The sequence below is a fragment of the Protomyctophum parallelum genome (assembly GCF_964188405.1).
Source record: "Protomyctophum parallelum genome assembly, chromosome: 10".
NCBI classification, from domain to species: Eukaryota; Metazoa; Chordata; class Actinopteri; order Myctophiformes; family Myctophidae; genus Protomyctophum; species Protomyctophum parallelum.
The window spans coordinates 29671963-29960320 of NC_139704.1; the positions used below are offsets into that span (position 1 = coordinate 29671963).

The following is a 288358-nucleotide window of genomic DNA, read 5'->3' on the forward strand; positions in this document are numbered from 1 at the left end:
CAATGGCTTCTATTGTGTCCCATTAAACATTCAACACTCCCAAGATGGTGAAACAAAAATAACTACATAAAAATCTAGAAAATCTGTTTACGGTATTAGATTTGTTACTGCTGTAGAATCTATTTTTCTGACCCAGATATGGGCTCCATTGCCAAACCCCATCTTGAAGAAAGGATGCCTTAGCTGAGAATAGAAGGGAAGTGTACTCATGGTCTTATTCATGCTACAAGTGGTCATATAACGTCCTTTTACACAATCTAACTGCTACGCTATGTATTGTGCCATGTCTTTATAGCCTGCATTCAGCTAACACATTTGCAGTGGTGGAAAGATTACTCAAAGGTTTTACTTAATAAAAGTATCAATACTGAAATATAGAAATACTCTGTTAGTCCGGAATTCAAAATGTACTTAAGTAAAAGTACAAAAGTATTGGCGTTAAAATGTACTAAAAGTACTTATTATGCAGATTTTTGTTGTTGTTGGAAATGGCAGATCTACAATTACAATTTACAATTTAGGCATTTAGCAGACGCTCTTAATCCAGAGCGACTTACATTAAGCAAGAACAAAAGCATGGGAATACATCACATAAAAGCATTTATCATGAAACATGCGTAAGCTAAGAAAGTAACTGGAATATCTATATAATGAAACTATACATATATACTACTATTACACTACTACTACACTTGTTACAAGCATCTCAATGCATTGTGAGCTTGTAGATTGGCTATTCTCAAATGGCCAAAATCTATATAGGGCTGAAGTGGTTAATGTATGTTTTGTAATAATAATACAAGTAACACTAAAGTTTTCAAATAAATGTAGTGTAGTAAAAGTACAATATTTGCCTCTGAGATATAGTGGAGTGAAAGTATTGGAAATACTCAAAGTACAAATACCTCAGAATTGTACCTAAGTAAATATACTTAGTGACTTTCCACCACTGCACATTTGAGCCATTTCATTTAATAGTTGTTAAACATGGATAAATTCATGAAACTGTCCATGTGGAGATGATGGCTGGCTGTAGTTAATTTCTGTGGTTACCTTCACTGTGGATATTTATTCACAACGGCGTCAGAAAGCAGTGCCTCCGTTGTGACTTGGAAAATGTCCCCTTGTTGGTCCGGGTAACTGGTATCCCCAGTGGTACCTGAGGGGGTTCCAGGGGGTCCCGACCATTGATTGTTAGGAACCAAATGGACCCTTACCTAATGTGTCCGTTTGGTTCCATTTGTACACTCTCAAGAGTCATGGGGGTCCGTGGCTTAATGCATACCAAATTCTGCTAAACTAAAACATTTGAGAACCACTATATTATTTGACAAAATTAATGTGAAGAGAGAAACATGCAGGAATATTTACTCTGAATCCTGTGGATATTGGTATGGTCAACAACATAATTTACCTCACATTTGTAGTAATCGCGTCCATAAACTGTAGACATCTTTAATATTTGTATGTCTTTTGAGACGTTTGTATTTTATATTATTTTCAATGGTCAACATCTCATGAGGTCATTGAGAATTACCAGTAGTAAAGTGCCTTTGTTGATGATACATAAAACTCTACCGCTTTTCATTTACTGTACATTGTTTATTTGATACATTTCTGTATTACTGTTATCTCTATCCAACGCATTAAATTTCTGCAAATGTTTTACTTCAAAACTACTGTAGAGTTTGTTTTGAGGTGGAGATGTGTGCGTCTGTGTGTGCATTTTCCAGTCAGCTTTTCTTCAATGAAATCTTATCTACAGTATTAAAGAATAGTAGCACGTGTTTCAGTTCCATGATGAGTAATTGGACTGACAAACATTTAATACAGATTAGTAATCTGGAAGGGAAGGGCCTGCCTGCGTGGGTTGGTGTGTTCCATGACATTTGAATCTATCCCAGTAGTTCCTCTAGTGTGTTTGTGTGTTTATGCACACATGGATGTTTGTTTCCCTTTTACAGTTCCTTCCTCTTCTGTGTGACCTGAGAGTGGGATGGCTTTCGTTTATTATAAACAACCAATTGGCAAAAGATCATAAAACAAAACAAAAATAAATGACAGGGTCTGATAATGCGTGGCGCCTCTCTGACTCATTTGACCAGTCTGATGCCATATTTGGACAAGACCGATCCAGACGTCATTCACTTCCATTATCTATACTATAATTGGATCTCTGAGTCTCCCGTGTGTCAAACGCACAAGATTATTCTCTGACAGCGTCTGACCGTTGGGTCTCAAACTTGGGAGTGTGTGTATCATATTACCCAGAGGTGTCCGCAGAGCCAAACTATAAATGCACTCTGTCGAGGTGCCAACTTGCTCCTTGCACACAAGTAGAGCGTGCAAGTACTGCTACTAACTAATGTCTATTACAACTGCTGTTCTAAATCCTTTAGACCCGTTCTTGACCTTATACCAACCTTGAAACATACCTTAATTACGTCAACAGCCAGTAAGGGACCACCATTCTTACCCCGACATAAATCGGGGTAAGGGTTACAAACACACATACTTGCGCAGAGTGCGCAAGTACTGTAATCGGCTGCGTATGTTGTTGTTGTCCACCACCGGCCAATAAGGGACCACCATGCTTGATGACGTAACTAAGGTATGTTTGGTGATGTTCCAGATGTCTCATCTCTTACAGAGCCATGTCATAAATGTCAGTTAAAGTGTTAGGAAGTAAAATGTCAGGAATGGTTCTAGGTAATAGTTGTTTACAGGACTATAGCCATGATGCATTGCACAAACAGCTAATATCAAATCGTCATAAATCATTTTTTACTCTAGATTAGAATATTAGTACTTACTAATTTAGGTAATACGCTTTACCACACAAAACGCATTGTCTTGTCAAGATTCCAAGTCGTTTATTGAAAAGAATGAGTGAGTTGAGGGTTTGGTATGGATATGTAGAATAAGAAGGAAGCCTTGGGTCCATGGAACGTAGTGAATCAGGCTGGATCCCAGGCTGGTGGTGGAGGGCTGCAAGAGCACAGAGTTGGGTTAGTGAACGGTGAGGTGTGAATATTTATAGGCATTGTTCTAAAAACAATACACACTTGGTCACTGCTCACTGCTGAGAACACAAGACTATCCAGACTGCTACTAGACTGCTGTGGTTCACTTCACTGACATCCAGATGAGACGGATGTGGTGGTGGGAACATGGAAGTTAAAGAAATGAAGTACATTAAAGGTCAGGGTTTGTTTTACACCCCTTTCTATCGGAACCAGCCAGCCCCCTCTTCCGCTCACGCACACAGAGGCACACAAATTGCAAACAAATGCCCATAACTTATGTAGCTTCCAGTAAGCTGTTGCCATTCCCATGCAATCCCATGCAGTTTACTATAATTTGTTATGACCAGTGGAGGTCACTGCTCAGAATAATAAGGTAAAGCCAATAAAAATGAAACTCCAACTTTATGTACTGTACTGTATTGTACTGTACATTTAATTGTTGTGAAAGATTTTTTTTAATAAAAAATATATTGGAAAGCAATGGCTTTCTCTTTTTGAACAGAAAATAGCATGTGCATTTTATTTTCTAAATGTTTCATTTCCACTCAAAATCTAATATGATTTGATTAGCAATTCCTCCCATTTGTAAATTGCAAAGAGAGATATACAAAGGCATTCCACTTTAATAACTTTCTTGGTATCCAGAAAACCTTCCTAAGTGGAATGATATGTCAGCAAATATGTGTAATTCAATGTTGACAATATTATATGGGCATGCAAAATCAAAATGACATGGGTTGATAGTAATGCGATTTCAAGTGGTTGTGGTTAAACCAGGTTATGTCACAGCACTGACTTATTGATATCAAAAGTCTCATTGATGTTCCAGATACCGTATATGTCCATGCATCATACCAGCCATGAACATCATGGAAATGAGAAGAGGAACTGAGTGATGACACCACCTTTATGTACAGTACACTGTGTACATAAATACAAAGGTAAAGGTAAGTAACTCAGTACAGTGCACTGTCCCCGAGGTCTGACTGTCTGACGCACTCCAAAAACGGACAAAATCGCCAACATGCCTGATCTGCTGTTTCTGGTTGTACTGTTGGAGATCCTCTCTATCTGTCTCACAGCGCAAGGTAATATTTTATGTATTTGTTGTATGTATACTCCCATACGCTGGGGCAGTATCTGTCGGTGGAGAATGTTGGATGGGAAGAATATGAGGCGCTACGTCCTCCCAGTATAGACCACACTTCATTATCATGCAGATTGATCCCTGTCATGGCCTGTCTGAATCTCTATAGCCTGTGTGGATTTTTTTGTATTACATTATTTAATCCAAGCATTTTTAATTTAATATTTTTGAGAGGCGCCTATATTCCGCTATAGAGTAGATTTTCGTCTTACACAAACATTAAATTCCATTTAATTTAGTTTTAGTTATTTTGTTTTATTCAATTATAATAACGTTGGAATAGTGAGGTATTACAAACCTTTTGCAAATGGTCTAGTAAAGTTCTCCTGAGGAGAGCTGGCACAGCCCTAATAAATCAGGGATGAAAAACCTGTCTATATTAATCTGCTGTATTATTTCTTCAGTTCCAGTGTTTCTGACTCCGCCGACTGAGGTGAAGTTTGACTCTGTGGACTATAGGAATGTTCTTCACTGGAACTCACCCTCCGATGCCACCACACTGAACTACAATGTGCAGTGGAAGATGTGAGTGAAACACTTGCTACAACACATACTGTACACTTTGTACAGTCACCAGTACACATTCAACACAGTCACTCACCTGTACACACTCGTGAGTGAAATGTAGCCATGTTACCTTGCCCTGCAAAACAATACAGAATTACTTTAATTTGAGGCAGAAATCGTTACATAAACATTCAGGACGGGAACCCCTTTTGGGGAAATCAGCCTCAGTCCTAAATGGGTTAAGATTGTGGTTAATGTGGACAAAGAATAAGAATCTTATCAAGAACATTGACTTTGGACTCTGCATAGAAGAAAACATTTAAATTATTTAAATATCTAGATACTGGATTGATGTCTTTCAAAACGTGTGCAATATTTTCTAATTTCCTTTTTCATTCCCTGGATAAGTAACGCTATCGAACATAACAAGGTTGTCCACCCGACAGTGTCTGTATTGTAACGCAGTCTTTTCCTCCTGTCCTCTCCAGCTATGGTGAGCCATATTGTAACGCAGTCTTTTCCACCTGTCCTCTCCAGCTATGGTGAGCCACAGTGGCTTGACGTGGCAGACTGCCAGCGGATCAACACCACTCAGTGTGACCTGAGCACTGTGACCTCTGACCCTAGAGAGTGGTACTACGCCAGGGTCCATGCTTCCTCCTCACTGCCTGCGAGCCAATCAGCGTGGGCGCTCTCCCCCAGGTTCAGCCCTCGCTGGGAGAGTGAGTTTTATTTTAGTTTTTGAGGGTATTGCAAGTGGGCCCCCAAATATTTAGCAAACACTACGATATCACTATGATAGCATTTAGACCTGAGGACGATTCTACAAATGCCTTCTAAATCCTGACAGTTTTCTGAAAAAAAACATGTTTCTATGGTCAGTGGTTCTCAAACATAATATGTAAATTGGCTGCCAACCCCCATCTGAAAATATGTAGTTCCAGGGACCCCCCCTACAAGCTCGTAGTGCGGCACTTGGTGCCACGCTATGAGCTTGTAGATCTGCTATTTTTCAATAGCTAAAGTATAACATAATGATTAAAACACCAAAAGGGGTTCCCGTTCTGAATGGGTTAATACAAAAAACTAAAGAATGACATGGTATTGTTTCGTTAAGTCCTTGAAAATGGGTTTTCATTGTGATGTCGCAAAATAGCAACTTAACACACTCAATTGATTGGTCATTAAAATAAACAGCCTCTGAAAATGGACACGGTCCACCCATCTGAACCACTTTGGCTGCTGTGTTTAGATGGGTGTCCTGCGATCATTTCAATATTCTCAAGTAGACTAGGTAAGAGTACTGCATTTTAACATAAAGAAAGGGACTCATCACTGTTTGATTGTTTCCTTGGACAGGATAATGCATTGTATCTAGTCAGATACCAGTGAGCCCCAAAATAATGACATGTTAGAAACTGAACAATAACTCACTAGTCTGATCTGACACACTGCCATAGGGCACCACTGACTGTTGCCTTCCCCTTTGACATAATAGTTCATTCAAATTGGCCCTCCAAACTAATAGGAGGATTATATGGAAACATTATATGCTCACTGTATCAGAGATGTACTAGGTTTGTATCTACAGTTATCTCAATCTAGATCTAGTATTTCTTGAAGCTACTTATATCTAAATTATACAGTAGATCTATTCGTTTGTACTTTATTTTATTTCTGATTGTTTATCTGTGTATGTGGGTCTGTAGGCCTATGTGGGGAGGGATTTGGGTGGGTTTATGTGTACTACTGTGTCATGTGAAAAAAGGTGGGGGAAGAAAAAAGGAGGGTGTTTGGGAGCACAGACTGCACAGAGAATGCTGTGGAATGGTTTTGTGAAGTTCTATTTGTTTATATTTGACAGCCAAAATCAGCCCGCCCAAACTGAGGCTGAATGTGACAGCGCAAGGCATTGTGGTCCGTGTGAAGCCCCCCCGCGCTCTCGCTCACAACAAGATGCACAAGAGACTGTGCTATAAGATCTACGTCATACACGGCAATGGAGACGAGGTGCTGATGCTATGCATGCGCGCGCAAACACACACACACACACACACACACACACACACACACACACACACACACACACACACACACACACACACACAGTCCTGGGACCCCAAGTAATCATTGGTCCCCAGCTAAATAAGTTTAACCTTTTATTTTATACATTGACTATTTAAAAATAGACGATCTACAAGTTCACATCGCGTCTTGGAAATGCTGTGAGCTTGTAGATCTGCTCTTTTCAAAATATCTTGAAGATGATTTGATCATTTTGAACAAATCTTTGTACGGAGCTCCTGGCACAAACTATTTTCAGCTGGGGGTCTGCAGCCAAATAGCTTTCCATTTGGGGGTCCTTGGCTTGATATGTAAATGTTTTAGAACCACGTGTCGTTGTTCTTCTCTCCTCGTTCCCACGCTTGTTACTTATAACCCTGCCGTGTTTTCTATATCTCTCACCACAACCTCCCCCTCCTCTCCACTCCTTTTTTCCCCTGTCGTGTTTTCCAGGACGAGCACGAGATAGAGTGCTGTCGCAAACATCTGTCTCTCTACGACCTACTGCCCAACACAGAGTACTGCATCCAGGCCCAGATCTTCATCCCTCTGCAGGGCAGGACCAGCACCCGCAGCTCTCTGAGATGTGCCACTACACTCTGACCCAGGTACAGTACATTCATCATATCATCTAGATTCTAGACTGACTGGCACACGTGTGCAGACAAGGTAGTTTTGTATTTGTCATTCGTTTTTATTTTTGATTTAGTTTAGACTTGTTGCTCTCAATATAGTTTAGCCTTAATTATATTTTTAAGCAAGTTTTTGAAGAGGATTAACTGTAGTTTAGTTTTTATTAGGTGTAGGCCTATTACTTTTCAACAAAACCAAATCATAACCAAACAAATCATAGTTAAAAATGACTAAAGACTGTTAGTTTATTAGTTTATTGTATTAGTTTATTAAACCCATGTGCAGTTTCTGTTTTCTTTGTTTTCCCTTTTTTTGTAAAGAATAATTTTTCAGATAATTAAAATGTTTTATTTTATTTGAGTTAACTCTAATAACTTTGCTGCAGACTCATGCATGTCAGCAGCACACATGCGGCTCAGAAATGGTGTGTGTGTGTGTGTGTGTGTGTGTGTGTGTGTGTGTGTGTGTGTGTGTGTGTGTGTGTGTGCGCGTGTGTGCATGTGCGTGTGTGTGGTTGTATGTGCGTCTGGTTGTATGCGCGTGTGCATGTGAGTGCGCTCTATCACTAAGAGGGTGGAAGGTAAAACTCCATTTCTGGAACAAAGGTTTACAGTATGAGAAGTATCAGCTGTCACCTAAGAATCACCAGAGAGAGAGAGAGAGAGATGTGTAGTTTTTACCCATGAGTATAGTACTACATCTACACAATATAATCCCCCCCTCTTTCTACCACCTTTTATCTGTATTATTTATTTGTTTTTGTTTTTGATTGGTGACAAATAAAAAAGAAAGAAATGCAAATCCATTTCCGGATGCTGTTGCCTTTTGGCAATGTAATAACCTTCTGTTTCTTTCTTTCTCCCTGTCTTCCGTCCGTCTCCATTGTCCTTTATATCTATTTTCGCTCCTCTTTTATCCAGGAGAGAATGTATCGTGGCTCCAGGGGGTTGGGTCTTAACAAGAGAAATCTCAACATGATACTATGAATGACTGGAAGGGACTGGTTTTGGACTCCATCTGTCTATCTGCTCGTCCTCCATAGCCTCACGTTGCGGGGCATATGCATATGCATTAGGGGCGGACGAAGCCTGGCTGTGCCAGGCTACGTTCTCCTTAACTCTCTCCACTTGGAAAGCATCCATTGTTCACTGGTGTAAAGTAACTAAGCACATTTACTAAGTAGGCCTACAGTTTTTAGGTATTTTTTTTACTTTACTGGAGTATTTCAAATCTTCAGTGATTTCACTTCTACTCCACTACATCTCAGAGGCAAATTCTTACTCCACTACATTTATTTGAAAAATGTAGTTACTAGTTACTTTGTAGATTTGGATTATTATTGTATAACATACATGATTAACCACTTCAGCCCTTGAAATTAGCTGATCTACAAGCTTACAATGCATTACGATGCGACTTATTGTGAGCTTGTAGATCTGCTATTTTCAAATGATTATTTGATTTTTTTAAATGGGACATTCTGCACGAGTACTTTTACTTTTGGTGTTTTCTGAGCTCAATTGCACCCAAAAAAGCTGAACTTTTAACATCCAGTAGATGTTCTGTGGTCTGGGGTTTTCTGGCTCAAACAAGTGCTCTGATTTTCCTGTGGACTGTGTAAGAGTCCACAAATCCCATATATGACAATTTGCCAGCAGATGTCACTGTTGAGGGATGTTTTCATTGCAGCTCAAAAGTCTTCGGACCACAGAAAATCCACTGAATGTTCAAAGTTCAGGTTGTGTGGGTGTAATTGAGGTCATAAAACCTAAAAGAAAAACGAAAAATAAGTGGATGGTTATGAAACCTTGAAGTAAAAAAGAATCAGAGTACTTTATCCACCACTGCTGCTTGGAAAGCATTCATCGTTACTGCTGCTGACATCCAGGCCGACACAAACAACCATGCACTTTAGGACTCCAAAGAAATACACAAACACCACATTGTATGATCCATGTAGCATTCCGTTTAAGCACTCCTGACATAAACTTGAATGTCTTGTATAGTACTACTGTACTTGTTTTATCTTTGGCAGTGGCACCAGTAGTATAGCTTTTATCCTCAGCACACAGATTAATAAATGGTCATACAGGATGAATGTTGTGCTGCTACAGTACATGGACTGGCTTCCACTACAGAATTTTACAAAATGTACAAAATTGTGAACTTTTGGGCTTTTTTATGCTTTTGGGCAGTGGAAGTGGATATATTATTTAGTCAGTATAGTCTTGCATTTTCTTCTAAATTGCTAAAACACTAAACTCCATTCTCTGGATCAATAATTGCTCAGTGACCTAACCCGTTTGTTGAAACACTCTTTTGACAAAACCTTTAACCTTTAACAATTTGCAAACCCTATCCATTATTTTTTTTAAACATATTCTCACTGACTAAAACACATTTTGTTTTGATTGTACTGTAAATTAATAATTTATAAACTGTAAGATTTTCTTTTTATTAGTTTGGGCTTACTGAGCCTGTGGCCAATGCACACTGGACTGAACTGTGATGAATCTTAAATTGTTAAAGGTAATGCACTTTATTCTACTTCTATGCTCTAATATTTTAACTGCATTGACGAGCATGCACAATTACAATGATTTGTGCTGGATATGAAGACCTGTAATGAGATAAGATGTTTATTGTCACTGAATGGAACAACAACGCAGTTTAGTTTAGTCACTAAACTAAGATATTTTGTACATTTGTACATTTATTTATTTAAAGTGGATGGATGCACTAAAGTTTAGTGCATCCACTTTAAATAAATAAATGTAGCCTACAAAATATCTTTTCTACATAAATGAAGTCACTATTAAATTCCCTTAAACAAATTGGTCATGATTGGGATATTATTTGTAGGACGAGTCTCCTTACATTATAACTAGTGATGTGAAATGATCAATTTGGAGAAAAACTGAATCAATGTATTGTAAGACTAAAAAAACAAGCAAATAAAAGTCACCTCAAATAACTTTATTTGTGGGTCATTTCATTAAATGATGTATTTTTAAGCTTCCTTTATTTTTGGACATGCTAAATCACCAGGCCTTGTTTGTCATGCCATAAACAAATGGAATTGTTCTCATGGTCAGCATCATGTCAGTATCACACCAGTATCATGGTCATCATCATGTCAGTGTCATCGTCAGAATCATGTCAATATCACCCTCGGTATCAAATATATCACAATAAAGGTATGAATTTGTTTGTTTGTTTTGTTCATACAAGTGCAGTGTGTGTGTGTGTGTGTGTGTGAGAGAGAGAGAGAGAGAGAGAGAGCGAGAGAGAGAGAGAGAGAGAGAGAGAGAGAGAGAGAGAGTGTGAATGTGTAATGTACGTTAAGAAAATGTCAATAGAAATATTGGAAAAAGAAGGTATGAATTTTAATGTTAGTTAATGTTAATGTTTGTCATCAATGAAAGAGTAAATGTTGGTGCAGAAAGAAAATGTTCCAACAGATGGTTTTACTATAGTATGTTGTTCAAAAATGATGAAAATCATGGTATTCGACAACATACTATAGTATGTAGTTGTCTCCACCAGGCCAAAGGCATGGGGAGAGAGTATGTTTTGCACTCCGTCCGTCCGTCCGTGTGTGTGTCGTCCGTCCGTCCGTCCTTCCGTCTGTGAACAGCTAATCTCCACACCGTTAACCCGGTTGATGCCAAATTTGCACACACACTCCCTGGATGCCAACGATGAACCTCTGCCCCAAAATCTCCAGAACGCCCTGTTATAGCACCACCAGGAGGCCGCTTTGTGCAAAAATAGTTTTTGGACAGTAGAATAAAACAAACAAAAAAGCACTGTGAATTGTCTGGAGCCAGTGGCTCAGTGTGTTAGAACGCTGCCAAATGATCGGGAGATGGTGAGTTCAAACCACGCTAAAGTCTTTACTTTCAAGACCGATTCACAGAAGAACAAAACAAACAAAAAAGCACTGTGAATTGTCTGGAATAAGTGGATCACTGTGTTAGAACACTGCCACATCATCGGGAGATGGTGGGTTCAAACCCCACGCAAGTTCAAACAAAGAAATAAAGGGGGCAATCCCACCCCAGTCTTTACTGTGACACTTTGCATTCCACACTAACATCAAGTAGCACAGAAAAGCTGTATTGTAGTGACCAGCAGTTAGCTCAGTCTGATGAGTGGCTGTGCTTGTGATCCACAGGTCCATGGTTCAAATCCCACATTAGTCATGTGGCTCTGTGACACTTTGCTTTGCACACTGACTTTCAGAAGGACAACTTTAAATGGCATACTTAAACCTACCAACCCCATTCTAACCTACTTAGGTTCATCTTACGGTGCCTGAAAAGGAATCTTTGAAAGGTGTCATAGTTTTAGAAATATAGTGCTTTCAAATTTGAGACTTTTATAATGTGGCTCAATGGCAGATTTTGGCACGTCAAAAAATCACTTTCACCTAGAAACTCCATTCACACTTTGTATTATTCAGCTTACTGTGGAGACACATGCTGGAACGTTTTACTTTGAAATGTTTTGTAGTTTCTGAGTTATTTAACTTAAACGCCCAATGCATTCTCTATGGCAATAGCACAAACTTTGGCATGCTACTAGTCCTACATACTTAAACATACCAACCCCATTCTAGCCTACTTAGGTTCATCTTACGGTGGACTGCATGTGTGCCTGAAAAGGAATCTTTGAAATGTTTCATAGTTTTAGAAATATAGTGCTTTCTAATTTGAGACTTTTATAATGGGGCTCAATGACAGATTTTGGCACGTCAAAAAATCACTTTCACCTAGAAACTCCATTCACACTTTTTATTATTCAGCTTACTGTGGAGACACATGCTGGAACGTTTTACTTTGAAATGTTTTGTTGTTTCTGAGTTATTTAACTTAAACGCCCAATGCATTCTCTATGACAATAGAATTAACTTCTGCCATTCTCTATGGCAATAGCACAAACTTTGGCATGCTACTAGTCCTTCATACTTAAACCTACCAACCCCATTCTAGCCTACTTAGGTTCATTTTACGGTGGACATGTTTGCCTGAAAAGGAATCTTTGAAATGTTTCATAGTTTTAGAAATATAGTGCTTTGTACATTACATATGATATAACCATGAGTGTCAACAACAGAGTGTGGAGGGGTGTTGTCCAGGGGTTTTCTTTTTTTTGACTGCTAGGTGTGTTTTGTTTTTTGTTTGTTTTTTCTTGTCTTTTTCTTTTGTGTAACTCATGTGAATTTTGTATGCTTTATTCTAAAATCATTAAAAAAACTTTGATGACAAAAAAAAGAAAATAAATATAGTGCTTTCAAATTTACAATGGGGCTCAATGGCAAAAATGATGAAAAACAAGGTTAATTTTATTTATTTATTTTTTAAACGATGGGCTATAACCCATGTTTTTTTAATTTTTCCATTTTTTTCAAATCCTCAAAAATGATGAAAAACGGCGTGCTATAGTATGCCGTACGGTATGGGCTATAGCCCATGTTCAAAAATGATGAAAAACGAGGTTAAAAATAAATAAAAAAAATCAAAAAACGATGGGCTATAACCCATGTTTTTTCATTTTTTCAAATCTTTAAAAATGATGAAAAACGGCGTGCTATAGTATGCCGTACGGTATGGGCTATAGCCCATGTTCAAAAATGATGAAAAACGAGGTTAAAAAAAAAATCAAAAATTCAAAAAACGATGGGCTATAACCCATGTTTTTTTATTTATTTTATTTCTTCAAATCCTCAAAAAGTATGAAAAACGGCGTGCTATAGTATGCCGTACGGTATGGGCCATAGCCCATGTTAAAAAATGATGAAAAACGAGGTAAAAAAAAACAAAAAAAACGATGGGCTATAACCCATGTTTTTTTCATTTTTTCAAATCTTTAAAAATGATGAAAAACGGCGTGCTATAGTATGCCGTACGGTATGGGCTATAGCCCATGTTCAAAAATGATGAAAAACGAGGTTAAAAAAAAAATCTAAAATTCAAAAAACGATGGGCTATAACCCATGTTTTTTTATTTTTAAAATTTCTTCAAATCCTCAAAAAGTATGAAAAACTGCGTGCTATAGTATGCCGTACGGTATGGGCTATAGCCCATGTTCAAAAATGATGAAAAACGAGGTAATTTTTTTTCCAAAAATTCAAAAAACGATGGGCTATAACCCATGTTTTTTAATTTTTTCAAATCCTCAAAAATGATGAAAAACGGCATGCTATAGTATGCCGTACGGTATGGGCCATAGCCCATGGTCAAAAATGCTGAAAAACGAGGTTAAAATAATAATAAAAAAAAAAAAAAACGATGGGCTATAACCCATGTTTTTTTCATTTTTTCAAATCTTTAAAAATGATGAAAAACGGCGTGCTATAGTATGCCGTACGGTATGGGCTATAGCCCATGTTCAAAAATGATGAAAAACAAGGTTAAAAAAAAATTCAAAAATTCAAAAAACGATGGGCTATAACCCATGTTTTTTAATTTTTTCAAATCCTCAAAAATGATGAAAAACGGCATGCTATAGTATGCCGTACGGTATGGGCCATAGCCCATGGTCAAAAATGCTGAAAAACGAGGTTAAAAAAATAATAATAAAAAAAAAAAACGATGGGCTATAAACCATGTTTTTTCAAAATTCTTCCAGGGGCCACAAGGGGGCGCTCCGCGGGCCGCATGTGGCCCGCGGGCCGCCAATTGAATATCCCTGCCGTACGGTATGGGCTATAGCCCATGTTCAAAAATGATGAAAAACGAGGTTATTTTTTTTTCTTCAAAAATTCAAAAAACGATGGGCTAAAACCCATGTTTTTTGTTTTTTTTTCCAAATCCTCAAAAATGATGAAAAACGGCGTGCTATAGTATGCCGTACGGTATGGGCCATAGCCCATGGCCAAAAATGATGAAAAACTAGGTTAATGTTTTTTTCAAAAATTCAAAAAACGATGGGCTATAACCCATGTTTTTTTCAGTTTTTCAAATCCTCAAAAATGATGAAAAACGGCGTGCTATAGTATGCCCTACGGTGTGGGCTATAGCCCATGGTCAAAAATGATGAAAAACGAGGTTAAAAAAGAAAAAAAAAATCAAAAAACGATGGGCTATAACCCATGTTTTTTTTATTTTTTCAAATCTTTAAAAATGATGAAAAACGGCGTGCTATAGTATGCCGTAAGGTATGGGCTATAGCCCATGTTCAAAAATTATGAAAACGAGGTTAAATTTTTTTCTTCAAAAATTCAAAAAACGATGGGCTATAACCCATGTTTTTTTATTTTTTTAAATTTCTTCAAATCCTCAAAAAGTATGAAAAACGGCGTGCTATAGTATGCCGTACGGTATGGGCTATAGCCCATGTTCAAAAATGATGAAAAACGAGGTTATTTTTTTTTCTTCAAAAATTCTAAAAACGATTGGCTATAACCCATGTTGTTTGATTTTTTTAAATTTTTTTCAAATCCTCAAAAATGATGAAAAACGGCGTGCTATAGTATGCCGTACGGTAGGGGCTATAGCCCATGTTCAAAAATGATGAAAAATGAGGTTAAAAAAAAAATTTCAAAATATCAACAACGATGGGCTATAACCCATGTTTTTGAAATTTTGAATTTTTTTCAAATCCTCAAAAATGATGAAAAACGGCGTGCTATAGTATGCCGTACGGTAGGGGCTATAGCCCATGTTCAAAAATGATGAAAAACGAGGTAAATTTTTTTTTTCAAAATTTCAAAAAACGATGGGCTATAACCCATGTTTTTGGAAATTTAGATTTTTTTTCAAATGATGAAAAACGGCGTGCTATAGTATGCCGTACGGTAGGGGCTATAGCCCATGTTCAAAAATGATGAAAAACGAGGTTAAAAATATTTCAAATTTTCAAAAAACGATGGGCTATAATCCATGTTTTTTGAAATTTTGAAATTTTTTCAAATCCTCAAAAATGATGAAAAACGGCGTGCTATAGTATGCCGTACGGTAGGGGCTATAGCCCATGTTCAAAAATGATGAAAACTGAGGTTAATTTTTTTTTTCAAAATTTCAAAAAACGATGGGCTATATATAACCCATGTTTTTTTTTTTTTTGAATTTTTTTCAAATCCTCAAAAATGATGAAAAACGGCGTGCTATAGTATGCCGTACGGTAGGGGCTATAGCCCATGTTCAAAAATGATGAAAACTGAGGTTATTTTTTTTTTCAAAATTTCAAAAAACGATGGGCTATAACCCATGTTTTTTTAAATTTTGATTTTTTTTCAAATCCTCAAAAATGATGAAAAACGGCGTGTTATAGTATGCCATATGGTAGGGGCTATAGCCCATGTTCAAATATGATGAAAAACGAGGTTAAAAAAAACAATTCAAAATTTCAAAAACGATGGGCTATAACCCATGTTTTTGAAATTTTGATTTTTTTTCAAATCCTCAAAAATGATGAAAAACGGCGTGCTATAGTATGCCGTACGGTAGGGGCTATAGCCCATGTTCAAAAATGATGAAAACTGAGGTTATTTTTTTTTTCAAAATTTCAAAAAACGATGGGCTATAACCCATGTTTTTTTTAATTTTGATTTTTTTTCAAATCCTCAAAAATGATGAAAAACGGCGTGCTATAGTATGCCATATGGTAGGGGCTATAGCCCATGTTCAAATATGATGAAAAACGAGGTTAAAAAAAACAATTCAAAATTTAAAAAAACGATTGGCTATAACCCATGTTTTTTGAAATTTTGAAATTTTTTCAAATCCTCAAAAATGATGAAAAACGGCGTGCTATAGTATGCCGTACGGTAGGGGCTATAGCCCATGTTCAAAAATGATGAAAAACGAGGTTAAAAAAAAAATCACATTTTTTCAAATCCTCAAAAATTATGAAAAACGGCGTGCTATAGTATGCCGTACGGTAGGGGCTATAGCCCATGTTCAAAAATGATGAAAAACGAGGTTAAAAAGATTTCAAATTTTCAAAAAAAACGATGGGCTATAACACATGTTTTTTGAAATTTAGATTTTTTTTCAAATCCTCAAAAATGATGAAAAACGGCGTGCTATAGTATGCCGTACGGTAGGGGCTATAGCCCATGTTCAAAAATGATGAAAACTGAGGTTAATTTCTTTTTTCAAAATTTAAAAAAACGATGGGCTATAACCCATGTTTTTTTATTTTTTTAATTTTTTTCAAATCCTCAAAAATGATGAAAAACGGCGTGCTATAGTATGCCGTACGGTAGGGGCTATAGCCCATGTTCAAAAATGATGAAAAACGAGGTTAAAAAAAAAATCAAATTTTCAAAAAACGATGGGCTATAACCCATGTTTTTTGAAATTTTGATTTTTTTTCAAATCCTCAAAAATGATGAAAAACGGCGTGCTATAGTATGCCGTACGGTAGGGGCTATAGCCCATGTTCAAAAATGATGAAAACTGAGGTTAATTTCTTTTTTCAAAATTTCAAAAAACGATGGGCTATAACCCATGTTTTTTTTTTTTTTTAATTTTTTTCAAATCCTCAAAAATGATGAAAAACGGCGTGCTATAGTATGCCGTACGGTAGGGGCTATAGCCCATGTTCAAAAATGATGAAAAACGAGGTTAATTTTTTTTTCAAATTGTAAAAAAAACGATGGGCTATAACCCATGTTTTTTTAAATTTAGATTTTTTTTCAAATCCTCAAAAATGATGAAAAACTGCGTGCTATAGTATGCCATACGGTAGGGGCTATAGCCCATGTTCAAAAATTATGAAAAACTAGGTTAAATATTCTTTTCAAAATTTCAAAAAACGATGGGCTATAACCCATGTTTTTTAAAATGTTGAATTTTTTTCAAATCCTCAAAAATGATGAAAAACGGCGTGCTATAGTATGCCGTATGGTAGGGGCTATAGCCCATGTTCAAAAATTATGAAAAACGAGGTTAAAAAGATTTCAAATTTTCAAAAAACGATGGGCTATAAGCCATGTTTTTTGAAATTTTGAATTTTTTTCAAATCCTCAAAAATGATGAAAAACGGCGTGCTATAGTATGCCGTACGGTAGGGGCTATAGCCCATATTCAAAAATGATGAAAACTGAGGTTAATTTCTTTTTTCAAAATTTCAAAAAACGATGGGCTATAACCCATGTTTTTTTTAATTTTGAATTTTTTTCAAATCCTCAAAAATGATGAAAAACGGCGTGCTATAGTATGCCATATGGTAGGGGCTATAGCCCATGTTCAAAAATGTAGAAAAACGAGGTTAAAAAAACAATTCAAAATTAAAAAAAACGATGGGCTATAACCCATGTTTTTTTAAATTTTGAATTTTTTTCAAATCCTCAAAAATGATGAAAAACGGCGTGCTATAGTATGCCGTACGGTAGGGGCTATAGACCATGTTCAAAAATGATGAAAAACTAGGTTAAATTTTCTTTTCAAAATTTCAAAAAACGATGGGCTATAACCCATGTTTTTTAAAATTTTGAATTTTTTTCAAATCCTCAAAAATGATGAAAAACGGCGTGCTATAGTATGCCGTATGGTAGGGGCTATAGCCCATGTTCAAAAATGATGAAAAACGAGGTTAAAAAAACAATTCAAATTTTCAAAAAACGATGGGCTATAACCCATGTTTTTTGAAATTTTGAATTTTTTTCAAATCCTCAAAAATGATGAAAAACGGCGTGTTATAGTATGCCGTACGGTAGGGGCTATAGCCCATGTTCAAACATGATGAAAAACGAGGTTAAAAAAATAATTCAAAATTTAAAAAAACGATGGGCTACAACCCATGTTTTTTGAAATTTTGAATTTTTTTCAAATCCTCAAAAATGATGAAAAACGGCGTGCTATAGTATGCCGTACGGTAGGGGCTATAGCCCATGTTCAAAAATGATGAAAAACGAGGTTAAAAAGATTTCAAATTTTCAAAAAACGATGGGGTATAACCCATGTTTTTTGAAATTTTGAATTTTTTTCAAATCTTCAAAAATGATGAAAAACGGCGTGCTATAGTATGCCGTACGGTAGGGGCTATAGCCCATGTTCAAAAATGATGAAAACTGAGGTTAATTTCTTTTTTCAAATTTTCAAAAAACGATGGCTATAACCCATGTTTTTTGAAATTGTGAATTTTTTTCAAATCCTCAAAAATGATGAAAAACGGCGTGCTATAGTATGCCATATGGTAGGGGCTATAGCCCATGTTCAAAAATGATGAAAAACGAGGTTAAAAAAACAATTCAAAATTTCAAAAAACGATGGGCTATAACCCATGTTTTTTGAAATTTTGAATTTTTTTCAAATCCTCAAAAATGATGAAAAACGGCGTGCTATAGTATGCCGTACGGTAGGGGCTATAGACCATGTTCAAAAATGATGAAAAACTAGGTTAAAAAGAAAATAAAAATTTCAAAAAACGATGGGCTATAACCCATGTTTTTTGAAATTTTGAATTTTTTTCAAATCCTCAAAAATGATGAAAAACGGCGTGCTATAGTATGCCATATGGTAGGGGCTATAGCCCATGTTCAAAAATGATGAAAAACGAGGTTAAAAAAACAATTCAAATTTTCAAAAAACGATGGGCTATAACCCATGTTTTTTGAAATTTTGAATTTTTTTCAAATCCTCAAAAATGATGAAAAATGGCGTGCTATAGTATGCCGTACGGTAGGGGCTATAGACCATGTTCAAAAATGATGAAAAACTAGGTTAAAAAAACAATTCAAAATTTCAAAAAACGATGGGCTATAACCCATGTTTTTTTAAAATTTGAATTTTTTTCAAATCCTCAAAAATGATGAAAAACGGCGTGCTATAGTATGCCGTATGGTAGGGGCTATAGCCCATGTTCAAAAATGATGAAAAACGAGGTTAAAAAAACAATTCAAATTTTCAAAAAACGATGGGCTATAACCCATGTTTTTTGAAATTTTGAATTTTTTTCAAATCCTCAAAAATGATGAAAAACGGCGTGCTATAGTATGCCGTACGGTAGGGGCTATAGCCCATGTTCAAAAATGATGAAAAACGAGGTTAAAAAGATTTCAAATTTTCAAAAAACGATGGGGTATAACCCATGTTTTTTGAAATTTTGAATTTTTTTCAAATCTTCAAAAATGATGAAAAACGGCGTGCTATAGTATGCCGTACGGTAGGGGCTATAGCCCATGTTCAAAAATGATGAAAACTGAGGTTAATTTCTTTTTTCAAATTTTCAAAAAACGATGGCTATAACCCATGTTTTTTGAAATTGTGAATTTTTTTCAAATCCTCAAAAATGATGAAAAACGGCGTGCTATAGTATGCCATATGGTAGGGGCTATAGCCCATGTTCAAAAATGATGAAAAACGAGGTTAAAAAAACAATTCAAAATTTCAAAAAACGATGGGCTATAACCCATGTTTTTTGAAATTTTGAATTTTTTTCAAATCCTCAAAAATGATGAAAAACGGCGTGCTATAGTATGCCGTACGGTAGGGGCTATAGACCATGTTCAAAAATGATGAAAAACTAGGTTAAAAAGAAAATAAAAATTTCAAAAAACGATGGGCTATAACCCATGTTTTTTGAAATTTTGATTTTTTTTCAAATCCTCAAAAATGATGAAAAACGGCGTGCTATAGTATGCCATATGGTAGGGGCTATAGCCCATGTTCAAAAATGATGAAAAACGAGGTTAAAAAAACAATTCAAAATTTCAAAAAACGATGGGCTATAACCCATGTTTTTTGAAATTTTGAATTTTTTTCAAATCCTCAAAAATGATGAAAAATGGCGTGCTATAGTATGCCGTACGGTAGGGGCTATAGACCATGTTCAAAAATGATGAAAAACTAGGTTAAAAAAACAATTCAAAATTTCAAAAAACGATGGGCTATAACCCATGTTTTTTTTAAATTTGAATTTTTTTCAAATCCTCAAAAATGATGAAAAACGGCGTGCTATAGTATGCCGTATGGTAGGGGCTATAGCCCATGTTCAAAAATGATGAAAAACGAGGTTAAAAAAACAATTCAAAATTTCAAAAAACGATGGGCTATAACCCATGTTTTTTGAAATTTTGAATTTTTTTCAAATCCTCAAAAATGATGAAAAACGGCGTGCTATAGTATGCCGTACGGTAGGGGCTATAGACCATGTTCAAAAATGATGAAAAACTAGGTTAAAAAAAAAATCAAAATTTAAAAAAACGATGGGCTATAACCCATGTTTTTTGAAATTTTGAATTTTTTTCAAATCCTCAAAAATGATGAAAAACGGCGTGCTATAGTATGCCGTACGGTAGGGGCTATAGCCCATGTTCAAAAATGATGAAAAACGAGGTTAAGTTTTTTTCAAATTTTCAAAAAACGATGGGCTATAACCCATGTTTTTTTAAATTTTGATTTTTTTTCAAATCCTCAAAAATGATGAAAAACTGCGTGCTATAGTATGCCATACGGTAGGGGCTATAGCCCATGTTCAAAAATGATGAAAAACTAGGTTAAATTTTCTTTTCAAAATTTCAAAAAACGATGGGCTATAACCCATGTTTTTTGAAATTTTGAATTTTTTTGAAATCCTCAAAAATGATGAAAAACGGCGTGCTATAGTATGCCGTACGGTAGGGGCTATAGCCCATGTTCAAAAATGATGAAAAACTAGGTGAAAAAAAAAATCAAAAAAAAAAAAAACGATGGGCTATAACCCATGTTTTTTGAAATTTTGAATTTTTTTCAAATCCTCAAAAATGATGAAAAACGGCGTGCTATAGTATGCCGTACGGTAGGGGCTATAGCCCATGTTCAAAAATGATGAAAAACGAGGTTAATTTTTTTTTCAAATTTTCAAAAAACGATGGGCTATAACCCATGTTTTTTGAAATTTTGATTTTTTTTCAAATCCTCAAAAATGATGAAAAACTGCGTGCTATAGTATGCCATACGGTAGGGGCTATAGCCCATGTTCAAAAATGATGAAAAACTAGGTTAAACTTTCTTTTCAAAATTTCAAAAAACGATGGGCTATAACCCATGTTTTTTTAAATTTTGAATTTTTTTCAAATCCTCAAAAATGATGAAAAACGGCGTGCTATAGTATGCCGTATGGTAGGGGCTATAGCCCATGTTCAAAAATGATGAAAAACGAGGTTAAAAAAACAATTCAAAATTTCAAAAAACGATGGGCTATAACCCATGTTTTTTGAATTTTTGAATTTTTTTCAAATCCTCAAAAATGATGAAAAACAGCGTGTTATAGTATGCCGTACGGTAGGGGCTATAGCCCATGTTCAAAAATGATGAAAAACGAGGTTAATTTTTTTTTCAAAATTTCAAAAAACGATGGCTATAACCCATGTTTTTTTTAATTTAGAAATTTTTTCAAATCCTCAAAAATGATGAAAAACGGCGTGCTATAGTATGCCGTACGGTAGGGGCTATAGCCCATGTTCAAAAATGATGAAAAACGAGGTTAATTTTTTTTTCAAATTTTCAAAAAACGATGGGCTATAACCCATGTTTTTTGAAATTTTGATTTTTTTTCAAATCCTCAAAAATGATGAAAAACTGCGTGCTATAGTATGCCATACGGTAGGGGCTATAGCCCATGTTCAAAAATGATGAAAAACTAGGTTAAATTTTCTTTTCAAAATTTCAAAAAACGATGGGCTATAACCCATGTTTTTTAAAATTTTGAATTTTTTTCAAATCCTCAAAAATGATGAAAAACGGCGTGCTATAGTATGCCGTACGGTAGGGGCTATAGCCCATGTTCAAAAATGATGAAAAACGAGGTAATTTTTTTTTTCAAATTTTCAAAAAACGATGGGCTATAACCCATGTTTTTTTTAATTTTGTTTTTTTTTCAAATCCTCAAAAATGATGAAAAACGGCGTGTTATAGTATGCCGTACGGTAGGGGCTATAGCCCATGTTCAAACATGATGAAAAACGAGGTTAAAAAAATAATTCGAAATTAAAAAAAACGATGGGCTATAACCCATGTTTTTTGAAATTTTGAATTTTTTTCAAATCCTCAAAAATGATGAAAAACGGCGTGCTATAGTATGCCGTACGGTAGGGGCTATAGCCCATGTTCAAAAATGATGAAAAACGAGGTTAATTTTTTTTTCAAATTTTCAAAAAACGATGGGCTATAACCCATGTTTTTTGAAATTTTGATTTTTTTTCAAATCCTCAAAAATGATGAAAAACTGCGTGCTATAGTATGCCATACGGTAGGGGCTATAGCCCATGTTCAAAAATGATGAAAAACTAGGTTAAATTTTCTTTTCAAAATTTCAAAAAACGATGGGCTATAACCCATGTTTTTTAAAATTTTGATTTTTTTTCAAATCCTCAAAAATGATGAAAAACGGCGTGCTATAGTATGCCGTATGGTAGGGGCTATAGCCCATGTTCAAAAATGATGAAAAACGAGGTTAAAAAAACAATTCAAAATTTCAAAAAACGATGGGCTATAACCCATGTTTTTTGAAATTTTGAATTTTTTTCAAATCCTCAAAAATGATGAAAAACGGCGTGCTATAGTATGCCGTACGGTAGGGGCTATAGACCATGTTCAAAAATGATGATAAACTAGGTTAAAAAAAAAAATCAAAATAAAAAAAAACGATGGGCTATAACCCATGTTTTTTGAAATTTTGAATTTTTTTCAAATCCTCAAAAATGATGAAAAACGGCGTGCTATAGTATGCCGTACGGTAGGGGCTATAGCCCATGTTCAAAAATGATGAAAAACGAGGTTAATTTTTTTTTCAAAATTTCAAAAAACGATGGCTATAACCCATGTTTTTTGAAATTTTGAAATTTTTTCAAATCCTCAAAAATGATGAAAAACGGCGTGCTATAGTATGCCGTACGGTAGGGGCTATAGCCCATGTTCAAAAATGATGAAAAACAAGGTTAATTTTTTTTTCAAATTTTCAAAAAACGATGGGCTATAACCCATGTTTTTTGAAATTTTGATTTTTTTTCAAATCCTCAAAAATGATGAAAAACTGCGTGCTATAGTATGCCATACGGTAGGGGCTGTAGCCCATGTTCAAAAATGATGAAAAACTAGGTTAAATTTTCTTTTCAAAATTTCAAAAAACGATGGGCTATAACCCATGTTTTTTAAAATTTTGAATTTTTTTCAAATCCTCAAAAATGATGAAAAACGGCGTGCTATAGTATGCCGTATGGTAGGGGCTATAGCCCATGTTCAAAAATGATGAAAAACGAGGTTAAAAAAACAATTCAAAATTTCAAAAAACGATGGGCTATAACCCATGTTTTTTGAAATTTTGAATTTTTTTCAAATCCTCAAAAATGATGAAAAACGGCGTGCTATAGTATGCCGTACGGTAGGGGCTATAGACCATGTTCAAAAATGATGAAAAACTAGGTTAAAAAAAAAATTCTAAATTTAAAAAAACGATGGGCTATAACCCATGTTTTTTGAAATTTTGAATTTTTTTCAAATCCTCAAAAATGATGAAAAACGGCGTGCTATAGTATGCCGTACGGTAGGGGCTATAGCCCATGTTAAAAAATGATGAAAAACGAGGTAATTTTTTTTTTCAAATTTTCAAAAAACGATGGGCTATAACCCATGTTTTTTTTTATTTTGATTTTTTTTCAAATCCTCAAAAATGATGAAAAACTGCGTGCTATAGTATGCCATACGGTAGGGGCTATAGCCCATGTTCAAAAATGATGAAAAACGAGGTTAAAAAAACAATTCAAAATTTCAAAAAACGATGGGCTATAACCCATGTTTTTTGAAATTTTGATTTTTTTTCAAATCCTCAAAAATGATGAAAAACGGCGTGCTATAGTATGCCGTACGGTAGGGGCTATAGACCATGTTCAAAAATGATGAAAAACTAGGTTAAAAAAAAAAATCAAAATAAAAAAAAACGATTGGCTATAACCCATGTTTTTTGAAATTTTGAATTTTTTTCAAATCCTCAAAAATGATGAAAAACGGCGTGCTATAGTATGCCGTACGGTAGGGGCTATAGCCCATGTTCAAAAATGATGAAAAACGAGGTAATTTTTTTTTTCAAATTTTCAAAAAACGATGGGCTATAACCCATGTTTTTTTTAATTTTGTTTTTTTTTCAAATCCTCAAAAATGATGAAAAACGGCGTGTTATAGTATGCCGTACGGTAGGGGCTATAGCCCATGTTCAAACATGATGAAAAACGAGGTTAAAAAAATAATTCGAAATTAAAAAAAACGATGGGCTATAACCCATGTTTTTTGAAATTTTGAATTTTTTTCAAATCCTCAAAAATGATGAAAAACGGCGTGCTATAGTATGCCGTACGGTAGGGGCTATAGCCCATGTTCAAAAATGATGAAAAACGAGGTTAATTTTTTTTTCAAATTTTCAAAAAACGATGGGCTATAACCCATGTTTTTTGAAATTTTGATTTTTTTTCAAATCCTCAAAAATGATGAAAAACTGCGTGCTATAGTATGCCATACGGTAGGGGCTATAGCCCATGTTCAAAAATGATGAAAAACTAGGTTAAATTTTCTTTTCAAAATTTCAAAAAACGATGGGCTATAACCCATGTTTTTTAAAATTTTGATTTTTTTTCAAATCCTCAAAAATGATGAAAAACGGCGTGCTATAGTATGCCGTATGGTAGGGGCTATAGCCCATGTTCAAAAATGATGAAAAACGAGGTTAAAAAAACAATTCAAAATTTCAAAAAACGATGGGCTATAACCCATGTTTTTTGAAATTTTGAATTTTTTTCAAATCCTCAAAAATGATGAAAAACGGCGTGCTATAGTATGCCGTACGGTAGGGGCTATAGACCATGTTCAAAAATGATGATAAACTAGGTTAAAAAAAAAAATCAAAATAAAAAAAAACGATGGGCTATAACCCATGTTTTTTGAAATTTTGAATTTTTTTCAAATCCTCAAAAATGATGAAAAACGGCGTGCTATAGTATGCCGTACGGTAGGGGCTATAGCCCATGTTCAAAAATGATGAAAAACGAGGTTAATTTTTTTTTCAAAATTTCAAAAAACGATGGCTATAACCCATGTTTTTTGAAATTTTGAATTTTTTTCAAATCCTCAAAAATGATGAAAAACGGCGTGCTATAGTATGCCGTACGGTAGGGGCTATAGCCCATGTTCAAAAATGATGAAAAACAAGGTTAATTTTTTTTTCAAATTTTCAAAAAACGATGGGCTATAACCCATGTTTTTTGAAATTTTGATTTTTTTTCAAATCCTCAAAAATGATGAAAAACTGCGTGCTATAGTATGCCATACGGTAGGGGCTGTAGCCCATGTTCAAAAATGATGAAAAACTAGGTTAAATTTTCTTTTCAAAATTTCAAAAAACGATGGGCTATAACCCATGTTTTTTAAAATTTTGAATTTTTTTCAAATCCTCAAAAATGATGAAAAACGGCGTGCTATAGTATGCCGTATGGTAGGGGCTATAGCCCATGTTCAAAAATGATGAAAAACGAGGTTAAAAAAACAATTCAAAATTTCAAAAAACGATGGGCTATAACCCATGTTTTTTGAAATTTTGAATTTTTTTCAAATCCTCAAAAATGATGAAAAACGGCGTGCTATAGTATGCCGTACGGTAGGGGCTATAGACCATGTTCAAAAATGATGAAAAACTAGGTTAAAAAAAAAATTCTAAATTTAAAAAAACGATGGGCTATAACCCATGTTTTTTGAAATTTTGAATTTTTTTCAAATCCTCAAAAATGATGAAAAACGGCGTGCTATAGTATGCCGTACGGTAGGGGCTATAGCCCATGTTAAAAAATGATGAAAAACGAGGTAATTTTTTTTTTCAAATTTTCAAAAAACGATGGGCTATAACCCATGTTTTTTTTTATTTTGATTTTTTTTCAAATCCTCAAAAATGATGAAAAACTGCGTGCTATAGTATGCCATACGGTAGGGGCTATAGCCCATGTTCAAAAATGATGAAAAACGAGGTTAAAAAAACAATTCAAAATTTCAAAAAACGATGGGCTATAACCCATGTTTTTTGAAATTTTGATTTTTTTTCAAATCCTCAAAAATGATGAAAAACGGCGTGCTATAGTATGCCGTACGGTAGGGGCTATAGACCATGTTCAAAAATGATGAAAAACTAGGTTAAAAAAAAAAATCAAAATAAAAAAAAACGATGGGCTATAACCCATGTTTTTTGAAATTTTGAATTTTTTTCAAATCCTCAAAAATGATGAAAAACGGCGTGCTATAGTATGCCGTACGGTAGGGGCTATAGCCCATGTTCAAAAATGATGAAAAACGAGGTTAATTTTTTTTTCAAAATTTCAAAAAACGATGGGCTATAACCCATGTTTTTTGAAATTTTGAATTTTTTTCAAATCCTCAAAAATGATGAAAAACGGCGTGCTATAGTATGCCGTACGGTAGGGGCTATAGACCATGTTCAAAAATGATGAAAAACTAGGTTAATTTTTTTTTCAAATTTTCAAAAAACGATGGGCTATAACCCATGTTTTTTGAAATTTTGATTATTTTTCAAATCCTCAAAAATGATGAAAAACTGCGTGCTATAGTATGCCATACGGTAGGGGCTATAGCCCATGTTCAAAAATGATGAAAAACTAGGTTAAATTTTCTTTTCAAAATTTCAAAAAACCATGGGCTATAACCCATGTTTTTTTAAATTTAGAATTTTTTTCAAATCCTCAAAAATGATGAAAAACGGCGTGCTATAGTATGCCGTATGGTAGGGGCTATAGCCCATGTTCAAAAATGATGAAAAACGAGGTTAAAAAAACAATTCAAAATTTCAAAAAACGATGGGCTATAACCCATGTTTTTTGAAATTTTGAATTTTTTTCAAATCCTCAAAAATGATGAAAAACGGCGTGCTATAGTATGCCGTACGGTAGGGGCTATAGACCATGTTCAAAAATGATGAAAAACTAGGTTAAAAAAAAAAATCAAAATAAAAAAAAACGATGGGCTATAACCCATGTTTTTTGAAATTTTGAATTTTTTTCAAATCCTCAAAAATGATGAAAAACGGCGTGCTATAGTATGCCGTACGGTAGGGGCTATAGCCCATGTTCAAAAATGATGAAAAACGAGGTTAATTTTTTTTTCAAAATTTCAAAAAACGATGGGCTATAACCCATGTTTTTTGAAATTTTGAATTTTTTTCAAATCCTCAAAAATGATGAAAAACGGCGTGCTATAGTATGCCGTACGGTAGGGGCTATAGACCATGTTCAAAAATGATGAAAAACTAGGTTAATTTTTTTTTCAAATTTTCAAAAAACGATGGGCTATAACCCATGTTTTTTGAAATTTTGATTATTTTTCAAATCCTCAAAAATGATGAAAAACTGCGTGCTATAGTATGCCATACGGTAGGGGCTATAGCCCATGTTCAAAAATGATGAAAAACTAGGTTAAATTTTCTTTTCAAAATTTCAAAAAACCATGGGCTATAACCCATGTTTTTTTAAATTTAGAATTTTTTTCAAATCCTCAAAAATGATGAAAAACGGCGTGCTATAGTATGCCGTATGGTAGGGGCTATAGCCCATGTTCAAAAATGATGAAAAACGAGGTTAAAAAAACAATTCAAAATTTCAAAAAACGATGGGCTATAACCCATGTTTTTTGAAATTTTGAATTTTTTTCAAATCCTCAAAAATGATGAAAAACGGCGTGCTATAGTATGCCGTACGGTAGGGGCTATAGACCATGTTCAAAAATGATGAAAAACTAGGTTAAAAAAAAAAATCAAAATAAAAAAAAACGATGGGCTATAACCCATGTTTTTTGAAATTTAGAATTTTTTTCAAATCCTCAAAAATGATGAAAAACGGCGTGCTATAGTATGCCGTACGGTAGGGGCTATAGCCCATGTTCAAAAATGATGAAAAACGAGGTTAATTTTTTTTTCAAATTTTCAAAAAACGATGGGCTATAACCCATGTTTTTTGAAATTTTGATTTTTTTTCAAATCCTCAAAAATGATGAAAAACTGCGTGCTATAGTATGCCATACGGTAGGGGCTATAGCCCATGTTCAAAAATGATGAAAAACGAGGTTAAAAAAACAATTCAAAATTTCAAAAAACGATGGGCTATAACCCATGTTTTTAAACATTTAGAATTTTTTTCAAATCCTCAAAAATGATGAAAAACGGCGTGTTATAGTATGCCGTACGGTAGGGGCTATAGCCCATGTTCAAAAATGATGAAAACTGAGGTAATTTTTTTTTTCAAATTTTCAAAAAACGATGGGCTATAACCCATGTTTTTTGAAATTTTGAATTTTTTTCAAATCCTCAAAAATGATGAAAAACGGCGTGCTATAGTATGCCATATGGTAGGGGCTATAGCCCATGTTCAAAAATGATGAAAAACGAGGTTAAAAAAAACAATTCAAATTTTCAAAAAACGATGGGCTATAACCCATGTTTTTTGAAATTTTGAATTTTTTTCAAATCCTCAAAAATGATGAAAAACGGCGTGCTATAGTATGCCATATGGTAGGGGCTATAGCCCATGTTCAAAAATGATGAAAAACGAGGTTAAAAAGATTTCAAATTTATAAAAAACGATGGGCTATAACCCATGTTTTTTGAAATTTTGATTTTTTTTCAAATCCTCAAAAATGATGAAAAACGGCGTGCTATAGTATGCCGTACGGTAGGGGCTATAGCCCATGTTCAAAAATGATGAAAACTGAGGTTAATTTCTTTTTTCAAAAATTCAAAAAACGATGGGCTATAACCCATGTTTTTTTTTATTTTGAATTTTTTTCAAATCCTCAAAAATGATGAAAAACGGCGTGCTATAGTATGCCATATGGTAGGGGCTATAGCCCATGTTCAAAAATGATGAAAAACGAGGTTAAAAAAACAATTCAAAATTTCAAAAAACGATGGGCTATAACCCATGTTTTTTGAAATTTTGAATTTTTTTCAAATCCTCAAAAATGATGAAAAATGGCGTGCTATAGTATGCCGTACGGTAGGGGCTATAGACCATGTTCAAAAATGATGAAAAACGAGGTTAAAAAGATTTCAAATTTATAAAAAACGATGGGCTATAACCCATGTTTTTTGAAATTTTGATTTTTTTTCAAATCCTCAAAAATGATGAAAAACGGCGTGCTATAGTATGCCGTACGGTAGGGGCTATAGCCCATGTTCAAAAATGATGAAAACTGAGGTTAATTTCTTTTTTCAAAAATTCAAAAAACGATGGGCTATAACCCATGTTTTTTTTTATTTTGAATTTTTTTCAAATCCTCAAAAATGATGAAAAACGGCGTGCTATAGTATGCCGTACGGTAGGGGCTATAGACCATGTTCAAAAATGATGATAAACTAGGTTAAAAAAAAAAATCAAAATAAAAAAAAACGATGGGCTATAACCCATGTTTTTTGAAATTTTGAATTTTTTTCAAATCCTCAAAAATGATGAAAAACGGCGTGCTATAGTATGCCGTACGGTAGGGGCTATAGCCCATGTTAAAAAATGATGAAAAACGAGGTAATTTTTTTTTTCAAAATTTCAAAAAACGATGGGCTATAACCCATGTTTTTTGAAATTTTGAATTTTTTTCAAATCCTCAAAAATGATGAAAAACGGCGTGCTATAGTATGCCGTACGGTAGGGGCTATAGCCCATGTTCAAAAATGATGAAAAACGAGGTTAATTTTTTTTTCAAAATTTCAAAAAACGATGGCTATAACCCATGTTTTTTGAAATTTTGAAATTTTTTCAAATCCTCAAAAATGATGAAAAACGGCGTGCTATAGTATGCCGTACGGTAGGGGCTATAGCCCATGTTCAAAAATGATGAAAAACAAGGTTAATTTTTTTTTCAAATTTTCAAAAAACGATGGGCTATAACCCATGTTTTTTGAAATTTTGATTTTTTTTCAAATCCTCAAAAATGATGAAAAACTGCGTGCTATAGTATGCCATACGGTAGGGGCTGTAGCCCATGTTCAAAAATGATGAAAAACTAGGTTAAATTTTCTTTTCAAAATTTCAAAAAACGATGGGCTATAACCCATGTTTTTTAAAATTTTGAATTTTTTTCAAATCCTCAAAAATGATGAAAAACGGCGTGCTATAGTATGCCGTATGGTAGGGGCTATAGCCCATGTTCAAAAATGATGAAAAACGAGGTTAAAAAAACAATTCAAAATTTCAAAAAACGATGGGCTATAACCCATGTTTTTTGAAATTTTGAATTTTTTTCAAATCCTCAAAAATGATGAAAAACGGCGTGCTATAGTATGCCGTACGGTAGGGGCTATAGACCATGTTCAAAAATGATGAAAAACTAGGTTAAAATTTTTTTTCTAAATTTAAAAAAACGATGGGCTATAACCCATGTTTTTTGAAATTTTGAATTTTTTTCAAATCCTCAAAAATGATGAAAAACGGCGTGCTATAGTATGCCGTACGGTAGGGGCTATAGCCCATGTTAAAAAATGATGAAAAACGAGGTAATTTTTTTTTCCAAATTTTCAAAAAACGATGGGCTATAACCCATGTTTTTTTTTATTTTGATTTTTTTTCAAATCCTCAAAAATGATGAAAAACTGCGTGCTATAGTATGCCATACGGTAGGGGCTATAGCCCATGTTCAAAAATGATGAAAAACGAGGTTAAAAAAACAATTCAAAATTTCAAAAAACGATGGGCTATAACCCATGTTTTTTGAAATTTTGAATTTTTTTCAAATCCTCAAAAATGATGAAAAACGGCGTGCTATAGTATGCCGTACGGTAGGGGCTATAGACCATGTTCAAAAATGATGAAAAACTAGGTTAAAAAAAAAATCAAAAAAAAAAAAAACGATGGGCTATAACCCATGTTTTTTGAAATTTTGAATTTTTTTCAAATCCTCAAAAATGATGAAAAACGGCGTGCTATAGTATGCCGTACGGTAGGGGCTATAGCCCATGTTCAGAAATGATGAAAAACAAGGTTAATTTTTTTTTCAAAATTTCAAAAAACGATGGGCTATAACCCATGTTTTTTTAAATTTTAAATTTTTTTCAAATCCTCAAAAATGATGAAAAACGGCGTGCTATAGTATGCCGTACGGTAGGGGCTATAGACCATGTTCAAAAATGATGAAAAACTAGGTTAATTTTTTTTTCAAATTTTCAAAAAACGATGGGCTATAACCCATGTTTTTTGAAATTTTGATTATTTTTCAAATCCTCAAAAATGATGAAAAACTGCGTGCTATAGTATGCCATACGGTAGGGGCTATAGCCCATGTTCAAAAATGATGAAAAACTAGGTTAAATTTTCTTTTCAAAATTTCAAAAAACCATGGGCTATAACCCATGTTTTTTTAAATTTTGAATTTTTTTCAAATCCTCAAAAATGATGAAAAACGGCGTGCTATAGTATGCCGTATGGTAGGGGCTATAGCCCATGTTCAAAAATGATGAAAAACGAGGTTAAAAAAACAATTCAAAATTTCAAAAAACGATGGGCTATAACCCATGTTTTTTGAAATTTTGAATTTTTTTCAAATCCTCAAAAATGATGAAAAACGGCGTGCTATAGTATGCCGTACGGTAGGGGCTATAGACCATGTTCAAAAATGATGAAAAACTAGGTTAAAAAAAAAAATCAAAATTAAAAAAAACGATGGGCTATAACCCATGTTTTTTGAAATTTTGATTTTTTTTCAAATCCTCAAAAATGATGAAAAACTGCGTGCTATAGTATGCCATACGGTAGGGGCTATAGCCCATGTTCAAAAATGATGAAAAACTAGGTTAAATTTTCTTTTCAAAATTTCAAAAAACCATGGGCTATAACCCATGTTTTTTTAAATTTAGAATTTTTTTCAAATCCTCAAAAATGATGAAAAACGGCGTGCTATAGTATGCCGTATGGTAGGGGCTATAGCCCATGTTCAAAAATGATGAAAAACGAGGTTAAAAAAACAATTCAAAATTTCAAAAAACGATGGGCTATAACCCATGTTTTTTGAAATTTTGAATTTTTTTCAAATCCTCAAAAATGATGAAAAACGGCGTGCTATAGTATGCCGTACGGTAGGGGCTATAGACCATGTTCAAAAATGATGAAAAACTAGGTTAAAAAAAAAAATCAAAATTAAAAAAAACGATGGGCTATAACCCATGTTTTTTGAAATTTTGATTTTTTTTCAAATCCTCAAAAATGATGAAAAACTGCGTGCTATAGTATGCCATACGGTAGGGGCTATAGCCCATGTTCAAAAATGATGAAAAACGAGGTTAAAAAAACAATTCAAAATTTCAAAAAACGATGGGCTATAACCCATGTTTTTAAACATTTAGATTTTTTTTCAAATCCTCAAAAATGATGAAAAACGGCGTGTTATAGTATGCCGTACGGTAGGGGCTATAGCCCATGTTCAAAAATGATGAAAACTGAGGTAATTTTTTTTTTCAAATTTTCAAAAAACGATGGGCTATAACCCATGTTTTTTGAAATTTTGAATTTTTTTCAAATCCTCAAAAATGATGAAAAACGGCGTGCTATAGTATGCCATATGGTAGGGGCTATAGCCCATGTTCAAAAATGATGAAAAACGAGGTTAAAAAAAACAATTCAAAATTTCAAAAAACGATGGGCTATAACCCATGTTTTTTGAAATTTTGAATTTTTTTCAAATCCTCAAAAATGATGAAAAACGGCGTGCTATAGTATGCCGTACGGTAGGGGCTATAGCCCATGTTCAAAAATGATGAAAAACGAGGTTAATTTTTTTTTCAAAATTTCAAAAAACGATGGGCTATAACCCATGTTTTTTGAAATTTAGAATTTTTTTCAAATCCTCAAAAATGATGAAAAACGGCGTGCTATAGTATGCCGTACGGTAGGGGCTATAGCCCATGTTCAAAAATGATGAAAAACGAGGTTAAAAAGATTTCAAATTTATAAAAAACGATGGGCTATAACCTATGTTTTTTGAAATTTTGATTTTTTTTCAAATCCTCAAAAATGATGAAAAACGGCGTGCTATAGTATGCCGTACGGTAGGGGCTATAGCCCATGTTCAAAAATGATGAAAACTGAGGTTAATTTCTTTTTTCAAAAATTCAAAAAACGATGGGCTATAACCCATGTTTTTTTTTATTTTGAATTTTTTTCAAATCCTCAAAAATGATGAAAAACGGCGTGCTATAGTATGCCATATGGTAGGGGCTATAGCCCATGTTCAAAAATGATGAAAAACGAGGTTAAAAAAACAATTCAAAATTTCAAAAAACGATGGGCTATAACCCATGTTTTTTGAAATTTTGAATTTTTTTCAAATCCTCAAAAATGATGAAAAATGGCGTGCTATAGTATGCCGTACGGTAGGGGCTATAGACCATGTTCAAAAATGATGAAAAACGAGGTTAAAAAGATTTCAAATTTATAAAAAACGATGGGCTATAACCCATGTTTTTTGAAATTTTGATTTTTTTTCAAATCCTCAAAAATGATGAAAAACGGCGTGCTATAGTATGCCGTACGGTAGGGGCTATAGCCCATGTTCAAAAATGATGAAAACTGAGGTTAATTTCTTTTTTCAAAAATTCAAAAAACGATGGGCTATAACCCATGTTTTTTTTTATTTTGAATTTTTTTCAAATCCTCAAAAATGATGAAAAACGGCGTGCTATAGTATGCCATATGGTAGGGGCTATAGCCCATGTTCAAAAATTATGAAAAACGAGGTTAAAAAAACAATTCAAAATTTCAAAAAACGATGGGCTATAACCCATGTTTTTTGAAATTTTGAATTTTTTTCAAATCCTCAAAAATGATGAAAAATGGCGTGCTATAGTATGCCGTACGGTAGGGGCTATAGACCATGTTCAAAAATGATAAAAAACTAGGTTAAAAAAAAAAATCAAAATTTAAAAAAACGATGGGCTATAACCCATGTTTTTTGAAATTTTGAATTTTTTTCAAATCCTCAAAAATGATGAAAAGTGTCGTGCTATAGTATGCCGTACGGTAGGGGCTATAGCCCATGTTCAAAAATGATGAAAAACGAGGTTAATTTTTTTTTCAATTTTTCAAAAAACGATGGGCTATAACCCATGTTTTTTGAAATTTTGATTTTTTTTCAAATCCTCAAAAATGATGAAAAACTGCGTGCTATAGTATGCCGTATGGTAGGGGCTATAGCCCATGTTCAAAAATGATGAAAAACGAGGTTAAAAAAACAATTCAAAATTTCAAAAAACGATGGGCTATAACCCATGTTTTTTGAAATTTTGAATTTTTTTCAAATCCTCAAAAATGATGAAAAACGGCGTGCTATAGTATGCCGTACGGTAGGGGCTATAGCCCATGTTCAAAAATGATGAAAAACGAGGTTAATTTTTTTTTCAAATTTTCAAAAAACGATGGGCTATAACCCATGTTTTTGAAATTTAGATTTTTTTTCAAATCCTCAAAAATGATGAAAAACTGCGTGCTATAGTATGCCATACGGTAGGGGCTATAGCCCATGTTCAAAAATGATGAAAAACGAGGTTAAAAAAACAATTCAAAATTTCAAAAAACGATGGGCTATAACCCATGTTTTTAAACATTTAGAATTTTTTTCAAATCCTCAAAAATGATGAAAAACGGCGTGTTATAGTATGCCGTACGGTAGGGGCTATAGCCCATGTTCAAAAATGATGAAAACTGAGGTAATTTTTTTTTTCAAATTTTCAAAAAACGATGGGCTATAACCCATGTTTTTTGAAATTTTGAATTTTTTTCAAATCCTCAAAAATGATGAAAAACGGCGTGCTATAGTATGCCGTACGGTAGGGGCTATAGCCCATGTTCAAAAATGATGAAAAACGAGGTTAATTTTTTTTTCAAATTTTCAAAAAACGATGGGCTATAACCCATGTTTTTTTTTATTTTGATTTTTTTTCAAATCCTCAAAAATGATGAAAAACGGCGTGCTATAGTATGCCATATGGTAGGGGCTATATCCCATGTTCAAAAATGATGAAAAACGAGGTTAAAAAAAACAATTCAAAATTTAAAAAAACGATGGGCTATAACCCATGTTTTTTAAAATTTTGATTTTTTTTCAAATCCTCAAAAATGATGAAAAACGGCGTGCTATAGTATGCCGTATGGTAGGGGCTATAGCCCATGTTCAAAAATGATGAAAAACGAGGTTAAAAAAACAATTCAAAATTTCAAAAAACGATGGGCTATAACCCATGTTTTTTGAAATTTTGAATTTTTTTCAAATCCTCAAAAATGATGAAAAACGGCGTGCTATAGTATGCCGTACGGTAGGGGCTATAGACCATGTTCAAAAATGATGATAAACTAGGTTAAAAAAAAAAATCTAAATTAAAAAAACGATGGGCTATAACCCATGTTTTTTGAAATTTTGAATTTTTTTCAAATCCTCAAAAATGATGAAAAACGGCGTGCTATAGTATGCCGTACGGTAGGGGCTATAGCCCATGTTCAAAAATGATGAAAAACGAGGTTAATTTTTTTTTCAAATTTTCAAAAAACGATGGCTATAACCCATGTTTTTTGAAAATTTAAAATTTTTTCAAATCCTCAAAAATGATGAAAAACGGCGTGCTATAGTATGCCGTACGGTAGGGGCTATAGCCCATGTTCAAAAATGATGAAAAACGAGGTTAATTTTTTTTTCAAATTTTCAAAAAACGATGGGCTATAACCCATGTTTTTGAAATTTTGATTTTTTTTCAAATCCTCAAAAATGATGAAAAACTGCGTGCTATAGTATGCCATACGGTAGGGGCTATAGCCCATGTTCAAAAATGATGAAAAACGAGGTTAAAAAAACAATTCAAAATTTCAAAAAACGATGGGCTATAACCCATGTTTTTAAACATTTAGAATTTTTTTCAAATCCTCAAAAATGATGAAAAACGGCGTGTTATAGTATGCCGTACGGTAGGGGCTATAGCCCATGTTCAAAAATGATGAAAACTGAGGTAAATTTTTTTTTCAAATTTTCAAAAAACGATGGGCTATAACCCATGTTTTTTGAAATTTTGAATTTTTTTCAAATCCTCAAAAATGATGAAAAACGGCGTGCTATAGTATGCCGTACGGTAGGGGCTATAGCCCATGTTCAAAAATGATGAAAAACGAGGTTAATTTTTTTTTCAAATTTTCAAAAAACGATGGGCTATAACCCATGTTTTTTTTAATTTTGATTTTTTTTCAAATCCTCAAAAATGATGAAAAACGGCGTGCTATAGTATGCCATATGGTAGGGGCTATATCCCATGTTCAAAAATGATGAAAAACGAGGTTAAAAAAAACAATTCAAAATTTAAAAAAACGATGGGCTATAACCCATGTTTTTTGAAATTTTGAATTTTTTTCAAATCCTCAAAAATGATGAAAAACGGCGTGCTATAGTATGCCGTACGGTAGGGGCTATAGCCCATGTTCAAAAATGATGAAAAACTAGGTTAAATTTTCTTTTCAAAATTTCAAAAAACGATGGGCTATAACCCATGTTTTTTAAAATTTTGATTTTTTTTCAAATCCTCAAAAATGATGAAAAACGGCGTGCTATAGTATGCCGTATGGTAGGGGCTATAGCCCATGTTCAAAAATGATGAAAAACGAGGTTAAAAAAACAATTCAAAATTTCAAAAAACGATGGGCTATAACCCATGTTTTTTGAAATTTTGAATTTTTTTCAAATCCTCAAAAATGATGAAAAACGGCGTGCTATAGTATGCCGTACGGTAGGGGCTATAGACCATGTTCAAAAATGATGATAAACTAGGTTAAAAAAAAAAATCAAAATAAAAAGAAACGATGGGCTATAACCCATGTTTTTTGAAATTTTGAATTTTTTTCAAATCCTCAAAAATGATGAAAAACGGCGTGCTATAGTATGCCGTACGGTAGGGGCTATAGCCCATGTTAAAAAATGATGAAAAACGAGGTAATTTTTTTTTTCAAAATTTCAAAAAACGATGGGCTATAACCCATGTTTTTTGAAATTTTGAATTTTTTTCAAATCCTCAAAAATGATGAAAAACGGCGTGCTATAGTATGCCGTACGGTAGGGGCTATAGACCATGTTCAAAAATGATGAAAAACTAGGTTAAAAAAAAAAATCTAAATAAAAAAAACGATGGGCTATAACCCATGTTTTTTGAAATTTTGAATTTTTTTCAAATCCTCAAAAATGATGAAAAACGGCGTGCTATAGTATGCCGTACGGTAGGGGCTATAGCCCATGTTAAAAAATGATGAAAAACGAGGTTAATTTTTTTTTCAAATTTTCAAAAAACGATGGCTATAACCCATGTTTTTTGAAAATTTTAAATTTTTTCAAATCCTCAAAAATGATGAAAAACGGCGTGCTATAGTATGCCGTACGGTAGGGGCTATAGCCCATGTTCAAAAATGATGAAAAACAAGGTTAATTTTTTTTTCAAATTTTCAAAAAACGATGGGCTATAACCCATGTTTTTTGAAATTTTGATTTTTTTTCAAATCCTCAAAAATGATGAAAAACTGCGTGCTATAGTATGCCATACGGTAGGGGCTGTAGCCCATGTTCAAAAATGATGAAAAACTAGGTTAAATTTTCTTTTCAAAATTTCAAAAAACGATGGGCTATAACCCATGTTTTTTTAAATTTTGAATTTTTTTCAAATCCTCAAAAATGATGAAAAACGGCGTGCTATAGTATGCCGTATGGTAGGGGCTATAGCCCATGTTCAAAAATGATGAAAAACTAGGTTAAAAAAACAATTCAAAATTTCAAAAAACGATGGGCTATAACCCATGTTTTTTGAAATTTTGAATTTTTTTCAAATCCTCAAAAATGATGAAAAACGGCGTGCTATAGTATGCCGTACGGTAGGGGCTATAGACCATGTTCAAAAATGATGAAAAACTAGGTTAAAAAAAAAAATCTAAATTTAAAAAAACGATGGGCTATAACCCATGTTTTTTGAAATTTTGAATTTTTTTCAAATCCTCAAAAATGATGAAAAACGGCGTGCTATAGTATGCCGTACGGTAGGGGCTATAGCCCATGTTAAAAAATGATGAAAAACGAGGTAATTTTTTTTTTCAAATTTTCAAAAAACGATGGGCTATAACCCATGTTTTTTTTTATTTTGATTTTTTTTCAAATCCTCAAAAATGATGAAAAACTGCGTGCTATAGTATGCCATACGGTAGGGGCTATAGCCCATGTTCAAAAATGATGAAAAACGAGGTTAAAAAAACAATTCAAAATTTCAAAAAACGATGGGCTATAACCCATGTTTTTTGAAATTTTGAATTTTTTTCAAATCCTCAAAAATGATGAAAAACGGCGTGCTATAGTATGCCGTACGGTAGGGGCTATAGACCATGTTCAAAAATGATGAAAAACTAGGTTAATTTTTTTTTCAAATTTTCAAAAAACGATGGGCTATAACCCATGTTTTTTGAAATTTTGATTATTTTTCAAATCCTCAAAAATGATGAAAAACGGCGTGCTATAGTATGCCGTATGGTAGGGGCTATAGCCCATGTTCAAAAATGATGAAAAACGAGGTTAAAAAAACAATTCAAAATTTCAAAAAACGATGGGCTATAACCCATGTTTTTTGAAATTTTGAATTTTTTTCAAATCCTCAAAAATGATGAAAAACGGCGTGCTATAGTATGCCGTACGGTAGGGGCTATAGACCATGTTCAAAAATGATGAAAAACTAGGTTAAAAAAAAAATCAAAATAAAAAAAAACGATGGGCTATAACCCATGTTTTTTGAAATTTTGAATTTTTTTCAAATCTTCAAAAATGATGAAAAACGGCGTGCTATAGTATGCCGTACGGTAGGGGCTATAGCCCATGTTCAAAAATGATGAAAAACGAGGTTAATTTTTTTTTCAAATTTTCAAAAAACGATGGGCTATAACCCATGTTTTTTGAAATTTTGATTTTTTTTCAAATCCTCAAAAATGATGAAAAACTGCGTGCTATAGTATGCCATACGGTAGGGGCTATAGCCCATGTTCAAAAATGATGAAAAACGAGGTTAAAAAAACAATTCAAAATTTCAAAAAACGATGGGCTATAACCCATGTTTTTAAACATTTAGAAATTTTTTCAAATCCTCAAAAATGATGAAAAACGGCGTGTTATAGTATGCCGTACGGTAGGGGCTATAGCCCATGTTCAAAAATGATGAAAACTGAGGTAATTTTTTTTTTCAAATTTTCAAAAAACGATGGGCTATAACCCATGTTTTTTGAAATTTTGAATTTTTTTCAAATCCTCAAAAATGATGAAAAACGGCGTGCTATAGTATGCCATATGGTAGGGGCTATAGCCCATGTTCAAAAATGATGAAAAACGAGGTTAAAAAAAACAATTCAAAATTTCAAAAAACGATGGGCTATAACCCATGTTTTTTGAAATTTTGAATTTTTTTCAAATCCTCAAAAATGATGAAAAACGGCGTGCTATAGTATGCCGTACGGTAGGGGCTATAGCCCATGTTCAAAAATGATGAAAAACGAGGTTAATTTTTTTTTCAAAATTTCAAAAAACGATGGGCTATAACCCATGTTTTTTGAAATTTAGAATTTTTTTCAAATCCTCAAAAATGATGAAAAACGGCGTGCTATAGTATGCCATATGGTAGGGGCTATAGCCCATGTTCAAAAATGATGAAAAACGAGGTTAAAAAAACAATTCAAAATTTCAAAAAACGATGGGCTATAACCCATGTTTTTTGAAATTTTGAATTTTTTTCAAATCCTCAAAAATGATGAAAAATGGCGTGCTATAGTATGCCGTACGGTAGGGGCTATAGACCATGTTCAAAAATGATGAAAAACGAGGTTAAAAAGATTTCAAATTTATAAAAAACGATGGGCTATAACCCATGTTTTTTGAAATTTTGATTTTTTTTCAAATCCTCAAAAATGATGAAAAACGGCGTGCTATAGTATGCCGTACGGTAGGGGCTATAGCCCATGTTCAAAAATGATGAAAACTGAGGTTAATTTCTTTTTTCAAAAATTAAAAAAACGATGGGCTATAACCCATGTTTTTTTTTATTTTGAATTTTTTTCAAATCCTCAAAAATGATGAAAAACGGCGTGCTATAGTATGCCGTACGGTAGGGGCTATAGACCATGTTCAAAAATGATGAAAAACTAGGTTAAAAAAAAAAATCTAAATTAAAAAAAACGATGGGCTATAACCCATGTTTTTTGAAATTTTGAATTTTTTTCAAATCTTCAAAAATGATGAAAAACGGCGTGCTATAGTATGCCGTACGGTAGGGGCTATAGCCCATGTTCAAAAATGATGAAAAACGAGGTTAATTTTTTTTTCAAATTTTCAAAAAACGATGGGCTATAACCCATGTTTTTTGAAATTTTGATTTTTTTTCAAATCCTCAAAAATGATGAAAAACTGCGTGCTATAGTATGCCATACGGTAGGGGCTATAGCCCATGTTCAAAAATGATGAAAAACGAGGTTAAAAAAACAATTCAAAATTTCAAAAAACGATGGGCTATAACCCATGTTTTTAAACATTTAGAATTTTTTTCAAATCCTCAAAAATGATGAAAAACGGCGTGTTATAGTATGCCGTACGGTAGGGGCTATAGCCCATGTTCAAAAATGATGAAAACTGAGGTAATTTTTTTTTTCAAATTTTCAAAAAACGATGGGCTATAACCCATGTTTTTTGAAAATTTTAATTTTTTTCAAATCCTCAAAAATGATGAAAAACGGCGTGCTATAGTATGCCATATGGTAGGGGCTATAGCCCATGTTCAAAAATGATGAAAAACGAGGTTAAAAAAAACAATTCAAAATTTCAAAAAACGATGGGCTATAACCCATGTTTTTTGAAATTTTGAATTTTTTTCAAATCCTCAAAAATGATGAAAAACGGCGTGCTATAGTATGCCGTACGGTAGGGGCTATAGCCCATGTTCAAAAATGATGAAAAACGAGGTTAATTTTTTTTTCAAAATTTCAAAAAACGATGGGCTATAACCCATGTTTTTTGAAATTTAGAATTTTTTTCAAATCCTCAAAAATGATGAAAAACGGCGTGCTATAGTATGCCATATGGTAGGGGCTATAGCCCATGTTCAAAAATGATGAAAAACGAGGTTAAAAAAACAATTCAAAATTTCAAAAAACGATGGGCTATAACCCATGTTTTTTGAAATTTTGAATTTTTTTCAAATCCTCAAAAATGATGAAAAATGGCGTGCTATAGTATGCCGTACGGTAGGGGCTATAGACCATGTTCAAAAATGATGAAAAACGAGGTTAAAAAGATTTCAAATTTATAAAAAACGATGGGCTATAACCCATGTTTTTTGAAATTTTGATTTTTTTTCAAATCCTCAAAAATGATGAAAAACGGCGTGCTATAGTATGCCGTACGGTAGGGGCTATAGCCCATGTTCAAAAATGATGAAAACTGAGGTTAATTTCTTTTTTCAAAAATTCAAAAAACGATGGGCTATAACCCATGTTTTTTTTTATTTTGAATTTTTTTCAAATCCTCAAAAATGATGAAAAACGGCGTGCTATAGTATGCCGTACGGTAGGGGCTATAGACCATGTTCAAAAATGATGAAAAACTAGGTTAAAAAAAAAATCTAAATTTAAAAAAACGATGGGCTATAACCCATGTTTTTTTAAATTTTGATTTTTTTTCAAATCCTCAAAAATGATGAAAAACGGCGTGCTATAGTATGCCGTACGGTAGGGGCTATAGCCCATGTTCAAAAATGATGAAAAACGAGGTTAATTTTTTTTTCAAATTTTCAAAAAACGATGGGCTATAACCCATGTTTTTTGAAATTTTGATTTTTTTTCAAATCCTCAAAAATGATGAAAAACTGCGTGCTATAGTATGCCATACGGTAGGGGCTATAGCCCATGTTCAAAAATGATGAAAAACGAGGTTAAAAAAACAATTCAAAATTTCAAAAAACGATGGGCTATAACCCATGTTTTTAAACATTTAGAAATTTTTTCAAATCCTCAAAAATGATGAAAAACGGCGTGTTATAGTATGCCGTATGGTAGGGGCTATAGCCCATGTTCAAAAATGATGAAAACTGAGGTTAATTTTTTTTTCAAAATTTCAAAAAACGATGGGCTATAACCCATGTTTTTTTTAATTTTGAATTTTTTTCAAATCCTCAAAAATGATGAAAAACGGCGTGCTATAGTATGCCGTACGGTAGGGGCTATAGCCCATGTTCAAAAATGATGAAAAACGAGGTTATTTTTTTTTTCAAATTTTCAAAAAACGATGGGCTATAACCCATGTTTTTTTTAATTTTGATTTTTTTTTCAAATCCTCAAAAATTATGAAAAACGGCGTGCTATAGTATGCCATATGGTAGGGGCTATAGCCCATGTTCAAAAATGATGAAAAACGAGGTTAAAAAAAACAATTCAAAATTTCAAAAAACGATGGGCTATAACCCATGTTTTTTGAAATTTTGAATTTTTTTCAAATCCTCAAAAATGATGAAAAACGGCGTGCTATAGTATGCCGTACGGTAGGGGCTATAGCCCATGTTCAAAAATGATGAAAAACAAGGTTAATTTTTTTTTCAAAATTTCTAAAAACGATGGGCTATAACCCATGTTTTTTGAAATTTAGAAATTTTTTCAAATCCTCAAAAATGATGAAAAACGGCGTGCTATAGTATGCCGTACGGTAGGGGCTATAGCCCATGTTCAAAAATGATGAAAAACGAGGTTAAAAAGATTTCAAATTTATAAAAAACGATGGGCTATAACCCATGTTTTTTGAAATTTTGATTTTTTTTCAAATCCTCAAAAATGATGAAAAACGGCGTGCTATAGTATGCCGTACGGTAGGGGCTATAGCCCATGTTCAAAAATGATGAAAACTGAGGTTAATTTCTTTTTTCAAAAATTCAAAAAACGATGGGCTATAACCCATGTTTTTTTTTATTTTGAATTTTTTTCAAATCCTCAAAAATGATGAAAAACGGCGTGCTATAGTATGCCATATGGTAGGGGCTATAGCCCATGTTCAAAAATGATGAAAAACGAGGTTAAAAAAACAATTCAAAATTTCAAAAAACGATGGGCTATAACCCATGTTTTTTGAATTTTTGAATTTTTTTCAAATCCTCAAAAATGATGAAAAATGGCGTGCTATAGTATGCCGTACGGTAGGGGCTATAGACCATGTTCAAAAATGATGAAAAACTAGGTTAAAAAAAAAAATCTAAATTTAAAAAAACGATGGGCTATAACCCATGTTTTTTGAAATTTTGAATTTTTTTCAAATCCTCAAAAATGATGAAAAGTGTCGTGCTATAGTATGCCGTACGGTAGGGGCTATAGCCCATGTTCAAAAATGATGAAAAACGAGGTTAATTTTTTTTTCAAATTTTCAAAAAACGATGGGCTATAACCCATGTTTTTTGAAATTTTGATTTTTTTTCAAATCCTCAAAAATGATGAAAAACTGTGCTATAGTATGCCATACGGTAGGGGCTATAGCCCATGTTCAAAAATGATGAAAAACTAGGTTAAATTTTCTTTTCAAAATTTCAAAAAACGATGGGCTATAACCCATGTTTTTTAAAATTTTGAATTTTTTTCAAATCCTCAAAAATGATGAAAAACGGCGTGTTATAGTATGCCGTACGGTAGGGGCTATAGCCCATGTTCAAACATGATGAAAAACGAGGTTAAAAGAATAATTCAAAATTGAAAAAAATGATGGGCTATAACCCATGTTTTTTGAAATTTTGAAATTTTTTCAAATCCTCAAAAATGATGAAAAACGGCGTGCTATAGTATGCCGTACGGTAGGGGCTATAGCCCATGTTAAAAAATGATGAAAAACGAGGTTAAAAAGATTTCAATTTTTCAAAAAACGATGGGCTATAACCCATGTTTTTTGAAATTTTGAATTTTTTTCAAATCCTCAAAAATGATGAAAAACGGCGTGCTATAGTATGCCATACGGTAGGGGCTATAGCCCATGTTCAAAAATGATGAAAAACTAGGTTAAATTTTCTTTTCAAAATTTCAAAAAACGATGGGCTATAACCCATGTTTTTAAACATTTAGAATTTTTTTCAAATCCTCAAAAATGATGAAAAACTGCGTGCTATAGTATGCCATACGGTAGGGGCTATAGCCCATGTTCAAAAATGATGAAAAACGAGGTTAAAAAAACAATTCAAATTTTTAAAAAACGATGGGCTATAACCCATGTTTTTTGAAATTTTGAATTTTTTTCAAATCCTCAAAAATGATGAAAAACGGCGTGTTATAGTATGCCGTACGGTAGGGGCTATAGCCCATGTTCAAACATGATGAAAAACGAGGTTAAAAAAATAATTCAAAATTTAAAAAAACGATGGGCTATAACCCATGTTTTTTGAAATTTTGAATTTTTTTCAAATCCTCAAAAATGATGAAAAACGGCGTGCTATAGTATGCCGTACGGTAGGGGCTATAGCCCATGTTCAAAAATGATGAAAAACGAGGTAATTTTTTTTTTCAAAATTTCAAAAAACGATGGGCTATAACCCATGTTTTTTGAATTTTTTTAATTTTTTCAAATCCTCAAAAATGATGAAAAACTGCGTGCTATAGTATGCCGTACGGTAGGGGCTATAGCCCATGTTCAAAAATGATGAAAAACGAGGTTAAAAATATTTCAAATTTTCAAAAAACGATGGGCTATAACCCATGTTTTTTTAAATTTTGAATTTTTTTCAAATCCTCAAAAATGATGAAAAACGGCGTGCTATAGTATGCCGTACGGTAGGGGCTATAGCCCATGTTCAAAAATGATGAAAAACGAGGTAATTTTTTTTTTCAAAATTTCAAAAAACGATGGGCTATAACCCATGTTTTTTGAAATTTTTTAATTTTTTCAAATCCTCAAAAATGATGAAAAACTGCGTGCTATAGTATGCCGTACGGTAGGGGCTATAGCCCATGTTCAAAAATGATGAAAAACGAGGTTAAAAATATTTCAAATTTTCAAAAAACGATGGGCTATAACCCATGTTTTTTGAAAATTTGAATTTTTTTCAAATCCTCAAAAATGATGAAAAACGGCGTGCTATAGTATGCCATACGGTAGGGGCTATAGCCCATGTTCAAAAATGATGAAAAACTAGGTTAAATTTTCTTTTCAAAATTTCAAAAAACGATGGGCTATAACCCATGTTTTTTAAAATTTTGAATTTTTTTCAAATCCTCAAAAATGATGAAAAACGGCGTGTTATAGTATGCCGTACGGTAGGGGCTATAGCCCATGTTCAAACATGATGAAAAACGAGGTTAAAAGAATAATTCAAAATTGAAAAAAATGATGGGCTATAACCCATGTTTTTTGAAATTTTGAAATTTTTTCAAATCCTCAAAAATGATGAAAAACGGCGTGCTATAGTATGCCGTACGGTAGGGGCTATAGCCCATGTTCAAAAATGATGAAAAACGAAGTTATTTTTTTTTTCAAAATTAAAAAAAACGATGGGCTATAACCCATGTTTTTGAAATTTTGAAATTTTTTCAAATCCTCAAAAATGATGAAAAACGGCGTGTTATAGTATGCCGTACGGTAGGGGCTATAGCCCATGTTCAAAAATGATGAAAACTGAGGTTAATTTTTTTTTCAAAATTTCAAAAAAGCGATGGGCTATAACCCATGTTTTTTTAAATTTTGTTTTTTTTTCAAATCCTCAAAAATGATGAAAAACGGCGTGCTATAGTATGCCATATGGTAGGGGCTATAGCCCATGTTCAAAAATGATGAAAAACGAGGTTAAAAAAACCAATTCAAAATTCAAAAAAACGATGGGCTATAACCCATGTTTTTTTTAATTTTGAAATTTTTTCAAATCCTCAAAAATGATGAAAAACGGCGTGCTATAGTATGCCGTACGGTAGGGGCTATAGCCCATGTTCAAAAATGATGAAAAACGAGGTAATTTTTTTTTTCAAAATTTCAAAAAACGATGGGCTATAACCCATGTTTTTTGAAATTTTTTAATTTTTTCAAATCCTCAAAAATGATGAAAAACTGCGTGCTATAGTATGCCGTACGGTAGGGGCTATAGCCCATGTTCAAAAATGATGAAAAACGAGGTTAAAAATATTTCAAATTTTCAAAAAACGATGGGCTATAACCCATGTTTTTTGAAAATTTGAATTTTTTTCAAATCCTCAAAAATGATGAAAAACGGCGTGCTATAGTATGCCATACGGTAGGGGCTATAGCCCATGTTCAAAAATGATGAAAAACTAGGTTAAATTTTCTTTTCAAAATTTCAAAAAACGATGGGCTATAACCCATGTTTTTTAAAATTTTGAATTTTTTTCAAATCCTCAAAAATGATGAAAAACGGCGTGTTATAGTATGCCGTACGGTAGGGGCTATAGCCCATGTTCAAACATGATGAAAAACGAGGTTAAAAGAATAATTCAAAATTGAAAAAAATGATGGGCTATAACCCATGTTTTTTGAAATTTTGAAATTTTTTCAAATCCTCAAAAATGATGAAAAACGGCGTGCTATAGTATGCCGTACGGTAGGGGCTATAGCCCATGTTCAAAAATGATGAAAAACGAAGTTATTTTTTTTTTCAAAATTAAAAAAAACGATGGGCTATAACCCATGTTTTTGAAATTTTGAAATTTTTTCAAATCCTCAAAAATGATGAAAAACGGCGTGTTATAGTATGCCGTACGGTAGGGGCTATAGCCCATGTTCAAAAATGATGAAAACTGAGGTTAATTTTTTTTTCAAAATTTCAAAAAAGCGATGGGCTATAACCCATGTTTTTTTAAATTTTGTTTTTTTTTCAAATCCTCAAAAATGATGAAAAACGGCGTGCTATAGTATGCCATATGGTAGGGGCTATAGCCCATGTTCAAAAATGATGAAAAACGAGGTTAAAAAAACCAATTCAAAATTCAAAAAAACGATGGGCTATAACCCATGTTTTTTTTAATTTTGAAATTTTTTCAAATCCTCAAAAATGATGAAAAACGGCGTGCTATAGTATGCCGTACGGTAGGGGCTATAGCCCATGTTCAAAAATGATGAAAAACGAGGTTAATTTTTTTTTCAAAATTTCAAAAAACGATGGGCTATAACCCATGTTTTTTGAAATTTTGAATTTTTTTCAAATCCTCAAAAATGATGAAAAACGGCGTGCTATAGTATGCCGTACGGTAGGGGCTATAGCCCATGTTCAAAAATGATGAAAACTGAGGTTAATTTTTTTTTCAAAATTTCAAAAAAGCGATGGGCTATAACCCATGTTTTTTTAAATTTTGATTTTTTTTCAAATCCTCAAAAATGATGAAAAACTGTGTGCTATAGTATGCCATACGGTAGGGGCTATAGCCCATGTTCAAAAATGATGAAAAACTAGGTTAAATTTTCTTTTCAAAATTTCAAAAAACGATGGGCTATAACCCATGTTTTTTTTTAAATTTGAATTTTTTTCAAATCCTCAAAAATGATGAAAAACGGCGTGCTATAGTATGCCGTATGGTAGGGGCTATAGCCCATGTTCAAAAATGATGAAAAACGAGGTTAAAAAAACAATTCAAAATTTTAAAAAACGATGGGCTATAACCCATGTTTTTTGAAATTTTGAATTTTTTTCAAATCCTCAAAAATGATGAAAAACGGCGTGTTATAGTATGCCGTACGGTAGGGGCTATAGCCCATGTTCAAACATGATGAAAAACGAGGTTAAAAAAATAATTCAAAATTTAAAAAAACGATGGGCTATAACCCATGTTTTTTGAAATTTTGAATTTTTTTCAAATCCTCAAAAATGATGAAAAACGGCGTGCTATAGTATGCCGTACGGTAGGGGCTATAGCCCATGTTCAAAAATGATGAAAAACGAGGTAATTTTTTTTTTCAAAATTTCAAAAAACGATGGGCTATAACCCATGTTTTTTGAAATTTTTTAATTTTTTCAAATCCTCAAAAATGATGAAAAACTGCGTGCTATAGTATGCCGTACGGTAGGGGCTATAGCCCATGTTCAAAAATGATGAAAAACGAGGTTAAAAATATTTCAAATTTTCAAAAAACGATGGGCTATAACCCATGTTTTTTGAAATTTTGAATTTTTTTCAAATCCTCAAAAATGATGAAAAACGGCGTGCTATAGTATGCCGTACGGTAGGGGCTATAGCCCATGTTCAAAAATGATGAAAAACGAGGTAATTTTTTTTTTCAAAATTTCAAAAAACGATGGGCTATAACCCATGTTTTTTGAAATTTTTTAATTTTTTCAAATCCTCAAAAATGATGAAAAACTGCGTGCTATAGTATGCCGTACGGTAGGGGCTATAGCCCATGTTCAAAAATGATGAAAAACGAGGTTAAAAATATTTCAAATTTTCAAAAAACGATGGGCTATAACCCATGTTTTTTGAAATTTTGAATTTTTTTCAAATCCTCAAAAATGATGAAAAACGGCGTGCTATAGTATGCCATACGGTAGGGGCTATAGCCCATTTTCAAAAATGATGAAAAACTAGGTTAAATTTTCTTTTCAAAATTTCAAAAAACGATGGGCTATAACCCATGTTTTTTAAAATTTTGAATTTTTTTCAAATCCTCAAAAATGATGAAAAACGGCGTGTTATAGTATGCCGTACGGTAGGGGCTATAGCCCATGTTCAAACATGATGAAAAACGAGGTTAAAAGAATAATTCAAAATTGAAAAAAATGATGGGCTATAACCCATGTTTTTTGAAATTTTGAAATTTTTTCAAATCCTCAAAAATGATGAAAAACGGCGTGCTATAGTATGCCGTACGGTAGGGGCTATAGCCCATGTTCAAAAATGATGAAAAACGAGGTTAAAAAGATTTCAATTTTTCAAAAAACGATGGGCTATAACCCATGTTTTTTGAAATTTTGAATTTTTTTCAAATCCTCAAAAATGATGAAAAACGGCGTGCTATAGTATGCCATACGGTAGGGGCTATAGCCCATGTTCAAAAATGATGAAAAACTAGGTTAAATTTTCTTTTCAAAATTTCAAAAAACGATGGGCTATAACCCATGTTTTTAAACATTTAGAATTTTTTTCAAATCCTCAAAAATGATGAAAAACTGCGTGCTATAGTATGCCATACGGTAGGGGCTATAGCCCATGTTCAAAAATGATGAAAAACGAGGTTAAAAAAACAATTCAAAATTTCAAAAAACGATGGGCTATAACCCATGTTTTTAAACATTTAGAATTTTTTTCAAATCCTCAAAAATGATGAAAAACGGCGTGTTATAGTATGCCGTACGGTAGGGGCTATAGCCCATGTTCAAAAATGATGAAAACTGAGGTTAATTTTTTTTTCAAAATTTCAAAAAAGCGATGGGCTATAACCCATGTTTTTTTTAATTTTGTTTTTTTTTCAAATCCTCAAAAATGATGAAAAACGGCGTGCTATAGTATGCCATATGGTAGGGGCTATAGCCCATGTTCAAAAATGATGAAAAACGAGGTTAAAAAAAACAATTCAAATTTTTTAAAAACGATGGGCTATAACCCATGTTTTTTTTAATTTTGAAATTTTTTCAAATCCTCAAAAATGATGAAAAACGGCGTGCTATAGTATGCCGTACGGTAGGGGCTATAGCCCATGTTCAAAAATGATGAAAAACGAGGTTAATTCTTTTTTCAAAATTTCAAAAAACGATGGGCTATAACCCATGTTTTTTGAAATTTTGAATTTTTTTCAAATCCTCAAAAATGATGAAAAACTGCGTGCTATAGTATGCCGTACGGTAGGGGCTATAGCCCATGTTCAAAAATGATGAAAACTGAGGTTAATTTTTTTTTCAAAATTTCAAAAAAACGATGGGCTATAACCCATGTTTTTTTTAATTTTTAAATTTTTTCAAATCCTCAAAAATGATGAAAAACGGCGTGCTATAGTATGCCGTACGGTAGGGGCTATAGCCCATGTTCAAAAATGATGAAAAACGAAGTTAATTTTTTTTTCAAAATTAAAAAAAACGATGGGCTATAACCCATGTTTTTGAAATTTTGAAATTTTTTCAAATCCTCAAAAATGATGAAAAACGGCGTGCTATAGTATGCCGTACGGTAGGGGCTATAGCCCATGTTAAAAAATGATGAAAAACGAGGTTAATTTTTTTTTCAAATTTTCAAAAAACGATGGGCTATAACCCATGTTTTTTGAAATTTTGATTTTTTTTCAAATCCTCAAAAATGATGAAAAACTGTGTGCTATAGTATGCCATACGGTAGGGGCTATAGCCCATGTTCAAAAATGATGAAAAACTAGGTTAAATTTTCTTTTCAAAATTTCAAAAAACGATGGGCTATAACCCATGTTTTTTTTAAAATTTGAATTTTTTTCAAATCCTCAAAAATGATGAAAAACGGCGTGCTATAGTATGCCGTATGGTAGGGGCTATAGCCCATGTTCAAAAATGATGAAAAACGAGGTTAAAAAAACAATTCAAATTTTTAAAAAACGATGGGCTATAACCCATGTTTTTTGAAATTTTGAATTTTTTTCAAATCCTCAAAAATGATGAAAAACTGCGTGTTATAGTATGCCGTACGGTAGGGGCTATAGCCCATGTTCAAACATGATGAAAAACGAGGTTAAAAAAATAATTCAAAATTAAAAAAAACGATGGGCTATAACCCATGTTTTTTGAAATTTTGAATTTTTTTCAAATCCTCAAAAATGATGAAAAACGGCGTGCTATAGTATGCCGTACGGTAGGGGCTATAGCCCATGTTCAAAAATGATGAAAAACGAGGTAAATTTTTCTTTCAAAATTTCAAAAAACGATGGGCTATAACCCATGTTTTTTGAAATTTTTTAATTTTTTCAAATCCTCAAAAGTGATGAAAAACTGCGTGCTATAGTATGCCGTACGGTAGGGGCTATAGCCCATGTTCAAAAATGATGAAAAACGAGGTTAAAAATATTTCAAATTTTCAAAAAACGATGGGCTATAACCCATGTTTTTTGAAATTTTGAATTTTTTTCAAATCCTCAAAAATGATGAAAAACGGCGTGCCATAGTATGCCATACGGTAGGGGCTATAGCCCATGTTCAAAAATGATGAAAACTGAGGTTAATTTCTTTTTTCAAAATTTCAAAAAACGATGGGCTATAACCCATGTTTTTTTTTATTTTGATTTTTTTTCAAATCCTCAAAAATGATGAAAAACGGCGTGCTATAGTATGCCATATGGTAGGGGCTATAGCCCATGTTCAAAAATGATGAAAAACGAGGTTAAAAAAACAATTCAAAATTTAAAAAAACGATGGGCTATAACCCATGTTTTTTGAATTTTTTTCAAATCCTCAAAAATGATGAAAAACGGCGTGCTATAGTATGCCGTACGGTAGGGGCTATAGACCATGTTAAAAAATGATGAAAAACTAGGTTAAAAAAAAAATCTAAATTTAAAAAAACGATGGGCTATAACCCATGTTTTTTTTAATTTTGAATTTTTTTCAAATCCTCAAAAAGGATGAAAAACGGCGTGCTATAGTATGCCGTACGGTAGGGGCTATAGCCCATGTTCAAAAATGATGAAAAACGAGGTTAATTTTTTTTTCAAATTTTCAAAAAACGATGGGCTATAACCCATGTTTTTTGAATTTTTGATTTTTTTTCAAATCCTCAAAAATGATGAAAAACTGCGTGCTATAGTATGCCATACGGTAGGGGCTATAGCCCATGTTCAAAAATTATGAAAAACGAGGTTAAAAAAACAATTCAAAATTTCAAAAAACGATGGGCTATAACCCATGTTTTTAAACATTTAGAAATTTTTTCAAATCCTCAAAAATGATGAAAAACGGCGTGTTATAGTATGCCGTATGGTAGGGGCTATAGCCCATGTTCAAAAATGATGAAAACTGAGGTTAATTTTTTTTTCAAAATTTCAAAAAACGATGGGCTATAACCCATGTTTTTTTTAATTTTGAATTTTTTTCAAATCCTCAAAAATTATGAAAAACGGCGTGCTATAGTATGCCATATGGTAGGGGCTATAGCCCATGTTCAAAAATGATGAAAAACGAGGTTAAAAATAACAATTCAAAATTTCAAAAAACGATGGGCTATAACCCATGTTTTTTGAAATTTTGAATTTTTTTCAAATCCTCAAAAATGATGAAAAACGGCGTGCTATAGTATGCCGTACGGTAGGGGCTATAGCCCATGTTCAAAAATGATGAAAAACAAGGTTAATTTTTTTTTCAAAATTTCTAAAAACGATGGGCTATAACCCATGTTTTTTGAAATTTTGAAATTTTTTCAAATCCTCAAAAATGATGAAAAACGGCGTGCTATAGTATGCCGTACGGTAGGGGCTATAGCCCATGTTCAAAAATGATGAAAAACGAGGTTAAAAAGATTTCAAATTTATAAAAAACGATGGGCTATAACCCATGTTTTTTGAAATTTAGATTTTTTTTCAAATCCTCAAAAATGATGAAAAACGGCGTGCTATAGTATGCCGTACGGTAGGGGCTATAGCCCATGTTCAAAAATGATGAAAACTGAGGTTAATTTCTTTTTTCAAAAATTCAAAAAACGTTGGGCTATAACCCATGTTTTTTTTTTTTTTGAATTTTTTTCAAATCCTCAAAAATGATGAAAAACGGCGTGCTATAGTATGCCATATGGTAGGGGCTATAGCCCATGTTCAAAAATGATGAAAAACGAGGTTAAAAAAACAATTCAAAATTTCAAAAAACGATGGGCTATAACCCATGTTTTTTGAAATTTTGAATTTTTTTCAAATCCTCAAAAATGATGAAAAATGGCGTGCTATAGTATGCCGTACGGTAGGGGCTATAGACCATGTTCAAAAATGATGAAAAACTAGGTTAAAAAAAAAATCAAAATTTAAAAAAACGATGGGCTATAACCCATGTTTTTTGAAATTTTGAATTTTTTTCAAATCCTCAAAAATGATGAAAAGTGTTGTGCTATAGTATGCCGTACGGTAGGGGCTATAGCCCATGTTCAAAAATGATGAAAAACTAGGTTAAATTTTCTTTTCAAAATTTCAAAAAACGATGGGCTATAACCCATGTTTTTTAAAATTTTGAATTTTTTTCAAATCCTCAAAAATGATGAAAAACGGCGTGCTATAGTATGCCGTACGGTAGGGGCTATAGCCCATGTTCAAAAATGATGAAAAACGAGGTTAAAAATATTTCAATTTTTCAAAAAACGATGGGCTATAACCCATGTTTTTTGAAATTTTGAATTTTTTTCAAATCCTCAAAAATGATGAAAAACGGCGTGCTATAGTATGCCATACGGTAGGGGCTATAGCCCATGTTCAAAAATGATGAAAAACTAGGTTAAATTTTCTTTTAAAATTTTCAAAAAACGATGGGCTATAACCCATGTTTTTAAACATTTAGAAATTTTTTCAAATCCTCAAAAATGATGAAAAACTGCGTGCTATAGTATGCCATACGGTAGGGGCTATAGCCCATGTTCAAAAATGATGAAAAACGAGGTTAATTTTTTTTTCAAAATAAAAAAAAACGATGGGCTATAACCCATGTTTTTTGAAATTTTGAAATTTTTTCAAATCCTCAAAAATGATGAAAAACGGCGTGCTATAGTATGCCGTACGGTAGGGGCTATAGCCCATGTTAAAAAATGATGAAAAACGAGGTTAATTTTTTTTTCAAATTTTCAAAAAACGATGGGCTATAACCCATGTTTTTTGAAATTTTGATTTTTTTTCAAATCCTCAAAAATGATGAAAAACTGTGTGCTATAGTATGCCATACGGTAGGGGCTATAGCCCATGTTCAAAAATGATGAAAAACTAGGTTAAATTTTCTTTTCAAAATTTCAAAAAACGATGGGCTATAACCCATGTTTTTTTTAAAATTTGAATTTTTTTCAAATCCTCAAAAATGATGAAAAACGGCGTGCTATAGTATGCCGTATGGTAGGGGCTATAGCCCATGTTCAAAAATGATGAAAAACGAGGTTAAAAAAACAATTCAAAATTTAAAAAAACGATGGGCTATAACCCATGTTTTTTGAATTTTTTTCAAATCCTCAAAAATGATGAAAAACGGCGTGCTATAGTATGCCGTACGGTAGGGGCTATAGACCATGTTAAAAAATGATGAAAAACTAGGTTAAAAAAAAAATCTAAATTTAAAAAAACGATGGGCTATAACCCATGTTTTTTTTAATTTTGAATTTTTTTCAAATCCTCAAAAAGGATGAAAAACGGCGTGCTATAGTATGCCGTACGGTAGGGGCTATAGCCCATGTTCAAAAATGATGAAAAACGAGGTTAATTTTTTTTTCAAATTTTCAAAAAACGATGGGCTATAACCCATGTTTTTTGAATTTTTGATTTTTTTTCAAATCCTCAAAAATGATGAAAAACTGCGTGCTATAGTATGCCATACGGTAGGGGCTATAGCCCATGTTCAAAAATTATGAAAAACGAGGTTAAAAAAACAATTCAAAATTTCAAAAAACGATGGGCTATAACCCATGTTTTTAAACATTTAGAAATTTTTTCAAATCCTCAAAAATGATGAAAAACGGCGTGTTATAGTATGCCGTATGGTAGGGGCTATAGCCCATGTTCAAAAATGATGAAAACTGAGGTTAATTTTTTTTTCAAAATTTCAAAAAACGATGGGCTATAACCCATGTTTTTTTTAATTTTGAATTTTTTTCAAATCCTCAAAAATTATGAAAAACGGCGTGCTATAGTATGCCATATGGTAGGGGCTATAGCCCATGTTCAAAAATGATGAAAAACGAGGTTAAAAATAACAATTCAAAATTTCAAAAAACGATGGGCTATAACCCATGTTTTTTGAAATTTTGAATTTTTTTCAAATCCTCAAAAATGATGAAAAACGGCGTGCTATAGTATGCCGTACGGTAGGGGCTATAGCCCATGTTCAAAAATGATGAAAAACAAGGTTAATTTTTTTTTCAAAATTTCTAAAAACGATGGGCTATAACCCATGTTTTTTGAAATTTTGAAATTTTTTCAAATCCTCAAAAATGATGAAAAACGGCGTGCTATAGTATGCCGTACGGTAGGGGCTATAGCCCATGTTCAAAAATGATGAAAAACGAGGTTAAAAAGATTTCAAATTTATAAAAAACGATGGGCTATAACCCATGTTTTTTGAAATTTTGATTTTTTTTCAAATCCTCAAAAATGATGAAAAACGGCGTGCTATAGTATGCCGTACGGTAGGGGCTATAGCCCATGTTCAAAAATGATGAAAACTGAGGTTAATTTCTTTTTTCAAAAATTCAAAAAACGTTGGGCTATAACCCATGTTTTTTTTTTTTTTGAATTTTTTTCAAATCCTCAAAAATGATGAAAAACGGCGTGCTATAGTATGCCATATGGTAGGGGCTATAGCCCATGTTCAAAAATGATGAAAAACGAGGTTAAAAAAACAATTCAAAATTTCAAAAAACGATGGGCTATAACCCATGTTTTTTGAAATTTTGAATTTTTTTCAAATCCTCAAAAATGATGAAAAATGGCGTGCTATAGTATGCCGTACGGTAGGGGCTATAGACCATGTTCAAAAATGATGAAAAACTAGGTTAAAAAAAAAATCAAAATTTAAAAAAACGATGGGCTATAACCCATGTTTTTTGAAATTTTGAATTTTTTTCAAATCCTCAAAAATGATGAAAAGTGTTGTGCTATAGTATGCCGTACGGTAGGGGCTATAGCCCATGTTCAAAAATGATGAAAAACTAGGTTAAATTTTCTTTTCAAAATTTCAAAAAACGATGGGCTATAACCCATGTTTTTTAAAATTTTGAATTTTTTTCAAATCCTCAAAAATGATGAAAAACGGCGTGCTATAGTATGCCGTACGGTAGGGGCTATAGCCCATGTTCAAAAATGATGAAAAACGAGGTTAAAAATATTTCAATTTTTCAAAAAACGATGGGCTATAACCCATGTTTTTTGAAATTTTGAATTTTTTTCAAATCCTCAAAAATGATGAAAAACGGCGTGCTATAGTATGCCATACGGTAGGGGCTATAGCCCATGTTCAAAAATGATGAAAAACTAGGTTAAATTTTCTTTTAAAATTTTCAAAAAACGATGGGCTATAACCCATGTTTTTAAACATTTAGAAATTTTTTCAAATCCTCAAAAATGATGAAAAACTGCGTGCTATAGTATGCCATACGGTAGGGGCTATAGCCCATGTTCAAAAATGATGAAAAACGAGGTTAATTTTTTTTTCAAAATAAAAAAAAACGATGGGCTATAACCCATGTTTTTTGAAATTTTGAAATTTTTTCAAATCCTCAAAAATGATGAAAAACGGCGTGCTATAGTATGCCGTACGGTAGGGGCTATAGCCCATGTTAAAAAATGATGAAAAACGAGGTTAATTTTTTTTTCAAATTTTCAAAAAACGATGGGCTATAACCCATGTTTTTTGAAATTTTGATTTTTTTTCAAATCCTCAAAAATGATGAAAAACTGTGTGCTATAGTATGCCATACGGTAGGGGCTATAGCCCATGTTCAAAAATGATGAAAAACTAGGTTAAATTTTCTTTTCAAAATTTCAAAAAACGATGGGCTATAACCCATGTTTTTTTTAAAATTTGAATTTTTTTCAAATCCTCAAAAATGATGAAAAACGGCGTGCTATAGTATGCCGTATGGTAGGGGCTATAGCCCATGTTCAAAAATGATGAAAAACGAGGTTAAAAAAACAATTCAAAATTTAAAAAAACGATGGGCTATAACCCATGTTTTTTGAAATTTTGAATTTTTTTCAAATCCTCAAAAATGATGAAAAACGGCGTGTTATAGTATGCCGTACGGTAGGGGCTATAGCCCATGTTCAAACATGATGAAAAACGAGGTTAAAAAAATAATTCAAAATTTAAAAAAACGATGGGCTATAACCCATGTTTTTTGAAATTTTGAATTTTTTTCAAATCCTCAAAAATGATGAAAAACGGCGTGCTATAGTATGCCGTACGGTAGGGGCTATAGCCCATGTTCAAAAATGATGAAAAACGAGGTAATTTTTTTTTTCAAAATTTCAAAAAACGTTGGGCTATAACCCATGTTTTTTGAAATTTTTTAATTTTTTCAAATCCTCAAAAATGATGAAAAACGGCGTGCTATAGTATGCCATACGGTATGGGCCATAGCCCATGGTCAAAAATGATGAAAAACGAGGTTAAAAAAAAATCAAAAATTTAAAAAACGATGGGCTATAACCCATGTTTTTTGATTTTTTAATTTTTTCTCAAATCCTCAAAAATGATGAAAAACGGCGTGCTATAGTATGCCGTACGGTAGGGGCTATAGCCCATGTTCAAAAATGATGAAAAACGAGGTTAATTCTTTTTTCAAAATTTCAAAAAACGATGGGCTATAACCCATGTTTTTTTTAATTTTGAAATTTTTTCAAATCCTCAAAAATGATGAAAAACGGCGTGCTATAGTATGCCGTACGGTAGGGGCTATAGCCCATGTTCAAAAATGATGAAAAACGAGGTTAATTCTTTTTTCAAAATTTCAAAAAACGATGGGCTATAACCCATGTTTTTTGAAATTTTGAAATTTTTTCAAATCCTCAAAAATGATGAAAAACGGCGTGCTATAGTATGCCGTACGGTAGGGGCTATAGCCCATGTTCAAAAATGATGAAAACTGAGGTTAATTTTTTTTTCAAAATTTCAAAAAAACGATGGGCTATAACCCATGTTTTTTTAAATTTTTAAATTTTTTCAAATCCTCAAAAATGATGAAAAACGGCGTGCTATAGTATGCCGTACGGTAGGGGCTATAGCCCATGTTCAAAAATGATGAAAAACGAAGTTAATTTTTTTTTCAAAATTAAAAAAAACGATGGGCTATAACCCATGTTTTTGAAATTTTGAAAATTTTTCAAATCCTCAAAAATGATGAAAAACGGCGTGCTATAGTATGCCGTACGGTAGGGGCTATAGCCCATGTTAAAAAATGATGAAAAACGAGGTTAATTTTTTTTTCAAATTTTCAAAAAACGATGGGCTATAACCCATGTTTTTTGAAATTTTGATTTTTTTTCAAATCCTCAAAAATGATGAAAAACTGTGTGCTATAGTATGCCATACGGTAGGGGCTATAGCCCATGTTCAAAAATGATGAAAAACTAGGTTAAATTTTCTTTTCAAAATTTCAAAAAACGATGGGCTATAACCCATGTTTTTTTTTAAATTTGAATTTTTTTCAAATCCTCAAAAATGATGAAAAACGGCGTGCTATAGTATGCCGTATGGTAGGGGCTATAGCCCATGTTCAAAAATGATGAAAAACGAGGTTAAAAAAACAATTCAAAATTTTAAAAAACGATGGGCTATAACCCATGTTTTTTGAAATTTTGAATTTTTTTCAAATCCTCAAAAATGATGAAAAACTGCGTGTTATAGTATGCCGTACGGTAGGGGCTATAGCCCATGTTCAAACATGATGAAAAACGAGGTTAAAAAAATAATTCAAAATTTAAAAAAACGATGGGCTATAACCCATGTTTTTTGAAATTTTGAATTTTTTTCAAATCCTCAAAAATGATGAAAAACGGCGTGCTATAGTATGCCGTACGGTAGGGGCTATAGCCCATGTTCAAAAATGATGAAAAACGAGGTAAATTTTTCTTTCAAAATTTCAAAAAACGATGGGCTATAACCCATGTTTTTTGAAATTTTTTAATTTTTTCAAATCCTCAAAAATGATGAAAAACTGCGTGCTATAGTATGCCGTACGGTAGGGGCTATAGCCCATGTTCAAAAATGATGAAAAACGAGGTTAAAAATATTTCAAATTTTCAAAAAACGATGGGCTATAACCCATGTTTTTTGAAATTTTGAATTTTTTTCAAATCCTCAAAAATGATGAAAAACGGCGTGCTATAGTATGCCATACGGTAGGGGCTATAGCCCATGTTCAAAAATGATGAAAACTGAGGTTAATTTCTTTTTTCAAAATTTCAAAAAACGATGGGCTATAACCCATGTTTTTTGAAATTTTGAATTTTTTTCAAATCCTCAAAAATGATGAAAAACGGCGTGCTATAGTATGCCGTACGGTAGGGGCTATAGCCCATGTTCAAAAATGATGAAAAACGAGGTAAATTTTTCTTTCAAAATTTCAAAAAACGATGGGCTATAACCCATGTTTTTTGAAATTTTTTAATTTTTTCAAATCCTCAAAAATGATGAAAAACTGCGTGCTATAGTATGCCGTACGGTAGGGGCTATAGCCCATGTTCAAAAATGATGAAAAACGAGGTTAAAAATATTTCAAATTTTCAAAAAACGATGGGCTATAACCCATGTTTTTTGAAATTTTGAATTTTTTTCAAATCCTCAAAAATGATGAAAAACTAGGTTAAATTTTCTTTTAAAATTTTCAAAAAACGATGGGCTATAACCCATGTTTTTAAACATTTAGAATTTTTTTCAAATCCTCAAAAATGATGAAAAACTGCGTGCTATAGTATGCCATACGGTAGGGGCTATAGCCCATGTTCAAAAATGATGAAAAACGAGGTTAATTTTTTTTTCAAAATAAAAAAAAACGATGGGCTATAACCCATGTTTTTTGAAATTTTGAAATTTTTTCAAATCCTCAAAAATGATGAAAAACGGCGTGCTATAGTATGCCGTACGGTAGGGGCTATAGCCCATGTTAAAAAATGATGAAAAACGAGGTTAATTTTTTTTTCAAATTTTCAAAAAACGATGGGCTATAACCCATGTTTTTTGAAATTTTGATTTTTTTTCAAATCCTCAAAAATGATGAAAAACTGTGTGCTATAGTATGCCATACGGTAGGGGCTATAGCCCATGTTCAAAAATGATGAAAAACTAGGTTAAATTTTCTTTTCAAAATTTCAAAAAACGATGGGCTATAACCCATGTTTTTTTTAAAATTTGAATTTTTTTCAAATCCTCAAAAATGATGAAAAACGGCGTGCTATAGTATGCCGTATGGTAGGGGCTATAGCCCATGTTCAAAAATGATGAAAAACGAGGTTAAAAAAACAATTCAAAATTTAAAAAAACGATGGGCTATAACCCATGTTTTTTGAAATTTTGAATTTTTTTCAAATCCTCAAAAATGATGAAAAACGGCGTGTTATAGTATGCCGTACGGTAGGGGCTATAGCCCATGTTCAAACATGATGAAAAACGAGGTTAAAAAAATAATTCAAAATTTAAAAAAACGATGGGCTATAACCCATGTTTTTTGAAATTTTGAATTTTTTTCAAATCCTCAAAAATGATGAAAAACGGCGTGCTATAGTATGCCGTACGGTAGGGGCTATAGCCCATGTTCAAAAATGATGAAAAACGAGGTAATTTTTTTTTTCAAAATTTCAAAAAACGTTGGGCTATAACCCATGTTTTTTGAAATTTTTTAATTTTTTCAAATCCTCAAAAATGATGAAAAACGGCGTGCTATAGTATGCCATACGGTATGGGCCATAGCCCATGGTCAAAAATGATGAAAAACGAGGTTAAAAAAAAATCAAAAATTTAAAAAACGATGGGCTATAACCCATGTTTTTTGATTTTTTAATTTTTTCTCAAATCCTCAAAAATGATGAAAAACGGCGTGCTATAGTATGCCGTACGGTAGGGGCTATAGCCCATGTTCAAAAATGATGAAAAACGAGGTTAATTCTTTTTTCAAAATTTCAAAAAACGATGGGCTATAACCCATGTTTTTTTTAATTTTGAAATTTTTTCAAATCCTCAAAAATGATGAAAAACGGCGTGCTATAGTATGCCGTACGGTAGGGGCTATAGCCCATGTTCAAAAATGATGAAAAACGAGGTTAATTCTTTTTTCAAAATTTCAAAAAACGATGGGCTATAACCCATGTTTTTTGAAATTTTGAAATTTTTTCAAATCCTCAAAAATGATGAAAAACGGCGTGCTATAGTATGCCGTACGGTAGGGGCTATAGCCCATGTTCAAAAATGATGAAAACTGAGGTTAATTTTTTTTTCAAAATTTCAAAAAAACGATGGGCTATAACCCATGTTTTTTTAAATTTTTAAATTTTTTCAAATCCTCAAAAATGATGAAAAACGGCGTGCTATAGTATGCCGTACGGTAGGGGCTATAGCCCATGTTCAAAAATGATGAAAAACGAAGTTAATTTTTTTTTCAAAATTAAAAAAAACGATGGGCTATAACCCATGTTTTTGAAATTTTGAAATTTTTTCAAATCCTCAAAAATGATGAAAAACGGCGTGCTATAGTATGCCGTACGGTAGGGGCTATAGCCCATGTTAAAAAATGATGAAAAACGAGGTTAATTTTTTTTTCAAATTTTCAAAAAACGATGGGCTATAACCCATGTTTTTTGAAATTTTGATTTTTTTTCAAATCCTCAAAAATGATGAAAAACTGTGTGCTATAGTATGCCATACGGTAGGGGCTATAGCCCATGTTCAAAAATGATGAAAAACTAGGTTAAATTTTCTTTTCAAAATTTCAAAAAACGATGGGCTATAACCCATGTTTTTTTTTAAATTTGAATTTTTTTCAAATCCTCAAAAATGATGAAAAACGGCGTGCTATAGTATGCCGTATGGTAGGGGCTATAGCCCATGTTCAAAAATGATGAAAAACGAGGTTAAAAAAACAATTCAAAATTTTAAAAAACGATGGGCTATAACCCATGTTTTTTGAAATTTTGAATTTTTTTCAAATCCTCAAAAATGATGAAAAACTGCGTGTTATAGTATGCCGTACGGTAGGGGCTATAGCCCATGTTCAAACATGATGAAAAACGAGGTTAAAAAAATAATTCAAAATTTAAAAAAACGATGGGCTATAACCCATGTTTTTTGAAATTTTGAATTTTTTTCAAATCCTCAAAAATGATGAAAAACGGCGTGCTATAGTATGCCGTACGGTAGGGGCTATAGCCCATGTTCAAAAATGATGAAAAACGAGGTAAATTTTTCTTTCAAAATTTCAAAAAACGATGGGCTATAACCCATGTTTTTTGAAATTTTTTAATTTTTTCAAATCCTCAAAAATGATGAAAAACTGCGTGCTATAGTATGCCGTACGGTAGGGGCTATAGCCCATGTTCAAAAATGATGAAAAACGAGGTTAAAAATATTTCAAATTTTCAAAAAACGATGGGCTATAACCCATGTTTTTTGAAATTTTGAATTTTTTTCAAATCCTCAAAAATGATGAAAAACGGCGTGCTATAGTATGCCATACGGTAGGGGCTATAGCCCATGTTCAAAAATGATGAAAACTGAGGTTAATTTATTTTTTCAAAATTTCAAAAAACGATGGGCTATAACCCATGTTTTTTTTTATTTTGATTTTTTTTCAAATCCTCAAAAATGATGAAAAACGGCGTGCTATAGTATGCCATATGGTAGGGGCTATAGCCCATGTTCAAAAATGATGAAAAACGAGGTTAAAAAAACAATTCAAAATTTCAAAAAACGATGGGCTATAACCCATGTTTTTTTAATTTTTTTCAAATCCTCAAAAATGATGAAAAACGGCGTGCTATAGTATGCCGTACGGTAGGGGCTATAGACCATGTTAAAAAATGATGAAAAACTAGGTTAAAAAAAAAATCAAAATTAAAAAAAACGATGGGCTATAACCCATGTTTTTTTAAATTTTGAATTTTTTTCAAATCCTCAAAAATGATGAAAAACGGCGTGCTATAGTATGCCGTACGGTAGGGGCTATAGCCCATGTTCAAAAATGATGAAAAACGAGGTTAATTTTTTTTTCAAATTTTCAAAAAACGATGGGCTATAACCCATGTTTTTTGAATTTTTGATTTTTTTTCAAATCCTCAAAAATGATGAAAAACTGCGTGCTATAGTATGCCATACGGTAGGGGCTATAGCCCATGTTCAAAAATGATGAAAAACGAGGTTAAAAAAACAATTCAAAATTTCAAAAAACGATGGGCTATAACCCATGTTTTTAAACATTTAGAAATTTTTTCAAATCCTCAAAAATGATGAAAAACGGCGTGTTATAGTATGCCGTATGGTAGGGGCTATAGCCCATGTTCAAAAATGATGAAAACTGAGGTTAATTTTTTTTTCAAAATTTCAAAAAACGATGGGCTATAACCCATGTTTTTTTTTATTTTGAATTTTTTTCAAATCCTCAAAAATTATGAAAAACGGCGTGCTATAGTATGCCATATGGTAGGGGCTATAGCCCATGTTCAAAAATGATGAAAAACGAGGTTAAAAATAACAATTCAAAATTTCAAAAAACGATGGGCTATAACCCATGTTTTTTGAAATTTTGAATTTTTTTCAAATCCTCAAAAATGATGAAAAACGGCGTGCTATAGTATGCCGTACGGTAGGGGCTATAGCCCATGTTCAAAAATGATGAAAAACAAGGTTAATTTTTTTTTCAAAATTTCTAAAAACGATGGGCTATAACCCATGTTTTTTGAAATTTTGAAATTTTTTCAAATCCTCAAAAATGATGAAAAACGGCGTGCTATAGTATGCCGTACGGTAGGGGCTATAGCCCATGTTCAAAAATGATGAAAAACGAGGTTAAAAAGATTTCAAATTTATAAAAAACGATGGGCTATAACCCATGTTTTTTGAAATTTTGATTTTTTTTCAAATCCTCAAAAATGATGAAAAACGGCGTGCTATAGTATGCCGTACGGTAGGGGCTATAGCCCATGTTCAAAAATGATGAAAACTGAGGTTAATTTCTTTTTTCAAAAATTCAAAAAACGTTGGGCTATAACCCATGTTTTTTTTTATTTTGAATTTTTTTCAAATCCTCAAAAATGATGAAAAACGGCGTGCTATAGTATGCCATATGGTAGGGGCTATAGCCCATGTTCAAAAATGATGAAAAACGAGGTTAAAAAAACAATTCAAAATTTCAAAAAACGATGGGCTATAACCCATGTTTTTTGAAATTTTGAATTTTTTTCAAATCCTCAAAAATGATGAAAAATGGCGTGCTATAGTATGCCGTACGGTAGGGGCTATAGACCATGTTCAAAAATGATGAAAAACTAGGTTAAAAAAAAAATCAAAATTTAAAAAAACGATGGGCTATAACCCATGTTTTTTGAAATTTTGAATTTTTTTCAAATCCTCAAAAATGATGAAAAGTGTTGTGCTATAGTATGCCGTACGGTAGGGGCTATAGCCCATGTTCAAAAATGATGAAAAACTAGGTTAAATTTTCTTTTCAAAATTTCAAAAAACGATGGGCTATAACCCATGTTTTTTAAAATTTTGAATTTTTTTCAAATCCTCAAAAATGATGAAAAACGGCGTGTTATAGTATGCCGTACGGTAGGGGCTATAGCCCATGTTCAAACATGATGAAAAACTAGGTTAAAAGAATAATTCAAAATTGAAAAAAATGATGGGCTATAACCCATGTTTTTTGAAATTTTGAATTTTTTTCAAATCCTCAAAAATGATGAAAAACGGCGTGCTATAGTATGCCGTACGGTAGGGGCTATAGCCCATGTTCAAAAATGATGAAAAACGAGGTTAAAAATATTTCAATTTTTCAAAAAACGATGGGCTATAACCCATGTTTTTTGAAATTTTGAATTTTTTTCAAATCCTCAAAAATGATGAAAAACGGCGTGCTATAGTATGCCATACGGTAGGGGCTATAGCCCATGTTCAAAAATGATGAAAAACTAGGTTAAATTTTCTTTTAAAAATTTCAAAAAACGATGGGCTATAACCCATGTTTTTAAACATTTAGAAATTTTTTCAAATCCTCAAAAATGATGAAAAACTGCGTGCTATAGTATGCCATACGGTAGGGGCTATAGCCCATGTTCAAAAATGATGAAAAACGAGGTTAATTTTTTTTTCAAAATAAAAAAAAACGATGGGCTATAACCCATGTTTTTTGAAATTTTGAAATTTTTTCAAATCCTCAAAAATGATGAAAAATGGCGTGCTATAGTATGCCGTACGGTAGGGGCTATAGCCCATGTTAAAAAATGATGAAAAACGAGGTTAATTTTTTTTTCAAATTTTCAAAAAACGATGGGCTATAACCCATGTTTTTTGAAATTTTGATTTTTTTTCAAATCCTCAAAAATGATGAAAAACTGTGTGCTATAGTATGCCATACGGTAGGGGCTATAGCCCATGTTCAAAAATGATGAAAAACTAGGTTAAATTTTCTTTTCAAAATTTCAAAAAACGATGGGCTATAACCCATGTTTTTTTTAAAATTTGAATTTTTTTCAAATCCTCAAAAATGATGAAAAACGGCGTGCTATAGTATGCCGTATGGTAGGGGCTATAGCCCATGTTCAAAAATGATGAAAAACGAGGTTAAAAAAACAATTCAAAATTTAAAAAAACGATGGGCTATAACCCATGTTTTTTGAAATTTTGAATTTTTTTCAAATCCTCAAAAATGATGAAAAACGGCGTGTTATAGTATGCCGTACGGTAGGGGCTATAGCCCATGTTCAAACATGATGAAAAACGAGGTTAAAAAAATAATTCAAAATTTAAAAAAACGATGGGCTATAACCCATGTTTTTTGAAATTTTGAATTTTTTTCAAATCCTCAAAAATGATGAAAAACGGCGTGCTATAGTATGCCGTACGGTAGGGGCTATAGCCCATGTTCAAAAATGATGAAAAACGAGGTAAATTTTTTTTTCAAAATTTCTAAAAACGATGGGCTATAACCCATGTTTTTTGAAATTTTTTAATTTTTTCAAATCCTCAAAAATGATGAAAAACGGCGTGCTATAGTATGCCATACGGTATGGGCCATAGCCCATGGTCAAAAATGATGAAAAACGAGGTTAAAAAAAAATCAAAAATTTAAAAAACGATGGGCTATAACCCATGTTTTTTGATTTTTTAATTTTTTCTCAAATCCTCAAAAATGATGAAAAACGGCGTGCTATAGTATGCCGTACGGTATGGGCCATAGCCCATGGCCAAAAATTATGAAAAACTAGGTTAATTTTTTTTTCAAAAATTCAAAAAACGATGGGCTATAACCCATGCTTTTTTAATTTTTTCAAATCCTCAAAAATTATGAAAAACGGCGTGCTATAGTATGCCGTACGGTATGGGCCATAGCCCATGGTCAAAAATGATGAAAACGAGGTTAAAAAAGAAAATCAAAAATTCAAAAAACGATGGGCTATAACCCATGTTTTTTAATTTTTTTTAATTTCTTCAAATCCTCAAAAAGTATGAAAAATGGCGTGCTATAGTATGCCGTACGGTATGGGCTATAGCCCATGTTCAAAAATGATGAAAAACGAGGTTATTCTTTTTTTCAAAAATTCAAAAAACGATGGGCTATAACCCATGTTTTTTGAATTTTTCCATTTTTTCAAATCTTCAAAAATTATGAAAAACGGCATGCTATAGTATGCCGTACGGTATGGGCCATAGCCCATGGCCAAAAATGATGAAAAACTAGGTTAATTATTATTTGTTTTATTCAAAAAACGATGGGCTATAACCCATGTTTTTTTTTTTTTTTCAAATCCTCAAAAATGATGAAAAACGGCGTGCTATGGTATGCCGTACGGTATGGGCCATAGCCCATGGTCAAAAATGATGAAAACGAGGTTAAAAAAAAAATCAAAAATTCAAAAAACGATGGGCTATAACCCATGTTTTTTTTGTTTTTTTCAAATCCTCAAAAATGATGAAAATCGGCGTGCTATAGTATGCCGTACGGTATGGGCCATAGCCCATGGTCAAAAATGATGAAAAACGAGGTATTTTTTTTTTTTCAAAAATTCAAAAAACGATGGGCTATAACCCTTTTTTTTTTTTTTTTTTTTAAATCCTCAAAAATGATGAAAAACGGCGTGCTATAGTATGCCGTACGGTATGGGCCATAGCCCATGGTCAAAAATGATGAAAAACTAGGTTAATTTTTTTTTTTTTTCAAAAAACGATGGGCTATAACCCATGTTTTTTTTATTTTTCCATTTTTTTCAAATCCTCAAAAATGATGAAAAACGGCGTGCTATAGTATGCCGTACGGTATGGGCTATAGCCCATGTTCAAAAATGATGAAAAACGAGGTTAATTTTGTTTTCAAAAATTCAAAAAACGATGGGCTATATATAACCCATGTTTTTTTCATTTTTTCAAATCCTCAAAAATGATGAAAAACGGCGTGCTATAGTATGCCGTACGGTATGGGCCATAGCCCATGGTCAAAAATGATGAAAAACAAGGTTAATTTTTTTTCAAAAATTCAAAAAACGATGGGCTATAACCCATGTTTTTTGAATTTTTTCATTTTTCTCAAATCCTCAAAAATGATGAAAAACGGCGTGCTATAGTATGCCGTACGGTATGGGTGTAGAGCATCGTCTTGTATGCTCAGCGGCTCCCTGCGTAGGATTACAAAGTAGTCTTGACTCGGTAGGCATTTTAGCTTCTCATCTGGGATGTTTATTTAGTGCTGCTCACATGCAGGAAATACAACACTGAACTGAATGAATGCGCTGGAAGTGCCCGGATATAGACAGTGGTACAGCATCCTACCGTAACACCTTGAATATAAGAGAACAATATATTCACAGTACATAGACAGTAAATAAAGGACGTAAATTACCTAATACTTTACACCCCCACTCGTTCTTTGCTTACTGGGTTCACAAAAAAATAAATGAAGAAAAATAATAACATTCAGAACTTAACAGTGTGATAATATCACTCACTTGGGAGTACCAAACATGTCTCTGGCAAAATTCTTTAACTTTAGCTTGGTTACAGGTTTGGTCAACACATCTGCAATCATTTTATCCGTAGGACAATACTCCAAAATCACATTTCCTCCATTTACAATTTCCCTTATGAAATGATACCTTATGTCAATGTGCTTGCATCTCTGTCTGTTGACAGGGTTCTTAGCTAGAGCTAGAGCACCTTGATTATCCTCGTAGACTTTTGTCTTTGCATAGTCATATTTGTCAATGCCTTTAAGTAGCTGTTCTAAATAGAGACATTCTTGCATAGCTGAAGCTAGGGACATGTATTCTGCCTCACATGTAGAAAGAGCCACTGTTGCCTGTTTTCTTGTCTTCCATGAGATCAGAGCGGTATTTTCACTGAGACTAACACAGTAACCTGTTGTGCTGTGCCTGTCAGTCACATCAGCTGCCCAATCAGCATCAGTATATACCCGTAGGCCTAGACCTTCTTTGTGATTTTTTCTGAAACATAACTCTTTCTCTGTTGTTCCTTTTAGGTACCTGAGTACATGTTTCACTGTGAGCCAATGCTCTTCAGTTGGCTCAGAGAAGTGTTGAGACAGCTTACTCACTACAAAGCTTAAGTCAGGTCGAGTGCAAGTAGATAGGTAGATGAAGCTGCCTACTGCCTCCCTGTACCTTTTGGGATCTTCCATTTTTACAGCATTGTTAGTGTATTCTAGCTTTGGCTCACAGGGGGTTTCCCTCGGTTTACAGTTTAACATGTCAAAGCTTTCCAGTATTTTGTTTACGTATCTTCCCTGTGACATTTTGACACAACCTTCTGTCTGGTTAAAGTCAATACCCAGGAAGTTTCTCAGTTTGCCTAAGTCCTTCATTTTGAATCTAGCAGTAAGCATCTCCTTTACTCCTTTAAGTATCTTTTCGTTACTAGCTGCTATTATCAGATCATCCACCCATATGATAATAATTACCTTGTCACCATGTTTCTCCCTTGAATATACACAGTGGTCAGCAGAATTCTGTACAAAATCATCATTGGTTAAGCATGCATGTAAGATTGTGTTCCAGTTCCTGCCTGACTGTTTTAAACCATACAGTGATTTCTGCAATCTACATACCAGCTCTTCTCCTGTATGAGACATTTTTTCGTAACCCTCTGGTTGCTCAACGTATATTTCACAGTCTATTGGCGCGTGCAAATATGCATATGTCTTCACATCCATTTGGTGTAGAATGAGATTCTCTTGTACCGCTTTTTGCATGACCACCCTTACACTGGTCATGTCGGCTGTGGGAGAAAATGTCTCTTCATAGTCAGTACCCTTTTTCTGGCTATACCCCTTTGCCACAAATCTCGCTTTGAATCTATCTGACCCATCAATGTCATTTTTCATAGCATAGACCCATCTGCCCCCCACTGGCTTTTTGCCTGGTGGCAAAGTAGTGAAAGCAAATGTTTTGTTTTCCTCTAGGGATTTTATTTCCTCATCCATAGCATTTTTCCACTGCTTTGATTTAACTGAGGTTATAGCCTCCTGATAGGTTTGAGGGACATCAAAAACAGCTCTATAACAGAAATCTACACAAGTAGTCACGTAATCATCTAGGTAACCTGGCCTTTTCCTGTTCCTAGATGGGTACCTTCTAGTCGCTGTTTCAGCACTTTCAACCTCAGGCCCATCTTGACCCTGCACACTTTGCTCATGTACATTTTCATTTTCATTGCTGCTCTCCCAAAGGTGTACCTCCTCAGTGTGTGACTCTTGCGTTTGTGTTTCTTTTTCCTGAGCTGTCTTAGTCATAAACTTCACCAACCGGTGTTTCTGAACCCTCCCTGTGTTTGGGTAATACACCAGGTAGGCTGGGCTATTTTTGTCGTAGCCTACGAAGACACCTTGGTCACATTTTGAGTCAAGCTTTCGTTTTTCTTGTCTGTATGTGAAACAATCACATCCAAATTTTTGCATTTTTGCCACATTTGGTTTTCTGCCCGTCAACATCTGGAATGGGGTTTGTTTAGTGCGTCTGTTATAGCACCTATTCCTAACATGGGCAGCTGTCTGGATAGCATAATTCCATAATTTATTTGGTAGATTGCTTTCTAGCAGCATACATCTGCCCATCTCGTACAGTGTTCGCCAGCCTCTTTCGGCAGTACCGTTCTGGTAAGGAGAGTAAGGCGCTGACGTTTCATGTCTTATTTGGTTCCTAGTTAATAGTGACTGAAAGCCACTGCTTGTGAACTCACTTCCGTTGTCTGATCGCAAACATTTTATTTTCCCATATGGTGCGATGTCTGCTAGGAATCTTTCAGTAGCCTGTATTGTATCGCTTTTGGCTTTTAGGAAGTATACAAATACAGCGCTGGAGTAGTCGTCTGTAAACGACTGTGCATATTTATATCCATTAATGGACTTTGTTTGTATAGGACCAGCTAGGTCAGTATGTACTAGCTGTAGGGGTTCCTCTGCCCTCCTATCTGGGTCTCTATTTCTCGTAGTAAATTTACCCTGCGTACATATTTCACATAGTGGTGGCCTTATGGCTTTGCCTTTTATCTGCATACTGTACCCTCTACCACTTCTTGTAATTTATGCACATCTTCATAGTTACAATGGCCCATAATCTCATGGCAGGTTTGCATATCATGACAACCATTACATTTATCAACATTTTCATCAGCCGTGTTTAGGTAGTACAATTTACCGTACTCATGGATGTCAAACCTTGTACCCTCATTACTTATCATGACATTTTCACCTTTCTTGAAGACAACAGTTGATCCTTTGGCTGTGGCTGTTGCGACGGAGAAGATGTCTTGAGGATAAGAAGGCATATACAACGCTCCACTTAGCGTTGCAGTAACCTGTTGTCCAGTGTCATCAAACAGGCTCACCACGGCATCTCCCCTTTGCTGTGCGATGCCGTTGCATCTGGTCCCGTCGGCCAGCTCCACTGAATGCTTTCCAGCCTGGAACATGTCGTTGAAGTTCTTGAATTTTCTGATGTCGTTGATGATGTGAGATGTTGCTCCAGCGTCCACCATGAGGCCTCTCATCTGGACACCGTCCAGTGGCTGCCATCTCCGTGCTGGTCGGTCCCCGCCGTCCACGCCTCCCGCTTTGAAGAAGAAATCTGAAGCGCTCTTCTCTTCAGACACCTTCCAGACACCATCACGACGATCCTGTTGCTCTTTTCGCCGGCATGTGGAGTCTTGATGTGTGTTACTTTTGCAGTTGCTGCACCACGTCTTTTTGCGACAGTCTTTAGCTCTGTGGCCTTTGGTGCCGCACTTGTAACACACCAAGCTGCATTCTTCACCCTTTGTGGGTCCCCGGCCTTGTCTCACGTGTGTTTTCATCACGTTGTCTGTCGACTCTGCTGCGTTCATCTTTTCTGTTTGTTCATAATTTCTCAGTCTTCTCTTGAAGTCTGTGAGTGTGACTTGATCCTCATTCTGAGTCACATGAATGGCTAGGGGCTTATATGACTCCGGTAGACCGTTCAGGATCATGGCTACGGTCAATCCGTCGCTCAGAACTTCACCTCCATTTCTCAGGGCTGTGATGATGGCCTCCGCTCTTATCATATAGTCTGTTACGCCTTCCCCACTTGCCATGTGAAGCCTTGTCAGTGAGGTATACAAACCTATTATACGGGGCTTTCCCTTCCCGGCATAATGTTCTCTCAGGATTTTCAAAGCTTCTCTGCCTTGGTCTGATGCCTCATGCATGATCAGTGACAGGCTTTTGTCATCTATGAGCCGGATCAACTCTGCATAACAGTCGGCGTTTTTCTTCTCGTCGGCTGTCAACCCCGCTGGGGTGACATCGGTTGGTTCATTCAGAATTGTCTCTTTTAGCTTCATAGTGTGCAAACGGCCCAAAAACCTGGTCTCCCAAAGTCCATATTTTTCTTCATTCCCATCGAATATGAGATGATTCGACGTACCGTCCGTCCCTCGACTAGCCATGTTGCTAACGTAGCTCCGACTTTGACTTGCCAAACTATCTCGTTAGACTCTTAGCTTCCGCGTGCTTTTTGCCCCGCGTTATAGTCTTCTGACGGTATATAACTACTCACTTTGTTTCCTTTAGCTGGGCCCATAACCTGTAGAGCATCGTCTTGTATAATCAGCGGCTCCCTGCGTAGGATTACAAAGTAGTCTTGACTCGGTAGGCATTTTAGCTTCTCATCTGGGATGTTTATTTAGTGCTGCTCACATGCAGGAAATAAAACACTGAACTGAATGAATGCGCTGGAAGTGCCCGGATATAGACAGTGGTACAGCATCCTACCGTAACACCTTGAATATAAGAGAACAATATATTCACAGTACATAGACAGTACATAAAGGACGTAAATGACCTAATACTTTACAATGGGCCATAGCCCATGGCCAAAAATGATGAAAAACGAGGTTAATTTTTTTTTCAAAAATTCAAAAAACGATGGGCTATAACCCATGTTTTTTTTAATTTTTTCAAATCCTCAAAAATGATGAAAAACGGCGTGCTATAGTATGCCGTACGGTATGGGCCATAGCCCATGGTCAAAAATTATGAAAAACGAGGTTAATTTTTTTTTTTTAAATTCGAAAAACGATGGGCTATAACCCATGTTTTTTAATTTTTTTAAATCTTTAAAAATGATGAAAAACGGCGTGCTATAGTATGCCGTACGGTATGGGCTATAGCCCATGTTCACTGGAAATCGGAAAGCGACAAAAGCGACAAAATCGGAAAGCGACAAAATCGGAAAGCGACAAAAGCGACAAAATCGGAAAGCGACAAAATCGGAAAGCGACAAAAGCGACAAAATCGGAAAGCGACAAAATCGGAAAGCGACAAAAGCGACAAAATCGGAAAGCGACAAAAGCGACAAAATCGGAAAGCGACAAAAGCGACAAAATCGGAAAGCGACAAAATCGGAAAGCGACAAAAGCGACAAAATCGGAAAGCGACAAAATCGGAAAGCGACAAAAGCGGAAAGCGACAAAAGCGACAAAATCGGAAAGCGACAAAATCGTAAAGCGACAAAATCGGAAAGCGACAAAATCGGAAAGCGACAAAATCGATAAGCGACAAAAGCGACAAAATCGGAAAGCGACAAAATCGGAAAGCGACAAAAGCGACAAAATCGGAAAGCGACAAAAGCGTCAAAATCAGAAAGCGACAAAAGCGACAAAATCGGAAAGCGACAAAATCGGAAAGCGACAAAAGCGACAAAATCAGAAAGCGACAAAATCGGAAAGCGACAAAATCGGAAAGCGACAAAAGCGGAAAGCGACAAAAGCGACAAAATCGGAAAGCAACAAAAGCGGAAAACGACAAAAGCGACAAAATCGGAAAGCGACAAAAGCGACAAAATCGGAAAGCGACAAAAGCGACAAAATCGGAAAGCGACAAAAGCGACAAAATCGGAAAGCGACAAAATCAGAAAGCGACAAAAGCGACAAAATCGGAAAGCGACAAAATCAGAAAGCGACAAAAGCGACAAAATCGGAAAGCGACAAAATCAGAAAGCGACAAAAGCGACAAAATCGGAAAGCGACAAAATCGGAAAGTGACAAAATCGGAAAGCGACAAAAGCGACAAAATCGGAAAGCGACAAAATCGGAAAGCGACAAAATCGGAAAGCGACAAAATCGGAAAGCGACAAAATCGATAAGCGACAAAATCGGAAAGTTACAAAATCGGAAAGCGACAAAATCTCAAAGCGACAAAAGCGACAAAATCGGAAAGCGACAAAAGCGGAAAGCGACAAAAGCGACAAAATCGGAAAGCGACAAAAGCGACAAAATCGGAAAGCGACAAAATCGGAAAGCGACAAAAGAGAGAGCGAGAGCGAGAGCGAGAGAGAGCGACATTAGACTTTAGCACGGTACCCCCTGATGTGACGACATTAGACTTTAGCACGGTACCCCCTAATGTGACGACATTAGACTTTAGCACGGTACCCCCTAATGTGACGACATTAGACTTTAGCACGGTACCCCCTAATGTGACGACATTAGACTTTAGCACGGTACCCCCTAATGTGACGACATTAGACTTTAGCACGGTACCCCCTAATGTGACGACATTAGACTTTAGCACGGTACCCCCTAATGTGACGACATTAGACTTTAGCACGGTACCCCCTAAAGTAAAAAGTTCCAGCATGTGTGTCCACAGTAAGCTGAATTATAAAATGTGTGAATGGAGTTTCTAGGTGAAAGTGAATTTTTGGAAGTGCCAATAACTGCCATTGAGCCCCATTATAAATTTCCCAAATTTGAAAGAAGAAAAAATGCCATTGACAATGCATTGGGCGTTTAAGATAAATAACTAAAATGTTCAAAAACTATGAAAATCATGAAGAAACGGCATACAGGTCAGCTCCATTATATATGGAGATCTAAGCGTGGCAGCCGGGGCAGTTGACTTTTTCGGGCATGTTGTTGAGAACTCTAGTTTTCGCCGACTGTCAGGCGCGGCTGCACAAATAACTTTGGGGCAGGCCCGTTATCTGATGGTGGCGCCTCTGGCGTTCCCTGGCCAGACGACGGCGCCCCTCATCGGCAGTCTCGTCGTACTGCAGATCGGCGTGCGCACGCATCCAATTTACAATTTACAATTTAGGCATTTAGCAGACGCTCTTAATCCAGAGCGACTTACATTTAAGCAAGAACAAAAGCATGGGAATACATCACATAAAAGTATTTATCATGAAACATGCGTAAGCTAAGAAAGTAACAGTGGAATATCTATATAATGAAACTATACATACACTATACATATAAACTATACATATTTACTACTATGCTATACATATGTACTATGGCGTGCTATGACTAAATACAATACAATTATAGTGCTGTCTACATAACATGCTATAAGTCTGTATAAAATGCTATGTAAGCCAACATAAATGCTATCTAAGGGGTTAGGGTAAGTGCTATGGGCCATGATGGAGTCTGAAAAGGTGGGTTTTCAGGCTACGGCGGAAGATTGGGAGTGATGCTGCAGTTCTGACTGCAATGGGAAGTGCATTCCACAGTTTTGGAGCCAGAAGGGAGAAGAGTTTGGGACGTGTGGAGCGTTGTCCCGGCGTTTTTAGTGAGGGTACTTCCAGCTTCCCTGCGTTGGCTGATCTGAGTGCGCGGGAGGGTTTGTAGGGTTCAATCATACTTGTAAGATATGGGGGAGCCATACCTTTGGTTGCTTTGAATGCCAGCATCAGAGTTTTGTATTCTGTGCGGGCAGCGTCCGGGAGCCAGTGGAGGGAGCGGAGCAGGGGGGAGACATGTGAGAATTTTGGCTGGTTGAAGACCAAGCGAGCTGCTGCATTTTGGATCAGCTGGAGAGGCTTAAGTGCACATGCTGGTAGGCCAGTAAGGAGGGAGTTACAATAGTCGAGTTTTGACAAGACTGTTGTCTGGATTAGGAGCTGGGCTGATTCCTGGGTGAGGAATGGTCTAATTCGTCGTATGTTATAGAGTGTGAACCTACAGGATCGAGTGACAGCTGTGATGTGAGCTTTGAACGAGAGCTGACTGTCCAGGACAACACCAAGATTCCTGGCTGTTGGGACAGACGTTACCAGGGCGTTGTCTACGGAAATCGTTAGCTCCCGCATAGGGCAGGACTTAGCTGGGAAGACTGGGTGGCGGAAGACTGCTGGGGGAGTGCGGTTGCTTTGGATATGGATAAGGGTTCATGGCCATATAGTGTGTCTTGGAAACGTGACTAGACATGATATCACAATGCGTGACCATATATGGGAACATTCTCATATATGGGGATTGTGAGTGACAGATTGAGTGAGTTAGATGTCGTGACAATAACGCAAGGTTTCATAGTTAATTGCGACCTTTGGTCGCAAAAAACTATGATGCTGGCATTCAAAGCAACCAAAAGGTATGTCACGCCGATCTTGCAAGTCTGATTGAACCCTGCAAACCCTCCCGCTCACTCAGATCAACAACACAGGGAAGCTGTAAGTACAGTCACTAAAAAACGCCCGGACAACACTCCACACGTCCCAAGTTCTTCTCTCTTCTGGCTCCAAAACTATGGAATGCACCCATTACAATCAGAACTGCAGATTCACTCCCAATCTTCCGCCGTAGTGTGAAAACCCACCTCTTCAGACTCCATCTTGGCCCGTAGCACTTGCCCCGTAGCACTTGCCCAGCTCCGGCGACCTTACAGGCACAATACTGACAAAACGCTATTTATTAATAACGGTCTCTACATTGTCTAATATCATAAACTAATCAAATGAATACACTTACGGCTTTAATTTCCCCATGAGCCTTAAAAACCTCATCTTCAAATGTAATACCTACGGTCAGATTTGGTCAAATTTTAGATAAATTAAATTCCAGATCTTTTATTTAAGACAATTTAAGACTTTTTAAGGACTCGCGGGAACCCCTGTGCACCTCACCCTTTGTCAAGCCCCGCTTGTGGTTGTGCCTTTTCGCACCCATTGGTTTCCGTTTCCGTGGTTGGACAAAAACCCTCTCTCTCCATCCACTATACCATTTAAATAACCGGTTTTTCAGTTGCTTCGTATTGATATTCTGAATCTGTGCATTCAATTCTTATTCTAAACTTGGTGTCAGTAAAAAGGAACATCACAGGTGCAACATGGTGACCGGCCGGGTATATCATGTTTGTTTTTAGTTTTGTCAGTCAGGGACCAATCAGAAGGCTGTTATCTGAACCTGAAATGGCATTGGACGCTAAAAACAAAATGGACAATAAAAAAAGAAATGACAATCATGAAGTGTGTCGTTTTTCAAAGATACAAAAAATTATGAAAACCATGAAAAACGACATACTATACTGTAGTATGGCCAAAATCTGTATCAGTCTCCTGGTGGCGTTATAACAGGCCCATGTGAAAAATGTGGGGTTAGCGGTTCAGCTCTGGCATCCAAGGAGTGTGTGCACAGTTTGACTGCGATCAGGCCAACGGTGCCGGAGATTAGCTGATCACAGACGGACACGGACGGACGGAGTCCAAAACATACTCTCCTCCCCATGGCTTCGGCCTGGTGGAACCGATGATATCTTTTGACCCTTTTATGAAAAATGAAATTACAACCCCAGATTAAATTTTACAGCAGTTTTATTTTTAACAGACTTTCATATACAAACCAGTGACTGAGAAAATGGCTCATGTGAAGCTGCACTGTACACAAATAATAATCTCAATTGATTTATATTACTTGGGACACGCTCCTCATCACAGAATGTTTACAGTATACTGTAATTGCAGCTCTGGGTAATTGGAACATTAGTCCCTTACTTTTGGATGCATCACTCAAATAGTCCTACAGAACTGCACTAACTTCCTGCTAAACATTGGACTACTGTAGATATCCGATACATCACACTGCAGTCAGGCATGTCCACACAATTGGGAAAAACTACAAACGGTACAAGCCATTCAATTCAAACAAGAGCAAAGTGGCCAAAATCGATTGGTTATTCCTAAAACAGGACATCTATTACCAAGTTAGAATCCATAGAACCAAAATAGGTTTATACTTGGAGACATTACACTTGTAATCTTACTTCTGTGTACAGTTCCTCGAAAAATCTAACAAACAGGCAATATATTGTAATGGTCTGTTTCACTGTGCCAGCTTTGCTGTGAAATGCACAAAACGGATTCCCCAACCACACTTATCAAAAAGGAGCACTCAAACTCACGCTGCACAATAAGTTTTAAGACTGAATATATATTTTGTTTATTATAAGTATTTGTAATTTTACATCCAATGTTTTGTTAAAATGGACAACATTGTGACAACCTTTTATTTATTTTTTTACCTTCAACTCCACCCACCCCCCTCCCCCCCCCCCGCCCGCCCACAACCCCAACAAAAGCTTGGTAAAATAACATTTTCAGGACCTTTTTAAAGCAAAGGCACATTTTGTCAATAAGTGTTTGTTTTCTTTTAAAAGGAAAAGCAAAAGGCAGGCCGTCAAGACGAGAGTCGTTCTCGGAAGCAAATTAAAAGCGGGAGGCTTCCACGACAGGCAGCCCCAGCAAGCTTTCAGGTACCCCAACGTTTCTAGAATAATAACACAAAACCTGACTTGGAGGAAGCGCCCCGGTCCACACGGATGTGAGAGGAAACCTTAGCCTGGTGTGGTGGTATGTATGGGCCCCCAGGAACCTTAGCCTGGTGGTGTGGTATGTATGGGGCCCCAGGAACCTTAGCCTAGTGGTGTGGTATGTATGGGCCCCCAGGAACCTTAGCCTGGTGGTGTGGTATGTATGGGGCCCCAGGAACCTTATCCTAGTGGTGTGGTATGTATGGGCCCCCAGGAACCTTAGCCTGGTGGTGTGGTATGTATTGGGTCCCCAGGGAGTCATAATGTTGTAACCTTAGCCTGTTGGTGTGGTATGTATTGGCCCCCAGGGAGACCTTAGCATGGTGGTGTGGTATGTATGGGGCCACCGGGGATTCCAGGTGAGCATAATGGTAGAAAACCAGCGTGAAGCCACATTCCTCCAGGCCGTACTCTCACATTCCTCCAGGCTGTATACTCTCACATTCCTCCAGGCCGTACTCTCTCAACGCTTGTCCTGACCCTCCTTAGCTTTAGAGGGAAAAGTTTGGGTTCATCTATATGGATGCTGTCTGAGGAGGGATGTGTGTGTGTGTGTGTTTGTGTTTGTGGGGAGGGTGGGGGGAGCTCTGTGGCCCGTCACACCCAGGCCTGCCTGGATGGTTGAGGGGACATAGGTAGCTGTGTGTTGCCCATAGCAGTTCTCCTCCTCAAAGCTGGCCTCCCAGCCAGCCACGGCCCTTTCCATCAATAGTCGGGGCCCGTTTTGAGGCTCAGCGGCTACATAGTCTGCCAGTCAAACAGGGGTAAACCAAGGGGCCAGAGAGGGGGCTGTGTGATGTTGGGATTGGGCCCCCGTGGGCTGAAGGGTCCCGCCCCTTCTGTATCTCTATTGGTTCCCCCGAACCTCTGGGAGGCTGCGTAAGTGGGCGGGGCTGCAGGGCGTTTTGAGAGGTTCAGCGCCGCGTCATACGAACACCTTGGCGAGGGCGTCGGCCCCGGCGCTAGCTATGTAGCATTTAGTCGGATGGAACGCCACGTCGTGGATCGACTCCTCGAACTTCTTCCGGTGCGCCGTGAACTCCTGGATGCAGGTCTTGCTTTCCAGGTTCCACAGGCGGATGGAACAGTCGTGACCTGTGGAGAAGATTCGTGTCATTTTTGTATTTTCTGTACTGTTAAAGACGGCTAAATCCACATTTTGTGTACAACCTTCAAACGCGGATGAACCTTATATTATTAATAGAAGAGACGGCACCGGATTTCTCCTCCCATCCACTTGCATTAAGTTGCTCAAATGTGCATGAGGCGATTTCACTTCCTCCTTCCGGGTAGGAACAGAGTGCATTCTGGGATGGATTGGGCCAAATCGTGAACGCGCTGCAAAACCAAATACGGCCACTATGTCTATTTCGCCTCAGGGTTTCCTCCGGGTACCGACTCTCTCTCTCTCTCTATATATATATATATATATATATATATATATATATATATATATATATATATATATATATATATATACACACTCTAAGGGATGAACACGGTAGTGATGTACTTCCTGAGTTGGCTTCTCTCACAGCGAGGGACTAGTTTCGGATTTATGGATTCCTAGAATATCTTAACTTATCTAGTACTAATATCCAGTCCTAACTGTCTACACATAAATGACCAGATTAAACTTCAAGTAAGAAAAAATAAACTTCCCTGACTATGCTGCTCTGGGTCTTGTTTTGCATACACCCAACCCATACATATCATATCGCACATGTAAATTATACAGATTGTCAACAAGATTCTCCTGTTCGCTAGTGTTAATTTCGTCAACTAAAACTATGCTGAAAAATGTTCGTTGAATACCTTTTTTTCACAGACGAAATCTAAATAAAGAAATAAGCTACGATGACCAAAGTTGTGACAAAATATATTGACAATTTCGTCAACAAATAAAAACTAGACTAAAATGTTAGGGAGGGACTAGTGGAGAAGAGATCCAGCAGAACTAAAAGACATGTCATTTTATGTTTGGTTGCAAAACAAGTGTAAAATCAGCCATTACGACGCCATCAAAGCCAGCCAAAATAAAATCTTGTCGACAAAATCAACCCTATTTTTGTCGACTAAGACTAGACTGAAAAAACAAAAACATTTCAGATGACTAAAACTAAATTTCATTGCATTTAAAAAATCACACCATGTGAACTGAGTGGTGCAACTCCCCTCTCCCCCCTCTCTCGTGAGGCAACAGTGCAGCACTAATACTATCTCTCTCTCTCTGGCAGAACAGCGCCCCTACTGGTACCCTATAGTCATATACTGGTGCTCATGACCACATAGGTACATAGGCGGACACGGACATTGCTGTTCCTTGGAGTGGTTGCACCACTCAACAAAGAAAAAAGACTAAAACTAGATCAACATGTGCTGTGCTCTGCTATACTTACTGCCCGACATCAGATAGAGTCCATTGGGGTCCACAGCTAGGCTGGTGACGGCGTCCAGGTGGGCCACCATGGAGTGGATGAGCTTCCCCGTGTTGTTGTCGAAGAAGCTGATGTGTCTGTCCTCCTGGGCTGTGATGGTGATGGGCAGCGTGGGGTGGCTGAGGACCTTGTTGATCTGACACGGAGTGCCTGTTCCACCAAGGAGAACAACATTAGCCCATTCAGACCTGAGTTAAAGACGGCCCACCGCGGTCCCGTCGCTAGTCGCGTTAGAATGAATCATACCTCCCGTTGTTTTCGTTTGCCTCGGGAGTGTTTTGGCTACATTTAGCTGCTCCAGCAACATCCGGGATAGCACCTGATCCATCGCTAAATGTGCTCCGCTGCTATAAATCGCTGGACGCTCTGATTTAATAGATTAAGTAACCCTGAGCATTCGGGGTGTTAACCCATTTTGGGCAGGAACCCCTTTTGGTGTTTTAAGCATTATGTTATGCTTTAGCTATTGAAAAATAGCAGATCTACAAGCTAATAGCGCATCACTGAATGCCGCGCTACGAGCGTGTACACTGCTATTTTTTTTTTATTGTGAAAATGTTGCGCAAATCTTTCACAACGAACATTTTAAACTCATATCTTTGCTTCTGGGGGGGCCCCTGGAACACACCAGATGGGAGTCTACGGCCAAATACAGATAATTCTGGGGGTCTTTGACATGAAAAAGGTTGAGCACCACTGACAATCTGGTGTCAGGTCTAAACAGGTTGAAAAGCGGTCCATGGATGTGAGACTACTATACCTACTATACTCCAGTTTTGGCTTCACAGCACTGCATGGCTTCCGGTTGTTTTTAGGATTGATTTTAAAATTATTTTACTTGTGTATAAAGCTCTCAATGGTCTCGCACCTTCCTACCTACATGACTGCCTGCCTAAATATGTCCCAAACCGCCCCCCTAAGGTCTTCCACTGCTGGCCTGCTCGCTTTGCCTAAAAAATGGCAACAAAAAAATACGGGGAAGCAGCTTTTTGCTTCTACGGGCCGACGGCATGGAACAAACTCCCACTGTACCTTCGACAGGCAGCCTCTGTAGACATTTTTAAAGCTCAGCTCAAGACCCACTTCTACAACCTTGCTTTTAATTGATCTTTTATTTTTTGTTATTCATGTCCTCACTGTATTGCATTACTGCTTGTTTTTTAATGTTTATGCCTTGCTTTTCTTTTCTTCTCCATTGCTCTGTAAAGCACGTTGAGCTGCAGTTCATGTCATGAAACGTGCTATATAAATAAAGTTTATTATTATTATTATACCTGGCTCCAGAGTGGACTCCAGGCTGAGCACCAGCTGCCGGGTCTCCATGTTGAAGAGCCCGATCTGACCGCTGGCGAAGGACGTCACCATGTGGGCGGGTTCACTACACACCAGGTCTACCGAGGAGGGGATGCCCAGCGCTGAGAGAGACACACACACACACACACACACACACACACACACACACACACACACACACACACACACACACACACACACACACACACACACACACACACACACACACACTTTGTTACAAGTATAAACGTACTTAGATACTTTCCACCATTGCTCACATCAACGTGACGTATTGTGAGCTTGAAGACCTGCCTTTTTGGCAATTTTTGGAAAAAACACAGAGGCCAAGCTAAACAAATTAACAAAATCTGCTAAGAGGATAAAACCAGAAAAAGCAAGACTTGTTTACATAAGAGTCCTCTATTTTCAATTCATCAGAACATTTAAAGACACACACACACACACACACACACACACACACACACACACACACACACACACACACACACACACACACACACACACACACACACACACACACACACACACACACACACACACACACACACACACACACACACACACGTCAAAACCAATATTCAATTATTCAAAATTCGTTCTAGACCACTTAAAGCCAACAACTAGCAAAAAACGTACAGTAAAAAAAACAAGCGACGTCTAACAATGTCTTTGGGAACTGTACTGTACGTACCTTTGTCCTCGTTGAACACGGCGAGGGCGTTGGAGGTGTTGTTGGCGTCCCAGAGCCTCACGGTGCCGTCTCCGGAGCAGGAGAGCAGGCGCTGGTGAGCGCCGCTGTAGACCAGGCCCCACACGGAGTCCGTGTGTCCACACAGCGGCCCGCGCAACACCGACGGCTCTGTCACACAGCCAGGGGGGGAACACACCACAAAGGGTTAAACACCGACGGCTCTGTCACACAGCCAGGGGGGGAACACACCACAAAGGGTTAAACACCGACGGCTCTGTCACACAGCCAGGGGGGGAACACACCACAAAGGGTTAAAAACAGTGTTGTTTTCCTCGACTAAAACTAGAGAAAAAAAAAAAAAGCTTTTTTCCCCCACTGACAAATAATAAATTGAAACTAAATGAAAACTAAGCTACGATGACTAAAACTGAGACTAAATATACTGACAAATAAAAACTAGACCTAAAATGTTAGGAAGGGAGTGGTGGACAAGAGATCCAGTATAAGTCATTTTACACTTGGTTGCATGCTGAAAATAGCATGCAACCTGCGACGCGTTGTGAGCTTGTAGATCGGCTATTTTCAGCAATTGTAAAAACACTCATTACGACGGCATCAAGGAAATGAAGAAAACCTTATATTTTTCTTAAACAAAGCAATACTGCCTCATCAAAGTTGGTGTTGTGACTTTATATATAGTCCATTACTTCTATGAGAGGTGGTCGAGTTATTAGCTGCTTTAGCAGACAGTTTGAGGGACCAATGGAGTTAAGAGGTTTTGTACGAAGCGCTTTTACTACTAAAAACTTTTTTTTTAACCAACACACAGGCGTAAAGGGTGTTCAATTAATAGCACTGATTTACGCAAACAATAATAATCAAAAACCTCACAAATGGAGTTAGGTGGTTTCCTGCTACATGCCATGGACCACTAGTGACTAGTGGAGAAACAGTGGGTAAAGATCCCCTCCTGCTGCTGTCAGTAAAAAGAGGACAAGATATGGTAGAAGGGTATAATTAAGCAATATTACACGAGAGGGTGTGGTTTAACGTGATTATTGCCACGACAGTGATGCTCTCAGGAACGGGATGTACAGTAGTAGAGTTCCACAAGCATCACTGAAGTGGCAATAATCACGTTAAACCACATCCTCTCGTGTAATATTGCAATTATACAACAGTTACCCTTAAAACGAAGAAAAACATATTTTGTTTTAATGACAGATGTAGTCACTACGACCACAAATGTCCCAAGAAACTAGCTAGCCTAGCCACCGAGTTTGCTGGGAAAACAGAGCAGCTGAATTCTTTGTTTTGATTAGGTGTGGAGCGGTGCTCGTTTGAACCATGGCTAGAAGGCCGTTTCAACCAATCAAGATTGCTTCCTCGAAACAACCTGTTGCATAATGTGGGATATCGTTGCCATTACCGTAGGAGTCATAAGGGTCGATGTTAGGATTGGGGGTGTTCCAGCACTGGATGGTACCGTCGATCCCTCCACTGAAACACTGGTCCCCTGTGCTGCTCATCACCACGCACAGCACTGCCCCCCTGTGGGCAGAGGAAGGACCGCAATGGAAAAGGGAGGTGATCATCATAGCAGAAACAAAACAAAACAATGGGTCTACAGCTGTGTTGATTTCGTCGACTGACACTACGACGAAAAATGTTAGTCGACTACCTTTTTTCACTGACTAAAACTACATGGAAACTAAGCCATGATGACTAAATATATTGACAATTTCATCAACAAATTAAAATCTACACTAAAATGTTTGGAAGGGACTAGTGGACAAGAGATCCAGTTTTATGCTAAGTTGCATGCTGAAAATATCAGATATATAAGCCTACAATGCATCGCAGCGCGACGCGTTGTAAGCTTGTAGATCTGCTATTTTCAGTATGCAACCAAAGTGTAACATCTGCCATTACAACGACATCAAGGCCTGTCAAAACACATTTTAGTCGACTAAATCAACTGTAGATTTCGTCGACTAAAATCGCATGACACTTAGTCGACTAAAACTGGACTAACACTAGAACATTTCAGGTGACTAAAATGTGACTAAAACTAAATGAAAACTGTTCAAGAGCGATTATGACTAAAACTAAAATCTAATTTTGCTGGCAAAAACAACACAGGTCTGCAGCTTCATTTGGAATACCCTGGCTTAACACGGCATCCAACAAAAGGTTTACCCATTTTGTGCGGGAACCCCTTTTGGTGTTAGCATTATGTTATGCTTTAGCTATGAAAAAATAGCAGATCTACAAGCTATAGCGCGCCACCGAGTGGCGCGCTATGAGCTTGTAGGTCTGCTATTTTTGAAAAATCGAAGAACGACTGACATAGAAACATAGCTTTTTCAGAAAATTGTCAGGATATAGAATACATTTTCAGAATCTGATCTCAGGTAAAAATGGGTTAACAAAAGAGGCATTGACTGTTTACCTGTGGGCCCTGAAAGTGTAGATTGGTTCCACATCTAAGGAAGCACTCCTGTGGCAAGAAAGAAAGACGCATCACATCAAGAGGCGCTCAAATGTGGCCATCCCTATGTTCCCCAGGTTCTATGTTCCCCAGGTTCTATGTTCCCCAAGGTTCTATGTTCCCCAGGTTCTATGTTCCCCAAGGTTCTATGTTCCCCAAGGTTCTATGTTCCCCAGGTTCTATGTTCCCCAAGGTTCTATGTTCCCCAGGTTCTATGTTCCCCAGGTTCTATGTTCCCAGGTTCCATGTTCCCCAGGTTCTATGTTCCCCAGGTTCTATGTTCCCCAAGGTTCTATGTTCCCCAGGTTCTATGTTCCCCAGGTTCTATGTGCACCAGGTTCTATGTTCCCCAGGTTCTATGTTCAGGTTCTATGTTCCCCAGGTTCTATGTTCCCCAGGTTCTATGTTCCCCACTTACGTTAGGTTGCGTTAGATTTCTGGTTTAAGGACTTCAGTGTTTTGTCCTATACAATTGTATGTATAAGTACAGAACAAAGAATGTTTGTTTTTGCCATCTTTGTTGAAGAGTCTGAGCAATTATGTTTTAGTGTATTTTATGCCAGTGTTAATTAGATAGTTTAAGTAGCCTAGGCAGGCCTAAAGTCCAATGGATTGTTCAAAGACTGAGCTTAAATCAGAATTTGCTACTAAAAGTAAGACTAAGTTGCTAAAATACTTTGTCTTACCAGAATTACTCAAATTACTATGTTATGTTTCTGGTTTAGGTTTATTCTAAGTGGGGAACAAAGAACCTTTTTTGCATGGTGGGGAACATAGAACCTGGGGAACATAGGTACGCTCCCTGCTGCTTTGCAGGAGGCAAATGAAAGATAACATCCTTACTTTTTGGCAGGAGCGGTCTTCTGAAGGTTCCACATCTTGAGCGTGTGGTCCTCTGAAGCGGTGACCAGAACAGGCTCCGTGGGGTGGAAGGCGAGGCCACGGATCCCGTCGAAGTGGCTCCGCAGCGTGAACTTGGGGTTCCATGTCTTCCGCAAGGCGTCTTTGTTGTTGCCAATCTGAAAACGGGAGAGCGAGAGAGATTAGATCTGTTGAACATGCAATAGAATATCTATCAAATACATTAGATCGTCTGGGCTGTGGCTCAGCGGTCCAGGCACCTTGGCTGGTAATCCAGTCTGGCAGTGTGCCGCGGGTTCGACTCCCGATCCCAACGGCCTTTACTGCATGTCTTCCCCCCATTTCCTGTCAGCCTACTGTCTGTCCCTCCATAAAAAATATAAAATAAAGGCGAAAGCCACAAAAATAAATACATTAGATCACCGTTTCCCAAATACTCTGACCCATTTCTGGGAAGGAAAAAACAACTGCACACTGTCTTCAAATGCAGTGACCAGCATAAAGATAGCCTGATGAAGGCCGCATAGGCCGAAACGTTGCTATATTTCCCTTTAAATAAATGGTGGTCACTGCATTTGAAGACAGTGTGCGGTTGTTTTTTCCTTGTTCACTTTTGGGGCTCCGTACCCTCTCCTACGCACCTGTCGCTTGTAGGTGTGCAAAAGCTTTGCTTTTCAAGAACATTTCCAAAAAATGATTCCCAAAAAAAGCTATGTTTTTCATGAATTAAAAAACCAAATTACCAAAGATTTTTTTTTCTCCATAAATTAGAAAACAAATGATTATGTAGTAGTGAAAATAGCTGATCTACTAGCTCGTGAGCTTGTAGAACTGCTATTTCACTAGTTTGGTCCCTTCACCGGTGGAGGCTAAAAAGTGTGGGAACCACTGCATTAGATGCAATTCATGTTTTAGAGATATTGGTTAGGAGCCGTGGAGTTTGTTTAGCTACCGGTATATAAAAGAAAAGGATCCGAGTATGATTAGCCCACAAATACAGATTACCCATGTAAAACTCTAACCAGTAGCTCTGTGATTTCCAGACAGCAACATGACTGGGATCAGTGGCGTGCACAGATAATACACTAGGGGGTGCTAGAGCACCACCTGCCCTTGCCCTCTGGACAGCAATGTGCCCTTAAAAGAAGCAAGCAAAAACATTTGTACAGTATATACAGTATGTGGACCATGGTGACATTGATCAATTCTTCATAAATAAATAAAAAGCTTCTAATATATTATTTATGCCCCAAAATCTATAAATCTCACACTATTAAAACTCTTTCTGTGCCACCTGGTGGTCACCAGTTTAGGCTTTGGTTGCCAATTCGCCCATTATAAAAAAAAGAAAGAAAATGTAATTATATTATGCATGTAATGTGCATGTCCTCACCTGTACACCAGATTAGAGGAATTTTCAAAATATGCATTCAAAATAATAATAATAAAAACAAAAGAATATATATAAAAAATAAAATAAAAACGTCTTAACGTTAAACTTAAACTGTTAAGGCAACCGGCCGGTTCCACTCGCTGCACAAGGTGCCCTCTTTTCACTTGAGCACCTGCCCCTCTAAAATGTCTGTGCACGCCACTGACTGACTGGGAGTCAATGTGTTCATGGAATATACAGGAAGGGTATTTTTTTATCACACGAGGTCACATAGGCCACCGAGGATCAAATTAAACGGGAATAGCTTTTCCCCGGGGTCATGTGACTGTGTGCTACTCACGTCATAGGCCAGGCCGTCGGCCTCGTTGGCCACGGTGAGGCCCGCCAGCTCCCCCAGGCCCAGCTCACTCTCCATGACCTCGTCGGTGCTCATGATGAACGATTTCCCCGAGGTGGGCGGGAAGGTCAGAGCCTCGACTGCAGGAGGAGCGGGGAGAAAGAAATGATGTTGCTCAATGAAATGATCGTTGGTTGTCCCCCCGCAGGTCAGTGACCTGGTCACCTGAGTAGTTTCCTTTAGGGCACGTTCACACGGTCATTAAAAAAAGAAGAAGTAAATTGGCCTTTTTACATTGACCCATTTTGACCTGAGATTCTAAAAATGTTCTTCTACATCCTGACAGTTTTCTGAAAAAGCTATGTTTCTATGTCAGTCGTTCTTCGATTTTTCCAATCGTCTGTGGCGCGCTATGAGCTTGTAGATCTGCTATTTTTCAATAGCTAAAGCATAACATAATGCTCACACCAAAAGGGGTTCCCGCCGCCTGAAAAACCCATGTTTCTATGTCAGTGGTGCTCAAACTATTTCATGTCAAGAACCCCAAAAATGATATGTATTTGGCCTCCGACCCCCATCTGAAAATATTTAGTTCAGGGACCCCCCAGAAGTAAAGATTTGAGTTAAAAATGTTCGCTCTGAAATAATATATATTCCAAATTTGCGCCACATTCACGATTCTTCTAAAAATGGCAGATTTACAAGCTCCGGGTGCCGTGCTATGAGCTTGTAAATCTGCTATTTTTCAATAGCTAAAGTATAACATAATGCTTAAAACACCAAATGGGGTTCCTGCCAAAAATGGGTTAAAAGACATAAGATATGACCAAAAGGCCACTGCATAGCGTAAAAAGGTCAGTGAGATTTTATCAGCCAAAAGTTTAAAAGTTGACAATAGTTTACTTTTATCAACTGTCCTGTCACAATAAATTGTTTCGAGCTCAACCTTCTGCAATACGTCTTTAAATTGCCATTGAGTGCTTCTTAACAAATTGTAACAACAAAGAACAGTGCATGAAGACAGGGCTTTTAAACTGGCCCAAATCTCTGAAAGAAAAATGAAGAATCAGGCTATAGAAGACAAAGTTTCACAGCATTCACAGCATTTAGTACTAGGCCGTGGCGTGAATTGTCACTGTATAAGGATTCTTCTTCCGGGGGAGGTATATAATATGCATTATACAGTATAATATTCTCCCAAACATCTGAGCTAGGGTTCTACAGAACATTAACCCATTCTGACCTGAGATCAGATTCTAAAAATGTCTTCTACATCCTGACAGTTTTCATTCTGACCCGAGATCAAAAATGTCTTCTATGTCAGTCACTCTTCGATTAAAAAAAAATAGCAGACCTACAAGCTCGTAGCGTGCCACTCGGTGGCGAGCATAATGCTAACACCAAAAGGGTTTCCCGCCCAAAATGGCCGGGTTAATCACCTTCGTCCGTCCGGTTGGCCTCGTGCTCGTTGAGTCGGGCCACGGTGGGCCGGGCCTGGGGGGCGGAGGGAGGCTGCATGTGGGACATGTCCTCAGCGTCTCTCAGGTTAGCCAGCATGTCCTGTAGCTTGGACCGGTTGGGTCCTGCTCCAACAAAATGAACAGCGTTAGCAAAACGGCTACCTACCGCATGACAAGCTAACGGAGAGACCGGAGAAAAGGCAAACGACAACAAAAAGAAACGGAAGCCAACATTTCAGACAGAAAAAATATTATAGATAAAGCAAGGACATAACATAAAAGCAAGGACAAACAATGGTAATATAGAAAACATAAAAAAGAAAAGTATATTCTGAAAGAAAGAAAGAAAGAAAGCAGGATGAATGAGGAGATACAAAGCATTAACCAAGAAGAAATAACTCAGAGCATGTATGACGGCAGAGTCCTTGTTAGCTGAACAGAAAGAAAGGAATAGAAGTAGTTTACAAGGAGTGTTGAGTGTGGAGGCATTTACAGTATATCTGCAACATCAGCGCTGTCTATAAAATAAAATGTCCAGGAAAGAATACAAAATATGTAATATGGCAGAGCCTTCATCCAAAGCACCTTAATCGTGCCATTTTAGCATGAAAAGTTAGCTGAATCTATTAAAGCTTTTTTTACGGGAGACGTTTTGCATTGGGCACGCTGAAATTAAATCCTCCACATCCTAACACATTTTCCTCCACACACACACACACACACACACACACACACCCACAGAAGTGATGAGCCACAGCGTCGGTGTGAAGAACAAAAACAGAACAGTGCTAGAGAAGGGAAAAGCAAGGAGGAAAGCAAAAGCAGAAACGGAACAGGAGAATGCAAACATGACAGAATGCCCATCAAATGAACAAAGCTTAGAAATTAAGGAGATATGGTGTCTGTTGGGTGTGAGCTTTGGGATTTATCAATAAAATGTATCAATTGTAAGAAATAAAACCGAAAACAGTTTAGAGCTTGGTCTTGGAGCAATGTGAAATCTACAGTTTTACCAGTTTTATAGCAAGTCCCTGTCAAAGCTTATCATGAATAAAAACTTGGCACTAACTCCAAACTTACTAACAATCACTTAATCACATTAGTACAAACATGGATGAGAAAATAACACTTGTCATGTAGTCACAATGATTAAGGGGAGGTAAATATTGAACAGTCTAGTATAGCTTTAGTCCAGATCAGTGACAGATGGAACTCGTGGTGTTAATATTAAATAATCTATGATACTTGAGGGAGTGGACAAGATGAATGGAATCACATCACAAATGAGATGGGAGGGGATCAATGCATGCAGCGTGAAGGAAACAGACCGCTGGATTTCGGAAGAGAAATAATGGTGACAAATAGCAAAAAGAAACCAAAAGGCAATCTCTTTTTTTATAATAATGTGACAGAATGGAAGGACAGACCTATGCCAGCCAGGTAGAAGAAGGCATAGGGAGGAGTGGTGGCTAGAGGTACAGTAGGAAGGATGACAAATAAAGAAAGTGAAGATGTTTTGCTGTTGATCTTTTTGGCCCTTTTTCTGCTTGAACTGGTCAACAGAACGCAGAGAGAGGAGAGGGAGGCAGCAGTGACCGACCAGAGAGAGGAGAGGGAGGCGAGGCAGCAGTGACCGACAGGACTTACTCTTAACCCCCTTTTTGCCCTTGCGCTCCTTCCTGTACTGCTCCTTGAGTTTGGTTATCAGGCCCTGGTCCACATCCCAGGCCTCAGAGATGGGACCCTGCTCGTCCTTTTCTACACAGGGGGGGAAAAAACCAGACCGAGACGAGGCTGTTCAAAAAGGGGCTGCCCGGGTCAAAGTGTCGAGGAAGAGGGGCGAGCCACACCTCTCTCTCGGACTCAACAAGACTCTCCTGGAGGTTGTCAGTTAAACCCTGGACAATTTCCCTGGACAATGGGCTCTATCATGCACACACGCCGTTTTGGAAAGAACTTGGGCCCTTCACAGGTGTTACCTCTGATACTAATGAAGGCTCTGTTCCATTCTGGTCAAACAGAGTACAGGGTGCTGCTATTGTGCATGTTGGCCCTCACTGGAGACACTCCGCTACCCCAGTGGGTCTCAAGTGTCCTTGAGTGGATTCCAAATGGCCTTGTACGGATGTGTAATGGGTGTGACCCGTCCCTTACGGGTCCATTTGGTTCCATTTGTACACTCTCAGAGTTGTGGAAATTAAACAAGTTTGAGAACCACTGCACACTAAATGGAACAGAGCCCTGCACTCTCCGTAAACCCTTCTCATCATCTTTTAATCTGAAGCCACAAAGCTTCAACCGATCAACATGATGTCATACTGCGGTGTTCTTCCATCTGGATGCATGGATTCTAGGTGTCATTTTACTATAAATTATTATAATTATAAAATTATATACATTGTTTGGACAGTGATGAATCACAAATATCAAAGCTGCTATAAGCAATAATATGTCAATTTTAATGACTTTGTTTTTCTTCTTTTTTTTGGTATTCAGACAGCCAGCAATGGGTAAAACGCTCCCAAAAAATGTAGTCTCTGTGACACATCTAGGGGCCGCAATCTGCATTCAAAGATTTTCCTAGAAGCTTTGTCATTGGTCGATTTGCCTGTGTACTTCCTGATTGGTTTGTCATTTCGACCAGGTTTTTTTCCCCCCGACCAATGACAAAGATTCTAGGAACATCTTTGACTGCAGATTGTGGCCCCTAGATGTGTCACAGAGACAATTTCTTTTGGGAGCGTTTTACCCATTGCTGGCTGTCTGAATACAACAAAGAAAAAAGAAAGCAGCTTTAAATCAACAATTATAAATCATGGGTACGCCACACGGCGACATCCCCGCTTTGGTCAGACAATCTGTTGGACTTCATGTCAGCCTTTTGAGGGAATCACTTTGATTCTATGAAACACACGGACGGACGGGCGGGACAAACACAGTGTGGTTACAGGGCTGGCTATGGGAACACACAATGGAACAAGATCACAAAAGGTATGTGTTAAAACAGTCATGGTTTGTGATGGATTGGATGATGAGCAAACGATCACCAAACTATGAGCAGATGTCAACTGTGAGGAGAAGTGGGGAAATTATTAAGTCATGAATAAAAATAAAAAATATCTACAATTGCTCCAAAACTGGTATATTTCTACGTACCAAAAAAAAACAAATTGAGAAAGAAAGGGAATCTTCAAATGACGTGGTTCATCCAATGAATACAAATAAATAAATTCATATTAATATATCACATTTGATACAGGTATAGTGAATAGTTCCTCGGCTGGTTTCAACCGTTCAGACCAAGCATTGCTACCAACAGTCTGTCTGTCAGAAGGTCCATGCTCTGCCCCCTGGTAACCCCAGGTGTGCTATACTGACTCACCCCAGTCTGTCAGAAGGTCCATGCTCCTAACCTAACCTAACCCCACGTGTGCTATACGGACTCACCCCAGTCGGTCAGAAGGTCCATGCCCCTAGTAACCCCAGGCACGGTACAGACTCACCCCAGTCTGTCAGAAGGTCCATGCCCCTAACCTAACCCCAGGCGCGGTACAGACTCACCCCAGTCTGTCAGAAGGTCCATGCCCCTAACCTAACCCCAGGCACGGTACAGACTCACCCCAGTCTGTCAGAAGGTCCATGCCCCTAACCTAACCCCAGGGGGCGCTATAGAGACTCACCCCAGTCCGTGGTGTCCCCCGGGCCCCGGGACTCTGGCGAAGTGTCCATTTCGTCAGGACTGGACAGGAAGTCGAAGCCCTTCAGAGCTTCCTCTGTGTCGGGGTCCTCGCTGGTGTCCATGCTGGGAGAAATGGCGGGCGACGGCGAGGAGTTGGGCTTCTTCCTCATGATCTGATGGAACGACATGCAGGCATCGCAGGTCAGTCAAAGTAACCAACTACATTTACTTAACCCATTCTGACCTGAGATCACATTCATACGAGGTTTCCACTGGACACACACTGGTCTGATTAACCCATTCTGACCTGAGATCAGATTCAAAAAAATGTCAGTCGTTCTGCTATTTTTCAATAGCTAAAGCATAACATGATGCCAACACCAAAATGGGTTCCCGTTCAGAATGGGTTAAGTACAATTTTAAGGTATTTGTACTTTTACTCCACTACAATTATTTTACTTTTAGATTTTAATTATTATTACAAAACATACATTAAGCACTTCAGCACTTCGGCCATTTGAAAATAGCCGATCTACAAGCTACAATGGGGACCGCATGTAATTCCGACAGAGCATGAGTCCGACATGCGGACTCCGTGCTTGCGGTTCTGGTTATGTTGGGGGATGAGGTGGGTTGTCGTTTGTCGGACCAATGACTGGTCTGAACAACGTACTGCACCCGTTGTTCCGGGACCGTGTATTGACAGTAATAATATCACGGCACATTCTACAAGCTGGTGGCTGATTGGAGGAAGGATACATAATAACATGATACCACTCAAACCAGTTTATTGCAGAGGGTGTGCAGCCTGACCGAGGAAAAGAGTAAAGGTTAAACTATAATTATGTCAAAATTGTATTCATTATTTATTTTTAACCCATTCTGGGCGGGAACCTCTTTTGGTGTTTTAAGCATTATGTTATGCTTTAGCTATTGAAAAATAGCATATCTACCAGCTCATAGCACAGCGCGCTATGAACTTGTAGGTCTGCTATTTTAGCAGACCTACAAGTGGTGCAACCACTCCAAGGAACAGCAATGTCCGTGTTAACCTACTGTATGTGACTATGTATGTGTATGTATGTGTGACTATGAGTACCAGTAGGGGCAAAAGTGGCACTGTTGTGCCAGAAACAGAGAGAGAGAGATAGTGCTGCACTGTTGCCTGCTAATGAGAGAGAGAGAGAGAGAGAGAGAGAGAGAGGAGTCGCAACACTCAGTTCACACAGGTGTGATTTTTCAATTTCGACTTATAGGCCTTCTGACACTATAAATTGCCTTCATGCAAGACGTGCAACAATCTTGCCTTGCCACTAATCAGATACCTGATTTGAGCAAATAAAAGGCGTGTACAGTATAGCGTAAAGCAAACAGGTACAGCTATGTTGTTATATTGTGTAATTAAGGATATCTGGAAAGGACATTGGCATTTATGGTGAGAACACTTTGAAGCCACCCACCCACAGAGACATAGCCTTGCGTAAACACCAGGGGGGCAGTGAAGCCAATGGTGTCTGAAGCCAGTAGGAAATCCTGACTTCCTGAAAGTTCATATAATGAACCATAGAGGTCCATGTATTTGGGCCCAACTTCACCTAGACTGTATTACCTTAATAAACATGGTCATGAATACTTTCTGCTTCCAGTCACTAGTTTAAAGTCTCATTCTCATGTCATAATATTCTTTTTGGAAAATGATGGTCCCATTTATTTAAAAAAATGACCATAAAGTCGAGTATGTTCTGAGGGGCGTGGCTACCGTTAAAGTCTATGATCGGGATCCACCCCCCGCTCGAGTCAAAATAAAAGAAGAAGAAGGGGGTGGAAGTCCCGCCTCGTTGTCTGGGCCAGCCAATGGCCAGCTGGGCCCAAACGGATCTAGAAAGATGGAGATTTAGGGGTTGATTTAGGACTTCTATTTTACTTACTTCTATATTACTAATCTAATTACAGTATTATGATCTGGGGGCGTGTGGAATGTCATATTGCAATTTTGGGCATGTTAAGAAGCGCTTTTGACACCCCGCGGAGTGCGCAAAACGGCCTTGAATTAGTCATGGGTGTGTTTGAGACGTACCCAATCAACATGTCTGTACTATTCTATTTACCAGTCAGCTGATGTCACATACGGAATGCGCACTTTGGGGATCGTGGTAATACATTTCTGCAGGCTGGCACCATAGAAGACATGACATGACTTTGTCACATTTGGGTTAATTATTCCTATTGCACTGCATGCTATCACCTTTATGCCTCAAAAGAACAGACCCACCTATACCTTTCAGATCGGAATGTGTGACAGAGCAGCCTCTGTCAGAGTAATGTAATGTACAATATACATTCATTGTATTGTTGCTGTATATTGCTGTATATATATATATAACGGGTTGATTCTCAGTCCCACAGAAGGTGCACATTCTGCTGTGACATGTGAATTAATACTTGTGTTTATCTATGCAGATGCTGTAGTTGGGAAGCTGCCTTGATTGTCTGAAGAGAGCTCTGATTGCTTGTGGTGTTAAATGCCTTGTGATTCGCTGACTGCTTAGCCAGGGGTGGAGTCAGGAGTCTATATAGAGGGGAAATGGCTCAGTAGTGTTTGTGCTGCCATGGGGAGAGGTTGACACCAGTACCTCTCTGTTCACAGTTAAGTTGTGTTGTTTGAGTTGTTTTGAGTTCTTTATTTTCTTTATTATTCATTATGTTGTCCAGGCCTGGAACTTAATTAAAACTTATCTTCACCTGCAAGTCTGCCTCCTGTCCAATATGTCATTTTAAAGATTTTATTACTGACAAACAGCCGATCCACAATCCCACTTGGTAACAGAATGGAACTGCGAGTAGATAGCAGCATATTAGCAAATTGGCAATCCATGCGTAATGTTCCCAGAATCGTCTATAACCCCCGAACATGCAAGTTCGTTTGATATTGTTTAATTCGATAACGATAGAACCATGTACCATACAGCGAATGAAAGCAAGATTCCTAAGGAATATGGAGATTTTTACATTTAATAAAACGGTTGAGAAATGAGAGAACCATGAGTGTTTATAGGCTAATATCAACGTTTTTTTATGAACGGGCTGTGGGCTGTGAACTTGAAGAGCTCAATCACCATCCCGACACGGAAGAAATATAGCCTAGTGCATGCATGTATATGCACTGTTGCACTTGCACACAGTAGCCTACACACGCTCTTTATTTGTTTCTATTGAAAAAAAACAGTAAAATAACGTTTATTATATTTTATTTCATTCAAATCACGAGGAAGGAATGAGTTGAATGCGTGCTGCGTAATGCTGTGGCCCCGATGGTATGGTCTTCGCTGAGTTCGCTCGTAGCATTTTATTTAAGAAGACTTGAATCGGGTGTGATACAGCGTATGAAAGCAAAGTTCCCAAGGATTATGGAGATGTTTTTATTTTTTTTAAAGGTTGAGAAATGTAAGAATTATGGCCGTTTCTAATCTCAACATTTTTACAAAGCCTCTCTCTTTGCGGCAGCAGAGAGCAGCCATGTTGCCATGTCCCATAGAAACAACTAAATAGGTCTATAAAAATAATCCCAAAAGAAGCGCATATAACAGGGGTCTGTAACCTATTTTAAATGAAGTGCCATGTTTTTATTTTCTAAATAGTGAGTCTGCCATATCCAGATTAATTTGAATGACACCACATTAAAATAAAAAAACATATTTTGATTGTCCACAAATATAAAGTTCTTCCTTCTTTTTAAATATGTTCTTGCACATTGTTATAATGATCATTATATATCCCCCTGCAGTCAGAGTTCATAGTTTTAATGAATGAATGTGATGCATTGTGAGCTGGTATAGATCTGCTATTTTCAAAAGTAATCTTTTTATTTAATTTTTGGAATAGCTGTCCTTAGTTGGGCAAATGCATTCATCTGGGGATCCTTGACATGGGAATGTGCTGTGTGAGGATCACTGGTTTAAACAACATTAGGAGAAAAGCCCAAATAACCACTTTAGAAACAAGAAAAGCAACCATACAGAAAGCAACTTTACAGAAAAATAAGCCGCTTATAATAAACAGACATGGCAACACTCTACCAGCCTCCCAGAGCCGCTCAAGTGTCAAATCAAACAGTGCTTTTTGCGTTTATGAGGTGGTCAGACCCACGTCTAATCGTTATGCGCTGAGTGTCTTTAGGTCAAGGGGCTTAATAGCAAATTGCGCAAAGCGAAAATAATTAACATATGGACACTCCCACAATGCTAAAATATTCAGGAACGCGGTAAGCCATAATGTGTGTGCGTTCAACACGGGCCAGTGCGTTCAACACGGGCCGATATGCCTTTCATAATACGAATGTGCGCAGAGCGAGGCCAATTTATGTATTTCCATTGGTAAAACGCACCTTCAAAATCTACCCATTACAATTTTAAGGACTGACAGGCTTCATCTTACGTCCATATCAGACCCGGAGAACGCTTTGTCCATATTTTTTTTTACAGTCTATGGTAAACACAGGGCCTCTGTGGAGATGTGCGACAGTGGCGGCCATTCTTCCTTACCGTCCTAGACTCCATGATATTCCTGTCCCTCCCTTCGCTGTCGTCGTCGTCGTCATCGTCGCTGAACTCGGCCGCGGCGCTCTCGATGAACTTGAAAGCCTCCAAGACGGCACTGGTGTCGGACAGCTCTGTTTTCCTGTGGAAATAACCACGATAAGTACATGAATATGACTGGCTGACATTTACAATTACGGTACTTTTTTGACAGGTCTCTTGGAAGAATTCATGTGTCACATTGTGCCTCCATACGAAAGAGCATTCTCACCATAACCACTTAACCCATTCTGACCTGAGATCAGATTCTAAAAATGTCTTCTACATCCTGACAGTTTTCTGAAAAAGCTCAGTCGTTCTTCGATTTTTCAAAAATAGCAGACCTACAAGCTCGTAGCGCCACTCGGTGGCGCGCTATGAGCTTGTAGATCTGCTATTTTTCAATAGCTAAAGCATAGCATAATGCTAACACCAAAAAGGGTTCCGGCCCAAAATGGGTTTTAAGCGCTAATATATTTTGTCATACAACACATGGTGAAAATAGCTGATCTACAAGGTCAGTAGGTCACTGCGCTTTGTGATGTGACGCGCTTGGAGATTTTTTTTAATTGATGAAATTAATCTTTTAATGTTTCACATTGTGCCCAAAATAGGGACCCCTGCGGTTAAAGTGGTTAATCCTATGATGAATAGGAATTCTATCTCTGGTACCCCAATTTATAATGTAAAACCAATGTTAATTTAACTCTGAGAGTGTACACATTTGTTCCATTTGTACACTCTGAGTTACAAACCCAGAAGGGTCCATTTGGTTCCTAACCATCTCTAATTGAGCTAGGTACCCCCTGGAACTCCCTCAAGTACCCCTAGGGGTCCCCGGACCCCACTTTGGGAACCCATGCACTACAATAAAGATGTATTTTGTTCCAAAAAACAATCTATCGCTTCGAAAAAGTGACAATTGTGACTTATACGCTTGAGAGAAATCCAAATCAATTATGTGAAACTAAATAAAAAGGAGTGTGTGTGTGTTGCCGTGTTATTGAGCACTTTGTAATAGAAAACCATGGGACTCGTTCATGTGCAGCGTCTTCTTTTTCACCATCCTCACTGTACTGTACTGTACTGTACTGTACTGTACTGTACTGTACTGTACTGTACTGTACTGTACTGTACTGTACTGTACTGTACTGTACTGTACTGTACTGTACTGTACTGTACTGTACTGTACTGTACTGTACTGTACTGTACTGTACTGGTGCCATGGAGTAAACGCAACAATTATGTTATGGTATTCTAGCCCATTTTGAACTGAGATCAGATTCTATAAATGTCTTCTACATCCTGGAAGTTTTCTGAAAAAGCTATGTTTCTATGTCAGTCGTTCTTCGATTTTTCAAAATAGCAGGTTAACCCATTCTGACCTGAGATCAGATTCATATGAGGTTTCCACTGGACACACACTCGTCTGATGAACCCATTCTGACCTGAGATCAGATTCTAAAAATGTCAGTCGTTCTTCGATTATTCAAAAATAGCAGACCTACAAGCTCGTATCGCGCCACTCGGTGGCGCGATATGAGCTTGTAGATCTGCTATTTTTAAATAGCTAAAGCACGACATGATGCTAACACCAAAATGGGTGCCCGGTTTGTCAGGGCTGATGTCACGCCTACCTAGTGGTGACGTCATCCCACCCTTTTATAAGGCATTTCGCCAGCACAAGTTCTCTGTCCGATTATCATTTCATAAATAGTGTGTTGAGAATCTAAAACTAAGCCTTGCAACTTAATAACTTAACTTGCCCATTTAGCCAAAGATATCGCCAAAGACCTAATCACCTAATTATACCGGCGGGTCAGCACTTTCCGCTCCAGTGACGAAGAAAACCTCTACCATCCTTACACGGTCAGAATGGGTTAAGAGAGGTTGGTGCATCAATAATGCATAGAATGAAAGGCTTGGGAAATAGCAATGGCGAGCACCAAAGGATTGCTGACGCAGCATCGTAACACTTAGGCCACAATTTACGGTTTATAGTAAAATCGGCCTCCGCCCTAAAATGGGACAGGGTCTAATAACTGCCGCTCCATATTGGGCAAACACTCCATATTTGGACCAAATTGGGGGGGGGGGGGGAGACGACACATCCATACGCACAGAGAAAAAGCTCTTCTCGGCCACACGGCAAAACAACATGGGACTACTTGAGGTCATCAAACGAATACCATATCCCGGGACAACATGTCTGTGACTCACACTCATAGAAGAGCTCTCTTACCCTCTAGTGCCCTTTGGTGACCCGTCCGTCCCGTTGACCAGAGGCTCAGAACCGGTCCTGTCCCCCGTCCTCCCTCCGTCTCCAGCCAGGCCCAACAGGGCCCGAACTCGCTGGGACTTCACGTCCAGGATGGTGTCTGTGTAGCCCACCTCCTGAAGGTATCTGAAACGGGTCAAGGTTTGGTTTGTTAGCTTGAAAATCGGTTCTCTGTTCTTCTGCCAAATGACAATACACTGTAGCATACATTTAGGCTAAAGGAACTTTGATTTATAATGATTGTTAGATATACCAGCCTATTCATGATTGTGATTGAAGTCTGATGCCCAAAAATAACGTATCTTAATACCTCTAAATCACATGAAACTTGCCTCTCTCTCTCTCTGAGAGAGAGGTATGTTCTTTTAACAAATTAATAACAAAGTATTTATTTTAGAATTTATTTTCGGCAATAGTAGAACTAGAAAATTCGCAATTTTAAAAAATTGCAGAGTGTGGTTGCCACAGTGGCTTACATATGCCCCTCCCACTAGTATTGCCAGCCAATTACAATTTCAAGTCACGCCTTAGATCATGCGTAAGTAATTCGGAGGGGATTTAACCCCCGAAATTCATGTTTTTGCGACAAACGGTTACATTTCTCGCATTTGCGGCGCCCCCTATGGATGAAAATGGAATTGCTTTTAGAACTTGGTTGGTTGAGCCACCCCGGACATGTGATTCAAATTTGGGATGGATTGGACATTCCGTTCGTGATTTATGGCATTTTTGTGATATAGGCCCCTCCTACTAACTTCGGAAGACGATTACGGCCGAACGATACGCACTACCAAAATTCTGCATTTGGTGTTTTAATCGGATATGTCCAGAGATCATGTGTGCCGATTTCTGTGAGATTTGGACAAAATATGTAGGAGGAAAAGCAAAAAGTTTGTTTTGGACAAAATTCAAAATGGCGGAAAATCCATCATGGCGGAAATGGGCGTGGCCTATATGGGGAGATGCGTCATGACCCAAGGAATCCAGGGAAAAAATAATTTTGATTTTACGACCTACGGTTCAAGAGTTATAAGCCAAAAGGTAAAGTGGGCTGTTATAGCGCCACCATGAGGCCGACCTATAAAATTATAATTTTAATTAATTTTAGTGATAATTAAGAAATATCCCTAAAAGTTTTGTAACTATAGTGATTACAGTCTCCGAGGAAAAAATACTTGAATGTGATTTTTTGCCTTTTCCCATTCATGTCAATGGGGAAATTTAATTCACTAATAAATTCATATCAATTAAACTATACAACATTTCTCTTAACAAAATACAAGCACACGATTCCCGATTCTTCCGGTCAATTTGACATATGGCTCAAGTGCGTGCAGCGTACAGTGTGGGAGGTATAAAGCGACAAAAAAAAGACTACTGTGAAATAATAAAAAGAATAATAAAGTGTTACAATTACTAGAGTCTGGTTGCCCCTTTTGGGGCAACCACACTAATTAAGTTGAGCCTATTTCTCCAATAGAACTGAACTTCGTCTCACTGAATGAACTTTTAAGGGAGTTTAATTAATATAGATCTTGGAGCCCCTAACCTTTCACATCATAGTGACAGAAATGCTGGCGTAAGGAGAAAAAGAAACATGCTGCGGGCATAATTATTAGTGACGCTCCAACCATACATTCTAGTAGTGTTATCTAATCCTGGGCGTCAATTCAATTATTTTCAGCTTTTTTGACAATCAAAATCGTCAATCAATTAACTTTTAAAGCCAATAGCTATTAACCCATTGGAGTAGCGCGCTATGAACTTGAAATTTTTAACTTGAAAAATCGAAGAACGACTGACATAGAAACATAGCTTTTTCAGAAAACTGTCATTTTCAAATAGAGATTTTTTGAATCTGATCTCAGGTCCAAAATGGGTTCATGTCAACAATTTAAACTTGCTGAAAGATGAGAAACGCTGCTTGTAAACGTGCGATGCGTGATGTCTTCTGGCAGCGAGCTAGTGATGGATGTTAGCTCTGTCGGGACATGCCAGCCATCTCATTCCACATACAGTAATACCTACCCCGATAGGGTACAGTAGGTATTACTGTATGTGATGATGTTAGCTCTGTAGGGACATGCCAGCCATCTCACTCCACATACAGTAATACCTACGCCGATAGGGTAGGGACATCCACAATCAGTGTTGTTTTTGGCAGCAAAGTTCAATGTTTTGGTTTTAGTCATAGTCTCTTGAAACGTTTTAATTTAGTTTTAGTCACATTTTAGTCACTTGGAATGTTTTAGTGTTTAGTCTAGTTTTAGTCGACTAAATATCATCAAATTTTGGCGGGCCTCGACGCCGTCGTAACGACAGATTTTACACTGAAAATAGCGATTTACAAGCTCACAACGTTTATTTTCAGCATGCAACCAAGTGTAAAATGACTTATACTGGATCTCGTGTCCACTAGTCCCTTCCTAACATTTTAGTCTAGTTTTTATTTGTTGACAAAAATCGACAGTATATTTAGTCACCATAGCTTCGTTTTCATTTATTTTCCATTTAGTTTTCGTCAGTGAAAAAAAGGTAGTCGACGAAAACAACACCGTCCACAACGAAAGCTCGAGCGATTTTAGCAGCCTTACTGGCTGTGTGAGTGAGGGGGTGGAGGGTGTATATTTGATCCGTCACTTGACACATGCTTAAGGGGGGACAAAAATGAGAATTTCTCTTTTTTTCCCCCCTCTCGTCTGCCATAATGTCAGAGAAGATGATGTGTGAAGTTGCCTGATGGCGTCTGGGGGTAAAGAAGGCCTGGGCCTGGATCATTGTACACAGATGGACTGACAGGAGAGAGATGTATGGGCAACATTCTCCAGAGCCAGAACAAGAACAGTAATGACTACTGATGTCCAGGTGAGGGAGCTCTTTGACCAGAGGACTTCTAACATCCTAACATTTTTCTGAAAAACCCATGTTTCTATGTCAGTGGTGCTCAACCATTTTCATGTCAAGGACCCCCAGAATTTTCTCTATTGGGCCACGGACCCCCCCCCCCATCTCAACATATGTAGTTCCAGGGACCCCCCAGAAGCAAATATTTTAGTTACAAATGTTCGCTCTGAAATATATATTCAAAAATGTGCACCACATTTTCACGACATTTCAAAAATAGCAGACCTACAAGCTCATAGCGCGAGATCTGCTATTTTTCAACAGCTATAGTAGAACAGAATGCTTAAAACACCAACAGGGGTTCCCGCCCAAAATGGGTTAATATAGTTTAACCAGCCCTGTTAGGTTCCGTCACCGGATAACAAAAAGACGAATACTCAACTCACAACCTAAATTAAAATATTCCACATCGCAGCTCTGCTTACCTGCTGTATGCAAAAATGAGCTATCGACCATCCATAACTGCTGCCATTGTATCAGGACAGATACATACCAGTGGTTTTTGACAGCAATTTTTTTATTTTAGTTATAGTCATAGTCTTTTGAATAGTTTTCATTTAGTTTTAGTCACATTTTAGTCACCTGGAATGTTTTAGCGTTTGTCTAGTTTTAGTCGACTAAATATCATAAGATTTTAGTGTACTTTAATCTACAGTTAATTCAGTGGACTAAAACGTATTTTGGCGGGCCTTGATGCCATCGAAATGACTGTTTTTACACTTATCGTATCTACTGTACAAGCTCACAACGCATCACAACGTGTTTTGGGCTTGTAGATCTGCTATTTTCAACCAAGTGTAAAATGACTTATTCTGGATCTCTTGTCCACTAGTACCTTCCTAACATTTTAGTCTAGTTTTTATTTGTCGACGAAATTGTCAGTTTATTTAGTATTAGTTTCAGTCATCATAGCTTAGTTTTTATGTAGTTTTCGTCAGTGAAAAAAGGTAGTCGACGAACATTAACTTAGTTTTAGTTTTAACTTAGTTTTAGTCAACGAAAACAACACTGGTTCCCAAACGGCAAGCGTTTTAGCTCAAGACCCAAAAGAGGAATTAGATGTTTTCCTGGGACTCAATCTACAAGCTCACAACGCGTCATTTCCCAGCACATTGTGAGCTTGTAGATCTGCTATTTTCACTACTTCTTAAACTTTTTTATTTTTATTTTGTTTACTTCTTAAATTTATTTAAGTACTTTTGAAAAATGTTGAATTTGTTTTGAAATAGTTTTTAAATTCATCTTTACACGACTAGTGCTGTTATTGGTGAATGAATAGCTCTCTTCCAGCTGAGCAGACCTGTTTTCCCACACATTTCATTGTAGCGTTTGACCCCGCGTTAACCTACATTATGATGACTAATAATAAAGCTGAAAGCTGAGAACCGAAACCAACTCTTTAGTAACACCAAAGAGTGGAGAGAATCAAGAGTCCATCGGGTGGATTTCATATGGTGGCGATGTGGAGTTTTTACAAGAAATGTAAAAGGTTTAATCTTAGAGGAATCTTGCTAGTTAGGTAGATTCTTATTTGTATATTAAGTCACTTAGGACTGTCTCATTGCAGTAGGAAGATGGCATGTGAACCAATTAGGTTCCTCGTTGTGGCAAAATGTTTGATGAAACATCAAGTGGTTCCTTGGCTATCTGAATTACCCATAAGGCCTAGGGGGGAGCCAGGCGACCATTACATCCCTGTATTTAAAATTGTCGACAAAATCAACTGTACATTTAGCTAAAACAAAAATCTCATATTTAGTCAACTAAAATATGACAAAACATAAATTATGTTTAATTCAAAAGACTATGGCTGAGAAACTACATCAAACTTTGCTGCCCAAATGAACCAAGGTGAAAGGATGCGTCCTTCCAGAATCAGACACGGTGTGTGTGTGTGTGTGTGTGTGTGTGTGTGTGCGCGTACGTGTGTGTGTGTGTGTGGTACTCACTGTCTGAGCAGCTGACGGCCATGTTTCCAGGACAGCTGATTGTTCAGAGACCCGGGAGCCTCGTTCTCATTGGCCTCATCTAGGGCAAGACGCACACACGCACACGCACACGCGCACACACACACACACACACACACACACACACACACACACGCACACGCACATGCACACGCACACACACACACACACACACACACACAGAAACAGACAAATCACAACGCAACTCAACGCAGAGCACACAAAGCCTGACTGACATTAATCCCACTGTGTAAACAAATCAGAGCATTCCGGCATTCCTGCAGCAGTGGTGGAAAAAGTACTTTTTACTTAAGTAAAATATCAATACTGCAATGTAGAAATACTCTGTTACAAGTAAAAGTCCTGTATTCAAAACTTACTTGAGTAAAAGTACTGGTATCAAAATGTACTTAAAAGTACCAAAAGTAGACAGTACTCATTATGCAGATTGTCCCATTTCACCAGTTTTCATATGTATAAAAAAAAAGATGATTGAAATATTTTATCGCAGATCTACATGCTCACAATGTGTCGCATCGCAAGACATGTGAGCTTGTAGATCGGCTTATTTGTATGAAATGTACAGTATATAGGAGGGCTGAAGTGGTTAATGTACAGTATGTTTTATGTTGTGTAGCTACAGTAGTAGCATACGTAGGTTTCCAAATAATTGTAGTGGAGTAAAAGTATAATATTTGCCTCTGAGATGTAGTGGAGTAGAAGTCAAAAATACTGAGAATTGGAAACACTCCAGTAAAGTAAAAAGAAAAGAAATACCTCAAAATTGTACTTCAGTAATACAGTAGTACTTTAGTGTAAATGTACTGAGTTACTTTGCACCACTGCACGCACACAGCATCCAGGCAAGTACTGTACACGCATTCAGCTCCAAGATGTTGCCAACTAAGTCTATAGAGCATTATAATTAAGCAGTGGGGGCAGTTTCAACACTGGAGGCACAGCTCCACTACTTGCGTCATTGACATCGCACGCAAACAGAAATATGCCACAGATAGCCAATTACAGGGCCGACGACGTGTTAACCCATTCTGACCCGAGATCAGATTAAAAAATGTCTTCTACATCCTGAGAGTTTTCATTCTGACCTGAGATCAGATTAAAAAAATGTCTTCTATGTCAGTCGCTCTTCGATTTAAAAAAAAAATAGCAGACCTACAAGCTCGTAGCGCGCCACTCGGTGGCGCGCTATGAGCTTGTAGATCTGCTATTTTTCATAGCTAAAGCACAACGTAATGCTAACACCAAAAGGGGTGCCCGCCCAAAATGGGTTAAGTTTGGATGTTTCAGGGCAAATATAGCCTCTTATCACTGAAACAAACCACTGTACACCACGTCAGGCATGTGACCTGTAATAATCTAAATGTGGTTCATTCATTTCAACCTGCCACACAGCAGCCACAAAAGTATATGTAGCTTATTGTCTCCACCAGGCCGAAGGCATGTGGGAGAGTATGTTTTGCACTCCGTCCGTCCGTCGTCGTGTGTCCGTGTGTCCGTCCGTCCGTCCGTCCGTCCGTCCGTCCGTGAGGAGCTAATCTCGGCCACCGTTAACCCGGTCGATGCCAAATTTGCACACACACTCCCTGGATGCCAACGATGAACCTCTGCCCCAAACTTTCCACAACGGCCTGTTATAGCGCCACCAGGAGGCCGCTTTGTGCAAAACAAGTTTTTGCACAGTACACCTACAGATTTTGTCCAAACATCACGCAAATTGGTACACAGTCTCTCTACAGCCATTCAACCAAACCGGTCTTTCACATTTCTCAGACTCCATCCTGATTGGCTAAGATTGGCTTCCAAAGTTCACAGGAGTGCTCAGTTTCAAACAAAATGCTGCAAATCATGAACACATTGCGGGATTTCCGTGAAATTGTGCACCCACATTCCCACTAGGCCCAGGACGAAATGCCACATGAACAATTTCAACTCAGCCTCAAGGTGGCGCTATAACTGGCCGAAAAGTGTTTTTACCTCTAACTGCACGGATCTGTGGATAACTTTGTATGCCAACTCCCTAGAGGCCAAGGAAAAACCTTTGCCTGGAATTTTCACATCTGCTCTTTATAGTGCCACCAGGAGGCATTTTCTATTATTACTCCTTCAGATTTTATCCAAATTTCACGCAAATCGGTACACATGATCTCCATAGTCATGTGATCAAGACAGGTTTGTTTGATTTCTCATATTCCATCCTGATTGGCTAAGATTGGCTTCCAAAGCTCACACGATTCGTCCATTTCGAAAAAAGCCCACAAATCACAAACACAGTGTGCAATTTCCATTACATTATACACGCACATTTTCACTAGGCCGAGGACGACATGCCACAATTTATTCCTCAAAATCAGCCTCACGGTGGCGCTATAACAGGCCAATTCCTGTTTTTAGCTATAACTGCATCGATCTGTATACAACTTATGTATGCACACATGGAAAAACATTGTACCTGCATCCCTCCAATACGAACCTCCGGCCCAAATCTTCCTCAACAGCCTGTTATAGCGCCACCATGAGGCCACAACCTGACCTGCCCTGGTGGAGACCTGTGCCGATTGGCACTTTGTCTAGTTACTAATGATAACATGCCAGTGGAGACCTTTCAATTTACAATTTAGACATTTAGCAGACGCTCTTAATCCAGAGCGATTTACATTATTAAGCAATAGCAAAAGCATGGCATACATCACATATATAAAAAAGTAGTTATCATGAATCACGTATAAACTAAGAACGTAACAGTGGAGTATCTATGTAAACTATACATACTATACTATATTATATATTATACATGTGTACTATAAAGTGCTATGACTACATCAAATGCAATTCTAGTGCTGTCTACGTAACGAGCTATAAGTCCGTTTAAAATACTATCTAAGTCTACATAAAGTGCTATCTAAGGGGCTAGGCTGGGGCAAGTGCTACGGGCCTTTCCTCTTCATAAAACATTTTAGACATCATTGGAGAGCAGATGTAACACTTGCTAGAAATGGCACTTCAACTGGCTTTAAAAAGCAAAAGGGCTGTTCCAATATGTAACAAGACAACTGTGTCTTGTAAACAACTCCAAAATGGCCACTCATCATGAGTGGCTTTTAAATACAGGTCCCCCGTGACCTGTGAGAGAGAGAGCAGGTCTACATCTAATGCAGACAAAATAGGGTGCATTTTGCATCCCAAAACGCAGTTTATAGTTAAAGGACCACTTCACCACTTTTCAACCCATCTTCATATAATAGGTCCTCACTAATAATCATGAAAAAAGTGTCTCATAGGAGGGCTGTGGGCAGTTCAGAAACCGTCTTCCAGTGACATCATCGATGGGGAATAGAAGCTAATAGAAACTGCAGGCTTTCTAGTCCTGAAAAGTTGCAATGCGAAAATGTAAAAAAATATTGTTTAAAAAGAAATCTACCTAATGATGATGTAACTGGAAGACGGTTTCTAAACTGCCCACAGCCCTCCTATGAGACACAGACACAGAATCGTGCCATTTATTCATGATTATTACCTGAAGACCTATTATATGAAGATAGGTTGAAAAGCGGTGAAGTGGTCCTTTATGGGACGCAATAAAACAACGACCTCTGCATCCACGGGATGCACTACTGTACTGTTTTTCATTCTAGCTTTAGTTATAATAATCATTTCTTCTTCTGTTTTCTACATGAATATAACCACACTATAACCATATGAAATGAAATGGGAGTTAAATGCTGCAATTTGTAAAAATGGAAAAAATATGACTCCTAACATCGTTGAAGTGGGATTCATAAAATGTCCACCATCCCTGGACTCATTACATCAACCCATTTTGGGCGGGAACACCTTTTGGTGTTAGCATTATGCTATGCTTCAGCTATTGAAAAATAGCAGATCTACAAGCTCATAGCGCGCCACCGAGTGGCGCGTTACGAGCTTGTAGGTCTGCTATTTTTGAAAAATCGAAGAACCACTGACATAGAAACATAGCTTTTGTCAGAAAACTGTCAGGATGTAGAAGACATTTTTAGAATCTGATCTCAGGTCAGAATGGGTTGAGAACCCATTTACATCACTGCTAATGTATACTGTATGCCTGAACCATCCACATCAGCGCAAGCCATCCGTGTTGGACAACGCCAACCCTGCCACCAGCACTACCCTATAACCACACGGAGGTAATAAGACTATAGACAGAGAGAGAGAGGGCTGAGGAGTGAGTTGGCACCGCAGAGTCATAAGGTTGCCCCTGAACGGGGTCACGTCTAATTCAGGAGGGTGATGAGCGAGGCACCACCCATGGGAGGGGGGCGGGCCGAGGTCAGGGTGTAGGAAGTTCCCTCTTCTGTGAAGCACTCGTTTCTATACACCCTTCCGGGCAGCGCACCCCTCCGCCCCTCTGCCCAGTCCCCCCACACACACACACACGAATATGAATTGACCCTATTCAGAAGATTTGTGCCGCATTTTTACGATTTTTCAATAGCTAAAGTATAACAGAATGCTTGAAACACCAAAAGGGGTTCCTGGCCCAAAATGGGTTAATGGAATGAAAATAACATGATGTTCGCGTTTAGAAAAAATCTGATATCTCCATTTTGTAATAATGCAATGCAGAGCGCATTTGTGCATGTTGTGCTGTAACATTGGGGGGGGGGGGGGGTACATTTCCGTCTATCTTTGAAGAAAAAAACCCCAAAACAAAACCGAGAAATAGATAGATTTTAATGGAATTAGGTACATGTAGCCTATGGGCGGGGTATATAGGCTCTAATATTCGCTACACAGTATATTTCTATCTACAGTATCATTGAAAAAGTAGAGATAGATATTTGCAATTTTTTTGCACTGCCCGGAATAGTGTGGAAAGGGGGCGCTTGGCCCCCCGCGGTGAACAAACAGGCTTCTTGAATAGGGATGAGCAAGGATGAGCAATGGGAAATGAGTCACTATCAGAACGGGACTGCTGACGTAATAGAGGGGGGGGGGTGAGGGAGGGGGGGGGGGGGGGGGGGAGTGAGGGAGGGGGGGAGAGGTGAGGGAGGGGGGGGGGAGGTGCATGGGAGTCCAGGGATGACGAGGCAATGTATTCCTACCACAGATTTTCAAATTAGTATTATTAATTATTATTGTTTATTTGTTATTTTATTTTTGGGAGGTGGGGGGGGGGGGGGGGGTTGTTGTTGTTTGGTTTAACAAGATAATCTCCACAAATCAACACTTCTATTATGTTTTTGAAGTTGAGGTATTAACCCATTCTGAACAGGGACCCCTTTTGGTGTTTTAAGCATTATTTTATACTATAAAATAGCAGATCTACAAGCTCTTAGCGCAGCACCGAGTGCCGCACTATGAGCTTGTAGATCTGTTAGTTTTTTTGGTCGTGAAAATGTGGCACAAATCTTTGAATATCATTTCCTAAATATTTGGTTGGGGGGGGGGTGGGGGGGGGGTCTGCAGATGGGGTCTGCGGCCAAATACAGATAATTCTGGGGGTCCTTGACAGGAAAAATGTTGAGCGCCACTGACATAGAAACATAGGGTTTTTTCAGAAAACTTTTAGGATTTAGAAGCCTTTTTTTATCGGTCTCGGGTCTAAATAGGTTAATGGGTGTTAACATAATACCACAGGTAGGCTATACGCCACAGATAATGGTTAACATATTAACATATAATACCACAGGTAGGCTATATGTCACAGATAATGCAACTAGGGCTGTCACGACTCACAAGTTAACCACACCACGGCAAACCATGAATACCGCAGGGGAACTGAGACAATCCCATCACCAATACGGTATGTCACATTATAATTAGAACTTGCCTTACACTTCATGAATGCTAAATACTTTCCAAGGGACAGTGGAAAGAGTCTTTTCTTTTTCCAATCAATGGTGATATTGTTAGGAAGTTTGATCATATCATATTTATAGACCATGTGCTCTATAAATACATTTTGAGCAGAGTTGAAATCAATGGTAAAACACCCAATTAGGGCTGCAACTCTATTGATCATTTTATCAGCGATTCTCTCTCGCTCTCTCTCTCTCTCTCTCTCGTCTACGGACAAACCACATGTATAACATGTTCACAAATCAGAAATCACATAATCTGTGTTATACACAAGTCAGTCAGCTTAACCCATTCTGGGCGGGAACCCCTTTTGATGTTTTAAAAATTATGTTATAATTTAGCTATTGAAAAATAGCAGATTTACAAGCTCATAGCGCGCCACTCGGTGGGCCACTCGTGAGTCTGAACATATATTCTTTCAGAGCAAACGTTTTAAACTCAAATCTTTGCTTCTGAGGGGTCCCTGGAACAACATATTTTCAGATGGGGGTCGGTGGCCAAATACATATAATTTTTGGAGTCCTTGAGATGAAATATTGAGCACCACTGATACAGAAACATGAGGTATTTCAGAAAACTGTCAGTATTATTGAAGACAATTTCTTTTAATTTCGACCTCAGGCCTAAGGAGTTTAATTAATATATATCTTGGAGCCCCTAACCTAACCTTTCACATCATAGTGACAGAAATGCTGGCGTAAGGAGAAAAATAAACATGCTGCGGGCATAATTATTAGTGACGCTCCAACCATACATTCAAGTAGTGTTATCTAATCCTGGGCGTCAATTCAATTATTTTCAACTTCTTTGACAATCAGTGGAGGTCCTTTCCACAGTGCTGTGGAAAGGGACACCGGTTTGATGCTAGGATGAGACCTTCGTAGAGCTCCTACATGCACTGTTGGGAGACTACAAGCTTATAGTCCTGCGCTATGTGCTTGTATATCTGCTATTTTTTAGCTAAAGTAAAAAAAAAAAAAGGTTAATGTGGTTAAAAGCTAAGGTGACAAAAATGCGTACCAGGTCTTAACCCATTCTGGGCGGGAACCCCTTTTGATGTTTTAAAAATTATGTTATAATTTAGCTATTGAAAAATAGCAGATTTACAAGCTCATAGCGCGCCACTCGGTGGGCCACTCGTGAGTCTGAACATATATTCTTTCAGAGCAAACGTTTTAAACTCAAATCTTTGCTTCTGAGGGGTCCCTGGAACAACATATTTTCAGATGGGGGTCGGTGGCCAAATACATATAATTTTTGGAGTCCTTGAGATGAAATATTGAGCACCACTGATACAGAAACATGAGGTATTTCAGAAAACTGTCAGTATTATTGAAGACAATTTCTTTTAATTTCGACCTCAGGCCTAAGGAGTTTAATTAATATAGATCTTGAAGCCCCTAACCTAACCTTTCACATCATAGTGACAGAAATGCTGGCGTAAGGAGAAAAATAAACATGCTGCGGGCATAATTATTAGTGACGCTCCAACCATACATTCAAGTAGTGTTATCTAATCCTGGGCGTCAATTCAATTATTTTCAACTTCTTTGACAATCAGTGGAGGTCCTTTCCACAGTGCTGTGGAAAGGGACACCGGTTTGATGCTAGGATGAGACCTTCGTAGAGCTCCTACATGCACTGTTGGGAGACTACAAGCTTATAGTCCTGCGCTATGTGCTTGTATATCTGCTATTTTTTAGCTAAAGTTAAAAAAAAAAAAGGTTAATGTGGTTAAAAGCTAAGGTGACAAAAATGCGTACCAGGTCTTAACCCATTCTGGACGGGAACCCCTTTTGGTGTTTTAGGCATTATAGTTATACTTTACCTATTGAAAAATAGCAGATCTACAAGCTCATAGCGCGGCAGCAAGTGCCGCACTACGAGCTGTGGAGATCTTGTGGTGGAAATATTTCAATATATATTCTTTCAGAGCGAACTCAAATCTTTGCTTCTGGGGAGGGGTCCCTGGAACAACATATTGTCAGATGGGGGTTGGCGGCCAATTACATATATTCTGGGGGGGGGGTCCTCGACATAAAAATGTTTGAGAACGACTGACATAAAAACATACGTTTTTCAGAAAAACGTCAGGATTTAGAAGACATTTTGTAGAATCGTCCTCAGGTCTAAATGGGTTCTAATGGGTTAATTTAACACCTTTATAAAAAGTAAAGTTGGCCCCAATAAAGAACCTTATACACCTAACAGGCAGTACTGCTGCAAGCCACGGTACTGACCCAGTTACACACCTGCGGAAGGTGAAAGATTCCTAAAGTTGACAGAGTCTTTGCAACAAAGCACAATGCAACGTGCAACAACCACACTAACAAAGGTACCGGTTATGTGATATCTGATGGGGTTTTTTGAGTGGTGCAACCACTCCAAGGAACAGCAATGTTCCGTGTTCACCTATGTGTCTATGTGTTGGTTAATGAGCACCAGTATATGACTAGGGGTGCTGTTGTGGGTGTGATTTTTCTACTACTATACTACTACTACGAATATCTCTGAAAGCAAGGTATAGCATCTGACGTTTTCACCCTCAATTCTACTAAACCAATGAATGGCACATCCAGACGTCTGCAGGATGATCAAAGCAGGATGTTTTTTGCTAAAAGAGTGTTTTTGTATCTACAATTTAGGCATTTATCAGACACTCTTAACCCATTTTGGGGGTGGGAACCCCTTTTGTTGTTTTAAACATTATGTTATAATTTAGCTATTGAAAAATGGCAGATCTACAAGCTCATAGCGCGCCACCGAGTGGCGCGCTACGAGCTTGTAAGTCTGCTATTTTTTTTTAATTCGTAAAAATGTGTCGCAAATCTTTTGAAGATATATTCTTTCAAAGTGAATGTTTTTAAGTCAGGTCTAAATGGGTTATTAATCCAGTGCGATTTACAGTAAGCAAGAACAGAACACCAACATCAAATAGATGAGAAAATACAACCTAACATCCGTCTGTACAGTAGAATATCTGTACAATGAAACAATGAGTTTGAATGAGTATATATACACTATAGAGCGCTACCATGTCTACATAAAATACATACGCCTGTAAGGTCATCGACTCATCCAGCCAGCGCTGCGGCAAGTGTTACGGGTTAAACGATGGCTAAATAAGGGAAAGAAATGTATACATGACAAACAGTGTCATCCAGTGAAACTCAAACAACTGGTCTGGTGTTTAACATTGCTCTCCCCAGTCACTTATGGCGGGTGAAACGGTGGCCGTTGCACAACAACTCCTCTTACATTACGTTACGTTCCCAGGGAAATAAAGACGACACAGTGATGAAACTTAGCGAGCAGGAAACAGGATTCGACATGTACGCAAGTATGCAGACTATTAACGCACGCCGGGGCACCCGATGTCATTTCAGGTATGTGAACACAGCAATCACAGTGATTTACTGTAGCAGAGGCTGTATGAATACGGCAATATTACAGTTACAAGTAAAAGTCCGGAATAAAAAATTTACCGGTACTCGAGTTAGAAGTACAAACGTATTGGCATCAAAAATGTACTTGAAGTACCAAAAGTACTCACTGTGCAGAATGTCCCTTTACGTTTTAAAATGTATAGAAATCTTTTGAAAATAGCAGATCTACAAGCTCACAATGCGTCGAGTCGCGACGCATTGGGAGCTTGTAGATCGGCTATTTTCAAATGTCCAAAATGTATATAGGCCTGAAGTGGGTTTTGTAATAATAATCAAAATCTAGTACCTAAAGTTGTCAAATAATTGTAGTGGAGTAAAAGTACAATATTACTGAAAAGTACTGAAAATTTGACATGTTCAAGTAAAGTACGAATACCTCAGAACTGTATTTAAGTACAGTACTTAAGTAAAAGTACTTTTCCATCACTGGAGGCGAGGGCGATGGCAACATCTGTCTTACCTGAGTCGTAGGTCGGGGGCTTCACTTCGCCCTGGTTCAGCTCCGTTCCATATTTTAACTTGTGGTACTTTGCTCTGGAGGTAGGAGAAAGGAGAGGGAGAATCAAACAATGCTGATTATTAACAAGGTCTGAAAGCAGGCTAAGAAAACCCTTTATGCAAAGTATCTGGCACAGCGTTACATCATTCGATCAGTATTAAGCCATTTTGACATGAGATCAGATTCTAAAAATGTCTTCTACATCCTGACAGTTTTCTGAAAAAGTTTCTATGTCAGTGGTTCTTAGATTTTTCAAAAATAGCAGACCTACAAGCCACCGAGTGGCGCGCTATGAGCTTGTAGATCTGCTATTTCTCAATAGCTAAAGCATAACATAATGCCAACACCAAAATGGGTTCCCGCCCCAAAATGGGTTAAAGTGGGCTAATTAACGGGAACCGATCAGCTCGTTTGTTTCACATGATTACTTGTAGATTGCATCTCTGGTGCTTTCCACATACACGGAATATTAGCAATGTGACGTTGCTTACATCTGTGTAGAGACAGCATAATTATTTTTTAAATCCATTTATAACTCTGAGAGTGTACAAGTGTAACCAAATGAACCCGTATACACGGATTCTTTTTTTGTGGCTTTCGCCTTTATTTTATATTTTTTTATGGAGGGACAGACAGTAGGCTGACAGGAAAGTGGGAGAGAGATGGGGGGGGTTGACATGCAGTAAAGGCCGTCAGGATCGGGAGTCGAACCCGCGGCACACTGCCAGACTGGATTACCAGCCACATGCCCATGTACAGTACACTGATGCACACACATCCCACATCAGAAACCCCACATCAGTGGCACAGGTCTGGGGGAGTGAATCGCAAAGAACGCATGCCCTGCAGTTCACACCGTCCGTCCCACCATTCCGCAGTCCCCCCGCCCCCCCCCTCCCCTCCCCCCCCCCACCCCAAGTCATCCAGAAGGACTAGTCTATAACCATCACATTTCTTTTTAACCCATTTTAGATCAGAGATCAGATTCCTAATGGTCTTCTAAATCCTGACAGTTTTCTGAAAAAGCTATGTTTCTATGTCAGTCGTTCTTCGACTTTTCAAAAATAGCAGACCTAGAAATAGCAGAATAGCAGACCTAGCGCCACTCGGTGGCGCGCTACGAGCTTGTAGGTCTGCTATTTTTCAATAGCTATATTATAACATAATGCTAACACCAAAAGGGGTTCCCGCCCAAAATGGGTTAAATTGGGAACATCCTGTGCAAATTCAAGAAGGCTATCCCAGTTACTCTTTTTATCCCAGTCCTCCGAGACATGACCCGTTGCCATGGCAACCCTGCAGGGAAAGCAACAGCAGCATAGCTCTCATTCTAGGACGGTTGTGTGTCACTCCTGAGGCTGGGGAGGCCCCCCCCCCCCCCCATGGGCGGGAGGAGGAAGGAATAGGATATATCCCATGGGCGGGAAGGAAGGAATAGGATATATAAATATATACGCTTTACGGAGACCGCCGGGGGAGGGGAGGGGAACTCCATGTGTAAAGCAACCTAGGTGGGAAACATGTTAACGTCCCTCCCTAAATAACACAATGCCGGGAGAGGAGACACAACAACACTGACACCGTGTCCCAATTCCGTGCGGTCATAAACTAGACATACCATATGGCGTATACTAAAATGTAGGTCTGCAACTATCCATCATTTTCTTAGCAAAAATACTATTTTTTTATTAAATAATCTTGAAGAGCATTTTTTTTGTGCAGAGGGACTGCCATTGGATTTTTTTTTAAATTTTCGTTTTTGTCATATGTCATAATTATGAAAGCAGGGAATCATAGCTTCAAATTGACATGTTGGTTGTTCAGTTTGACCCAACAGTTTTGGAGATATGGCTTATAGAGTCTTGCAGAAAACAGCGAGTTGAGAAAACAGCCTTGAAAGGTTCACTTCTGTGGACTCTAACATTACACCCAGCTACATGTTTGGGCATTTATTTCATATTTACATGTCAATTTCAGCGCTGACACTTATTTCAGACATGCTCTAGTTGTATGTGACAAGTCTGCCTGTGCTATTAACTCATACAAAAAAATCTCTGGTGAAAAGCTGTAATTTGCGCGATGGCAGGCTCTCAGTGAAATCTGGTCACATATTTTTTTTATTTATATTTTTCATATATTGACACATTTCCAATTAACCTTATGGGAGTTTAATTAATATAGATCTTGGAGCCCCTAACCTTTCACATCATAGTGACAGAAATGCTGGCGTAAGGAGAAAAAGAAACATGCTGCGGGCATAATTATTAGTGACGCTCCAACCATACATTCAAGAAGTGTTATCTAATCCTGGGCGTCAATTCAATTATTTTCAACTTTTTTGACAATCAGTGGAGGTCCGCAGTGCTGTGCAAATAGCAGACCTACAAGCTCATAGCGCGGCACTCGGTGCCGTGCTATGAGCTTGTAGGTCTGCTATTTTTGTAAGAAATCGTGAAAATGTGGTGCAAATATTTGAATATATATTCTTTCACAGCGAATGTTTTTAACTCAAATCTTTGCTTCTGGAAGGTCCCTGGAACAACATAGTTTCAGATGGCAAAAGTTGTCAGGGAAAATTGCAAACCAGCTGATCGACTAAATCTGCTATTGTTGCTATTGTTGAAAAATATAAAATAAAGAAATTAAAGTAAATGTAAAACCCGCCCGCCTCAATCCATTTGAAAAATAAAAATCACACCCGTCTGAAGTGAGGGGCGCTCTTATCATTGTACATCATCATGATGTAACATCTATCCATCTATAAATGCACTAATACGTACGTCTGTACGTAAGTGTGTAATCCACTTAAGTGTGTATTCCACGTAAGTGTGTAATCCAACTGTAACTCGCGGAACCGTTCGCCCCACCGACTTCCAATTAGACACACACGTTCCACACCTGCACACACAGGGAGTGCAGTGCGCGGTGACGAGTTGGGCGGACCCACGGTTGTCCGGAACCGCCACAAAAGGCCTCTCTCTGCCCGGGCTCTGGACAGGGCCTCAGCCCAGGGTCCATATATGGAGCTGGCCCTGTTCCGACATCATAACACTCCATATTTGGGCATGGCCTGAGTAGAACTCCATAAGCTGGCCTGTTCTGACATCTCAACACTCCATATTTGGGCATGCCTGGACAAAGAACTCCATATATGGGCATAGCAGGGACAAATAGATAATAACTGGGTGGAGCATGCATTTCCCATTGTCCAGAACCAGCACAAAAGCCTCTGCCCCGGGCTCTGGACCTGATCAGCCCTATATGTCCATATGTAGATCATAACCAGGCCTGTTCTGACATCATAACACGGGCTTCGCTCTAGTGACGTAAATTCTCCATTAATTGTCAATGGGGCAGGAACCCCTTTTGGTGTTTTAAGCATTATCTGCTATTTATCAATGATTTAGCTATTGAAAAATAGCGGCACTGAGTGCCGCACTACGAGCATGTAAGTCTGCTATTTTTGAAAAATCGTGAAAATGGGGCGCAAATCTTTGAATATATATTCTTTCAGAGCCAATGTTTTTAACTCAAAGATTTGCTTCTGGGGGGTCACTGGAACAACATATTTTGAGATGGGGGTCGGAGGCCAATTACAGATACATTTTGGGGTCCTTGACATGAAATATTGAGCACCACTGATACAGAAAAGATACTCAAAAAGAGGGAGGGGTGACCACGACCACTGTATTTATACGTCGCCATGTGGGGCCCTCCTAACCCAACATTAAACTGTCTTACGTCGCCATGTGGGGCCCTCCTAACCCAACATTAAACTGTCTTACGTCGCCATGTGGGGCCCTCCTAACCCAACATTAAACTGTCCATAGACTTGGCTGACAAATGATTTACGTCTCAAGTGCTCTAAACAAAACATTGTGATATCCTATAATATGTCATAAGTGCTCTAAAAACTTAGAATTAAATTAGAAATCTCATAGGCTCGGCTGCCATATGATGTAATCTGTTCTAAAGCCACACATTGGTGAGACTTGACCGTGTGACCCTTATCAGATCCTGTTGTACTAATATGGCCCTCATTGGCCGTACACTCTCAGCTTTATTTATCCAGGAAGGGTGGATTTATTTATCCAGGGAGTATTAGCCTATAAATTATGAATCACTGTTTTATAGGCTAATGATGTCACATACAGCAGTGGTTCCCAAAGTGGGGTGCGGGGACCCACCGGGGTACCTGAGGGAGTTCCAGGGGGTCCTCAGCTAAATGATAGTTTGTAACCAAATGGATCTCAATGTAACTCAGACCCTAATGGGTCCATTTTTGTTCCATTTTGTACACTACCAGAGTTAAATTAACATTGATTTTTTTTTTTTTTTATGAATTAAAAACAAATTATATTATTTCTTTTCAGTAATTTCATGAAGAAAAATCTAAGACATTCCATACATTAGAAAACAAATGTTTAAGTAGAAGTGAAAATAGATCTGCTATTTTTCACTAGTTCTCTTTTCAGTCACAGGCTAAAAGGTTTGGGAACCACTGCTTTAGGGCAGTGAATGTAAACAGAGGTCATGTGCTACTGACCAGACTAGAAGTTTAGGTATTGGCAACCGGTCCTGCCACAAGTCTCACTCCTCTCACGTTTAAGGGTGATTACAGTATATAGTTACAGGTCGGTGCATATAGCCGATCTACAAGCTCACAAGACAGTGTCGGAGCTTACAGATCTGCAATTGCCCGGTGCGCGACATGGTGTGCAAGCAAGTCTAACTCAGGCTTTACCCATTCTGGGGGGGGAACCCCTTTTGGTGTTTAAAGCAGTGGTATGCTTTAGCTATTGAAAATGAGCAGATCTACCAGCTCATTCAAGATTTCAAGATTTTTAAAAAATATTTTTGAAAAATCTTGAAATGTGGCGCAAATCTTTGAATATATATTCTTTCAGACTTTAGAGCAAACGTTTTTAACTCAAATCTTTGCTTCTGGGAGGTCCCTGGAACATATTTTCAGATGGGGGTCGGAGGCCAATTTCATATATTTCTGGGGGTCCTGCTGTTTGAGAAGGAAACATGGGTTTTTCAGAAAACTGCTAGGATTTAGAAGACATTTGTAGAATCGTCCTCAGGTCTAAATTAGTTAAGATGGCTCACAGCTAAATGATGGAAAGTTAGTAACCAAATGGACCCATATTATATCTTTAACTCTTGAGAGTGTAAAATTAAACCAAATGGACCCTTATCGGTCCATTTGGTTTTATTTAACAAAAAGAAAAGTTAAACATCTGCATTACTTAATTTACAAGAAGTCTGATTGGCTTAAATGACCTTGATGCTGCAGCAAATGCTGCATGCTGAAGTTATATTACAATGTGTTTGGGAGAAGATAAAAAAGAAAAATGAAAAGAAAGAAAATGCTGCGCTGGGTCCTTTCTAATGCGACGGGGACCGTATCGTGTGTGGCCATTGACAGGCTATTTATTCCAGACATTTTTTGAGGGGAACAGCAGAACTGTGAAGGTGACATGGGTCACCGTACCACCGGGGAGGGTGCTCTCCACTCCCTTCTTTGTCCCTGACCTTGATGCACAGTTTGTCTGTGTATCGGACAGTCCTGTCCTTCCAATACAATATGATGCTGAGCTCTCATCCACAGTCAGACATCAAAAACAAGTGTGTTCTCTTGGAGGATCTGATGATGACCTAGTCCTACAAGGCAGTATACAGGGGTGGAGGATTGGAACAAAATCCCAAGGGAAATTAAATTTGCCCAGTCTTTGAACATTTTTAAAAATATGTTGAAAAAGTGGCTGATGGGCAAGTTAGTATAGTGCTGTATTTATCTATTTATATCTATTTATTGTCTTTTGTTTATTGATCTATGATGGCCGGTTGTAAATGTCATTTGTATTGTAATGTTAGTACACATGTTCTTCTTATCATAATGCTGTAACTATTTATTTGGATCACAATGGAAATAAGACTTTTTGTGCAATCCTGATAATTCTGTACTGCTCTTCTATGAATATATCAAATAAATCAAATCAAAGCCAAGGGCAGCTCACCCCCCTTCCCGCCCACCCCGGCCCCTACGTGCAAGGATATTATAATCCACCCCTCCCTATCCACACCCTGGACAGAGCAGATACAGAACGACTGGCCCGCTCTCACCCCGAACACACCCTGGCCAAAAGCTCCAAGCGACCTATAGTCTCTTCTCTCTCCCGTCTCCCTCTCCGCTGTGGAATGAACTCTGCATGACCACCCCGTGGCCATGACTCTCATGAGGACTGCAGACACATGAGGCTGCTTCCCCATCTATCTTCACACTGCAGTCTGAAAACTCCCCTCGTGTGGGGCTCCATTTTATCCACTAGCACTCCTTATTGCCCGTTTAGTTATAGGCAGTAGGCACATATTCAGATGCATGTCATTTACTTGTTCAGATGCTATATATATATATATATATATACACATATATACATGTTCTTTTAGATATATGTAATAATAATAATATATACGATTTATATAGCGCTTTTCTGGGTACCCAAAGTTGCTTTACAGAAAGAAGTACAGACATATTTATTAGAAAACTATTTAAAACGTTTAAAAGGTTAAAAACTAGAAATCAAAATCAAAAGAGGGACAAACAAGAAGGGTGTGTGTGTGTGTGCAGCAAACAGTATGCTGTTTGCTATGTCAAGACATGCTAGGTATGTTATTTAGATAACTAAATGAGAACAAAAGAGGTTGCACATCAGGTTTTCAGTGGAGTGCTAAACTTTTTAATTCCTATTTTTGATGTATACTGGATTTGGTCCAGTATATACATAAAAAATAGGAATTTCAAAATTCCAAAAAGGTAGCACATCCAAAAATTAAATACATGGCGAACAAAGTACTCACATTTCCATTTCTTTACTGGCACACGCCAAAAAGGAACGCTTGCGTGTTTCGGCTATGCAGCCTTCATCAGAGCATGTTCTGATGAAGGCTGCATAGCCAAAACGCGTCCTCACGTGAGAGCGTAGTGTAGTGTGGCCTGGGCCTTGAACCCATTTTGGTGTTAGCATTATGTTATGCTTTAGCTATTGAAAAATATTTTTTTTAAATCGAAGAAACACTGACATAGAAACATAGCCTTTTCAGAAAACTGTCAGGATGTAGAAGACATTTTTAGAATCTGATCTCAGGTCAAAATGGGTCAATACGGCCCACACGTGAGACACAGGTCGAGCGAAAAAAATAAAAAGATTGTACCATTTTATCATTAAATTACGAAGATAGGTTGTGTAAAATGTGTGAAGTGGTCCTTTAACGTGATGCAGCCCAGCTGAAGGGGTAGCAGATGGTAAGTAAGTAAGTAAGGCACCCACCTCTCCTGCTTCAAGGCATATTCCAGCATTTTGATCCTCCTGACAAGGTCCTTCTTCAAGTTTTCCTGGCCTTTCCTCTCCCCCTGCAGGAATGCGATTTGGGCCTGCAAACGCAAAAATAGTACTGTCAGGGAATGACCTCAAGCAGTGTGTGTGTGTGTGTGTGTGTGTGTGTGTGTGTGTGTATACAGCAAATATATAAATCAATGTCTTCAGTGGTTTTGACATACTCGGCTACCGGGCTACACAACAAGGCAAAGTCCAGGTGGTGCAAACATCTGAAGACACTAGAGTGCAGCCATAAATAGGATCATGCTGTCAAATCAATGTGTGTGGTATCCATGATGGTAAATAAAAGAGACAATCTGTTCTGCTCCGTTCTATTTTAATATAACCTACATAATTTCCCCCCCCCCCCCCCCCCCCCCCCCCCCCCCGACACACACACACACACACCGTCCCTCCCTCTTTCCTTCCTTCTCTCCTCGCCACCATCCTGTGCACACACACCAGTGTTCAGCCTGATTTTATACGTCATCGCACGCTGGATGTGGCGCGTCGGAAATGGCCGATCTTTTCCCCCCAGATCTATACAGTTCAGTGAGCTTGTAGATCTGCTATTTATAGCACGGCGAGTGAGTGACGCGACAACGGCACGCAACAGAGTATAAATCAATCCTTCCTCCACTCCAGCAGCAGACAGGCAGCTGTTGTCGCACTGAGTCTGAGTCAGCATTACGTCATATATAAGGCGTGCACGCGCACACACATAGTCACACACAGTCACACACGAGTAGACTTGACCACCCTCGAGTCTAGTACCTAGAGACGACACCAGTAATTAGGAACACTACACTGACTGGTGACAATTTAAACGTGTGTGTATACGTTAACAATGCAAGCATGCTCATCAGGTTGTGAAACAGATATCGGCAGAATCATAGACACCCTTAGAAATGTTTTTCCACTGTTGTTCTACTGTGTAACCAACACACTGGCTACTAGCCCTCTCTATTCACAGCCCCAGTTGAACAAAGATGGGGCCAAAACTAAATGGAACAAAACAAAGTCTCGTTCCTTTCATGGCCTGTTATTAAGTTATTGTCTACAGCAGTATAAGGCAATGAGTAAGTGAGCCGCCCTTCGTCCTGGAGCGTCAGTGGGTGGGATTGTTTTGAAGAGGAAGATGAATCTTGCAGTTCAAGTTGCTTTATTTTCAATAACTCGTCATGTTCACCGTCTCCAAGTCAGAATCACTCTCTGTTGTTCTAACCCATTTTGACCTGAGATCAGATTCAAAAAAATTTATGAAAAAGCTATGTTTCTATGTCAGTCGTTCTTCGATTTTTCAAAAATAGCACACCTACGAGCGGCGCGCTATGAGCTTGTAGATCTGCTATTTTTCAATAGCTAAAGCATAAAAAGGGGTTCCCGCCCAAAATGGGCTAAAACACCACTGAAAGTGACACGACCAAGACAGAACTGTAAAGAAACATGGCAACCGTTTCTTTCTAATCTAAATCACAAATGACAATCTGACAAAATATAACAATCTGAAGCAGAATGAAACAGAAACAGAAAGTCGCAGTGTTTTTGTATATTACAAGCATGACTGACTGCACAGTACGGCCAAAACAGCAGCTGCTTTCTAGTTTCAAACGTGGTTCGTGCAGCCGTGGGATCCAACTTTCCTCTCTTGGGAAGCCTATATTTAACACTACATTTATAAACACGTTTTTAAGGGGTTTAAAGAAGAGCCAACCCGCATCAGCTTAACCCAGTTTGGGCGGGAACACTTTTTGGTGTTTTAAGCATTATGTTAAACTTTAGCTATTGAAAGAAATAGCAGATCTACAATTCCATAGCACGGCACAGAGTGCCGCGCTACGAGCTTGTAGATCTGCTATTTCTTTTAACTCGTGAAAATGTGGCGCATGTGGCGGCGCATTTGTGGCGGCGCATTTAATGTATTCCTTCAGAGAACGTTTTCAACTCAAATCTTTTGCGTCCCTGGAACAACATATTTTCAGATGGAGGTCTGCGGCCAATTACATTATACAGTAATTCTGGGGCTCGAAGTAGTTTGAGAACAAGTGATATAGAAACATTTGTAGAATCATCCTCGGGTCGAAATGGATTAAAAGGGAGAGAAACCTCACCGAAAACCCACTGCTTTTCAGCAGACTGAGTAGGCTGGAATACAGTTTTTTTTTCACGAGGAGCAAATTCAGCCAACACTGCTAACAAGGAGTCATGGTGATGAGGCTTCAATCTGCCTGGTTATTAATAACATGATTTCACACCATCTACGTGTCTCTGAGCAAGTTCTACTCTGTTCTACATGGAAACCCTGCATCCAATGCTTCTCTCTATAGAGCGCCGCTCATACTTACCAATCCTGTCCCCGACTGAGTCTGGGACAGGATTCCCGGAACATATACTGTACAAAAAAAAAGAAACACTGACTAAGTGCAGTTGGCAGCAATTTAATAGATTGGTAGTATTTATTTGTGCCAATGCTACTATAAAATTGAGTAAACATTGTCTCAGCGGAGCATCCTCTTTTCTCCTCAGTGGGTTTGGCCAATCGATCTGGAATTGAGCATTGTGCATATATAGGCAGGACTGACAAACGCTGATTTTTCAGTTTTCCCCACATTTAAGCAGTTTATTTGTCATTTTTCACAGGTCTGATCGTGGGATCTGAACTTGGCCTATCGCAAGAACAGACATGGGAAGCAGGACTCGCACAGGGCCATGGACACAGCGACTAGAGAGCAAAAGAGTGATTGTAACAGACAAACAAAATTCATAGTGAAAGAACCCATTTTGGGTGGGAACCCCTTTTTGGTGTTTTAAGCATTACGTTATGCTTTAGCTGTTGAAAAATAGCATCTACAAGCTCATAGTGCGGCACCGAGTGCCGCGCTATATGAACTTCTGCTATTTTTTTTAAATCGTGAAAATTTGGCGCAAATCTTTGAATATATATTCTTTCAGAAGTGAACCTTTTTAACTCATATCTTTGCTTCTTGGAGGTCCCCTGGAACAACACCTTTTCAGATGGGGGGGTCTGTGGCCAAATACAGATAATTCTGGAGGTCCTTGACATGAAAAAGGTTGAGCACCACTGACATAGAAACATAAGGTTTTTCAGAAAATTGTCGGGATTTAGAAGGTATTTGTAGAATCGTCCTCAGGTCGAAATGGGATAAACAAGGGCTGCTGCTTGATCCCATGATGTGCTGTCCATGTGTTATACAATGTAAAACTCAGTTGTAGGGCTAGGCAACATGGACCACATAAAATATAAATAGTTGACAAAACACCTTGATATCAATATTGTGACAATAATATTGACGTTAAAATGTTTCAAATAAGATCTACAAATTTCAAGGTGCATACGTGTTTTAGCCACTATAACAGCTATAGCGTCACGTTGAAATAGCAAAAAAGATAAATTCAAATTTACAAGCTGTGGCAACATGGAGCAACTCAAGCCTTCAAGTGAGCTAAGATGACAAGGAACATTGATGATGATGATAACTGGAAAAGGTCTAATGTGCAGATGTAGACAGGGTGCGCACATCCTCGCTTGCTTAGACTAAAATGTAATCTACCCCAGTGCAGACATTCGTCTCTCTAATACATTTACAGAGTCAATTTAAAACCCATTTGTGTGCATCATCTGTTCCGCGGGCTGGATCCATAATAATAAGACATTCTCCATCGACACAAATGCTTATGTTTGATAAAATATCAGAATTGAACTGGTTCATATTTGCACGAGACAAATATTACATCACAAAAGCATGATATGCGCATTTTCAATGCAAAAACATCTGGTCCTGGTCCTCCCTGCTTGGATGTCACGTCAATAAAACGCTGTTTGTTGACTCAAATATCAATTTGTAGGTTTGATTTGTTCGCAGGCCAGGCATACAACAGATATAATATTTACGCAGACATTATTTCTGTGTAAGCTTCTACTTCAGGCCAGAGAGGCAGAAGTGATATTTCGTCTATTGGATCTGGAGAATGGGTGAGGCAGCATTAATTAAAATATACAGCAGAATATGGAGATACACTACCCCTCAGACATATATTCTTGCAAAAAATATGTACGCTTGGCTCTTGCCAATGTGAGGCTGTCTTGTATCCGTTCCAGGGCAACACAATGTAGCAATACCAGAGTGAACGTATGATGGCATCCAACCCAGTGCACTCAATCTTAATGGCTAAACCTTTTCACACAGAACTGAGCGGAATTGCGAAAGGCAATAATTTATTATGACCTGATTATCCAGGTAGATTACCACCGTGGCTTAAGCTATAGACCGAACAGTTTACTCGTGACTGGTAGGAAAGCTAAAGCAAGGCCACATCTCAATTGCACAAAAGCCTGGTTGCAAGTATATTCATGTCTAACACGATACCTGATACCTGATAAGGTACTGACTAAGACATCCTTGCCTAGAATTCAGGATTGCGTCCATGCATTGAAAGAGTTACATCATCAATGAATGTGCAATGGAAAAAGGTTCAGTTCTTTGACTATAATAGAAGTGTCTATTTGTACGTCTCTAAATGTTTTGATGAATTGAACATGGAGGACCCTCTTGTAAACAAGTGTAATGATTAATTGGGTCGTCCACTCACAGTTAACAGTCTTTGTATTGAGTTTGTGCTTGAAATGTACTGTAATTCTGCAAACTGTTAATACATATTTAAATCAAACCAAAATCAATCAATCAATCAAGTCTTTCGCTGGACATAAATTGACAGCATAGCTCAGGGGTGGGAAACTTTGACACTCCAGAGGGCCACAAGTACAACGCCACATTGCATATATAATGTCTTATCAAATAATAGCAGATCTACAAGCTCAAAATGTGTCACACTGCGGCACGTTTTAAGCTTGTAGATCTGTTAGTTTTGCTATATTTGTTAATTTAATTTCAAATGCATTTAGTTAGGTTATTTACCTGTTAACTTTATGAACTTAAATGCAAATACATTGGACATAAAAAAAAGACATTCTATAGCATTCTAATACTAGTACAAGTAATTTAACTGGGTCATGTTTGGAATTGTAACAGCTGAAATCAATAATATGTCAGTATTGTGATATTAACCCATTCTGGGCGGGAACCCCTTTTGGTGTTTTAAATAAGCATTATGTAATACTTTAGCTATTGAAAAATAGCAGATCTACAAGCTCATAGCGGGCCACCAAGCTACGAGCTTGTAGGTCTGCTATTTTTGAAAGATTGTGAAAATGCGGCACAAATCTTCTAAGTGAAGGTGGGGGGCCGCATGTGGCCCGCGGGCCGCCAGTTGCCCACGTTATGGCCTATCGCCTAATGGAGACAACTTCCAACTCACTTGCTAATTCAGATAAAGTAGTGGCTCGGCAGCCCCACGGTGCCAGAGATGGAGAGAGGAGAAGAGAGCAGCTCTGTGAATTCTCTGGCTCCTGCATCTCTCCTCCATCAAACATTAACCTTGGGGAGCAGCGGCAGTGAGTCAACTCGGGCCATAAAAAGACACAGGAAGCATTTGATTCTAGGCACCACACTGACTGCATTATAGGGCCCGTGGATATAAGGTCCTTCTCAGTCCGTGCCAGTAGGAGACACACGTAGAAACGTAGGCGTTCATCCTGAGCTCTCAGGCCTTTTCAGAGACAGGAAAAGGGAGAGAGAGAACGGATAACCTTTTGGCCAGCTAGGGGAGGGACATTAACCGTTTCCGTTCCGTAGGACGTAGCCACACGTCCTAGGGAATCCTAGCGGCAGAAAGAATGCCTCGTCTCTCCTAATCCAGGGCGCTCTCCATGGTTTTGATCTGACGGATATACTAAGCGCTTCATTTCTGACTTTTTGGATCATGTATCGTATAAATGAAATCGGCAAGTTAAGCTAGCAAAAATATTTATCTGTTTTTTTCCCCGGATTGTTTCCAGTGGGAGGGGGGATAGCGCGCCACCGAGTGTCACGCTACGAGCTTGTAGGTCTGCTATTTTTGAAAAATCGAAGAACCACTGACTTAGAAATTTAGCTTTTTCTGAAAACTGTCAGGATGTAGAAGACATTTTTTGAAAATGGGTTAAAGTAAAATATTTCAACCGTGAACAAAAAAAACCCCACAAAAAAACAACTAGTTTTGAGAGAGAGAGAGAGCACGAGAGAGAGAGAGAGAGAGAGAGAGAGAGAGAGAGAGAGAGAGAGAGAGAGAGCAAGAGAGAAAGCAAGAGAGAGAGAGACAATAGTGCCCAAAAGGTTACATTCAAGTTGTTAGGGAGTAGGGACGATGTCTGCTCTGACTCTTACAGTAAATTTTCCTCAGCCAATTGAAGGCCAGACCACACTCCCCCCCCCCACCCCCACCCCCCCTATCTGCATTCACTGAGGATCCTAAAAAGGTCGAGTTCTCCAGAGCGTTGAGCATTCCAGACGTGTTTTCTTCCTAGACAAGTTTTTGTGTCATCGCCCAAGAAGACGTTTTGAAAACACAATGAGACCATTTAGTGACACGGACACAGCGAACCCTGTGAGACGACCCGCACGTCTCCACAGTCACACTGCGAGATGCTCACTGCATTTGGAAAACGAGGAGCGAGAGCAAAAAGAACAGATCTATATATATATATATATATATATATATACACGTATATATTATTTAAACATCCTCCTCAGAGCCTACACACAAAACAGAAATGGTCAGACATGCTGCTCCCAATGCTGCGTTGGTTGTCAATGTGGTCAGGAGTGAAGCAAGGACAAGGGCTCAGAGGTAAGCCCCCCGCCCACACTTACAATGTAAACAACCATACTTTTTCAATGCACACCCACACACACACATGGTTTACTACTCTGACTGCTGTACCGCAGAACCAGTGAACTCCAAGATGGCTGACCTGATAACTAGCCAAGTACATTCCACACATTCCATTACACTAGTACCAACAGACAAAAGCAGCAGAACAACAGAGGGAAAGGCACGGGTGCTGCGCTGCAGGAACTACTGTACATTTCCATTCATTTGGGACTTAGACACTTTTAGCCCAAAAAATCGAAATAAAATAAATAAAAAAAGTCTTCTGAAATAATATTATATTCAAAGATTTGTGCCGCATTTTCACGATTTTTCAAAAAATAGCAGACCTACAAGCTCGTAGCGCGCCACTCGGTGGCGTGCTATGAGCTTGTAGATCTGCTATTTTTCAATAGCTAGATTATTACATAATGCTTAGTTAAAACACCAAAAGGGCTTCCCGCCCAGAATGGGTTAAATAATACATACAAGCAAAGCAGCACAAATAAATAAAAAACACCCGAGTTCAACATAACATTGGATGTCTAAAATAATTAAAAGCTAGTGGGCTAATTTATTAGATAACAACACACAAAGTATCTTGCAAAAAAGCCTTAAAGGGACACTTGACCCTTTTTGCAAAAATAATATATGTTAATGATGTTTAGAAGATTTCCTGGGGGTCTTTATGTGTGTAATATGTGGTTTTAGATATTTTAGATTTTAGCAGTAAGCCCAGTGTCTCTGATGTCATCAACACTGGGCTCACTTCCTTACTGGACTACAATTCCCATAATGCTTTGGTGCACTGCTCCTCCTTGTGGATAGGGGGAGGGCTGTCTTACTGAGACAACATGCAGTCCAGGAAGTAAGTGAGCCCAGTGTCCATGACATCAGAGAAGGGGGGCAGTCAGACAGATATTTTGTGAAGCCACTAAGGAAATCGGGATTTCCTGAAAGTTCATATAATGGCCTGTTGTGGCGCTGTCATTGGGCCCAAAAAACCCCCTAGCTCCATAGAGATCCATGTATTTGGGTCCAACTTCACCTAGACTGTATTACCTTAATAAACATGGTCATGACTCATGAATACTTTCTGCTTCCAGTCACTAGTTTAATGTCTCATTTATAATGTCATAATATTATTTTTGGAAAATTATGGTCCCACTTATAAAACATTTTACCATAAAGTCGTGTATGTTCTGAGGGGCGTGGCTACCGTTACAGTCTATGAACGGGATCCCCCACCCACTCGAGTAAAAATAAAAACCAACGAAGAAGAAGGGGGGAAGTCCCGCCTCGTTGTCTGGGCCAGCCAATGGCTCAGCTGGGCCCAAACGGATCTAGAAAGATGGCGATTTACAATTCAAGGACTGACAGGCTTCATTTTACGTCCATATCAGACCCGGAGAACGCTTTGTCCATATTATTTTTACAGTCTATGCATCAGAGACACTGGGCTCACTGCTAAATCTAAAATATTTAAAACCACATATTACACACATAAAGAGGAAAGTGTTCAAAATCATCATTAACATATATTGTTTTTGCAAAAAGGGTGAAGTTTCCCTCTAATTATCATCATGGCATTTATGCATTCCAATACATAAATACAGTAGGCCAGCAACCAACCAATTCTCCCTCTTTGCTTCAGAAGCAGAAAATAGTTTGAATACCGGTAACTTTAGTTTTGGGTCACCTACTGTAATGTGGCGCAAATATTTTATATTCTTTCACAGCGAACGTTTTTAACTCAAATATTTGCTTCTGGGGGTCCCTGGAATAACATATTTTCCTTTATATTTTGAAAAAGGTTGAGAACCACCGGTCTGAAGGTCTGAACAGACCAAGCTGGCTTCTCTCCCTTCATCTTGGTCTGTCGATCTCTACATTGGGAGATCATATTGGGTGACATTGCATGGGCAATGTTGTTTTTGGCAGCAAATTTAGTTTTAGTCGACTAAATATCATAAGATTTTAATCGACTAAATCTACAGTTGATTTAGTCGAAAATACATGGCACGGACACCCAGTTGATGGCACTGTTCTGTGCCTGCGTGAGAGGGAATAAATCTCCTCTTTACCTTATGAATGAATAATGTTATAATTATAGCCCTATTAGCCCTTGGAAAAAGTGATCGACTCCAACGAACAAACAGAACTCTTTGAGCCTGAAGAAGGCTGGGTTTTACAAGTTAAGTTTGTTCATCAATCGTGACGTTCTCTTGCCAGAAATGAGGGTATTCCATAAAATAATTATGTTCGTGAAGTGCCCTTGAGTTTCACACACACACACACACACACACACACACACACACACACACACACACACACACACACACACACACACACACACACACACACACACACACACACACACACACACACACACACACACACACACACACACACACACAATGCAAGCGATTATCAAGCACAGACACGACTCGACAAAACACCTTGTAGTGTTCAGGGCAGCCTTTCCATACAATTCCCACATCTGATCTTGACCAAGGTAGTTCCCCACCTGCTGTGTTTAGGCTAACTAGACCCTGTGTGCCTTGGAACCTCCTCACATGATGGAGACATCACAAGGTAGTTCCCCCCAAGGTAGTGTTTAGGCTATTAAACTGACTGGAACTAGACCATATGGGCTGTATTTTGCGTGTCTTAAAAGACAACTTTAGTTTTTTTCAACCAAGGTTCATGTTTTAGTTTGTTATTAGATAAAGTAAAAGATGAGTGTTAATCTTTTTTCATGTGCTGCTTTCTTTCGTTTTAGGGATTTTAGCTGTTTCTGACAGGGGGGCGGGGGCATTCGAGCATGGGGCTAAATATGCATTTTTTTAACACAATTTTATGGTGATTTCTTTTTTTATGGTTTACTATAGTCCCAATAAACGCCAGGAAATTACATCTGGCCACAGAAGATCACAGGATCTACTGAATGTGAAGGTAGCCTACTGGGGGAAGGCTTATACTGTGTGTATAGGCTCAATATGTCAGTTTGTCACATTCAATAGATCCCGTGATCTTTTGTGGCCAGATGTAATTTCCTGGCGTTTATTAGGACTATAGTAATCCATAAAAAAATAAATCACCATAAAATTGTGTTAAAAAATACATATTTAGCCCCATGCTCGAATGCCCCCGCCCCCCTGTCAAGAACTGCTCAAATCCCTAAAACGAAAGAAAGCAGCAAATGAAAGAAAATGAACACTCACCTTTTAGTTTCTCTAATAACAACCTAAAACATGAACCTTGGTTGAAAAAAACTAAAGTTGTCCTTTTTAAGTACCAGGTCTTATTCCCTAACTTGAGTAAACTAAAGACCTGGAGGCGTGGTCAATGCTCTTTGGCTATTCTGAGTGGCCATAGAGCATTGATCACGCCTCCAGGTCTTTAGTTTACTCAAGTTAGGGAATAAGACCTGGTACTTAAGACACGCAAAATACAGCCCTGTGTGTCTTGGAACCTCCTCACATGATGGAGACATCACATGGAACCCAGCAGCACACACACACACACACACACACACACACACACACACACACACACACACACACACACACACACACACACACACACACACACACACACACACACACACACACACACACACACACACACACACACACACACACACACACACACACACACACACACACACACACACACACACACACACACACACACACACACACACACACACACACATTATTCTAGTCAGGCTGTCAGATGGTGAGCAAATTAAATAGTGATTTAAAACATTTAAATAAAGATTTCAGTTATATGGTCTTTGTAGCACATTCCTTACCTTGTAACTGGTATTGTTTGACTAATGTTCATGGGAGCGCCGACCTTGCACTTTGCAAATCGCTCTGGATAAGGGTGTCTCGTCTGCAAAATGAAATGCCTATTGTGAACTGTGATTAAAAGTCATAATAAGACTCTCTTTGCTTCAGACTTCCGTTCATGAGAATAGAATTGTCTATATTATATTATTTCTTTTCGTTGACAGAAGCATTTCAGGCAACAACAAAAAGAGTTCCAAATATCCAACAGAGAATACATGTCTGGAATGGAACCCCTCTTAAAACCCATTTTGGGCGGGAACCCCTTTTGGTGTTAGCATCATGTTATGCTTTAGCTATTGAAAAATAGCAGATTTACAAGCTCATAGCGCGCCGAGCTTGTAGGTCTGCTATTTTGGAAGACATTTTTAGAATCCGATCTCAGGTCAAAATGAGTTAACATTTACACTTTGCAGACTAAATGCACCCTCCCCTCCTTCTCTAAATGCTCCGTGCCACAGATTTGCTGCATTTTCCTCTAATCACCCGGTTCCACTGAGCTCCATTTCACAGTTTGCTGCCGGCAGCAGGTTAACACAGCGGTGTTACCTTGCAGGAGGACACAAACAAAGACACTGTGTCGCCTACGTTGAGGAGGAGCACAATGCTGCAGCCCTATTGTTGCATTAATATTACATGGCACACTCAGAGCACACATGCACACAAAATGCAGGCGTGCATTCTTGCGCTTGTGTGTGCAGTCAGTCATTGTGCACAGTGCACACACACACACACACACACACACACACAGAGAGAGAGAGCTGCATTTTTCATTTTCATCATCAGCATTTTTCCCCCCCGATGAGTGGATCCACAGAGTCTGCAAGGTGCAGTCATGGACAACATCCATGGATTCTCTGTCTGCTCCAAGAGAGACAACAATGGACCCACCACAGCAGTCTCTCAGTGTTAAATCACTCAGGATTCTACTGTATATAGAGTAGATTCTACTTCTTTGTTCTACACAGTGCTGCATATCTTTGCTCTCTACGCTGTAGACTCAGCACGCAAACATATATACTGTAGTACAAAGAAGCTTGAAGGGAACAAGTCAATTATGATGACTCTGCACCGCCATTCAAGGAGTCCGATATGGTGCAAAATAAGCAAATGTTAGGTCTTGGCATTTGAAGCATTTCCTGCAAAATGCCATCTACTAAACAGACAGCATCAGCAATATTGCCCTGTACTATTACTTAGACTGCATTCAAAGAGAGTGGATTTGAGAGTGACTTGGGAAAGCGCCTCAGAGGAGCCAAGAGTCTCGAGTCTAGAGTCTATGCAGTGTACGAACAGGAACTTCTGATGCTGGGGAAGAAACAGACATGACATTGGGACCGACCCCCCCCCCCCCCCCCCCCTGACCTGAGATCAGATTCTAAAAATGTCTTCTACATCCTGACAGTTTTCTGAAAAAGCTATGTTTCTATGTCAGTTGTTGTTCGATTTTTCAAAAAAAGCAGACCTACAAGCTCGTAGCGCGCCACTAGATCTGCTATTTTTCAATAACTAAAGCATAACATAATATATGTACCTTTATTGAAAAAGGATATCCCCTTGAGATGCATCATCTCGTTTTCGAGGGGGTCCAGCAACATACATCAAATACAGAGCAATACAATAGACATAAACGTTACAACAAGTACAATAATAATGCTAACACCAAAAGGGGTTCCCGCCCCAAAATGGGTTAACCACTCTAAACCTGGTGTCCCTGTTTAAGGCATGTCAACAGTGAAAATGGTCAATCTACAAGCTCACAAGCTGAAACACGTTGTGAGCTTGTAGATCGTTTATGCCTTTTGCTATACGTCGTACAATAAAGTATATATATAGTTAAGCCTGTCAACTAGGAGAGTAGCTGGAAAGCAGCTGTCACCCTTTGGCCCCTGTGTGTGTGTGTGTGTGTGTGTGTGTGTGTGTGTGTGTGTGTGTGTGTGTGTGTGTGTGTGTGTGTGTGTGTGTGTGTGTGTGTGTGTGTGTGTGTGTGTGTGTGTGTGTGTGTGTGTGTGTGTGTGTGTGTGTGTGTTTGCGTGTGCGTGTGCGTGTGTGTGTGTGTGTGTGTGTGTGTGTGTACCACAAGACAGCAAAGCTCAAAGACAATGTGTCAGCAGGTAGCAGCCTGGTGACAATATTGACAATATCCTGCCAGTTGGGACTATACTTTACTTGGTCATGGTTCCTGTTTATTATAACTGAAAATGAAAAATGCATTGCCACATACGTAGTAGACCAATTAGCAGAACGTCATCAGCATCACACCATTTTATAGCGGCTGACATCAACTGTTAGAGAAAGGAAGAGCATTTACCATACCAATAAGTAGGAAGGACACATTTTATACCTCCAGCTCAGTGGCCTTGTGGTTAGAGTGTCCGCCCTGAGACTGGGAGGTCGGGGTTCAATCCCCGGCCGAGTCATACCAAACACTGCAAAAATGGGACCCAGTGCCTCCCTGCTTGACACTCAGCATCAAGGGTTGGATTGGGGGTAAGTCCCTGCGACATACTAGCGTCATGTCCAGGGGGTGTACTTGTACATCAAGCTGCCTCACGCTACAGAAACAGGAGATAGGCTCCTGCCCTATGGGCCTCATGGCTCGGCAAGGCTACTTACTACACAGTTTAGAGCCACACAGTTTTCAGATGGTGACGAGCACAAAGTGGCAGCCTCTGGGTCGGGGCGTGCTATACGGGCAGATCTGCAGCACCACCAAGCAGCTGTCCTGTCCTAAACACCCACGTAGGATAAACCAAGCCTGGAGGTGTGAACGGAGCGCCGGTGGAGATAGGAATCAGCTATAAAGCCTGACAACTTAACCAATTTATTTTAGACCCGATAACAAATTCTACAAATCCTGACAGATTTCAGTGGTGCTCAACTTTTTTCATGTCAAAGACCGCCAGAATTATCTGTGTTTGGCCGCGGACCCCCATCTGAAAATATGTCCCCACTGCCTTTCTACGCAACCCATAGATTTAACACCCGCTGACATTAACACATTCAGACCCCCACGCAGCCTACCGCTGACCCCCACAGGGACCTCCGCGGGGACCCCCGTTGGACCCGCCGATCTGCGGACCCCCGCGATTTTGACACATGAGAGATGTTCCTTGTAGCTGCCAAGCCAATGTCAACACTACAACCGACAGCTGTGTGTGAGGTGCTACCCGAGAGTGCACAAATACAACCAAATACAAACAGACCATTTGCATTTCCATCAGAGTTCGTTATAAAAGGGTCCTTTGGTTCCATTTGTAGTAGGCTAAGGCTACACTGTCAGTTACAGTCACCTCGACAGATCCTGTTGTTAAAACTCATTCAGTGCTTGACACCAAAGTGTAGAAGTTTTTGGCCATTGTGACAAATACAAGACAATTAAAATATGTTGTGCACGTCATGTGCATGTCGTCACGTGCACACTGGATTAGATCAATTCTTTTTCCTTTTTTTTATAAAAATATTTACATTTCATAGGACAATTCTGGAGATATAAGGCAGCCACTGGTAATTAACTGATAATTGATCAGTTCTTGTTTTACACCAGATTGTCCGACTCTGGACCACAGCGTAGTTTTGATTTGAAACAGTGTTCTTTTGCTGGTAGTTAAGATTGATTTTTCACACAAGCCAAAATCAAGAAGCGCAGAATTTGGAAAACAAATGCCACATGGTTGCATGTACTGTAAATATGATTTTTGGTTTGGTTTGCAGGAATAGGCGTCTATATAGCCTGATACTACATCAGAAACCATGAGTCCTACATAGCATAGGCTACATACAGGATCAATACATGTTATTGATGCATCTTTCATTTAGATTTAACCCATGTTTTTCCCCAACATGCCAAAGTTTTGCACCGTTTGCATTTCTTTTGCATGCAGTCCCTGAAAATGACCAAAACAATGTTTGCCCGCATTCTCTAGAATCTCTACGGTCAGCCTATTACAGACATGTGTTCAGGGGTATTTCCGTTGCGTTGTACACACGTCCATTCTGAGCCACCCACTGGGGTGGTTAAGCAAAAAATAACTACAGCATGGGGGTGGAGGTAGCATAGCCTGAGGAATGATGGTGACACCCATTCAAAGATTTCTGAATGCCACAGTATGTGTGTGTGTGGCTTGTGGAGTCCTCCCCTTCACTTGCTGCAACACTGAGCTAAATATTGCCTCTAGCTTTGCTGTTGGTAAAAGTAAACATGAGGCTCATTGGCCTCAGCAGAGCTGAAGTAGGCTAGCAACCTGCTCTATATAATTAGCCGTTGCAAATCGTGTGGGGGAATGTATGTAAACTAAACAGCACTACGGAGTACAGACAAGACTTTTCCTTTTTGCGAGTTATCAACAGTGATAAATATCCTGACTACAATTAGCTCCATTAGGTCTTACATCATACATACAGCTGGGGAAAAAAGGTGCCACTTCCTCTTATTCATGTTAGAGGTGTTCCTTTAGGATAGTGGTCTTCAACCAGTGGTCCGAGGACCACCAGTGGTCCTTGAGGGGGTTCCAGATGGTCCCCAGCTAAATGATAGATCTTTAACCTATTTAGGCCTGATGTCGACATTTAAAAAATGTCAGTTTTCGCTCATAGCGTGGTGCCGCTCTATGAGCTTGTAGATCTGCTAAAGTATAACATAATGCTTACAACACCAATGGTGTTGTAAGCTATGGACCCTTATGGGTCCATATGGTTTCATTTTACACTCTCAAAAGTTAGATTATTTGTTATCTTTCTAAATGGTACCACATCAATACAGCATGGAATTGTTGGACAGAATCTTCCAACGACAATCAAATATTCTTAAGTCTTGGGTCTGAAATGTCATCAAATGGTGGTTCCGTGGCTCAAATGCTTATTGCTGAATAAATAATGGACCTCGACACGAAAAAGGGTTGAAAAACCACTGCTTTAGGAATACGGGGGAAATGTTTCTACCTGCTGCAGATCAACTGGTCCACGTTTTCCCGTCTGCCCCCTCCGTAGTAGTAGTAGACTACTAGTAGTAGTAATTAGCCTTGCCGAGCCATGAGGCCCATAGGGCAGGAGCCTATCTCCTGTTTCTGTAGCGTGAGGGCGGTGAGGCAGCTTGATGTACAAGGACACCCCCTGGACATGGGGGTCCAGGGGGACTTACGCCCCAATCCAACCCTTGATGCTGAGTGTCAAACAAGGAGGCACTGGGTCCCATTTTTACAGTCTTTGGTATGACCCGGCCGGGGATTGAATCCCAACCTCCCAGTCTCAGGGCAGACACTCTACCCACTAGGCCACTGAGCTGGTACACCTGCACCTGCACCCTCCGTAGTGTGTATATTCTTTCTACGTCCGAGCATAGACACGGTAACGCCCCGCCTGCCTCTGATTGGCCTATACCGACACAGCCGGTGCCTCCGAGGAGGAAGATACATGCTGGATAGTCTGGTGCGCGAGGTTACTCCGCGGTGGGAAATAAATAATACAAGTCAAGTACAATATATAATAGCTACAAGAGAATGACAGCTTGGCACGCGCGACAGCAATTTTTGAGGTAAACTAATTATTGTTTATGCCGTTGGCCTGTTTATTTGTATGTGTAAACTAACTAAACTTTAAACATTATTGTACTGTACTGTACTTTTAGTCTTTTCCCTTGATCTTTATTAGTATAATAGTATTGTTGGTTTAGTGTTAGTTTAGATTAATACACGATAATCAACACTAACACTTTAATTTAGAACACAGCCAAATCAAATCATAGTACATAGGCCTACGTGTTCAATCAATTATTCAATCAAAGCAAACGGCACAAACAATATTAGTTTGCCTCTTCTACAAAAATTAAAGTTACAAATTACTGTCACGTGTTGCCATTCTCTTGTACTTGTATTATTTCCCACGACGGAGTAGCCTTGCATCTCGGAGGACAGGCAAGACGGGCAGTGTCGGTAGGCCAATCAGAGGCAGGCCGGGCGTTAACCATGTCTATGCTCAGACGTAGAAAGAATATACGCCTCCGTAGCCTAGTAGCCAGTAGCCACCTAACACCCACCATGACCTTTTTGTTTCTCCAGGTGTCACATTATGATTGCTGACAGCTAGGCTTCTGGCAAAGAGACACCGCCCATGGAGGAGGGATTTCCCCATGACCAGAGGGCTGATGGAGCATAGTGGATCACTGCCTGGCACACAGGCAAGTGTAACTGGATGCAATCTCCATCACTCAGGCACGGAGAGGATTTGTGCTAATCAAAGCTTTATCGGGATATTTAGTGTACTCCACTAATTAAAACGAAATACACTTAACTGGTGAGTCAAGTCCCCACTATCTGGCTTAAAGCCTGTGTTCTCCTTGAACTGATTCGTCTACCTGTTCAAATGTCTACATTAACATACCATTAGCAGCTAGCAGGGCTTAAAGCCAGAAAATCTGCACTGATCTCATTAAATGACCCCTATGAAATCCTCAGGACTGAAAGCAGTCCCAAGGACTGAGAACTTCAAGCCCTGAGCTAGGGAGGATGCTCCGATCGGGTGTATTGGGACCGGTGCCTATCGATCACCGATTGTTTTTTCTCATGATTGTCCGATACCGATCTGCACCGATCTACGTAAGCTGCACATTTTTATATTTCCAAAATTATTATATGTCAAGACCCACGTCAAAACTGTTCCTGTGTGTGGGGAGGAAGGGGAGAATGTTTAGGCCTGTCACAAAAATGCAAAGTGATATTATACTATATATCTGACATTTATACCACTTAAAATGGTGTAAAAGATTGGTTTCTCCAGATATGGTAAATTGCCGATCACCGATTGGAGTGAATTTGGGCCTACCGGTGGTCGATTATCGGAGCTTCTCTATTAGCAGCATACTATTAGCACCAAGCTTACACGTACAGCAGACCGTTCATGGTCAACAACAATGAAGCAACACAGCTTGAATCGGTCAATCAGTGGATTATCAATGAGCACTGAACTAGCACTAGAACTATTGATTATTTTCTTAGTGACTATTCTATTGATTACTTTTGCAATTAATCCAGTAAACAAGAAGCACACACACACACACACACACACACACACACACACACACACACACACACTAAGTCAGACAGTAAGTCAAGTAACCGATTTAATTGATAGGTCTGACTTACTGTTGCAGCCCTACACTGATTTGCAATTTAAATCATGGATGGAAAAAAACCTATGCACCAGAAATGGACAGAAGCAGCAAGTCAAGTCAAGTCATTGACTCTTTCCCGTGGGTAGCTTTACTGTGACTCTGTCTCCAACTGAGAGGAGTGGCACCGAATATGACCTAGCAGTCTGGCTGGACTGCATTCCTCACAAGACCTGGTTTTGTTTGGGCCTTTGTCACAACCAGAGCCATCATGCCTGAAATGTCTTCAGTCAGTGCATACACAGTCAAATCCTGTCACGTCATCCATTTGGTTCCATTTATACACTCTGATATACAAGTGGGCTGACTAAATTAACAGTGAGGACTTTACAGTATAGACGCCAACAGATATAAGCACAGTACGGACATTTCCACTCGTAGCAAAGCCACGCTTTGTCAAACGTGTTGAAACAAGTCATTATCAATCCATGGGCTGTTCCATGACCCATTTGTTCAATGTAGAATCATTCTGCACACCATACAGATTCCTGTATCCATAGCAATAAGTGCCGGCATCGGGTCCCACTCCCACTCCCAGCATAGTAGGCATGGCTGTGAACACTGAAGTCAAGTGCTTATAACCTATGTAATACATCTATGGGCTAGCCTACACCACCCAGAACATCTAAAACAACATATTCTGGATTGAGTGTGCTGAACTTTATTTTTAATATAAACTATAATGGGCCTAAAAAGAATCCTAGAATGTCAGAGATTATTATTTGCAACTGATAACCTCAGGTATACAGTAGATGATAAATGATGAGTAATAATGTAGCTACGACTAGGGCTTTTACTCCACTGAAACTTTACATGTTTATTTCTTTTCATTCAGTGGGTGTGGTTGCTCTTCTCTAGGCTCCAACAAGAGTGTGACCTCGCATGACTTTTTTTTGACAACTATAGCACTGGAACAAAAAGAAAGAAAAACATAACAGTCTGTTTATCTTATTTTGTATTTAACGTGTCCTGGATGATACCATTTAGTATCACCCAGCAGAGTAGTAAGTTCCTTAATTATGTTCACAATTAAGCAAAGCACCTGCCCTCCATGTTAGTTTACCCTAGTTATTCCTCTAAGCTAAATATACAAAAATATATCTTCTATTTTGTAAGCCCTGGTTAGAAGACTGCAATGATGAGTAAACCAATAGTTGAAACCACTCTATAAGTGTGAAGATTTGAAGCAGCAGCAGCTAGCCCTGTGGTATTAGGTAAGGTTCCTGTATGCAAGAGTGAGTGACACAGGAAATACAAACAAGAACTCAAATTGAGAGCACCCCGTTTTGCCGCCACAATCAAACCATCCAATAATAAGCCACACAAAAAAATATCATCCCTGTCTTTTCTGAGGACGGAATCTTCATATCATGAGCCAGTCAGTAGCATGAGGTCAATGACTCAAAATCCTACTACATTCATCAGCATTTACATCACCTATGTAGACTCCTTGTACTGTAGTACATACTGACACATCTGTGTGATAACCATGCCCCCATCCTTTGGCACCTGAGATTAGTATGTAGCTCAGCCCTTGTGCTTTCCTCTACCACCTAAACATGGCCATGATGTGGCCACTGCTCTAGGCTGATGAGAAAACAGCAGAAAGTTATTCAAGTATTTTAGATGACCTGACACATAGTTGATAATTAAATTAATAGTCACTTTCTAGCAAAGGGAAATTTACAAAGTGACATCCTGACATTTGATATGTTTAATTTAACAATATACAGTATGATATACGGTATATATACTTTAATCACAATAAGACTATGGACTTCAGAGTTAATGCATTTCTTGGAAAGCAACAACTGCAGATTAGCACCTCATAAACTCTCACAACTGGCTGCATTCTCTTAATTCTTGGCACTTCTTGGCGAAAGTTTGGTTCAGAATCAGAACAGTACAACATAGTAAGTGTCTCCTAATAGTTAATGTACATAAAATACGATATGGATTGCTACACCCTTGTTAAATTCAAAACTAGGACATGCATGCAACTGTTGACTTTCTATTCACGGTTCGGTTGCATTGAACTGACATCTGGCTTAATAACACAGGACATAATGAGATCACAAATCCTAGTATGCTCAGCTGTAGTAGTCTACTGCTCTGAGCAATGACAATTCTTAAGAGGTCAAACCACTTAGGGAATCTGCCCTTCCTCCACACTACTACACTGCCCAGTGGCTTTCAGATTCAAACTGTAATAGAAAGAATATTCGAAAACAAATTGACAAATGCCATATTAGTATTCCCAATTCTTCTCGGGACATTGTTTTACCATTTAAGTGGCACATACCTACAAGATCTTCAACAACACACACACACACACACACACACACACACACACACACACACAATAGACTCCACCACAACTGCATAAACATCATTTATCGCTTGTTTATTGCCCGTCTTCGACTTCGACACGCAGCCTGCTAACAAGTTAGCGGTTTAACAGAGGCTTGGCATTTCAACACAGCCCAGCCAGCCAGCCAGGCTGGGCCGCAGGGGGCGCTGCAGCTACGCTAGTCCGCCTAGGCTAACATGCTAACAGGCTAGCCAGCTTTGGGGGCTAAAGAACAATCAAATGGAGCAACTATGCGGCGGACTGCTGGATATAAATAACACCTTGTGGGGGCACGGTGATGGCCGCCAACACGTAGCCGTCAAAATAGCGTGGGGTTTTACCTGCAATTCGGCCCGCTCGACCTCCCATTGTGCTCTCTCCACTTCGAAGCGGGCCCATTCGTGCTGCAGGAAGTGTAAGATCCCCGGGATACTGTACTGCGCCCGGGCCGCCTCCGCAGCGTCGCCGTCGGGCAGCGGTCCTTTCCCACCACCGCCGGGCAGAATGGAGTTGTTGTTATTGTTGAAGAACACGCCGGGCCCTGCCTGTTCGTCCATGGCCGGGCTCGGGCGGAGGAGGAAGCTCTGCCTATTATCGTGTTGTCGCTGATTCCACGGTACCCAGATTATAACCGACGTTCAGGCCAGAAGAAAAGAAAAAACTCTCTACGACGGGCTCTCCGTCTCTCTCTCTCTCCGCGGCTAGTCCAGTCCGGGGAATGAACTCACTTTCTGACAGCTAGCTGTCATTGAATGACGTCAGTGAAAACGAGGGACGCCCACAAAACATGTTGGTCGGAGGTGCGCTCGATTTGGCAGAGCGCGTCTCGCCGTCACACAGCGCCCCCTGGCTTCCCTTCCCTACACCGGAGAGGATGAACTCAAACTCCACTCCAGCGTGCTACGCCAGAATCCGCTGCAGCAGCGTAGTAGCCAAGATGCCAAATTAGGCCAAAGTCCTGTCTTTTACTCCCCCCCCCCCTCCGAAGAAGGGCCAACAATAAAATACACAACGGCACTTGCACTCAGAGATTAAAGCATTTATTAACATCTCATTTAACTAAAGGAGGTGTGAATACACAATTCAGAAAATAGTACACACTGTAGAAGAGATTTTCCTTCATATCATGGTAGGTGATAGTACAGTACGGTATGTATGTTAGAAACATGTGGGAAAGTGCTTCGGAAATAAATTGTAAAAGCTAAAATGAAAAAGAAAAAAACAACATTCGAAACATCTGTGTGGAATGCAAAAGATAAGCATAATATTTTGTACTCAGACTTTTGATCGAAGATTGCCATGTTTTTTTTTACACAAATCTTTTTCAAGGAGTCAATAATGTATGCATAAAATCCTTTCAAGGCTTGGTATAATTTATGTTCCAAGATGTTTAGTACAATCTAATTCTAGAATGATCTTAAAGATTTTCTGTTTTTCTTTTCTCAGTAACGTTTTTTTAAAGTGTGAATGTGAATGTCCCTATATTATAACCTAAAAGCAATAAATCATCTCCAAAGAAGAGCAGCATCTATGATCTATCACCATCAATCAACTAAAACAATTAAAAGCAACAAAAAAAAAGAAAAGAAAAAGCTTGAATAAACAAAGAAAAAACAATTGAAACCTAAAAGAAAAACAAAGGACTGACAGTAGCCACAATTTGCAACTATAGATTTTTTTTATATGGGATGAATCTAGATTGGCAATACCCTCCATTGACTCCGCATTCATCCTATTTGCGTTTGCGATCTGCTTGTAATAAACGACGTTAAACTCACCAACATTGCAGCTGTAGGGCAAGCTTGAATTATCCTCTTTCAATCTGCCGAGCTTTTGTTTCATCAAAGTCCACCGTAGACATGTTATGAGCTACTTTCTGTCAAGAAATTCTGTGCAGTTGATTTGTTTGTGTTGGAGTTTGGAAGCGCTAGTATGTGACTGAACGGCCCTGCGTACCACCTGTTTTTTCTCTGAATTTGCACATAATGCAGGAGGCAGCAGCACTATCCATTAACAAAAACGAGTGCTTACAAACTCCAAGAATCACCTGCACAGAATGTCTTGACAAAGTAGCTCATAACATGTCTACGGTGGATTTTGATGAAACAAAAGCTCGGCAGATTGAAAGAGGATAATTCAAGCTTGCCCTACAGCTGCGATGTTGATGAGTTTAACGTTGTTTAATACAAGCAGATCGCAAACGCAAATTGGATGAATAGGGAGTCAATGGAGGGTATTGCAACTCTAGATTCATCCCATTATTAAAAAATCTAGAGTAGCAAATTTCAGCTAGACTGACTGACACCTAGCGTAACTCAGAATTGAGGTGGATTGCCGTGCTGATGTTTGTGCAAGGCCATAGAGAACAATGGCACAGTGCACATCAAATGTCAGGCAGTCAGAAAGGGGGGGGGGGGGGGGGGATTACAAACAAATCCAGACATTTCATATCGATTGTGTCCCTTTACATATGTTCATCAAAGATGAACACGATACATTCAAACTAAGACAACCATTTTCAGATTAACTTTTAATTCAAAAACCTAAAATGGTATTTACATAAACGTCTCCTTGATTTCAAGAAAACAGACTTGCTCACCCACTGAAAGCACGCATGAGATGAGTTGTTCAATCAATAAATAAATACATTTAAGTGACTGTAAGTGACTTATCAACTCAAGACAATGATATGTTGAATATCCAGACACCAAACAACCAAAAAACTGAACCGAATCACGCTGAGAAGAAGAGTGCACATCTTGTGGAGTGTTTTAGAAGAAGCTTGTTTTCAGTTTGATGGTCGGTGCGGAGGGCGCAGTAGGCTGAGCTAGCCTGGCTGCTGCCTTAGCCTTACTGCTGGCCTGGTTGGCCCGGATGGCGGATTCAAGGCGGGTTTTGAGCTCAGGCGCGGCTCCGATGACAGTCTTAAAGGCAGCTGGGTAGAGGGGACCGATGCGCATCAGGTTCTGAAGGGCGAAGTCGTGCAGTCCTTTGGAGGCTTGCGGTGCGGAGGAGATGGCATTGTCGTCCAGCAGGTAGGAGATCAGGGTTGGTACGAGAAGAGCCAAGAGTTGTACTCCTATTAATTAAGACACATCTGCAGTTAATTAACAAGCTAAAAGCACTGCTGACAGTGACAAAACAAATACAGATCAGAGAATAGGAGTAAGGTTGGGAGATTTTAACCCATTTTGGGCGGGAATCCCTTTTGGTGTTTTCAACATTATGTTATAATTTAGCTATTGAAAAATAGCAGATCTACAAGCTCATAGCACGCCACCGAGTGTCGCGCTACGAGCTTCAATTGTAGGCCTGCTATTTTTGAAAAATCGAAGAACGACCGACATAGAAACAGCTTTTTCAGAAAACTGTCCGGATGTAGAAGACATTTTTAGAATCTGAATCTGAGCGAAACACTGAAGCTCTCATCCGAATGCAGATATTATAACCATCACACAGTGAGAACCGAGAACTAGTTGTTACAACAACAAAAAAAGGTTCCCATAAATCACTATAATGTAATGTTGATGGTGCTCGAGCAAAGATGTGATAGGAAAAGTTGTGATCTACAAAGAATTTCGATAAATGCAGACAATACAAATATAAGTTGGACTGAATATTTAATATCACTTCACAGCAGACAAATGCTAAATGCTAAAGACAGTAAATCCTATCTGTTATATCTTAATTTTGGAAAAACAAAACTTTTCCAGTTAACCGTTCATTGTCAACAGAGAGCACACACAGCCTATATGGGAAATGATCTCAGATACTGTGTACAGTATGTACCACAGTAGGAAGTTCAAGTGAGAAACCGTACAGAAAAGCTACAGAGTGGTTGGCCATGAACATGAATGATTAGGTTATTAGGTTATGTAATCATTAACCGCTTGCAATAGCTCAATCAATGGACCGTCAGCAGAGCTAAGCGTAGGGTTAGGGTAACATGAACACAAGGGACAGAACCAAATTGAACAATCTGATGAGCAAGGCATAGCTCCATAGTTGGAGTTTTGGGTGGGAACCCCTTTTGGTGCTATTGAAAAATAGCAGATCTACAAGCTCATAACTACGAGCTTGTAGGTCTGCTATTTTTTTTAAATCGAAGAACGACTGACATAGAAACTGACAGTTTTCAGAAAACTGTCAGGATGTAGAAGACATTTTTTTAATCTGATCTCAGGTCAAAATCTGGAGGTGGTTGTGGAGGGGAGAATGAGGTGGAAGCTGGACACTGTCCTCATGTATCCCTGCTATGATGTGCTAGCAGGGACGAGGAGCATATTCAGCCACAGACTCATCGTCCCCCAGGACAAAACAAAGCGACACAGTCCTTTGTGCCGGTCTGACGGTCAAGGCTCCACAACGATGCATGACCACCACATGTTCTTGGATTGCTGAGTCCTGCTTGACTCTGGCACACTTGCAAACAGGCCACAAGGAGGTACACTACAGAGCCATGTCAGATGCCTATTAAAACCTCTTAAACCCCAGGGGGGTCCAGGAGGGAAAATCAGTCAAACAGTACATGCTGTTGCTGCTATGACACCAGAAGGTTTTTTGAGTGGTGCAACCACTCCTATAGACAGATGTGTGTGTGTGTGTGTGTGTGTGTGTGTGTGTGTGTGTGTGTCTGGGTCTGTCCCTGTGTCTGAGCACGAAAATATATAGCCTTTGTTCACCACCAAGTGTCACAGTTGCACAGCCTAACACACAGACAGGCCAGGGAGGAGGGCTTGTACGGTACGGTACGGTACAGTACTGTACGGTACGGTACGGTACAGTACGGTACAGTACAGTACAGTACCACTCACTTCAGACGGGTCTGATTTTTTTATCATACCTGTGTGAAAATAAACTATTTGTAACTTTAAGTGCATCTTAAATGTACATACATTAGAGCCAGGGCCCATGGGGTAGAAAAAGAAAAAAGGGAATTCAGCTTAAAATGTACCTTGAACTACAAGATATTGTTGGTTGGTATAATCTAGAGGCAGATGAACACAGTAGTTGACCAGCTACTTACGGTTCTGCTCTTCGCCCATGCCCACCAGGGCTTCCAGAACCTTAATCCCCTCCTGCACAGCCTGCAGTTCAGTAGCGGTCCCTGGGCGGCTGCGATCCACTGCCTTTAGCTTCTCCACCATGAGTGGAGCCAGGGCATGGATGTAGGGAGTCGACAGTGCACGGCAAGTGTGCTGAAACACTGACAACAGCAGCTGGTAACACCGGGCTTGAACCTGTGGCAAACGCAACGCACAAAGTCACTAAGCAAACTGCTCCTGGCAAAGCACACATGTACATTTTCAAATAATGATTCTTGGCCAGTAGCCAAGGTTTTACACTAAGGACACAAGAACAACTGGTATGGATAGATTGTCTTTTGTCACGCGTGGGAAAATGACAACTCCCGAGTGACAAGAACGTCATGCTTGAAGTACGTCAGTACGCACAACATACCAAGGGATCACTGGAGTTGAGGCCATTCCGGAAACGATCCATGCAGCCCTTCTGCAAGACGGAGACTCCTACAACCTCATTACTGGCCGACAGCAGGAAGAGGGTGATGGCCGTCAACATACTGACCTCATCCATGTCAGGCCTGGACTCGTCTAAAGAAACAGTCAGATATCCAGATCAATACACAGCCATTTCTATGAGTTTGACACTAACACTAACTGAAGGTTTGCGATCCTTGTAAAATAATTGGTTAAGGAAAATAAAATAAGCTATATCACATTGTTCTCTGATCGTTTGCTTTTCATGTGCACACTGTTGTCTAAAGTCAAAGACTCAAAGAGCACAGCCTGGGCTCTATGGGCTGTCATTTAACATTCTGGGCGGGAACCCCTTTTGGCGTTTTAAGCATTATGTTATACTTTAGCTATTGAAAAATAGCAGATCTACAAGCTCATAGTGCGGCACGAGCTTGTAGATCTGCTATTTTTGAAAAATCGTGAAAATGTGAACAATTTTAACTAAAATCTTTGCTTCTGAGGGGGTCCCTGCCTGGAACAACATGTTGTCAGATGGTGGTCTGTGGCCAATTACATATAGCTTCTGGGGTCCTTGACATGAAAATATTGTGCACCACCGATATAAAAACATAGAACATAGAAAACCGTCAGGATTTAGAAGACATTTTCTAAAAAGTCAGGTCTCACAATGACAGTCGAAAAAACTCTTGTTGGCCCTAATCACGCGTTTATTTATATCTCTCTGTTGTTGTTGTTGTTTTTTTTACCTGGCTGTGAGTACTCGAGCATGGAGGCCAAGCTGCTCCTGACCAGACTGGTCCACTGCGTCTGGGTGCTCTCCGCCCGTGCCAGCGGGGACGTGATGATGGTCTTGATGCCCTGTAAGGCGGCGGCGGCGGGCAGAGGCACCGTGTTGTCCGCTGTCTTCACCGCGGTCTCTTTCAGCACCCCGGTGATCAGGAACAGCACCGTGGGCAGGATGGTCATGCTTCCTGAGACAGGCAACAACAGAGGAGGAGGAATCAGTGTTGGTTTCGTTGACATAAACCAAGACGAAAATTTTTCGTCGACTACCCTTTTTCATTGACGGAAACTAAACGGAAACTAAATAAACACTAAGCTATGATGACTAAAGCTAAGACTAAATATACTGTCAATTTCGTCAAAAAAAAAAACTAGACTAACAGAGCTACCAACCTGCACACATTTTGTGTACCAACCACGCAATTCTAGGTGTCTATATGCCTAGAATTGCGTGGTTGGTACACAAAATGTGTGCAGGTTGGCAGCTCTGGACTAAAATGTTCGGAAGGGACTAGTGGACAAGTGATCCAGTAGAAGTCATTTTACACTTGGTTGCATGCTGAAAATAGCTGATCTACAAGCTCACATCGCGTCGCAGCGTGACGTGTTGTGAGCTTGTAGACGGCTATTTTCAGCAAGTGTAAAAACAGTCATTACGACGGCATCAAGGCCCGCCAAAATTCCTTTTAGTCGACCAAATGAACTGTAGATTTAGTCGACTAAAATCTTATATTTAGTCGACTAAAACTAGACTAAACACTAAAACATTCCAGGTGACTAAAATGTGACTAAAACTAAATGAAAACTATTCAAGAGACTGACTAAAACTAAAATCAAAATTTGCTGCCAAAAACAACACTGGGAAGAATGGACTACTTATAAAATCCTCCATATTACTAAATCTATGACTATACACACATTTGTAATCGATGTTTTTGTAACTCTGAAAACTGTAATTCCAACAGAAACCATTGCAAAATGTGAGGAGGATCTATTAAAGAGGCAGATTATCCTTGTCATCAGAAACAATTTGCTCTTGTGCGCACTTGTGTTTGAGAACTATATACTCGTTTTACGGAGAATAGTGAAAATAAATGATAACTGATCAATTGTATTCAAGCAAACTGCAGGTTGTCTCACCAGCAGGGGAGCAGAGTGAAGGCAGCTCTGCCAGGATGGACACAGTGTTGGCCACCAGGCGGGCTCCCTCCTCGGGCAGCCGCTGGGGCCTGAGGGGTGCGTGGCTGGGGGACTCCGTGACGCGCGTGTTGAGCTGGGGCAGGTGGCGCACCAGGATGAAGACCAGCAGCTCCATGGCCGCAAACACCAGGGACTTGCCGGGCAGCAGCTCGCCCGTGTCCCCTCCCTCTCCCAGAGGAACCAGAGAGTCCTTCTCTTCTCCTCCGTCGTCTTTGCCTAAAGGGTTAACGCCACCATGCAGTTTTATCGCTGTAAAGGCCCAAATACACACCGCACACCCTTCTCAAGCATGCCATTTCATTTCAATGGAACCCCTTTTGGTGTTAGCATTATGTTGTGCTTTAGCTGTTGAAAATTAGCAGATCTACAAGCTCATAGCGCGCCACCGAGTTGCGCACTACGAGCTTGTAGGCCTGCTATTTTTGAAAAATCGAAGAACCACTGACATAGAAACATAGCTTTTTCAGAAAACTGTCAGGATGTAGAAGACATTTTTAGAATCTGATCTCAGGTCAAAATGGGTTAATTATCAAATTTAGATTTTGTCTGACTACAAGAAGTTGTACAGTATGATGTGCCAGACATGGCAGTTCAGAGAGACATGACACTGTAACAGCAGGAGTTTTAAAGAAAACATTGCTCTTTTGCATTAGCAAGAGGCAGGGATTCTGGTCCCCCTCTGCATACGGGAAGTGATGTGATTTGCAAATATTGCCCCGCTACCCACGTACTGTATATTCAGACATTAAATTGATGGCAACAGCCCCATTTGAACAGTGTCTAGACTGCAGACAATAAAAGTCTGAAAGCCTTATACGAAATTACATTTGAACATATCGACCGCTTTATCCGTCCAGATTAAAGTGACTGTGCATTGTTAGAGGCAACGCGATGCTTCAAGCATGATGAACGATGTACGTTTATAAAACTGAGAATATGGTTAATGGTTAGTTTCCTGACCTCGATCGATCCTCTGCTGTTGCACACGGTCCACTGCTGCCCTGATGGTCTCCTGCACCACGGCGGTGACCTGGAGCTGAATGGCCGGAGGGTCTCGGGTCAGCAGCAGTCTGTGGAGAACGTTCAGCAGCTCCACGCCCAGCAGCTACAACACACACAGAACAGAACAATTATAACTGGAACCGTTCAATAGTCCCCACACACACTCCGATAGGCCAGGGCTCTGCGCAACTTCGGTGCTCTCTTCCTGGAACAGTTCAATATTCCCCACACCCTGATAGGCCAGGGCTGTGCGTGCAACTTCTGTGCTCTCTTCCCCTCTCGCTCCAGAGTGTTTTATCTTTATATCCATTAAGCGTCTACAGGTCAGATCCATTCATTGCCCTGTGGCCCTCCACTCCCAAGTGCATCCAAGTCTGGCCCAGTGCCAAAAAGAGAGCACAGGCGTGTGATGCATGGCTAATTTATATGATACTCATTCATGCTATGGTGTGCATGCGCTGAAAAGAGCTGATCTACAAGCTCACAAAACGCGGTGCAATGCGAGTTTGCACACAGGCTAACCTATGTTTGGTGCAGGACACCACAGAGTTAAATCAGGCGTAATTGCGAAAGCACTGAGCGATTACTATGTAACCCAGGCAGAACTGTCTGTCTGTGTCACGCTGTGACACCACCCGCCCGCCATCAGAGGGCACAGCTGTATCACACACGTACACACGCACGTACGTAAGAAAATTTATAAAAAAATACAAATAAAAAAAGGGAAAGAAATCTTTAAAAAAAAAACATAAAGTACGCAATTTATTCTAATTGTTGTTATTGCAATTTACGAGCTTGTGGTTCTCTGAGTACGATGATTGGAATAAAGGAGGAAATGTATACACAGAAACGGGGACGGGGGAACATAACGTATGTAAAACGAAACTATATACATTACTCATACAACTCATTACTCATAGCTCCACTGAAAGGCTTGTTTTCCCACCCTCTTGCCGGTACTTTCTGTGTTAATATAATGAGCCTTCCTTTCATGTTTGGCCATCTGAAACCTCCCGACATCATCATGTCATGTCATCATCATCATGTTGTTTGTACATGTTTCCTTTTTACCTGGTCCTCTGCGATGTGTGTCTTGGCCCAGGGAGACTCCAGCAGAGTGTACAGGGCCAGCAGGCATGACGTCACATGCTCCATCGGCTCCTCAGGTCGGGGGAAGCAGAGAAACTCAATACTGACACCTGGGACACGGGGCACAAAAACAAACTTTTAAGGAGTTCAAGTGTGACTCACAGAGCAGCTGGTGAATGCATGAAAAAAACAACCCAAAACCATGCGTGTGATTGCCGTTTACCCAGCATTAGATGCATCCTGTCTTTGACCTGCTCCTCAAAGGTCTTGGTGGTGTCGGGGACCCCCTGTGGGAGGCCGGGGGGGACCCTGGCGGGGACAGAGGGGGGGTCCTCTGGGTCCTCTTCGGCGCCGAACCCGGTGCTGCTGAGCCACAGAGCCACAGCGTGCAGGACGGGCGCCCACGAGCTGCGGTAGTGGAGTCGGGCCGTGTCGATGGTCTCCGGGGTATAGAACGCCCCACCTGGACCAACACAGTGGATCATGTTAGCTGCTTGTTGTTCGCAGATAAATCCTGCACCGTGTATAGGATTTAAATGTAGACCAGTGGTTCCCAAACTTCTCAGCCCCGTGACCCACAAGAGAAATTACCCAAACTAGTGAAAATAACAGATCTCTACAAGCTCACATTGTTGAGCTTGTAGATTGGCTCTTAAATATTTGTTCTAATTCATGGTCAAGTTCTTAGATTTTTCTTAAATTTTACATGACATTAATGGAAAGAAAAATACCGAATTTTGTTAATAATTCATGAAAAGTTTTGCTTTTTTTTGGGAATGTTTTTTTTTTATGTTTTGAAATAATAATTAAAAACCAAATGTAGGAAATAAAAACTAAGGGGACCCATAAAAATGTGTCCACGAGTCACGACCGACCCACACATGGGTCCCGACCAAGCCCCCAGTAAGGCTATCCAACGTTGAAGATGCCACTACCTACTGGCGAAATGTGGAAATGCAGCACTTTAATGGAAGTGGGCGGACGTTCATGACGTCACGTGAAAAGCCCGGACCTCAAAATTGAGGTCCGGGGCTAGGCTAGGCTAAACTTCCACTCGCTCGAGCCATTGAGTTATAATTATACTTCCTACTTTTGTGTTTCCTGTGAGGACTGCGAATGAAAATGAGCAACTGTGCTATATCCGGTGTATTTACGTCCATGTGACGTCCATTAATATGCATTGTCCTGTCCAAATAAACAATAAAGTACCGTCGGGGGGCAGCTGGCTGGAGAACTCGGGCGGCAGGGTGAGCAGGGCGTATAGTCTTACCGTCGGGGGGGCAGGGTGAGCAGGGCGTATAGTCTTACCGTCGGGGGGGCAGGGTGAGCAGGGCGTAGTCTTACCGTCGGGGGGGCAGGGTGAGCAGGGCGTATAGTCTTACCGTCGGGGGGGGCAGGGTGAGCAGGGCGTAGTCTTACCGTCGGGGGGGCAGGGTGAGCAGGGCGTAGTCTTACCGTCGGGGGGGCAGGGTGAGCAGGGCGTAGTCTTACCGTCGGGGGGGCAGGGTGAGCAGGGCGTATAGTCTTACCGTCGGGGGGGGCAGGGTGAGCAGGGCGTATAGTCTTACCGTCGGGGGGGCAGGGTGAGCAGGGCGTATAGTCTTACCGTCGGGGGGGCAGGGTGAGCAGGGCGTAGTCTTACCGTCGGGGGGGCAGGGTGAGCAGGGCGTATAGTCTTACCGTCGGGGGGGCAGGGTGAGCAGGGCGTATAGTCTTACCGTCGGGGGGGCAGGGTGAGCAGGGCGTATAGTCTTACCGTCGGGGGGGCAGGGAGAGCAGGGCGTAGTCTTACCGTCGGGGGGGCAGGGTGTAACCTGACGCTGCCAGATGAGGGCGGTATTGGGTAACCATGTTCCCCAACACAGCACTCATCTGGGATCTCTCAGGCAGTTGAGCTGACAAAAATCCGTTCCGTACCGGACCAATCAGCGTGAGCTAAGGGCGGGATATGTGCGAAACCGGATGTGAAACTATATAGACACGTCAATATGATTGGTTGTGTTTGCACGCCCACACGGTGATAGACAGACGGTCCCATCCAATCATCTACCAAGTATCTTGAAAAAAAGGAACAGCCCCGTCATCGAATTTGCTTCCGCGATCCCAGATCCCAATAAGCTGTGAAACAAATTTGTGTAGCAAGCTTCTTGGATCTGGTAGCGTCAGGTTAGGCAGGGTGAGCAGGGCGTAGTCTTACCGTCGGGGGGGCAGGGTGAGCAGGGCGTATAGTCTTACCGTCGGGGGGGCAGGGTGAGCAGGGCGTATAGTCTTACCGTCGGGGGGGCAGGGTGAGCAGGGCGTAGTCTTACCGTCGGGGGGGCAGGGTGAGCAGGGCGTAGTCTTACCGTCGGGGGGGCAGGGTGAGCAGGGCGTAGTCTTACCGTCGGGGGGGCAGGGTGAGCAGGGCGTAGTCTTACCGTCGGGGGGGCAGGGTGAGCAGGGCGTAGTCTTACCGTCTGGGGGGCAGGGTGAGCAGGGTGTAGTCTTACCGTCTGGGGGGCAGGGTGAGCAGGACGTAGTCTTACCGTCGGGGGGCAGCTGGCTGCTGAACTCGGGGGGCAGGGTGAGCAGGGTGTAGTCTTACCGTCGGGGGGGCAGGGTGAGCAGGGTGTAGTCTTACCGTCGGGGGGGCAGGGTGAGCAGGACGTAGTCTTACCGTCGGGGGGGCAGGGTGAGCAGGGCGTAGTCTTACCGTCGGGGGGCAGCTGGCTGCTGAACTCGGGGGGCAGGGTGAGCAGGGCGTAGTCTCGGAGCATGGCCAGCCACAGACGGCTCAGGGAGGGCAGCTCCGGCTGCACCAGGCTGATCAGGCAGTCTGGAGGAAGCACGTCCACGCCCTCGTCCTCGTCGTACTCGTCGTCCTCGGCGCTGGTTCGTACCGGGACGGGCGGCTTGGACTCGGCCTCTTTCTTGATTTTCATCGCCACCACATACACCTGCAGGCAAGGGGGGAGAGACACAAATAATAAAGGTCATTTATTCATGCAAATGTCACCTAAATTAGCCTCGGTCCCAGGCTTACTTATCTGCGAAAAGAAAAGCCTGGTCACAACGTAAGGCAGAGAAGCTATCGGCGGACGTATCCTCCGGAATATCCGTCAGATGTTTATCCCCCGGATACGATATTTTCCAGACCAATCACAACACTGATTTGCAAAGCATCAACGTAATTTCCTTTGGCAATACTTCCGCTAAAATCCCACAACTTCCGCTGATAGTCTTTTCAGCGTAGGTCTTGCCCAGGGTGCACAAATGCATAAATTGTAAATTGTAAAAGGAGGTGTTCCGATCAGGGATGAAGAGGGTTTTTTTGGTTCTCACCTCGGCCCATGCCTTGAGAACTGCCAGTTTCTCCATAGTGGTGGCACTCTCACTGTACAGCTGGCTGGAGGATCCCTTCCCAGCCTGCACCTTGTCCAGAGAGGACACCAGGAGGTTGTGGACTCGCCGCAGGTCATTGAGGTCGCTGACCACACCACTACCGATCCAGGTGCTACACACCTGTAGATAGATAGATAGATAGATAGATAGATAGATAGATAGATAGATAGATAGATAGATAGATAGATAGATAGATAGATAGATAGATAGATAGATAGATAGATAGATAGATAGATAGATAGATAGATAGATAGATAGATAGATAGATAGATAGATAGATAGATACGTGTACACATTAGAGTCAGGAGGTGGCAGTCCAACCCACCACATATCTCTATTCATATGCAAGGGATGCCACGTGAGGCACTGGCAAGATTCAACTCTATGCCATCTCATGCTGCGTTCACATGGGCAGATGTAAAGATGCAGTCTACCATTCATTGTCGATGGAAGCCAGCGACATGACGATGCAAAGACGCATCCAACGCTACAAATACAGCACACTGTGTAGCTTTGTATCTTTTGCATCTGCCTGGGCAGTTCCTTTAACAAATTGATCATAGTAGTACCTGATGGTCACATGACATTGCAGTTGATTGTGTGAATATTGTGTGAATGTTGCTCTCATTTTGATGTACCTGTCCTGAAATTGCCTCTCAGGGATCTTAAAATAACTATGTTATGTTTTGTTTATTCTTAGGACAGGGAGGAACATTTTTAGACGAGGTTCAAAGATGTTATATAAAGCCATGATGGATTGATAAAACCGCCGCAGCGGAGAATGACAGAGTTTGTAATCAGCTTTACTCTGCATAAGCTAATAGCTCTGATGACTGACAGTGATGACCCCAAACAGTACCAGTGTAGCGTTGACCGGCTTGTAGACTGGTGTGACAAAAATAATCTGATTATCAACACTAAGAAAACGGAGGAAATTATATGTGGTCCTGCTCCCGGTGATAAGACACCACCGGTGAGTGACAATCCATGGATTTCGGGCACTATTCCGCAGACAGAAGGAACAAGACAGGCAGAGAGAGATGCAGAAAGAGAGGGATGGTGAAGTGAGAGCAAGAGAGACAGAGATAAAGATAGTAGAAATACAGCACTTGCCAACAATGTCAATGCCTTGACATGGTTGGGTTCTGAGGGGAAGATGACTCAGTGTGCCAAGGAGATTAGCTGCCACTGCGGCAGCACCCACTGTTTCGAAGACTCTCACTTCTATTCATATCGGTTATTTAGTCTCCATACATAGTGTCTCATTGGCTCAGTCATCCTGACAAAGCATAATGGGATAATATATAATAAGTGGTCTGCTCAAGACAGAAGGCTAAGCATCTGGGTTTAAGTTCTAGTTGGACACCACTGCGGCGGGTTCTAACCTAAGCAACCAGCAATAGAGCTTTGAGCCGTTTTATACCCACTATCAATCAAACGTTCCTTAAACCTCTGAGCCGCATTACACTACATACAGTAGGGTGTCTAACTGCACAGATATCAAAAAGGAACATTCCTTCAATGGAATGAATGCTGTACAACCACATAGACATAAAAGAGGAAGGTTACTTATAATAGAACGCACAGAATGAATGCTGTACAACTGCATAGACATAAAAGAGGAAGGTTACTTCAACAGAATGATTGCTGTAGAACAAACAAAGTGGTTGTGACTCAGCACATGGAATGTTGGTACTGTACCATGGTGTGAATATTTTACAGTAAACAAATAATTAGGGGTGTCCCGATACACTTTTTTCGTTTAGCCGATACCGATACCAGAGAATAATATTTATAATAATACAAAAATAAAAAAGATCTTATTTTGAAGTCCACTAACCGGGAATAGTGTTTATAGCCATCTAGCTATATATCTTTTGTTGTGTTTATAGCAGACTCCTCACTAAAATGTGCACTTGCAGTTTGGGCAACTCCAAAGCAAACTCCACATGCCCCAACATTTCATTTACCTGCCATAGTGTCAATCCCTTACCTTACCCCTGTGTTGGATCTGTGCTTAGACTGGCATATTCACAGTCAGATACCGATATGACCCGATATGACCAAATAAGGGCCGATCCGATACTTTTCCGATACCGATACAGTATCGGGACATCTCTAAAAATAATAATTAATAATAATACCGCTTCTAAGTACCTAATGTTGCTTTATATTGGGAAAAAGATCAATTTACTTTGTGAGGCAATTAAAAAAATAAAGCATTTGGTGCGGGGGTTACCCAATTCTGTGGTTCGGGAGTGATTCTTGAAACGTTGTCATTTGATGTAGAACTTACCTGGCATGCCTTGGCTGTGATATCGGACGGTGTATCTGGAGAAAACGCAGGCCTGAGAGCAGCCCCAACCTTAAAGCACAAATATTGATTTAGTGGCATTAGGTGAAAGTTTGTAATACATTATCACGCTGGAAAAAAACCGACTGAACTGTGATATTATTTCCCACATTTTCACAATTCTATCATATAACATTTATAACATTTAGTAAGCCTTGTCGAGCCATGAGGACCATAGGGCTGGAGCCTATCTGTAGCGTGAGGCAGCTTGACGTACAAGTACAACCCCTGGACAAGACGCTAGTATGTCGCAAGGATTTACCCCCAATCCAACCCCATTTTTTCACAGTCTTTGGTTTGACCTGGCCGGGCATCGAACCCCGACCTTGTCTCAGGGCGTACGCTCTAACCACGAGGCCAACGAGCCGGTACGTTTAGACAAAAGGTGTATTAATTTCTTCAGTAGCTTTGTGACAGGTCTTACATTGGCCTGGTACTGCTCCAGGATAACATGGCCAGGGAACTCCGGCTCTGGCACAGAGGCAAACTTCTTAATGATGTCCTCCAGGGCCTGCAGTCCGGCCATCCTCAGCTGGTTGCTGTGGTCAGTGGCTGCCATGAAGGCCATGCGGATCAGGTCCGACAGATGGAGCACCAGCAGATCACCTGGAAGCATATAATGGAGACGGAGGTGAAGGGAGGGAAGGCCAGTGAGTGAAGGCCAGGGCACATCAGAGTTTATATAGCATGGAGACGGGGATGAAGGGAGGGAAGTTTATAGTTATGAGCTGTGGACGTCCAAGAGGGCATTCTGATCGATAGTGGTTACCAAAAGCTAAATGACCAGGTGATTTCAGCGATTGTTTTAGAGCTAAGGAGTTAATTCATCCAACGTAACGCCTGGTTGAAAAAAACAGCATTATGAAGATGCAGTTTTTTTCATCGGGCAAAGAGTTTTAGAGTTTCAAAAGAAACCAAGTAGCTTTTACAGTACAATAATGTCAAGGGATGGGGTCAGGTGAACCCATCAGTATGCAGAGCCACTATTCGCTCAGTGCCATTCATGACATGTGTCTGGACTCTAGACAGCCACCGGAGCTTCAGGGTGGTTGATGACTGACTCAGTGCTTCTGTGTTCAGACTGTGGAAGTAGCTTTATACCCACTGGGCTGCTCGTATCTGTCATGTTGGGAGAGAAGCACTGTTCACTCCTTCAACTCTGGAACTGTCTGACCCTACATATCAAGTCTGCCCACTCCTTAGAGGCCTTTAAGTCTTTGCTTAAAACCCATCTCTTCTCCCTGGCTTTCAATCTTTGACCTAATTAACCTGTGTACTATTTGTGTTGCTTTGATGTTGTTTTACTATGCTACTTGTGTTGATTGTGTATGTTTGCCTCATGATCGTGTACAGCACTTTGGTTGACGTTCTGGTCTTCGTAAATGTGCTCTAGAAATAAAGTTTGATTTGATTTGATTTGAATCTATAGCTTTGCTACATTGGTACAAAATAAAGAAAAGAACACCAAAAGGAATACCAATAAAGCTTCTTAATTATCGGAGACCATTTAAGCAGCAAAACTTGATTATAAATAATTAATAATAACAGCCTCAATCAAGTATTTATTTGTGCAGGACAGGAGTATTTTGTGGAACCCCCCCGCAACCACACACACACACACACACACCATCATTGAGCTACAAGTCACTGGTGGTACAGTATAAAACAACCACACATAACTCTATGTCTGCTACAGGGCAGCATGCGGCGCCGTCGTACCTTTGGGGTTCTTGGATTTAGCCGCGCGGGCAGCGGCCAGGTCGAAGTGCTTCTTGTCGGCGTTCTCACACAGCAGGATGATGCGACACAGGCAGTCGGCGGCGAACACCCGGGTCACCCAGCGCGGCGCCACGGAGGACGGTTTGGACTTGTCGTCTTCGCCCAGCGTCGTAAACATGATGTCGTCGTCGATCTCGTCCGTCTTCTCGGAGTCTTCCTCGTCTTTCCCCACGTCGAAGGTGACCGGCGCCGGTGCTCCCACCTCTGCAACGCGGGGGGAGATCAGCCATGAGTTCAACATAATAATAGTACCCAATTTATGTGAAGCTACTATCTGTACCAAGTAGATCGCTAGACCTAGTGCCTTTAAACACATCTTGAATCGGAGCTTTTTTTGTACCGCTATTTAAATAGTCTTGAGAAACAATGCTGCTATTTGTCCCAAAGTGAAATTGCTGCCATTTGTTTCAAAAAAGCTTTACACCCTGTATAACATGTATATGTTAGGACAAACTGCTGTACGCCCTCCAACTGTATATACTTTCCCCATTTTCAACAGTTTTTATTATATTTTGACACTTGCCTTGGCAATGTAAACGTATGTTTTCTCATGCCATAAAGCTCCTTGAATTGAAAGCAAGAATAAAGAAAGTTTGTTTATGCAGTCAGCGACCATTAATCTTTTGGGGAGAAAGCAATAATGACATGCAAATTAATCACCTGTGGTGGCCGCTAGGACGTCCTTGCAGAGCTTCAGCCAATGGGGGAGCTTGTCCACGGCGAGCGAGGAGAGCATGTGGCCCAGCGTGTCGTGGATGTCGTGGCACAGCTTTCTGTCCGTCTCTCGGTCCAGCATGCCGAACAGAACCCCCTCCAGGCCCGTCTCTGTGATGTTCAGATCTGTGCCAGGGACAGACATGACACAAAGTCACGTTTGCGGCGTCACATTCAAGGCCCATGACAACACTAGACCTGGAACCTTATAGCATTTAAACCACTTTTACCATTATTTTAAATTTTAGCTGTTGGAAAAATAGCAGATATACAAGCTCACAGCACGGCACAGAGTGCCACCCTACAAACTTGTAGATCTGCTATTTTTTTTTAAGATTTCTTTTTTTTTTTCTTTTTTACAGCGAACATTTTAAAATCTATGCTCCTGGGAGGTCCCTGGAACATTGATTTGCAGATGGTCGGTGGCAAATTACAGAAAATCTTTGGGGTTGTTACATAAAATAGTTTGAGAAACACTGATATAGAAAACATAGGTTTTTCAGAAAACAGTCATGATTTAGAAGACTGAATTGTAGAATCTGGCCCCATTTTGGGGGCGGGAACCCCTTTTGATGTTTTAAACATTATGTTATAATTTAGCTTTTGAAAAATAGCAGATCTACAAGCTCATAGCGCGCCACCGAGTGGCACGCTACGAGCTTGTAGGTCTGCTATTTTTGAAAAATCGAAGAACGACTGACATAGAAACGTAGCTTTTTCAGAAAACTGTCTGGATGTAGAAGACATTTTTAGAATCTGATCTCAGGTCAGAATGGGTTAATGGGCTAGACGTTGCAGTAAATAATCTCTGAGGTGGTTTTCTTTCCACTCACTGATGGTGGCGTGATGGTCCTTGTGGTCCCCAGACCTCTTGGCCAGGCTCATGGCGTACTCACACACCTCCGACGCCTCCCTCTGGGCCAGCTGTCTCAGACAGGCGACCGCAGCGCGCCGCAGCAGGAGGTGGGAGCTGCACAGGTGCATCTGTTCAGGAAGCACAGTCACAAACCCACAACAATCAAGACAGACTGCAAGTATATGATTTACATTTAAACATGCAAAAGAGTGTCGATTTCCTCGACTAAAACTAATCCGACTACCTTTTTCCACAACTAAATGGAAACTAAATAAAAACTAAGCTATGATGACTAAAACTAAATATTCTGACAATTTTGTCAACAAATAAAAACTAGACTAAAATGTTAGGAAGGGACTATAGTGGACAAGATATCCAGTATAAGTCATTTTACAATTAGCTGCATGTGGGCTTGTAGATCAGCTATTTTCAGGAGGAACTCTCTCAAGGACCCCTAAGGGGTCCCCGGACCCCACTTTGGGAACCTCTGGTCTGAATGATTTCAAGGGTTATCCCCCTTACGGAGCCCCACTGTTTATATGTAACCAGATCATGATGATGATATGCGTCTTCATTCAGTAATCACTACGCCCCCACCATGTACCGGTACATTTATAAACTCAGGGCGGTCTTAGGGCCGATTCATACTCCTATTTTAGAGCCGAATAAAAGTCGGTTTGGCTCTGTAGAGCCTACAATGTGACGTCATTTGAGGTTCGGGGGGGCGGGCCGGGTACAGTACTAAAGTCGGCTCTTCGGTGCTACTGAAAGTTTCTGACGAGCCGAAATCATTTCGGCACTACAGCGCCGGCCGAAAGTATGAATGAAGTATGAATCGGCCCTTACACAGAGACAGGGCACCAGGCTGGAGAGGTTGACATGGCGGGGAGCGAACATGTGTAGCTGCTGCAGACAGGAGATGGCCGCCGCCTGCACCAGAGAGTCAGAGTGATCCTGCATGATGGCACAGCCCACCAGGCATGAGGAGCGGATGGTGGAGATGGTGGCACCGTTTCCTGGCAAAACCACCACAGACAGACAAGACAGGTTAAGCAGATACATCGCATTAAAATAATAATAATTTAATTATAAAGCGCTTTTAAAAAACAATGTTCGCAAAGTGCTTTACAGTGTCAAGGGATAACCAACAACAATCCAATTAAATGCATAAAATAGACAGTATAAGACAATAATAGAACCAAACATGGATATGAGAAAATGAGCAACATGATGAATCTAAGGAAAGGCTTTAGTGTACAGATATGTTTTCAAAAGTGATTTTAAAGGGGCACGGTGGCACAGTTGGTAGTGCTGTCGCCTCACAGCTAGAAAGTCCTGGGTTCGATTCCCACTCGGGACGCTGTGGGTGCTGGCGGCGTGTTTCCTCCGCGTCATCAGTGCCCATACCCGAAGGCGGGGTTGGCGAAAGGGCCTTTCTGTGTGGAGTTTGCATGTTCTCCCCGTGTCCCCTAGGGTTGGTACCCTCACAAAAAACATGCAGTAATCCTGGTCACTAAACTGCCTCCCCCTGGCCAGCCGGGGCGCCTGATGGAGGGGATTGGAACTGGTTGGAATAACGTGTTCCTTCCACGCGCTACGTCCAACCAGGGAAACTCCCCCCTGTCAGGTGTAAAGGAGCAACTTGGACACTCAGGCATGAAGGAAGCATGAGTTCAAGTCCGTTGCTCTCCCCTTGTCCCCCATATATGGGGACTAGGTTGGTGGAGGGTGTGTAGAGCCCAGGATCACATTAGATGATTGACACAGGGGTGAAAAATGGGTTACAAAATCGTGGGATAAAAAATATATTTAGAAAAAATAAAGTGATTTTAAAGTTGACAGTGAGTTAGCTATAGCCTTAAAGCCAGAGTCTTCATTCCAGAGTCTGGGTGCCGGCCCCGGGCAGCAAAAGCCTGGTTGCCCATATAGTAGAATAGAATAGAATAGAATAGAATAGAATAGACTTTTATTTGTCATTGCACACAAAGCATACACTGAGCATACAACGACATTTCTAGGGAGCTCCCACATAACCGTAGTACATAAAACACTGACATACACATAACATACAACACAGAGTAAAGTGCATGGTGATATTTAAAGTGCATGATGGATGAAAAAAAGAGAACCAATAAGTTATCACAGTCCAGAGTCAGAGTGCATGATGCATATGAGGGGACAGTCAATGCTCATTTAGTGATCGATCGTTTCGTTTAGCAGTCTGACTGCGTAGGGGAAAAAGCTGTTTGTCAATCTTGAACTACTAGCACGGATGGACTGGTATCTCCTCCCTGAGGGAAGGAGGTGAAAAAGGTGACATGCTGGGTGTGACTGGTCTCTGATGATACGGTGGGAGAGGCCGAGGCAGAGGGAGGTGTGACTGGTCTCTGATGATACGGTGGGAGAGGCCGAGGCAGCGGGAGGTGTGACTGGTCTCTGATGATACGGTGGGAGAGGCCGAGGCAGCGGGAGGTGAAGACGGAGGCGATAGATGGTAGAGGGGACCCGATGATCCTGCCTGCCGCCTTCACCACCCTCTGCAGGGCCGCCTGCTCTGCCTTTGTGCAGCTGGGGAACCACACAGTGACCAGGCGAGTCGAGGGAACTTCCAAGACAGCCAGACCTGAGGATCTAAGGGTGCGTACTACTGGCCTGTATGGTTTCAGCATATCCGAGATGGAGCTGGGAGCCTGGCCTTGCAGGGCTTTATTTTTATTTTTTTTAATCAACTCTAAAAGTCACTGGCAGCCAGTGGAGAGCAGCCAGGATTGATGTAATGTGGTCCTGCCTCCGAGGCCTTGTTAGTAGTCTAGCTGCGGAGTTTTGTACAAGTTGAATCAGGTAGTCCAGTCAGTGGTACCCCAAACACTGGGTCATCGGTATCCATTTGTGGGTGGACATTTTTTTTTATACATTTTTTTTTATTATTTAAATGCATTTAAAAAAAACTTTCCCAAATAACATTTTTCATGGATTAAAAACAAAATTCAATGATTGTTTTCTGTAATTTCGTGAAGAAATAAAATAAAAATCTAATGAAATTCCATAAATGAGAAAACAAATGTTTAAGTAGTAGTGAAAATAGCTATTTTCACTAGTTTGGGTCCCTGTAGGCAAACGTCTAATCTCTCTTTTGGCTCACAGGCTAAACGGTTTGGGAACCATCGAGGTAGTCCATCCATCATCTTTTGCTTCCAAGTCTGCAATAGTGGAGCTACCGGTCTGATTAGATTAAAATGGATAACACTGCCACCTGCTGGTCTATTTAGGAAAATTAAAGGGTATGTTTAATTACATTCACAGGAAAGAATTTGGAACGCTTTGTAACAGAAGACAGACGGTCCAATCCTGAGGATTGTCTGCTGTTACAGCAAGCCTGATCGATAAGGTGCCCGTTATCAATAAAATGTACGAGCTCCATCCCCAATCCTGAGTATTAATTTAATTCTGAGAGGGTACAAATGGAACCAGATGCATAATTGGGTTCCATTTGTACCCTCTCTCTCTCTCAGGCCCCTTTTCCACCCGGGGAGGAACCGCTTCACTTATTGTTTCCCGCCTAATATTGAACCAGTTCAGAGTGTTTCCACTGAACATGTATTGGTTTAGAAGCTTAAAAGTTGGTTTGGAACTGACACAAAACAAATGGCCACGGGTTCCGTGAAAGCACCACGGTTCCAAGTTATTTTGGTGGAAAAGTGGCCTCCAGTTGGATGGTTGAAGACAGGAGGCCGGTAGGACATTCACTTCTAGTAATTTTTACTAGTTGACTAGTTGCCTAGTTTACTAGTTGACTAGTTGTTTAACTACCCATTATGTAAAATAATATATTTGTACATTTAAAAAATGTGTACATTTGTGTACACATTTACCTTGTAGCTCTGGTCCCACGGTGGTGATGAGGGCTCCCAGGCAGCGGCCCAGACACTGGTGCACCTCGGTGTGGCTCGGGGGCACGGTGAGGAGGAGGGTGAGCACCAGAGACAGGGTGGGCTCCACGTAGCCCCGGTACATGGGACCACTGGAGTCCACGATCAGGGCCAGAGAGTGCAGGGCCCACGTCTGGCAAACACAAGACAACACATCAGGGGAAAGTTCTGAGTTCAGAGCGTTCAGATGATTCCATATACCACAAAACAACGTGATGATCTTGTGTACGGTGCATGCCAGTGCCAGTGGTTCTGTGAACTTTTCAGCCCGTGACCCAAAAGAGAGATTAGATGTTTGCCCAGGACCCAAGCTAGTGAAAATAGTCCAATCTACAAGCTCACAAGCGCCGCGTTGTGAGCTTGTAGATCAGCTATTTTCCCTACTTCATTACTACATTTGTTTTCTAATTTATGGAATTTCTTTTCCATTTTTCTTTGATTTCTTTACGAAATCATTTTTTTTGTTTTTAATTCATGAAGATGTTTGCTATTTTATAAATGTTTTTTTTATAAATGTTTTTAAACACTAATAATTAAAAACTAAATGTAGGAAACGGGACCCATAAACATAATGTCCCGCGAGCCACAAACGTGTCCGCGACCCACACACTGTTTGGGGAAACAGTTCTGTAGTGTACTACAGTGCACTGTTTGGGGAAACAGTGCTGTAGTGTACTACAGTGCACTGTTTGGGGAAACAGTGCTGTAGTGTACTACAGTGCACTGTATGCAATAAAGAAAAACTACCCGAAAGCCGAAACCATCCTCCAGGACTTTCCCCTTCTTTCTTTACTCACCTGGACCTCGTGGGAGGACCCGTCCTGGGCCAGGGCCAACAGGATGCTGACGCTGGTCTTTAGATGTTGGCCGGAGCCGATTCCACCGACGTATCGATGCAGACAGCCCAGCGCCAGAGAGTGGCCTGTCCTTGACACCACGTCACGGGCAGACTTCAGCCTGGAAGAACGCATGAATAACATTAATATGCAGACTTCAGCCTGGAAGAACGCACGAACAACATTAATATGCAGACTTCAGCCTGGAAGAACGCACGAACAACATTAATATGCAGACTTCAGCCTGGAATAACGCATGAACAACATTAATATGCAGACTTCAGCCTGGAATAACGCATGAACAATATTAACCCATTTTGGGCGGGAACCTCTTTTGGTGTTATCATTACGTTGTGCTTTAGCTATTGAAAAATCGAAGAACCACTGACATAGAAACATAGCTTTTTCAGAAAACTGTCAGGATGTAGAAGACAATTTTTATATCTGATCTCACGTAAAAATGGGTTAATATGCAGCAAAAGGTTTGGACAAGACAAGATGTTCAGTCAGTGGATATGACCATTATTCTCTAAGTGAGTCGAATATATTAATATAATGTATTAGCATTTTATTTCATCTCACCACAAAGGGTTCTCCTAAATGGCACTGAAACGTCCAAGCTGAGAATTATCTTTTTAAAACTTATTGGATACACAAAGCTGCTGAGAACTCATTTTTCCTCAAGAAGTTGTAGAAAGTTGACCTTATTGATATGGATTATTGATTATAAGAGTTTCTCCTAAATGGGCCAGCTAGGAGCTACTTTTAGCAACAGGATGTTATGTGAATAATAAATATGGCCCCAGTTGACAGATTCTGTGTCACTGTTTCTTCTCTCTCTTCCCATTGCCTTCTCTTCCTACCACTTTTTGATGTTATGCATTAATTTTAGTGGAATGTCTACCTGGTCTATGATTATAATTCAAACGTACTACGAGGACTCACTTTGATTTCAATTGACTAGGATTTTAAAAACAAAGTAAATTTGTATTAAAAAGAATAATACAAAGAAAGACTCAAGCAAACACACAGGGCCAACATAAGCAAAGGTATGTTTATATCTTCAAAGTCTGATCAGACCCTACAGCCCGCCTCGCACGCTCAGATTAGCCAACGCAGGGAGGCTGGCACTGAAAAAGCCGGGACAACACTCCACACGTCCCACTCGTCCCAGGCTCTTCTCCCTAGTGGCTCCAAAACTATGGATTATACTTCCCATTGCAATCAGAACTGCAGACTAATCTCCCGCCGTAATCTGAAAACCTCTTCAGACTCCATCTTAGCCCGTAGCACTTGCTGTAGTACTTGCACCTTACAAGCTAACCCAAAGGCTAAACTTATGTAAATTAGATAGCATTTTATGTAGACATAGCACTCTATAATGTATACTCATATCTTCACTGTACAGAAAATCTACAGACAGATGTTGGGTTCTTAGCTTGCTTATGATTCTTGATGGCAATTTCTCTGTATTTGGTGTATTACCTTGTGTTGTTCTTGCTTACTGTAAATCGCTCTGGATTAAGAGCGTCTGCTAAATGCCTAAATTGTAATATACTGTAGGTACTGTAGGTAATATACTGTAGGTACTGTAGGTAATATACTGTAGGTACTGTGGCATACTTACTTGTCAAAGCTGTACTGTGCCATCCGGGCGATGAAGGTGACCTCTCCCACCACTTGAGCCATCCTCCCCAGAGCCTCGCCGGCAGCACAACGCAGGATGGGGTTGGGATTGTCCAGGGCTCCCATTACGAGCGCCAGGGCCGACTTACGCACCTCGTCAGGACCCAGCGTGCTCTTGTTCTCTGCCAGGCCCTGTAGACATGGGAATTGAAGAGAGGAAGAGCGGCATTAATGCTTATTGTTGGATCAGCTAAGTAATGCGATATAGGTTTAGCAAATCTAATATTTGTGGCTGAAGCAGTCAAGCATTAAAGGGGAGAATAGAGAAAAGGACTGGTCCTCTCACCTTGAGGGCACTAAGTACTGCAGTAAATATGTTAAGCTGAACCGCCTGCTGACGGATGCCCTTGGCCTGCTTGATGCACTCTGCGAAGTGGTCCAGCATCTGCAGCCTGTGGTGTGAAGGGCGAGGTCCGACGACATGCATTTCATTTACAGGGTGTCACAGAGATATAAGCACAGAGACGAAAACAAGAGGACAAACATTATACAAACAATGTTGTAAATAGTACGTTGCATCAAATGGTTCATGCTATGAAAATATCCGAAAGCCAGTGGTGGAAAGTAACTAAATACATTTACTTAGGTACTGTACATAAAGTACAATTTTGAGGTATCTGTACTTTACTTGAGTATGTCAAAGTTTCAGTACTTCTATTCAACTACGAAAGGTTACTAGTTACTTTGTAGATTTTGATTATTATGACAAAACATACAGTACAGTAACCACCTCAGCCCTATATACTGTACATTTTGGCCATTTGAAAATAGCCGATTACTTTTGGTACCAATACTTTTGTACTTTCTTTTTTTCATGGGACCCTGACGAAGGCCGATTGCCGAAACGCGTTGGTCCTCCCTTAATATCCTGTAATGTTCTTTGCCAGGCCTTAAAACATAAAATAAAGGCTTTTTCACTTCACTGGAACAGAGTGCCTTGGATCCTCTTCTTTATCTTCACTTTTGTACTTTTAATTTTGAATTTACTTGTAAACAGGGTATTTCTAAATTGCGGTATTGATACTTTCACTAAGTAAAACATTTGAGTACTTTTTCCCCACCAGTGCCGAGAGCCCGTCTGACCTGTGTTTGAAGGACACATGGGGGAAGACCACCCCAAACAGCGCTACAGAGGCATCGATGACGGACACGCCCAGAGGGAGGGGCCCGGGGATGGCCTCGCCCACAGGAACACGCAGGTAGATGGAGGAGGGGTCGTGTTCCAGGGCGCCACTGCCAGACGCACTGTTGGGCTGCAGCTGCAATAATATCAATTCATCACATTAGGCTACTAACCGCCATACTTTCTCCCCCAATTTTAGTCATTGCCAGTCCCTCCATGTGTACTGCTGCGGTCCATGTGCGCTGCCAACCCCCACTGTTGACCTAGGGCAAGGGTCGGCAATCCAAGATGTTGAAAGAGCCATTTTCGACCAAAAATTAATTCAAAATCTATCTGGAGCCACAAAAAAATGTTTACGCATTATAATGCCGCTTGCCAAGCTTTATTATCTCCCCGGTTGCAACGAAACTAGCAGCAGTGGAGGAGTTTGAAGATGCGATCCACTTTTTAAAAGATTGTTTGCTCTTTTCTACTTTCTTCAGCAGTTCTGCAACAGCACTCTCTCATTCAATTTAGCATGCTTTCCCTGGAAATGTCTTTCATCGTAACTTTTTTTGTTGTTTGATAGCTTCTCACTGCAGATTAAACATACAGGCAGTCCATCTGCATTGGCTGTGAAGGCAAAATCTCTGTCCACAAACTGTTAAATCCTGTGTTTTCGTCGGCTATCTTTATTTTTCTCCCTGTAGAAGCCGTAGTAGCGTAGCAGTCAGCAGCCTCACACACCCACCGGTTTGTTTTTTATAATAGACACCTGGCTGGCACGGCGCCGAGTGTGTCGCATGCTATGACGCAAATTTGAGTTGACATGTGTTGAAACTTAATATTTATTCTACACATTTTTACAAAATTGGAAAACTTAAGAACGTTTCTCCATAAATAAAAAATAAAAAGTGAAGAAATAAACATTATACATTTTCATCGCTTTTTTTGGAATGCTACAGGGAGCCACTAGGGGTGTTCTCCGCCTGTTGCAGACCCCTGACCTAGGGCATAGACGGCTCCATGCCTCTACTGATACATACGGAGTCGACAGCTGTGTCTTTTCACTGGACGTGAAGTGAGGAGTTTCAACAGGAGAGCTTTAGAACGCATGCAAAAGGTTCATGTTCGCCTCACCCTGACCAACCAGCAGGAGTCACTAGTGCAGCAACAAGAACACAATTTCCTGCTGCCTTCACAGCCAAGAACACTGTGCTAATTGTGTTTGTCAGACCGTTGGAGACACTGCTGCTGGGAGACGACCCAGAGGGCTCGATGGTGATGGGAAAGTGTTTGACTTCTACTCCACCTGGACCCCCACGCGCGCACACACATTCAACCATGCAACCCCCAAATTAAAACTACTTGAGGGTCTAACTGAGGAGATAGCATTTGGGCTTTGTGCTTGTATGGCCGTTTTAATGACCTACAAAATTATGGTTTATTTCACAGCACAAGAAAGATTATTCACGTCGGTTTACCGGAAATTCAGATTCCGTGATATCTCAGACAGAAAGTGATGATGAGTGAATAAGTGCATGCAGAGGGCATCCAGGTGGCATAGGGGTTAAAGTTCAGTGAACACGGCCACGTTTACACTACGTATTACGAGGGTATTCTCTGTCACTGCACTAGCAGCTCCTGTAGGTTGTTCAGTGGGGGGCCTATTCTGCAGGGAGGAGAACTAGGTCGGATAGCGTGTTTCTCTGCATGCGTTATTATTATGACCTCCTCCGGCAGTGTTGGGAAAGTTCATTTATTTTATGAACTAGTTCAGTTCACAGTTCAGAAGTTTAAAAAGGAACTAGTTCAGTTCATAGTTCATAATTCAACATTTTTAACTAAAGTTCATGGTTCCGAAAAATGAACAATTTTAGTTATTTTTCGTTATTTCTTTTTATTTTTTTAACATCATTGCCACAGCCTATAGAGCGTCGCAGTCCCTCCCCCTTTCAGAACAACGAGTGGCCCAGGAAATGAATCGCAATGCATTTTGACCATAGGCATTTCTTAAATTATTTATTTAAAGACCTTTAATTACAAAGAAGAAAAACAACAACAAAAGTGTTGTAACCTGCCGTTTTTTTCTACTTTCTAATTCTTTGTTTGGTCCAAAATATTGTGTGTGTTGTCATGATTTGTCACGACAAGAGTTGGCTTCGTACGACGCTTAAAAGGTCTTTAAATTAATAATTTAAGAAATGCCTATGGTCAAAATGCATTGCGATTCATTTCCTGGGCCACTCGTTGTTCTGAAAGGGGGAGGGACTGCGACACTCTATAGCCATTTGCGCACCAGCTGAGAGACAGGGATTTAGAGAATGCTGACAGGCACTCAAATGAGACGTTAACGTCCTGTAAGTAGATGTGGAAATAAAACTAGTGTTGACTAATCAATACAAGTGGCTCTTATTTTGATGAGGCAGTTTCTGCACAGGAAGTCCGTTTCACTTTTAAACAAGCTACGATGGATGAGCTGTCAAAGTAAACCACGTTAGCTTAGACAATGTAGGTCACACACGCTGGAATGAAACATGGAACCTGCAGGCAGCATTAGGTGAGTAATTCATTGTATATTGGACGTTCGTGGTTGTGCTAATGATAAACGGACAGCTGCTGCTAGTGGGATCCTAGGCTCCTACTGTTTGTGACTAGGTGTACTAGTGTAGCTTTGCATCTGTTGCATCTGCCCGTGTGAAAGCAGCATAAAGTCGTGGCAGGATACGAACGTCTGTACGAAGTTGAACGAGAAGAAGTGACGTTCACACACGCCAGAAATGAATGCATTCACAATGACGTTCATCAGGCATAAATACAGTACGTTCAGTTCACGTTCAGCCCAAATGAGAACGCGTTTGTGAACTATCGTTCTTTGAACGCGTTCGGGTACAACACTGCCTCCCGGTGGAATCATCAATGTCAGCTGAAAAGAAGTGGCTGGCGAGTGGCAACTACTTAGTGTTACTAGTGATTCATACAAGCTTAAACTTCCGCAGCACATGTCCATGGTTACGTAGGTTTGTGTGTTCAATGTGAGATCATAATGTGCAAAATCACCAAACACAAAATAGTAGTCCACACATCATATACTGTATCAAAAGTGGAGTGTTACCTGATCCTCTATGGACTTGTGGTCCGTCTCCTGAAGCCAGGAGCCCATGAGCACACTGTCATCATAGTGACACAGTGATCGCAGCAAGGAGGTGGTGGTGTTGGCCGAGTTGTCCGTCAATGTGAACTCAGCCACCAGTTCTCTTAAGAGAGCATTGAAGCTGCCTGCAACAAGGAGAGAAGAGTTGCTTTTAAAACACTTTCCCTACACATTTCAGAGAGGACTGGATACAATTTAGGCATTTAGCAGATACAAAGAGGACAACATGTTCTTACCTTCATATGTCTTTGGGGGCAGGAGGGCCAGGATGTCATAGAGCCTCAGCCTCACCATGGCAGCGCTGGCTTTAAGATGAGCACCGTGGACCTTGGTGATGGCAGGGACACTGAAACACAATGAACACAGGAACGCATCATGTACTGTATGTAGAATGGATTCATTATCATAAGGGGGGAAAACTGGAATGTTCCTCTAAACTCTAAAGAGATGTTTTGAGTCCGTAAAGCCTGAATATTGAGCCCCTGTATGGTGCTGTATAACCATAACTCTAGCAAGTCAAATCAGCATTGAGTGAGTCCAAGTGAATAGAGAGGCACTCTGTGGTACTACCCACTGGGACATCATGGTCATTCTATGGTTCTGGTACTACCCACTGGGACATCATGGTCATTCTATGGTTCTGGTACTACCCACTGGGACATCATGGTCATTCTATGGTGCTGGTACTACTGGTACTACTCACTGGGACATCATGGTCATTCTATGGTTCGGGTACTACCCACTGGGACATCATGGTCATTCTATGGTTCTGGTACTACTCACTGGGACACCATGGTCATGGCACATTCTATGGTTCTGGTACTACTGGTACTACTCACTGGGACATCATGGTCATTCTATGGTGCTGGTACTACTCACTGGGACATCATGGTCATTCTATGGTGCTGGTACTACTCACTGGGACATCATGGTCATTCTATGGTTCTGGTACTACTCACTGGGACATCATGGTCATTCTATGGTTCTGGTACTACTGGTACTACTCACTGGGACATCATGGTCATTCTATGGTTCTGGTACTACTCACTGGGACATCATGGTCATTCTATGGTTCTGGTACTACTGGTACTACTCACTGGGACATCATGGTCATTCTATGGTTCTGGTACTACTCACTGGGACATCATGGTCATTCTATGGTTCTGGTACTACTCACTGGGACATCATGGTCATTCTATGGTTCTGGTACTACTCACTGGGACATCATGGTCATTCTATGGTTCTGGTACTACTCACTGGGACATCATGGTCATTCTATGGTTCTGGTACTACTCACTGGGACATCATGGTCATTCTATGGTTCTGGTACTACTGGTACTACTCACTGGGACATCATGGTCATTCTATGGTTCTGGTACTACTCACTGGGACATCATGGTCATTCTATGGTTCTGGTACTACTCACTGGGACATCATGGTCATTCTATGGTTCTGGTACTACTCACTGGGACATCATGGTCATTCTATGGTTCTGGTACTACTGGTACTACTCACTGGGACATCATGGTCATTCTATGGTTCTGGTACTACTGGTACTACTCACTGGGACATCATGGTCATTCTATGGTTCTGGTACTACTGGTACTACTCACTGGGACATCATGGTCATTCTATGGTTCTGGTACTACTGGTACTACTCACTGGGACATCATGGTCATTCTATGGTTCTGGTACTACTGGTACTACTCACTGGGACATCATGGTCATTCTATGGTACTGGTACTACTGGTACTACTCACTGGGACATCATGGTCATGGCACATTCTATGGGGGTCATCAGACGGCGGATGACGTCTTCTGTGAGCAACTCAGGGCAGTGTGCTACAAAACTACGCATGGCTGGAGAAGGGAGAGAGGAGAGAGAGAGAGAGAGAGAGAGATTGTTAACATGGAAACAAGCTTGTAGTTTAGATATTTGTGCTATTTTATTTTTAATAATTTTTTTTGTGGGGACAGGGACATTTTCTCCTTTTACGAGTCATTAAAACAGTCTGTGTGCCCTTGTATTCTTTCAAAATAGCGACGTGGGGTGCCCATCCGATTTTCCTAAGATGTGTACAGACGTCTTGGGCACACCATGGGATAATTCCCAGGACATCTGGAGACGTCCTGGGCTCAAATTGGGTTAAAAAAAAAGGCGATGAAAAAAATGGTTGCATTATGAACAGTATAGGTGAATTTATCCATGAAAATGATGGTTAGTTTGTACAATGAATAAATGAATGAATGCGTGCCCTTACCACACAGTGCCCCTGCCCTGCCCTCCAGTGAATGAATGAATGAATGCGTGCCCTTACCACACAGTGCCCCTACCCTGCCCTCCAGTGAATGAATGAATGAATGAATGAATCCTTACCACACAGTGCCCCTGCCCTGCCCTCCAGTGAATGAATGAATGAATGAATCCTCACCACACAGTGCCCCTGCCCTGCCCTCCAGTGAATGAATGAATGAATGAATCCTCACCACACAGTGCCCCTGCTCTGCCCTCCAGTGAATGAATGAATGAATGAATCCTCACCACACAGTGCCCCTGCCCTGCCCTCCAGTGAATGAATGAATGAATGAATGAATGAATCCTCACCACACAGTGCCCCTGCCCTGCCCTCCAGTGAATGAATGAATGAATCCTCACCACACAGTGCCCCTGCCCTCCCCTCCAGTGAATGAATGAATGAATCCTCACCACACAGTGCCCCTGCCCTGCCCTCCAGTGAATGAATGAATCCTCACCACACAGTGCCCCTGCCCTGCTCTCCAGTGAATGAATGAATCCTCACCACACAGTGCCCCTGCCCTGCTCTCCAGTGAATGAATGAATGTGTCCTTACCACACAGTGCCCCTGCCCTCCCCTCCAGTGAATGAATGAATGAATCCTCACCACACAGTGCCCCTGCCCTCCCCTCCAGTGAATGAATGAATGAATCCTCACCACACAGTGCCCCTGCCCTGCTCTCCAGTGAATGAATGAATGAATCCTTACAGTGCCCCTGCCCTGCTCTCCAGTGAATGAATGAATGTGTCCTTACCACACAGTGCCCATGCACTGCCCTCCAGTGAATGAATGAATGAATGAATCCTTACAGTGCCCCTGCCCTGCTCTCCAGTGAATGAATGAATGTGTCCTTACCACACAGTGCCCATGCACTGCCCTCCAGTGAATGAATGAATGAATCCTTACCACAGTGCCCCTGCCCTGCCCTCCAGTGTGAATGAATGAATGAATGAATCCTTACCACACAGTGCCCCTGCCCTGCCCTCCAGTGTGAATGAATGAATGAATGAATGAATTAATGAATTAATTAATCCTTACCACACAGTGCCCCTGCCCTGCCCTCCAGTGTGAATGAATGAATGAATCCTTACCACACAGTGCCCCTGCCCTGCCCTCCAGTGTGAATGAATGAATGAATGAATGAATGAATGAATCCTTACCACACAGTGCCCCTGCCCTGCCCTCCAGTGTGACCTGCCAGGTGAAGGAGTCTCCTCTGGCCTTTTCTGCCTCCAGCTCCTTCTGCGAGCGCGGGAACACATTTCTCCACAGCAGCAGCATCTTGGGAAGGTGATAGCGAACCAGGGAGGGACCTGGGATGTGTATATACAGTATTATATATAGGAACACTGTGTCAAAGATGACCACGTAAAGTACAGTGGTGCCTACTGTACCTAGGCATGTAACGAATCACTCAACTCACGATACGACTCCAATCACGGTATTAGGTTCACAAATAATGGGGTTCACAAACAGCACATTATTTTCCAGACAAATGACTGAATAAAAACTCACCTAGTGTCATAAGAGCTCCCAGTAGCAGCCATCCAGCCTGTGTGCGCTGCAGCGAAAGCCTGCTGTTCTGAGCCGCTGTGCGCAGTAGGTCCTCAGCTATGCTCACCACCAGCTGAAAGAGAGGGAAATCACGCAAATTCATATATGAATAAACATTATATGTATATATAATGCACAGTACACAGAAGCTGCTATGCTCACGCACCGTGAGCATAGCAGATGTACACAAATAAATGTGTTCATTTATTTGTGTAAAAGAGACCCTTTGGTTGTACGGCTGTACAGCCTGAAAATAGAGCGCTGAAGTCCTGACATCACTGTCAGTAGAGGGCGCCAGTCCACAGGTTTGTGTACTTTTTATTTGCATTGAAATCCCCATAGGGGGATTTTAGATCTAAAGACCAAAAACATACAAGGCCACAGGAAACATGAACTATATGTATCAATTGTAGATACGTGTGGTCATGGTAGCTGCCTTCTACAGACCTTGCCCTTGGAGTGGGGGATACCCAGAGGGCACTGGTGCACGCCTCCCAGGAGGGCCGCCATGGCGAAGCTGTAGCCGCTCACGGCCTCGGGGGAGCTCTTCAGGTTGTTGATGCGCTCGGCGCAGCGCTCCAACAGGGGGGTCAGCTGGTAGGGCAGCGCCACGGTGACACAGCGCAGGCACCACGCGGCCGCTAAGCGGGCCGCCATGCTGGGGTGCAGCAGCACCGAGGTCACCGTTTCAACCAGGCCTGAGAGAGGGAACGGGGAAACGGGGAACAAATAATTAATTGCATTTTTATAGCGCTTTTCCAAGTGCTCAAAGCGCTTTACAATGGTTCATTCATTCATACATTGGGAGGTGAAGCGGCGAACAGTCGATGCCAGCGTCCTCACTTCCCAAATTCACACACCAATGGTCGCGAGCTCACACCGACCAACACATTGGAGGCAATGTAGGGTCTTGCCCAAGGACACTTTGACATGTGGACAGGAGGAGCCGGGATTCGAACCGCCGACCCAGGGATCATTGGACGACCTGCTCTACCTCGTGAGCCACAGCCGCCAAAAGAAGCAAAGAGTTTATTTCGTCGACTAAAACTAAAGGCGAAAAATGTTCGCCGACTAACCTTTTTCCACTGATGAAAACTAAATGGAAACGAAACGAAAACTAAGCTACGATGACTAAAATTAAGACTAAATATATTAATTTAAAAAAATCTAAAACTAGACTAAAATGTTAGGAAGGGACTAGTGGACAAGAGATCCAGTATAAGTCATTGTACACTTGGTTGCATGCTGAAAATAGCAGCTCACAACGCGCTGCGACGTGTTGTGAGCTTGTAGATCTGCTATTTTAAAAGTCTAAAATCAAATTAAAAAAAAGCATATTAGTCGACAAAATCAACTGTAGATTTAGTAGACTATAATCTTATGACATTTAGTCGACTAAAACTAGACTAAAACATTCCAGATGACTAAATGTGACTCAACCTAAATGAAGTTTAATTCCAAAGACTATGACTAAACTAAAATAATTTTGCTGCCAAAAACAACACTGCAAAGAAGCGACCTGACCACACTTCTTTTTTTTTAGCTCAGGTACTAAATGATCATTTGCTGCAATTCTAGGCTCATATGTCCAACAGAAGGGTTGTTTTTGTGTGTAGAAATGTTTTCTCCATTGTATTTTATTTTATTGAGACAGGAGAAGAAGACAATTCAATATAATATAGGCAGCCCCCCACCCTCCTCGGAAAATCGGAAAACAAACCTATCTGATGGTGCAGAAAAATAGAATAGAGGGTATGCGCGTGACATCATCATCAAACCAGGAAGTTATGCAGGAACGCCTACTGAGTGGCAAAAAACCACTTTCTGGCCTTGACAGCCCATGCATCCAAACAGAAAAGTCATATCTAATTGCATTAAACGACATTAAACTATGTTAAACTCACTTTGCCTGTCACTTTGACACTCAATTTGCCATTCACTTTATGCATGCGCATACCCTCTATAGAAATCCCCATTGATACTGTGAGCATCATTCTCTCTCACCTATGGAAGGCTCCTGAATAAGCGGCGAGGCGGTAGCGCTCAGACTCTGGACCAGACTGCCCAGCTCTTTGAGGGCACACACCATGACGTGCTGACTGGCAGAGACATCTGCTGCCCCGGCCTTGTTCTCTCCACTGGTGTCGTTTACCACGGCCTCTGGAAAGCACACCATGCAGGGGGGAAACAGAAAAAAGGGCAGTTTTGTCAGCACAAAAAGTGCACAAAATGACCACGTTGAACAAAGCATTCTGACCTGAGATCAGATTCTAAAAATGTCTTCTACATCCTGACAGTTTTCTGAAAAAGCTATGTTTCTATGTCAGTCGTTCTTTCGATTTTTCAAAAATAGCAGACCTACAAGCTCGTAGCGCGCCACTCTGTGGCGCGCTATGAGCTTGTAGATCTGCTATTTTTCAATAGCTAAAGTATAACATAATGCTTATAGTTAAAACACCAAAAGGGGTTCCCGCCCAGAATGAGTTAATATCGTCTACAATCTACATCTTTCAATTCCATAACATGATATAAATATTAATATCGTTGCGGTCACATGCTGCTAGTATTCAAACGTTGACTTGCACTGAATCAAAACAATTATCTCAAAACAAGGCAGGCATATATCCTGTCATTTTACTACTGGTTAATCAATCCCTGAATCCTCCGACACACTATTGCACATGGAGATTAATAATAATAATTTGAATAGCTTGCCACTGTTGCATGAACCATGCAAGGTTGTCACACATCAGCAATCTGCAAAAGCCCTGCACCAGTAGTAGAAAAACCCCCATGGAGTAGAAACATACGCACTGCACTGAACCACTCACACACAGAGCTCTGAGGGTTTGTTCACTAAACAAAGCTATGGTTTGATCACATCAACGGCAATCAAGGTTGAATATCATTTTGCTGGACCAAGGATTATGTCGTTTTTCAAATGTAACCTCAATTCAAGTGAGAACAATCCACAAATATAATATATTGCCATGTATTATCCATCAACTTAAATCCTCAGAGCTCACAAAAATGTAATGGCTATATCTGAAAATGCTGCAGAAAAATAGCAAAGACAAAAAAAAAGGCAAAGTCAAGAAAGTGGGAAGCACAGCAGCACCCAACGAAGGAATGGGGAAATTAACTGACGAAGGAGAGATTTAAAGGTAGATATAAAGGTCAAATGACCACTTAAATTAACTGACAGAGAGATTTAACGGTAGATATAAAGGTCAAATGACCACTTCCCTAAACTGTGTCAAACATGAGCTGTAGAGACTTCCGGAGAAGATGTCCTTATCAACATTTTTACAAATGAACTATTAACTATATCCATTCAGAATATTGAACAATAACTAACTGACCGGGTACAATATTTGTAAATGAAACATATAGTGTTAGACAGTAGACTAAGCTGTATCTTAGGACATGACATTTTCTAACGTGCATTGTAAGGTACCATGGTTCACTGGGTCAAATGATGTGCCCAAAGAACATCAAGTAACAACAAGACAAGAAAATAAGTTTTTACATCAGTCCACAGTTCAAAGGTTTCAAAGCAAATCACAGAGTAAGAATCATCTTTCTTTCAATGGTGATCATAAAAATGATTGGTGATTATAAAATTATTGGTGATTATAAAATGATTGGTGATTATAAAAGAAAAGATGATGCGCTAGGAAAGGAAAAGGACATATTGCAGGAGACCAAAAGGAAAGCTCAAATGAAAATGTGCAAAATATTATGCCTTGTTGTGTCACGATTTAACGTAAAAAATGTGGTTTGCTTTTACTGACTGTGAGCGGGTTTAGTGCCATCAAGCATGTCTGCCCATATATGCCATGATAACAATATGAGGACACAGGTTATTGTTCTTAGGGGTTTGTAAAACATGGACAGTGTGCCCAACAAGCCAACCAGCCGAGAATAGAATGCATGCCCGAGCCTGAATAGCGCATTTACAAATGGACCGTGTTAATGAGTTGACTGTATGAAAATTGTCATCTTGAAATTGTCAAGAAATAAAAAATAAAAATGACCCAAAGAAAAATGTAGTAGAAACCAAAGGAAAGCAAGCAAGGCCAACTCCACACACAAACACAAGCAAACCACCAGCAAACAAAAGCTAAATAAATAAATATAAACATGAATGGCGAAGGGTGGAGGGGAGGGGGGAGTAATAATGGACGAGTACTTACTCTGTAATGCTCTGAACCGTGATATTTCCCCCCCATCCTCCTTACCCACAGCCCTCATTTGCTTGCTGATGGCTTGGCAGAGTTCTTTGCCCGCCGCGATCTGGGCTTTTTCCCCCAGCAGACCGCCCAGGGTGGCACGCAGCATGAAGGAGACGCAGCGCCGTGAGTACACAGCCTCGACGTGCGTCTGTGTGGCCCGCGGGTGAGACACAAGGTCCAGCACGTGGGACAGGAACGTGGCAAAGTTACGCTCCAGCCACTGGCCGCCGAGAGTTGTGACGAACACGACGTAGGCCTGTGAAGGAAGGAAGGAAGTCATGGAATAAAATTGCAAGAGGAAAAAAGTGAGAGAAGTGAACACACCACAACGTCGTGCTCATCATAAACATGAGACAATTAAACGACAGGACACAAAGTTAATGCAAGCACAATCATAAGATTGTCATCATGGCTAAAACTAGAACACTTCATATAACTTTCTTGATAACTCTAAGGGCCGATTCATACTCCTATTTTAGAGCCGAATAAAAGTCGGTTCGGCGCTGTAGAGCCTACAATGTGACGTCATTTGATGTTCGGGGGGGCGGGTACCGTCCTAAAGTCGGCTCATCGGTGCTACTGAAAGTTTCTGACGAGCCAAAATCATTTCGGCACTACAGCTCCGAAACAGCTGTAAAATAGGAGTATGAATCGGCCCCAACTCTCTAACTTGTTTGTGTAGCACACAATGTCAAGACGACTACAGCCGATTCCTTGCCACATGTTGGAATTGGAAAGGCTGTTGGCTCTCTTGAAAGCTCTCAATAAAGTAAGTATGTTCATCACATCTTGTACCCTTTAGTGGAATTTCTATGTGAGCATAGCATCTCATGAAAACTAGTTTCCATGACAAATTGACATGAAACTCAAACGATGAAATAAACTCAAGATGCACTAAAGTTTAAAAACCTCATAGTCTTATAACTGTTGTGGTGTTTGACTGAACACAACCTGACTCACCTGCGTGACTCCCACCCGCACCTCCCTGCTGACAGAGCCTCCTCCCTTCAACATATCGCCGCCACTCTTCAAGAAGCCAGATCCACCACGCAGGAAACCGGTAGCCATCAGCTCCAGTACCTCCTCCAGTGTGGCCCGTTTCACATTCTGACGCATAACTGAAGACAAGTGATTAAAACCATTAGTTATTCTCATTGTAGTGCAAATTTGATTGTATTTTTTTTACCCCACATGAACCCCAGCATCGCAATTCTAAGCTGAACATTCGGTGAAGATGTAGCAGCTCACAACCCGTTCCATCGCAACGTGTTCTGAGCTTCTAGATTGGCTAATTTCGTCGAAGAGATTATGTAGAAGGAAGAAAGTAGTATGGACCCCTTAACTGAAGCCACACTGGTCAACAAAGTACAGTATATGGGGTTTAACGTGGTTAAGCTGTGTTGATTCTACTTGGTAAAGTACGAGACCTATACCTGCTGCTTGTTTGGGCATCAGGGCTGTGGCCATGACTGTTCCCAGCAGTTTGGACACTGAAACCCGCACCCCGTAGTTGGAGCCCTCCAGGGCCTTGAAGCACAGCGTGGCCACGTTCTCCAGTTCTGTGGTCCACATGAACACGGCCTCATTCTGTAACTCCAGGAGGCACTGCTCAGGGAATCAGGGAATAAATATGGTTGGTCAGTAAAATGTAATTCATGCAAGCATGCAAAATAAATGGTGTATCTCACAAATATAGAGTATAGACCACACGGTGAGGATTACTTACAATCTTACAACTACAACACATTACAATATTGAAATCATACAGTGCCAGTTATGCAATATTTTATAAACAGGGAGTTGTCTTTCTCAATGGGGGTATAACACATGCACAGCATCACAGTTTTACAGGGTATATAAATGTATATACATTTTGTGCAACCATCTGTGCTTATTACTGCCTTGTTGTTAAAGCCAGTGTTATTCTGAAAGAATCTAGACATGATGGGCTGTATTTTGCGTGTCTTAAGTACCAGGTCTTATTCCCTAACTTGAGTAAACTAAAGACCTGGAGGCGTGATCAATGCTCTTTGGCCACTCAGAATAGCCAAATGGCATTGATCCGCCTCCAGGTCTTTAGTTTACTCAAGTTAGGGAATAAGACCTGGTACTTAAGACACACAAAATACAGCCCATAATGTGTTAAATCATGAATAGTCCTGTGATACTACACAGTACACACCGAAATCCTTAGTGTCATGTCATTAACCCATTTTTGGCGGGAACCCCTTTTGGTGTTTTAAACATTGTTATAATTTAGCTATTGAAAAATAGCAGATCTACAAGCTCATAGTGCGCCACTCGAGCTTGTAGGTCTGCTATTTATTTTTTATCGTGAAAATGTGGCGCAAAATTGGAATACCGGTATATATATTTTTTTGCTCCTGGGGAGGGGGTCCCCCGAAACAACGTATTTTCAGATGGGGGTTGGCGACCAAATACATATAAATTCTGGGGTCCTTGACATGAAAAAGGTTGAGAACCACTGGCAACATGGGTTTTTCTGAAAACTGTCATGATTTAGAAGACATTTGTAGAATCAACCTTATAGTTCTAAATGGGTTAAGACTTAAGAGCAAGGATTTCACTAAGTGAACAGAAGACGGTGTGAACCCCCTCACAGACCTTTGCCACGGCACAGCGCACCGCCATGGATCTGTCCGTGAGCAGCGAGCGGGCGTTCTTGTAGATGTCCCGGTGACACGACGCCGCCGCCCCGCCCAATCCACTCAGCACCTTCTGCAGACTGAGGAGGATCTCCCCTCTGCCCTGGGACTGGAAGCAAACAATGCAACAGGAGAGCCCAGTGATACATCCGTTTAACTTTGGCAGTGGTGGAAAGTAAATAAGTACATTATCTCAAGTACTGTACTTAATCCGTTCAGGCCTGGGAAAAAAATCTTCTAAATCCTCCAATTTTCTGAAATAAATATTTCTCACAATTTTTCAAAAATAGCAGACCTACAAGCTCGTAGTGCGCCACTCGGTGGCGCGCTATGAGCTTGTAGATCTGCTATTTTTCAATAGCTAAATCATAACATAATGCTAACACCAAAAGTGGTTCCCGCCCAAAATGGGTTAAGTACAGTTTTGAGGCATTTGTATTTTACTTGAGTATTTCCGATTTCAAATACTTTTACTTCTTTCTTTTCAAAATCTTTTTATTGTCGTTTTATAACAGTATGGGTGTCAAGTCACAGGTTCATAGAAAAAATAAAATATCAGATTTTAGTATCAGTGACTGAGGTAAACAAACGTACTGTATGAATCACAGAGATCGTGGGCAGACATAATGAAATTGTGCAAAACATGCCCCTTCAAGACAAAAGAAAAACATTTTCTCCCCTTCAAGTCTCAATTTAGTAAAGCCAATTCCCAATTCCCCAGCCTCTCTACAAGTATTCCATCTCTGCTAACCCCCACAATCAGTCATTGGGATGGTGAAGTAATACTTTTACTTCTAATCCACTACATTTCAGAGGCCAATGTTGTAATTTTACTCCACTACATTAATTTGAAAACTTTCGTTACTAGCTACTTTGATGATTATTACATAAATATACATTAACCACTTCAGCCTGTCATGGAACTTTTTAAGCGACAAGGTGAAATAAAGTCAGGTCTGAGAGCTGGTTGGCCTCATGAATGGTATTTTATTAAAACAGAAGATTTAAGTCGACTGATGAGAACGCAAGTACCTCTTATGGAGACAGTTGCGTATAACATGAGGAGATAAAGCAAGTACAGTCATATATATAGATTGGACAGAACAAGAGAAGAGGTGTGTCTCTCTGATAAAGTGGTAAATCTCCCGACTGTATGCCAGGAGCAACCAGCTTGTAGCAGAGAGAGATAGACGTGGCCTTCGACTGCGGCAATTAGTAAGAAAAGGAGTGAAACATGGACACCGGGGCCTGATACGTAGGTACAGAACCCTGATGCATGTTCACTGCCTCCCCTGTCAGGTCCTTACGCTCAATCGAGCGTACACGTCCTGTAGATAAGAGTTTCAAGGTTTAAACATTCCAGTGAAATTAAAGTCATTATTTTTCCCTGACAAGCCCTATATACATTTCGGTCATTTGAAAATAGCTTGTAGATCTGCTATTTTCAAATATTTTTTTATACAATTTTTAGAGTATTACTATATTGCAGTATTGATACTGAGTACTTTTTCCACCACTGAATTTTGGAAATGCAATGTAATGCATTCTTAATGTCATACTGTACCTCTGCACTCCTCACAGCCTTCAAGAGATTGTTGATTGTATCTGGGAAGGAGCTTCCGAGCATCCTGCCCATCTTCTCATAAAAGGCCCCAACACATGCCACCGCAGCACTGAAACAAGAATGATCTATGTCAGATACAGATATACCGGTAATAAAATACTGGTGTTTTTTTTACTAAGCAATACTAGTTTACCAAACTAGTGTTTAATCTGGGCTCTGTATTAATAGCCCATTCAATGCTCATTATAGTTACGGTGGGTAAATGCAGAGGACAAATGTCATGCGCTACATGCACATCAATTTTATTTTATTTTGACTGTAGTATGCTTTGCTTACATGGATTTTGTTAATTAAGTGACATAAAAGTATATATATATTTGTTGTTGTAATAATAGTAATATTAATAATAATAACCATAATTGCTTAGAGGTACAGTAACAGTTACACATTATAGTGTGTATATTAAGCACTGCAGGTCACACCAGATGTGATTTAATTCATCCATGGACCAAGCACAGTTAATCTATTGATGCAAACTTAATCCCCCCTTTTAAACACAAAATATAATATTTCTACAGATTAACATTTGCTTAGCCAACACTGAGTGAGTGTGTGTGTGTGTGTGTGTGTGTGTGTGTGTGTGTGTGTGTGTGTGTGTGTGTGTGTGTGTGTGTGTGTGTGTGTGTGCGTGCGTAAATAAATAAATAAATAATTTTCCATATCATGCACTAAGGTTTACTAAATACAGAACAGAATATTAACCCGTCATCATTCATCACAGCTAGTCAGCTACTAGAAAATACATGTGTATTTTATAATTGCGAGCTCACAGCTTTGTTGGCAGATATGCAGGGGTGTCATCCTTGTTTTTGATGATGTCATTGCACTTGTCAAGCGTTTGGAAGACAGTGAAAGTGTCGCCGATGCTGTAGAGAGTTGCAAGGTTCTTGGCCAGTAGTTTTCTCGTTGGCGGTCCGGGAGCACTGCTAATCAGTCCTGTTAACTGTTCCACTAGCTTCTTCTGTTTCTCCTTCACATCAACCTTCCAAGCATACACAAAACACACTCAGAAAACCATAAGGACGAACACATCACCGACTTTAAGTTGTCCCTTTACTTTTAGACGTTAAACATTATTGTCCCACAGGGAGAACTTCATTTCCACAGCACTATACTTCTTGCAATACCTTTGTATACTGTTCCCTTACGCTTTGAGAGCTATAACTCTCAAAGCGAGACCTTCTGCAACGTGCAGATAATTATTTTACTTAACATTGAATACATACTTGCTCACATGTTTTGTTAATTAGATATACACTATGCTTGGGCAAAAATCATAATATTATAATTTATATAGCGTGTTAAGATCCTACGTGTGAGGGGGGACTACGCAGTAGTCCAACATAACGTTAATCAGACATACTTTAGCCATTCTGTGTAAATATTCGGAATATTCACCTTATTTGCTGCCACCAGAACCTTATCCAGGAAGCGAAGCCATTCGAAGATGAACACAGGCCTCTTTGCCTCAGTGATCTGAGCAAGGGCATCTTCGTTGAGCAGGAGACTGTGAGCCAGCTCCATGGCAACACTCTTAGCAGCAACCAACTGCTCAAGGGAACAGGGGGATCTTCTCTCACAGAGTATGTGACCTCACCTCTGCAATGTATGACACGCCATGTCAGAACAATCACACTTTGATCTAACCTAAAACAGTTGTTCTAAACTACAAAGTAAAACCTTGAGTGTTAATTAAACTGAGTGTGTGCAAATTATAGCACCAAACGGACCGGAGTTCAGTTATAATCTAACTTTGAGTGTACACCTAGAATCATTCATTCCATGTTTTCATCTTAAAACCCATTTCTTATCACTCAAGAACAACAATACACTTGCTAGCATTCATTCAGTGTACGTACAGCAGTGGTATGGTCACTCACACATATACAATTATACTTATATAATTAAATGCAATGCTAAAGACAAAGCCCACTTCACAACAGGGTCCATAGATCGCCCCTGGTCCCACATCACAAAGTTCTCTTGTACTGGATTGTGAAGTGCAGTCACAGAACTAGTTTGGTGGGTGGAAAGGAGAAACTAAACTAAAGACGAATGCAGTCGGGCGGCGCCCACTATAAACTCAAATGACACATTAGGGATAGCATTATATGCTCAAAATTGCCTCGGATTATCTCGGAACAGCTATAACAAAACGATGAACGTAAACATGCATACATTTTGGGAAACGGTTTGTTGTTAAATGTCGACTCGGAGTCGGTGTGCCTGACAAGAGAGACCGCAGAATAAATAACTTATGGATCCTGTTCTGTGGGCAGACGAGTTGTTTAGCAACCTAGCTAAGCTGTACGACCATTAACCACCACCTCAAGCCAGACAACCTCGTAGAAAATATAAAGGAATGCCCAAAACATCTTTAAAATGTGTATACATTGGTAAATATTGGCGTAAGAGCGTCATAAAGCGTGTAAATATATAGAATGTGTTCACCCCCTACCTGTCTGTCTGTCGCTTCTCTTAACCCAACATGAATGACGACGTATCATTGGGCAATATGGGTGTTGCACCTAAGACATGTCCGACTGGAAACAACGTAGACAATCAAACCATATTTAACAATATTAACCATGAATATGTGTGTATGTTACCCGTGTTGACGAATTCATTTCTTTCGTTTTGGCCCTGTTCAGTTCATAAACATCCACGTGGTGAATCTGTGATGTTTAAAAACCGCAGGAACTGTATGCACTCGTTCCACAGCTCGGAGCGAGTCGGAATGTATTAATGAAGGACCCAAACATAGAGTAACACCCAAAGTAGAGTATCAATAAACAAACCTGTTCGTTTTACTATTTCTGCAATCATTTGATCATTAACGGACGAGATGTCTGACGACGAAGAGGACTATATGTCCGATGCGTTTCTCAATAAAATGTGAGTGTCTGACGTTCTATCGTAACTTAGGTTTTTTTTAAATGTTTCAGTCCAGTCAAACCCACTATAGTGATTTTTTCTACCGTCGTGAAATCTAGAATTGTAATATGCAACGCCTAAACTTTCCCATAGGTGTTATTACCTGTGTATTATTTATGTATTCTTTTTAAGTATTTCTTTTTAATACTATTTATTCTTCTTTCTTTTTTATTAGACAAGATGTTAAGCCTGGTGTAACAATGGTACCGCGTGTCAAAGAAGCCATGAAAAGAGAGGTACAGAAAGAAGAGAAGAATATTAAGAACCGTCAGAAGACGTATAAAGAGCAGGAGAGGGAGAGCAGAGAAGCAGGGATGCACAGCTCTATCGGCAACGAGAACAAGGGATTTGCCCTTCTGCAGAAGATGGGCTATAAAGCGGGACAGGGCCTTGGAAAGCAGGGCAAGTTGCCTCCGTTTATATCACTGGTTCTCAAACTTTTCCATGTGAAGGACCCCCACATTGACACTAAATAGCCCCGTGGACCCCCATTTGAAAATATGTGCCAGGGACCCCCATAAGAGAAGATTTCTACGGCTCTAGCAGTGATTCTCAACCTGTTTAATTTCCCCCAGTTTGACATGCATTAGTACTCTACGGACCCCCATTTAATAGCAATTCTATCTCTGGGACCCCCAATTTATATTGTAAAATCAATGCTAATTTAACTCTGAGAGCATACAAATGGACCTGTTAGGGTCCATTTGGTTCCATTTGTACACTCTGAGTTACAGACCCAAAAGGGTCCATTTGGTTCCAAATTATCATTTTGCTGGGTATATATAACCATAAGAACCGGTATCCTTTATGTGTATTTGCATATTAATTTGTACTTTTTCCAGGTGTGGGGAGAGTTGAACCAATTACGCTTAATATCAAAACTGGTAAGAATACATTTTCAGTTCAACTGTTCAGCATTGGTGGATAAATCCAAGTAAGTGGTTTTGTTTATAATACAATTGTCTGTCACTCTTGCGTGTATTACTCAGACAGGGGTGGCATTGGAATGGAACAGCTAAAAAAGAGAAAAGCAGAGGAGGAACTTCAACATTATCGTCAGAAAGTACGGGCCAAACAACAGAATGAGACAAAGTCTTTGGAAGATTTTAGGTAACGTGTACAGTTGAGTTCTGTGTCACTCACTACATATATTTTTTACTCATTTGTATTATATTGTATTATTCAATTAGTGCATAAACACGTACATTTGCCATCCTAGGGTGAGGGTAAGGACACAGAGAGAAGACCGAATGATTGACAGCGATCTCAGAAAGAGCCAGCGAGCCTGTGAGCAGCTTGACAGCCAGAAGGTTGAAACAAACAATGGCTAAATGGCTTTATACAGTTATACCAGTATTGTGTCAACATAATGTGAGTCTTTACTTTGTGTACAGTTAACAATGTCTAAATTCTCATTTAATTTCAGAGCATCACTATTCCTAGAGAAGACTGGTATTGGCCAAAAGAAGACGACAATGAAGAAAAGGAAGATGAAGATGAGAATGAAACTGAGGAGGATGATGAGGAACAGGAGGAGACCGAGGAATTAAATGTAAGTGTTTAATTCAATGTGGATTGCATTATTTTAATGACATTGGTGCAAAGAAGATTCAAGATGTTTATTGTCACACAGATCATGTAACATGCATTGTGAAAAACCTAGGTTGGGGTTGCTCCACAATACACATAAACAAAACAGCAAATAAATAACAAATACTAAAGCTATCTTAAAAGATTTCAAAAGTTTTAAAAGAACTCGGACAGCATACAAGGCTGTAAAACCACAGAAAATTTCATTGTTCATTTAGGCTTGTTTAGCAGTCTTGGGGACAAATGACACCTACCTACATAGTATTATATAGTATTGGTAACAATACTTTCTGACATGGCACATTGGCACAATGCACAATACCAGTAGGACCTTACAGACAGTGTAAAAAAAAAAGCAGTTGAACAAATATTTAAAAACAAAGATCAATCCTTGTGTATTCAGTCAGCATGGCATAGTACTGTATACGAGAAAGCCAATTCACTGAGAATCAAACATTCAGTAGGGATATTCTGCATTATGCATAGATTTGACCATTTATTTTGTTTTTCAGTCCTTGGACAAGCTGCAAATATTGACATCATATCTAAGAGGAGTCCATTTTTACTGCATATGGTGTGGGATCACTTATAATGGTGAGAGGGATAATCAAATGCTGCATATTTATTTTTCATTTTTATTATTGATTTAGGCTGTGTCCACACTACTGATGTTGAATGTCTGCTTTTTACAGATGCAGATGATCAGTGCTCTAACTGTCCTGGGGACACAGCTGCTGACCATGAATAAACTAATGAGATCCACTTTCAGTGAAAATGTCATCTTTGACTGTTTGGCACATTATTTATAATAATCATAGACGAGACAAGATTCCTGTGAGATGCTTCGACCTATTGGCTCCTTCCAGCCAGGAAAATAACTGAACTACTTGTAGATCGGCTATTTTCACAACGTTTGCCTCTTTCTTATGTAAGTTGACAATTTGGTATTAAAAAGGTCTTTAAAAGCCATTAAATTGTAACTTTAGAAATGTGCAGATACCCTGTAGTGTATACAGTACATACATATATACGCATGTTCGTTTGTTTACTGTTGAGTGGATCCCCCAGTTTGGGATCCACTGCTCTGTGTACAGTCTAAGCAAGACTGTTTTACAAAAAAATGTTATTGTCTTTACTATTACAAGTTGAATTTTGTATACATTGTATTTATAATTTCAAGATCTTTTATTATAGGCTACCATTTTTACTGAGTCGAGTAGATGTTCCATACATGTTTTCATTAAAGGTTTAAACCTTTCTACCCTTAATTGTAACTTTTTATTTACTGTACTTTGTGTTTTAAACAATTTAACTGTCTATGGGTTTAACAAGTCACAATAACTTAACTTCTTGAACCCCAGCATCCATATTCTGGGGGTAACAGCCAAAAATAGCATATTAGAAGCTCACAATGCACCGCATTGTGCAGCATTGTGAGCTTGTCGATCGACTATTTCTGGCAAACAGTTTTGATGTAGACAGGGAAAAAAGTGTCCAAGTATAGAGCCAAATCAGGTTACAGAGTGTTTAAGTGGTATCTGACTGTCAGATGTACGTAGTAACTCAAACCTCACCAGTTATTCAAATGTGTATTACTCAACCAACGTCACATTGCTCAATGAATATAGTCAATGCAACAGGTTCCACATGTGGTCAGCTGCATTTCTGTAAAGATCATGCTTAATAATGTTACAATTAGTATCCTGCACTAGTTTGATATGATTTAGTAGATATGCACTTTCATTGTATGTGAAGTCTTCCAGTTTCATTTGTGAAATAGAATTGTTACTATTTCTCTAGTTGTACCATGGATCTCTGGTCTGGAGTCACTGTCTGACCTATAGCCTACTACATCTGTTACTATTTTGTTGACTGATATTTACTCTATTTAAGACTAAACAATTTCAGATGACTAAAATGAGACAAACTAAATGGTGTTATTCAAAAGACTAGATCAGAATTTGCTGTCGGAATTGCTTGTTAATTTGCTAATAAGCATCGACAACAGGTCTGTTGATGTGAGGATGTCCTTATATGATGTAATTTAAATATTGGGTGGGGTTCTGTTTTTTAATATCAAAAGCTAAGCAGACAAGGTCAAGCTACCAATCATAGACGTATATTATGATAGTTGTGCGCCCCCTGTAGGTTGATTATATGCATGATGATGACGTTCTGTCAAGGAAATCGAAACTGAAGAACACTGAATGGAAAGCAGCCTGGATTCTGGAAGCACGGACTGAATGAAGACACAGAAACTCGGAATAGAAAGCGAAAAGACAGTTGTCACGTCATTTGAACATTTCTTATAGCTTTATTATTCAGTGTTACCTGATTCTGTTATGGAATTATCGAATTACGTTGCTAAACTAAACGAATATGCACAGAAAACCAACTTGCAACTCCGATACGAGGAGGTTGGATCTGTTGGTCCTGATCATATTAAAACGTAAGTTTTATTAACATTATTTTTGATTGATTGATTGATTGAAATATGTATTAACAGTTTGCAGAATTACAGTACATTTCATTGATTTCAAGCACAAACTCAATACAAAGACTGTTAACTGTGAGTGGACGATTCAAAGTCAAACTGTGGTCTATAGTGACGTTTTATACTACCGGGTTATAAGCATGGTGTAGACCAAATTTTTTGATTTAGACTCGTAGTATAAATTCTGACATTTTCAATCTACGATCTCAGAATCGATGAATACATCTACGAGACTCTAAATGCGTGCCGTCACCGTGTACTATATCCATATGGTAAATTGGACTTTGACTGAGTAATCTGACTGGGGGGGGGGGGGGGGGGCTTGACTGAGCAATACTGAAATTCATTCACTGGGGTGACGTCGACCAATGAAACTGGCCTGTAGAATCTGTGCGTGATGGCAAGAGACCCTGGCCTCACACTGTTTTGTTGTTTTGCTCTGAAAACACAACTCTACCTAGTAGGCTACCGCCATAACCCAAAACTTAACTATACAAATGCTGCCTAACCTAATGTGTTTAATACTAAACACATACACATGTTTAAACTAAACACACAACACCAGTTGTGTATGGTGCACTGCAGCATCTTTCTAATGCATTCCCAAAATGTCCCATGCAACTGGTGCACTGATCCTCCCTGAAGTACCCTTGAGCAAGGCAGTAAGGCACTCTACTGTCTGGGGCAACTAAACTTGCTTGTTATGTCAACCCTCTCTCCTTCAACCAGTCCATCACACTAGGCTGAAGTATGACATTTATTATTGAGCCTCCGCGCCATTACGCAGCTATGTGTGTCCCTATGTATGTCTACGCGTCCCAGCACGGAATGAGCACGGAAAGTTGCAACATAATTTCTAGACCGTTTCGGACACGGGAAGGCTCGACAGAACCGGGCCGGCCACCTGCCCATGTTCCTGCGGGTCTGGATGTTCCGGGGGTCCCCTGTGTCCCTATGTATGTATGTATGTATGTTATGTATGTACAGTATGTATGCATGTATGTATGTCTACGCGTCCTAGCACAGATGAGCACGGAAAGCTGCAACACGGTAACTCTGTCATTTCTCGACCGTTTCGGACGCGGGAAAGCCCCCTGGGGGTTGCCCCCGGGGACCCCACACACAGTTGCACCGCTCACTTCACACAGGTGTGATTTTATAATTATTTTGAGTCATGTTGCTTGGCTAAATATTGCAAAAATACTCCACAGATTCACCCTAAGAGTTGTGATCAATGGTCAACCCTATCCCGACGGTGTGGGAAAGAATAAGAAGGAAGCCAAACAAAATGCAGCGAAACATGCCCTGAACAGCATGGAGCAAACGGATCCTGCTTACTCTGTGAGATTCTCTTGCAACTTTGTCGGTTTTCTTTTGTCAATTAATTAATATGTTCAAAAATTTGGGACGGTTTACTGTACTGTTATTTTCTTCACAGATGGGAATATCTGATCAGATATTGTCAGATGTTGTAACTCAACCTGCACCAGTTAATCAAACGGATATCAAACAACCCAACTTCATATGTTGGCTCAATGAATACAGTCAACGCAACAGGGTCACAATAAAGGCTGAGGAGTCAACCAGAGTGGGACCAAATAATTCAATATCACAGTAAGTCGCTGCTGCATACTAATGCCACTGTATTGTATACTATTTGTTAAGTCCCCATTACAAGGGTGCTAATTTGCGAAATAACCATTTTGTGATATTAGATGCTGTAAGTTCGTGGTTGATGATAAGGAATACCCTATTGCCCATGGAAGAACAAAAAAGGAAGCAAAGGAGGACGCTGCCCAGCTTGTATATAATGAGCTATGTGGTAATCAAACCAAAAAGGTAAGTGATGGCTGAGGAAATGTCAGTACCTCCGAAGACAGCTCAATAGTTTGTCTTGTCTTGTATTAGGAATGGAGATTATGTTAATCGTGGATAGATTTTGTTTTATCAGCTGTTGAAAATGAAAGAAATTACACTGGCTGATTAAATAGACTTTGTTTAGCATAGTTCTACAAACAAGTCAGTGCATTATTCAGAGAGTTATGTGGTGCTGTAAATGCATTCTGAAGACAAACAGCAATCTGTTAATATTAAAAAGAAAATCTTTTTTATGGAGCACGTTATAAAATGTTGACAACCACGTACTTATTTTGTTGTGTCTTTCAACACAACCTCAAGTCGGCAATGTCTGAAGATTCACCATCCGGAAGTGACTCAGTGATGTCACAAAGCACGCCACCAACCGGAAGTGACTCAGTGATGTCACAAAGCACGGCAACAACCGGAAGTGACTCAGTAATATCACAAAGCATGGTAACAACCGGAAGTGACTCAGGATTATCACAAAGCCCGGCAAGAACCGGAAGTGACTCAATAATATTCACAGATTCTGCTGATCCTCCCAAGGTTAGTTTGTTACTTCCAGTATGCAATTTGCATTTTTTTGTAATTTGTATAAACATTCAAATCTATGTTCTGTAGTGCACATTCATTCTGGGTGCCTGCCATGCAATGGCAGAAACACAGGTTGAAATCTGAAACACATACTTAATAATCGTCAACAATACGCGAAACTTTGACCTCTATGGTTTACCAAAGCCTTGCAATATATACATCAAAACGTGCGGCTCGTCCGGGAATGGTGTGCTTGTGCTTTTCTTTCCGATTCGCGTTACTGTGCCGACGTAATTTGCAATAAACTACGCGAAAAATCCCCGTTCAAAGTCAATGGGGAAACGCGGGTAAAAACAGAAAACGACACGTTACTTTGGAGCCACATTGCTCTGGCATACTGTTACGTGGAAACACGATTTAAACGCCAAACAGCACACGAGGCCATCAACTTTGTCGTGTTTCAGACGGAATTCGAATACATTGCACGGTTTGCCCGCTATCGCAGTTCAAAGTGTGTGTGGTCTGAGCAATAATCTCGACTCAGTGTCGCACGCCCAGAGAGAGACCGGGTCAGAGTGAGAAGTCACTGTGAAGACTGTACCGAAATTCTCAGAACAAATTGTCTGCTGTCCGAGTCACGGAACCCGAGGCTCGGCCTCGGCTGACCAATCATCAGCATATATTTTAATCTAGGCCCAACCCGAAAACGTTGGGTTGGGTAGGGTCGGGTTCGGACAGAATCTGAGAACTCGGCAAAGAGTCAGGAATCACCCAGCAGTCAGTTGGCAAGGATGTTCAATTTTTAAGAGCTGGCGTTGTGGAAAGGTCTTGGTTTAATATTTGTTTAATTAATGTCCTTGATTCTCTCTGTATAGGGAACTATTCCTATGCATGTTGAGATGGAAGAACATTGTGTTACAGAATCGCTGTGCTCTCTGGAGCTCCAAGATGAAACTGATCTAAGTTTGTCCTTCAGTGGTTTGAGGATGGAAGAATCCGCCTCTCTGCCTCGTTCTCACAGCTTACCTTCAATGATCCAAATCACATGTTTAGAGAACAAGACAAGTTTCAGTGCAAAACGCTCCCATAGTGTAAATGATGTTACACTACTGGACAAAACGCAGACATTCACACCTGATATCATTGTTGTGGAAAACAAGGAAAGCTACAGGTTCCACTGCACCCACGCAGGACTGTTCCGATGCAACGTGACCGGCCTGGGGTTTAAGATGGAGAAAGATGGAGAGGTGACTTACAAGACAGTCCCCCTGGGGCCGGGGGCTTCTATCCCAGCTGAGTAAGAAGCCTGCGGGACCACTGTTTGACATCAAAGCTTCTCAGGGGTCTGTGTGTCAGCTACACATTCCACACTTTGAGATCCTCTCCACGGGTGGAGGCAAGTCCTTGTCTGTTGTCCATGTGGTGGATGATGATGGCTTTGAGCTGATCAAACCCACTGTGATCACAGAAACTCATGTTATCATAGATGTAACTGGGTTGTCTTTATTTGGTATCATCATGGAGATGCTGTATGGACCCAGTCCTGTCCAGGTATTGGTGCCAGTGTTTTATAAACCACCGATTGATGATGATCATCCCAGTTCAACTCTGAAAGTGTTGCTGCTGCCTCGGAACGTCGTGCTGGATGAAGTGAAGAACAAAAGGAGGGAGCTAGTTGGAGAAGAGATTTACATTGAAAAGCCTCCCTGTAAACTAGTCCCAAATCAAGAATATACACTCTCCACTTCACCTGCAGATGATTATAATTGAATGAACCAGTTAGAGCCGTATTTGAAGTTGACGAATGTTCCTATCACAATTACGTCCCAACATTTGTCATTTATTTAGAGCGACGTTTAAGCCACGTTAGGCTGCTTCTAAGCAGCAGTAACCCCTCCAAATGTGCATGGGAAGGTTATGTAAATCTTTCAACCTTTCAACATGTTCAGCACACACCAAGTCATGCAGCGACAGACAAACTGCTGTCTGTGCGCAGCAGGTTCATCAACAGCATTTCACATCCCATTCTCAACCAGATCCTAGACAAACTGTTTGAGAAGGGGGTGATAATCAAAGAAGAGTATGATGAAGCCTGTGCGAAGAAAGTGATCCATGAAAAGGCACGTCTTGTCATAGACACAGTGAGGAGCAAAGGAACCCCTGCAAGTTTAAAACTGATATTCATTCTACGAGAAACCGACCCATTCCTCTCCGAGGATCTTGGGTTGATGTGAAACTAAATGAGCAATGGCATGTGCAGTGCCTTGCTCAAGAGCACATCTCCAGGGAGGGTGCCTAATACTGCCTATCCTACCAGGACCTTTTATACCGCTGTTTTTCTATCCTACCAGGACCTAAACTGTATAGTTAGTACTGCTGGTTTATAAATAATAAATCCTTTGTAATACATTTGTTGGTTGTCTGATGCACATTTAATCATATTCATTATATCTTCATAAAACGTGCTATGGAAATAACCCAGAATGTTATTGCGTTGTAGCATTTTATTCAGATATTGGTAGCATTCAATGATGTAACAACCTGTATAGAGATTTAAGGTGTGGTGCTGTTGTCTTGCAGTTGCCATGCAGGCTTTACATTTCAAAGTGTACCACATCCTCTCCACAGCTTAATTACTTCTGAATTGGGAAGTTCTAGGCCCGTGGAGGAAATTGCATATTTTCATATTTTCTTCTAAATGTGAATTAGCAAAGTCCTTTTAAATCCAAATAACAAAATAAAGTACAACTAGCCAAATATATATATCTTTTTTTTTAAAGATATTTTTTCGCAGCTTACGCCTTTTATTGGTTTCTGAAGGGACAGACAGTAGGCTGACAGGAAACGGGAGAGAGATGGGGGGATGACATGCAGTAAAGGCCGTGTCGGGCTCGGGAGTCGAACCCGCGGCACACTGCGACTGGATTACCAGTCGGGTGCCCAGACGGTTACGCCACCGCCTGGCCTAGCCAAATATTCTTAGAACGTACAGTATGAGCACTACTTGAAATGTATTCAATCGGGTGAAATTCACAGTGTCATCAATTGGTGGTCCGTGGCTCAAATGCTGCACAGACTTGGCGAGCTGCAGGCACCCAGTAAAAGTTCTTGAAATTGTGTTTCTAGTATTTTAATATTTCCCTGTTCACTCGCTTGCTAACTGCTTTCCAAGTACTGGAAGGGCATTAACCAAATAGAGACAAACACCTGTTACTAGCTGCAGTATATATCTCACTGCTGATTTAAGAGTGCTGGAATATATTTGTAAGAAAATGCTACATGTCTTTAACTTTATTCTCATTGACTCATTGTCATCTACTGTATTTCTTTTCCCACTGTTCAGCCAGAAATTCCTGACGTTAAGCCCAAAATAAGGTAAGCAGGTTTCGGAACACCCCAAGCCTATAATACTGTACATTTTCCATAATGTCTGCAATTGATCCATCCACTTGTTTCACTAGACTTGCAGCAAATTTCCATGGGATACCAAACAAGACCAAAGAGGTAGGCCCAGTGGCCCACTGAACTAAATATTCAAGGATTTATATTCAAAGGTCAAACATTTACATGATATGCATTATTCGTCTTATTTTATCCTTAGGCTGGTGTGATTGACAATTTAAATGTAAAGAATACAGAACATAGTCCTGGAGGTACTTCTAACCAATCATCAGCAGAATCAAGGTATGGCAAATATGAAACCACGATTTATCATGTTGCACGTTATGTGTGTTTCTATGTTTATCATTGATACCGCTTTATAATCTATATTTTTACCATGTTCTACTATTTGTGTTTATCTCAATAGATTCTTATCAGAGTTTGATTCAATTGAGAGTCTTGGAAAAGGCGGCTTTGGCCGTGTTTATAAGGCTAGACAAAAGCTTGAGGAGAGATTTTACGCTGTAAAGATTGTGCGCTATAAAGAGTAAGTATGTTGTGTATACAGTTTATAAAGCCTAATTCATACTTTGTAGTATGAAGGTGTTGCTTGCCGGCAAGAACTGATTTCCAAGTTAACATGTTAAGTAAGCGTATGTGTTAAGCCCAACACACACCGGCCCACCGGGTGCGCAGCGACGCAGATGGAAAATAGAACAGTGGCGTGAGCGTCGGACGCCGCCGGTGTGGGATAGGTTCATTGAAAATAACGGAGGCGGCTGTTTTGACGCGCTGCGTTCGCAGACGGTGTGTATTGGGCTTAAGTTACTGATACGGTTGAATTGAAGGTTTCAAATTAATTACATAATTGAATTCTTTGCCATCAGAAAAGCCAGAAGAGAGGTGGGTGCATTGGCCCATCTTCAGCATCCTAACATAGTGAGATACAGCACGGCTTGGACTGAAAACACAAGCTACATGTATGACTCTACTGACAGTTACAGCACTTCACAGTAAGGCTCTTTCATGTTGTTATATATAAGAATGAAAATCCCCTGATCAATTGTATACATTTATTATCTATTTTTGTTTTTTTTACGTCACTACTGAAGGTCTAGCACCGATTCACAGACCCGGTTCCTATACATTCAGATGGAGTTATGTGATAAGAAAACACTTAAGGTGTGGATAGATGAGAGGAACTTGACTCGACGAGACCCCAGGAGGCTTGAAGAAAGTCTTCCTATTAAACAACAAACAGTTAGCGGGGTAGAATACATCCACTCTAAGAAACTCATCCACAGGGATCTGAAGGTGACGGTGAACTCAGAACTCAGATCTTAATTTTTCTTTGCCTCATATCAGTGGTGGTTATATTTTATATGTACAGTATTTGTGTTGACTGTGTTCATTTAGCCTGCCAACATCATGTTTGGACATGATGGAGAGGTGAAGATTGGTGATTTTGGGTTGGTCACAGATGAGGATAACGACAGTGACGAAAACCTTCTGGAGAGGACAAAAAGCACAGGAACTAGGTCTTACATGGCACCTGAACAAGTAAGATCCGTACTAATATGTTTTTTGCAAAGCACTTGGTCCTACAATCTCTGCCATGTTAACTCTTCTGTTGCTTTCATTATCATGTTGTTCTTCTATGATAGAGACTCGAGAGCACTTACGACAGAAAAGTGGATATATTCGCTTTGGGCCTGATATATTTTGAACTCCTCCAGAAGATCTATTCTTATTCAGAGAGAGCAGCGGTGAGTCTTTTTATGATAATATGGTAAATTAACCACTATTAATCGTATCATTTATTTGTTAATGTGTGTGCGCGTGCGTGCGAGAGAGAGAGTCTCAGTTTCTATTTCTTCTCTTTTTTTATGATTCAAAATTGTATTGCTTTTTCAGTTTAGTCACAAGGGAATAACTGAGAATGTACTTAGAATAGAACAAATGAAACAAAACTAGACAAGAAAATAATAAATACATTACACAACGAAATCTTTACAGAAAAGATAATACAATACAGACAATACAATACAATACCATACAATAAAATAAAAAGAAATTAAGACAATGCCATTGAACCTGGGTAATATTAATTTACACTGTATTCAAGGAAAATAAAAGAGAAAGTGATGTTGCGCTCACACCACAATGGGATCTCTGACAGCAATATGCATTATGTATCCTCCCCATTTCCGGATCTATTTCTTCTCTTTACAGTTTAACTTTTCATTTCAGTTTAGTATCATGAGTTCTTGGCCATTTTAGTTTCGTTTTTGATCACCCATTTCTATTTAGTTTTGATAGTATTAGTTTTATGTTTTGACTTTGACAAAGACTCTGCACCACCCTCCCTTGAAGGACCAATACAATACTGCAAAAACATGACGTCTCAACATGTTTAACATGAATGGCATTTATTGACACCCAACTATAAGTTATTTTAAATCTACCCAACCCTCCCTGGGCACTGTTCTCCATTTTGACGGCTTTGATGAATCACAGACATGTTCAAATTCAGCCAACATGTTTGATCTCTTACACTGGAAGTTGGCAAACGGCAAAAAATGCACTTAAACTTGGCAAGAATGTGCCAAGAAAGAGCATCCTCTTAAGTAACTCCATACGAAAAATCAGCACGCAGTATAGTGCATAAAAAAGAACCAAAACCTTTTTGTTTTGTTTGACAGTTTTACACTGTGTAAGACTGTAATACCTATTAGTTAAATAACTTTGATTGTTACATTGTACATGTTTTGTCTGACTATACAATACTGCCATTAGTGCCATACTCATATGACTGAATTAATTATAGATTTGGAGGAAGGTCAGAAGTTTGGAGTTTCCAGATGATTTCCAAAATAAGTTTCCTGGTGAGGTATGTACATTTTAAATATATGACTGTGCAGCCATTTAGATTTAGGGCCCTATTTACGCCAGAGCTATACCCCTTATCCCTAAACATCTTAGCCTTATTTACTATTTTGAAAAACGTGATAGTTCAAATAGCCAATCTACAAGCTCAGAATGTGTCGATGTAGATCGGTTAGTTGAACAATTAAAAAAAGGGGGGGCAAAGAAGTTTAGGGATAAGGGGTATAGCATGGCGAAAATAGGGCCCTATTAGTCTAATTAATATGTACATCAGTACATGTACATAGAGGCGTTCATTCATTTGCAATTTTGTTATTGTTGATGTGTTGCAGGAACGACTAATCAGGTCAATGCTGTGTGAGAAGCCTGAAGACCGACCAGAAGCGAGTCAAGTGAAGAAAGAGCTGGAAAAGTGTGCTTTGGCACTTGCAGACAGAGATGTGCACCAAGACAATAAGACTGTATGAGTAGAATAGATGGTGTGGTTCCCAAAACCTTTTCACGTCAAGGACCCCCAAATTGACACTAATGAGCCTGCGGACCCCCATTTGAAAAATATATGCCAGGGACCGCCATAAGAGAAGATTTTTGACAGCTCTAGCGGTTATTCTCAACCTGTTTAATTTCAAGGACCCCCAGTTTGACATGCATTAGTCTACGGATCCCCATTTAATGGCATTTCTATCTCTGGTACCCCCAATTTATATTGTAAAATCAATGCTAATTTAACTCCGGGTCCATTTGTATACTCTCTGAGTTACAGACCCATAAGGGGCCATTTGGTTCCAAACTATCATTTAGCTGGGTCCCCCCTGGTACTCCCTCAAGTACCCCTGGGGGTCCCCTTACCCCACTTTGGGAAACACTAAAATGCAGTTTATAGTTAAGGGACGCAATAAAACAACGACCTCTGCATCCACAGGATGCACTAATGTAGTGTTTTTATTCTAGTTTATTTTGCTAGCTTTAGTTATAATAATCGTGTTCAGCATCAAATGTTCAGCATTTGCTTTGCACTGAAAATAATTGTAATTTGAAAATAAATAATGATTCACTATGGTGTAAACTGTAAAGGTTCTCTCTCTTGTCTGTCTGTTCCCAAATATTGCTTCAGTACTGCTTCACATGACCAGCTACAGTAGCCTAGACAGATGCAGTTTATAATATGTTGAGGTGAGGTCGTGAGGATGTCCAATATGGAAACAGTGGGCTGGGAACTGCTTTTTTGTTGGAAAGCAGTAATTCTCAAATGTGTGTGTGTGTGTGTGTGTGTGTGTGTGTGTCGGGGGAAAGTCAAAGACCCCCAACTGTGACAGGCACTGTAGTACTAATAAAATGCATAGCTAAATAAATGGAGAATTACAAAGTGAGAGACATCTGAGCCTCCTGTCAAAAGATGGCTCTGATCAACCAGGAATCAGGATAGCCCTAGCCCCATATGTTCCCTCTCCCTACGCTCATTCTGTAGCTCCGAGATGAGGTCACACACTGGGCCCCTCCCACCGCGTTTCAGAAACGGCGCAAGTTTCCGCTATGTAAGTTTCTTACCCTGATGCCACGATTAATCCAAACGTGAAGGAGACGTGAAGGGTTTACACTAATTCAACCATAACAACGCCCAAGAAAATACAACTAGAGATTTGAACCGAGCCTTTACGTCCCGTATTTTGTCAGTCGCTTCCATGTTTATCAAGGAAGTTGAAAAGCTTTAGCGCCTCCCCTGGTCGAAATTTCAAACTGACTTCAGTTCACTCGACATGCACGCGCACACGCACACTAGTGCTACACTGTTGCCTGCTAATGAGAGAGAGAGGAGAGGAGGGGGGGAGTTGCACCACTCAATTTTTTATATTCGTGTCATTATGTTGTGTTTTGTCAGCCCTTACCTGTATGAGTAATGCAAAAGAAAAAATAAACCTTGATTATACTCTATTCTGCAGTGCTAATGCTTTAAATGGAGTTTTAAAGACTTTTGTCTGGAAACTCCTTTCCACAGAACTGCACATAACAGAGCAATACAACACAGGAACAAAAGATGAAGCGAAGGAGAAAGCTGCCAAGCTTGCATATAATGAGATATGTGGCAATAAATCCAAAGAGGTCAGTGGTGCCATAGCTGAGGAAATGAGGCTCTGTCTGTACTTTGCACCACACATAATAAGCTTAGTTAACTGTTCATGTATTATTACTACGTTGTTTTCTTTGCAGTGTCAGTCGGGAATATCAGTAACACATGTGACTCAGTCTGCACCAGTTAACTACACACGTTGGCTCAGTGACTATGCTAGACGCGAGAAGTTACGAATCAACCCTGTAAGGCAAGTAGTGAACACACTGTCTCTACTATGCATAGTAATGCTATTCTATAATATGTATTAAAGGGACACTTCACCCTTTTTGCTAAAACATATGTTAATGACGTTTAGAAGATTTAGAACACTTTCCTGCGGGTCTTTATGTGTGCAATAGGTGGTTTTAGATATTTTAGATTGTAGCAGTGTCTCTGATGTCATGGACACTGGGCTCACTTACTTCCTGGACTACAATTTCCATAATGCTTTGGTGCACTGCTCCTCCTTGTGGATAGTGGGAGGGCTGTCTTACTGAGACAACATGTAGTCCAGGAAGTAAGTGAGCCCAGTGTCCATGACATCAGAGACACACTGGGCTTACTGCTACAATCTAGAATACACATAAACACCCCCAGGAAAGTGTTCTAAATCTTTTAAACGTCATTAACATTTATTTATTTATTTTGCAAAAAGGTGTCCCTTATAAGTCAACATTTACAAGGGCACTAAATAATAATTTTGTGATATTAGAGGTTGCAAGTTTGTGATTGGTGATAAGGACTACCCTATTGCCTTCGGAGGAACCGGAGGAACCCAGAATGAAGCAAAAGAGGAAGCTGCCAAACATGCATAAGAGATATGTGGTACCCAACAGAAACAGGTAAGCCATGGCTGAGGAAACCTGTACATTAACCTATAAAGACAGATTGATGAAAAAGTGAAAAGAGCTTGTGTGATGTTTTAATAATGAAACTGTCAGGATGAAATAGACATTTTTGTAATCTGATCTCAGGTCAGCCTTTCAAACATGAAGCGATATAACGCGACTGTAGTTCATTTTCAATGAGACCTGCGTTTTCACACGGAGCACTGGGGAGCAGTCGCGGTGCGACAACGCAAGCGTATTTACGCGAGCGCGGTCCCGTGAATTGGTTGCGCACGTGCTCGTTTCGTGCACACGCCCGCGACTCACCAGACCTGGATACTGTTTAGCTTTTTGTTAACGCTTGCGTTGTCGCGCCCCTCTTGAGCAGACCTGGAGGAGACCTGTCGTTGATCCAGGCTAATACGCCTGCGTTCCTCGCTTCCCTTTGAAAGGCCCTTTAATCTCAACCTGCTGTACAGTACTGCAAATAATCATACGGTTTCTTTTTCAAGACTATAGATGAGAATGGCTGTTGGCGGTTTTGAGGCGAACTGTAGTCTGTATCGTGTCTGAATAGTACGGATGATCCACGGGGAAGCCCCGGATATCCGCCATTGTGACAGATGACGTGTCAAAGGGTTCCCTGTGCTCGTCAGCGTGGTGCATTGCCGCCTGCCTAGGGGGAGACTTACCTTGTGTGGAATGTCGCCCTCTAGTGGATTTTCCTGGTAGTGAAGAAACATTTTGGCGTGGAGCTTCTGGCCTGTGCCAGGCTGCCAGCCTTTGCTGACACAGTGTGGGTTATCTGTCCCACTGGGGTTTTGCCCTTCAGAGTTGGTTTTATTGTTGTTTTGTGTTTTCTTTATTGAACAACTTAAAACAGGCACATGTGGTGAATTGCACATTTGAACAACATTTTGGGTCTGTACAGCAGTGCTCACAGCACTGTGTACAGCCCATTTTAAGCGCTTTAGCGCAGGCTCTGAGGTGAGATCCGTGATCCCCCCCTCTGGCCTTGAACTCTGAGTGTGGGGAAGATGACCCGGCCCGGACAGGTCATTTACGCTTCCCCTGGCCTCGCCGCCTCGGCCCCTGGGAGCGCTCTTGGCCTTGTAGGGCGGTGGAGAGGTGCACGTCTTTTGTTGAGTTTCAACCGGCACCTGAGTTCGGCGGCGGCGTCTTTCCTCGGGCTGGGGTTCCCTCGGCAGCGACATGGTTGCTTGTCGAGAGAGGAGTCCGAGTCATTAACACCCACAGGTTTATATTCCTCGTGGTGTGTTGAAGAGAATACCACAGGCGTAGCTGCCTAGTAGCGCGAAGCTAACTATCGATAGCTTTAGGCTAACAACACTAGCTTAGCTAGAGAGAAAAAGGCGCGAGCTACTTTTTTTCAACGAGCGAGCAGCAACAAGTTGGCTAAAACTCACTTGTGTAGTAGTTCGGCTTTTTCCTCGAGAAGAATATTCTTCTGTTTTGCTTCGAGAGTGTGCCAGAGATCTCACGGTCCTAAAGAATTAGTCTCTCGGCCGAGTTTATGAGATATATGAGTGTGCACACACTGTGGAAGTTTAGAGTTCATTCTATCAGCATAGCAGAAGAAAAGTCGAGCGTGAGGGTCCGATGACGTAGCCACGTCCGCTTTATACGGCGTGGGCGTAGCTTCCTACGATACCCCCAAGAGCCCAGGACAGCAACATTCTAGAATTTTCTGTCCTGGGAGCACATAAAATAATGTTCTGCAGCTAGGTTTTGAAGGAAACCTACCCATAAACGAAAGGTATTTCGTGAAATTTCTATTTAATACAACACTGAATAGAAACTTGGAAAGCAGCCTGGAGTGGATTCTGGAAGCACTGACTGAATGAAGACAGAAGCTCGGAATAGAAAGCGAAAAGACAGTTGTCACGTCACTTTGGACATTTCTTATAGCTTTATTATTCAGTGTTACCTGATTCTGTTATGGAATTATCGAATTACGTTGTTAAACTAAACGAATATGCACAGAAAACCAACTTGCAACTCCTATACGAGGAGGTTGGATCTGTTGGTCCTGATCATATTAAAACGTAAGTTGAACATTAAAAGTCAAACTGTGGTCTATAGTGACGTTTTATACTACCTGTTCGGGTTATAAGCATGGTGTAGCTTTCTTGAACTAGCCTAAGATTTAGACTCGTAATGCTAATTCATTGGTAAAAGTATGCTAAATAACTCATTTTTAGACCAATCGATACTACGGTAGTATCGATTCTGACATTTTCAATCTACGATCTCAGAATCGATAAATACATCTACGAGAGTCTAAATGTGTGCCGTGTACTATATATCCATATGGTAAATTGGACTTTGACTGAGTAATCTAGCTCAGGCACTGGTGCCAACCTTGGCACAAAGGAGGGTGATCACTGGCACACTGGCATGGGAAAAAAAACTATTACCGGTAAATAAACAATTAAAAAAATGTCAAATAAATGAATTCACTCATATTTGTAAGTAAATTACATCCTGCACATCATTCAACATTCATTAAAACTCTGAACTCTGACTGGGGAGGGAGATAGGAGGCCTGATCTAATGAGTCTAATATGATCAATATAACAATGTGAAAGAATATTTAAAAAGGGAAAAGGTTATATTCGTAGACAATCAAAACATGTTGTGGTGTCATTAAAGTGACACACTGACTATCTAGAAACTAAAAACATGGCACTTTGTTTCATAAAGGTTGCAGACCCCTGATCTAGCTGACTTCCCAAGTTCCCATACGTTTTATTTATCGCCACCAGGGGGGGGGGGGGGCTTGACTGAGAAATACTGAAATTAATTCACTGGGGTGACGTCGACCAATGAAACTGGACTGGATAATATGTGCGTGATGGCAAGAGACCCTGGCCTTGACACTGTTTTGTTGTTGTTTTTTTATAGCTCTGAAAACACATTGACAACTCTACCACATAACCCAAAACTTAACTATACAAATATGCTACCTAACCTTTATGTGTATGTATGTATTTAATACTAAACACATACACATGTTTAAACTAAACACACAACACCAGTTGTGTATGGTGCAGCAGCTTTCTAATGCTGCATTCCCAAAATTTCCCATGCAACTGGTGCACTGATCCTCCCTGAAGTACCCTTGAGCAAGGCTGTAAGGCACTCTACTGTCTGGGGCAACTGAACTTGCTTGTTATGTCAACCCTCTCCTTCAACCAGTCCATCACACTAAGCTGAAGTATGACATTTATTATTGAGCAGTGCCTCCGCTCCATTACGTAGCTATGTGTGTCCCTATGCTATGTATGTCTACGTGTCCCAGCACGGAATGAGCACGGAAAGTTGCAACATCATTTCTAGACCGTTTCGGACACGGGAAGGCTCGCCAGAACCGGGCCGCCCACCTGCCCATGTTCCTGCGGGTCTGGGCCAGCCCCCTGGGGGTCTGGATGTTGCCCCTGGGGACCCCCACACACTACAGTTGCACCGCTCACTTCACAGAGGTGTGATTTTATAATTATTTTGAGTCATGTTTCTTTGCTAAATATTGCCCCAATAATCCACAGATTCACCCTAAGAGTTGTGATCAATGGTCAACCCTATCCCGACGGTGTGGGAAAGAATAAGAAGGAAGCCAGACAGAATGCAGCGAAACATGCCCTGAACAGCATGGAGCAAACGGATCCTGCTGACTCTGTGAGATTCTCTTGCATCTTTGTCAGTTTTCTTTGGTCAATTAATTAATTTGTTAAAAAAATAGGGACTGTTTACTGTACATGTTATTTTCTTCACAGATGGGAATATCTGAGTCAGATGTAGTAACTCAACCTGCACCAGAACACAGCTTCGGAAAGACAAATTTCATTGGAATTGTCAACCACTACTGTCAGAAGACCAACCTCTATTCCGACTACAGAATCGTGAAAAGAAGTGGTCTACCTCATTGCCCTCAGTATGTGTGATGGAAACCAAATATATACCATATTACATTCTCTTAACTTTGGATGGATTATGAGAACATTAAAATGTAAAGCCTCTGATCCCAATATTTTCCTCCGTGCATGCACCTACACACAGATTCTTCTACCAGTTGGTCATTGATGGTAAAGAGTACCCAGTGGCTGAGGGAAACAGTGCCAAGGAAGCCAAGCAAAACGCAGCTCAGCTGGCCTATGCTGCTCTTCAAGAACAGTCGGACTGGAGCAGCCAGGTATTCCCCTTTGTCTATTCATTTGGTTTGCAAACTATGTAAACTGATTGACAGAACCTCTGCAGTACTTTATTAGTGTGCAGTTAACCCGCTTCAGAACCTTTGTAAAGAGTCAATCACCAGGCTGGCTGCAATGAGCACCACGTATGAAATGCAGTTTGCACAGAGCAAGTTCAGTAAAGGAACTCTTGCTGGTGGCCGACCTATTAGTCGATTATCTAATTAACATTCACATCATCCTCAAAACTAAAGCCCTGACAAGAAAACAACTGAAAACAAAACATGGTACGTACACAGGACAAAACATAAGGGCACTAAAAACGACAAGACAACCACTTGACAGGCAGACCTCTCCTTTAAATATAAATATGTAATTACCAAAACAGTTGAGTGTGTGTGTGTGTGTGTGTGTGTGTGTGTGTGTGTGTGTGTGGGTGTGGGTGTGGGTGTGTGTGTGTGTGTGTGTGTGTGTGTGTGTGTGTGTGTGAGACAGTGTGTGTAATATGTGGCAGCTGTGGCTTATCGCTATAGAGCCATTTTTTTGTGGAGCATGTTGTAAAATGTTGACAACCATGTACTTATTTGTTGTGTCTTTCAGGTGTCCCTCAAGTCGGCAATGTCTGAAGATTCACCATCCAATGTCTCTGTAGCCTCAAACACGTAAGACATTGAACAGCTCAGATGTTGGTGGTGGACGGTGGTGGTGGTGAGAATCTGCCTACTAATGTCTCTGTATTATTCAAGGTCCCTCGATGCAACATCACAAAGCATTCCAACAACCGGAAGTGAGTCAGTAATATCACAAAGCCCGGCAAGAACCGGAAGTGACTCAATAATATTCACAGATTCTGCTGATCCTCCCAAGGTTAGTTTGTTACTTCCAGTATGCAATTTGCATTTTTTTGTAATTTGTGTAAACATTCAAATCTATGTTCTGTAGTGCACATTCATATTTCAATATTTCCCTGTTCACTCGCTTGCTAACTTGTACTGGAAGGGCATTAACTAAATATAGACAAACACCTGTTACTAGCTGCAGTATATCTCACTGCTGATTTAAGAGTGCTGGAGTATATTTGTAAGAAAATGCTACATGTCTTTAACTTTGTTCTCATTGACTCATTGTCATCTATTTCTTTTCCCACTGTTCAGCCAGAAATTCCTGACGTTAAGCCCAAAATAAGGTAAGCAGGTTTCGGAACACCCCAAGCCTATAATACTGTACATTTTCCATAATGTCTGCAATTGATCCATCCACTTGTTTCACTAGACTTGCATCAAATTTCCATGGGATACCTGACAAGACCAAAGAGGTAGCCCACTGAACTAAATATTCAAGGATTTATATTAACGGTCAAACATTTACATGATATGCATTATTTGTCTTATTTTATCCTTAGGCTGGTGTGATTGACAATTTAAATGTAAAGAATACAGAACATAGTCCTGGAGGTACTTCTAACCAATCATCAGCAGAATCAAGGTATGGCAAATATTAAACACACAAATAAATACCATGTTGCACGTTATGTGTGTTTCTATGTTTATCATTGATACCGCTTCATAATCTATATTTTTACCATGTTCTACTATTTGTGTTTATCTCAATAGATTCTTATCAGAGTTTGATTCAATTGAGAGTCTTGGAAAAGGCGGCTTTGGCCGTGTTTATAAGGCTAGACAAAAGCTTGAGGAGAGGTGTTATGCTGTAAAGATTGTGCGCTATAAAGAGTAAGTATTTTGTGTATACAGTTTATAAAGCCTAATTCATACTTTGTAGTATGAAGGTGTTGCTTGCCGGCAAGAACTGATTTCCAAGTTAACATGTTAAGTAAGCGTATGTGTTAAGCCCAACACACACCGGGTGCGCAGCGACGCGGCTGGAAAATAGATAGGCATATCGGAGCGTCAGGCGAGGCGACGTGTGTTGGGCTTAAGTTACTGATACGGTTGAATTAAAGGTTTCAAATTAATTACATAATTGAATTCTTTGCCATCAGAAAAGCCAGAAGAGAGGTGGGTGCATTGGCCCATCTTCAGCATCCTAACATAGTCAGATACAGCACGGCTTGGACTGAAAATACATGCTACATGTATGACTCTGCTACTGACAGTTACAGCACTTCACAGTAAGGCTCTTTCATGTTGTTATATATAAGAATGAAAATCCCCTGATCAATTGTATACATTTATTATCTATTTTTGTTTTTTTTACGTCACTACTGAAGGTCTAGCACCGATTCACCGACCCGGTTCCTATACATTCAGATGGAGTTATGTGATAAGAAAACACTTAAGGTGTGGATAGATGAGAGGAACGTGACTCGACGAGACCCCAGGAGACAGGAAGAAAGTCTTCCTATTAAACAACAAACAGTTAGCGGGGTAGAATACATCCACTCTAAGAAACTCATCCACAGGGATCTGAAGGTGACGGTGAACTCAGAACTCAGATCTTCATTTTTCTTTGCCTCATATCAGTGGTTATATTTGATAATGTATTTGTGTTTACTGTGTTCTGTTCATGGTGTTCATTTAGCCTGCCAACATCATGTTTGGACGTGATGGAGAGGTGAAGATTGGTGATTTTGGGTTGGTCACAGATGAGGATAACGACAGTGACGAAAACCTTCTGGAGAGGACAAAAAGCACAGGAACTAGGTCTTACATGGCACCTGAACAAGTAAGAGATGTACTAATATGGTTTTTGCAAAGCACTTGCCTACAATCTCTGCCATGTTAATGTTCAAATGTATGTTGTTGTTTGTTCCTTTCATTATCATGTTGTTCTTCTATGATAGAGAAACGAGAGCACTTACGACAGAAAAGTGGATATATTCGCTTTGGGCCTGATATATTTTGAACTCCTCCAGAAGATCTATTCTGGTTCAGAGAGAGTAGGGGTGAGTCTTTTTATGATAATTAACCACTATTAATCTTATCATTTATTTGTGTGTGTGTGTGTGTGTGTGTGTGTGTGTGTGTGTGTGTGTGTGTGTGTGTGTGTGTGTGTGTGTGTGTGTGTGTGTGTGCGCACGAGAGTGTCTCAGTTTCTATTTCTTCTCTTTACAGTTTCATTTAAATTTAGTATCATGACTTCTTGGCCATTTTTGTTTTGTTTTTGTTCACCCATTTCTATTTAGTTTTGATAGTGTTCGTTTTATGTTTTTACTTTGACAAAAACCCTGCACCACCCTCCCTTGAAGGACCAATAAAATACTGCAAAAACATGACATGTTTAACATGAATGGCATTTATTGACATAAGTTATTTTAAATCTACCCAACCCTCCCTAGGAATGATTGCCTTGCCTGTTCTCCATTTTGACGGCATTGATGAATCACTGCTAGGCATGTTCAAATTCAGCCAACCCTATAACATGTTTGATCTCTTTAAACATTGGAAGTGGGCAAACGGCAAAAAAGCATGCACTTAAACTTGTCAAGAATGTGCCAAGAACGAGCATCCTCTTCAGTAACTTAATCCGAAACAATCAGCACTCAGTATAGTGCAGGGGTCCTCAACTAGAAATGATGAAGGTCCACAAATATTTTTTTGAATAAGACCGAGGTCCGGTCCCATGAGGTCCGGTCCCATGCGGCGTCCATCGGAGAGCGGGGCTCTATGCCCGTTTAGTATGGTCAAGCCAAGCTTATACAAATCAGATCCCCTTCCAACCAACCAATAATGGGGTGCAGAGTGCAGGCCCGGAGTGGAACTCCAAATCAGGCCGGGAGTTATACGCCCTGGCAGGCCACACTGTGCGCGCGCACAGCGCGCGCCAGAATTTTGGGGGACCTTGGGGGACATTTTGGGGGCCTTTGCAGCAATTTCACATGAGAAATACAGCCCAGGCCGTAGCGTAACGGTCTGGGCACCGGACTGGTGATCCAGTCGCAGTGTGCCGCGGGTTCGACTCCCGGACCCGACACGGCCTTTACTGCATGTCATCCCCCCATCTCTCTCCCGTTTCCTGTCAGCCTACTGTCTGTCCCTTCAAAAAAATCAATAAAAAAGGCGTAAGCCGCAAAAAAAGAAAAAAAAAAAAAAAAAAAAAAGAAATGTACCATCCGGTCCGCCAGTTGAGTACCCCTGGTATAGTGCATGAAAATAAGTGTTTTGTTTAGTTTGACAGTTTTACACTGTGTAAGACTGTAAGTAATACGTATTAGTTTAATAACCTTGATTGTTACATTGTACATGTCTGACTATACCATGCTGCCATACTCATATGACTGAATTAATTATAGATTTGGAGGAGGGTCAGAAATCGGGAGTTTCCAGATGATTTCTCTAAGAAGTTTCCTGGTGAGGTATGTACATTTTAAATATATGACTGTGCAGCCATTTAGATTTAGGGCCCTATTTATGCCAGAGCTATACCCCTTGTTGTGGCTGATAATAATTTACCAATAAATTACTCATGCCGGCAGGCTAAACCTGGGAGCTAAAACAAACTGTAATGACGCGCAATAAAACAATGATAAAATGATTCATATCCAATCAAGCTCAAAGTTTAAAACGTTTATATAGCTCAGTGCACAAAATATTACAATACAATAAATAAATATATATATATGCAATAAATATGTGCAAAGAATCTAATAAATAACAATCAAACAGTGAGCAAACAAAACGTGAATGAATCAAACTAACAAAGTATATGTGCGGTCAACAAAGTGTATCCTCCCAGCTCACCCTGCCTCCAAGTTCAAACAGCCTTAGGGGCGAGCTGGTTCAGACACCCATATTTGTTGACTACCAAGGGCCACCCACAGAGACGCTCCCACCAATAACGGAACGTCAATGCCCACACCCATCACCAACCAAGTGACAATTACTGTATATAAGCATTCTTTGGCTCCTACACCCCTTATCCCTAAACATCTTATCCTTTTTTACTATTTTGAAAAACATGATAGTTCAAATAGCCAATCTACAAGCTCAGAATGTGTCGATGTAGATCGGTTAGTTGAACAATTAAAAAAGGGGGGGCAAAGAAGTTTAGGGATAAGGGGCATAGCATGGCGAAAATAGGGCCCTATTAGTCTTATTAATATGTACATCAGTACATGTACATAGAGGCGTTCATTAGTTTGCAATTTTGTTGTTGTTGATGTGTTGCAGGAACGACTGATCAAGTCAATGCTGTGTGAGAAGCCTGAAGACCGACCAGAAGCAAGTCACGTGAAGAAAGAGCTGGAAAAGTGTGCTTTGGCACTTGCAGACAGAGATGTGCACCAAGACACTAAGACTGTATGAGTAGAATAGATGGTGTGTGTAACTGTCCCAGCAATGGGTATTTTGTACTTTTCTATTTCTATTTGCTATTATATTTTCTATCTATTTTCTATTCTATTTTTATTGCATATGGGAACATTTTTGGGTACAAATTGTATGTGCATGCCGTGTGTGGTGCCTGGTCCTTAATGCCTGGTTAATTATGACGTGTTGAGGGCGTGCAGGAAGAGCCTGTGAGTAGCATTAATGGCACCGGTGTGAGCTGGCTCAGGCAGTTTCAAGCTGAGTCGCGGGGTTGAGAGGAGCTCTGCTAACGGCACAAAGAGTGTCCGTAATAATATAAATATAAGAGAATTGAAGAGTAGCTCCTAAAAGAATCGGCAGAAGGCGCACACGGTACGTTACATGTTGTTGGTCTCTGTGTTTGTAAATAGTGTTGTAGTTCCATCAATTGTTTGTTTGTTTAAGTTTCATTGTGTTTGTTTACCATAAATCCGGAAGTCATGATTGACCAAGTTACAACAAGGACATTCAAAATGCATAGTTCATGGTGTTTAAAAGAATATTTGTATGTTTGTTTTGCAGTTTTTCACGGTGTCAAAGGGGACGAAATAAAACGACCTTAAAGACATCTGTTGGAGCGTTGTCATATTTCTGCTGGCTAGGAGCCGCTACAGTGTGGTTCCCAAACTTTTTCACGTCAAGGACCCCCAAATTGACACTAATGAGCCTGCGGACCCCCATTTGAAAAATATATGCCAGGGACCGCCATAAGAGAAGATTTTTGACGGCTCTAGCGGTTATTCTCAACCTGTTTAATTTCAAGGACCCCCAGTTTGACATGCATTAGTCTACGGATCCCCATTTAATGGCATTTCTATCTCTGGTACCCCCAATTTATATTGTAAAATCAATGCTAATTTTGAGAGTGTACAAATGGAACCAAATGGACCCGGTAGGGTCCATTTGGTTCCATTTGTATACTCTGAGTTACAGACCCATAAGGGTCCATTTGGTTCCAAACTATCATTTAGCTGGGTCCCCCCTGGTACTCCCTCAAGTACCCCTGGGGGTCCCCGTACCCCACTTTGGGAAACACTAAAATGCAGTTTATAGTTAAGGGACGCAATAAAACAACGACCACTAATGTAGTGTTTTTATTCTAGTTAATTTTGCTAGCTTTAGTTATAATAATCGTTTCTTCTTTTTTCTACATGAATATAACCACATTATAACCATATGAAATGGGAGTTAAATGCTGCAATTTGTAAAAATTACAATATGACTCCTAACGTCGTTGAAGTGGGACTCATAAAATGTCCCTGGGACTCATCTAAAAGACCATCCCTGCATCCCGGGACTCATTACACTGTTACTGTATTGCTTTTAAACAGGTAATGAACTACTGGGAAAACTATTTTCAGTAAATGATGTTCAGCATTTGCTTTGCACTGAAAATAATTGTAATTTGAAAATAAATAATGATTCACTATGGTGTAAACTGTAAAGGTTCTCTCTCTTGTCTGTCTGTTCCCAAATATTGCTTCAGTACTGCTTCACATGATCAGCTACAGTAGCCTAGACAGATGCAGTTTATAATATGTTGAGGTGAGGTCGTGAGGATGTCCAATATGGAAACAGTGGGCTGGGAACTGCTTTTTTGTTGGAAAGCAGTCATTCTCAAATGTGTGTGTGTGTCGGGGGAAAGTCAAAGACCCCCAACTGTGACAGGCACTGTAGTACTAATAAAATGCATAGCTAAATAAATGGAGAATTACAAAGTGAGAGACAGTGTGCCTATCTGAGCCTCCTGTCAAAAGATGGCTCTGATCAACCAGGAATCAGGATAGCCCCAGGTGGTCTATTTTGAAAGCATCCGTGATAAACCCTCACAATGTGTTTATACAGCTGCCTGATAGCCTTAGACCTTCAGTTCTAGTCGGTCACTTTGGTGAGAGAAATACAGAGTTAAAGTTATATGTACAATTATGACTAAACATAGTTATGAATATGCTATGATATGATTCAACTACTCTAATGGGGACCCTGAAATTAAAACGTTTGAGAAACACTTATTTAAAAGTCAGGGAGAGTGCTATAATCTGCGCCCCCTATAGGTTATTTTATGCATGATCCCATGATTACTTATGATTATCACGGAAATCGAAACTGATCTTGTTCTTCCTAGAAAGTGACAGAAAGTTCCAGCAAAGCAGTGCTGCAGGAGAGATCGACCCGACTGGAACTGTACTTCACTGAAGACAGAACTTAAGCTCCGATTTCGATTAAAAAATAATTACAGTTTGTCGCTACATTTGAATAGTGTTTTGTTCATATAGCTTTGTTTAGTGTTGTTGTTTAATTCTACAATGAATGACAATGCAAAACCGCACGAAGATGCACAGGAAACAGCTGGATTAAGACATCGATACGACGAGGTTGCCTCTGGCCTTGCTCATATTAAAATGTAAGTTGAATAATAGGCCTATAGCAATTAAGTCTGTCTGCCACACGGGCATGGACAGGGCATGCTACAGTCAGTCGATACTGAAATCACCACATCATGCATGGGCGGTTTTGTTTATGTTATTGACTGTCTTTAGCTTTAGCCATATTAAGTGTCAGGAGGGAATATATAACACCTGGTCTCAAACTTATCATGATGTGATCATTTCTTGTTTCGTTTCCGTATGTCGCTTTGCAAATGTTGCAGAAATAATCCACAGATTCACCCAAAGAAGTTGTGATAAATTGCATTACTTATCCCAACAGTGTTGGAGAGGATAAGAATGAAGCCAAACTGAATACAGCGAAACATGCCCAGAACAGCAAGCAAACACATCCTGGTGACTCTGTAAGATTCACACCTTTTTTTTACCAAGTTTACAAATGGCCAATAATCTGTTAAAAATGTGTCCCAGTTCTCTGTACAGTATGTCTTATTAATATGCTGTTTTCTTTACAGACATCAGTTATAACTGCACCTGTACCAGTTAATCAAACAGCTGTCACTCCACCCAACCTCACACGTTGGCTGAGTGACTATGCTTATCTCAAGAAGGTCTCTATAAGGCCTGTTAGGTAAGTATTGCAAGTTGCAACACACTCTCTACTCTTATGTATCTTTAGTATATCTTTATGTTCATTGTCTGACTGGCCGAGAATATCTTTTGCATCCTGTCTGTCTGTCCGTCCGTCCGTCCGTCCGTCCGTCTGTGATCAGCTAATGTCCGGCACCACTGGCTTCATCACAGCGTAACAGTGCACACACTCTCCCTGGATGCCAGAGCTGAACCTCTGCCCTAAAACATGAGCCTGTTATAGTGCCACCAGGAGGCGAATCTTTTCAAAACGACAGTATACTCTCCTACAGATTTTGTCCAAATATCAAAATCTCTATAGTCATTAAACAAAACAGGTCTTTCAGATTTTTGAGTGGTGCAACCACTCCAAGGAACAGCAATGTCCGTGTTCACCTATGTGTTCACCTATGTGGCCATGAGCACCGCACCAGTATATGACTATGAGTACCACTAGTGGCGCTGTTGTGCCAGAAACAGAGAGAGAGATAGAATTAGTGCTACACTGTTGCCTGCTAATGAGAGAGAGAGGAGAGGAGGGGGGGAGTTGCACCACTCAGTTCACACGGTTGTGATTTTTTATATTCGTGTCATTATGTTGTGTTTTGTCAGCCCTTACCTGTATGAGTAATGCAAAAGAAAAAATAAACCTTGATTATAGTCTATTCTGCAGTGCTAATGCTTTAAATGGAGTTTTAAAGACTTTTGTCTGGAAACTCCTTTCCACAGAACTGCACATAACAGAGCAATATAACAGTAATACAATCATTGAAAGACAGACAGCATTCAGGCCTGTTCAGCAAAGCCTGCTGTTTAAGGCAGCTACAGTATAGTGTGACTGCATTTATCAGGCTTTTCCTGAAGCGAGCCTCAATGTTCTGTACCACTGCCTCGAACTACATTGTTAAGTCACCATTGTTAACATTGTTACGTCACCATTTACTAAATAATACTTTTGTGCCATTAGGTGCTGTAAGTTTGTGATTGGCGATAAGGAATACCCAACTGCCTTTGGAGGAATTGGAGGAACAAAAGATGAAGCGAAGGAGGAAGCTGCCAAGCTTGCATATAATGAGATATGTGGCAATAAATCCAAAGAGGTCAGTGGTGCCATAGCTGAGGAAATGAGGCTCTGTCTGTACTTTGCACCACAGACACCTCAGTCTGTGGTGCAAATAATAAGCTTAGTTAACTGTTCATGTATTATTACTACGTTGTTTTCTTTGCAGTGTCAGTCGGGAATATCAGTAACACATGTGACTCAGTCTGCACCAGTTAACTACACACGTTGGCTCAGTGACTATGCTAGATGCGAGAAGTTACGAATCAACCCTGTAAGGCAAGTAGTCAACACACTGTCTCTACTATGCATAGTAATGCTATTCTATAATATGTATTAAAGGGACACTTCACCCTTTTTGCTAAAACATATGTTAATGACTTTTAGAAGATTTAGAACACTTTCCTGTAGGTCTTTATGTGTGCAATAGGTGGTTTTAGATATTTTAGATTTTAGCAGTGAGCCCGGTGTCTCTGATGTCATGGACACTGGGCTCACTTACTTCCTGGACTACAATTCCCATAATGCTTTGGTGCACTGCTCCTCCTTGTGGATAGTGGGAGGGCTGTCTTACTGAGACAACATGTAGTCCAGGAAGTAAGTGAGCCCAGTGTCCATGACATCAAAGACACACTGGGCTTACTGCTACAATCTAGAATACACATAAACACCCCCAGGAAAGTGTTCTAAATCTTTTAAACGTCATTAACATTTATTTATTTATTTTGCAAAAAGGGTTAAGTGTCCCTTATAAGTCAACATTTACAAGGGCACTAAATAATAAATTTGTGATATTAGAGGTTGCAAGTTTGTGATTGGTGATAAGGACTACCCTATTGCCTTCGGAGGAACCGGAGGAACCCAGAATGAAGCAAAAGAGGAAGCTGCCAAACTTGCATATGAAGAGATATGTGGTACCCAACAGAAAGAGGTAAGCCATGGCTGAGGAAACATGTACATTAACCTATAAAGACAGATTGATGAAAAAGTGAAAAGAGCTTGTGTGATGTTTTAAGGGCCTTTCAAACATGAAGCGATATAACGCGACTGTAGTTCATTTTCAATGAGACCTGCGTTTTTACACGGAGCACTGGGGAGCAGTCGCGGTGCGACAATGCAAGCGTATTTACGTGAGCGCGGCCCTGTGAATTGGTTGCGCACGTGCTCGTTTCGTGCACACGCCCGCGACTCACCAGACCTGGATACTGTTTAGCTTTTTGTTAACGCTTGCGTTGTCGCGCCCCTCTTGAGCAGACCTGGAGGAGACCTGTCGTTGATCCAGGCTACGCCTGCGTTCCTCGCTTCCCTTTGAAAGGCCCTTTAATCTCAACCTGCTGTACAGTACTGCAAATAATCATACGGTTTCTTTTTCAAGACTATAGATGAGAATGGCTGTGGCACGTCAGCTCCACGAAAGGACACGCAGAAACATGTTTCAACAGTCTAGTAAGTAAGATTTTAATATACAGTACTATCATAAGTTTTCACATTGATATTTTTGCAAAACATTTAAAGAAATCTTTGCCGTTTTGAGTCAGATGTTGATCGTTTGTCTCCATTATCACAGTGAGAAATCAGAGAAATTTTATTTGAGCCCTCCAGTTCAAGAAAGCAGACAGGTATGTCCTTTTATCTATTAATTTATATTAAAAACATTTTGACAGAACATACACAGTAGCCTATAGGATATATTAGTTTGCATAGATCCCTCAAACATTTTGTGAACAATCAACCACCAGAATTAGCCGCACTGATTACCTGAACTATAATAAAAAGGTGGAGGTACACATGAGTTTCTTCTTTTCAATCTTCTTTTCAGTTTGCATGTTTGCAATCTGCTGAGCCTCCTCCCGCCCATGTTTTTTGAGATTCCTTCATTATTGCCTAAAGTCATGTTTATCACACATTTGTACTGGACGCAATAATAAGAAGACAATGAAAAAAAATCATCATTATTTAATATTTTATTTACATGATATATGCTTGTTACTTATTTTTTCTTCAGGAAGGTGTGATTGTCAGTAACCAATCAGCAGTCTCGAGGTATGTCAAATTTAAACCTTGATTTGCAATGCTGTGCGTTACGTGCATTTCGATGTTTATCATTAATACTGATATTATGTTTACCTCTATGAGTTTAGGTTTGTATCAGAATTTGATTCAATTGAGCGTATTGGCAAAGGAGGATTTGGCAAAGTTTACAAGGCAATGCAAAAGTGTGAGCAGACGTTTTACGCCATAAAGATAGTGCGCTATAAAGAGTAAGTATTTTATTTATACACTGTAAATATGAAATTGTATAATTGTAAAAAGATATTTAAGTGTCAGATACTGACAGTTACAATTGAATTGAAATGAATTATGTGAGTGCATTCTTTGCAATCAGAAAAGCCAGAAGAGAGGTGGGTGCATTGGCTGAGCTTCAGCATCCCAACATAGTGAAATACCACTCCCATTGGACTGAAGATACAGGCTACATGGATGACTCTGAGTCTGACAGTTACAGCACTTCCCAGTAAGTAATAATCTCTTTAGAAAACAATCTCTTCAGTCGTTTTGTATACTCGCACCTAATAAAAAGGCTTAAATTGTCTGTGCTGCTCCAGTGTCCTCTCTTTCTTCTCTTAACCCATTTAGGCATGACGTCGAAATTAAAAAAATGTCTTCTAAATCCTGACAGTTTTATGAAATACCTCATGTTTCTGTATCAGTGGTGCTCAATATTTCATGTCAAGGACCCCAAAAATTATATGTAATTGGCCACGACCCCCAACCGAAAATATGTTATTTCAGGAATCCCCCAGAAGCAAAGATTTGAGTTAAAAACGTTGGCTCTGAAAGAAAGATGTGCCACATTTTCACGATAATTTTTTTTTTGCAAACCTACAAGATTGTAGATCTGCTATTTTTCAATAGCTAAATTATAACATGCTTAAAACACCAAAAGGGGTTCCCGCCCAAAATGGGTTAAGTACAAATCTCCTTTGTTCAATTCTACACATATTTAACATTTTAATAGATAATGTGATTTTCTTTATTTCTCACTACTCTGTAGGTCTAGCAGTGATTCATCCACCAAGTTCTTATACATTCAGATGGAGTTATGTGATATTAAAACACTTAAGACGTGGATAGAACAGAGGAACCAGGCTGGAGAAGACCCCACGAGACAGAAAGAAAGTCTTCCTATTAAACACCAAATAATTATAGCGGTAGAATACATCCACCGCCAGAAGCTCATCCACAGAGATCTGAAGGTGACAGTGACTGAACTCAGAAAATCTTAATTTTTTCTTTGCTCAATATGAATCATGGCATTTGATATTGATTTGTGTTTACTGCTGTCCATGATCCTTCAACAATTAGCCTGCCAACATTATGTTTGGACATGAAGGAGAGGTGAAGGTTGGTGATTTTGGGCTGGTCACAAACGATAATGAGAGTGATGAGAGCCTGCAGGAGAGGACAGAAGGCACAGGAACGGTACCTTACATGGCACCTGAACAAGTAAGATCATCAACATTACTAAAAGCACTTGGTTCTATAATCTCTCTGCCATTTTGTATGTTTCTTATGTTGTTCTTTGTTCTATGATGTCTGTATATCTGTATATTGATTGATTAAAATATGTATTAACGGTTTGCAGAATTACAGTACAGTTCTGACCTGAGATCAGATTCTAAAAATGTCTTCTACATCCTGACAGTTTTCTGAAAAAGCTGTATCTATGTCAGTCGTTCTTCGATTTTTCAAAAATAGCAGACCTACAAGCTCGTATGAGCTTGTAGATCTGCTATTTTTCAATAGCTAAAGCGTAACATAATGCTAACACCAAAAAGGGTTCCCGCCCAAAATGGGTTAACTGTGAGTGGACGACCCGATATGATACCCCTGTTTCTATTTTTATTGTTTTGTTCTTCTATGACAGAAGATCCAGCCTACTTACGACAGAAAAGTGGACATATTTGCTTTGGGGTTGATATATTTTGAACTCCTTTGGAAGGTCGATTCTCGTATGGAAAAATCAAAGGTGAGTATCATTTATGAGTTAGATCCTTGTTTGGGCATCGTTAGCATGATACACACATGTGTAAATACATGTACTGTATAACAAGGTGATTTTAGTTTTTTTGTTTCTATTCACAGTTTCCCTTTCATTGTCAGTTTAGTTTAAGTTTAGTAACGTGAGGGATATAATTGTTTGTTGTACATGTCTGACCTACATGTCTATACCAAACTGAAATCCTCATGACTCAAATTACAGATTTTGACACAGCTAAAAAAACTGGAGTTTCCAGATGGTTTTTCTAAAAGGTTTCCTGGTGAGGTATGTACATTTGAAGTGTAGGAATTTGCTACTTTGTCTTATTAACATAATATAAAGGCTCCTCAGTCAACCTTGTTTTACTGTGTTGCAGCAAGGATTAATCGGGTCGATGCTGTGTAAGAAGCCAGAAGGCAGACCAGAAGCAAGTGAAGTGAGGAAAGAGCTGGAAGAATTAAGCAATATTACATGAGAGGGTGTGCTTGCATGGTTTCCTCTGCCATCGGTGTATGTGAATGGGTGAATGTAATACACAATCTATGTAAAACGCCTTGGATAAAGGCGCGATATAAATGCAGTTTATTTTATTTTATTGCAGTGCTTGTTTCTGGGTCTCTGTTTTTGCCCTGTGAGGTGTACCTTATTACTTGCGCAAGCAGCGCGTGCAAGTAATGTTATCAGTCAGGTGCTACGATGCTTATGTCCGGGGCCAGCATATGATATTACGTCATATGCTGGCACGAAGCTGACGTGCACGTGCAGGTATGTTTTCCGTCATGCTACGAAGTATATGTCCCATGACGATGATGACGTGATGAAGATATGTACCAATGTCCCTTAGAATGTATATGATATGACGTCATATGCTGGCCCCGGACATACGGAAGCAGACCGTGCAGGTATGTTTTCCGCGGATGTCCCATCTTAACAAAGTAGACAACTATCTGTTTACTTTTTGCGTTCTTTGTTTTTCTGCTTTAAGTATTTGTTTCTACGTTATTGTTTTTTCTGTACCCTGTTGATTGGAAAACAAAAAAAGCCATATGATTAAAAAGTATTAATCATAAAATAATTACTGTATTGCTTCAACAAATAATGAACCATTACATAATGAACAATTTTTTTAATGTATTTTAAATGTCCTGGCTTTGCTTTGCAATGAAAATGAAAATAAAGGATAATGATTTTTGAATGTTGTCTCTGTCTATTCCCAAATATGCTCACGTCCTTATCTCCATTTTCTTATTCATTTCAATTTCCTATTTATTCATTCTCAATAGTGTATATGCAAGAGCGTTTTGTGTTAACTGGTTTCTATTCCTATATTGAAATAGTCCACATGGTTTAAAGGGTATAATGGGGTGCATGTGTTTGGTTAGACATACCAACAGTCCTACAGTCATGAGTCCGACACCCTAACACGTAAACAGGTGATTTTTAATCCGCCACGGGTTAGTTTTAACCCGCAGCACATGTCTGGAGCCACAGGATAGTTTTAACCCGCAGCACATGTCTGGAGCCACAGGTGATTTTTAATCCGCCACAGGTTAGTTTTAACCCGCAGCACCTGTCTGGAGCTACAGGTGATTTTTAACCTGCAGCACGTGTGGAGCCACAGGTGATTTTTAACCCGCCACGGGTTAGTTTGAACCTGCAGCACCTGTCTGGAGCCACAGGTGATTTTTAACCTGCAGCCCATATATAGGCACTCGATCTCATTGTTGCACAAACCTCTACTTTCCAAAAATGTTCATAGTCAAATGGCAATAGGTTTACACTAATCATAATCAACATTCAATTGTTCAGCCACTAATAGACAATGTGAACTGTATTTATACTTTTTTTTTTTACCATACTAATGTGTTTTATTGCAATAGTAGTCCTGCTCTGTATGAGAGATACCACAGGTTCAGTCATTTGGTGCTTTACATAATTATACTATACTGCATAGTGCTTTGCTGAGGAGTCACTACCAGGGCAATGCTACTCTCTGCTGGCTTATAACTGAACAACTCTTAAGTCAGAATCCCTGTGTTTTTACAGAAAGCACCATAGAGGACAGATAGACGTCACCATAAATACATAAATAACCATACTTTTTATTTATTTATATATATATAGTATATATTTGTTTTTTGCGGCTTACGCCTTTTATTGGTTTTTGAAGGGACAGACAGTAGGCTGACAGGAAACGGGAGAGAGATGGGGGAAGACATGCAGTAAAGGCCGTGTCGGGCTCGGGAGTCGAACCCGCGGCACACTGCGACTGGATTACCAGTCGGGTGCCAATAACCATACTTTTTTTAAATAATGAAACAGACATACTATATACTCACTGAACCAATCAGATTGCCACACACACAGCTGTTGTCTTTGTGCTTGGTGGCCACTAGGGGGCACTGTGGATCTGCAGCTGAGGACTATGTGAGACATGGCTGTATAGTGTAGTACACCGACTACCTCTCCGGTCTCCACAGCTCCGTGTTCCACTTCCAGCAGCCTACAGACAGAGAGGGTTATTCACAGGGAAGAGGGACGACGCCAAGGGAACTGACATTTAATCATGCCTCCGGCGCACGCTGAATGATTAGCATCTCTGTGGAAAACAACAATAACACACTACGTGCCACATGCAGGATCCCACACAATCACCTGGCTGCTTGAAGCACACTATCCTGGGCAATCAGATAAGAAAGCGGCCCCTATGGTGTGTTAACTCAACAATCAACAGACTGCATGCAAAGGGCCCAGTGGTGTTTAATTCAGTATACTTGTGTGGATAGGGGGCCAAAGGTGGACCGATTGCCATGATATAAAAATAAAATTGAATATCTCAATTGTATTACAGTCTGCCATCGGCTGTGGTCCTTTTCTCATAGTTGGAAGACAATTTATTACACAGCAAATAGTTGGAAGGATTTTTCAGTTGGTTTACGAGGGTTTGGTTATTATCAGTCTATTAGAGTGTGTGGCACATATTTATCATTATGACCAAAATATTATGTTTGTTGCCGTAGCAGGTGCCGTTAAACCACTTAAGACATATACTTCATCGTATGACAAATTGGGAAAATAGCTTATCTACAAGCTCACTATGCATCCTGTGAGCCTGTCGATCGGCTATTTTTGAAAATGTATCTTATTTCTTATTTTATCTTATTAAACAGTGTAGGTTTACTTTAACATATTCTCACTTCCTCAGATGAAAACATAGTAACCACGGTAGCTAAAAATGCCACAGACGTCCTGTTCTGTGCTCCAAGAGTCGTGCTGTAAGAGTAGACAATGAATCATTCAACATCTTCTATTTTCATCACACAAACAAATGATTCCGTTTTAGTCGTCTCTACAATGAGAAACCTGGTGTGTTTTCAATCTTCCTTAGCTGTCGCACTTGTGTGAGCAAGGTTATTGGATGTATTGAGGTCACTTCCTCTGAGAGCAGTGTGGGCACTGAGGCAGTGATCCAGTTAGTGGCCTGGACCATGTAGCCTTTGGCAAAATGGATTCTACAGGCAGAGGCAGAGGAATGGAGTGTCTCTTCCCAAAGTCCCAGGGGTCAGAGCAAACGATTACTCGGAGGATAGTCCCATAAAAGAAGAAGCAAATTGGCAAGTGTGTGCTGCATTGTGGAGTGTGACTTTCTGTGTGGTCTAAAAACCTACAGCAGGCACATTTACACATCGATGTAAATAAATACCAACTGGAATAGACATAAGTTGACAATGGCTGTCTGTCTGTCACCTTCTGTGCATACATGTGCACATTACTACATCGACCAATATATCTGTTTGTGGCCATTATTTAAGGTTTCTTTTATGGCAATTATGCAGCCAATGTGTCTTGATTTTTTACCAACTTTCAACCTGGCATCGCTATTTTGGGCATGACATTATTTAAAGCTTAAAATCTTTTTATAATCGGTCTCCAAACTCATAAGAAAGCTAAGTTTTTTACATCACATGTACCTTTGTGTGTCCGGGTGTCCCTAGGTCTGTCTGTGGGCTGTTGAGCTTCACACTGTGCACAGGTGCATGATGGGAAGCAGAGTTTTTAGTCTAACACCAATGGCCCGGTTTCCCAAAGGACACATGGTGTAAGAGGTATGGTGTTGTTGTGTTGAACATGCTCAGATGCCCTCTGGGCCGCACACAGAAGCCTGTGAACATAGACATTACGTGCATAGATGTGCCACGCAATGGTAGGCCTCAGGTCTACCATTCTGAAATTTAATTTAATTTAATAATATTTGGACTGCTGGACAGCTGACAGTAGGCTCTCTTTACTCTTAAAAATAATATATATATACACATACATACATATACAATATTTATATATTATATTATATTATATTATATTATATTATTATATATATAAGAGAGCCTACTGTACGTGACCATTCTGGCTATATAGCCTACCCTACGTGACCATTCTGGCTATATAGCCTACCCTACGTGACCATTCTGGCTATATAGCCTACCCTACGTGACCATTCTGGCTATATAGCCTACCCTACGTGACCATTCTGGCTATACAGCCAACCCTACGTGACCGTTCTGGCTATATAGCCTACCCTACGTGACCATTCTGGCTATACAGCCAACCCTACGTGACCATTCTGGCTATATAGCCTACCCTACGTGACCATTCTGGCTATATAGCCTACCCTACGTGACCATTCTGGCTATACAGCCAACCCTACGTGCAGTGTACTGCAGTTGCTCTCTAGTCTCAATCTCAAATATTGTCACTGAGTACAGTACAGTATGACTATGACTGAGTACAGTACGATTACAGTACAAGTACTGTAAAGCATGAGTACAGTATACACTACAGAGTACAGTACAAAGTATAGTACAGAACACAGTACAGTACAAGTACTAGTAGTACATGAGTTCAGTACAGCACAGTAACAATTACAGTATAGTTCCACCGCTCAGTTCACACAGGTGTGATTTGTATTAATGCCCCAACAATGGCTTCTATTTCAGCAAGCTAACTTTCAGGAAGGGAAAGGCTATAGTCTCTATTATCTTAAGTTGTAACCCAAAGCAGGCTTGTTAAACATAGCAGAGGGATCTTTTTTGCCATCTTATGATGATTTCTGAGAACCAATGGTTGAAAATAGGTGGTAGTGCTCCTTTTAGTAGTTCAATGAAATCCAGTTTAGTTATTTTATTTACTCGTTTGCTTGTTCATTATATTATTTCGTAAACTTCATATATCGAAGTTTACGTCATTATCATGAAGTAAACTCAGGGGCGTGGCATATTTTCTTATTCATGTGAGGGTTGTTTCTACAGTCGTGGCATATTGGCAATTTGGCATAATTAATAGATTCTGGCATTGAAAATGAGGGCAAAGAATAGAGCATAGCTTGAGGTTCTATAAAACGCCTTTATAGACGTTTTGGGGGTAAGAAAAGTTTGGACGTGTGAACTGGGACTTTAAGGCATTTATGGTGCATAAACATCTCAATAGATTGTCAGAGTCGATAAAAGGCCTGGTGACACTTTATACTGTAGTTTGCAGAAATTCTGATTAATTGAAAATGGAGGACCCTTATGTTGTGCTTTTTCTGGTTCTATCCTCAAGAAGCAGTTTTTGTATTGACCTGTAGGCCTACTTTCATTTGAAAGTTGCGGTCATGGGACCGACATGCAGTTCCGAAGGCTGCCACTGGGAGAAGTAGGGAGGTTGTCCTGCAGGGAAACCCTGCAGGCACCTTCCACTTCCTGCAAGCTGCAGCCGGCCCGTTACCTTCTCGTAGAACTTTGGGTCATGTGATCAGTGACATCACGTCGGTGTACTCTGCAGGCCAAAGAGTACACCGGACGTGATGTCACTGATCCCATGAGGCGCTGACACGTGCTGATGTCACATTGTCATAGCAACATAATGCAGACATATAAAAGCCCTGGAATGCACCGTTGCTTCAATATATCTTCTGCGTATATCGGTGGTGTCTTGTAGGAGCTTGTTTGCATGTGCGGTGCCTTGGCATAGCCTATGTACAACAAGAGTGTCGGTCACTACTGTATGCAAGAGGGTTAGTACATAATACATTATGATTTCAATAATAGAACACAGAGAACCCTATCCTCGCAGGTGGGCAGGAGAGGCACATCCTGTAATGGTGAAAAGGAGACGCACAACCAACGACCTCGAGGAGCATGTGAAAGACTCTACCGGACAGGGAGAAGATATGTCCAAAGCACTGGAGAAAAGCGAGTACGTGGTGGCAGAGGACAATTCCGAGAGTCAAGATTTTGTTAGCCTCAGTGGCCTACCACTGTTCAGAGAGCTGCATGACAAACTGTATGACCACCAGAGAGACGGAGCAGCCTTCCTGTACGGTCTGCACCGAGGCGGGCACAGCGGTGGCATTCTGGCCGACGACATGGGCCTCGGCAAAACCATCCAGGTCATCGCCTTCCTGTCCGGTATGTACAATGCAGACCTAGTCAAGCACACTCTCATCGTGATGCCAATGTCCGTCATCACCACCTGGACCAAGGAGTTCGCCAAGTGGACCCCCGGGATTAGGGTGAAGGAGTTCCATGGCGACAGCAAAGCGGAGCGAATCAGGAATTTGGAGAAGGTTCAGAAAAAAGGGGGTGTGGTGCTCACAACATATCATATGCTTATGAACAACTGGAACCTGCTGGCATCTTACAATGGCCAAAGGTTCAAGTGGGATTACATAATCCTGGATGAGGCACACAAGATAAAGACCCCATCAACAAAAACCGCCAAAGGTGCATATGCTGTTCCAGCAGAGAACCGCATTCTCCTCTCAGGAACCCCTATGCAAAACAACCTGCAAGAGATGTGGTCTCTGTTTGACTTTGCTCTCCAGGGCACTCTCCTCGGCACGTATAGAACCTTCAAGACCGAGTATGTTAATCCCATTATGCGGGGTAGAGAAAAGGATGCCACTCCAGAAGAGAAAGCCCTGGGATTCAGGATATCCGAAGACCTGAAAACCATCATCAAACCATACTTCCTCAGGAGGACCAAAGCGGAGGTCCAGATGAAGATTAAAGAAACACATGGGGAACAACGTTTGTCACGTTTGTCAGTCATGCCATCGTTGACTAGGAAGAACGACCTGATCGTGTGGACGTATCTGAGCGCTGTTCAGGAAGACATCTACCGTCAGTTCCTGTCACTGGACCACATCAAACAGCTGCTGAACACCACCAGGTCGCCTCTCGCTGAACTCTGTGTCCTGAAGAAGATGTGCGACCACCCGAGGTTGCTCTCTGCCACGGCCGTCAGTCAACTGGGCCTGATGGAGCAAACGTCTGATGGCGAACAAGAAAGCGACGACGATGAGTGTTCTGCAAGCAGAATTGATAACATACCAGATGAAACACTGATATCAGAGTCCGGGAAGATGGTGTTTCTCGTCAAGCTCCTTGAGCAACTCAGGAAAGAAGGTCACCGCACCCTTATCTTTGCACGCTTCCGTAAGGTCCTGGACATCCTACAGCGAGTCCTTGGCAATAGGGGCTTCAAGGTCTTGAGGCTTGACGGCACAATCACCAACACTGCTGAGAGGGAGCGTCTCATCTCCTTGTTCCAGGAGGACGGACGCTACTCCGTATTCCTCCTGACAACCCAAGTGGGTGGTGTCGGCATCACCCTGACCGCCGCCGACCGCGTGGTGATCTTTGACCCCAGCTGGAACCCCGCGGTCGATGCTCAGGCAGTGGACCGCGTGTACCGCATTGGACAAACCGAGAACGTCGTGATCTACCGGCTCATCACCTGTGGCAGCGTGGAAGAGAAAATCTACAGACGGCAGGTGTTCAAAGACTCATTGAGCAGACAGACGACCGGCGACAAGAAGAACCCTTTCAGGTACTTCAGCAAGCAGGAGCTGCGGGACCTCCTCGTCCTGGAGGAGACGCGCTCCTCCGAAACCCAGCAGCTGCTGCAGTCCCTCCACTCCAGGCACCGTAGGACAGACCCCGAGCTGGACAGACACATCAAGCACCTCCACTCCATGGAGATATTTGGCATCTCTGATCATGACCTCATGTTCTCACAGGCCAGCAGCCACGACGATGAGAGAGTCAAGAACCAAGGGTCTCGCCACTACATAGCGATGAGGGTCCAGGAGGCTCACAGACTGATGACGGCAGAGTCCGAGATGCACGCGCAGCTAGGCTCAAGTGAAGAACTGGCACGGTTGAGACAGGAGGGTACGGAAAGCCGTATAGCGCCATGGTCAAAGGAGGAGAGAACACCGAACACGAAACCCCGGTGGGATAGCCAGATAGGGACATGGTCAACGGAGAAAACACAGAACACAAAGCCCCGCCCTTTAACGAAATTACCGGACCCGTGGGATAGCCGTATAGCCGCGTGGTCAAAGGAGAAAACACAGAACACAAAGCCCCGCCCACCATCCCCCGGGTGGGTCAGCCGTCTAACGGCAAGGTCAACGGGAAAAACACTGAGCACAAAGCCCCGGCTTCCACCCACTGGTTCTTGGTGGAAGAGCGATTTAACGGCAAAGTCAAAGGAAAAATTTGACTATAACTACTACATGAGTGAGGATACACAGGTGGAGGAGGACCCAAGCACGCGACGGGACTGGCGGAAACAGATCGGTCAGTTGAAACAAGTGATGACGTCACGGAATTCTGGATCAATCGGGAAAAACGATCCCACAGTGGCAAGGCCAAACGAGAAACCCGAAGACACAAAGTCCCGGCATCTGCCTCACTGGTACTATAAGAACGGAACACCAGCTGTGGGGGTGAAGCTTGATTCTGGATCGATCAGGAGAGATTATTCAAACGAGAAACCATGGAATACAAAGCCCCGCCTTCTGCCACCCTGGCTCGCAGAGAACCACCAGAGCAAAAAGAGGAAAGCAGCAGAAGATGGCAGAGTTTCCCCTAGAAAGGTTTTTAGGCCCGGTGGCAAGTTACTTTTGACGAAACCTGGCGGCCGCCAAGTGTATTTTTTGACTGGGGCCCATCGAGGGAAAATAAATCACACCCGTGTGACGTGAGTGGTGCAACTCCATGTGGGGGTCCCCCGGAACTTCCATATCGACAGGAACGCGCCCAGGGTGCCAGCCCGGTTCTGGCGAGCCGCTCCACGTCCGCAACGGTCGAGAAATAACTGTGTGGGGGATTTTCTAACTCGGAGAGACGGACCCCAGGCAGGGACTCCGTAATGGAGTGGTTGCAGCACTCAATAAAATGCTCTGCTTAGTCCCAGCATGGGGTCAATACAAGGTGCATGTCAGCCAGCTTGGGCTTGTAATACGCTGCTGAATAGACATCTGCTGACAAGAAACTTGTCATCAGCTGGTAGGAGAGATCATTGTGACCAGAATTGCTTTGTTTTTCCCCCGTTTGTTTTAGTTTCTTTCTTTTATTCTTTTTTTTGTTTTGGCTGATATTTGTGTTTGGTTCAACCGATTACCTCCAAACAATCTGGAAACCCATAGGTGAAAAAAGGAACAGTGCCCTCTGCTGGACACGGCCCAATAGAACAGGATGTTGGCCTGTTTGGTCCACCCTCAAGCCCAATCTGAGAACCCATTGTCAAAAAATAAAGGAAAGAACGGCTCTTTTCCTTTGAATTTGACGGAGTCAACAGCCTGTACCTGACTACACCCTTAGCCCCTCCTCTTCCGGCGGGGAGTCAATCCCCAATGCCCCGCCGACAGATTCAGTAGCGCAGCTCAGAATCTGTTCATGAGAGATTACCTTCAAAAAAAAAAAGAACACCCAGCACCGTTCTATCCTATAGGGACTGTTACGGTTCGCTCTCCATCACCTCCACATCCTTGTGCTGGGGGTGTTCTGGGCACTTCAGCGCCACCAGGGGGCTCCGGAGCACTCCACAGCACCTGTTACAATCCCTGTTACAATCTCCCCACCTGGATGTCGTCTGCAATCACCTGATGAGCCTACAAGGGCCAGGCCGGTCTGCAGCTTGGCGCCAGTTCTTCCCCAGTCTACGGTTGGTAAAGTTAGACAGCCGGACATATTAGGCCCTCAGTATTTAGACTTAGACAGTTAAACGTCACACCATTACTGTGCTTATTCTCTGCTCTGTGGACATGCCTTTGACTCACCTTCCCTTCTCCTCTCCAGTGTTTCCGGGACCCGAGCTCTGTGGAGCAGCCCATGGACCCCCCCCCCCCCCTGTTTGTGAATAAACATCCGCCCAGGTGTGCTTTACTCTGCTTTGCCTCCCTGTTGTGCATTTGGGTCACACCACACCGAGTCATAACAGGGACCCTATAGGAACGGTTGCAAAAAGTGTGGCATTACACAGAGGGAAGAGGAATTTCCATACTAAGCTTTTTACAGCGTGTTATGTTATGTAAGTTATGTTTTGTAGTCCTCTAAATATACAAAAAAACTTGTAACTAAGGCAAAGTACAATGTTTAATTTCCCAAGGAAGCTAGAAGTTAGTTAGTTAGTTCACACCGCCAGCTTCTCTGGCCGTGTGAACGCTGCGTTCACACACCGTAATGCACACCGTACACACGGGGTGTGTGTTAAGATGCAGTAGAAATAAAATCACATTACTGGGCTGTAAATGTAAACGAAACACAACGGACATACATGCAATACAATGCTGTGCATATAGGAGCGGCTGCATTGCTCAATAAAGCATAATACAGTCAAGTACAGTCCTTGAGTAAAGGAAGTGTACTTAGTTACACCAGTACTTATGTACCCATATACCTCTGCTGTCGGGAGGAAACCTCATAACTCCAAAATGTTCATTTTTCAGGAAAACCATGAGGTGTCCTCCCGAACAGCAACGATACAGTATGCTATGGGCTTATACTGATGACATGAAGGATCAACATATGGGCATATTAGGGCACATTCCCATATATGGGCCTTCAGGGCTTATACTGATGACATGAAGGATCAACATATGGGCATATTAGGGCACATTCCCATATATGGGCATTCAGGGCTTATACTGATGACATGAAGGATCAACATATGGGCATATTAGGGCACATTCACATATATGGGCATTCGGGGCTTATACTAATGACAAGAAGGATCACCATATATGGGCATATTAGGGTTCATTCCCATATATGGGCATTCAGGGCTTATACTGATGACATGAAGGATCATATATGGGCATATTAGGGGACATTCCCATATATGGGCATTCAGGGCTTATACTAATGACATGAAGGATCACCATATATGGGCATATTAGGGTTCATTCCCATATATGGGCATTCCGGGCTTATACTGATGACATCGGGGATCTCCATATATGGGCATAAACTGTGGACAAGCACTGACTCCATATAAGGGTGTATCAGTCTGATCTGTGGACTGACGTAGGTGTGAGGGACACATAGCAGCCCAAACCTCTAGTAGGGTCTGCTGTTGTTGTATGGGCATATATAGGGGACAGACAGATAGCATTCTTTGGGCATGCCTGACAGGCTGACGCGGAACCCCATATATGGGCATAAATGTGACACAGACAGACGATACAGAAATCTCTATATATGGGCATAAAGGGGCTACAGACAGACAGATACAGACATCTCCATATATGGACATTCAAAGTACACAGACAGACAGCGAGTTACTCTGACAACGCATATTGTTTATTGCATAAGTATAAGAACCGATCACCCAAACAAGAAGTCTGGGGGCGGCTGTTAACCCATTTTGACCCGAGATCAGATTCAAAAAATGTCTTCTACATCCTGACAGTTTTCTGAAAAAACTATGTTTCTATGTCAGTCGATTTTTCAAAAATAGCAGACCTACAAGCTCGTAGCGCGCCACTCGGTGGCGCGCTATGAGCTTGTAGATCTGCTATTTTTCAATAGCTAAAGCATAACATAATGCTAACACCAAAAGGGGTTCCCGCCCAAAATGGGTTTTAAAAAGACTTTCATGCAGTTATGAGCACCATTGTTGCTACACACAATACTGGAAGCTACGTTATAATGGACTCCGTATTACGGATACGGCTGAGTCATTGTGACATCACAAGAGCATCCCTGTCACAATAGATAAAGAGTCGCAGCCTCAGATTCTTCTTTATTTTTACACGTCTCTTTGACAGCCACCCTCTCTGAACGCATTAGGGTCATTCACGCGTACCTCGACTCTCGTGGCCTGTCACTTAAACTATCCCAAGTTCTCGCCTGATGCCCTACGGACGGTACTGGTCCTACCCCCCCTTTCTCTCGAGTTGATTTTACATTTCAGCCCCATCATGATGACCTGTCGCGACCGGATGATTGAGTTCCAGTCGGCCTGTAACTCTCTTCAGGCTAGACAGAACGGGACAACCCATTTACAGCCCAGTACACCAGCACTACTCGGCTCCCACAGGCAATACAGTGAGTTCACAGTCACGTCTAAGAGAATCGGTGAAGATTTGAGCAATACATTTCTCAAATTGGAGAAGCTCACCATTCTGGCAGAGAGAAAGGCTCTGTTCGATGACAAGGCGACGTCTCTATTTGACGACAAGGGTGGGGAGTTTGAGACACTGACATACATCATCGCACAAGACATCAGCAGTCTAAACAAACAGATCGCCCAGCTACAGGACCTGGTGAGGTCGCGCGTCGCCCTGGACGGTAGACACGTGCAGACCCACTCCAGCGCCATTGTGCTCTCGTTACAGTCCAAACTGGCCTCGATGACCAGCGATTTCAAGACCGTCCGCGACGTCAGAATGGAGAACTTGAAGCAGTTGCGCAGCAGGAGAGAGCACTTGAATTCCACGGCGGCCTCGGATCCCTCCATCTCGTGGAGCCAGCCTCCCGTCTCCAACTCTCTCGACGCCAAATGCCCGCTGTTGTTGATGCAAGACGAGAGCAAGGCCGCGGGACACGTCACGGTCGACATGGAGTCGTCCTACGGCGGCCCGATGCAGATGCAGCTCCAGCTCGTCCACAAGCAGGACTCGGACATCAAGAGCCGTTTAGACACCATCGAGACGCAGAACCTCGAGAGCACCGTGGTGGAACTGGGGGCCATATTCCAGCAGCTGGCCCATATTGTCGCGGAGCAAGAGGAGACCCTCATAAGACTTGACGCCAACGTGGAGGACACCCAGCTGAACGTGGACGCAGGACACAAGGAGATTCTGAAATACTTCCAGTCGGTCACATCCAACCGCTGGCTCATGTGCAAGATCTTCCTCGTCCTCATGATGTTCACCACGGTCTTTGTCATCTTCGCCTGAAATCAAATTGAAAACACAAGTGTGCTAAACCCCTCGGTGTGTGTGTGTGTGTGTGTCTGGATCCTGGATTTCCTGACAGTTATTATGGAAACTATTCATATCCAGTCAGGGTGAAGTGTTTATTGGAGAAGATTCGGGCAGATAAACAGCATGACAGCACAACGCCATGCAGGCCTCCCGGCCCGGCCAACAGCCTGTCCGGGCAGAAGCCTCCAGAGCTAAATTTTTTGTTACTTTTTGGGTCGTGCGTGCTCGCGTGCACGTGTGCGTGCAGTAGTGGTCACTACTCTCACACATCTAACAAGAACTAACAGTCACAAGGAGGTCCTCATTCTGGAGGTGAGCTGTGTCTTTGACCAGGCATTATCATATATATTGTAATTATATTATTATTAAGTATCAACCATTACTTAGAATCAAACTTTGGGTACAGAATGATGTAGATTCTACATATAATACTGATATTTGGAAGCCTGGGCCATGTACATAAACTGACCACGTGTGGCCTAACAATATCTGACTCATATGACAAAGAGGAAAGCCAAACAACTTGCCAAATATTGCTCTGGCATTTTGTCTGTGTGTATCCTAAGGCCCTGTACACAGACATCAGACGAACATGCTCTGTGCTGTCCGTGTTTCATGGACGCCTCAATGCTTTTCCAATGGAAGTCACATGGTTTGACCAAACAGTTGTGTGTGATGGGGGGCAATCTGTTTGGTCAAACCACGTGACGGACAGCACAGAGCATGTCTGATATCTGTGTACAGGGCCTTAGGGACCCATGAACTCCAACCCTGTTACATTTGTTTCCCTGCTAAATTAATTGTAATTTGTGGATTCGAAATTCACATTAAAGTGTTTGTGTGTGTGTGTGTGTGTGTGTGTGTGTGTGCACACGAAGTTCCAAACTAAATCGTATATATTGATACTGTTTTTGCACACAAATATTTTAGACTCTTGATGCACACTTTACACACTTTACAAACTTGATACACTCTTCACTTTATGACTTGTTATTGCTGCTTGTATTAGGCATTACTTAGTTATCTGGTTAAGTTTTTATATACCCAAAAAAGGTTCAGAAACTTCAGTCTGAGGACCATATGTCCTACATTTGACTGCACATGAACTGTAAGAGTTAGTGACAAATAAACCCTCTTAAATCATGAATCTAAAGCCGACTTGAAGTAGGGGCTTGTTGGATACAACTTGCTTCTACAGAATACTATATATATATATATATATATATAGTATATGAATAATATACTATATATATAGTATCTCATGACATTTTCTTTTATCATTTATTCACCACCCTCTCGGTGTCGGTGTTTGCCCTCAGCAAAGATCTACAAACGTATCTCGTGGATGTGGCGCGTTGTGAGCTTACAGTTTACATATCGGCTGTTTTCAGTAACTGTCTTCATTGTACAATAGCGCATAAATTAAGCGGAGAAAAATCACAGCAGTCTGAATTACTCCTAAGCTGATGCATGGAGAGATCTCCTTGTTGCTAATCATTCAGTCCGTCTCTCCATTCCTAGAAGATAATCACGTCCTAGTCCCAGGAGACCATGTTTGTCATGGAGAGTGAGGACATTCTAATTCCATTACACAAGATGCTGTGTATTTGTTTGTCTGTGCACCCTGCGGCACCCTTCCGCTTTTTTATCTCACACTCCAGGCCACTGGTGGCATATATCTTGTCCATCCTCTCAGCTCAGCTGTCCATGTACATTGACACAAATATTACACAAGGGCCGGCATCAAGTCTTGTTTTTGTCCAGACATGAAAAGATATACTAGTGGAGATACTTCTGTGACCTACTGGCAGCTAAGTGTGCAAGTCGCGGAGGGTGACTGTGGCTCAAGAGGTAGAGCAGGTCGTCCAATGATCCATGGGTCGGCGGTTCGAATCCCGGCTCCTCCTGTTTACATGTCAAAGTGTCCTTGAGCAAGACACTGAACCCCAAATTGCTCCCGATGCTCTGTGTATGAATGTGTGTGTAAATGGGTGAATGTAATGCACAATCTATGTAAAGTGCCTTGGATAAAGGCGCTATATAAATGCACCATTTACCATTTATTCACAAGAAATGTGATGCTGAACAGTACAACAGTTTGCGATATTAGCTTCGGACACAGACAGCAGACACAGAGTCCTGACAGTCTGACCTCTTTTAGACTGCAATCAGTGGGTTAAAGTAACTGTTAAAGTACATTTCCTCAAGTACTGTACCTACAGTACAATTTTGAGGAATTTTACTTTAGTAGAGTATTTTCAATTTTCAGTACTACTCCACTCGGAGGAAAATATACTTTTACTCCACTACAATCATTTGAAAACTTTAGTTACTAGCTACTTTGTAGATTTGGATTATTATTACAATACATTACCCACGTTTAAGCCCTACATTTTGACCATTGTAAAATAGCTGATCTACATCTTGTAGATCAGCTATTTTCAAAAGCTATGATATTTTTTATACATTTGAAAACGTGTGAAATGGGACATTCTGCATAATGAGTATTTCCGTACTTTAAGTATATTTTGATACTGATACTTTTGCACTTTTACTGTTTCTACATTGCATTGATACTTTTACTTAAGTAAAAAAATTGAATACTTTTTTCCACCACTGCTATAGTCCTGCAGAGCCATGTTGTAATTTTCAAGATCCACTTGTTGATGAAATAAAGAAAATCACTCTATTAGATTCAAAGTAATGGATTTGCAAAAACTGTTGAGTGCCTTTCAAAAAGACACAACCCTGGTAGTTTTTTTCCACTTGTCTTAAATAAAATAGAATTTTAAGATTCAATGCAGGCTTAAAGTACAAAGATACGTGTTAACATATATGGCTGTTTTTACAGTGTGGTTTGTCAATCCAGCCACTCAACCATTGTTCCATCCACATAAATAAATTGTCAGCAGTGTCCAAGTCTGGATATGTGCTGGTTTAATGAGATCTGTGGAACAGATGCAGTAGCTGTGGCCAAGACCAGCCCACGATGAGAGTCTGTTATTAATACACTGTATCTGGGGGTTTTAGGGTTGGGTTGACTGGACCAAGATCTGTCATTTAACAAGTAACTCACACTGTAGGTTAATGGAATGTCTGGAATGTTTCCCAATATTCAGACCTGCACATTATTCATTATTTATATAATCATTATTAATTGAGAACAAGAGAAGTGATAGTAAGGAATGTTTTAACGCTGCTATTGTGTTAGCGTTAAATTTGACAACATTGTTAACATTTTCACCTGCTGCGTGACCTGCCCAAAATAGGGGGGACGCAGGATGTCGATCTTAATAATAATACGACAAAACCAATTGTTAATTCTGCATAATACACAAACATATAGTCATTGTTTTAACACAATAAAAAGGTTACAAGGATAGGCCTTTTTTACCATAATATAAGAAACAATTTTCATTGTTGTATTATGTTATTTTGTTCCAATTTCTTGGTGTTCTTTTATGAGGAGTCTACGCTATAGGGTTTAGTAAATAGCATAGGAAATGTGGTTATGGGTGTGAGCGACTGTGTGTGTGTGTGTGTGTGTGTGTATGTGTGTGCAGCCTGTGCAGACTGTACACGACAGCTGACAGGCCAGTCAGAAACTCCCTGAGTTACAGTGTATTTTTCTCATTTTGTGTGGGCTGGCAGTTTACCACAGATGACATTACATTTGGTCGGTTTCGGTTGACAGCTTCCGTACACCGTCTACGGGCCAAGCAGCCATCATGACGCTTGTCAACTCGCTGCCAACTCCCCCACCCCCCGAATCGGGGGAACTCAGTGTCCACAAATTGCCTCAGTCATGACTCATCGCTCTGAAGGACAGGGGCACGATGGTGACCTCACCTACGTTGACCCCTAATAGGACAACTAGTCAGGCGACAGGCCTCATCTGGGAGTTCAACAGTTCATTCTAGAGTATCAGCGGAGGATCTGGAGCCTGGAGGCTTCTAAAGACACGTTAGGACCGCTCTAGTGTCCCTATGGGGCTGAACATTCTGAGAAATAGCAGATCTACAAGCTCACAGTGTGTCGTGCTGCATGGGACACAAAGCTTGTAGGTCTACTGTTTTCGCCAAAGATATTTAAGGGCTCCATCTTGCGCCATCCTTAGCCCTTATCTCTAAACGTATTTGCCGTTTTTTACTATTTCGTAAAAACATTTTAAAATAGTTCAACTAGCCGATCTACATCGAGACATTGCGAGACTTGTAGATCGAGATATAGCTATAGATAGATATAACTTGTAGAGCAAGATATAGCCCTTAGTGTAGAATGAAAACAGTTGGGGGCCCTAGTATACACTAATGAGGAATCGAGGATTCTGCTCAACTATACACTTGTTATACAGTAGTATAGTAAGTAGTTAAAGCCTACTTTGTGATACTTCACTGAAAAAAAGAAGGTGATTTTCAATATAGAAAGCCTAAGCAATGTGGGCGTACGAGTTCTAGAACAGGCCTTTTATTTCATGATAACAGCACGGTCTGACAGGCCAGCTGTTGTGTTGATTCTGTGCCCAGACATGTGAGGTGATGCAACTGTGATGTTATGATGGATTATAGGTCTTCAAGCGCAGTCCGAGTCGGGTTGAGGCAAAACAATAAAACAACAAATGGAAACAAGGAAATTAGACAATGTGAACGTGATGCCCTGGGGAGAAACATGGCACGCACCCCGTTTGCATGGCAATGTGCACGCAATGTGTGTCTTTATCAATGACAGGTGATGGAGCTCAACAATGTACAACTGCACTATTGTTATTTAAAGGTCTCATGACATGAGACCTTTAATATAAACAGATCATTTCAATACAGATATTCCATCATATCCTTTAGTACACAAACTTTTCACGTTGATCGAGATCCAAAACAGAGAGTAGACATTTTCTTTCTATTTTCTTAGATTAGTTTTTAGGTTTTATGTTTGTTTTAAAACGTATACAGTTATTATGTTTTATTATGCGTGACTCACAAATGGGTCCAGCGTCCCGACCCACTGTTAATCTTAAGGAGAGTTTCCCGGTCAATGTCCACATGCCCTGCAAGATCATTTTGTGATTGAGAATAATTCCTTGATTTGACACAGTTTATTCACCTACCGCCCAAGTATCCTAAATGTTACCAAGAATATACCGCCACAAAATACCACACATTACCAGTGGCTGGAATGTTACGGCAAACTAGTGAAAAGTAACCCAATGGTTACAGGACCACAAATTACAATTAAGGTGGACTGCACACTGGACATTTCTACCACAAAGTAGCTTAACCACTTAAACCCCAGCATCCAGCGTTGTGAGCTTGTTGATAGGCAATTTTCAGCAAAAGCTTTCCCCACATTAACAGAATACAGAAAATACACTAGTATGGAGCCATGAGCACCGGTTAAATGTCATAACAAAGTATTAGTTCAAGTTATATTTTGTGGTAACATATTGTACTACTTTGTGGTACAAATGGGTTAATTTAGTAAAAAAAACAGTGCTTAGTTGTTTATAAGCATAGGACATTCTGTTTAGCTTAATTAGCCCTATATGACATTCTGTTGTTTAGCTTAATTAGCCCTATATGTCATTCTGATGTTTAGCTTAATTAGCCCTATATGACAAATATAAAATAAGTGAAAATAGCTGATCAACTTGAAGATGGGATATTGTTTGCTAGTTTGGACATTTTGGAAATGATTGAAATACCTGAATAATAAAATACCCCAAATAGTATTTTTTTTTTTATCCAAAAGGTGCACTAGTTCATTGTGATGTTTTCATGTTTAATTCTATCACTAAGACTTTGCATAACGGATAAAACATAATATTCAGTATTCGGGGAAGAAAGCGAGCTACTGTCCTTGACTCTTCTATAACCTAATATGCAAATGTTAGAATTCGAACTATAATAATACTGACATCGCAGTGCTTTATTGAATAGCCACATTTCATTGTATACCCAAATCACATGGGATCCTTTGGACCAGCTTTTCAACAGCATATAGTGGGCTAAGCAAGGACAAACGAAAAGTCATCCAACAGTGAGCCAGATGAACGCACAGACAGAGTGGATTGTACATGAACTGATTTGTGTTTATAGCGTTGGAAGGTTTCAGATTTGTCTCTTCCTCTGTGTGTCAGTAGTAATTACCCGGGCACCTCTCCTCTGGTGGGAGAGAGAGGCAGGGAGAGGCAGGGAGGGAGATGAAAGCGCTGTGAAAACCAGGACATGAACACAAAGCCAATGGACCCAAAGACCAGCCAGTGCTTGAACGTCATGCCATGACAGACAGCCTTTGGGCTTCATTCAGCTGCCAGGAGCTTTTTAGGATGGGTTTTATCTGCTCTGCTAAGTTTACCCACCCACCCAACCACGCACGCACGCACGGTGAAGTTTATCATTTCATCAGTTTATGATCTGTGTCAACGTGCATGGCCTTATACTCAAACTAAAGTCTAATCAGGCAAAAAAACATTATGTGAGTTTCCTCTTTACAATCAATGAGCTTGTAAAGCTCATTGATTCATTGATCCGGGTTCAATTGATCCATTCATTGTCAATGAGGATTTTGTGTGGGGAAAAAATGCTGCTTTGCTCGTCCACATATGACGTACAGTAAATTCTCCATTCACTGTCAATGGGAATTTAATGTTTGTGTAAGACGAAGATCTTACACTATAGCTGAATATAGGAGGGGCTAGCACCCCTCAAAAATGGAGGGATGGGCCCGGACGGTTATCTCACCCGTCTGGGCACCTAGGCTGCTGAGCCAGCCTGACGGTTAGCTCACCCGTCTGGGCACCCAGGCTGCTGAGCCAGCCTGACGGTTAGCTCACCCGTCTGGGCACCCAGGCTGCTGAGCCAGCCTGACGGTTAGCTCACCCGTCTGGGCACCCAGGCTGCTGAGCCAGCCTGACGGTTAGCTCAACCGTCTGGGCACCCAGGCTGCTGAGCCAGCCTGACGGGTAGCTCACCCGTCTGGGCACCCAGGCTGCTGAGCCAGCCTGACGGGTAGCTCAACCGTCTGGGCACCCAGGCTGCTGAGCCAGCCTGACGGTTAGCTCACCCGTCTGGGCACCCAGGCTGCTGAGCCAGCCTGACGGCGTGCCGCGGGTTCGACTCCCGATCCCGACGGCCTTTGCCACGTGTCTTCCCCCCCCATCTCTCTCCCCATTTCCTGTCAGTCTACTATCAACAAATCAATAAAGGCAGAAAAAGCAAAAAAAAATATCTTAAAAAAAATTATATAATAAAAGAATAAAAAAATGTATAGGAAATGTGTGATGCACATGAAATAAGTCTATCCTCTGCAAAATATAGAACACTTTTTAGGACGACCGTGGGGGGGGGGGGGGGGGGCGGGCGTTCAGAACAAGGTAATAGCACCAGTGAAAGGACAGGTGGAGAGTAAAGTACAGATTTAATCTACAATGTGATTAATACATATCTCAAGGAGAACACACGGTTATGATCCCGTGTGTGTGCCGATGACTCACAGGGGTCTGGTCTCTCGGGCACCGGGCCCTGTCTGGGGCGGGAGAGATATGGGAATTGATCACGGTGCAGCTGCCCCACCCCCCCCAGACGGCTGTTATTGATCCCTATTGTTCCCTATATAGGACGGACGAAGGAAGGAGGACTGACTGGCTGTTGTGTCTGGTGGTACCTCCCAAAATCAATGCAGGTCAATGTTAGCGCGCTGAACCGTTTGGTTGCATGTGCGTTTTTTGTACATACCCGAATGCGGCAGAATGGCTTATGTTTCACCTCTTATTGTTCCTCTCTTCAATGTGACCCTCATGAAATAAACTGTTATTTTAACCACTTCAACCCATTTTGACCGGCCATGTCGTTCTGTTGTGTAGTGATCAGTATTTGTTCCTGATTATTTTAATTGGCAGGTTCTTAGTCTAAATGCCCTTTTCCTATGTATTAATCAGTAGTCATTCTAGTCATCTGTTTTGATCCAGACACTGACACTGAGACACCAGATTCGTATAAGATCCAAGCAGCGTGTTCCAATGACAGTCAAAAGCAACGGCTGCAGCCATACTGCCGCTAGCTATACGCAGACAGACAGGCTATACGACTGGTTGGTCGGAACCATTCCCGTCGTGCACATAAAGGATGTTGGGTGGTATGATATCTGACAAGGTAACCTTTTAATGGCCCCCGTGGGGATAAACAGATTCGGTGGATGGGCACATCTGGGCCTTCAGAAACCCTTTTAGGAGCCGTGGCGTACAGTGACAGCCCCACCGCGCTGCAGGCACTCAGCTCCAATGTTCCTCGTCAGGCCACACATTAGTGGCATTACAGACGAGAGTCCCGTCTCATAAATGGATTTCTCGCGGTGCGTGGAGCGTCAGAGGGGCGTCGGCGGGCGGCGCACCGTGCGGCCATCTGTCTCTGCACTCCAACACAACACGTCGAGGCTCCCGACGCCACTTTCCCAGAAACCAACAGCCTGCGGCATAAATCACGTTCACTATCAGCGTACCGCCCGCACCCTCCTTTGTTTTTCCCCCTCATGTGCAGGAACACTTGTAAACAGTATGAGCCTCTCCTCCACTATGACAACACGCTGTGCTTTGCCAATACGCAACGAGAGCTCGTTACAGCTCTCCTGGCTCCGTGAAGTGTTTGCAGGGAAACACTACACTCTATGTACAAAATAACAGTCTGCACTCCACAAAGAGGGTTTGTACCCGTTGCACTGTGCGATAAAATAACCTTTGTACTCTCTTCTGAGCACTGTGTGTACGTGCATTTTGGAGTTTATTTTTCTTTCATGTTTTATTTAACCTTGATGTAACAATGCAAGAACCACAAGAATAAATTGGCATTATCTCTTTCTCTCCTCTGTGTGTGTGTGTGTGTGTGTGTGTGTGTGTGTGTGTGTGTGTGTGCAAGAACCACAAGAATAAATGGCATTATCTCTGTGTGCGTGTGTGTGTGTGTGTGTGTGTGTGTGTGTGTGTGTGTGTGTGCGTGCGTGCGTGCCGCCTCATTTGCACAGTTTTGTACATCATGTACTGTATTCTTTCATTTCTAAGTAAATCTGTGCTATTTATGTTTATACTACTTTGTACACAGCACGATGGGTATCCTGGCTACGTCAGATTTGACTTCACCACTTTAACCTTGCTGTCCCACTTTGTGGCCCGTCATTGTATATCAATTCTAACCATTTCAAAAATAGCCCAAGCTCACAAGCCGGTAGATCGGCTCGGCTTGCCTCGGCTATTTAGATTTATTTTGTGGTGGATGGGCCTATAGTCTAGTTGCCAGTCCATAGAGCCCCCATTGTGAACCCGGACATGTTGAGTACACCAAGGTTTTATGTTATAAATGTTTAGTATGGGTCCCCAGCATGTAGAAACTGCCGGATGCTAACTTGCATATGTTGGGCAATTTTCATAATTGGCATAATATGTGACCGTACCAATTACAACCTATAGTATATAATTTCATCATGCTTTATGTAGCATGTGATGTGTCAAACTAGGGGGTTATCATGATGCTGAATCCATTCCAGGCATTAGTTTAGCAAAAAAACACTCATTGGCCTAAAAACGGCCAATGCCGTCATCACAAATTGATGATGTCAGCACATTTGGGCAAGTTTTAAGCCCAATGAGTGTTTTCTAACATAAAACGTTGGTGTACTCAACATGTCCGGGTTCACTTTTTGGCTACTAGGCTACTATAGAATGTGTGCAGTATTGCTGTGGAGAGTGCATTGTAAAAGTGATGTAAAAGTGTCAGCGCTTTACTAGTTAAGGGACTTGTTTTGATTGAGCCTAGCAAGGGACAATTGTGCTTCTTCACTTAAGTTGTTTGTAGCATAACATAAATAGCAGTTTAATTAATTTAAAATGTATACAGCTGCAGCATTACGTATTCAATTCAATGACTGATAATACATAGTTTGCATGTATCAGATATATAAGCTCACAACACAACACATCACATTGCTGTGCTGGTTTTCCCTATTAGTAAAGTAAATAAATACGTAAATACAAAATTTTAAATGGTTAAAATAAGAAACAGTGTATGGGTGGGGGGGGGGGGAGAGAGAGAGAGAGAGAGAGAGAGAGAACAGGGGATTACAATGAACAGTAGTAGGAGCCAGTATAATAATGGCTTGGTGCAGATTGATTAATTCTTAGGTGGTGCAGAACCGGCTGCCGAGCAACGTGCGCTGAATCTGAGACAGCTTGGTGTCGAGCCAAGATACTGCCCCGCCCCCCGCCCCGCACGCACGCACGCACGCACGCACGCGCACGCGCACACGCACACGCACACGCACACACGCACACACACACACACACACAGCTGGGGAGGCATGAGTTCAAATCAATTCTATAAATGAAGGGCATTGTTAAGGATAGCATTTTAATCATACCGTAGTCTCGACTTTGCTTTGTATTGCCGGGCGTACGGCACGCACACCATCGCCTCCTCCTACTCTGTTGCTGCTGTTGTTCATTAATTCCATTTAGCAATATTTACTTGTTTTATTGTAACCTTCAAATAAAGTGCTTTGAGCTGAACCCATTTGGCCAGATACTGTATCATGCTCATTCTCACATTGACAGAACGTTTTTTTATTTATAGACCGAGGGGAGGACGTGAAAGATGACTATACAGACGAAAGGCAAATTCAGACAGCTGCAATCTTTCTCCACACGTTCACAACGCGTGCACAGAGTTTGTAGGTCTGCTATTTTTGGTGTGCGACTTAAATTAGCTTAAAATGGTTTTTTTTTTCTGGTCATAGTCTGGAGTAACTACGATTAAAAATCACACCCGTGTGAAGTGAGGGGCGCTACTATATTAAAGTCTAACTCATGTTGATTAGGTGATGTAATGGTGATGTAAAACAAACGGTGCCAACACAAACATTAAATGCCAAAAACAATAAAGAGACAATATGACATAAATGTTCGCTTCATTGTCAAGTTTTTTAAAACAAACATTGAACTAAAAACAAACCTGTGTATAGCCCTAAAAAAAAACGAAACTGCTTTCAAACAAGGAATAGTCAGACATTCCTCTTCAGCACAAGCCAACCCTGGGTTGCACAGTTCATTGCACATCGTTGTAGACTGAGTTGAATTTTAAATCTCTTGTTATGTTTCCCAGTCACGAACATATATTAACAATGACGTTATACAATGGTACCTCTCAAAACACTGATTGCCCTTTACTGCACCTGGCGCTCACTCTTTCCCATCTGCCGACTGTGTATAGGAAGACAATCAGACACTATGCCGAGCTACCAGCCAACTTGGCCAACTGCATGTTGGAACCACAGGGCAACTTGGCCTCTCGTTGGAGTGGCACTTGTGTGTTTAGAGCGCCCACTGTTCTGCTGCTAATTGTATGGCAGCAAAAGCCCTCTTCTGCCAAATGGGAACATCTATCATTCCACATGGTGTTTTTTCCCCACTGTGGACTCTGTGCCAACCTAGTGGGCATCAGGGCTCAGGTAGACTCTGCCAACCTAGTGGGGCATCAGGGCTCGGGTAAACAAAAGAATATGCAGCCTATGATGTGGCTTTTTATTTGATCTCTACTGCTTCTGAATTTGTTTTATATGAGAAAGACTTAAGAGTGCATACTGTATACTTAGTAATGAAACTCTCTCATGCATGTGCACTAATTCAACAAATTGTGTGAGTGGTGATTATTTTAGATGATGCAGAATGTTTGATTTGATGACAAAGACACAACTGGGAGTCTGTGTTGCATCAAGAGTTCTCAACATATTCTGTGTGCACTCCAGGGGGCACTGTTGTACCAGGCTGGAAGCATGTCAAGAGAGTTGACGGGAGAAGGAATATGGCAGAGCTGTTATTGGCTATCACCCCATCTGTATTTGTGTGTCCTCAGTTTGTTAGACAATGGCACTATATTCTTATCCAATCTAACCTCTACATGGGGAGACAAACGGAATGCATTGCTCCCCCCCCCCCCCCCATCCTGCAGCAAATTAAATCAGGATTCCATTATTGAAAAATAGATAACACTCGTGTGATTCAATACAGCCATTGTATGACCGAAACAGGAAATATGGTACATGTTGGGCTGTAGGATATATATCATTTCAGAGGAATAATTGAAAGTTTCTCAATGAGAGCAGCCCATATCAATCGATACCATGCCCTGATTCTGAATAATAGCTCCAGTCTAGGCTAATAGAACTGACTCACTCATTTGAGTTATGACTGAATTGCTCGGAGCAATGTTGACCTCAGCTAAAACAAAAGGACTGCTAGCTTACTGGCTCAGTCAGTCAGGGAATATACATATTTTAAATACAGTGGAACTAGAATACATAAGTGAGATAAATAAATCGTGTAAAGTATTTGGGCTTGGCTCAATCTCTCTGAACTCGTTCATGCATTATTTGATGACATCACTGGCCTGGTATAGGCCATGCATGGTCTACTAGCATACAGCTTCCAGGACAAGCCTCCCTCTAGGTTCAGGTACAAGGCTTTGGCGTACAAGACTGCCATCTTTCATTGGAATTAGCGGCGCTCTCTCTTCTCTCGCCACCACCATCCTGTCATTAGAAATCATCTCTCAGCGTTAATGAGCACGTGTCTCTAAAAATAGCCAGTCTTGGTACAGAGACCGTGTCACAGTGGCGTGTTGGGGCCGTGACAGATGTTAATGCTTATGGAACATCAGAGTGCAGTAATGAGGGGGGGGGGGGGGGGCTGGGGCTTGCGGATGCCTCGTTTCGGAGGGAATATTTTAATATTCAGCACACATCCTCCCCGGCCTGCCCACCATCCGCATTCCAGCAGCTACACGGACTGTCCTTTAACAAACCCACGGTGTTCCACTGTTGCCATGACAACACCAGCACCACGACCTCTTCTCCAGAGGTCGAGCTCAACGTCAGAATGTTGCTTTGCAGCTTTCTCTCCTCTCTGGTGGTCTTTTGTACTTGGAAACGTTCTCCCCGACTGACGGATGAGGGCGACGCTCCAACTCGGGCCTGATTAGCTGGACGAGAAGAAAACCCTGAGATGATGGATGGAGCGTCAACACCCTTCTCTAATTAACTGACATTTCATTCCTAAAATCAAGTTCCATTTTTAGGCAGGTCACTTCACTCATATAATACCATTTCTCAGTTGAACCTACAATAGGCCTATAGCCTACGTATACAAGTCATTGATCATCAAGTTATAGTTCCTGTCATTACAATATAGTCAGTATTACTGTATGTAAGCTTTGTTGCATTTGTGATGTGTAAAAACCAAAAGCAACAGGTGCACGGATTCCAAAGCAACAGTATGCGGCCATGAATGAAACCGAGAGGCCGATTAGTGAAGTCCCCACATTGTCCGTGGCCAGCAGGCCATGCCATATCAGAGACCTGGACAATACAACGCTGCGGCGTACGGCATACTGCTGCAGAGGAGAGTAACCTGATCTCATCAGTCTCATGAGTTCATAATTACCAAGATCATAAGTGCCGACAAAGCAAAGATGTCTGCAGCGCGAGAGTCAGCTGAAAAGCCGCCGCCCGACCCCACACCCTCTCCTCCCTCTGTGAGAACGCGCGGAGGCCAGGAGAGGAGAGGAGAGGAGAGCGGGCCTCCCTCCTTGAGCGGCTCAGGGGGTTTGGGACTAATGTGTACAAGATGTTGCCTGTTGGAACAGCGTTCTGGTCTTATTTGTGGATCCAAGATGAAAAGGTGGCGAGCGGCAGGAGCAGACCTCTCTGGTGGGGATTCATTAAATATTACAATCCAAGCTTCCTCCGGGGCTCAGGGGTCAAAGATGGCTCATATTTGCACCTTATTTCATGGCCAGGAAGATAAATGGGCCCACGCAGAGTCCATCTGGATCACATGGAGGCCACGTTTAATAACATTGTCCTCTCCCATATAGCACAGAACGCTGCATTGCCCCGTTAGAAACAGCTGGCCCCTCCCAGCACTAGGATCAATGCACTGCCTGGGATTGTGAGCGTAATATACACCAAAATACAGTTCAGCAAGAGCACCACTTTTGGATGAAATCCATTTCCAGGATAAATACTGAGTTGCATTCTTATGTTTTCATGTTTTTCCCCCCCCTCTCCAATAGCTACATGTGACGTGACGATCATGTGAGTTTCCTTGTCCCGATACATCAGTGAGGTTGTTGTCTTATGCACAGTGTCACTGGGCGTGACCGTGGCAGTGTCACCAATCCCCCCCCCCCCGGCTGTCCACCCCCCCCACCCCCCCCCCCCGGTCTGCTTCGTGTCCTCCACGGCCTGTAATCAGATAGGGGGGGGGGGGGGGGGTTAGGGGGAGTGATTGTGGAACAAACGACCCGGGGCAGTCCAGCCACCAAGGAGTATACGGTTTCAACCCCTTAAATGATGATGTCACCGCTCCCGTGTGACAGGGCTCGGTTTGGCTGTCAGATCAATTATTCAGAGCGTTTAATTGGATCAGCTGAATCCATGATCGCTCCAGGGATCCGTTTCCAGTAATGGCAGCCGCAAATAAACCCTGAGCACAACCTTACGGAAGGCTCTAGGTCAGTATCGCAAAAAAAGATGACCCAACTCATTGCCTTCTAAAAGCCATTCCCATGCTTTGGGGCTTCTTTTAGCGATATTAGGAATGCATCTAATATTAAATTTAGTTTTTGGAAGAATATGGGATATTCTGTGCATACTGTAGAGAGCAGGGAGTGGACGTTATGATCTCAGGATGCTGGCGTCGGGCCAAAAGCTGTGATGATGATGATGCTGCATTCATTAATCACACAGACACAGTACAGTGGCGTACGCAGCCCCTTAGTCATCAGATATTCCCCCTGCTGGCCTCTGCTCCGCTCCGGCCCCCCCCCAATTCATTACTAGGCCTCCCAATCAAAGGGGGCCTTTGTGCGAGGGTCAGCGCCCAGGCCAGGACAGTCTAGCTCCCCGCACAGCCTTACTGGGTTTCAGGATGCAGATGAGTGACATGGCTGAGAGAGAGAGAGAGAGAGAGAGAGAGAGAGAGCTTTCCATTCAAAAGCCGGGGGATCAAAACACGAGGCCTACATCTCTGTGGAAAAGAAGAAAAAAAAAACGCCCCATTCATCTCTGGCATCGGGACGGCTGTCACACACATAGTTGATGAAGTCTCTTCTCTGTTTAAAACCCGGTCATCTGTTTTACAAACGAACTCCACAACGCTGCTTCTCCAACATAATGCCCCAGTTTGTCCAAAAGCCTCAAGCTAAAATGTAACCACATCACAACAACGGTTTCTATTGCACGTGTGTTCAATTTAAAATTCTCGAGAAATCGAGAATGCGTGAATGGAAAGCAAATTTGAAATAGTCGAGTAATCCAAGTATCCACAACGCATAACAGGCCAATGAATGTTCTCGTCAAAAGAACATCAATGACTGGAAGCCCGTAGCATGTTGCTTAATGGTAGGATTGACCATTTGCCAGGGATTTATCTAGAACACCCCCGTTTCCCCCATGATCATTAAATTGCCTTTTAAGACGTGAATAACTCTCTTTCATTCAACCATGTATGCAGTCTTGTTACCACCTAAAGAGGCAGAATTCACAAAGTCCCAAGTGTTTCTTGGTGCGTTGTCAGACATAAGGTAAGGTCAAAAAAAAGAAAAAAAGGCTACAAAATGACTCGAGGACCTGTCGTGTCGTCCATTCATGTCCTGCCTAGTGACTGGAGAACACTGCCTTCTTTGACTGTCATAGACACGCCGTCACGCCGTTCCCACCCCCAGCTAGCCCAGCCTCGGGGGGTCCGCTCCCCAGCCCCCAGAGCCCAGCCTCGGGGGTCCGCTCCGCTCAAACCCTTTCTCCCGATGCCTCCTGCATGCCATGGTCATTAACAGGCTCGTTGTGTCGCCCACCTTCAAGCGACAGGAGGGAATGTTTTTAGTGACAACACTGCATGTATATTATTTTTCATAACATCAATCATTTTAGTCTGACTACTGTACATAGCCCGATCCTTTGCCCATTAGTTCTGCAGTGTAAGACAGAAACGTAGAAGTACATGTACGTTGTTCTGAACGCGAGGCAAGCATAATGAAAGATCAATGGGCTTTCTGCACACCTCAGAGAAAGCGACAAAGTCTGCTGGTCAGTGTTTCCCACAGACTAATTCTATTAATCACAGACGCTGAGAGAGAGAGAGAGGATGGCCATGATCAACCAGCCAAACAGCTTCATGGGGGCACCGTGACCTTGTGACTGCAGGTGACCTCTATGTGTTTCTCTTCAACCTGAGGGGAACATGCTCGGCGGCCGTGGAGTCCCGGCTAATCGGCTTTGTTCTCCACTCAACTGCAGCTCTAATAAGCCTATTGATCTGAAGACAACATTGATCCTGCAGTCAGTCAGTCGGGAGGCAGTCTTGGTTAGCAGGTTGAGAATGGTGTGAGGAGGAGGAGGAGGAGGAGGAGGAGGCCCCAGGGGGCCAGAACCTCACCATTAACGAGACGCCATTTTCTTTGTGGGTTTTTTGACCCCTCCTATATACAGCCCCACACGTCTCAAGATTTGCCATTGGCAATGAACGGAGAAATTAGGTCAAGATTCTGCTAAATATGACATTTTCAAATTCCAGTACTTTTACTTCTACTCCACTACATCTCAGAGGCAAATATTTTACTTAATTACTCCACTACATTTATTTGAAACATTTAGTTCACTAGTTACTTTGTAGAGATTTGGATTATAATTTAAAAACATACTTTAACTAACTTCAGCCCTATACACATTTCGGCCATTTGAAAATAGCCGATCTACAAGCTCACAATGCTAAAATCCCACAACTTCCGCCCAAACAAATGATAGTCTTTACAGCTCGTGATGAATATCAATTTATTTCTGCGGCAAAGGTTGGCTGAGAAGGTGCAAACCTCTACAATCCCTCTCAGACGGACTACAAAACAACCAGACGACAATATAAAATGGCACATACTTTTGTGCCGCGAATAATTGACAAATGCGTGAGAATGGGATCTCTGAACAGATCTCTCACACTACAGATCCGTAGTGTGAGATCTGGAGTGAAACATCACTGACCTTTCCAGCACCGTCTATTGTTCAGAAATGAGATTGGAGTCGCAGGGGGGTTATAAAACAGTTGTGTCCTCCAGCCAAACGTTTCACTTTGGAGTATGCTGCCAGCTTTAGCATAGAAAGATCATTTTAGAATATCATTATGCATGGGTGTAGGCACTGTATGCCTGCTGTAACATATGCATATCACTGAGCCCTATGTAAAATTATAAAGGAAATCAATGATCCCCCCTAGACTAGACTACAAGACTTGTAGAATGGCCAGATAAGCATTTTCAATTGCACAGGGAAGCAAATGCAAACCATGCCGTTATTAGACTCTGGATCTAGTTTCTAAGTTTTCTTTTCACATCTAGTTTTCACATCTAGTTGGGTAATAAACATCACAATGCATGTCTTCTTATGCTAAACTGTGTGTGCACGCACATGTATGCATGCGTATGTGTGTCCATGTGTCAACATCTCCATGATTAACATCTCACAGTGTAGAGACTTTGTGTAAATGAAGACGTTGAATATAGAAATGGTGGGGGTGGGACACTTAACATATTCAATATATGAATCTGAAACGAGGGAGTATTGCATTAGGTCAGCAACCACATGCCTCTGAAAAATATTGGCTAGCTGTGCATTAACAAAGCGGCGCGTGTGTGTGTGAAGCCCCGGTGTTTGGAAGAGGGTGCAACTTATGAAATATGAGATCGGATTTTGCGCTCGACTCGTCACAGTATGCGCCTCACGCTTTAGCAATTCATACTTGGCATCAAGATATGGAAAGTGAACATGGTGTTGATTGTGTGTGCTGCTGGCGTTGGTACAACAGCGTGCCTCTCATGTTCTCAGTCTCAATCTCATTGACATGCAAATCCATGACACATGCCCTGGTTCGGGCTGATATGATCATCCAGGAAGTGAGAAATCAAGGCCCCATTGAAAAGTTACAAAAGCTGCACTGATGGCGTGTGAAATTGTGACTGCTGCCTGTTATAGCTTGGGCCAAATGCGCTGCTGCCCCGTCTATTTGGAGTACCGACTTGGGTGAAACTTCCCCCTCTGTGCCCTCGGGCAGCCCCTGACAAGTCCATTACATGTCCGGGCAGAGGGAACTTTGTGACAAGGCCACTGTTACTGCCACTCACACACGTCCTGAGAGAACCCCGCGACAGCAGGATGACTGAGAGGCGAGCTAGGCCGCTTGCTCCAGACGACAAAGAGAGATAGATGGAGGATCCCTCTTACATGTTTTACTCCTTTCATGGAGTTACTACTACTGCAGCGTTCAGGGGAACGCGTCTTATGTAACACAGTCGTCATCATCATCATCATCATCACAGCTTAAAGGGTGCAATATTAAATTAAAACAAACATTTGAGTAAAAAGAAGAAAAAAAGAAAGGTCGCAGTTAACTATCGAATTGCGCATTTCCCGACAGTCAGTGTGTCGGGCACGTGTCATCACGTGACATCATCAGGGATGGAGCATGTGACATCAGGGATGGAGCATGTGACATCATCAGGGATGGAGATCCTTGATGTCATCAATATCAAGCCCATATATGGAGATCCCTGATGTGATCAATATTGGCCAGCAACTCTACATCTGACCTCAAACCCTTAGATCTCCATATATGGAGCTGGCCTGTTCTGACATTCCATATGTTGATCCTTCCCCATCCATCCTTCCTCTTCGATGTCTCCCTTTTGACTGATATACCTGTCCATTCAAACTCTAGACGGGCCTGCCCCAAAGTTATTAGTGCCCGGCACCGAAAATTAAGATCTTACCCCCCATGCCAAAGCACCAGCAGATTGCTGTCACCTAGGCGGATATGTTGATCTGACCCCCCATTCCAAAGCACCAGCGCTCGCCCAGCAGTCTGCTGTCACCCAGGCGGATGCGTGCACACCCTGAGGGCGAGGGCGCTTCTCGCCGTCTGGCGTCTTACTGGTAAATAGGGCTTACATGGTTAACAAACATGACCCGACAAGAACGGAGGTTATGATATAGAGCTGGAGTAGCCGAAGCTGACAGTGGGTTAAACACGAGTCATGCTATTTGAATTAGGGCGAAAAAAAAAGAGCTCAAATTGAACAGACAAGCCTTGGTTCCTCTCTAGGGCGATTATGAAACTCACCATTTAGAGTGAGATGATCCGCTTTCATCATGAAGCGTTTCTATTTCTGGACGTGGCTGCCCACACCACACCCGAGGCCAGAGAGAAGTCCACAGAACAGAACACACTCAGCACATTGGACGTTGCCCCAAGGTTTATTGTGGAATGCAGATGTGATTCATGCTAGCGTGCATACGTGTGTATGCTAGTGTGAGGCCCTTATATACACACACACACACACACGTGGTACAGTAATGTTCTTTTCCAACTAAAGCCGAATAATTTATTTATATTTACACAATGTCAACACCGCCGTGCGATCCAGTCTAAATGAGGCTCAAGTAATCGGCACGGAAAAAACAACAGCGTTGCATAACATGTCATTGTTTATAGATTAATGTGGAAATGCCGAACCAAAAAAAAAAAAGAAGCCATACAACTTCTATATGCGTGCTCTCCCCTCCCCCTCCTCCTCCCATCAGGACTCCAAACAAGTTCCACCGTCTCGTGAACCCTGTCTCTCACGCTTATGTCCCACACACATTCTTGGCCCCCGTGGCAACAGATACTTCATGTTCGTGTTCTCTGACAGAGTGAGTGAGAGCACCATGGAGTGTGAGTGTGTGTGTGTGTGTGTGTGTGTGTGTGTGTGTGTGTGTGTGTGTGTGTGTGTGTGTGTGTATGGAAAACAAATCTTCCCAGCTCACCCCAGCCAAGTCTGCCCTGCCCCCCCGTCAGACAGCAAAATGCTTGCATGTGTAATTTCTGGCTAGAGCGTTGATGATGAGGAAATGTTTTGCCTGAATTATACTTGGTTGCACAACGTGTGTCGGGCAAAGAAGATCAGTGGTGGAAAAAGTACTCAAATGTTTTACTTAAGTAAAAGTATCAATACGGCAATGTAGTACTACTACTTTTAAAAGTAAAAGTGTTAAAAGTACACAGTCCGGAATTTAACATTTACTCTCGTAAAAGTACCAAAGTATTGGTATCAAAATGTACTTAAAGTACCAAAAGTAGAAATTATTCATTATGCAGAATGTCCCATTTCAAGTTTTCAAACTTTTAGTAGTAAAGTACAAATACCTCAAAAGTATTACTTACTAATGTACTTTCCACTATTTTGCAGACAATAACAGATCTACATGCTCACAGACAGCAAAATGCAAAACAGACGGCAAAATGCTAGCACGCGTCATTGCTGCAGGCTAGAGCGTTGAGGAAATGTACACTTGGTCGCACACCGTGTCGTGCACAGAAAACATCTGATCTACAAGTTTGCGACATGTTACATCGCGGCACGTTGCGAATTTGACGATCCGCATTTCTTTGGCACATAACACTGGCGCGCAACAGGCCTCACAGCTGTATGTGTACAGATGTGCAGTTTGTGTGTGTGTGTGTGTGTGTGGGCATGTTACATACCGGTACATGTTCAGTGCACACAACAAGCATGCCTAAGTTGCGTGCACCCACCCATGCGCGCTCACACACACACGCACAGTCGCACACACACACACACCAATACGTGTACCAACTTGTTTTGCTATTACCATTAATGAGTGTGGACCCATTATGGCTCTGTATGGTTAACTAAAATCTCAGAGTCTGCCAGCCGACCAGTCAGCAGAGGTCAGAGTTCAAAGCTGCATATTGTCCCAATATGGAGAGCTGCTCTCCCAGATCTGTGACTGGCCACACTGGGCCCTTTGTAAACACTGCCCCGTCAGGATTTTCCATGGGAACCACTACAAGGTCTGCAGACCTCAAAACCAATTATTAATCCCTAAAGCCTGAGGAGTTATACTTTCTCGTGTGCAAGGTGTCGCGCCCTGAGATAGTGTTTTTTTTGCAAAACTAATGCTTGGAATGGATTCAGCATCATGAAAACCCCCTAGTTTGACACATCACATGCTACATAAAGCATGATGATATTTTGAATATTTTGCCTTTGGTTGTAATTGGTATGGTCACATATTATGCCAATTATGAAAATTGCCCAATATATGCAAGTTAGCATCCGGCAGTTTCTACATGCTGGGGACCCATACTAAACATTTATAACATAAAACATTGGTGTACTCAACATGTCCGGGTTCACTTTTTGGCTACTAGGCCATAAAGTAAAACTCAGACTTAAGCATTCTAAGTCTTGTTCTTCACCTTGTGAAGTAAAAACAACTCAACCATCCCTGCTTTCTCTTCCAAGTAGGGCTGGGTGCAATAACCGCAATACCACCATTACCGTGTTTGTGTAAGTCATACCGTGTTTGTGTAAGTCATACCGTGTTTGTGTAAGTCATACCGTGGTTCCCATTATTTTATTTAGGCCTACATTTTTATCCCACGATTGTAACCCATTTTTCACCCGGTGCCAATTGCTTAAACTGCAATCCTATGGGCGCTACACTCCCTCTGCCAATCTGGGGAGAGTGAGCAGGCTGTTTACTGTCCCAAAATGACCCTTATATTATTATTATTATAATAACTTATTATTTTTTTAATTCAAAAAAATGTTTTTTGAGGTATCGCTCAATACCTCAATACCTTCGGTAAACAGTGATTTACTACCGAAATCCATACCGCCACAGCCCTACTACTACCAAGTCTGTTTCTTTCTCCTTCCCTCCAACTGAAATCCTTTCAAATAGCATCATGTGAACCATCTGGCTCCGCTCCAGCTGCTATGACAGAGGAAGAGATTGAGAGAACGAGAGATGGACTAACGCAGTATGGTGAGATAAAAAGGCATAGAAATGGTGGTAGAGGAGAGAGTCGCAGAAGAGGAGGGGTATAGCCTATGGGCCGTAGAATCCTGTTACGCAACCGCTTTCTGTGGCTGGCATATTGCATCTGTTTAAAAAAAAAAAAAAAGGAAAAAAGAAATCTGAAAAGAAAAACAGCTTTGCAATTAGCGGGCCCGATATCCTGAGGGCCCCGGTCTCCCCCAATCACAGCGCTCCATTCCGCTCTCCCCAGCGTGCCTGTTACTAAGCAGATGATGTGACTCAGGAACACTGTGCTATTCTTGTATAGCTTCAGCTCCGAGCGGCACAGCAGACACACTGATACCAATCCTCTCCATTCCGCCTGCATGGCGACGAGAAGTGGAGCAAGCATTGTTTTCTCACTCTCTGTCTCTCTGTCTCTCTCTTTCTCTCCACTTGGCGTTGCACACAGTACATCATTGCTATTCGATGCACATAGGTCTGTGTGTGGGAGAGAGGTGGAGGATTTGATGAGGGCTTAAGTCAGTACTAATGGTTCCTTTCTTCTGGAGCAGGTATACGAAGTTTACAGCAGCCTTTGGGTGTGGTCTGCCCCACTGTGGTACTTCCTGTGTGGTGGTGGGTGGTTGTGTTTATGGGTCTGGCCTCGTTTCCTGACTCCTAGATAAGGACCACCCACCACCACTAAGGCCTCATCACTCCTAATCCGTCATCAGCTTAATGAACCCGGGGAAAGGCGCCGCTAGCCATTATAGCAACGAGCCGATGATGTAATGACTCAGCGTTTTACCGGAATTTCAAACTCGAAACACTTTAGTAAATGTGACGGCTCAGTTAAATTATTCCATAATAATACGGTACGACATTTTTAAATGGATGGAGACGTCGATGTGTTCCCTTTTGGGCACTGCACAGCGACGCTTTCCGTAAACATGTCATTTAATTGCTGCATCGCGACGGTTTCCATAAACATGCCATGTTTTCCCCCGCAGGGTCATTGTCGTTAAGATGGGTGGAATATGTCAGTTTCCAGCTATACCCGGTTTTACGGAGCACCCTTCTTCATCTCCATTGTTCCACTAATTGTAATGGAGTTCTTTTGCCGGGGTTAATCCGAGCTGAAACTAGGCTGGGTGTGTAATCTGAGCCTGAAAAGATTTTGATGTTGAGGTTGTTCAATTAGGTCATGCTGCCTCACAGAAGCACTTAAGAGGAAGGACTTGCTATATCCCAGTATAAAAAGAGGGGGGAGAGAGAGAGAGAGCGAGCGAGAGAGAGAGAGCGCGGGCCTGCATTTCATTGTTCCACGTTGGCACGGCTAATGGTCTCCATTCCTATTGTGAATGGAAGGTATTTGTGCAGAGAGTGCAATGCATTATTTAAGAGTAAACACGGTGGAGAGACAGAGAGGCCCAATGGTGGTGCGGTGGTATTGATTGTGACGGGCCGGAGGAGACATGCACACCTCTAGAAAGTGTCTGGCCCCCTCCACATGCACGCACGCACGCACGCACGCACACACACACACACACACACACACACACACACACACACACACACACACACACACACACACACACACACACACACACACACACACACACACACACACACACACACACACACACACACACACACACACACACACACACACACACACACACACACACACACACACACACACACACACACACACACACACACACACACACACACACCGAGTTTTATTGCGCTGGCTTTGTGGAGTCTCCACAGTCAGCAGCCTATCAAGCAAAGCAGCTTAGCACAGATAGCCCGCGGCCGCCCCAGAGTGGGGCCTTAACGCTATCAATCGATCATTCATCACCGGTCCCTAAGAAACAAAAACAAGCCGCCGAAATAGACAGCCAGCAGCAGGGCTGAGGGAGGGAGCTGGCGGTATGGTGGGGTAGGGGTGGGGGTGGTGGGGGATTTGGGAGGCTGCTGATGCTGAACTGGACTGTGTCACACCGCTCTCGTCTGGGTGGAAAAACCCTGTCAGCTTTTATTTGGGAACAGTCCACAGCCTGTTCTGTGCAGCCGGCCAAAGCTTGAAACACTCGAGCGAGGAGGAGGAAGAGGACGGTGAAAGGGGGGCGGGGGGAGGGAGGGGGGGGGTGTTGTAAAACCAGATTTATACTCTGTCGCATGGCGGTGTCGTGCACCACAAATAGCCGACCTATAAAACCCACGACGCGTCACGCTGCGACGTGTTGTGAGCTTGTAAGTTTGGCTATTCTCGGTGTGCGACACCCATGTGCGACTAAGCATAACTCATGCAGGCTTAAAAAAAAGTAATGAGAGAAAGTTTTCTGAAAGGGGTCGAACGAAACGCACACCACCACCACCACCCCCCCACCATGGCCTCCGTAACCCTCCTCCACCCCCCCAGCACATTCCTCTCCCCTCAGCAGATCTGGCCTGCCCCACAGGAGGCGGCGGCAGCAGCACAGTAATCTTTTCAAAAGGGCGGATTTGAGCGCCCGCCAGGGCAGCGGGCCAACTATTTCTCATTTGGAGCTGGCCTGGAGATGACCCTCTCCCGCTGGAGCATGAGCGCTCTCAGGAAAAACAAAAAGCCAGCAACCGAGTAAAGGAGCGCCGGCCTAGCCTTGGCAACGAACGCCGCAGAGCTATAGCCGGGGAACTGGGCTATAGCGCCGGGAAAACAGGGGAAACCGCAAGGCCCGCTCTCGGGAACATCTGCACCGCCTTCCTGTGCATAAGAACAAAAAAAACACAAAAAAAGAACGAAAGAAAGAAAGAAGGGGAAAAAAATGTGAAAACTTAATACTGTCTGCATGAAGCCCCTGGGTTTAAACAAAAACACGGGAGGGCTGATGTGGGTTCTTTTTTTCTCTTTCTTTTTGGCTTAGAACTCTGTCTGTCTTTTCTTTTTTTTTTCTTTTTCTTTGTCCGTTTCCTCCTCTCTGTCTAACAATTTCCCGAGCCCAGCACCCCCTCCCCCCCCCCGTCTTTCCTTCCTTTTCTGCACCTCTCCCCCCCCCCCCCCCCGCCCCCGGCCTCTTGCACTCTTCAGAGTGGAAGCCCACCCTTGGCTGGGGAGGAGCTGCAGTGGGTTTGTGTTACGCTCTGCTCGGTGATGGATGGACAGGAAGACCGGAGCGTAACTTATACTCCGCCACACGACAGCGGTGTTTTGCTGGCGGGGAATGACCACGTTTTCCCAACGTGATGATGCCTCCCTCCATCGCGGCATGAGACCGGGAATCGCCGTGATGCGACCGACGGCGGTATGAATTACACTTCAGTCTTTCTAAAGCCCCCTCAGCATTCCTGCTTTTACAGTGGGTTGAGAGGGAGAGGGGGAGAGAGGGGGGCAGCTGAATTCCTGAGCGTCTTAGTAATCACAGCGCCTCTGACAGCAACTCCACTGACCTTCATCTTTAAGTCCCAGTCAACCCCCCTCCTTCCCCCAGGGCTACAGCAACCCCTTCCCCCAATAATTATCTGGGTGTTTCCTGCTAAAGTACTGGGAGAGAGAAGGAAAAAAAATTGAGTGAATTGCCAGAAAAAGCAAAACAGAGAGAGAGAGAGAGAGAAATGGCAGGATGGGACATGTGGAAATGTTTGGAGGCTTAAAGGCTTTGTGAGTCAGACCCAAAGACATCAAATTCCACATGCGGGGTTCAGATATCGTGTCTGTGCGCGATGTTTACTGCCACACTCACTCCCTACTTGGCCACTGGACCAATAAGACACCCCTGTGGCCAGCTTTGGCGGAGCGAGCAGGGGACAACAACAAAGAGAGCCCTTATGTTTTCGCTCTAAAAAACCCCGACCCCACCACTATACCTCCCTCCGTTTCCCCCCCGAAAAAAAAAAAACCCTCTGCTCCAGTAAAAACTCATCACACGTCTGCCAGATCCCAGCCGAGGTCTGCCTCCAATTATCCGCCCACCACGCTGGAATCCCAGGAAGGCTCTGTCCGGCCGAGCGTTTGATGTTGCCACGCAACATTTGACAGAGAACAGAGAACAGGGCGGCTTTGAAAAATCAGAGTGTGAACTTGCCTGCCAAAAGTTTTTGACGTGGAGAAAGAAGGGGTTGTGTGGGGCGGGGCGGGGTGAGGAGAGGAGAGGAGAGGAGGGGAGGGGCCGGTGGGGAGACTGGGGGGGGGGGGGATGCCACAGGATGGAAAGCAGCTGCCTCGCGGGTCGGGGAAAACATTACTTTAAATGGGCCCAAATGTGCCAGGGCCTGATACTAAACATCCGCCGAGTAGTCAGCGTTTACTCCGTAATGGGGGTCCTTTGCCGATGTGCGCCGAGCGCTAACGAGTGGAAACTGTACCACGTAATTGTGAAAGCATTTTTTCGTAGCCATTTTGACATGAGGCATATTTTATGGCTATTTGAAATTGTAGGCCAATGGATGAGTCACACGCCATGAAGTAAGTTTTAGTTTTTCATCTTCAGTTGCAAAGGGAAATGACATGCTTTTGGAAAAGCTATACTGTATATGAGCATGAACAGTGAATGGTTTGCTCAGAATAGTTGTGAGTAAGTATATGAGTAACTATGAGCAACTAAATGAATAAGTGAGATAAGGGCATGAAACAGCTTTTGACATGTTGCTCATAGTTCTTATTCTTAGCACAGTCTGGATGTGATTTCGCCTGGCCTAGGAAATTGCCGAGTACTTGTGTGGGAAACTGTTGACATACAAAAAAAAAGAAAAAAGAAAACAATAATATCAGACTCCCAACTGACTCACTTAAGATTTATGGCTCAAACGACTGCACAGTATATAATTACTGTAGCATTTATGTTATGCGAAGCTTGTTATTTGATAATTTCTTAACAGCTGGTTTGAGAGAAGTTTTTAGAAATAAGGTTTTAATTATCAGTGTAAAATGACGACGTGGACGGGGGCTCCCTGGGTGTGTGAATCATCGGTTCTTGCCGAGGCCTTTGTTTTCGAATAGCTACTTGATTGAAGTAACGTGAAACCGCGGCTGCTAGCTGCTGCTTGTGTGTGCCGTACGTACACGTACACCTCCTGGAGGCACGATGAGGTCACAGCAGTGTTTGTTTAGAGAGTCTTTCCCCGTTTACAGTATCAACACGATCATCTGGAAAGGTGACGCCTGACACCTCGGAGGCATGTGCCTGTCATGAGAACCAGTGTCACGGCTTCGTTCTACAACAATAAGGCCTGCAGTCAGTCAGTCAGTCAGTGCTCATGGTGCACGCCCCCCCCCCCCCCCCCCCCCAGATAGAACAGGAGACAACGACAACAGGGTACAGTAGCAGAGCGGCCACATTCTTTCCCACAGTTAATGGGTAAGAGGAAGGTAAACCGAGACAGGTCAGTTGCATTACTATACAAACAAACGCAACCCACTATAGCCGCCCACCTGGAGTCTTTCACATACAGACAATGCTTGTGTTAATTTGACTATACTCCTGTCAGGTAAAAAAGTAACATCTTCAAAAGAGGAATTTAATGGAATTTAGAATATGAATGTGCCATATTTTTTTAATTGACAACTAATGTATACTTTGATTCAGATTTTGTCTTATAGGGCTCCAAATGACTATATGTTCCAGGGCACACGTAAAGCCTGTTATAGTAATAGCGTTAAAAGAATGTTACCAAATTAGCTACCCCACAACCAGGCTCATAAATACTGAACACATGTTCCAAATAATGATTGATGACGTTGAAAGTATAATATTGCTCAGGCGTGCTTTAGGATTACACAAGTCAACTCCTCCCTACCTGACACACAGAAACAAGCTCAGCAAGATTTCCCTTTTCGTCAGAGTTGAAGCCCGTGTAATCATCTTTTAGCGATGACGAGGTGGGAATTGGTTATTCTAGGAGGTATATAATTCTGGTTGTGTTTGACTGTTTCTGAGGGGAAACACTACATAGTAATAATAATACGCTCACGTTTGGGCCATATTCATTCACTGATATGTCTCAGTGGAGGTCAGATCACAAGGTCTTAGACTATCATTTATGACTTTGCACAAAACAGCAATTGGAAACAGAGCGACGCCACACACCCACTGTTGTCTCCACACAGAATGGACGCGGCGGTGATACGTGACGATGCCCTGGCCTCTTTGTCTACGCTTCCATTTAGAACGGGCAGATAGTGTTACGCAGTCCCTTCCGGACCAAAAAAAAAAAAAAAAAGAGATCGCATTGTTTCCTTTGACAAGCTGGCCCTCCATTATCCCTTTAAGCAGGTCCCAATTCAGGAACGGCTCTGCACACAGACAGACACAGGCCTGTTCCAGAGAGAGAGAGACAGTGTGCAAAGCTGGAGAGAAACACGGGCAAACATGTGACTCACGTGAGCAGCCCAGGGACGTGCAGAGAGGGGCAGAGGGGCAGAAATCCTGTAAAAGGGCACTTTTGGACAAAATTAATACAAAATCGTGAAAATGGCAGATCTACAAGCTCACTTGGGAGCTTGTAGATCAGCTATTTTCAGGGCGCAACCCAGTACTCTTTAACTAGTGGAGAAGCGGTGTAACTAAATACATTTGTTCAACGAAAAATTCAGCGTTCAAGTTCAGGAGACTTCGGGGGGAAAAAAGCAATTCTCCCGAATGCTGCATAATTATGCCTTCCGCTATACATACATTATATGGCATGGAAAGGAAAGGAGTGGCATTTGCATTTCTTTCACCATTAGTAAATGCTGCAATCACATACTGGAGAGGGCAGTTAGTTGTTTTACAGACGGGTAAAGGGGCAGGGGCTGAAGCCCCCTTCGATGTCTATGTGTGCACGTCCCTGCTCACGTGAGTGATACGCCGCTCGCATTCACCGTCTGTGTAACGCGAGACCCTTTTAGCTCGAAGGGAAAAGGAAGCCTCTTTATCAGGACGCAAAAACGAGTCATGGTTTAACCCCTTATGACCAGAGGCCCATTCTACAAAATGTATAATCTGATATTTTTGTCTAGCCAACACTAAATTACAAAATGACATAAGATGCTTTCTCCGGTTTTAAAATGGTTATTAGGTGTCCTTTATTCCACTAATGCTAATAAGTCTCAATGACATTATCTGTATATAATACTATGTACATTTTGTGCAATATATATATCCTTTTCTTGGATTGTGGAGTTAGTTCGAATCTTTTAGCCTTCCATTTAGGTGATGGATACAAAATGGCACACTAGGCAACTCCTGTCTCCTGCTCTGTGAGTGTAGCTCTCTGTCTCGGGTTGAAAGCGGACAAAAAATAAATAAATAAAGACGTAAATAAATGATGTTTGAAAGGATTTGCCCAAAGGGAATCAGCTGACTGTCTGCATAGACGCTTTTGGCCCACTGTCGAGTGGTTTCCACGGCAACAAGCGCGCCAAATCTGGCCACTCACTGCCTCGCTTCCATCATAACAACAAATCCCATTGATGCATCTCTGGAATGCACCAGCGCTGTTTCTAGGGGGAACCTTGGGCCATTTGAGCAGCTGCATGGTGGTGGTGTGGTGGTGGTGGTGGTGGGCAGAGTGAATGTACATACATACAGTTTCTGTGTTGTTGACTTCACACAGACGGCACGCAATGAAACCGGAGTGAAAGTCAGCCACATTACATGGAAAATGAGGGCATTTGTTTTGAAGACACTGAAATATTAATTCATTCATCGTACACCATTTGGCTCTGTTACAGTTACAGTACATATAATGTAGCGAGGCTTTAAATATGACTCGGTGTCATTTATATGACACATATCTCACATGAACAGACTTCAACCAGTCACTACGATGATTTACACACGTGATATGACGGAAGATGAAAATGTATGTTCAATCCACACAGTATGTTGTCGGTATTGGTTTTTCTAAGGGCTTAAGTGGCATTTAGTGCCAATCCGGCTGCATCTCAATCATTTGACACTAAGCTTTTCACTCATTAAGATGTAATTGCTGTTGTCAAGCAACTGGCACATCATTAGTCAAAAAAATTAATTACTTCTCTGTGTAAAGCAGCCCTCCACTCAATAATAAGTCAATGCGTAAATAAAGACTAAAAAGGGGCCTTGAAGTTAAACTAGTCGGGGAGAGGAGCATCGCAAGGGATCTTAACAAAGGATAAGTGACAAATTAAGGGGAGTCTAATCAAAGTAAACTTCCACGCAACTCAACTCTCAGAAAATGATGCATGTGCAGAACTGAAACCTGCAGTATCAATTCTCCAGAGATTGCGTGTTACAAAACTCCCCAGGACTCTCTCGGTATATAAACTAATGGTGGCAGCTTCAATGGTGAATATACAAATACAAATACATGTCACATGAGTATACTCGTGTGTGTGTGTGTGTGGGGGGGGGGGGGGCTGTTCCTCTGGGGAGCTGTGAGGGGAATTTCACTGTTCGGTATTCTACTCGAGGTATGTGACAGTGATATGCGTTTGTGTGTGAGAGAGAGCAAGGCTGAGCGAGAGACAGCTAGAGAACTGAGGCGGAAAGAGAGAGACAGACAGACAGACAGACAGACAGACAGACAGACAGACTGACAGAGGCATACAGCTGGATATATCGCCTCTCTCTCTCTCTCTCTAAAAGCATCTCTGGAAACTCAAGCAGTAATATTGAGTTACTCTAATCAACTACTTTATGGCCATTGATCTTTTTTTTCCCACTGGCTGGTGAACCAGTGAATGGATACGCAGCAAACAGTATGGTCTTTGTGCTACACCACCATCCCCCCCCCCCCACAACCCCCCCGCCCCCCCCCCTCGGCCTCCCTCGGTCTGCTGCGGTTAGTAACCTAAGCTTCAGTCACGAGCTCACTGTGCCCCACTCCCCCCCCCCCCCCCCCCCCCCCCCAAAAAAAAGAAAGAAAAAGAAAACAGGTAACCGGCACCATGCAGCCATCGCCATGGTTACAGGACCACAGCCATGCCCAATCACAAGACAGGGGAGTCTCCTCTGAGGGGGTGAGAGAGAGAAGGGCTCAATTCCAATCACAAGGACGATTCAATCACATCCTCTTCTCGTCTCGTCGGCCGAGAAACCTCCCATGTCCACATTTCAGCTTTTTATGGGTTTTCTTTTTTTTAACCCATTTTTGGGGGGGGGGGGGACCCCTTTTGGTGTTGGCTATTGAAAAATAGCAGATCTACAAGCTCATAGCGCGCCACTGAGTGGCGCGCTACGATCTTGTAGGTCTGCTATTTATTTTTAATCGAAGAACGACTGACATAGAAACACAGCTTTTTCAGAAAAACTGTCAGGATGTATATAGAAGACATTTTTAGAATCTGATCTCCGGTCAAAATGGGTTAAGTGAAAGTGATTGAGTGTGTCTGTGGGATTTATATAGAATGTGTATCAGTGAAAAGTATTAACAAAATAATGTGATGAAATAACTACATTGGATCCATTAATGGAACACAGGGTTTCTTTTTTTCCCCCGTTTTGGACATACTAGGTTTCCAAACAAACAAAAGCATTCTATTCCATTTCACACGCTCCGTCTCTTACACTCTCTCTCTCTCTCTCTCTCTCTCTCTCTGCACACTTTTAAAATACACAAGATTTAATCATCACACCAGCCATCTGGTAAACACAGAATAGCACAATGTCACCACCAGACAAATCATCCTGGGCGCTGCTCAAGAATAGCAACGATTAACAACAATTGCTAGTGCAGGCCAAAGCTTTAGCTGCCAGTCTCCATGAGTCAGCCCCATCTGCACCATCTCGTGCGGTACGGCCAACAAGATATCGTTAGTTTCTTCCTTAATGCCTGTTAGCATTTTACTACGATATTAAGTCTTACAGTTTGACAGTCTGTTGACAGAAATAACAGCCAGATCAAGTCAAACATGGTGGCAAACATGATGACAGCTTGGCGTATAAGCGCTCGTTGTTATGTTGTTGGCTGTCGGGCTAAAGATGCAATTGCATGGTTTAGCCAGTAAGGAGGGAGTTACAATAGTCGAGTTTTGACAAGACTGTTGTCTGGATTAGGAATCAGCCCAGCTCCTAATCCAGACAACAGTCTTGTCAAAACTCGACTATTTTAACTCCCTCCTTACTGGCCTACCAGCATGTGCACTTAAGCCTCTCCAGCTGATCCAAAATGCCGCAGCTCGCTTGGTCTTCAACCAGTCAAAATTCTCACATGTCTCCCCCCTGCTCCGCTCCCTCCACTGGCTCCCGGTCGCTGCCCGCACAGAATACAAAACTCTGGTGCTGGCATTCAAGGCAACCAAAGGTATGGCTCCCCCATATCTTGCAAGTATGATTGAACCCTACAAACCCTCCCGCGCACTCAGATCAGCCAACGCAGGGAAGCTGGAAGTACCCTCACTAAAAACGCCGGGACAACGCTCCACACGTCCCAAACTCTTCTCCCTTCTGGCTCCAAAACTGTGGAATGCACTTCCCATTGCAGTCAGAACTGCAGCATCACTCCCAATCTTCCGCCGTAGTCTGAAAACCCACCTTTTTAGACTCCATCATGGCCCATAGCACTTACCCCACCCCCTTAGATAGCATTTCTGTAGACTTAGATAGCATCTGATACAGACTTATAGCATGTTATGTAGACGGCACTATAATTGCATTGTATATAGTCATAGCACGCCATAGTACATATGTATAGCATAGTAGTATATATATATAGTTTATATGTATAGTCTCATAATATAGATATTCCACTGTTACTTTCTTAGCTTACGCATGTTTTATGATAAATGCTTTTGTGATGTATTGATTGTATTCCCATGCTTTTGTTCTTGATTATTGTAAGTCGCTCTGGATTAAGAGCGTCTGCTAAATGCCTAAATTGTAAATTGTAAATTGTAGCCGCTAAACCATGCCGCTTTAGCGCACCGTTTCCCAAACAGAGGGTCGGGACCCATTTGTGGGTCGCGGGCACATCGTTATGGGTCCCCTTAGATTTGGTTTCCTACATTTGGTTTTTAATTATTATTATTTCAAAACATTAAAAAAGAAAAACATACGCAAAACCTTTTTCAGTAATGTCATGAAGAAATGAAAGAAAAAAATGAAAGAAATCTAAGAAATTCCAGAAAATTAGAACAAATATTCAAGAAGTAGTGAAAATAGCCGATCTACGAGCTCACAACGTGGCACGAAGCATCACGTCGTGAACTTGTAGATCTGCTATTGTCACTAGTTTGGGGCCCAGGGGCGAATATCTAATTTCTGTTTTGGGTCACGTAGGGGCTGAAAGGTTTGGGAACCGCTGGCTTAGAGGAGAATCTAACAGTGCGTACTGTATGTACAGTATGATGTGAGCCTTGTGGAGTTGCATGGGTGGGGCGTGTGAACCTGTTCCACATGTTTTGTTTTGCTTTCTCTTTTTTTTGTATGCTCGGCCGTGCCTCTCGATGTGAATCCACAAGAGACCGTGAAATATCTACTCGTGTGTACCTCAGTCAGTGCACTGTACGGTACTGTACCCCAACCATAATGTTTTAACCCATTTTGGGCGGGAACCCCTTTTGGTGTTTTAAAAGCATCGTTATACTTTAGCTATTGAAAAATAGCATATCTACAAGCTCGTAGCGCGGCACTCGGTGCCGCGCTACGAGCTTGTACGTCTGCTATTTTTTGAAAAATCGTGAAAATGTGTCTAAAATCTTTGAATATATATTATTATTACAGAGTGAACATTTTAACTCAAATCTTTGCTTCTGGGGAGGTCCCTGGAACAACATTTTCAGCGGCATGCTGTTACATATACATTTTGGGGTCGTTGACATGAAATATTGAGAACCACTGATACAGAAACACGAGGTTTTTCAGAAAATCGTCATCACTAAGAAAACATTTTTTAAATGTCGACGTCAGGCCTAAACGTTTTAACGTCTACGATATGGGCGAGTACCCTCTGCTTTGTTCTGTCAAGGTCTCCGCATCCGCCCATCCAACCCTGGACTCTTTCAGACTGTTGCCTAGGCAACGTGGAGAGTGAGATATAGCTTTGAAGTGATAGCCCTTTTCTAAATGCAAGCATAGCGACGGATGCTAATTCTGTGGATTCCTTGATGCTGCCAACGCAGTAGTACTCGAGCGCTACTGGATTGTACAAACAAACATACGTAAGCTGATGAAATGTCAATGAATGTGATGTCAAAATTCCCTTCGGCTGATGTTCCAATATAAGTCACATGATGTGAGCAGGATCCAGAACGCCTCAAGGTTTTACGTACCGGTAATATCTTAAATTGAATTGTTATGGAAACTACACATGAATAAAGTATAATTGAAATAAGCCGTCCCTCTAATCCATTTTAATTGATTCAGCTAAACAATGGACTTGCATTAGCTCATTAGCATAGGTGCCATACCTCCGTCAATTACCAGTACCAACAATATACTGTGTGTATATGCACTTTGAAATGCAAAATCAGTAGCAATGCTTTGTCTTCGACGAGGAACAGTGTTGCATAGTGAAAAAACGAATAACTCCTGCATAATGCTTCTCTCATCAGTATTATCATTTGTATTCTAAAAACAGGAGCTTCAGCAGTCTCCTGTTGAGATGCATAAGGGGATGAATCATTTTTCCTTCTGAACCGAGGCTTCCTCATGCATAAATTCTCATTTGTTCCTCTGCATTAGGGTCACTCTGCGGTAATTGTTTGTTTTACTTCTAATGATTGAATAACAACCTTGCGGCTCTGCCATGCTGTGTTTACCACATGTTGCTATGGTTCACGGGCTCCTTTAATTGGATTTTGTTGTTTCCCAGGAAACAAGGTAACCTACTGTATTGCTCAGCAACCTGGCTAATTTGCCCCGGTGCGCGCTATGATGTGAGCTGATGGGCTTTGTATTCATTATTTAAGTAGCTGATACCGCTATCTCATACTTTGTTGTATGATGGTGACAATATAGATGAATCTACAAGCTGAGCTTGTAGATTGTTTATTTTCACAATTTCTTTAAATGTTTATTTCTTTCAACATATTTTGTAACTTTATTATTTTCTTTTTTTTTACAGATTTTATTTAGATTTTTCAAACCTGACTAACATCTACCCATTAAATGTAGACAGTTCGCCACCTAGTCGTGATCAGAGCCATAGAGTATAAGACAGAGTTCTGACAACTCCGTTCACTTCATGGGGCTTCAGTCCATGACCTCTTTGTCCCTTTTTCAGGCTGCATAAACAGCGCACGGTTTCTGCCCCCTCAATATCGCAACTCTTCTACTAGATGGCTCTGGTCGTGATTGGCTGCTTCTAGCCAATGGGACGGCAAAAGCCATAACAAAAATGAGGGGGGGGGGAACACCTGACATTGTATCATTTTCTTGTTTTTCTTTTCTTGTTTGGAACTTGGCTTGTGTATTCTATCCTTCATGACGAATTTGTTCCAGCTTAGCAATAGAAAGCATCTCATTGAGCCATCTTGTTGGAGGTTGGAGACTTCCAGTTTATCAGTATACATTTTCTTTTTGCAGCAACCATACCTGCCTTAAGGATCTGTCTTTGGTGGCACCTTGCATATTTTGTAACTTTCTGAAATATTTCTATAATGGCAACCAACACTTGAAATAGGTTAATGTGGCTCAGGCGAAGCACTGGAAGAAGGAATTCAGATGCTCAATGTTGGAGAAAAGAAATTTGAGTCGGTACAAGGCACTCTCTGTGCATTTCTATTTAGTGGGTGAGTGTTTGTGTGCAGGCAGGGTGAGGAGGAGAGAGGAGTGCCAGTCCCATGTGAACCGACGATGGCTAAAGCATCGTAAAGATAATAACATGCACGCCATTTGCCCATTTCCTGCTGCTGCTAAGTTGGGGGAAAGAGACGGAGAGAACCAGAACGAGGGGCTTGTAATCACCATGGCTGACCGCCTCAGCTCGGCCCCCGAGAGGCGGGAGCCAGCCACTCTCATACTGTGTACATATCCTCTGCATAAACAACAACCAGAACACCAACATGTCCTTGGGTTTGTCACTCGGGCAGCAAACGCTGCTCTATCGGAGGCTTCCAGACTCTTAGTCAGTCCACTCGATGCCTGAGTGACTAATCGCTTTAGTGGAGAAGGGAGTTAGAGACCATGGCTCAGGGGTGAAGGCAAAACTAAAACTATTGCTTCACTGCAGTTCTCCAATTTGGGTGAAAAATAAAACCCCAAACAGAAGTATACTCTGAGGCATAAGGATGATGGAGGCACTGGGAAAGAGTAAATTGGCAGGTAGGAAGAAGGGATTCATAATCGGTAAGATATGAAAAAAAAAAAAAAAGATTGTTGGGCATTTACTCAAGTACTGTACTTGACACAATCCCGCCAAAATACGTAGGCTACGTTAATTGTCGGGAAGCGACGCCGCCAAAATACGTAGGCTACGTTTATTCAGTTGTATAAACGTGTTTGTGTTGTGTTTACACACGTGCACACGCATGCACGCTTTCAGTCGCTTTAGACTCCAAATCCCCCTCCCAGGTGGCATTTCTGGTCAAAACAACGCTTATTGCACGGAGCCTGGGGGTCACAGTAATGGTGCCGGCCTGTAGTTCTCATGCTCCAGGCAGAGAACAGTCAACACACTTCTGCATAATGAGTACTTTTTCTACCAATACTTTAGTACTTTTACTCAAGACCATTTTGATTACCGTACTTTTACTTGTAACGGGGTAGTTCTACATTGCAGTGCTGATACTTTTACGTAATGTGAGTACCTTTTTCCATCAGTGCCAGCAGTATATCCACTCCCCTCTGACAGGAGAAGATGAAATCTGTCGATCCCAGATGCACACATCCTCCTGCCCCTCGCCCACCTTCGCCATTTGCCAGATCCGGCGTGTGCGTTGGCTCATTGGCTGTTACTTGGCAAAATGGAGGGCAGGAGGAGAGTAGCTGCTGGCGATCCGAGTGAGAGAGTCTGTGTGAATTGTCAATTGTGCAGGATGAATGCCAATGTGAAAAATCTATGCTGGACTGCCCCCAAATATACGAAGTTTTCCCGTTAATCCATATATGGCATCTTCCAGTTGCAATGCTTCATTTTATAAACATGCACACATTTGTGACGCGTGCGGTTTGACACGTTTGTGATGCGTGCGGAAGTGAGCGTATATCTCGTGGCCCTGCACAGCTGGCGTTTCAGCAGGAGATGAAGGGGAGTCTGTCTTTCTCTCCTTCGTTTGATGCAGGAGTTGACTAGAATATTAAGGAGCTCCGCAGGACACAGGCAGGCAGGCACAATGCCAGGCCAAAGTGGGTTGTAAAGGATATAACACCCCTATATCCTTTACACCGATTATCGATATATGAAATTTCTTTAAAATATTTTAAAAACACGCTTCTTGATTATTTGTTTAATCAAAAAAGTAATTGATGGAATGATCGCTATAAGAACATTGATAGCTGCAGCCCTATAACCATTGGAAACGGAATAATTATACATCATACGATGGTGTCCCACACCGTAAATAGCACATCTATACAAGCTCACAACACGTGGTTGTGCAGCTTATAACCCAACTATCTTTATCACCCAACACCACAGTGCGATGGAGCTCAAATTGGGCATTAAGGGTTTGGCCATGGGCACAACAATAAAAAGTTGCTTACAGTAGTGACTAAAGTCACTACAACCTTGGAAAAATGATGGTGGCACGGTATTAAAGCAGGGGATTTCTCAGTGCGAAGCGCTGTGTGCACAAAACACCCCTTTATCGTCTTTGCCCTCTGAGGTAACGCGAGAGACAAAAGGTAAATAATGAATCCTTGAGGTGGGAACAGGAATAGTTTCCCTTCAAAGGGCTGTTTCATCGCCTAATCGTTTATCGTCTGACACCTCTGTCATCTTGCGGCGGTGGGTGCACGCTGTAGCACACGGCGCCGGGGCGGCCGGCCCAACGGTATCAATCATCCGCCCCCACCCTGACACAAACGCGCACGCACGCACGCACGCACGCACGCACACACACACACATCTCCCTTTGCCTCTCTGAACTATCCCTGCACTAAGAGAGAGAGAGAGAGAGAGAGAGAGAGAGAGCTGTACAGGTACAGGGAGCTTCTGTCATGTGCGGGGAGATTAAATAAAGGAGGATGAAAGAGAGAAACCTTCAGAGAAGAGACAGCGTCGTGAGACAGGTCGAATGAACGCCATGAGTGACACGGAAGACTGGCTAAAGTACAACCAGAACGATCTCTCTCTCTCTCTCTCTCTAACCTTCAGTCAACCATAGAGGTATTATGCAGGCAGTGATGGAACATATACACTATAGCATTCAAACAACGTGTATGTTTCTGCTCGTTTAGTTTGAACCACTCCCACACAAGCTCAAAATACACACCCCAGCAATCCCCCCCACACACACACACACACACACACACACACACACACACACACACACACACACACACACACACACACACACACACACACACACACACACACACACATACACACACACACACACACACACACACACACACACACACACACACACACACACCCCCCTATGGTACAGTACATCCATGCAAAATGACATGTGGGTGTATGTTCAAGGGGCCCCTGCGGCCTGCTTCCTTGTTCTCTCTCACAAGAGGCATCATCGTGTTTCGTCACGTACTTGTCTTGTATTCAGTGTCGTTCCTCATAAGGAACTTAATGAAGGCAATTATGTCACAAGTCATCACTCGAGAACGTTTGCCTCTCGTTGTGTGAGCCTCTTTCACACGGAAACGAGTCTCCTGACGCCTAATTTATGCCTCGTCGTACGACGCTGCTGTGCGTCGAAAATAGCAGACCTACAAGTTCACAACATGTCGCTTCGGAAGCGCGAACGTGAAAGGCTATTTTCACGCAATGAAGTTGTGCATCTGGCCTAAGCCAGGACCACTGTATAACCGGCAGCAAGAATAGCATGGTGACATGAGCACATGGACCAGGGAAAAAGAATAGCATGGTGACATGAGCACATGGACCAGGGAAAAAGAATAGCATGGTGACATGAGCACATGGACCAGGGAAAAAGAATAGCATGGTGACAGGAGCACATGGACCAGGGAAAAAGCAGTAAGCGTAAAACAAGTCAATTCAGCATTGCAGTAATCTCAGCCCCTCATCGTAATGAAACGACACAATAAACTCACAAAAATGCTGGACGAGGAAAAAACTTCACACTGTAAAATTAGTTATCATCTGGGGGGTATTTTTAGCAATGAGAGATAGCGGCACGCTTCCGGAACATTACCAGCTGTGAAACGATACCGCGTAGCTCCATTTACCATAAGACAGTATTAGGTTCTAGACACCATCGAGAGTCGTGTGTGGACTGAACTAGTGAGCCCGGGGGCTTCAGGGATACTATACTGGCCACTGCAGTAGTCTTCTCTTCGCTGCTGGAGCAGAGCCAATGTCATTTCACAGCACTAAGCCTTGTAAGATAAGATGGGGGACATCAGACCCTGACCAGCTCAAATGAATGGGATGTCACTTCTGCTTAAAACCCAGAAACCTTGTCCTCTAAAACATGTGTGTGTCCGTGTGTATGTGTGTGTCCGTGTGTATGTATGTGTGTGTGTGCGTGCGTGTGCGCGCGTGTGGACTCTAAACAGACAGGACATATCCTATCCACCAGGAAAAGGGTTCTATACTGTCCACACACCACCTGGAGAGATGTAATAAGATTTCCCTCCCCTGTGCTGGGAGAAAGGGCAAGGACATCTGTTAAATGATAGCTGATTTCTAATCTGCTGGGTGTAATTGCCCTGAAACAGCGGTCCTGTCCGAGTCCTGCAGAATCAGTGCAGTTGCATTACATCCCCCCGAGGCGATGGCAGCAGGAACCGCTCGGTTATTGCTTCAGACTATAGCGATATTGCACCTCCCTCAGGGAGCCGTCTGTATATAGAAAAGCACTAAAACACTGCGGCTTGTGCTTTGCAAATGTATGCAGACGATATAACTATTTTCTTTTGCACCTGCCATGCAGTGCCCTCCCCCAATAACCCACAGACGCTAAAAAGAGACAGTGTTTGAAGCAGGGGACGTGTCTGTAATGTCACCGCCACTATAGTATATACCCGCCCCGGTGGCGGCTCATCTAGAACGTCGCTCCCCCACAGAACAGGTTGAAAGACTGTTTATTTCAGACGAACGGGCACTATGGGTGTTGCCATGACAACCCTTTTCATGGGTCTGGCACTGGCGTGCATGCAGGGTGGGCGGAGTTTTGGCTCCTGGCAGGGAGGCAGCAGGCACACAGGTGCCCCAGTCTGAGCAGCTGCCTCCCTCCACCGCCCCCCGCCCGCCATCCCCCCCCCCCCTCAGATAAAGGGCTGTTTGTTGTTTTCTCCCTCTTCCCCTCCACCATGCACGTCAATCTCTTTCGCCCTTTTCAATTCTGTCTCCTCTCTCTCTCTCTCTTTTTTTTCTCTCCTTCTCCTTGGCCTTTGATCAGGGATTGGATTTGCTGGTAGAATGACAGAGTCAGGAAGTGCTCGGAGGCACACACACACACACACACACACAGGAGGGGCTGGGGAGTAGTGTGTGTGTGTGTGTGTGTGTGTGTGTGTGGGGGGGGGGGGGGTCTCTGTTTCTCCGGGGCCCTGCCTGCCTGCGTCATCGCCTGGCCTGGCCTGGCCTGGCCCTCCAGTCACAGAGGCTGGCTTTCAGCCTTGAATCTCATCAAGGACTATCTGTCAGAGCGTCCGTCCGTCCCAGTCACAACAGCCCAGGCCCCACTGGTGGTGATCACAGATGGGGGGGGAGGAGGAGGACGGAGGAGGCCCGGAAGATTAAAGCCCTGCCCGGATACAGCCTTGGGCAGCAGTGATGGCATCATGTATAATACGGACCAATCACAAAGAGGTGACCATATCCATCCCCCCCCCCCCAGACGGGGTCACGACCTCTTCTGTTCATATACCAGTTGTGAATTATCATGTGTTCAGCATTGCGGTTATGAATTAATCTGCAACAAGTGTATGGCTGCACGGTCCTTTTTCATGGAAAAACATAGAGGGAGGAAGCTTTGAGAGAGGCATTTTCTGATGAGTCAGACTCCTGAGTAAAGGAGCTTCATCTTGTTTTAACCCATTTTTGGCGGGAACCCCTTTTTGGTGTTAGCATTATGTTATGCTTTAGCTATTGAAAAATAGCAGATCTACAAGCTCATAGCGCGCCACCGAGTGGCGCGCTACGAGCTTGTAGGTCCGCTATTTTTTTTTAAATCGAAGAACGACTGACATAGAAACATAGCTTTTTCCGAAAACTGTCAGGATGTGTAGAAGACATTTTTAGAATCTGATCTCAGGTCAAAATGTTTTAAAATGAAGCACCAACTTTTGAAAACGAGCTGGTTCAGCCTTTTTCTTTTTTACAATTATTATTTTTGTGGCTTAATGTTGCTCAGCCCGATGCGTTAACTCACTCCGAGGAGAACACATGCTCTCCCTCCCCGCTACTCGTTGCTTTCAAATTATATACTGTAGCAACCAATTAGTCCTATGGCCCGACCCCGGAGCAAGAATATAATTGCTTTAGTGAATCATTAGTAGACTCTCGTTTCTAAAAGAGTTCTCATTTACTAGGCTATAATGTAAAAAGGAGACCTCTATTGAATGCATTGGTCGATAATCAACTCGGAAACAAAGGCTCTCTCACTTCATTTAGTCCTCCGCCGCAGTGCATTTCAGTTAACAGGTTGCTTGTAGTACACAGTTCAATGAAGGTTCCAGGAAATGTGTGTGCGTGACTGTGTGTGTGTGTCTACAGTAGATGTGCAGCCCAATATACCAAAAGCAAATATAGATTGGCTGTGTTCAGAAAAGAAAAAAAACCCTATAGTATCAGCTGTCTCAAAGCACATGTGTCAAAGTGTGTATATATGCACACTGTACTGCGGCCATGACGACATGGGAGACGCAGCATGTGTGGAACTCATGGCCGGGGAAGGCCAACTCCTCTGACACCCCCCCCCCCCCCCCCTGCAGTTCATCCTGTTTATTTGATTAAATTACAATACACACACACACGCGCACACACACACACACACACACACACACACTATGCTGGGACTGACCCGTGTAACTTTGGCCCTCTGCCAGAGAAAATAGTTCTGTTCCCAACGATTCCGAGAAAATCACGAGTCGAGCAGGCACACCGTGGAGGCTGTGACGACCATGGACTGCAGGGTAGTCCATGGTCACAGTAGACCATGGACTGCAGGGTAGTCCATGGTCACAGTAGACCATGGACTGCAGGGTAGTCCATGGTCACAGTAGACCATGGACTGCAGGGTAGTCCATGGTCACAGTAGACCATGGACTGGGGTAGTCCATGGTCACAGTAGACCATGGACTGGGGTAGTCCATGGTCACAGTAGACCATGGACTGGGGTAGTCCATGGTCACAGTAGACCATGGACTGGGGTAGTCCATGGTCACAGTAGACCATGGACTGGGGTAGTCCATGGTCACAGTAGACCATGGACTGGGGTAGTCACAACGCAGCACAAACTGAAAATCCTTGCCAGAGAGTACTGTACCTCTGATACACTGGAGACTTGCTTTATACTAGAACTACTGGAACGTAATTAAGATAAAGCACTTTCAAAGAAACGTTCGATACGGGAGCAAATGTCAAGTACCTAACACGATACATTGAAACACCCTGAAAGAGGTTCATGTTGAATAGATCTCGTTTCAAAAACAGTCCAAAATGTATTTTGGATTAAATCCATAATAAGCGGAGAAGCTGCTCCGACACTAAAAAAATCTTCCACAGCTGTTTTGCGTTTCTGGGGCTTATCTTCCTGTGTAAAGATATCACAGGGCTTCCAGAGAATGCAAAAGACAGCTGTAGCCAAGTCGGAGAAAAAAAAGAGGAAAAAAAAGTGTTATAAAAACACTAAAACTATTAATTTCCAATCCAAAAACTACTTCCATCAGAGCGAAGAGACAGGGATTTGTTTATATGCTAAGTAATACTCCAGTATAGCAAAAACAATTCAGTAATATCTTTGGCAACGGCTTAATGTTTCTGGCACGTTTCTTTGAAAGACATCTAAGTTTCTGAGTGATTACAAAGAGGTATGCAGGTTTGGGCAGCTGAAAGTTTTTTCCACAGCAGTATAAAACGGCGTTGCAGTTAATTCTGTATTTTGGCAGAGCTCTCGCTGCTGGATAACATCTTCCTGTTGCCAGAAGCTGTTTATTATTGCAGAGAGCTTTTACCCAAAATGGCTATTCAGCTACCGTGGCGTCCATGTTGTCCAGACCCGGTGGCATGGTAACCAAGCGAGGAGGACGGGGGGGTTAGGGCGAGAGAGAAAAAACAAACAAAACATACAGTACATGCTGATAAACAGACGCACACGCACAGCATGTACATCTGCGTGTACAACATACAGCAGCATGTACACAGAATTGTGTACGCAGGTACACAAATACGTTGTTTTCTTTTGTAATAGCAGTTTTTTTAGCTGTGAGTGTCCATGCAGCTATATTTTCTAAGCCTGTCTCTCTCTCGGTCTGTCCAAGAATCGAGATCCGGTTGTGTGAGTGACTCATCATGGATTACGTGCTTGTTTTTATAGGAGTTTATATAAGGAAACGGATGAGAGTTTTGTCAATACTGTAATAACTCCAGGTTGGCAGAGGAAGTGTATAGCGGCCAGGATTACATTAGATAATTGACACTGGGTGAAGAAATGGGTCACAAAATCATGGGATAAAAATTCTAAATAGTGACATAATGTTAAGCCATGAGGCCATATAGTGAAGAATGCCCTGTAGCATGAAGTGCGATATTCACATATTCACACAGCGGCCATTTTGCTTTTATGTCATAACGCCCCCCCCCCCAACCCAACCCAGAGTATTATGCAAGGGCAAAATGGCTACCATGTGAATGTGGTCAATGACTGAGTGGCCGTTGTCACGATGCTGTGGCGACATGGAGCATGGATTCTCTTTTCTTCCCCACTCCAACATAATGTGGAGTATACCGAGGTCGTTTACTGAGGGAATAGATTCCATGGTGTGCACAAGGAATCCATCAAAATTCCATTCTGGAAAAAACAAAAAAAAGCCAACGTCTTATCCGGTAGAGATGTTATCAAAGCGGAGCACACAAGGATGCAGAAAAATAACAGGTGGGGGATTTAGAAGAAAGAAAAAAAAGAAGCAAGGAACGCACGAGGCGGCAGAGCAGTCTTTGTCAGTGGGTGTCGGTGTCCCAGGAATGGGTTAACACTGGAGCTCAGAGCTTTCATTTCCTCTTCTGTTCCATCTGAACAAACAAGGCGGGTGACCTGACCGAGCACACAGGGGCGGGGCGGTGGAGGGGAGGAGGGAGGGATGGAGGGGAGGGGTGGGGAGGAGGGAGCGAGGGACGGAGGGGAGGGGAGGGGAGGGGGTGGGGGCGGGTTGCCGTGACTGGAATATAACCAAACAGAGTTAGGAGGAGGAAGGGGGGTGGAGGCCGGGAGAGAGAGAGAGAGAGAGAGAGAGAGAGAGAGAGAGAGAGAGAGAGAGAGAGAGAGAGAGGGGAGGACAGCCAGACCACGTGACGGTGAAAAGCCTGCAGGCTGCATGGCTGCTGTGCTGGGAAAGGCAGACAGACGTCCCCCCCACCTCCCCCCCCCCCCCCCATATTGACGCTGCTGCTTTGCCACAACAACAGTTCTGGGAAATGGCCGCCGTCTGCTGTACTGTAGCTACTATTTACATGTGACTGGCTTCTAGCCTGCATCATGGCCTCGTCGCTTTCATCACCGCTCTGACCCTTAATAATGTTCCGCTCCTCTCCTTTACCCCTTCTCTCCCTCTTTTCTTTTTTTTTAACGTCCATTTTTGTTATTCTTTAAATCCCCCCCGCCTGTCTGTCCCCCCCCCCCCCTGCCTTTTAAATCACTACAGGGATGACGTTGGAAGCTGGAGCGAGAGCGTAACTGGGGAAAGGAAAAATGCTCCTGAGTGGTACTTTAAAAGGCAGAATGTAAGCGAAGGGAGACAAAGGGGTAAATAAAGAGAGAGGTTGAGAGAAGGCTGGACAGGGCGCTGGGGCAACAAAAGGCAAGTGGTGCTCTGGGAGGGGGGGCAGCGACGTACGTACGGAGCAGAGTCTGAACCACCAGAAGCACTCGAGACATGAGTCATGGCGAGCAATCTCCCAGGAGGCTCGTTCAACGCGGTCTATAAATGGAAATAGCAAGAAAAAAAACACACTGGCTTCCCTCGCCCACCCAGGACTAGGTTATGCCTTATTAGAATTTGATGGCGTATGACAGCAGCTGCCTTGTTTAGCCCTGGTTTGAACTTCTGCATATATCTCTCTCTCTCTCTCTCTCTCTCTCTCCAGGCCAATTAAATATTATGCAAAGCCGAATCCAAAATAAATGTCCGCCCCGAAACGCCCCCCACCCCCCGGTTTTATTTTAATATTATGTATAAATAAACAAATAATAATAAAGGGGCTTGTAGGAAGAGAAACGTCTTTCCCTGAAAAATTTGAGAATTTACGACAACCAAACATTCCCTCAGGGGCCCTTTCCCTTTCAGCAACCTCTTTATATAATATCAGTATTATACCCTGACAGTTTGAAGTTCACACTTTCGTGTTTTTACTCCTCTTTTTGCTATAAATAACACCACATACCTGGTGAAACAACTTGATAAGTGACATGAACTAGTTACGCTTGGCTCTTTGCTTTCCCCAATAGCCTACATGCACCCTGCTGTGGAGCTGGCCTAGATATCGACCACTACCAGATAACTGGGACAACGTTCAGTGTTTAAAAAAATAAAATAATAAAAGGAGAAGGAAAAAAATAATATCTATACAAAATGTGTCAGAGAGAAAATCATTAATTAAATAAAAATATCTAAAGAAACATTGAGGTAATGTTTGATGAAGCCCTTGAGGAGGTTCTCCTACACTGGCCTCCATGCACATTGTTTTCTAATCGAGGAGAAAAAGGAGCAGCATCCATCCATCCACAATGTGTTATATATAGAGCACGTGTGGAGTGAACGGCTTTGTCTTCGGGGCTGCGGAACAGGTGACTTATTACTAAACCTGTGCTGGTTTTCAGCAGCAGCTCGCCCCCCCCCTCCCCCAGGGCTCCGACGCACGCATGTGGGGGGTGACTCAGGGCAACCACACCACCTGCTAACCCCACCCACACACACACACACACTTACAACTCCAAACACAATCTGCCCACCTGCTTCCTTCCACGGTGAACGGACACACCCAAGCCCAATGTTCCTCCCCGTAGCCTGAAGCTAAACTTAAAGCTAGTCTTCTAACACTGACGCGCACACGCGGACGCACGCACACGCACATGCACGCACAAACACACACAGAAGGAGCTCCAGCATGCCTGGCCACCATACCAGAAGAAGAGGGAGGGATCTAGACTTCGATGTGGGGCCTTTTGTTTAGCTGCTACCCGACAAAGCTCCCCACAAGGTTCTGCTTGCTCTTCTTTTAAATTTTTTTGGGCCTTGCATGACTTTCATCTTCCACGTTCATTCTGGAGTCGTCCTTCAACACGGTGAAGGCATCGTAAGCGAGGCGTGTAAGCGTGACAAAAAAAAGTAGGGGGTTTCGACTCGAGTGACGTGCCTAAAACGCACCGAGGCCTTCTAAGGAGTCGTGTTGAAGGTAAAGTGAGGATTAAAATGAACTGACTGCAGGTGTGGGGCCCACGTACGTCTATCCACTGAAGATTAAGCCTTATTTGCTCCTTGTTACTGTGGTTGTCATTATAGTCATTGTAGTGCTGTGTTTATCTAAGAGCTCATGCTATTTTTCCATCTCCTTAATTTTTTTCATCCGTGTTGAATGTACAATTCTGGGAAAAAAACATAAATAAATGGAAATGACTGTTCACAAACTGCGCGTTTACTGCCATAACTTTGTCATGAAAAGGTATTCAAGGCATTGTCATCTAATCCAATGTTGCATAACATGGACATATTCATCACCAAACATCCTATTTAAATGTACAGGAGAACTTTAAAATGAGGACCTTTATACTATGGGGTGACTGTGTGTGTAGTTAATCACAATGTCCTATAGGTTTAATTCCTGCAAACTAATTAACCTTAACATAATGTATATGCAGTACATACAGTAGGAGAGGAGCCTCACACAACCAGAAGAATGTTTCCTACAAGAGGCCAAAGAGGCAACCAAAAGGAAAATATGAAATGTTTGTGCCAAAGGGCTTTTCATTTTTCCAAAACATCAGCACCTTGTATTCACTGAAGTATGGCCCTTTGCAGCATATAGGTATGCATATTCCAAAACATACATACACATCTTATCTTGTATAAGCCGTTAAAAGACTTATTATTTCTTTTAACAGTCTAGTGTAGCTAACTGACCAACGTGGATTTCAGAGGTTCAAATGAATGACGTTATAATGTGTGCCGATTGTATAATGATACACAAAACAAACATGTCTTTGTTTGATATGGGTCAGAGAGGCAAACGGCAAACACTAATAATCATATTCCATAGACTGCAGCTTTGTCTACTGGTCCGCAAGCAGGATGAAAGCAATGCTGGTTCAGCACAGAATAAACAGCCCACAGGGCCTTGTTCTTAAACATAGTCCTCCTCCATAAATATGATCCATACCTCAGGGCTCTCCTTAGCAGCCCAATGGCCCGCATGACAACAGGAGGCCTGTTTTTTCCATGCAGAATAGCAACATGTTAGTTACCCTGCTGAGCTAACTCCGATGCTCAACAGTCAAAACAAATTACCGACGCAGGTGACAGAAAGATCCACAGTCCCCTAAGCAATGCAAATACTCCAGGGCGGTGATGCAGTCAACATAACATTCAAATCAAACCAAGGAGGTAGAATGATGTCACCGCACATGGTGCACATTTGAATACACAAAATGAGTATTTACTTTGTTGAGTAGACACTTTCCAAAGAGGAACTGTAAACAAAGGCTAAGTAGGTTTAAGTATATGAGCTCAGGGTAATGGGGAGGCCGGGTTGATCATTCTGAGCTTGTTGTAGAGTAGACCATTTAAGACAAAAAAGGAAGGGGGGAAAGAACTGTAATATTTTTGAATAAATGTGACAATACTATTAGATACCAGGTTGAAAGTGGCACAATTATTGTATCCATTGAATCAATCTATCCATTTATCTATAGATTTATTGAGTACAATGGAAACCATGGAAACAAGCCCTATTTTAGCATAACCTTTGACTATACTACCTGTACTGTTAATAATGTATTATATATATATATATATATACATGCATACACACATAAATATACACAGTCACACACACAGTCACACAGTCACACACAGTCACACACACAGTCACACACACACACACACACACACACACACACACACACACACACACACACACACACACACACACACACACACACACACACACACACACACAGTATAAACATCTGTGTCATCTCTCACGGCCATGGACACAAGTCTGGGCTTCAGCTAGGCTTCACCTCTGTCTGATACATCTTGAGTGTTCACATCTAAGCAAGGTCAAAGACGCAGGGAAGCAAAACCACACAGCCCCTTCACCTGACCACATCCAACCAATCCAGCTCCAAGGAGATGGCATTTATACTTCCTCAACATGGCCATGGGGGTTTACTTTGAGTCATTGAGGGAAGACTTCGCCACTGTGGCGCCACTGCACCAAACAATGATTCACACAAACAGATGGAAGGGAAAACCGAACGGGAAAACCGAAAGGGAAAACCGGTAGGTAATTCACCACCATGTCCTTCGGTTTGTTTGTCTGTCCTCAAAGACAATGTGCCTGTGTTTATATGCCCTCATGCAAGTCAATTACTTTACGACTTAGCAGTGTCATTCCTCAAGGTGTTTGGAAATTAGGTTTCAAAGTCAGCTGAGACATTCCTGGCAAAAAAATAACAGCGCTTTCACCTTCAGGCTATTCAACTCCCAGTCAGCATGCAGTGCCGACTGAAACTGAAACCCTCCTAACCAAATTACATTCAAATCCAGGCTTACACAAAGCGACATGCTCCACTTACACCAACAAATGAACTCCTTTTCCATGCAATTGTTCTGTTGTCAGCAAGTATGTCGAGTGTTTATGCTGAAAGAAGGAGAAAGGAGAACCAAAAAACTCTCCGTGCCTCTTTTTGTTTGCGAAGCACATGGAGGCTTGGATTCCTGCAAAGCTTTTGAGAGAGCAAAGATGGCGTCACCCTCGCCATGAGTCAGAGACAGAGAGTGTGCCCTGGCTGAACTTCCTGTTTCAGTCCGCCACAGATATAGGGTTTCTCTCAGCCTCGCCACGCAGGAAGTGAGTCACGCGTTATTCACCAGCCGTCTGCCGACTCTGCCTGCCCCGGAGTGACAGGTTGCGGAGGAGGCCAAATTAGCTCCTGAAACTTTAATCTCCTACAACTCAATTATTTAATATCTCAGGCAGCCACCCACATCAAAGGAATACCTCAGCTGCCCCGGCCTGCCCTATCCCTCTCTCTCTCTCTCTCTCTCTCTCCCCGGCTGCTTTGATAGAGGCTTTGAATCTCTCCTTCTGAAAGGGACAGACTGCACCATTTTACAGTTCTCTTCCCTGTGGCGTGCCGTGCACGGTGCTCTGCAGAAATCACACCGCGCCTCCTGAAATCCGAGACCTAATAAGCCAGAGTGCATTTATACACATGATGGCAAAAAAGTGAAATAGAAGCTTGCATTTGATTCGTTCAGATTCAATCGTATTTTTAAACTGCTATGAAAGTGATAGTATGGCAGGCCAGGGTGATGACTCCATTACACTATAGAATATTGTGACCATATTTTCAAATACCCAAACTGATTGTTCACGTTCATGTACATGCAGATTCACGCCGGGACACACGTGTATACGGACAGTCACACATGGAATGTCACCTACAGTGACTGAACCTTTCAACATTATAACGGAACATGATAAACGTCTGGGTAAGCGCTGAAAACAAGCATTGTTTTGGTAGGTATCAACCCCAGACAAACTGAGACGTTTGGTCCACAGTACAGACGATACCAACAGTTGCTATGTGCAAAACAACGTGTTGATATACACAATACAGTATATAGCAATCTATAAATGTAATAATTTGGTCTCATTAATGGATCTCATAAACCGATTACATGTCGCCACCTGGTGGCCAAACTCAGAGCAGTTGCCAGAAAAACCATACCATACGCTCTTTGAGCCTAGTTGAACCGGAAGTGATTGTGGGGTGACACGTAGTTTCAGTCCAGAGGGTCATCTCTCGATGAAGGTCGTGAGGTCGGATTAAAGTTTTATTATTAAGCTATAAACAGTCCTTTATCTCAATCTGAGCCCCTAAAGATCGCGTGCCACACGCACGTACTAGGAGATTTTGGATATTGGTCGGATTAAAGTCTTATTAAGCTATAAACAAAACAGTCCTTTATTTCAATCTGAGCCCCTAAAGATCGCGTGCCGCACACGTGTACGAGAGGAGATTTTGGATATTCGATGACGTCACACCATGGGTGCCACCGGAGGCTAGCCACGGATGCCAAAAACAGCTAATGAGCGGTTGAGCTAACCGTCAGGGCCTTCATGTTTTGTTTTATCATAAATGAATGATATTAATTGTTGTATATATGAAGAAATATTTTTGCAGTAGTTGCGCAAAAGTAGCTAAGATAACCGGCCTAAAGCTGACAACGCATCACTAGGTCATGGTATTGTGAACTAAATCTTTGAAGATTTTAACCTCTAATCACACGCCGAAAATAAGGATCCCAGGTTGAAAGTGGTTAAGTCTGCCTCTGGTTTTTACAAATATTTACCCAATGAAAAGTCTGTGTTGGGAGTGCGGTCACACCCACATAAAATTCTGCCTATGTGGTCAGATTCTGGGTGTGACCACACCCTATGTGGGCAGATTCTGGGTGTGACCACACCCTTGAAGGGTTTGTAAACTAAATAATAACGATGTGGAACACAGGTCCTTTTTTTAAAAGCTTTCCCTAAAAAGTAACGGTTTTGGACAGCGCCCAATTAACAGCGCCATTATGCAATACATGAGGGGAGATTATGTCTGAAGCTAATAACGGCTCTGCATTGGAAAAGTCCAGACAGTTAACTACCGCTATACGTGAAGGGAAGCCATTCTTTTCTGTGAAATAGCAATAGTAATATTCCTTCGAAAATTGGCCCGTTATAACTGTGACCTTCTGAAAGGATACGAGGGCACTTAAATGAATAGGCACCCAGAAGCACAGAGCAGAAATAACCTTGATACAGAAGGTCATACATTTAGTTTGGAATTGGCCTTGATTTTTTTCTCTCACACACGCGACATCATAACACATTTCCAGTCCACGCATAGCTATTGGCTCTGTGGAAAAGTGGATCACAGGAGAGGAAAGTTAATCCCCAAGACCCTCTCAGCCAAAAGAAAGGGGGAGTGGGGGGGTGCTACTGGGCCACTGGCATCTGCAACGAGGCAGGGGGGCTCCCTGTCTTCCTGGAGTCAGTCACACACACACACCCACCCACCATGGGGGCGGCGGTGGCTAGAGTGACTGGATGGCAACCGCAAGGTTGCCAGTTCGAACCCGGGCTCCCCCAGAGTTAGTGTCAAAGTGATATATAAATGCACCATTTAGTCAGACACTCTCTCACACACACACACACACACACACACACACACACACACACACACACACACACACACACACACACACACACACACACACACACACACACACACACACACACACACACACACACACACACACACACACACACGACTTAACGGAGTAACATTAAATTGATGTTTTGCATGTGGTGGTGTTATGAGTGAAAACAATGGCTATATAATAGCCTCCACCGTCGCAGAATCGTTAATGTCACTTACACCATACAGTAGGTGATGTTTTTTTATAGAGAGGGCTTAAAATGAAAGTCTACTCTCAGAGAATTTAAATCTTACACCCAAAGCACAGCGTTCCCTATAAAAGCCATCGTTTAAAATGGTAAACAGGAGGAGGAAAAAAATAAAGTCTGCCAGCATCACATCATATCTGGCTGCAGTAGCGTGGAACAGATGGTTTTCCAGGCAGGCTATATTAAATGAACCTAATGAGCCAGTGCGTGCGTGCATGATCTCATGCTAGCCGTCTTCAATTCTTCTATATTCTTTTTGTATTACTTTGCATGGAATGGATGCGTTGTCTGTTGGCATACTGTATACAGTAGAGTACATATTATAATAATGCAGGCATGCCTATATGCACGGATTAGGCTGCAGGATATGCTCTGCCTCTTAAAAGACCTCTCTCTCGAGTTGAATGACTCTATCTAGGGAACAATGTGTATTCTGAGCCCTCGCCGTGTGACAAAAGGTTCACATTGACATGGTTTCCTAAATTAGTCCGCTCGTGCACGGGAGGGAAGTACTGGTCCTGCACCCATTCTTCTCCTCCGTTCTGGGGTCATTGTGCAGACAGGGAAGGCTACAGAGACATATGACTTGACATAGTCTCTAAAGTAGGTTAAGGGCGCTCCACTCCACTAACGCAAAGAAGAAAACGTTTAACCCCCGACATGCTATGTTCACAGGATGACATACTTTAATTAACGTGAGCTAAAAGCTTGCTCCAGAATGCTTTCAAACTACAAAAAATAATTCACCCTTTCCCGAATAGTTGTTGGACTACACAAAAGTACGTATGTACTGTAGCGACGTTAAACAGAGAAATAATAAGATATGAAGTCAAATTCGTCTGCACGAGAAGAGCTACATGTAATCTCTGAAGGCGCGTAGAGGACAAGTTTACCTCATCTCCTTCACTTCTAACCTCCAAAACAGGAAGTGACGCTTTGCTCGTGAAAAAACCCCACGACTTTGGCTGATGTCATCACATTCACAATCTTAACCCTACATTTATGGCAAGCCCTCCGTCTTTAACTCCAGCCTAGGTTTCAGCTCAGTGTTCTCATATAAACACATGCTTCATGAAGCCAAGGCTGTCTGACTTAGCACTGTGGCTAAGTGTGTACGCGCCGTGTGCAGACACGAATAGAGACGGCTTTGAAGGAGCCCCTGCCATTCCACCCACCCCCATCCCTCTCACAACACCCCCCCCCCCCTCCCTCTCACAACAACCCGCACATGCACCCAACCCCCACACCGCACCACACAAGTCCACTTCCAGGAAACCAGCTGTTGGATCTTGGGAGGAGGAGGAGGAGGAGGAGGAGGAGGAGGGAGGCGATGGTATTCTATAACAGGACTGTGAATCACAGTTCCATGCTCTGTACTTTTCCTATGGCGGTTTGGCCGAGCGGTGCTGGCAAGGCGAAGGGGGGGAGGAATGTGTTTATGTACAGCTAGCGAGGGCCTCCGCAGCAGAGAGAGAGGCTGACTAGGAGACAGGGACAGCTTGGGGGTCGCTGCCAGGTTATTACGCGGCCCCGGGGGTGCTTATTTAAACCTAGGCCTGTCTGGGCTGCGTTGCACTCAAACACTGTTATTGTGCTGCAGCTGCAAGAGACACACTATATAGCAGGGAGAGAGAGAGAGAGTGAGAGATGGGCTGGGAAGAGGGAGGGAGGGAAGGAGGGAGGGAGGGAGGGAGGGAGGGAGGGAGGGAGGGAGGGAGGGAGGGAGGGAGGGAGGGAGGGAGGGAGAGAGGGAGGGAGGGAGAGAGAGGGAGGGAGGGAGAGAGGGAGAGAGAGAGGGAGGGAGGGAAGGAGGGAGAGAGAGAGAGGGAGGGAAGGAGGGAGAGAGGGAGGGAGGGAGGCCTGGACAGTGTTATCCGTCCTTCTCAGGAAACGGCACAAACAATAAGTAATAATAATGAGAGAGCCTCGTGGGGCCCAGGGGCAGGAGAGAGAGAGAGAGAGAGAGAGAGAGAGAGAGAGAGAGAGAGAGAGAGAGAGAGAGCAGCAGTGGAACAGGCCATAATTAGGCATTGTCCTGCTGGGTGGATGAGGATGAAGACAGGGAGGAGGAAGCATGCACCCACGCCTGTATTGTGTTGCAGGCACAGGGCAGGTTAACCCCTTTAACCCCGGCTGGCCTGTCATTCTGATCCAGGGCAGGCGAACGTTTGTACAAGTTCATGCAGTTCATGCATTGTGAGCTTTGCAGAATGGATTTTCTTTTCTCCATTTAAACATTCTGAAACATATCCCTATAACCCTAAATAATATTCCTACAAATGTTGAACACTGCTACCCTCCCAGCCTGTTGTGTACTTGCAGTGCAAAGTGAATGTAGATTGCAAGATAAAGATACCTAGTTAAGAAAAACGATGCATGAACTCTAGCAGTATTTTTCGTTTCGGATGCATGCCATATGGCGTGTATGCACAACACAATGCGGCCCCGATAGCCACGACGATTAGCATTCCACGCGCAGCAACACCATCGCTCAACAGTGCATGGGAGAGAAGGGACGACGCCTTTGCGCAATTAGCGTTAACAGGGACGAGATGGATATGTTTTGCAGGCAACGAGACACATGCCACAGAAAGGGCAGGGCAGCCATCAAGAGTCGAGGTTCGTGCGAAGCGAGAGGGGGAAAAAAACTCGGAGAAGTCTGGCCCGCATGGTGGAATGCCGGAAATCCTGGTCTGATTGTGCAGTGTTTGCTTGTGCTCAGACAGCTCCGAGGAAAGGAATGCGTGGCCTACATTCCCCCACTCTTCCTGCTCCTTCTGTAAAGCCCCCCCCCCCCTCACCCCCCCCCCCCCCCCTCCGGCAGCCGAGCTGTCAGCGGAGTGAAGCTATAAGAGGCTGCAGACCAAAAACAACACGGCAGTGGAAACGCTCAAAAGAGCTACCGCTGCCATTTATTGACATTTTCAGTAGGTTGACAGCAATGTCTTCTTTCTGCGGCATGTTGCCGCCCGCCGTGAGACGTCGTCGAGTCTATAATATCATGCCGATCGCGTGGGGGGGGGGGGGGGGGTGGGGGGGGGTGCGGCTGAGACGACGACGTGCTGCACGTTGTTGCACATGATGCGGGAGGTAGGAAAGGGTTAAGTGCACACTGCAGGAGAAGAGAGGAGAGGCGAGGAGAGGCGAAGCGAGAGAGCGAGAGGGGGGTGGGGGTATGGGGAGACAAGGAGACGGGGGGGGGGGGGGGGGTTTGGCGTGGTGCTGGGGGGGGAGGGAGGTGTAGCGTGGGGTGGGGGGGTGGGGATTCAGCATTGCGTTCAGATGAAATTAAATGGAGTC

General features: G+C 41.1%; 10 protein-coding genes across 15 annotated transcripts in view; 8 read left to right on the forward strand and 2 right to left on the reverse strand.

Moving 5' to 3' along the window:
- ifngr1l (interferon gamma receptor 1-like) overlaps positions 1-1668 on the forward strand; it is a 14941-nt gene extending 13273 nt beyond the window's left edge. For all 3 annotated transcript variants that reach the window (XR_014569862.1, XM_083775203.1, XM_083775202.1), the window contains one exon: positions 1-1668. This exon is cut by the window's left edge. The gene's annotated coding sequence lies outside the window, so the exon portion shown is untranslated.
- A 1178-nt stretch (positions 1669-2846) lies between these two features.
- il22ra2 (interleukin 22 receptor, alpha 2) lies at positions 2847-9806 on the forward strand. Of its 2 annotated transcripts, XM_083775807.1 has the most exons (6): positions 2847-4114; positions 4578-4698; positions 5218-5402; positions 6545-6690; positions 7198-7352; positions 8298-9806. In XM_083775807.1, the coding sequence occupies exons 1-5, from the start codon at positions 4051-4053 to the stop codon at positions 7345-7347; spliced, it is 666 nt and encodes a 221-aa protein (XP_083631933.1). In that variant the 5' UTR covers positions 2847-4050; the 3' UTR covers positions 7348-7352; positions 8298-9806. The 2 variants fall into 2 exon arrangements, with proteins under 2 accessions (XP_083631933.1, XP_083631934.1); XM_083775808.1 differs by lacking the exon at positions 6545-6690.
- A 67464-nt stretch (positions 9807-77270) lies between these two features.
- On the reverse strand, positions 77271-142693 carry LOC310866215 (striatin-like). 2 transcript variants are annotated; one of them, XM_083775701.1, is made up of 17 exons: positions 142333-142693; positions 121807-121910; positions 114434-114507; positions 104651-104729; positions 99762-99923; positions 97487-97622; positions 92947-93118; positions 90914-91024; positions 89246-89389; positions 87810-87946; positions 86059-86234; positions 85177-85224; positions 84154-84275; positions 82725-82892; positions 81994-82134; positions 80681-80869; positions 77271-79376 (listed from the first exon to the last, which is right to left on the reverse strand). In XM_083775701.1, exons 1-17 carry the CDS (start codon positions 142546-142548, stop codon positions 79207-79209), a joined length of 2349 nt encoding a protein of 782 aa, XP_083631827.1. In that variant the 5' UTR covers positions 142549-142693; the 3' UTR covers positions 77271-79206. The 2 variants fall into 2 exon arrangements, with proteins under 2 accessions (XP_083631827.1, XP_083631828.1); XM_083775702.1 differs by lacking the exon at positions 90914-91024.
- A 1381-nt stretch (positions 142694-144074) lies between these two features.
- Positions 144075-185745, reverse strand: heatr5b (HEAT repeat containing 5B). Of its 2 annotated transcripts, none has more exons than XM_083774553.1 (36): positions 185663-185745; positions 185128-185326; positions 184500-184711; positions 183670-183778; positions 182065-182214; positions 180873-181044; positions 180400-180557; positions 179446-179695; positions 177209-177364; positions 175652-175902; positions 175166-175277; positions 174811-174963; positions 173114-173213; positions 171590-171699; positions 171315-171478; positions 168181-168356; positions 167384-167489; positions 167039-167229; positions 165373-165532; positions 164519-164708; positions 161493-161662; positions 160624-160774; positions 159737-159916; positions 159017-159280; positions 157722-157903; positions 157241-157309; positions 154885-155064; positions 154256-154499; positions 151787-152026; positions 151546-151673; positions 150433-150577; positions 149413-149688; positions 148236-148460; positions 147452-147603; positions 147018-147231; positions 144075-145070 (listed from the first exon to the last, which is right to left on the reverse strand). In XM_083774553.1, exons 2-36 carry the CDS (start codon positions 185251-185253, stop codon positions 144763-144765), a joined length of 6174 nt encoding a protein of 2057 aa, XP_083630679.1. In that variant the 5' UTR covers positions 185254-185326; positions 185663-185745; the 3' UTR covers positions 144075-144762. The 2 variants fall into 2 exon arrangements, with proteins under 2 accessions (XP_083630679.1, XP_083630678.1); XM_083774552.1 differs by having other exon boundaries at positions 179401-179695.
- A 744-nt stretch (positions 185746-186489) lies between these two features.
- On the forward strand, positions 186490-189514 carry gpatch11 (G patch domain containing 11). Its single transcript, XM_083774349.1, has 8 exons — positions 186490-186624; positions 186839-187065; positions 187506-187547; positions 187653-187773; positions 187883-187973; positions 188090-188215; positions 188766-188847; positions 188946-189514. The coding sequence occupies exons 1-8, from the start codon at positions 186575-186577 to the stop codon at positions 188999-189001; spliced, it is 795 nt and encodes a 264-aa protein (XP_083630475.1). The 5' UTR covers positions 186490-186574; the 3' UTR covers positions 189002-189514.
- Positions 189515-193015: 3501 nt separating this feature from the next.
- Positions 193016-201306, forward strand: LOC310865779 (interferon-induced, double-stranded RNA-activated protein kinase-like; the record flags this gene model as incomplete). The annotated part of the gene is made up of 11 exons (XM_083774988.1): positions 193016-193153; positions 196485-196516; positions 196603-196645; positions 196743-196825; positions 196950-197069; positions 197410-197535; positions 197635-197836; positions 197939-198082; positions 198187-198288; positions 199741-199820; positions 201288-201306. The coding sequence occupies exons 1-11, from the start codon at positions 193058-193060 to the stop codon at positions 201304-201306; spliced, it is 1047 nt and encodes a 348-aa protein (XP_083631114.1). The 5' UTR covers positions 193016-193057.
- Positions 201307-204210: 2904 nt separating this feature from the next.
- Positions 204211-211827, forward strand: LOC310866223 (interferon-induced, double-stranded RNA-activated protein kinase-like). Its single transcript, XM_083775710.1, has 16 exons — positions 204211-204411; positions 205912-206041; positions 206140-206297; positions 206423-206555; positions 207154-207215; positions 207300-207420; positions 207708-207739; positions 207826-207868; positions 207956-208038; positions 208167-208286; positions 208556-208684; positions 208784-208985; positions 209095-209238; positions 209357-209458; positions 210806-210868; positions 211683-211827. Exons 1-16 carry the CDS (start codon positions 204305-204307, stop codon positions 211815-211817), a joined length of 1764 nt encoding a protein of 587 aa, XP_083631836.1. The 5' UTR covers positions 204211-204304; the 3' UTR covers positions 211818-211827.
- Positions 211828-214008: 2181 nt separating this feature from the next.
- LOC310865780 (interferon-induced, double-stranded RNA-activated protein kinase-like) lies at positions 214009-220459 on the forward strand. The gene is made up of 16 exons (XM_083774989.1): positions 214009-214263; positions 214569-214650; positions 214762-214877; positions 215844-215976; positions 216106-216269; positions 216735-216867; positions 217312-217382; positions 217504-217555; positions 217942-217979; positions 218078-218197; positions 218323-218451; positions 218992-219193; positions 219303-219443; positions 219865-219966; positions 220201-220263; positions 220355-220459. The coding sequence occupies exons 1-16, from the start codon at positions 214166-214168 to the stop codon at positions 220451-220453; spliced, it is 1743 nt and encodes a 580-aa protein (XP_083631115.1). The 5' UTR covers positions 214009-214165; the 3' UTR covers positions 220454-220459.
- A 5808-nt stretch (positions 220460-226267) lies between these two features.
- On the forward strand, positions 226268-228525 carry LOC310865781 (DNA excision repair protein ERCC-6-like; the record flags this gene model as incomplete). The annotated part of the gene is made up of 2 exons (XM_083774990.1): positions 226268-228191; positions 228365-228525. Exons 1-2 carry the CDS (start codon positions 226382-226384, stop codon positions 228523-228525), a joined length of 1971 nt encoding a protein of 656 aa, XP_083631116.1. The 5' UTR covers positions 226268-226381.
- A 3706-nt stretch (positions 228526-232231) lies between these two features.
- LOC310865782 (syntaxin-5-like) lies at positions 232232-233209 on the forward strand (the record flags this gene model as incomplete). Its single annotated transcript, XM_083774991.1, has 1 exon — positions 232232-233209. The coding sequence occupies one exon, from the start codon at positions 232232-232234 to the stop codon at positions 233207-233209; it is 978 nt and encodes a 325-aa protein (XP_083631117.1).
- Positions 233210-288358: the final 55149 nt, after the last annotated feature.

Coding starts and splice junctions, on each gene's coding strand:
- il22ra2 (XM_083775807.1), top strand. CDS start 4,051: ATGCCTGATCTGCTGTTTCTGGTTGTACTGTTGGAGATCCTCTCTATC. Junction 4,699..5,217: donor TACAATGTGCAGTGGAAGAT/GTGAGTGAAACA, acceptor TGTCCTCTCCAG/CTATGGTGAGCCACAGTGGC. Junction 6,691..7,197: donor TACACGGCAATGGAGACGAG/GTGCTGATGCTA, acceptor CGTGTTTTCCAG/GACGAGCACGAGATAGAGTG.
- LOC310866215 (XM_083775701.1), bottom strand. CDS start 142,548: ATGGACGAACAGGCAGGGCCCGGCGTGTTCTTCAACAATAACAACAAC. Junction 86,235..87,809: donor CCGACGGCCTGGCCTATGAC/GTGAGTAGCACA, acceptor TCCCGTTTTCAG/ATTGGCAACAACAAAGACGC. Junction 79,377..80,680: donor ACTCTATCTGATGTCGGGCA/GTAAGTATAGCA, acceptor TCTTCTCCACAG/GTCACGACTGTTCCATCCGC.
- heatr5b (XM_083774552.1), bottom strand. CDS start 185,253: ATGGAGCTGGCTCACAGTCTCCTGCTCAACGAAGATGCCCTTGCTCAG. Junction 168,357..171,314: donor ACAAGTCCATAGAGGATCAG/GTAACACTCCAC, acceptor ATATTATTGCAG/CTGCAGCCCAACAGTGCGTC. Junction 149,689..150,432: donor ACAGCAGAGGATCGATCGAG/GTCAGGAAACTA, acceptor TTAACCCTTTAG/GCAAAGACGACGGAGGAGAA.
- gpatch11 (XM_083774349.1), top strand. CDS start 186,575: ATGTCTGACGACGAAGAGGACTATATGTCCGATGCGTTTCTCAATAAA. Junction 186,625..186,838: donor GATGCGTTTCTCAATAAAAT/GTGAGTGTCTGA, acceptor CTTTTTTATTAG/ACAAGATGTTAAGCCTGGTG. Junction 187,974..188,089: donor AGCAGCTTGACAGCCAGAAG/GTTGAAACAAAC, acceptor ATTTAATTTCAG/AGCATCACTATTCCTAGAGA.
- LOC310866223 (XM_083775710.1), top strand. CDS start 204,305: ATGGAATTATCGAATTACGTTGTTAAACTAAACGAATATGCACAGAAA. Junction 206,556..207,153: donor AGTCGGACTGGAGCAGCCAG/GTATTCCCCTTT, acceptor TGTGTCTTTCAG/GTGTCCCTCAAGTCGGCAAT. Junction 207,421..207,707: donor ATTCTGCTGATCCTCCCAAG/GTTAGTTTGTTA, acceptor CCCACTGTTCAG/CCAGAAATTCCTGACGTTAA.
- LOC310865780 (XM_083774989.1), top strand. CDS start 214,166: ATGAATGACAATGCAAAACCGCACGAAGATGCACAGGAAACAGCTGGA. Junction 219,194..219,302: donor TCATCCACAGAGATCTGAAG/GTGACAGTGACT, acceptor TTCAACAATTAG/CCTGCCAACATTATGTTTGG. Junction 219,444..219,864: donor CTTACATGGCACCTGAACAA/GTAAGATCATCA, acceptor CTTCTATGACAG/AAGATCCAGCCTACTTACGA.